The sequence below is a fragment of the Canis aureus genome, chromosome 3 (genome assembly GCF_053574225.1).
Source record: "Canis aureus isolate CA01 chromosome 3, VMU_Caureus_v.1.0, whole genome shotgun sequence".
NCBI classification, from domain to species: domain Eukaryota; kingdom Metazoa; phylum Chordata; class Mammalia; order Carnivora; family Canidae; genus Canis; species Canis aureus.
Window position 1 is genome coordinate 29,933,870 of NC_135613.1, and position 288,358 is coordinate 30,222,227.

The following is a 288,358-nucleotide window of genomic DNA, read 5'->3' on the forward strand; positions in this document are numbered from 1 at the left end:
AGCCGGGGCACTGGGGTCAGGGCAGGGTGGGCGGGGTGGCCCAAACACTAGAGCAGGAGTTGCTCTACCTGGCTGGTGTTCTCTGAGAAACTGATGAGTGGCTTGGGGACACAGTAAGGCTGGTGGTTAAGGTTGAGGTGACACAGATCTCGGCTGAGGAGAAGCACAACCTTGCATGACCCTGTATGAGCTTGCCTGAACCTCACAAACAAAACAAGTCCCTTTGTGTCTCAAAGGGCAGATTTCTCTGCCTGAGCTGATATGAGCAGAACCATGGCCAGGTAAGACTGCCCAGGGAATGGAGGAAACATCTACCTGTTTCTCTGCATCCCTGAGATTGTGGAAGAGGACCGTGACCTCAAAGGATCAAGTGTATATAGTGGGTCCCACACAGAATGAGGGGAGAGGTCACAGAAGAGGCATGTGTGGTGTGCATGTGTGTGTGTGTGTGTGCACATGTGTGCTGGTTGTGTGAGATGTCTGTGCATGTGCAGGGAAGTGCAAGAAAAAAAAACCTGGGCTTTGCTGTGGTAAAAGATGGTCCCCCCGAGTGTCCCTAACACCCACAGTCTTGCTTCTAAATCCTGAAAGCATCTAGGTCGACAGTGGAAGAAGCGAGCTCAGGACCATGCAGAGCCAGCAGGGTGCCCACTGGAACTTCCCTCACCGAGTTGCCCTGGCAAGGACCCCTGAGTTTGCGTTAGGAAACAGAGCCCACAGAGCCAGCCTAGGTTCCAGCAGGATGGTGCAGTCCTTAAATTTGCCAAATTGCTACAAATCAGCCTACAATCACTTCTGTTTGCACTCCAATTATGGAGGAGGTGAATTTTACCGACTAAACAATTCATCAACTGAAATTCCCCTGGAGAAATATTTCTGATGTCGAGACCGTCAGCTTTGGATAGAGACCCAGCACCCGTGAAGCCACAGGTAGAAAGCCCTGGGAGTGGGGGTCGGCTCCTGAAACACCTGACCCTCACTGCGTACCACAGGGTCCAGAGAATCAAAGGATGTAACTTAGGAGAGAGCCTAACCTAGGAGACAGCCGCATGCAGCCCCAAGGAAGGGAGCCCCATGAACGCAGCATCCTGCTCAATCTCCAAAGCCCAGACGGGGCATCCCAGTGTGCTTGCTGTTCTCCTCCTATGACCTTGACCATCTCTGCCACTCTGACCCCATTCACACCTGACTGGCTGGTGCCCAGTGTGGTCCACAAACAACTCCCAGGAAGCATCAATGGGTCACATTTGCCCTATTAGAGTGGATCTCAGGAGTGGTCTAACCCGTGCCAGCCTCCTTACACTGTGGTGACATGTAGGGCAGGGGTCCTTAACAACAGAAATCCATCTTCTCCTGGGTCTAGGTGCCCAGAGTCCAAGACCCAGGTGTGGGCATGGCTGCTTCCTCCATTCCAGAGCCCCCCTCCAGCTCCTAGCAAGTCTGCTGGCATCTCTGGCATTGCTCGGCTTGCAGAAGCCTCATTCCCACCTCATGTCCACATGACATTCTCCCCATCCACATCTCCCTCTGATGAGGACACTAGGGACATTGGACCAGGGCCACCCCACTCCAGCACTATCTCGTCTTAGCTAATGACATCTGCAATGACCATAATTCCAAATGAGGCCTCCTCCTCAGGTCCTGGGTGTTAGGACCCGATATATGATTGGGGGGAGGCACACAGCCCAGTCCACAACCTAACCCACCTCCCACTGGCACGTCCATAATGGAGGAGCTTCAGGATGTGTGCCAGAGGGCCATGCAAATTTGAGAGCCACCCTCTCCCTCAATCTTGCCGACTAGCTCCCAAAGGGATCCTCCCCCTTCCAAAACATTAGTGCACCCTTGTCGTGGTCCTACCTGTCATGCCCCCGGGGATCTCAGCAGACAGTGCCCAGGGTTGTTCTGTGTGCTGGACTGGTCCCTCCCACCTTGGTGAGCCTTGGCCTCCTCCTGTGTAAAGGGGACGTGGGACTCACTCCAGGGAGGCACATGCAGATGAAATGGGGCCAGGTAAGTCTTGGCACCTGCCTCCTGGTCCGCAGCAAGTTCCCTTCCTGGTGTCACCCCCCAGATGCCTGTGCTGTTATCCTCGTGTCCCCACTATGCTGAGGGGCTGGCCTGGGATCCTGACGGCAGAACTGCCTCCATCCAGAGAGGCTCTCAGGGCTTCCCCCACTTACACCATCATCTCTGCCCAACTCTCCATCCTCCTCCCAAACTCCAGTACCCCTTTCATGGGACTCTTCCTCCAGTGGCCTTGTACTGACAGCTGCACTAGGCCTAGATGTGTCTTCCATCACTTCGGAGGGCTCAGGACCCAAATCCAATGTTCCCTGTCTCTGAGCTCTTTCTAGAGACTGGAATTGAGATCCAGTCCCACTGGCTGACGTTGGTAAGCCCCTGGGTACCCTCGGGTGGCAGATGTCGTGGGGGTGGCTCATGTTAATGTGGAAGGAGCTCCTGCCTTGCTCCTCACTCAGTAGACACAGTCCCCATGGGACTCGCCGGAGCACACGAGGCAGGGCAGGTGGCCCCTCAGCAGCCGTGTCCTCGTCACACTAATGAGGAGAGAGTGTGTGCAGTGAGAGCTCCTCTAATGGGTGTCCAGAGCAGCCAGCTCTAAATGAACTGACTCTCCTTTTCTTACTCTCTCTACTGAAAAAAAAAAAAAAAAAAAAAAAAAAGATTCCCTGAAAAAAATTAAAAGTTGAAGGGAATTTGTCAAAAGGCCATTATCTGCAGACATGTCTACCAGGTGCCTCTCTGAGTACTTGTGCATAATTAATTAGCAGCACAGCCTTACAGTCCCAACATAAAAGTTAAAAACCCATTTTACCATGTTCCATATTTTCTGCTCAGCATCACTGTCAAGCGGATTTCTAGGGAGACAGGTATTTGCATACAGTGGCAAGCTGGAGTTCTCACCGAGACAGACTTCCCCAGAGGATTAAGGACGGGCTTCATCCTCACTTTTGGGTTGCTCCCAAACGCCGTGGGCGAGAGATGCCATGTGGGGCCGCGGGCACTTTCCAGCACTAGAGATTGGGCAGCTCTCCATGCCCAGCGATGTGTGCACACAGCAGGCTGAGATGCCCAGCACAAAAAAGAAAAAAAAAAGTGATAGGTGATTTGTGGTTACAGTTTGAGATTAAGCAAGAAAAATAGAAAAAGAATAAGAAGAGAAAGAAAAGGAAGAGAAGGGGAGGAGGAGGAGGAGGAAGGAGCAGAGCATCTCTTTTGACTTTCTTGCCAAGGAGAGATGGGGCTTTCTTCTAAGGATTCAGGCTCCTCTACTCCCGGGAGAGTGGTCCTATGACTCGGGATGACGGGGGAAGCTGGCGTGAGCTGTTTTGCAGGGGGAAGGCCGGCAGAGTTGTGTTACTGGAAGGGAAGGCACTGGGGTCTGTAGTCAGGGGAACAAAGAATGGCCCAAACCTTGGGCATGCAATGCCCGAAGATCAGGAGAGGGCCACCCCATGTGGTGGGTTCCCTGAGGCGTGCAGGAGACAGGACCCCCACAGCAGGCACCTATGGAGAGTCGGTCTCTGAATGTGAGGCCTCAGGGTCCCCTGCAAGGTGCCCTGCGGCCGAGCTCAGGCACGAGAGAATCCTGGGAACAGGGTCCAAGCAGGGCAAGGAGAGCAGAGGCTTCCAGGCTCCGACTGGGGGTCGCCCAGAGCACTCCACTCGAGGCGACACGGGAGAAGAGGTAATAGGAATAAAGTGAGCTGTGGTGGACTCGTCTCTAGTCTTGGTTCTAAAAGAGCTGGCAAGAACTGCATTTTGGAAATGGCATGTTTTTAATCGCACCTCACACCCGGTGGAGCAGCTCATGCGTCTCTACAGGGTGATGCGTTGCACAAGGCTGAACACGGGTGCAGCGGTGGATAAAACTGTGCATACGAGAAAGTGAGGGGAAGGGTCCCCTCCCGGCACACAGTGCTTACACTTTCAGGGACAGAGCCACACGCTTCATGCCTTTCAAGACTTTGGTCAGTCTGGCAAATCAGGGCCTGCACCTCCATTTTCAGTGAGTGAAACTGAAATAAAAGGACTTGTCAGAAATTTCACAGGTGGTTATTGGTGTCATCAATGCTGGCTCTTATCTGCCTTTGAAGAATAATTCAGGATTGCCTCAAAATAGGGGGATCACTGAGATGTCTCATAAAAGAGTGACTAAGCGTTCTGGTGTTGGGGTGCATGGGTTCAAATCCTGCCTCTGCAGGACGCCTGGGTGGCTCAGTGGTTGAGCACCTCCTTTCAGCCCAGGGTGTGATCCAGGAGTCCTGAGATCGAGTCCCACTTCAGGCTCCCTGCATGGAGCCTGCTTCTCCGTCTGCCTGTGTCTCTGCCTCTCTCTGTGTCTCTCATGAATAAATAAATAAAATCGTTTAAAAAAAAATCCTGCCTCTGCTGTGAGCTAGCTGCATGACCCAGAGATGCACTTCACCTGTGCTTCCTCATCGGGGATGTGGGAAGGAGATGGGATCTCCCTCCCAGAGCTGGGCTGTTCAGAATGACACAGCCATGCAGGGTGGAGGGCAGAGCCGGTGTGTAGGTGCAGGCTTGTGGCTGGTGGTGTCGATGTAGTGAGACAACCGTGACACATCCGGTACTCTTGGAGATGATAGGAATCCCTCCTGTACTTAATTTCCCAAAATGCTCACCACCTTCTCCAACCTCATGAGAGATGTGGTTCCTGTGATGGCCAGTGGGTTGAGGCCGCCTGGCTAAGCTATAATCCCCAGTGATTCAACCCAACACGAATCCAAACGCTGCTGTGAAGAAATTCAGCAGACGTGGTCACTAGCTGCAATGAGCTGGCTCTCAGCAGAGGACATCACCCTCGATAGCCTGGGTGGGCCTGGCCCAATCAGTAGCACCCAAAGCCAAGGCCCGCGTTTGTCTCGGTTTCCCATGACAGATCTGGCGGCCGTTCCAAGAGACCTTCCCGAGCCAGACAGGAGAGCCTTTTCTTGGACGGCTCACTTTGACGCTGAAGAACAAGCCTCCACGTTGAGCCGTTTCATCAGAGCCGGGTCCCTGCTTCCTGTGCGTGCCGCGGGAGGCAGGCACTTTGCCTGTGTTTATAAACACGCATTAATCAGGGGCATAGGGCTTCCTAATTGCCATCAATCTCTGAAACCCCACAATGAACACAGTTTTCTTCTACATTATTTTACATCTGAAAAGCCTTGTTAGGGCTTCGTGTTTCTCAGTGATGTATACAGGCAGAAAGGAATAAAAATGCATGGTCTTTATTGTGAATTATAATCTCACGGCGCATTGTGCTGCAGAATGTGTAATAGCGAGAGTGCAGGTGAGCATCTCGGGATACTTAGGCGGTGAATGGGGTATCATCAGGGATGATAATGCCTGCCTGATTAACAATTACAGAATTTACTCTAACACAGCGCCACACGGCTGCTCTTCATCAGCACCTCTGTGCCTGTGCCGGTGGCCGCGATGACATGTCTGCCCTGATGTGGGCTGCGGCTTCCTTACTCTTTCCTGCCAGGCTCCTCATGAGGCTGGTTGAGTGACCCGCGAGTTTATGCCACCATCATAACTCCACCCGTGGGTTCACCGAAGCCCTTTCTGTAGGAGACAAATATGCACCCAGACCCTGCTTTTTAAGGCCTGCAGCAGCGTAGGCTGAGCACATTTTCAAAGTGTTGCAGTGACGCTTTGGGGCAGGACATTATTATTTTTTTTTTTGAAGGAAAAATAAAGATTGGAAAATAGCACAGCTATCAAGGAAAGCTAAGATGGGGACACGTGATTCCAACCTACCTGCTTTTCTCCATGTGGGACTGTAGTTGGAGGAGAGAGTTTGTTCCTCGCTGATTGTCAAGTAACCTTTGAATAGTATCGATGATGGGTAGGAACACCATAGGACTCTCTTATTTGCAGAGATGTTTCCCTTACATTACCTAAGCGATCCTTAAATCCATCCCACAGACTGGAGAGAGGAGGAGGAGGAAGGCAATTTAGTGCAGGCCCCGGCTGTCCAGCACATGGCAGTCAGACTGGGATGGCTCATGTGCTGGCCACTGTACCACTAACAGCACCAAGAGGTGATTCGAAGTCCTCCCTGTCTTGCAGCTGGGAAAACAGAGGCTCAGGGAGTTCAGCCAACCTGTCCAAGACCCCACAGACATTTAATACTCAGCTTCAAAGCAGCTAAGAGAGAGACCTCCACGCTGAGCACATCGTGAGTGTGTGAGGGGACTGTCCTGCAGACGGGAGATCAGGTCATGAGGCCCAGAACCGCAGGGGAGCTTTCGCTGAAGAGCAATCAGCTCGTTTGTCTAGAGGGCCTGGTGACCACAACTCATTTCTTGAGCTGGTGGCTGCTGAGTACACTTGGGGCTGTGATGTCACAGCAGCATTTGGTAAATGTGGAAAGGGATTATTTGTATGGCTTCTTCTGCAATCTGGTCTAATTTAAAGGGTTTTATCAACCCTTCTTTCCTCATACTAAAGTCCTCAAGGGGAATAGATTTTTAAAAATATTTTATTTATTTATTCATGAGAGATGCACAGCAGAGGCAGGGACATAGGCAGAGGAAGAAGCAGGCTCCATGCAGGGAGCCTGATGCAGGGCTTGATCCCAGGACTCCAGGATCATGTACTGAGCCAAAGGTGGATGCTCAACCACTGAGCCACCCAGGAGCCCAAAGGGAATAGGTTTTAAAGTGAATTGAAAAAAATAGAGTTTGGAACAGAGGTTGTCCATGAATGGACCCATGAATGTGGGGGACAGGAGAGCCTGAACAGGGCAGGTGCATCCAGGAAGGCTCAGGTACGGTGCTGTTTAATGAATGAATGGACGGACAAGTCAAGTTTATTCCTAACAAAAGCTTAGAGATGTGCTAAAATCTTACATGTTTAAAATGTTCCGGGCTTGCTGAGCACCACACCCCTCAGACACATCACCTGTTCAGCTTCACATCAACCCAGTGAGGTAAGGGCTATTTCCCCCACTGCCACAGATGAAGGGACTGAAGCTGAGATGTTACCTAACTTTCCTCCAAGGGTCATAGGTTACAAGGATCAGAGCCCTCACTCCACCCCAACCCCTCTTCGACCCTTCCATCCTGACTCCCCATGTCATGTCATAGAGGTCATGCCTCATGGCCACCACTCACCCCCACCCCCTTGCCCAGGTCGGGGCAGACCAAGGAAGCCACTTCAGTCAAAGCAGGGAGTTGTCAGCTTCCAGCTGGGGGAAACATTTTCACATCCTTCGTAATTCCGAACCAGCAGGTGGAAGCCCTTCCCCATTGGTGGAAGCAGTCTCCATGGAAGCCAAGCTCCATAGATGCCCTTGAGCTTGGAGAGTTTGAGCATAAAGCTGTGTTTGCAACCGTGTGACAGGCTGGCGAGTTTGACTTCTGAGCACCCTCTGGATAGTCCTACACGCAGACAAGGGCTTGCTTCTTCCTCAACCACGTCCACAGTGGGAGTGGTGTGCAGTACAAGCGGCCGAAGTCAGGAGAACCACGGTGAACTGGGCTGGTGTGCGGTGATCCAGAGCACAGAGGACCCCACGTCAGCAACCAGTCCAGACAATGCCTCTCCTCAGCCTATGACAGACAGCAGTGGCTAACATTCACTGGGCTCTTACTGCATGCCCTGTGCTACCCTGAGCACTTGGTCTGCAACTCTAAACCTCATATTTACTCTAACTTAGTGGACACCGTCCTTTTTTATAGATGAAGCCCAGAGAGGTTCAGTAACTAGCTCAAGGTCATCGAGCTGGGAGGGGAATCCAGAAAATCCCCTAGATCTTGAGTTCTTGACCATCACACTCTAAAGCATACCTCCCTAGTTCTGGTGAATTAGTGAATGGCAAGATTCTAGTGTCCACCTGACGAAAAGACTCATTATTCCAGTTTATCTCATGTGAGAGACAGTGAGGCTGGAGCTGGCTCATCCACGTTGCCACCAGGACGGGAGAGCTGGCACTCCCTGGTTGCAACCGGCGGATGGAAAGCAGGGCTAAGTGACAAAAGTTCTGAGAGCTTTTGTTTGTGTCTTGGTTATAATTCTGTCTAGAGCTGAATACATCCCAAGATTTTCAGTTGCATGAGCCAATGAATCCCCATTTTTGCTTAAGACAGTTTCTATCAAGTTTTGTCACTTTCAATAGAAAGAACCTTAACTGATTCAATATTCTCTCATTTTTCACAACTTAAATAGCATGTGAAATCTAAAGATGAAGTTGGCCTCTTTCTTCCTCAAGATAAAAGCCGAAAACACAGAAAAGCTGAACAAGACGATCAGCATCTTGGGGCTAGCTCCGTGATGACAGGCAGGTGTGTGGCACTGCCAGCAACCCTAGGACTTGGCTATGCCTTTGCCTCTGACGTCGGCTTTGGGCCACCCCAACTCGTAGCATGTGCAGAAAGGGGACCACCACCCCACATGTTCCATGTTGAAATGTGCTACTCCCCTATGGGCACACAATCAGATTGCAGAGGAAATGTACTTTGATACATTTTAAAACTTCAGACATGGATGTTAGCAGGAGCCTAGAATAAGAAAAGAGATGGTGTGAGTGAGAGGTAGCTGTGCTCTTTACAGACAGCGGGCTCACCACCTTTTCAACTATAAATGAGAGAAAGCGAGATGATGAGGTGAGTGAGCCCTACCCACAGGGGACCAGACATCTAGTGCCACTTGTTATTAAATCATTATTGCTTGTGCATGCTCCTGACAACACGATATGCCTCCAAACTGTTTCATCCACAGATGATTAATGTGTTTTAGAATTTTCCTCCAACTATCAACATGGATGACTTGATTAGCTCATTAAAAATTTTCCTCTTCTTTCAGAGTCCAAGAAAATCACATTTGTTGTAATTCATTGATTTAAATAGAGATGGTTGCCCTCCAATAAGTCCTAATTTCACAGGGAAAAATAATTTGAAAAGTTATTTATCTTAATGTCAATTGAGACTACCTAATTAGACATAACTCCAGTGATTTGTATTTACTGAACGCTGGGCCCTTGAGTCCTGTGATGGTGTTTATGGATTTGAAAGAGTTTTGAGGAACAAGAAGTGGAAAGGAGTAAGGAATTGGGGTTCTGGCCAGCCCATCTGTTCCATTAGTTTGTGTTGGTGTCCCATCTCTCATCCTATGTTCCTGCCAGTGGAGTTGCTACAGGTCACCGTAACCAGTCCTGCATGCCAGGCAGCATTCTATGCACTTCACATCTAACAGCGCATTTTATCCGACAGCACATCTTTCCTCCTTACCGTGGAGGAAGCACCAGGGGACGCCGTCACTTAGCCCAAATCCTACAACCAACCAGTAAGTGACAAGTCAGGATTCAGACCTGCATTTGCTTTCTCACATCCATGTTGTTGTTGGCTCCTCTCCGATGAACACATGAGTTGGAGTTAAGGGTCAAATGCAGATGCAGAACCTGGCACCTGTACCCCTGGGCAAGTCACTTGAGTCTGAGTGTCCACCACTTCATTTGTAAAGCAAGGATTGCAGTGTCTAGTTCATGGGGCTACCAGCAACACTGGGGAGCTCATGTATTTGAAAGGTGTCTGACGTGGGGAAGCTCTCCACGTAAGTGTGAACGTGATGGAAAACTGCTCTTGTGATTAGGATACATTAGCTGGCCAAGGTGAAAGGACTCTGCAGGTGCCAGTAAGGTCCCTCAGCGGCTGGCTTTGAGTTTCTCAAAAGGGAGACTATCCTGGGTGGACCTGGGTTCTATATATAGAGAAAGATAAATGGCTGCATAGATAGAAAGATAGATGCAGACAGAGTTAGTTATATTGTATATCAATTTTCTACTGCTGTGTAACAAATTACCACAGATTTAGTGGCTTAAAAAACCACAAATCTGTTATCTTATAGTTCCTGTGCATTGGGAGTCTGGGTGGAGTTAGCCCAGCTCTCTGCTCACGGTGTCACCAGGCTGACATAAAGGAGCCAGCCGAGGCTAAGTCGCCCCTGGGACTAGAGTTCTTTTCCAAGTTCACTGGCTGGTGAAATTCTGTTTCTTGTAATGGTAGGCCCTCGGATTCTAGAGGTTGTCCACTGCTCCCTGCCATGTGGTCCTCTCCACAGCACGGCAGCTTGCTTCTTTCCAGACCAGCAGGGGAGCACCTGCTACTTCTCATCATATTCAAAGGATCACCTGATTAGGCCAGGCTCATCAAGGATGCTCTCCTATTGGATTTTTTCGAATGAGTGGTAGACAAAATTCAAAGACGGTCCCCACAGTTTCCACACCATGGTGTATACAATTTGGATATCTCCTCCCCATGAATGTGGGCAAAATTTATGAATATGATGAGATGTCATTCCCATGAAGGGTCAGGTTATGTGATATGACAAAAGTGAAGGGATCTTGAAGATGTAATTAAGGTCCAAACCAGATTATATAATAAGGACAATCCAGAAATGGGTGGTTCTCAGGCATGGCTTGATCAAGGACCAGCTCCACTTCCTTTTTCCTTATGATAATCTTGACTCTCTATTTCTCTGTGCAAAGAATGACTTCCTTTATGAAGGGCAAATTATTGTAGGAAATCTGTGTGCATGTCTGACCATCCACAGTGCAAGTGGACATGTCTTTTCTTCCAACCATCAAGCAGCAGAATGCCTCACCACCCAGTTCACCAGTGCCTGGGTGAAGACAACTCTATGCACTGATTCACCTCTCTCTGTGCTTCTGCCCATTTCTGAGCAGGATCACCCAACCTGATACAGACTAATCACAGCCCACTCCTGAGCCTGGAGCTGAGGGTGATACAAGCCCTGCCCACACTACAGCTGCTGCAGAACAGGGAAGATGCAGTGATTGCCTGAGTGGTTGTCCCATTGGGCCACAAAAATGTTGCTGAACAATTGAGAGCAGTTATCAACCTGTTCAGTGCTGGGCCGGGTGCCAGGCTAGATATGGAAGACACAGCCCCTGCCCTCCAGGAGCTCACAGCTTTCTGGGAGACAAGCCACTGCCAGACAATGCTAATAAAGCATGAGCTCATACAGAGGCATGCCACATGATACCCCTCCTTAAACTGGGGCACACTCGGTTGGTATGGGAGAGTGGGTCTGTGGCTGTGCAGAGAGATGGCAGGAGGAAAGATGGTCCAGACCCTCCCCACTCTGCCAGCCATGCATCTGTGTATAGTCATCAGGGTTCAGGCCCACTTCCTGTCAAAAGTCTCTATTAGTTATCTAGGCTGTGTAACAAATGACCACACCTTTGATAGATTGCAACAGCATCCACTGATGATCTTGAGGTTTGCAGAGGTCAGGGTCTAGGCGCAGCACAGCTGGGCTCTCTCTTCAGCAGTTCATAAGACTGGAATCAAGGTATCAGCGAGGTGGGGCCCCTTTCTGGAGCTCTGAGTCCTTTTCAAGCTTGTGTGGTGTTGACACATTCAATTTCTTGCTGTTCTAGGACTAATATCCTTGCTTTCTTGCAGCCCATGGCCAGGAAGTGCTCATGTAGCTCACACCTTGGCAATGTTTTCTGTTAAGGCCAACAGGAGAGTGTCTCTTTGGCTTTGAGTGTCTATGACTTCTCCTTTCTCCTTTCTCTGATCTCTAGACTGTCTTTTCAAAGGGCCTGATTAGGTCAGGCCAACCTATACCAGGAAGGGAGTTATACAGGATATGCAAACCAGAAGCCAGGATTCCTAAAGACCAATTTCAAATTCAGCTTGACACAAAGTCCCAACCCACTGGTGTAGGAAAGTTTCTGGAGTGAATGAAGGCTTAATATTAACTATTTCTTTTTAAAGGAGTACCTTTATGGAGGCCACATTCATGGGTAGTAATGAAGCAACAGAGTCAAAGCTAGAATGATCTGTTTACCAGAATGATTGTGGGGGTGTGGGGTTGGGGAGCACCAAGGAGCATCTAGCCAGCCAAGGGCAGCTCAGCCAGTCCTGCTGCACTGGATGTGTGAGGTCCTTTCTATATGGACTCCCTGCCCCAATACTTGGCACCTCCTATAAGATTCACAATAAGCCCCTGCTCAGGAAGCCCCAGGACCTACCTGCCATCTTTCTAGTTCATGTCTTTGGAGGAGCATGATGTGCCCTGCGGTCTTGCTGCTGATTTAAATGAAAGAGCAAGCTGGTGCTGAGCTGCCTTAGAGGAGCCCAGTGCCCCATAAAAACCCTGCTGAGGTCAGGAGATGTCGTCCTGTGGAATCAGTGTCCGACTCCCTGCCAGCCCGCATAAGCCCGAGTTCAGGAGACAATCAGCTGTTGAGTTTAAAAAGACTAATAAGCCCCACTCAAACCAACCTGGGTAATTTCCATGCTTCTTTCTCTGCTGCAGCTTGCAAAGAGAGGCTCCCAATTTGTGGGAGGTGGAGGGAGCTGGAGAGAGGATCAAAGGGGTCCTTTCTCTCCCTTCATTAAAAGTGACACCTCTCGTTCATTTTGAAGGGAATGGGAGCTGTCTTGAGGTTCCTATGCTGACACTTTGAGATTTTTCTCTGTTAAGAACTTGAAAAATATGCAAATGCCCTGCACAGAACCAGGAATTCTGCTTTTTTTTTTTTTTTTTTTATGGGTTGGTTCTGATGAAGACTGATTTTGCTCAAAAGTAGCTGGTTTTCCTGAGCTCAGAGTCCGTTATCATTCTTCTGCCTCAAATGAGTTTCTGCCATATTTCAAACCTCTGCTGAGGGAGATTGCAGGTGGAAAAGGCTTATTACAACAAATTACCTTGACATCAGCTCTTTTATAACATTAGCTCCTTACTAAGAGCTCACCTCAGCCCCAGGTGAGCCGCTCTGGCTCCAGAGCAGGAGGGAGATACCTGGTTTCAGACACTCAGTGTCTCTGGCTCAGAGGTTTCAGACTTGGTTGAACTAATGCACACTCTGTCCCCTGAGCACAGCAGACTGTGGGCTTTCCAAGGGAACTCCTTTGAATAGTAACATGCACATGGGCACACACACGTACACACACACACACAGGAATAGGTACACACATGTTGTATGTACATATGTGCAAATGCTGCATACATGTGCTCACTCACTCTAAACCACTGGGATCAGCGACTGAAATTAATGGACACACCTGGCTGCCACATGGAAGCTCCCAAGTTCAACTTTTCTTGGATGGAAGCCAGTGAGCATCTAGCAAGCATCTTTCCTCCTTTCTATCTTTCCTGTCATCTTTTTTCCATTCTACTTGTATCATCCAGGAAAGACTAGGTTATGATGCTATAACAAGCAGCCCCCAAACCTAGTACTTCAACGTAACCAAAGCCATTCCTCATTCACTCAAGGTCCTTGCAGGTGTGTAGGGGATCTGTGAGGACTGTCATTCCTCGAGATGGAGGCTGGTGCGGCTTTGTGACAGCACAGCTCCCGTATCACTCTACAGATTAAAGAGGATGTACCAAATGCACATGGGTGTGGGATTGTGTGCCACAGTTAATGCACTCTTTGCTTATCCTGCACAGCACTGACCAAATCACACTCCATGGCCACTCCTAACTTGAATGGTGCAGGGAGACTTGGTTCTACCATGTGTGCAGAAGAAGAACCAGAAATACTTGGTGAGTAGCACAGATAACTACTGCACATCCTGAATGAGTCACTAGGGTGGACATGACAAAGCACCACCGGCCAGGGGCAAAAGCACCAGAGAGCTATTTTCTCCCATTCTGGAGGCTGGAGCTCCAAGATCAAGGTATCAACAGGTTGCCTCCTCCTCCTGATGCTGCAAGGGAGGATCTGGTCCAGGCTTCTCACTGCCTTTGCAGCCTAAGAAAGCCATGCAGGTATCACAGAGAATCAAGTATCTTCAGCAGAGCATGGCTTGGGAAATATGTGCTTGGGAAATCTCTCAACTTTTCAAGCCTTTGCTTTCCCTTTATATAAATGAGGAATAAAAATACTACCCTTTGGGGTTCTCAAGAGCATAAAATAAAGCATGTAGAGGGCCCAGCCTGTTGTGAGCAGGATGGGTGAGAGGCATCCCTGCCCCCCAGGAACGGCTTCATGGGTACACAACCTACACAGCTGCAAAAAGGCCTATGCTTAGAAGGGCCTGTGTTTGGTTTAATCTCTTGCTGTTTTGAAATTCATAATAATTCATTAACAAAAGGCCCTAGTTTTCCTTTTGCCATGAACCCTACACACTAAGAAGCTATTTCTCCACCAGAACATGGGCTTCGAGGTAAATACTGATTTCTTGTTATTTTTCTGTGCAGGGAAGACTCCAAGGAAAGATCAGAATGCAACAATGAAGAAGGGAGGAAATGCTCATGCCCCCAAGGGGTGTTCCATCCTCGTTGGCAGTCCCTGAGGATGGATATACTAACAAGTGGCATGAGGGAGGGATGGTAGTGCACTTGGAGAAGTGGCCTCTCAGTCCTCCTGTCATAGAGGACATTGTACCTTCCTATCAAATGGCTCCTGCTCATCTGTGCAGGGCTTAGCTTTGGGAGCAGAGTGTTCTGATTGCATGTCATCCTCAAGTCGACAAGTTGGCACCATGACCCCCAAAGTTATAGATGAGGAAATTGAGACTCAGCAATTAACCCCAGCCCAGGGTCAAGCAGCTGACAGCTGGGTCGGAGCATAACTCCCTGGGGTGCAGTGTCTCTCTGTTTTCTCAAGGCCAAGATGTCGACTGCTCCAAGACCACAGCTAGCTGGTAAATAATGCATGCATGAAAGAGTCCTACCTTCATACAGTGTTGAACAAAAGTGCTCTCAGATGTTACTTAGGATATTTTCAAGTGAATAAAATAATAGAAAAAATTGGGAGAAGAAATGGAAGAGTCAGGAATCCTGAACAATAATAAGAGGGACTCACAAGAACAAATTATGTCCCACATTCTTTATTGCTTGTTTCTTCCCAGTTGGATTTTAAAAAAAAGATGATTAGACACAGTTGGTGCTATATATTTAGACTCATAAAATGTTTGATAGCATCTTGTGGAATTTTTACTGGTAGAATTATTTAAATTGGCTGGGTTTAGAACACTGTCACAAAGATTGAAGGCTGGATTACTGCCGGTGAATACAGGGTCATAATAAATGGCAAAAAAGAGATCATTTGAAGACTAGTGTTCTGGGGTTTGCAGAAATTCCGTGTTTTAATTAACTTCTCTATCAATAATTAAAATAAGTAAATCTGGCTCTCTGGAAAAGAGAGCTGTAGTTGATGCACTTGGAAACAGATATAGTCCAAACATCAACAACCACCACCACCATCACCACTGTCATCGACCACCACCACCACCACCATCACAACTACCACCACCACCATCAACCACCACCATCAATCACCATCAGCCACCACCATCAACCACCATAACCACCACCACTACCATCATCATCAACCACCACCACCACCACCATCAACCACCACCACCACCATCACTGCCATTGTTGCAACAACTGCACAGCTACCAGCATCACCAACACCAACACATTACCAGTCACTACCACTACCAGTACAACAACTGCAAAGTCAACAACTATAACCATCACTATCACCACCACCACATTTACCACAAACCACAATAAGAAGCCTGGTTTGAACATCAAGATGGAACTGTGTAGAGAACGCTGTGCTTATGGCTCACCTGTCTTTGCCTCTGGCTCCTGGCCGAATGGAGTCCAGCCCATGAGTGTCAAGCAATGAAGAAGGGCTCATCCAATTCGATCTCCTCCACCTCCTGGCTTCCTTCCAAGACTGAAATACAAACCCCTTGAAAGCAAGAACTTTACCAGCCTCTCCACCTCTGTAACACCAGCATCTGACACAGAGCAGGTGCTCCAGACATATGTCTGAGCCAATGAACAATGGAAAAGATGAAGAGGGGCTTTACAAGTGGAAATGCCCAGACAAGTAGCTTTTTCTTGGCATCAAGGTTGCCCTGCTGGTTGATCTGTGGTGATGGAGGGGGTTTTATGGAGGCTGGCGCCCACCTTTCCCCCATGCACGTCAGCATCAATAATAACTGAGCTCCCTAGAATCCAGCATGGTTTATAAAGCGCTCCCTACAGTGCTCAGAGTTCTGATCCTTGCAGCAACTGGAGGAGGTATGTGGATCTGGTGTTCTTACTGCCTTGTTTTGCCCACCAGAAGAACATGCAGAGGCAACTGGCACAGCCAGGTTTCAGGGAGGCAGTGGGGAGATGGGGTCTGACCTCATCTCCTGAGGCCAGGGTACCTTCCTTTTCCGTCTCTCACATCACTTCTGAGAGCTTCTATCCCCGGAACATCAGCCCCAAACCTTTGTAACTGCTCTTGCATACCCTTTAGCTCTGACAGTTTTCCTTACTTAAATAATCTGTGGGGTTCTTGAGGGTTGTGTGGTGGTGTGTGTTTATAGGACCCACAGAAGACACCAAGCACAATTGTGAGCCACTTCAACTTCCCCCATTGCACTTCCCCTCCTGTCTGGGGACATGGCAGTGACCATGGGGTTGTGGCTGAGGGGCATTTGAATTGGGGGGCCCTGGTCATGGGGGGGCATGTTTCCGGTGTAGGGCTTATGAACTCTGGTGTGGGAACAGCTTCTAGAAACCCTCCTGCTGCCCTGTGTGCCCACTCACCAAGACTTGTGAATTAGAATTGCGTCTGTGAGGCCCAAGCCCGTAGTGCAACTACCGTCAGCAACATCTGTGTATGACCTGGCGAGCTTTAAACATGCTGAGATATTGGATCAAGTCTTGATAAACCCCATGTCCCTTGTCTTAAGCAAGGCTGAAATTTTTAGCTGAAAGAACATGCATTGCCACCAAGCCACATGAAGCGTCTCAATGCAATAAATGTCTCAGTGACAAAACGATACAAATTCATCAATGATTCAACCTATACAGTGTGGGGTAATTTGATTACAGTGATTCAGCTCCATGCAACACAGCAACAGCAGTAAGACTCATTGGTTTCTAACTAATTTTTACAATTTGTTCAGGTTTATGGATTATACCCAAAATTCAAAAATGAGGAAAAATAGTATTCTAAATGAAGCTAAAAATGTAGACCAAAAGGAAATGTATCTGTCAGCCTTTTAATATTTCAAAGGCAATATGATTTCTTCTCATTTTAAATATTCATCTCATAATCTAAGTTTGTGTGTGTGTATATACATAAATGAGTGTGTGTGTATATATATTTGTATTTTAAATATGAGGGCCCTAAAATTATGTGTTTCTTATACCACCAAACTTGATTTGCTTCTCCGGTGATGATTCTGAAGGTTCCCTGTCCCCAGAATAAGCGTGATCACTGGTCAGATTCTGTTTCTGCTCTCTGGGAGTTCATTGTCCACTGCCTGTGCCCTCGGCTTCAAACTCTGGGCTCCCCTGTGCATCTGAGGGAAGGGTTGTAGTATGCTTCCTTAAAGGCTGAAGTTTCAGGGAGATAGAGCTTGCTTTAAGGTTCAAACGGTCATGGCTTTCGCAAGCAAAGGTTGCCTTCTATTTGGCAAACCAGTTTTCTCATAACTTTAGTGGCCTACAGTGTTGGGTAACCACAGACAGTCATCCTTCATGCATGAGTCTTAAGCCTGCAGTCCTTACTCATATTAGGGCCTCTGTGCTTGGCTCATCTCCTCAGGGATGGCTTCTTTGAGAGCATTAGAAGCAGTAGAATTGGGTGTGGAGGTCCCACCCTTGACCGCCTACTGGAGTGGCTCTACCATGTGACCAGGAAATATTCTTGGGGAGTCTTGTGGAAGGCAGAGGCCCCACGCTTACACCCAATTACTCGTGGTTCAAAGCCGACCACTTTCTCAAGCCAACAAGGTCGTGGGTTCTGAAGACTCAGGCCCTTGGTGTGTGGGCATGGGCAGAGCACTTTCCCCAAGCAGAACTGTGATCCTCCTCCAGACCCCTCCCCATAGAGCCACTGGCCTCATCTGGGCTCCTCTCTTGTTGGACTTTGCTCAAATCAACGGGAAGCCACCTACTTGTTCTAATTCTCTGATTCTTCCCAACCACTTTTCCAGCAGGTGATTGACTGTCACTGGTGGTCCCAGTATTGTGAGACTGCCTTGCATGGTACCCTAACGGGCCACCACTTCAGCAGGCCTGTGTGAGCGGGGGCCTCCCTGAATCAGCCCACATCTCCTGGGTGTAACTATGGCAGCTCCCATTTCTGTACTTATTAGAGAACAGCCTGCAGTGCTCCAGCTAGGGGACCAGAATGATCATGGTAGAAATGTTCTCTCTCGTGTTCTATTTCAGAAGTAAGCAATTCATGGCCAGCTGGGCATGTCTGCATCCTTAACTCAGGACATCCTCCTATGGGTCATAGGGAGGCACCGACTCTTGCCACCCCTGAGCCAGCCAGGAGAGAGAAGGACCAGGGGAGGGCACGGCTGATCCATTTCAGAGAAAGGTCTCAGAAGCAGGGTGCCTCACTCCCACTCACATCCACATCCACTGGCCTGAACTGAGTCAGATGACTTCACTGTGTGCAAGGATGGGTGGAAAAGACACTTCTAGGAAGCCGCCCACCCGGCCACAGTCCTTTCCAGAGGAAACTGAGAGGTTTAAGAGAAGTAACAGGGCAGCCAGGGTCTCCCACACGTAGCTGGGGGCTAGTTCTCCCTGCTAAGTCCCAGTGAGGGCAAAAGCATTCACTGTAATGCTGTGGAGACCCCACGAGCTCATCCAACGCGGGGAGCTTGTTTGCCACACAACAAGCACTTGTGGTTTACAGTTTCATCCCTACCAGCTCCATTGCCTCGGTTTGGGGCAGACCCTCAGGCTCTTGGCACCTAAAAACCAGAACTATGATGTGGCAAGTGGACTGGTCGCCATCACAGAGGCCCCAAACTTTGTGCAGGTGCCCAGGGCATGGGGGTGTCCAAGAGAAGGAGGGTAAGGGGACTGCTTCTCATTGTCTTGTGTTCTGTGTGCCTGAGGCTGTGCGGGGCATGTGTGACTGCACACGTGTGTCTGTAAGTGAGACACTGAGACACGTGCTTCCCTCTTCAGGTGAGAATATGAAAATGCCTAAGAAACCACCTCTCTCATACATTAAATAAAGTCACAGGTCCCTCCTCTGCTGGAGGCAGGTAAGAAGAGAAAGCTCACCACTGAGGAGTAAGAGCCTCCGGGTGGGAACGCAGAGACCATCTCACACACCCCTAAACCTGACCAGTAGCAACGTCCATCCGACACACCGTGCATAAGCCTACGTCTTCACATGCGCCAGGTACACACAGACGCCCCCCACTGATGCCACTCTTTCAAATCCACTGTCCACTCAGTGACAGGCAGGTCCTCAGCGGCCCCAACCACATGCTCATGGACACATGACCAACAGAAGTCTCTGCCACACTCCCCCACACAAGTGTGTGCACACACTCCTACACACCCAAGTTCCTGCAATGGCAGCTGCACACGGACTTGCCCCTGCCTTGTGTGTGCACACACCCCACTCCCTCACATACCCCACAACGCCCTCTACACATCCTCATGGGCTCACGGGGTCCACACCTGTGCAAGCCCCCAGCAATTACACTTCCACTAACACCATTATTACCAGGAACAAACAGGAGACAATCCCAACCCATCAACATGTCAACATGTCGCTGCATTGACGTCTCTGCCCAGTAGGTGTCAGGAGGATATTACCTGCTCCTGACTGGCAGCAGCCCCTTCAGAGAGTCCCCAAAGGAGAGAGACCGGTGTTCTAACAGGAGATACAGAAGCAGAAAGAGGCATAGAGGCATAGGACTCTTGGCTCCAAGGTCTAGGAGGAGCCTCTGTTACCTGGGCTCCCAGGGCTCATGAATTAGTGCCTGAGCACACCTTCACCTTCGGGCAGCCTGCAGGAGGCCAGATGCCGGTTAAAAGCCTTGGGGGTACCGGCTGCATACAGTGCTCATGATGAGCCGGGTATGCCGATGGGGGCCTCCTTGTGCATTTGCACAAAACATGTTGAGCGTGTCTGTGGGGTTGGGGGGAGTAGTGAGTGCAAACCAAGTGCATAGTGGGAATTTGCAGATCCATCCAGGCATGTCCAAGTCTCCATGGAGTCCGCGTGAGGGGATGCTAGCCTGCAGGGGGCTGAAGCCCTGGGTCTTCCTGGGCATCACCTGGGTACCCTACATGGCACCCTGGCTCCACACCATGCTGGCAACTCGTCTTGGGTCTGAGTGAAGTGAAACGGGTGCTGGGAACCAGAGGTCCCGGTGGTTATTTACGAAAGGGATTGCTACATCATATTGGGGCTGCTACCAGCAGCTTCCCGGTCCTGCTCTCCTTTTCTCAAAATGATACGTTGACTGTGGCTTAAAATATCCCAGACATTCCTCTCTGCCTTAATTACAATCATTAGGTTTGGAAAATGGCTAATGATGGGTGGGTTCTGTTGTTGTTGGAGTTTTTGTGTTCTTTGCCCTGTTTTCATAATAAGCCAGCTGGCCTCCAGCCCACAGAGACCAGGAGCACCGTGGCCGAGGCCGAGGCCCATTTCTGACCCAAGGTCTCTGCATCTCATGCCAGGGTCTCTGCTCCGGTCCAGTAGCCCAGGACGGCTACTGAGAGCCCTGGGAGGTTTCTGATGTGAACCCCCACTTGCAAAGGAGCTGTTCCTCTCAGACCTTGCAGCTCCTGACCCACTGTGAGTGCTCCCTAATCGTGAGCACTTCCTGGTGTCGCTATTCATAAATTACAGAAGAGAAATTCTCCTTTCGTCTGTCTGTCTGTCTGTCTGTCTGTCTGTGTCTCTTCCTCCACGCCCCCCTCTCCAAATGGCGGGGTGCCCTCTGCCTCCAGAGCCACATTCCCAGGGACTCAAGGACCAACGCTAGCCCTCCAGGCAGGTATGGGCCTGGGCCTCGGATGGGTTGCTGGGGGTAGAGAGCCTCTGTGAATCCCCTTAGGGTATGTGCACAGTGCTGGGCCGGCATCACCTTCTGTGGGGCGGGGCTGTGGCTTCTCTCAAATTTGCCCAGTCCTGAAGCCCTGAGGGAAGTGCTGCTTCACTGACTTTCCCAGGAGCCGGAGTTTCTCCGTCAGACGCTGAATCCCTATTATCATGCTAATATGTTAGCAGAGGAACATTTCTCTGGGTCTGGAATCCTTAACCTGACTTAATCCACAGAATTAGAATAAGAAATGGGAAGGCCCCTGGGGGCACCGCCTGACGTTAAACCCTGGACCCTGAAGAGGTGACATCTCATCTCTGAGCTTCTGGTCATGTCCCCCGTGAAACGAATTGACACAAAAGGATCCTGCCTTGTGTGTGCACAAGGCGACGGCAAGTCCCCATTTGCAGGAGAGGCTGCAGCCACGCCTTTGGTCACTTTGATGGCCCCCTCACTCTCACAGAAAATCCTTTGCTTCTTCCCTGGAAGGGCCTGGGGCTCTGACCTGTGCCGCTCTGATTTGGGTGACTGTTGGGTGGATTTGGGTGGGGAGACAGGAGGCTATACTCTCTCCTGCATCTCATGGATGCAGTAAGAACAGCTCCCTTGCAAGTGGGGGTTCACATCAGAAACCTCCCAGGGCTCTCGGTAGCCAGTGGCCAGCCATCCTGGGCTACTGGACCGGAGCAGAGACCATGGCAGGAGATGCAGAAGGGAGCATTGAGAGCAGGGGAGGTTCTTTGGGCATGGCTTCTTGAGGGGCTGGATGTCTCCTCCTGGCTTCTCAACTCTCTCCCTGAAGCATCTACTAAGACCTCCTCAGGTCACCTCGCTTGACTCCGTTTTGGCAATACTGATGTCTATGTGAGTGGCTCCTACGGGTGTTGTAGGGTGCACAGCCTGTGCAGCAGTGCATCGTGGCCTTGTGTGTCTGAAGTTTTCAGTGACTGCCCCATATTCTGCTGATCTTTCAAAACTTTTAAGTCTTGAGGTGTAATATACATAAAAGTGCATATAAAACATCACTGCTCAGATTCAGAAACAGTGGTAAAGCATACATCCAAGTAACCACCACCCAAATCAAGACATGGAATATTGGCCCAGGAAGATGGCAAGTCTTCCGTCCACAGAGCACTCCTTATGTTGACTTCTAGGATGACTACTTCTTGCTTTGGTTGTTGCTGTTGCTACAGTATAGCCGGCTAGATGCACATGCCTGAGCACCATACCTGCTGGGAACGCAGTATAGACTGAATCATGCCATGTGTATTCCGTGTCTGGCTTCTTTCAGTCAACATTCCATTTGTGAGATTCATCCATGCATATCGATGTCCTTTCGTTCCTTTTTATTGCTGCTTAAGCATTTCATTGTAAGAATATACCACCCTTCATGTGTCTGTTCTACGGCTCATGGCTTGTTTGTCTGGCTTGTTTCCAGTTGAGGGCTATTGTAATCAGGGTTGCTATGGACGATCTTGTACACATGACCAGGTGCATTTATGCACCAGGCTGTATGCCTGCGAGTGTGAAATCAGTAGGTCATGGAGAATGTGTATGTTCAATTTCAGTAGATAATGCTCACCGTGTTAGAAAGTAGCTGCAACAATTAATGTGTGTTTCTGTTCTACATCCTCAGTGAAGAATAGATAATGTCAAATTTTTGCCAAACACGTAAGCGCAGAGGGGTATGTTTTGGGATTCCTTTCGCATTTCTCTGATGATTAATGATTTTGTGCACTTTTTCTTGTGTTTATTGGCCATTTATAGATCCTTCTTTGTAAAGTATCTGTTCAAGATGTTTGCTTTTTTAAAAAATATATTTTTTATTTATTTATTTGAAAGAGTGAGTGAGAGAGTAAGTAAAAGCAGAGAGAGGGGCAGAGGGAAAGGGAGAAGCAGACTCCCCACTGAGCAGGGAGTCCTACCCTGGGCTCAATCCTGAGACTCCAGGATCATGACCTGAGCCGAAGGCAGATGTCCAACCGACTGAGCCACCCAGGCAACCTGCCCTATTTTTTTTTTTTATGAGCTATCTACCTTTTAAAATATTTTTTACTTGTAGATTTTTTTAAGTATTGCCTCTCCCTCACCCCTCAGCAAATCAATTTCCAAAGCCACCTACTTCTCATTCAACATGCATTTTCATATTTGACTTCAGATCCTGGTCTTCTGTACGGCCTCTTACAATTTACCATCCACACGAGTGCCAGATGTGAGCATGAAAAGCAAGTCTCCCTGTGTCAGTCCCTGCATAAAACCCTTCATCAGCACACCATACAGGAAACGATCTCTTACCTGCCACTTGAAGATCTGTATGTCCTGGCCTCACCCACCTTCTCAACAGCTTTGGAGTCTTTTTGTCAATATTTTGACACCAGAATGCTAACCCGGCTGCAGGTGCCCCATGGGTTGCTGTGTGCTGGCTGGTTCACTAGTCTCTGACACCCAGCTACTTGTCCCTGGAATATCCTGCACATTTTTGAAAAGCAGTATTACTGAGGTTAATTTACAAACAATTAAAAACACCCATTTTAAGTGCAGACTTTGATGAGTTTTGACAAATGTGTAGACATGTGTAACCACTGAAGAAGAAGAAGAAGAAGAAGAAGAAGAAGAAGAAGAAGAAGAAGAAGAAGAAGAAGAAAGAAGAAGAATTATTTAATACTGTGAAAAGTTGCCTCAGGCTACCTTGCAGTAAACCCCCCACCCCTACCCAGGACCTCGCACCAGACAAACTCTGATCTGCTTTGTGTTTATTGGTGCCTATTCTACAATTCCACATACATGGAATCATCATAGTAAGTGTGTCTTGTTTTCCTTATTTTGCTCACCCACATCATTGTCTATCAGCACTTGCATCCTTTGCAACACTGGAGCTTTCCTTAGTGTGGAGACACCATGATGTCATAGCCCTGTCACATGTTGATAGACAGCTGGGTCTCTTCCACTGGACAGTATTATGAATAAAGCTGCTATGAACATGTGTGACTATCTCTGTGTGGACATGTTTTTATCGCCCTTGGGTAATTGGCTAAGAGTGCAGTGCTAGGATCTCTCTAAAGTATATGCTGATCTTCCTGAGAAGCTGTCCAACTCTTTTCCTCAGCATTTGGGTACCGCCCGCAGTACGTGAGCATTCCCATTGCTCACTTGGTATCTTCAGCATGAATTTAGTCGTCCCAGAGGTATAAAGTTGTACCTCTTTTTACCAATTTTAATTTGAGTCTTCTGATGACAAGGAGGCTGAGGGCTTTTCATGTGTTCATCAGCTGCTCATCTATCTGTTCAAACATCTTGACCATTTTTAAAAATCAAATTATCTCCTTTTATTGGATCCTTCCTAATATATATTGTAGACGTTCTCTCTCAGTCTGTGAGTTAACTTTGTTTAACAGTGCTTTTTTTTTTTGAAAAGCAAAAGTTAAATATTGAATTAAGTCCAACTTATAATTATTTCTTTTCTGCTTTGGTCCCTCTGTGTCCTATGAGAACTTTGCCTACCTCAAGGCCATGAATATTTATTTATTCCTTATTTTATTACTAAAGTTTATACTTTTAGCTATCACTTTTAATTCTGTGGTCCACTTCATATTAATTTTTGAATGTGTTGTAAAGTGAGAATCAAAGCTAATTTTTTTCTGCATATGGGTGTTCAGTTGCTCCAGCACTGTTTATGAAAAGACTACCATTTCTCCACTAAATTATCTTGACACCTTTATTGAAAGTTAATTGACCATATAAGTGTGATCCTATTTCTTGAATCTCTATTCTGTTCCGTTGATTTATATGTCTGTCCATATGGCTGTACCACGCTATCGTGATTACCATGGTTTTATAGTAAGTACTGAAATCAAGAAGTGGTAGGCTCCCACTTTGCTATTTGTATGGATTCACGCATGTGTCCTGTCCCCCAAATTCATATGTTGGAACCCTAATCCCCAATGTGATGATGGTATTCAGGGGTGTGGCCTTTGGGAGATCACTACTTTTAGGTGAGGTCATGAAAATGGAGCCCGGGGGATAGTTAGGGTTACTGCCCTTCACCAGAGTGTCCCCCCCACCATGTGATCTTGAACTCACCAGTCCCCAGAACTGTGAGAAATACATGTTATTTAAGAGACACAATTTATGGCATTTTGTTAGAGTAGCAGCAACAGACTAAGATATTTTTTTTTTCAAAGTCATTTTGCCTCTTCTAGGTTTTTAAAAGTTTCCAGATAAAGTTAGGATCAGTTTGTCAATTTAAAAAAAATTCAATTTCAAAAAAATTGAATTTTGATTAGAATTCCACTGAATCTATAGATGGATCAGGGAAGAATTAACATGTTAACATGGAGTCTTTCGATATTTGGACAAGATATTCCTCTTCAGTCACATAGGTTGTTATTTCTTTCATCAATGTCTGGTAGTTTGTCAGTGGACAGTTCTTGTATATAAGTATACAAACATGCATATGTTCCCAAATATTTATATCATATACATATATATAAACACATACAACACGTGTATATATACATATATAGTATACATATATATACTATGCTAGATATATATATATATAACTATAGTAAATAAATCTATATCCTTAAATATTTTGCTTTTGTAATGCTATTGTTTAGAATTTTATTTTCCCTTTTTTTGTGATAATAGGGCCAAAGTGAATTTTGCATATTGATTTTGTTTCTAGAGAACTTGGCAAATTTGGTTATCTGTTCTAGGAAATCTATTCTAGATTCCTTAGGATATTCTACACACATGATCATATTATCTGCAAATAAAAACAGTTTAACTACTCTTGTCCAATTTGTATGCCTCTTATTTTTCTGCCCGTGTTTTATGATAGTGTTTTACCTCCAGTAAAACAGTGACTAGAAATGGTGAGAATGGATGTGATTCCTACATTCCTGTAAATGTTCAGGCTTTCATGTTAACAATACACTTTGGTTGGTTAGGATTTTCTTGGAAGTCCCTTTATCAGTTGAGAGTGTTTCCTTCTATCTCTACTTTACTAAGAGTTTTTACGATTAAGAGTGGTAAATTTTGTCAAAAGATTTTTACTAATCCACCAAAAGGATCAGATATTCTTTTTTTTTTTTACTGTCAATATAATGAAATATCTGTTGAGTTTTTGAATACTAAGCCAAACTCACTTTCCTGGGATGAGCACCAGGTGATATCATCCTCTTTACATGTGCCTGGATTTGATTTCTTGAAATTAAAGATTTTTTGCACATACGTTAATGAAAGATACTAGTTTGTAGGATTTTTTTAAAGATTTTATTTATTTATTTATGAGAGACACAGAGAGAGAGGCAGACACAGGCAGAGGGAAAAGCAGGCTCCATGCAGGAAGCCCAATGTGGGACTCGATCCCAGGACTCCAGAATCACCCCTTGAGCCGAAGGTAGGCACTAAACCACTGAGCCACCCAGGGATCCCTCTGTAGGATGTTTTGCTTCTCTATTTTTTTAAACTCCACAGAACACTACAGGGTTTTTTTCCTCCAATTGAAACAGTAAAGTATTTTTTTAAGGCAAGATAAAAAGGGCTTATTTTAAATTTACCCACATATTTACCATTTCTGGAGTAGATCTGAGTCTCCCTGTTATCATTTTCTTTCAGCCCAAAAACCTTGAACATTTCTAGTATGAACCTCCTGGCCACACATTCTGCAGCGTCTGTTGTCTCTAAAAGTGTCTAGTTCCCTTTTTAAATATATTATCCCAATGTCTCCTGTCATGTGTTGTTTTCGATGAAACATCTGTGGTTAAGTCTTCACTTTGTTTCCTTGTATGGGACGTAGCTTTCCATACTTTGAGTATTTTTAAGATTTTCTCTGCCACTGGTTTTCGGGAACTGGGTGACAATGTGCCATCATGTGGTTTTCTTTATGTTAATCCTGTTAGGGTTTGTTAGGCTGCTTAGACTTGTGGGCTGTATTTGTATCATATTAGGAAAATTTCAGCCATTATTGCTTCAAATATTTTTCTGACCCTTTTTCATCCCCTTCTGGGACTCTGATCATATACATGTTACACGACTTGGATTTTTGCTCACCAGATCACTAAAGTCTTTGGAGTTCTTTTCAGCCTTATCTCTTCTCTGGTTTCAGTTGGATAATTTCTGCTTCTGTTTCTTCCAGTTCACTGTTTCTTTCTTCTTAAGCATTTAATCTGATGCTCAGCTGATCCAGAGAAATTTTTTTTAATTTCAGGTATTTTATTTTTCAGCTTCAAGAAGTTCCATTTGCTACTTTTTATATCTTTTACTTTTTCATTATTTTCATATTTCCCTGTCATACCTTGAACATATTTGCAATTACTATTTTAAAGACTGGTTGATAATGCCATCATCTCTGTGACTTCTGAATCTGTTTCTGTTATATGTTTCCTTCCTGTAATTGGTTACATTATCCTGCTTCTGCACATATATAGTAATTTTTTATTGGATACTAGACATCTTGACTATTACATTGTTGAATGTCTGCATTTTGTTACCCTTTATAATACACTGAGTTTTGTTCTGGGTGCAGTTAGTTATTTGTGGATTTAAAAAAATGTGATCCTTTTGGGACTTGTTTTTAATTTCTTTTAGAACAGCCTGGAGTAGCTTTTAGTCCAGGTGATTTAGTCTTACTAATGAGATGTAACCCTGGAGTCTCTCTGGAGTGTCATAGATGTTATGCAATTCCACTCTGGCTGATCAGAGTTCACGATTCCAGGAATACTGTGTGGATTTCAGAAAATGTTTGCTTTGCAGTGTCTTGGTAGTTCTTTAGAAGCCTTACAGAATATTACCCTATGCTGCTTAGTATTTAGCAATGCACTCCTGAGAACCTCTAGGCAGATTTCTTGAGCTCTTTGTTTCAACCCCTCTCTCTTCTCTCTAGTTCTGAGCTCCTTCCAATTCCAACTTCTCTGTCCTCACCTCAGTGAGCCTGCTGTCTGCTTGGTTCCTACACTATGGGAAGTACCTCTGGGGAGAAAACAATCACCTCACTTTTCTTCTTTCACAGGTCACAGGCCTATACTGCTGGTCCTCCAATGTTTCATACATTTCATCCAGTTTTCTAGTTTCTTCTTACAGGAGTACAAGCCTGGTACTGTTTACTCTGGATTGATGGAAGCAGAGATGTATCTTCCTTCTGATTCTAGAGTCAGTAAATCCAGCCCAACCTTTCACTAAATGTCTGGCTTCTCATCCCTAATTACCTAGAAGACATCTCCTGCCCTGCCATTATCTCTGAGTCACGTGTTCCAAATGAATTATCTTTCCCTTCCCATCTGCTATTCCTTCTAGTTTCCTTTTGTCTGCTAAACTCAAAATCTTGGTCATCTTTAAACATTAACTTAATTGTCCATCTCTTTAAGATCAATTCTAGTTTCAAGTCATGCCAATTCTTCCTCAAAGGTCTTTTAAATCTACTTTTTTCTCTTTGTTTCTACTGCATCCTTATTGGAACAGGCTCTCATCCATCCAATAATAGCTTTCTAAATAAGACTGTGGGGGAGGCTGGGTGATAATATGTACATCAGAGGCAAAGAATACCTCATAGTGGTCAGCAGTGCTCTTCAAACATGTCCAGTCCCCCCATATCCTGTGTCCTGGGTACTGGGAGGGCCATATTAATCCCCTCCACCATGTTCTCTCATCTTCCCACATACTGTTCCCTCTTCTTAGACTACTCTTCTTTACTCCCCACAAGCTTTACTTTATTTCCAAACATCTACTCATCCTTCAGGTCTCAAATCAGATATTCCTTCTTTCAGAAAGCTTCTCTTCTCTTCCTCTTCCACAGATGAGGTTTGGTGTCCTCTCCTTGGTTTTTTTCCACTGAGGATCAACTATCCTATTTCTCAGTTTCACAATTGTCTACATCCTTCATTAAATCCTGGGTTGATGCTCATGTGTCCCATGTATTCCTGGTGCTGCAACAATCACCATCCTTTCATCAGTGCTTGGCACAGGATTTAGCACGGCAGGATGCTCAGTACATATTTGCTGAATAAATGAATGATCAGATAAACAAGAGTGATATTTACACTGTAGATTCTCCATTCCATCAATGAATTAAAAACAGACTTAGATACTTACAGAAAGACCTAGAAGTAACTTACTTAATCTTCCATTCAGTACATGTGTCCTTTTGCCACTTCCTAGTAAATAATCAGATAAACTATGTTGAACCTACTTACAATGGGAATTTAATCTTTGTCGTAGCAGCCAGTTCCATTTCCAGACCATTTTATTATTCCAAATTGCACCAGAATCTTCTTCTATATATCTTGCATCCTTTGGTCTCAATATTCCTTCTGAATCTGTGTAGGCAAGAGTTGTCTTATACTCCAATAACAGCTATCAAATGTCCAAAGACTTCCTGTAGCCTCCAAATCTTCCTGCTAATGACAATGATTATCACTATATCAGCTGATATTTCTCAAGTATTTACCCGCTTGTTTGAACTTCACAACAATCCTGCAAAGATGGTTCATATTATTAGTACCATTTTAGAGATGAGGAAACTGAAGCTTACAGATGGATGACATAGAGATAAAGAGAGATGCCTGAGGAGCCTCAGCTGTTAAGGGCTCCCCAAATCAGCTCCAGACACATGAATGAAGATTATTGGGGATTCCAGGTCCACTCACCATCTGACTATAATCAGATAAGAGGCCTTGAGGGACAACCATGCAGTTGAGCCCAGTCAATACCCAGAAGTATTAGAGATTATTTAAAAAAAAAAGAACATTTTTGTTTTAAGTCACTAGGTTTGAGGTGGCTTGTTATGTAATAGGGAACCAGACCACTGACATAATCTTGTACTGCTCATTCAGGCCAGAGTCAGGGAAGACTCTGGTTAGGTGTGCATTAGGTAAATTCTCAGCAGATGCCACCTGCTGCTGCTATCACTTCCTTGAGTACTGCTGAGTCAGTACTATACACTGTTCCCTACTCATAGGATGAGTAGGGAAGGGGGAAGAGAGACTAGGAAGGTAGGGAGCAGTCTGTCCAATCTGGTGCCTTTTGAGGAATGACAGCAGCTTCCTACTGGCAAGAAACATCCAGGCTATGGAGACTCCTCCATTTGATTCTTCTGTGTGGAGTTATCTTACCCCAGTGTCAGAAACAAGAAAAAACCCACCTTATCTGAAGAGTAAACAGGGGGATTTATGAGATGCCAGCAGAAGGGCTACAGCAGTAAAAGATATGACCCTGATTTGGCCATTGGCCTGCCATATTTTCAGAAGTTGATGTTGTAAGGTCTTGCTTGGGCAGATTCTCCTTCTGACTCCTTCCATGTTCAGCCCAGTATCTCTGGCTGCAGACAGGGAGCTGCAGAGTTCATGCCTATGCTTCTGGAACACAGCCAGGAAAGAGTGCAGACAGAAGCTCCCCCTCCCAGGCACCCAGCACAGGGCCTCCCAATGCCTGATTTGTACGCTTTTAGTGACGTTTGATAGTCTTACACCCATCACCAGCCAGAGCCCAAACCTTAACAAAAGGGGAAGGAAGAAATCCTTTTCTGATGGTGAGTTTCTCCCTGGTTGGCCCTCTGACTAGCACAGATGACAGAAGAGCAGCTTTGGGAGAAAACCACAGGTCTAACCATAATTAAAGTAGATCCAGAGAATCTGGTTGTACCTGAGAAGTAAGAAGCCACCATCAAGGAGAAGGTAGGAAATACCCCTAAAATAATTAGGCTTTATCTTTTTTCATTGAATAAAATGTAACTTCTCCTGGTTGTCAATTTCCAAAGGACTGCTCTTTTCTAGGCAAAAAGTGAATTCAAGGGTGTTCATTCCCCGGGTGAGCAGATGAAACAAAACCCCAGCTGTTTCCCAGGACTAACACAAAGACAGGAAATGAATGGATTTGAAGGCTCTGTGAAGGTATTTGGAGCCACTGGAGATTTTTGTGCAGAAATTATTTAAGGCCAGCTTTGTGATGGGCAGAAGAGGCAAAAGAGTGGGCATGCCAGTGACGGATGGGTGAAGGGCAGAGCAGCGTGATCAGAATGACTCAGGAGGGATGGAGAGAGGGGTGGTTGCAGAGCCATTTCTGAGGAATGCAGATGGCCTGTGGCATGAATAGGGCTCCCCAGCGATGGAGCCTTGGTGACTCCCTTGTCTTCCTGAGCACTGGGTAGCCCCCACACTCTGCTCCAGCCCCGCCTCTCTGTTCACTTGAACACACCCCAAACCCTTCTTCTCTCACCAGCATGTGTCCCTTCCTTCTCTGTGGTCAGCCCCCTGCCAGGCAGAGACAGAAATCCCAGTGGGTGGTGGGTGAGAGGTGGGCAGTCTGGGACCATGGGGCTCTCTGGGCCTGGTTGGATCCCTAGTGTCTGTTCACTTCCATGCAAACCCAGCCCCACCACCTTTGGGAAGTGTGCCTGAAGCAGCCTTGTGTATGGACATTTCCAGCACGTACAGCCAGCTTCCTGGCAAGCACCCCAGATGGCCATGGAGACAGCTCCGTGTTCTGTTCCTCCCACAGACGCTTTTCCGGGGCCATGGCTCTGCCTTGGATGGCCTTTTCCCTTGGCTGATGGCTGTCATATCTTCCCTCGGACTGCTGGGCTGTGTCTTATTGCCCTCCTACCCCAATGCTTACATCTTTGTCCCCCAATCTCTGCTCTGTCCATGTAAGCCCTTTGCTCAAAGTACCAGTGGGTCCTCATCACCTGAAGAAATGATTCTGCCCCCCTGGGGTACATTGGCATACCTGGAGTACCTTCCAAAACCAGAGCTATTTGATCTGAATGTGAACTCTGTCCAGGTGACCCAGTAAGTGGCAACTGAATGTGTCCCACTAGTCCACAGAATGAAGTGGGGATGTCTAACTCATCCTTAAAGGCCTGGATCCACTTCCATAACCTTGTTGAAATCATATCCTGGACAAACCTCTGCAGCAGACTCGTCTCCCTCAGTTTCCCTGATGCTGCCACCAAGCTGGGATACCTTCCCACCCACCCCCTACACATGGAAGCCATACTTTTCCAAGACCCAGCTCTGTCTTCATTTAGATTCCCTAGAAACCAGCCTGAGGAGGATGCTCTATTGGAGGGGTTGGATTCCATAAGTGCAACAGTTGTGGAGGGGAAGGGAGGTGACGTAGAAGGGAAATGAATGTAAGATGCTGGTGAGCTACCATGCTGCCACAGCTTCCCCAAAACACATAGTGAGTTGCTTGATCAGGCAGGGCTTCTCCAGAGACACACTGGGGGAAGAAAGGAAAATAATTTACCCACAGTCCCTTCTTTCCTTCCCTCCCCTGTAGGGTCTTAGCTCTTGTGTTCCACTAGCAAACCCTGGTCAGGTGATCTAGAGAAGCAAATGGGTGTGGCATCCTCACTCTTTTTGGACCTCCCAGGCCCACTCATCTGTAAAGTTCACATGCCTGAAGCACACACTGCCTTGGACTTCACATTTTGAATCTATCTGACTCAGTTTCCCCTCTGCAGTTGTCAATGAGTCTTCTTCACAGAACCTACAAGTCCTCCAGGAATGTTGATCAAAGAAGACCTTTCCTCCAGAGGACTTTGCCGGATCCTCTCAGCCACCACCAGCAAGTGAAATTCTGGAGTGGCCTTCTTAGGAGGTAGCTTAGCAGGGCAGTGAGTAGAGAGGAGCTAAAGTAGGACCACTGGATCCAGGTCAGCGTGCGTGACCATGGATGAGTTACTCACCTCTCTGTCTCAGTTCCCTTATCTGTAAGGCTGGGAGGTGCCAATGCTTCCTTCCTAGTGTGGTTGTGAGGGGCAAATGAGGCAGTGCAAGTGGTAGTGGTATGCTGAGGGCCAGATCTGTGGTCAGGAAGGGCTCTGTCCCTCTTGTGGTGGCACCATGAAGGAGAGGGAGAAGTTCAGTTCTTGGAGGGCTGTACACTGTCTGGCCTTAAGACATTTCTTTCTTTCCCTCCTCACCTTCAGCAAGTTGCCCCACTGTCGTACATTGTGCCTTCTTGCTTCTATGTGATAATATGACACAGAAGGTGACTGCCAACCATTGCAAGATGCTACTCACTTTGGGAGCCACACCCGTAGGCGGTTGGCAGAGGCTTAGCTGTCAAAAAGAGCCCTTTGTCAGAAAGACTGACACATCATCTTTGGCCTCCTTTTCAGAAGAACAAGTGAAAAATTCTCATTTATAAGTGCAGCATCTGCTACCTGGGTTGGACCATCAGGAAGAGGTGGGTAGGACGTGTCCAACATGGAGGTCTGGGATCAATGGAACTCAACTGGGAAAGCTTGGGTCTGAGTTGAGATGGTCTCTCTCATATTCCCCTAGCCCGTTTACCTTTGCCCCTGGGCTCCTGGCCATTTGCACTACCCCTGCCCTCCAACCACAAGAGACAAGTCTATGCCTATTGACATTCAGAGGAAAAGCCCCAGTGTCACACTTCTCACCCAGTGTGACCATGGAGCTTCTCTCCACACACTCTTCCAGCCTGACAAGCTGGGGCTTCCCTCAGAAGGTGCAAACCCCACACCACCCCCGCCTTCTGTGCTCTCTCCCAGTGCCACATCATTCCAAGTCCGTTTCCTGTGTCATTGATTCCAGAATGAGATGTTCATTTGCTCTTTGAAAATAGCATTCAGAGCCATTCAAACAAGCCTCTTCGGCTCAGATAAATCACAGAGAATGGAATGAGAGCTCAGAGTTGTTTTTCATTTAGCGGAGCCCCGCTCTCCTGGAAAGCACCCAGGGCTTCCCAACTGAAATACAGCCTTCTTCTTAATTTCATTCTGCAAGCCCCCTGCCCACTGTCAGTTTGATTTAAGTGGTAATTCAATCCCAAAGTGAGCAGCCCCCTTTCAATGGTTCTCATTACTTTTCTGCGTAATGTTATCATATATAAGGACCTGGGCTGAGGGACACTCACACCCCCACCATTACTCAGACACAGTGCCTGGTCTGGGAGCTTGGTTGGGGTCTGGTTTGGGGAATCAGGTATCTGTCTCATTCTTGGGAAATTGTGGTGTCATTTCTTCTCTCATGGGAAGGACAAAGCTCCGCTCATGATAAAACTTCATTTTTTTTCTCCATGACCCAAAGTAATATAGTATACTGAGGGCCTCTTACTACCTGGGGAGGGCACATGATAATCCAGGTCACAGACTGAACCACCTCAACAGGTAACAAAGACTTCTATAAGGCAAGGATGAAGCATTCTCAGAATGCTTGGGTGCTCTCCTGACTCAGCTGCCTTTGGTGATGACAAGCCCCACCAAGCCTGCTGGTACTAATGAGACCAGTTGGAGGTGGTTTGTGTTCCTAGGAAAATCTAGCCTATGTCCATAGTTCATTCAGTGTCATTATAAAAAACTCAGGATCTTGTAATTTTTCAAAATTCGTTTGTGTGGAAGTGTTCTCAGTGACCACACTCTGGGTGATTGTCTCTACAGCCATCAGCAGGATGTCTACACAGCTAGCTCTTGTTATCAAGCCAAAGAGAACAAGTGACCCAACCGTAGCATCTCCAGCACCAAGGAGAGCTCCAGGGGGTTTCCCCTAGATAGGTGATGAAGCAGAGGGGCAAGAACCAGAACAGTTAAAGTATAGACTCCCTCTGAGTCACAGATGGATGTGGCTTCCTCTGCACCCTCTCACCCCTGCCTCTGGCTCTGGCACATCCACTCACTTCCCAAACCCTGCAAGCCCAGAGATTTGGCTGCATCATTTCTGCCAAGTTCAAATCCTGATAGTTAGGATGCACAGATAGATGTGAAGAGGGAGTACAGAGCATGGGGTCTGGACAGATCTGAGAGAAGAGGGTCCTTTCCACATCTGGGCTTTCTTGTCAAAGGTGAGCAGGGGGAGAAATGTGAAGAAGAGCCAGCTGGGTCACAGGTAGAGTTTCCAAAAGTGTTTGCCTCCTTCTTGATTGGTGCAGCAGAGCCTAATGGGGCATGCTGTGATGCTGCAGGGTGGAGCATACAGGAGCAGGATAGGGAGCTCAGAACATCAGGTACAAAGTGAAAAGAAATAAAGAATCACAGATGCAAACACGGGGGCGGGGGGGCGGGGAGGCACATCTTTGCATTGGCAGCTGCTCCCAGTGAAGAGTGGTGTATTCAGAGTTACCTTTCTTCCTAAGTTTTATCACAGCATATAACAGTGGCAACTGCTTCACCTTTGTCTGGAAACCTGAAACCAAAATAAAAACACCATTCTGGGGACACTTACTTTGAAAAGGAAGTTGCATCTCCTTCTGAAGTCCAGCTGGGCCTCCAACTAGAAACCTAGCTGCCATGGAGGGAAAAGTTTGTGCCACCGCTGCTCCAGTCTTCCCTGGACCAGCCCCCAGCCTCACGGGGAAGGAGAAGGAGCTTGAACCTCCTTCTGGATGCACCCGCCAACCCCCTCTCCCCACACTCTTTCTTAGAGAAGATACAGAACAAGGTAAGGGGACATAAGTTTGACTAGTGATGGCATCACCCTCTGACTCCCCAGTGTTCTGGGGTGAATTGTGTCACAAGGCCAAGTCTTAGCTAACATTAGCTCACAACGAGACCTTATTTGGAAATATGGTACTGTGGCTATGGCAAGTTAATGAAGTCACATTGGAATGGAGTGAGGCCCTAAACCAAAAGAACTGGTATCCTAATGAAAAGGGGAAATCTGGACACAGACACACTCACACTTGCACACACACACACACACACACACACACACAGAATGCCACAGGAAGTTTGGAGTTCTCCTGCCACAAGCCAAGGAATGACCAGAAGCCAGGAGACAGGCTGGGGTCAGATGCTTCCTCAGAACCTTCTTGCTCACACCTTGATTTTGGACTTCTGGCCTCCAAAACTATGAGACTATAATATCCTGTTGTTCTAGGGCACCCAGTTTGTGGTACTTTGCTCCAGCAGTCACAGAAAACCAATAATCCAGGTTGAAAACCAAAACACAAAACCCCAAACCAAACCAAACAACAAAACAAAAAGGAAATGTGGAAAAGGGAACCTATGCTTTGCTTCTGGGGATGCCGCAATGGCCTCCTGACCAAGTCACTGTTTTAGGGAAGATTTGGTGTGGGTCAGTCCTGGAAGCCAATCGTGGCAGACCAGAGGTCTTGAATGACCAACATCCAGTCTATTTAAAATTACTCTCTGCAGAAAGAAGCAAACTATAATTTCCCTAAAGCAGGGTTTCTCGGTGAGGAAACTGTTCCATTTGGGGCTGGGTCACTTTTGCTGGGTGGGGGGGCGCTGTCCTGTGCATGACAGAGGTGTAGCAAGATCTGTGGCCTCTATACAGTAGATCTCCAGATGCCGGCAGCACACCCCTCCCCGGCTTCAGTGATGACCAAGGCCAGATTTCTCCTTAGGGGGAGGAAAATCCACCCTGATTAAGAGCACACTGTCCTAAAGGAGCCCATCATGCTTTCTTAGACTCCATGTTCTTAATTCTGAAGCTAATGATCAGGAGTGAAGCCGGAACTAGAGAGCCCTTGTAGACTAGGGGGCTGTGGGACCTAGAAGTGTGCAGTCTTTCTCAGTCATTCCTTTGGCTGGTTTTGTAGAACCCACTGCTCCCTTTGATTGTTAGACTCCTGAATTGGCTTCCTCTTGAGTAAAGTGACATGGGGACCTACAGCTCCCCACAAACCTATGTTCCTGCCACCTTGGTCCTTGGGAGTTGGGGCAGGACAGATGTTAATGAGATCCTGTGTAATAAGCCACACCATGGGACACTCAGCCATCTCCCTGCGGCTGGAGAGAAACCTCTCTAGCCATCCTCCCACACCAAGAGGCTTCTGCTGTGTTTGTATATTGGAAACCCCTCACAGTCAACTCTGCCAAATTCATTCACCCATTTTGGGTCCCCATATTTATTTTCTTGGCTTGAGTTCAAAAGCAAGAGCTCTATGCATTAGTAAATGGATTAGAATTAGTAAATGGATACTAGAATCCCAATTTCCTCCTCTCACTGGTGAGTTTATTTTAATGGTATCCAGGCTGTTGATTTGTTTAAATCAATTAAATGACCAAAGTGGTATTGTTTTTTCTGCTTGTTAAAGACAGTTATGTATCCCATTCATCAACATGTCTCAGGGCATTCAGCCCCTCACTGATTCAGGAGAGGATTTCCCTGGGGAGCCCGTGGTCACTTCAGCCATCTGCCAGTTCACAGCCTCAGAAACACATGGAAGCTCCTGGAGTGTGTATGAGAAGCAAAGACAAAGGCATCACTTTAAGATAAAAAGGAAGCTGATGGTCCTGTGTGCTGGAGAAGGCAACACATAAATTGTCTATCGATTCTGCAGTGGGTATGGGGTGGGGGCAGGAGATAGAGTGCTGCCTGCTTTCCTGAGCTCATTAGGGGGAAGGAATGGTCAATCCTAGTTGTAAGGAATGCTTTCAGTTATTGGACCACCTGAATCTTAAAATGTTTTATTTTTAAGAAAAGATGGTTTAGACTTTCTTTCTCCAGTTCTGTAGACCTTTGGCTGATGTGCACATCAGCTCTTTTGTGTTGACTGATCCCTAGTAATCATAGCTCCTGGTTGCATCCCTCTTGTCCTTCTGGGGTTGGTTCTTGGTCTTGGCAATGGCTTCACCCAACAAAGAAGACTGGAAAACTTAGCAGAAGGTTAATCATGCCATAGACACTTTTTTCTGGGTGGGGTGGGGTGGGTGAGGTTGTGGTTGAATGAGGGTGGACTGGGTGAGGTGCTGGGTCCAGCATAGTCCCACCCATCCTAGGCTAGAGGCAGTTTACAAGTTATGTGCCTTCAGGGTGACTTGGTCTATCCCATCCATTAAATGGGACAATTGGTGAGGCATATTACTTTGGTGGTGTGTTCAAATAATTCCAAATATTTGAAAATACATCAGACATGTCCGAAGGTGCTTAGCAGATATCGAATGCACTGAGGCTGAACAGTGTGGCTTTACTGAAAAGAAGGGTGCCTTATTGTCTTTGTTTTCTTAGACTAAGCCTTAGTACCAGCTGGTCTAGGGGCATGAAAACCTCAGCAGCTTGGGTAGGGACTTCACCTTGACGTCTACATCAGGATGAGCAAAGCCCCCGCCTCCATCCTGCAACTCCTGAAGGTGGAGAGCAGCATCTCTTGAACTCAGCACTATCAACATTTTGTGCCAGATAATTCTTTGGGGGGCTGTCTTGTGCATTGTCAGGTGTTTAGCAGCATCCCTGCTTTTTCCCAGCAGACTCTGCAGACATTGCTAGAGGTTCCTTGGAGGCCAACACTGCTGTGGTGAAGGACTGCTGTTCTGGCTGTAGGACGCTTACTCACACAGAAATAGCCTGCTCTGAACCTCTGTAAATTCTGTGTGCTCCATGGGACTCTTGGCTCCAATAAGGAAGGCCCTTTGGAATTTCTTGCCTGCACATAGGCACACAATTATAAGCTTTGGGGGCTATCTTATTCCTAGGAGGTGGTTTCCTCTGCAGGAATCTCTGCAGATGTGAGCTGGACTCAAACTGTTTCATAAAAGTGCGATGGGAATGCCCAAGGCTACTCTTGTGGATATTTGTGGTCTCAAGCACAACACTGGGGAATCATTTCAATCTGTCCAGACTCAGTGACACCCAACCCCAGGACCCACACATGGAGACCCAGAAATGTTTTCTTACTTGTTGAGGTAGGAAAGCTTTGTCTTGAAAATAATGATCCAGGGAGGAAATTTTAGTATCTGTGAACTATGGCATAGAAACACAAATGCCCACATTCTTAGAGTTGGTCTCAGATAATATTGTTAAAAAAAATAAATGAACAAATAATATTTTTTTAAAAAGCCCTTTTGAGGTCATGGCCTCAACTCATGGCAATTCTTTTTTCATTTTTTTTCCATATTATGGTTTTTTTTTAATAGCAACATCAGAGTACTAAATATACACAGGAAAGTTGATATAGGTGTTGCATGTACAATGTTTTCCAAATACATAGCTTTGAGATACAGAAACAACTTAAAAAAAATTTAGAATAAAAGTTCACCTGTATGGAAATCACACCCAACCCCCCACCCCCACTCAAATATATCATGTCATTTCTGTTTATTAACATGATTATGATATGCATTTAAAGAAAAACACAACAGTAAACTACAATAGTTTAACTTTCAAGAAGATGGTATATAAATACGTCTATAAGGACAGTTGTGGTATAGATATATGTATAACACTTAAACAGAGAGGCTTTCGTTTTGCTGTTGAAAAATAACAAGTGCTCCATGTAAAAGTATAAATAAACAGTTAACAGTTTATTGTATCAGAAAATAATTTAGGAAAATCAAAATAAACCCAGCTTTACTATACATGAGGAAGGGGGGGGGATAAAGTTCTACAACATTTAACTTAAAACCTGTGAAAATAGGCCATTTTGGCCATAAGCATTTAATTTCTCATCCTGTGGTTCAGGGTCATGATCTGTGAGTTTTCCAGTTCCATGGGTGAGCTGGGGAGGAAGAGGAGGAGGAGAGAGATGGGCCTGTCTTTAAATTTATGTAACTAGACATGGCAAATTCAAGTGTTATTTAGATGCACTAGGAATGTGGAAAATGGAAATGGATCCTTCTGATTCTCAAGGTATGTGTCACAAAGATGCCCCATGTGAAAAACCCAGCCAATAATCTGGATGCTTCTCTGAGTATTCTCTTTATCTCACCCAAATGCCCAGGTGTGCCAATGGCTTGGTGATGTGAAAGTAAAACATCCAAATGGTTGACTGCCTTTTCCTTCCTAGTGGCACTCTAATGATCAATGATGAGTTTAGTCAATGACAAATTAAACCAGCAAAGAGGCGTTCCAAAGCTAATAGGACTTTTTTTTGTATAAAACATACATAGGTGCCAGATTTGTCAAGTGTGCAACTCCAGAGGGATCTCTGCAACTGGTCCTCACTGGTTCAGCATTGAACAAATAGTTTTCACTGAATGAAACAATAATTGAAGCGTTTCAGATATTTCCCTTCTGTTTGGTTACTGGTAGTTTCTAAATGTTTTGCAGTAAACATTTATTCCTTCTGGGAGAAAATGTAAAAATAATGTAAAAATATGATCCATGTTTCCTCCAATGTCCATTTTAACACTTTCTGGGTTTAACTGATGTTCAAGAAGAGTCCTGATCAATAGCGTGTGTAGAGAGACTGAAAACCTTAATCTATGGCTGATCCATACCTCAATCACAAGGTAAGTAAACTTAAACAACTTAACAAGTTAAGGTTGTTAAAGATTGGGGAAGGATTTGTTGTTGTTGCTCTGCTTTTCATTTGACTCATTTTAACTGAAGGGTAACTGAGTTCTGGGCTCCAGCACTCACCATCTTACTTTGCAGGGAAGGTGAGAGAAGGAAATGATCCAGATGGGGCTGCCAGAAGAAAGGGAAAACAAAACAACACAAAACTCTAGTCTTCAAGAAAACAATCACCTGGTCACATGTTTCCCCTAAATCTCATTTTCATTCCAAATTCACAAGTTCCCACATGTCCCTCTCACCACGACTGGTGAGTGTTTCTGGGAGCAACAAATGCCATGGATGTTGTTCTGTCTTCCCACCGAGAAGTACAAACACGGGGGTCTCTGAAACGTTTGCTGAACCTCAAGCCATTCCATGTCATCTTGGGCTGGGAATTCATCTCTAAGAATTGGTTCTATGGTCAGTTGACTGAAAACCAACTTTGCCAAGGACCTTTCATCCTTCTGAGGAAGAAACCCAAATGCAAGTGAAATGGAAACAAAAAGCCTATTTTTTAAAATGTGTCTGTCTGTCATGACAGTTCAGTTCAGGGAGTGTGTGACCAAATGTGGGATCCACCATGCCCGCTGACTTTTCAAAACCAGCTGCCCATCCCTGTTTTTAATGCCCTTCACTGGGAGAAGAGTTGTGCTTTTATGCAGAACTGGTGTAGTACCTTGGAGCACCTTAGACCCCTCCTCTCTGGGACTTCCATTAAGTTTGTGTTTTCCTGCTATAAACTCATCAAGAAAAATGCTCTAGTTGCTTTGTAGACCTTAAGTAGTAGGTACTCACATAACATATTAAAAATCTATATGCATAAGAGAGAAAATGTTGAGTGGAGTTCCCAGCCCAAAATAGACCTTGGAGGCAGAGGGGAGGGTCCCTTCCAGTGGCAGTGGCTGCTTCACAAAACTTGGTCAAGAACAGTGCTGCGGGCTTACTGTTACACCCTTCCATGGACTTCAGCAGCTTACAATGTCAGCAAAGCCCCTGTCTCTTACTCCTGATGGTCTCCCAGAATTTGGAAATCGAGGTTGGATGTTATAATGGCTTTGAGATTGGCCCTCTTGGCTTGTAATGATTGAAGAGTGAAGAACAGATGGTTGTCATAGAAATGGGACAGTGGCCCAGGAAGTTGGTATAGTGATATCTGCCTTTACAGTTCCTTGTATAATGATTTGAAATCATTATATGAGGGTCCGCAAGGGGTTCCCCTTTCCTAGACTTTTGTGGCTATAAGTCTTCATGGTACAAAGTACCATGGTGCCAAAAAGTAGATGTTAGGACTGCATATAGTGTTCTAGCTTCTCCTATGGCTAATATTCTCTCCGATTCTCTGGAAGCAATAACTTGCCGTATTTAGCCAGACTAGCAAGAATTGACAGGTGCCAGCCCAAAAGCTATAAGCATCAACACTAAAGAATTTTATCGCAGAATTTAAGAAATCTGATAAAGAATAACCAGTGTGATCAGCTGAGTTAATGTCCACATAAGAATGAAGCTTGTAGGGATTTGTTATTTGGTGTTGCAGATATTTAGATGTTGATTTATGTGTGAAAACCCAGGTCTCCAGGGGATTCTATTTTAAGAAAGAGACCACCTGGGAAAAAATTAATTAACTTTCATACAGAATTTCCTAAATCTGATCCTCTGCATCATTCTCGCCACACGTTTTTCACCAGATGTTTTATTCTGAGATTCAAGATATTGGCAAGAGTTAACTCAGCCTCAGGGGATGTCTCAGCAACTCTCTTCGCTTATTATATTAACCTATTTAATTTACACTATTCATGGTACATGTGTGTGTTCTGATTCTACCCTACACAGAAAACATAACATGACTATACATCCACTGACCCCTGCCCCATACTTACTAGCTGTTTAAACTACCCCTACCCCACATAAACCTACGTGTCCCAGATGGGTAAGTTTGGCCAGCTTAAACCATGTCTCTTGATTCATTCAAAATTATTCTCTTGATTCTATGCACACTAACTCTTGGAGCATTTGACAAAGAATCAATCAAGTGGGAAATGCAATGGAAAGATTTATTTTAGCATTCCAGCTCCAACACAGACACATATTATAACCAAGTTGACTATTCTCTTCAGTTGCCTTTACATCTGGGCATGGGCTGTGCAATTACAAGGGTGAAGTGTAGACCTGTCACTGGCATGATGTCTGAAAATCCATGGAGAGAAGCCGCTTGCCTCCACGTCCCTGCTGTCCATGCACTACTGCCTTAAGGAGCCCATGACAAGCATCTGTCCTCCTGCTCCTGGGTTGTTCTGCACTCATGGTGCCAATGCATGCACAGCTTTCTCCTCTGCTGCAGCCTGTGTGTTTAACCCCCTCCAGCCAAAGTGAAATGAAGTGGAGGGGAGTATGTACAAACACATCAGAGCCTGGCTGTCTGTTCTGGTGTGGCAGCTACTCTGATTAAGCACAAGCATTACTAATGGCCCTTTGGCAGGAGGAGAGATTGTGCAGAGTTGATTCCTCAGCCAGGGATAGTCTGCTCACATGGTGACTGATTTGAATTCTAGAAATTGAGTATCCTGTGTTTGCTGGTTGAGATCGTTCTAGAATCATCTGAGGTCAAAAAAGAAGTTTACTTCTGTTTGCTTGATGACTGGGGTGATCTAAACAATGATGATTCTCTGCCCACACCTCTATTTACCCACTTCGAGTGTAATCGAATGGAAACTCTAACCCCCAAATGCAAAACTATACACAACCATGCTCCACACTTTTTGGAAGTAAGGGCAGGCAGCATATTTCAAAATGTCAAACAACTATTTAAGACCTCGCCAAAACCCCACAAATTATGCTGAGTGTAACTAACACAAAAATCTTGGCTCAGAGTAGGGGATGAAGAGCAAGTTTGTCTTCATAGCCGGAAGCACATCGATGTAAAATAAGTCAGGAAGAATAATCAAAAACTCTCAGATGGTGAGAGTTTTGCTCATTTATGTGGGCTGTGCTATTTACATTGGAAAACAAACAAACGATCAAAAAACAGTATGGCATAGCAAATTGACAAACTGCACCAAAATAACCATTCCAAAATTACATGAATCATGGCGTGTTTTGGAGTATCTGCTTACTTAAAAGCAGATGTTGTTTAAGAAGTACGTTGCTAAGTGTGATCAGTATTGAGGGTGAGCTTTGGAAAAGGCAGCTGCCTTCCCTTCTCATACTAGGAGGAATGACTCTCTCTGGGCCCCCCAGTCCCCAATGGGCTGCGTCTCTGTCCTTGGATTCCTGTGTCTTCCTTGAGAATTGGTTGACCTAAGTAAGACTTGGCAATGTACATATGTGCACAGGAAGGGTCCATGGAGAGAGGCAGTGGTCAAGGAAGAGGGAAGTTCATCATTTTGCTTCTCTGCTTCCCCTGTAGGGCCACTCCCTGCCAGAATGGTGAGGAGTTTGGGGGGAAATGAGGTGGATGATTTGTAATGACTGGGACATCTCCTCCTCAGCATTGCACTGCATTTTCATCCAGAAGGTAGGAGCAAGGTTTCCTTATTCACTTCAACCCCAAACCAGCCCTCCTTAAGCAAGTGACTGTTCCCAGGAGACACAAACAGCCCTTCCTTCTCTTCCTGCTATCATTTTGCCCCATTCTCTTCCTGTCACATATCTCATTCTCTGGAAATCATTAATTTTTTATTCTATGTTAATTATCTGCCTCCTCCCAGAGTAGAAAGCAAAACCCATTAGGGTAGGATCGTGTCCATCTTGCTCTTCACCATGTAGCCAACATAACAGAAGTTCAAGTCTTTGCATGAGCAGATGAATGATAAATTCGGGCAAGCCACAAAGAATTGCTTCTCTTCCAACTGCCTCTGTGAATAGTGTCTTCTTAAGGGGCTCATGCGCTGAAACAAGGGTGGCCTCAGTGCCCTTCCCCACTGTGATGTGTGGGGTGACTGGGTGGAGACAGGGCAATGTGGGGAAGGACAGCTCAGGGAGGTGCCGACACTCACTCATGCTGGGACCTCCTTGATGAGACAAGATGACGGTGTCACAATACAGACAAAGAAAGGTATGGATTGATGTAAGTTATGGGAAGACCCAGCCTGACCTGACAGGGCTGCAGGTCCCGACTCTGAACCTCAGCCCTGGCTCCTCGTCTTATCTCCCAAGAGACTGGGGTCAGCCCAGCTTCCTGAGCTGCTGATGAAACTGGACAATCTGGGAAAAGAAGCAAAAAAAGATGGAATAACTCCTCGGACAATAAGAGTCAAATGGAGACTTACAAGGCAAAAGGGTCAATTCTCTGATATGTGCATTTCCTTGATATGACAAATGGGGATGGACATCCTCACACAAAATTTCAAAAGACCAAAGCCTATACAGAAGATTCTGCTAGGTGCTGAAATGTGGCTGAGAAAGAGCAATGTATCCGTAAGAAGGAAGAGTGCTCGAAGATGTCAAAGTCATGGGAGTAACTACTGAATTCTCAGGTGTCAAATTCAGAGTTGGTGGGATTTGCTGGTAAGTCCATGTTCCTAAGTTTCAAATGCTCCATGAAGGATTGAGATAAATATCTAGTCAAATGCAGCATGAGATGTCCACCCAAATTCAGGATGGGGAAGGACCAGACACACTTGGGAAAACTCAAGGCTTCCTAAGTGGTGTGTCCTTCCCACGCAAGAAGAACATGGATTGTGGAGACTAACAGCCCTCTGATGTGCCCCAGGGGTCCCTACACTTCCACACCCCGTGAAATCAGGCTGTAGCCAAGGAGACAAATGCAGTGGGCACATGGCTGGGCTTTGCCCTAGATGTTACTGGAATTCGAGCCCAGTGGGGAATGACCAGGAAGCCTTCCCAGCCGAGCCTGGAGCCCCTTCCCCTTGGCACTCAGAGCTTGTCAACAAAAGTAATTATACTCATTATTTCAATCAGATAAAAATGACAAATGCACAAAGATTAGAAGTAATTAAGCCTAGAAACAGACTTGACTGGACAGCAGAGTGCCCAACACCCAGCCCAGTTGTTCCAAAAACTTAAACAGTAGATGATGGACAGTGCTCTGTGTGCCGGCAGGGGCCTTGACCTTGGATTTCAGTCACCTCAGGGATGAAATAGAGATGAACAAAAATTGGAGGACTTACCAAACTGTAAGGCTCTTCCTCTGAGTGCTTTTCTTGAGGGAAAAAATATCTACAGCAAATTAAAGACCAGGCAGATGGAACTCTGGCGGAGCACTGCAGGCCTGCAGGAGGCTGAGGAGAGCAGTGGGCAGAGCAGAGCATGCCCCCCCCCCTTCCGCTGCAGAGGCACGGCCACACCAACCACATGGACACACACCATGCAGGACGTGTGTGCACAGGTCCTGACTCTGGAAATCCTGTACTATCTCACTTTATAGACGTTCTCCTGGGAGAGCTGAATTCTGTAAGCCTGTTCACTTGCCTCTACTATCCTCTTGTATAGAGATGATGCTTCCACGTTTCCAGGTGACCATTTAAAAACTAAAATCCCTACACACACTCCCTCCATCATCATGAAACAGTAGCCTTCACTGAGTTGGATTTGTTTTGACAGATGTCAACTCAGAACAGACTTCCTGGTGGGGAATGTGCAGGCATCTCTTGGCCGTGCGTGTGTGCAGCGCCCAGCCCCGCCCTGAGCATGTGCCCAGTGGGCTGGGGCTATGTGTGTGTTGGGGTGGGGTGGGGGGCTTTGTTATCGTAAGTCTCCTTCAAAAGCTCGGCATCACATGGCATTTTGGAAAGAGTTCAGGCATCAGGAGTGCAGCCCGAGGTCTGAGGAAGGGGTTGAGCAGCAGTCAGAGGTGTGGACACCAAATTGTGGTGTCATGAGGAATCCAGGTTCCTGTTGTTAGTGAGCAAACAGATACCCTGCCATTACCTCCTTCTCGGCCAGGCTCCCTGGCTCAGGGTGTCAGAGAGTGGAGAGCAGCTTCCATTGCCCTAGTAGGCGCAGACAGCTCTTGCCTCATGCTCACACCAAGCTGTGCCCACCTGAGTCAGGAGGGCCTCCATGCCACCTCCAGCCACCTGAGGGTAATGAGATGGATGATGGATGGGGAAACGTGTGCCTTCTAGTGTCATGCAGGTGAGCCCCAGGAGATGCCAGTGGCAGGTGTGTGTGTTGTTTCCATAAGTGCTGAAGCTTTGGGAAATGACAATACCAAAACCAAAACCAAAACCAAGAATCGGACTTTCCCAGATGGTAAGCCATTCCAAACAAAATAGACCTAGCACTATGGTCTTCTCCTCCCCTGACATCGCTTTGCTCCCCCATATGCTAGGAGGTGCAGAAGTACATTTCAAGGTGTACTAGAGGGGAACTGAGTCTGATGGAAGAAAGAGGTCACCAGCCTGGCCAAGAAGTGGGCACAAGGCTAACTGCCCACCTAACCTTCAACCTTTTGACCTGGTTTGCGGGTCATTTCACGAGATGGGTTTGCACACCCTACTGGTGAAATCATAGTCACATGCGGGCCATCCATAGAAGACAGGCCACATGCACCTAATCTGGGCTCCCTGTGAGGAGAAAACAAGATCCAACGGAGCCTCCCATCCCTTACAGTGCCCCTACACGCCGCACAATGGGGCACCAGGGCACTGTTATATGGCTGGGACTGGGATGGAGTTGCCTGCCCCTGCTGTATTTCCAACAAAGTATGTGCGGTTGGGATTCCCTTCCACAAGGCTCCAGCCTGAAGTCCCTATTTCCACTGGGAAGCCCCATTGTAGGATTCTTGATGGCAAAACACAAATGTTGATCAACCAGCACCAGCAAGAGACACAGCCTCTCTGCTACAGTCACCATAAAGGTTCAAACTCATGCTTGGGTTCTAGAAAGAGCAGCAACCTGTCCACCAATGTGTGTGGAAGAGAAGTGAAACACGCCCCGGCACAGCTCCCATGGGGGTAGCCTGGGTCCCTCACACATGGAATGATTCCTCCTTTTCAAACAAACTGGGGCCCTTGTATATTTTTGGGTTCTGTTCTGACATACGCACACACATTATAAGGATATATTCCTTTAATTTTTGGAACTGGAAAATTTTCTTTAATTCGGTCTATGCTTGTATAACACAAAGATGGTCAGGAATCCACCACCCACCCAATCTGACGCTCAGCCCCATTTGTAAGCAGCTGGCTACATAAATGTGTGCGTGGCTGTTAGGTAGCTTCTTCAAACAATTAAATGAAAAAAGATCGTATTTATGTGTCTCTCTATATATATGTATGTATATAAAACCATGGCATTCTTAATTCTGGCCCAAGTTAATAAATGATACATCTAGTGCCACTCACCAAATACCAGCAAATGCAGGATGTGTCATTGAGGGGTCTGTCTGCGTGGGTCCAGGCTATCCCCCGGGATGGATGGCAATGGGATACCAGGTCACCAGAAGGAATGTGCTCACTCGTGGAACTGCATTTCCAATAGATGCATATATATGCGTGTACGTGTTTGTGTGTGGCTATGTGTGCATGTGTGTGCCTGTGTGTGCGATATGTTGCCAAAGTAGAAAACACCAGTTTATTCTGTTCATACTAAGCATGTTAAATAAATCAGATTTTGTAACCGATAACATTTTTTTAAAAAGGAACATTGAAGATATTCAAAAATTGCTACAGTACAAAAAAAGTGTGTGTGTGTGTCTGTGTGTATTTATATATTTATATATGTATATTAACCAGAAATAGCGACTCTATTGGAAGATTCCCACCCCCCATTTTCTGTAAGATTTCTACGCGTGGTTCGCTTGGCTTCGGCTTGGTCACCAAGTCTTTCGGGTCAGTACATGGCACATAATGGTATTATTGGCACAGGTTCAGAATCAGTACAAATCCCAGGCTTCAGGTGCTTCCTGCTGGCCTTCTCTGTCTCCAGCTTCTTTCTTGCTTTTCTTCTTTCTGTTCTCCAAAGAAAACTCTGGCAGAAGGCAGTCCCCCATAGGCGTGAGCATTTTTATAAAAATATATTTGGCCTATAGCGTCCTGCTCTTTGAGCTCCCCACCGGCAAACTGAAGCGGTAGGTATGGGGACCCTCCCCGTAGAAAGTTTAGTTTTAGGTTTTGTGTGTGTGGTTGTTTTTTTTTTTTTAATTTAATTTTTTTTTTTTTTTTTTTTTTTTTACAGGTTCACCAACGGAATCCTGTGTGGAAAGAAAACAAGAAGAGATTAAATAGTAGGGAGCCAAGGGCAGGATGAGTCTGTGCAGCCCCTCTGAGCCTCTGCAACCAAGCCCCAGGCTGCGCGCTGGCTTACAGACACCAGTGTCCCCAAGCAGGCAGGGTGTCTGCCAGCCTTGGGCACCAGGAATTGGTGCACATGCGAGGAGTCCCAGGGACCTCGTGCTAATCATAGTAATTGATGAAGGGGCTGTTTCTTCTGCCCACATCAGGAGTGAGCCTGCGCTTCCTAAGAGGGGCTGGGACCACCCCTGCATTAACTATGAGGGTGCCAGGCACCCCAAGCCTGTGGGACTGAGCGCATCTAGCACCACGCTGAGTCCCTTTCCAGCTCCTACCCGCCAAGAACGCAGGTGCTGCCCACTCCATTTATGGATGGTGGGAAGCAACAGAGTCCATTTCACTCCACTGCTCAGCTGGAGGCTCAGTGAGGCTGGGACTTGGAGAGATTCATGGACTGCATCAGAAAAACCACATCCTGGGTCTCCCCAAGAGGTGATCTTGCTGACAACAGGAAGAAGGTGAGTCACATGTGCCTGCAGGCCAAGTTAGCTGACTGCGAAGGAGGGGCGGCTCTTACCCAGCCCGGGCATAGCTTCAGAAAGTAGGAACCCCAAAGTCTTCCCGCCCCCGTGACAGATCTCAGAGGCCAGCATCTCCCAGAGAGTCAGGGAGCTACGGCTGTTCTGGGCATGGTGGTGGGTGTTGGAGCACGTCACGGCTCAGCCTGGAGGCGCTGTTGCTGGAAGGAGGGGGCATTGTTTCTCTCTGCTGTCACTTGGAGCCCTCTGCACCCACAGTTACAGGAAATGAGGACCTGCAAACAGCATAAAGGGGGGTGACACTGCACCCTCATCTATGCTGGTGACACAACTAGAATGGAGGCAACAATTCTAAAATGAAACACAGAAGGACACGGCTGCGGCTCTGGCATCTCCGTAGCACCTTCCGGCACAGCGGCCAGCCTGGCCCCATCCTAGTCATAGGCTGAGCTGAGCACGTTGGAAAACAGGGTCCTGCGCCCGCCTCTGCTCCTCAGGGTGGGAACTGTGAAGATGGGTTTCTGCAAGCTCCCCGGGAGACCCTGATCACGTGCCCGGCCTGGGCTCATTACCCACTAGGGGGTAGGGTTCTTCATCCTGAGTCAAGCCCGTGGGATTATCCTCCCCGGGAATGAGGGCTTCAGGGCACCCAGGCTGGGGCAGGGTGGGGGGCACATCTTTAGGCTTCAGGCTGCAGGAACTCAGACCCCTCTGTACCGGGAGCCTGAGCACAGTCTCCTCCGCCTGGGCAGGGGGTATGGGGGTTCATTTCCTTTCCAGGAACCCTCCTGGTCTGGACAGGAAGGCAGGGCCCCTGGGGGCCTCCTCACCTCCAAACGACACATTTGGGCAAGTCCAGGAGGCCTGAATAGAACATCTACTCATCTCCTATGGGGCTGCCCACTCCACCGTGAGCGGTGGGAGGGGGGGCGGGGGGGTGTCATGTTGTGTAAAGAAACAGGACATCTCACCAGATGGGTGCCACCACCCTCGGCAGCTGTTCTCCAGCTGTGCTCTGCACTTGCTCACCTCCACTTTCTAGGATGGGGTGGGGGTGGGGGTTTAAAAAATGAAGCCATTATAACAGAGAGAGATGTCCCTCCTGTGTGTCTATCTTCATTCTAGTTTTTGGAAAGCTAAGAATGTGGAGACAAATCTATGACTCCACTCATATGAGGTCCTAGAGGAGCAAAAAGCATAGAGCCCGAGAGGAGAAGGAGGCACCAGGGGTTGGATTGAGGGGCGGTCAGTGTTTCATGGAGTCAGAGTTTCAGTTTGGGACGATGAGGAGGTTCTGGAGACAGGTGGTGGTGATGGATGCATGATGTCGTGAACGTGCTTGATGCCGCTGTGCTGTTAAAAATGGTTAAAATGGTCAGTTTCACATTATGGACATGTTACCGCTTAAAACTTAAGAAATGTACATCAAAAAAACATGGAGACACTGAAGCCTGTGCCTGGTGAGTGTCTGGTTTGAGCAGCTGTCCCCTGTCCCAGCACGATGACGAGCAGCGCCCCCTCCTCACTGGCAGAAGGTCCTGCGTTAGAGCACAGGTCACACTAGCTGTCCCCGGACGGAGGGAGGTTTCCTGCGAGAACCTTGGCAGGGCTGCTTTCTGATCCTTTATTCTGAGCTTAACCAGACAGATGGAGGTGCCAGACGCTGCTTCACCCCTCCCCTCGGGCCAGCCATCTCGTGGGGGGACATCCGTAGGGACTTCAGTGCTTCTGCCTCTTTGCCCTGCATCCCTTTGCCTCAACGTTCCAGGCAGCTGCCTGGCCTCCGATGGCAAATCTCTGACTCTGTGTCCTTCGGGTTTCTGTGGTTGGTCACCTCCCTGGGGAGGCCTTCCTGGATGTCCCTTCCTTTCCTGTGATCTCTATTTCAAGTTTGTCTATTAGAGCGTGCTCTTGTAGGATGAGCTGCACGGGCTCTCACTTGAGTGTGTATGTGCCATGTGTCGCCCCAGCTGTCACAAGTCCTGCGAGGTCCACCTTGGCTCGCTGGGGCTCCAGCTCTGTGTCTGGCCTGGGGCCTTCAGTACTAGATGCAGCTAAGGGAAGAGGCATCTGTGTGGAAGTAGCCTTGTCCGCAGCCCTTGAGACTAAAGCCTGAAATGACCTTCACGTGCTGCCTACAGGTGGATTATGACTAGGAGAGCCTCATGCAAGGGTTGACAGAGGGGCCCTTGTGCTGCTCGGGGACAGAGCCTCTTCCAAACCTACAGGCATCTGTCTCTACCCAAAAATCTCAGGATGAAGAGGCAGAGAGAGAACGAGAGGGAGGGAAGGACAGGGACATGGCTCCAGCCCTGTGCCCTGAATATCCACTTGAAGAGCAGTACTGGCTTCCCGCAGAGGTTCACGGGTTCCCTGTAAGGGGTTCCAACAAGGGTGGCATCGCCCTGATAGGACAGGAGGAGGGCGTGAGGCTACCCTGGCCACCTTCCATGTCTGCCCTAGGTTCCTGCTGCTTGCACTCAGCTCCTGGGAGGGCTTGCGGCTTTCTGTTCTCAAGGCTTGGTGTGTGAACCTCCCAGCTGGACACTGACCCTGAGAGGGACCAGAGAGGGACGTGCATCCCAGGCCAGTCGGGAAAGATAGCCAAGAGAACCCCTCCACCCCCACCCCCACGTCCTGGCTGGAGGAACGTGGCGAAGGCGTCCACACCTGGTTCCTGGCCAGAAAGAGAAGCTGCGCCTTGCAAAGTGATCTGAGAGATTGGGATCTGGGATAAATTCTGACTTTGGAGAAACTAGTGCCCTCTGCTGCCTGGAAAGAGATTGTGGGCTTGCCTGGCCCCACCAGCAGCCAACCACATGGTGGGTCCCAGGCTCAAAGATAAGTGACTGCTTTTGCAAAACAATGAACAGACTATGGCAAGAGGGCCCTGGAGCCACTGGCTGCTAGTTAAATTTCTCCGCATCCTGAAAGGGCTACTTTGCCACCAAGTTTGCCTTGCTGCTGGTGCTCAGCTTAGATCAGTTTGCAGAGTGGTCTGCATGCTGCTTGGAAAACAGTGTTCCTCTGAATTGCAAAAGCTGGGTATTCTGTTAATGTATTTTTTAGAACAAAGCGGGAAGGCTCAGGTGCGTTTCTCGGGTTTTATTAGTTATGTCTTCAGTGTGTTTTTGAAAATAATAATAAAACATGATTTATTTCTTACTGGCTTCAGATGCGGGAACTTTTATTACTTTTTGGGCTCTGTGGGGAATAAGTGGCCTTGGCAAATGCAAAGATCTGAACACTAATGAGGTTTTCTGAAGTTTACTTGTTATATGAAAAACGACAGGAAATTAGCCCAAGAGCCAATGGCAGGCAGGTGTCCCCGGCCTTTTTCCACGGAGTATGGAAAAGGCCAGTTTCATGGTGTCACATCCAGAACAGCCGGGTGCCACTCTGGAGGTGGTCTGAGGCACGAATTTGCTGGAATCTACTGTAGAGGCTAAATAGGGAAGACAGGGTGAACACCTGCCCAGATTGGGGTGCTGTGTCCCGGAGTGCAGGCACCACCACCCACCTGCCTGCAGGGAAGCGAACGTGGCCACCTTTGGGTCCCACATGTGTGTGGGGGTTAGCATGAGCCGACAAGATGGTGTGCTAACAAACTGCTATATCATCATTAAAAATGCATTTGCAGAGGCTTAAAAGCTATGCAAGAGATAAATATCTCCGCTGGCTCTTAAACCTTAATTAAATGTTTTAGTATTAATTGCTATTTATTTAAGGGACAATAAGTACCCTAGTAAATCTGAGCGATCTTCCTGGCCATTCTCCGCTCGATGCTCATGTCCAGGCATTAATTGCAAGAATCAGGGATACTTAGAATCCGAATGCTTTCCTCCCCGTGAGTGATAAACAGTCTGTCCGGCACATGGTGAAGGAATCTTTAAGAATTTATCAAAGGCTAACAAGACTGCGTGGCCTTCCTGTTCTGCATCTGTGGGAACAGGTGGTGGCTGGAGCACCCAGGTGTGGCGGCTGCTCAGGGTGGGACTCAGAGTAGGTCCTGTTGGCTCTTCTCATCTCCCCAGACGGCTCACCTGGGATCCACAGTGAATGGGGCAAGATGCATCACCTCCTACAAAGGGAGGTGGTCCTGAGAGAGCTGCTGGGGTGAGCTGGCAGGTGGGGTCCAGACACCCCAAGAGGAACGTGGTCCAGGCAGGGCCCACCTGCAAGTAGCAGATGGGGAGAGCCCACCAATAGTCCATGGGGTCCTTTGAGGCTCTCTGTTGCTAGAAGAGAGAACTGGGACACAAAAGCTTTCTGGAGCAGAAGAGTCAATAAAAGCACTTTTTTCTACTTTTTTTTTTTTAAGTCAGGGCTGTGGCTCCCTGTTCCAATGTGGATGAGAAGGCTGGTGGCTCAGGCTTTTGGGCACTCCTGTCTATGTGGTTTCCGCCCTGCAGAATTGAGATGAATGTCCCAGGATGCCAACTTACTGGGAAGGCCCATCTTCAGCTGCCACCGACTTTCTTCCCACTTGGGGTTGGGCTGGGTGTGGGACAGGGGACAGAGCCAGGCCACCTGGGGGTGATCTGGCCACACCACTTGCAACCTGACTGACCTCAGGCAAGTCACTTAACTGTTTCATGCCTCAGCTTCCCCTCTGTAAAGTGGCATTTCTGGCAGAACAGTATGAGTCCCTAGATGTAAAGAGTGCTCCATAAGTACCCTCTGAAAGTCCATGTTAGGGCACCTGTCCCCACCTCCACCAGCAGGGGCTCCCTGGAGCATAGGGCATGCCCACTTCCAGGCCATGAGCCTACAGCTCTTGAAAGAAGGGAGCAGAAGCCTCGATGTGCAGGGCCAGATCAATGTCTTATGCTTTTATGCATTTTTAAAATCCTAACAGGGATGCTGGCGACCACCAAGCCATCCTGCAGAGTTTCACCAGGCAGGCGGGAACTCCACTGCTAATAAGAAGCTCCCTGTTGCTAGCCTGGTTGGAACTCCAACAGGAGCTCTGTCCCTGGCCTTAATGAGGTGAGTCACATTGAGGAAGTCAGAGGCACGAGCTTCTGATGGATGGGCCATGCAGGTGCATCTGGCCCTTGAATGATTGGGAACAGAGGGCATCCTACCTAACACGCCTGCACAGCCCCAACAAAGGCCTTCGGAGCGGGTAGGGAGGAGTGCTTTCCATTCTAATCTAATCATAGTTCTCTGCCCGATGGCTGAACACCAAGCTAAGCAGGTCATTTTGGCTTCAGGACAGGAAGTGAGGGCTGGAGATTTGATTTGGAGCAAACATTCGATTCATTAGGGCTGGATTAGGACTGACTCGTTGAGTTCTATTTCTGAAAGCCATAGGCTCCTCCAGCTGCCCTCTCCCCCCGGACTCTGAGCTGAGAGCTGGCCCCTGAAGGGGCACACCTGCGCCCCCCGGGGAACCACCTGCTGCCCACTCGGACAGTGATTCCTGCATTGGGAGGCAGGCAGAAGGAAGAAGCAGTATTTTCAGATACTGATAATGTCCTAGAAACCGAGTTCCCTACTCAGGGAAGGGATCTGATGTCACAGAGTATCTGAGGATGAGAAAAAATGAGGATCCTTAGAAAACCCAACGTCAAAAAAGAAAAACAAACCAGAAAGCCCAAAGCCTGGTTGCCTCTACTGACTGCGCGTCGAGCATGTGCAGTCATGGGGGCGAAATGCTCTTTCTCCCCCCAGCAGCCTGCGTGTTTGGAAGATTTGGTGCAGAAGAAAGCAATTTAACGTTAGCATTAAAGTTAATATCACTGAAAGCAAACCAAATGTTCCTATCCAGCAGAGCGTGGAAAATTCATCCTGTTTTGGTGCCGGTCCCTGGCTTCAAATTAGTAGATGTCTCAACTCTTTGCTTTCTTCCTTTATCATTTCCCTTCTTATCTCTTATTTTTATACCCAAAATTGTATTTTAATTCTCCCCCACGCCCTCCCCGCCGATGTAGAGACATCCGACGCAGGTGTGATGCCTGCCGGCGCAGCCACTGACCTGGTCTTGCCTGCTGAGAGACCCGGTTTCTCTGCCAGCGGCCAGCCACACAGGCTGGGGCCTTCCTTGGGGCCGGTCCTCTGTGTCTGTCCCTCCCTCCCACCGGGGCATTTCTAACAAGTGCAGCAGAGAGACCACAAGCCCAGCTCTCCGGCTCACACTCTGGACAGCAGCACTATTGGAATTCCATCTGCCATGTGGAGAAGGGCTCCCAGGTGTCCCAGAGTGAAGGCAGGGATGGGGAAGGTGAGGCAAAGGGGGAAAAAAAAATCAATCAATGTCCAGAAAAAGAGGTACGTACCATAAAACAGACACATGGCGTCTGCCCTGCCCCCAGGAGGTAAACAAGACTTCGGCCAGTCAGCAGGAGATCTCAAACCATTTCTCAGACACAAAGGCCACAGGAATAAGATGTCGATCAGAAGAAGAGGGTCTGCAGCAAGCAGAAAAATGGGCTTGCGTGTGTTGGTACGGGACACCCGACAAGCAGGCGGGCTCAGACCTGCTGCCGAAAACGGTCTTCTTGAGCCAAGAAGAACCCAGGAAGGCCAAGCTCCGTGTGGACCCACTGGCCTCCAGCAGGAGGCAAACCCCCCCGCCGCCCTCTGTGGCTAGCTCACTCTCACGTCCACCCTAGAAGGCCTTGGAGGACACAGAAGGCTCCTGAGGGAGCCATGCACAGAAGGAAGCTGGCACTCCAGATTTTAGTTTTTTAATTTATGAACATGCACAAAGTTTGGGGTCTCCACTTCCGAGGATAGAAATTCCACCCACTTTCCTGCACATTACAGAGTGGGCAGGCCTGACTTCTGAAGCGGCTACCCTGTAACTGGTCACCTTTGAGACCTAAGCTTCCCTCTCCAAAGGCCAGTGAAAGTCAACAGTGCATCACGTCAGGCCAAAAAATAAGAACCTATTTCATCCGATGCTTTGGAACCAAGGCTACAAGCACCAGCTGTGCCCACCTTGCAGTGGACAGGGCAAGGCCAGAGGGTGACAAATGGAAACAACAATGCCCCTTGGTAACCCACCCCCACCCCAAAACTGAAGCCCTGGCTGGCCAGCATTCATATCCAAACCGACACATGCGCACTCAGTGAAATGGTCTGAAAATCCTTTTGCCAGTTCTCTGCTAACTAGGCCTTCTGGAAGGCTGGGATGGAACCAAGGTGCTCCCCAAATGTTGCTAAGTAAAAGCCACGTGGGCTGGAGGGACAGTCCCAAGAATCCTGCTCTCCAGTCTCCTCGGCTGGGAAAGGACCATCTCGGGGAGTACTACAGAGTCCAGTGTGGAGACACAAGCGGGGGACCCTAAGGAAGGCCCCGTCTCACGGCCAGGACAGGGGCCTGTGAATGACGGGCAGCACAGCCAAACGTCACCCTGAGTCTCCTCGACCTTGGTTCTGGGAGGCACGCTCTGGGTCCCTTTGGGCATTCATCCCTAGCTGTTGCTAGGTCCACCTGGTTTCCTACTGGTTTCTTCCTAAGATTTTTAAGTGGTTGTTGTTTAAATTTACAAAATGATGCATATGTGCATGCTCACTTAAAAAAAAATAGCTTATTGATATTTTAATCTAATTCTGGATAAACCCTCGGAAGCTGACTCCAGGGTTTCTTAAATGTTCCCAGGGATGGTTTTCGGGTCATGTCTTCTTTGAAGGATTACACATGATTAATAAAAAAAAGCATTTAATAACCAGGAGTCTGGTTGGTATTTGATATTTTTGCTAGATGCGCCGCTGACATTTTATTTCTGGGCGTTCAGAGAGACGGACGGGTAGTGTGTCGATATCAGAAGGCCCAGTGCTCCAGGCTGGCATGACGCCTGCCCAGCCTCCACCCCAGGGTGTCCAGGGGGTGGGGGGCTGCCTGTCTCCTCCCCAAGTGTGGAGTCTAGAAGTCAACGCTGGCTGCTCCGTTCTGTCTCTGGGTGCCGCAACACCTTCTATGTTTGCCCGCCCCTCTCGTTTCACTACAGGAGCTGTGTCCCTTTGCTCGCCCCTCCCTGCTCTGCAGAAACACGTGAAGGATGCCCCCCACTGGTCAACAGGCCCCCTGCGACACTGCTGTGGCCCCAGGGTCTGGCCCAGGCCTGAGCTTACCGGTTCCCGTTAAACGTGGATTTGTACTCCCCGGTCGGGTGCAGCGTCTCGTCGGTGTACACGGGCACAGACGCCCGGACACACTCGTGGGAGCACTGGAGGTTCTCGTTATAGGCCGTGAATATGTCCAGGCTGCTGGGCACCCGGGCAGGGGTGAAGTCCGTCAGGTTCTGGCAGCTTTCCTCCTGCTGGTTGATCTTCCGCTGGTGGCTATTCCTACGCGTGTTCCCGCTTTGGGCACAGCTGGTGACAGAGAAGTCGGGGTGGGGGTGCAGTGGGCAGATGCCGGAACCCGGCACTTAGACCATGGGACCTTCGTCTCCAAGCATTAATTATTCGTCATTTAATATTAAATGGTAATTCCCAGCCTCTTCAGAAAGATCAACCACAATCAAACAATCAGTTCGCTCCCTCTCTCTTTCTCTTTTTTTGTTAATAAAATTTGAATTTTAAATGTGGCCATTATTGTGGGGCAGATTATGAGGGAAGTGTCTCAGCTGTGTTCTCCTAGGGACGAGGCCTTGTCTGGCCAAATGATGTCAGCCAGGCAGTGGTGCTGACTCAGTTTCCCCATGAGCTGATGGGTACTGGTGGGACTGGTCTGGTGGTTCATTCTGGAATGGAGTGTGTAACTATCTTTGGGGAGAATTATTAAGTGGGGAGCCCTGCCTCCTCAGCCCCGCCCCTGCCCACGTCCCAAGTTGGAAATGAAAGTGGATCGTCCACCCTTCACTGGGTGATGTCCACCTGCTGTCAGTCTATGGAGAGAACTGTCCTGAACACCCTGTGGATACTTTCCTGATCCTCTGGACCACAGAGGCCTCCCAACACCACCAAGGATGGACACGGAACCCCACCCTCATCAGCCACGGGAGCTGAGGGAGGAGACAATGGGGGACCTCTCCCACTCACTTCCAGCAAGTCACAAGAATGAGTCCCATCCTCATGGAGGAGGGCAGCTAGAAGGAAATCTGGGGTGCCCCCAGTCTGGGGACCTAGCTCCCCTTCTTCCCTGCCCCACTGTGCTCAGAGTCAATGCAGAAGGAGGGCTGTGAGTGGCAAGGGTCCATGAGCCCATCTTCCTGTAAGTCATGGACGTGCCCTGTCTCAACCTTCCAGTAAGAGGAGCCCTGCTTCCTGGCCCAGAAGCCCCACCCCGTAAACAAAGGTGGAAAGATCAATGCAAAAGCCAGGGGAGCCCCCCCAAGATCATGAACCCCCTCATCCACTGCCTGGGTTGGCCTCCCCAGAAGAGCTCTCTGAGGCTTCGCTGCAAACCCAAATGTGGGAAACCAAGAGGGAGCTGGCCCGCCTGTCACACTGCAAGTGTCTCCTCTGAGGCCCATCAGGATGATCGATGGAATTTGTCCTGCCGCACATCCCCCTGGTCCTAGGCTCCAGAGTCCCTCCTCCGGCCCGCTGGCCGGCCTCTGCCCAAGATGCCCTGCAGTGGCAAGCGGAGTGCTGTCCTCATCACCTGTCCCGGAAAATTCCCCAGGCCCCGGCTTTGCTGGCTTATGGGAGGCCTCACTGGTTTGCTCTGAGGTCTGTTTTGAGGTTGTGCCAATCTCTACCCTCCCACCTTCGCTAACTCTGGGGACTGGCTTTCTCTCAATCCCCATTATCTGGACCCTCGGGGCAGCTGCCGCCCATCAGCCCCGTATGGTTTCCTCTCAACACCTGCCGGTGACAGGGGGATCATTTGGGTGTATTATTCTACGAGGGACTTGGAGCTTTGATGCCAAATGGAGACACATTTGCTGGAGGAGTGGCTGCAGGCAGATGGGGCCTCAGAGGTGTGTGTGCAGCAGGGTCACCCAGCAGGGCCCTGGTGTTCCCAGGGGTGTAGCAGGTGTGTAAACCTAGCAAGGCCAGCCTCAAAGTAGGCCAATTTCCAGGAGGAAATAGGCAAAGACAGGCTCCCTGGAGCAAAGCAATAACCTAGTTCAGTAGACTCGGAGCGGCTGCAAGAGGAAGGAAGGGTTCCAACTGAGCACTGCCGCCTGGACAGCCGGGGGCAGCGAGAGGTGGGTGCGGACCCGCCGGGGCTGCTGGGACTGGCTGGGCGGCATGGAAAGGCATGAGTGAATGCAGCCACTGGCTTCAGGAAGAGGAGCACCTGCTGCCCAATGAGGAGGAGGGGGCTAGGCTCGCTCACATCCTGCATACAAACCCACATTCAGAGGATGCTCCCCAAGGGGTCTCAAGAGCCAGAGCTGCACCCCATTCTCTGGCCCAAATGAGAAAAACAATGCCCTGGGATGCAATGGGGCCCAGGTTTGAAAAGTAGGAGACTCTCTGTGCACATTTCCCCAGGAGCCCCCCACAGCCCCCATTTTCAGCCCAGAGGGGCCGAGGAGCCTTACCAGTTTTTTAAGACAAGAGTTGTAATCAGAGCAGCTATGACCATGATGAGGGAGACAGTGATGGTGATAATCTGATGAACAGCCAGACCTGGAAAAAAGGAAGGAGGGGGGCAGCCATGAGACCAGGGCAGGAGACAAAGGAGCCCAGGAAGGGCAAGGGTCTTTCCTCCTTAGAGCAGGTCCTGGCAGGTGCCCTGGGTACCAGGACTGCTCTCACCTGGAGTCCAGGAAGAGAGTCCCAGCCTCAGCATTTCTTGGCTCCCCAGCTGTGACCTAGCCCACAGGCAGCTGTGTCCTTTCTTGCAACTGCCAAGCCCCTCACCTGGCCCAGGTAAGCTCTGGCTGAGGCATGCCCCAGGACCTCCTACTTCCTTTGTTTCCTCCCACCTGGGTAAGTTCTCGATTCTGAGCACCAGGCCTTTGTGGGGACACAGGAGGGACCAGGGCAGCCCAGGATTTATTGGGAAGGTAAGGGAGAGGGGTCATGGGTTGACTGACCCCCTGGCAGACTCAGGAATAACTGGATCACTGGGCAATGTCTTCCTCTTTCCAGAGTCCCCTCCAAGATGCTCATAGCCTGATGATGTTCCCAAAATAAAAGATCCAGGCCTAGAGGCTCATACTTTCCAAAGGCCCAGAAAAGGATCTGCAGTGGGGCCTCGCTGCCCTGTGTCTGCAATGTGTGTATGTGTGGGGTAGGATGCAGGGGTGCCCTGAGGGGTGAGGAGTGGAAACAGCAAGTCAGAAACAGAAAAAGGGCAGCCTGAGCCCCACCTGAGAGCTGTCTGCTAACCACAGACAGGGGTGGCAGAGGACCCGGATTCCCTCCCACCCTCTCCCTCTGCCCCCACCGCCCTGCACCATCTTCCACTAACCACAGATGCAAGTGGTGGGAGGTAAAGCTCCTACCTCCGGTCTCCCACCCGAGACAACACACCTGTCACATCCTTCCTGGAACACGGACACGGGGGCATGCCCAGCGGACTCACTGGTCCAAAAAAGCCACCTGCAAAGGCCCTGTTCTCTGATCAGAAGGAACCCTACCTGAGGAGCTGGACCATAAAGGTCCTGGGGGTTCTGCAGCAAGCCCTGCAAGTGGCAGCACCCTGTCCCACGGAAACATTAATTTCTCCATGTTCAAGCACTTGGGATGTGTAAGCACTTGCCTCTGTCCACCTCTGGAGTCTACCTGCAGAGTCCCGCCCATCACCCCCGAGGAACCCAGCAGGTCCTGGGGTGAGAACAAGGAGCACGCAGGTCCCGGTGTGGAGGATTTCAGAATATAAGGTTTTTCTGGCGGTCTCCCAAGGACACAGGCTTGCAAACAGATGTTACCTCTCTACTGAATATGATCCTCGTGGGGGAAATTGCTAATAAATGATTCAAAGTTGGCATGACCAGAAAACAAGCTTTCTCTTCCTGTTTGCCTATCTTCTGGACTATTTCTGCTTGTCATGAGGGATTCCCATCCTGAGCCCACAGCATAGGCACCACGAGGGATACTGGAGAAGACACATGAATGTAATGGAACTCCCTTCATTTATTCTTTTATCCACTAATTCAAGAACCAGTTATTGAGCACCTAACTGCATGCCAAGCAGCATCAGTTTTGACCAACTAAGCCACAGTGTCCCCTTCTAGGGAGCAGCTGCACTAGTGCCCATTTTCTAAAGTGGCAGCCTTCACTGCTGGTTCTAGCCAATGGCTGAACATACACGTGTGCCCAAGTTGTGACACCTGCAATGAACCTCTGGGCCAGTTTGCCTTCTCATATAAGACTGCAAATCAGCTTTCCAATGGGATTGATAGCTAGGTGTGCCCCAGGGATCACCCTCAGTCTCATTAACAATGCAGTACCCACCAGCCTCAGTGACCCCAACTATTCAGCAGCTTCCCCAACACCCAACTAAGACCTTATTGGCAGAGGAAGGGTTGGAAATGACGGTGATGGTGATGATGGTGGCGTTGATGGTGCTGGTGATGGTGGTGGTGATAATGGTGATTATGGTGATCTCAGACATGCTCAGTAACTATAACAATTGTCAGATGTGCATTGTCCAAATTATTCCTGGTAACAGCTCTCAGAGGGAGACACTATCATCATCCATTATGGAAGCAAAAATTATGTGGCCCCCTTGGTGTAAATTCCTTGGATCACACAGGATCTGCTGGCTCAAAGCCCATACTAAGAGTAGTAGTGTATAATACAACTCTGAGCTCAGCCTTCACTTCTGGTTTTGCTCTGACCTTCTTTAATCTCAGTTTGGGCCTCTTTCTTCCAAGGCAGAGGCTGGCACCTCTCCCATCTACATTCCTGGGGGAGAGTAAGCTTCTACATCATGGAGGCAGGTTCGAGCCTCACCACCTCCTCCATGGATAGACCCCATGGGAAAGGCTCCAGGCCCATGCCAAAAGCTTCTCAGCCATTTGTTGGCAGGTTGTACCCCAGTCTCTGAGTCTTCATTTCTTGGGCTAAGCCTTCCATCTTCTAGGTCAGGAGAATTCAACTTATGGAGACTGGCAATGTGGAAGTACACACTGAGTGGGTGAACCAAAGGCACTGAGAGGCCCCAGCACCTGCAGGACCACAGGAGGCCCAGGGCACTGCCAGATTTTGACCTCTTATCTTGTTACTATGGGAATTCTTTTGGGTTGAGTATCTGCAGTGGCTAATGTCCTTGGAAGTTAGGAGTTCCATGACCAGCTGAATCCTAGATGTTTGCTTGCCTCCCATTCCCCCTGTGGTGAGGTTGGGAAAGCACTGCCTCTCCTCATCTGCTAGATGTAAGAAACTGAGGCCTGAGGGCAGAACAGTGGGCTCAAGGGACTCTCTCCCTCCCTGATGACTCTCAGAATGGAAGACCAGCTCTTTGCCTGAGGTCCTCATAAGTTCCTGAGACTCTGTAAGAAAGGGGCATCATCATCATCTTCAAACCCACCCGTAACCCCGCACACAATCTAATACAGTCCCTCACAACTGTAGCTGGGTGACTTATTACATGTATAACTGAAAAGTAGAAAATAAAAACTGGGGCAACAGGGAGTAATGATATAACCCTAAAGCTTGCCTTCTTTTGGAGGCCCTTCTGCCTTCGGTACAGAACTCCTCCATAGAACTTACCAAATTAAATTTTGGAGGAAATGATGAGTGGGTTAATAACTAGCCAGGATGATCTGCTATGCTTTCTAGAAGGACTTCTTTATGCCAGGTACCTTGCCAAGCCTTCACATGTGATCAATCTAATCCACCAGCATCCTGCACTTTTGCACCTGCCTCACCCATGAGGAACCTGATGCTGAGGAGTAAAGTGACTTTCCCATCATCATTTGGCAGACCCAGGATGAAAGACAGTTCTCTGCTCTGGAGCCTTAGAGAAAATCAAATATCTAATACCAAACAGACCCATCTGTAGCTACATTCTGGTCATGGAGCTAGCTAGAGGCAAACATCTGACTACTTCTTACATACTTTACTTGCAAGGCAAACTGCCTTATGCTTCAATGCCTTCCCATGCGTTTTGATGGGCTCTTGGGCTCATGCATAAAAGATCAGTAGCTATGTAAGAAGATCCCATAGACCCAATTCTTATGATGGTTTAACAAGGATCAGGCCTTGTGACATGTGGCAAGAATGACACTGGTAAGAAGCAGGTAGGAAGACAGAAAAACCATAAGGAAGCCTTCTCATTTCCTCTTTCTGGGAGACCGGCTACTAAGGAGAGAACAGGACAGCAGTGAGCAGTGGTGTCCTGTTTCAATCATCTGCCCTGTTACTGAGTCCTCCCCAAATGCGAGGAGCCCTTTCTTCATCTGTATAAATCCCTTAAGTCTTTCCATGGATGCTGGGTAGGCAAACCTTGCCATTAAGGGCCAGAGAGTAAATATTTTAAGGCTTTGTGGCAGTATGGTCTCTGTCGCGACTTCCTAATCCGGCCATTACGGGGCAAGAGCAGCCATGGACAACATGCAAACAAGAAGGTGTGACTATGTTCCAATAAAACTATTTACAAAACTAGACAGCAGCCAGATTTGGCTCACAGGCTATAGTTTTCTGGCCTCTAATTTAGGTGAACAGCTGAGGGTGGTTTGTCTTATAAGTTAAGTAGAATACATATGTATTTTGAACGATTGGTTAAGGCTGGAACTCAATCTTCAAACCTTTGGTTCCCAAGATTAGAACATTCACACCCCATCATCAAAGGTTTACTGAATTCTGAGAATTTCACTGGCCACTGCCAAGGTGATTTCAAAGATAGCCACGGGTCCATCTTAGCAAGCTGGACCATAACAATCAGCAACAGGCAGCTTTGCCCTGCTGGGTTTGTGATGTGAGGTTGGCCTGACCACAGATCACTTTGTGTGACAGTTTCCTTGAGAACTCAATTAGACAGGATTCTTGATTTTTGGAAACCAAACCCCAGGGAGAATTTCATCAATTTAGTCCAAGGACCCTTAGAAATATTTCAGCTACATGTCTTACAATTTTCTCCATTGGCTGAAAAGGAGCTGCATTTTGCCAAAAGACAAGAATGTTCAGATCTCAGAATTGGTGTGTCAAGAGGGACTTCAGCCTACTGGCTTTCCCTGCCCCACGAAAATAGCAGGGTTCTTGGGAGGTTATCTCCCCAGCTTCCCTCCTTCCTCACTAATTTCTCCCGATAGTCCCACCTTAAATAGTGTTTCCTCAGGTCAGGTCCCCTATGGCCATTACTCAGCTCAGGCAGGAACATCTGTCCCACAAACCCTACTGACTCCCGGCAAGGCAATCCTTGAACAGTATCTACACCAGCTGTCAGGCAAGCTGTAATCGGGAGAACCACGAGGTCACCTTAAAGAGAATGTACACTCTAACCCCCAAGAGAGGGAAGAAAGCACAAACTTTCTCCTCTCCATTTACAAGGTCAATACTGAATCCATCTTCAAGTTCTTTGCAATTCAGACTCGGTCCCAGAGTGCAAAGCATACTGCGTGGGGGTCCTTGCTTCCCCTTCCTGACAGGTGTTATTGTTCCTGCTAATTTAGGGGCTCTTTCTGCTCCTGGTAATTGCCACTGTATACTAATGTGCTAGGAATCAGCTGCCATCTAGATAATGAAAAATTATACCTGGAATAATGGATGGGGACAGATGGATTAGCAAACTCTGCATCAATCAATAGGGCTTTTATGGTTATATTTGTGGTGGTTTGTAATAAGATCAGGCCCTGGAGATTGATGTGGAGTTGGTAATCCATCTCTGAGTCTGGAAGACTTTCTCATTAAATGAGGCTGAATCAAACATGGGCCACTGTCCATGGCAAAAACAAACCCTTCCAGGGCCTTCTTTCCTAGCACTTGAGGAGTGGTACAGCTGGACGAAGGCAGAACGATGGCCCTGGAAATTGCTGAGCCAAACAAATGGATGACATATCTTTGTCAACAGTAGGTCATTTTACAATCAGGGATCTCATGTGCCAGCACTGTGGGAATGAAGAACAGATAACCAATGGATCCAAGGACATCTGTCTTCAGGGGCTTGATAGGTGAGAGGTGACAGGGGGTTCCCAAAGTACCAATCCCACTGTAGAAACACCATTGCTTTTCCACAAAGGCTGAAGACATGGACTCCACAGCACATCTCTGACAGTCTCTGGGAACACGATGAAGCTCGCAGCATCCACTGCAAGACGGGTGAGAGGGTGGCCCTGCTTTTCTGAGTAGGAGGCACTCCAAGGGCTCATTCTGAGGCACTTGGCCGCCTCCTGGGGTGGGAGAAGGCTGCTCAGGGAAAATGTGTCATCCAAAACCAGGGTGTTCTCAGAGATCAGGGCTTCTCACTTTTGTGGTAGGGACACAAGGAGCATGCCATCTTCTGAGTGACCCTGCAGAGCATTGCAAGTGGCAGGTGATGGGGAAGGCTGAAGCCAGGACTCCATGGAGATAAAGTTGCCTCTTGTTAGAAATCTGTCCAGCTTAGGGCAGGACCACCCCATACAGAAAGAGAGCCACATTCTGGAAACAGCGGTGCTAACAACTCATGATAACACGGTGAAGGTGAGTCCTCGAGCAATCAGCCCAAAGGACCCAAGTCAGACTGTCCTCAGCCAGGGACATCTGGCCATGTCTGGAGACATTATTATTATTTTTTTTTTTTTGGTGGCTACACAGGGGTGAGGGGTCCTACCAGCATCTAGTGGATAGAGGCCAAAGATACTGGCATATGTCCTACAACGCATGGGACAACCCCATAGAAGGAATGATCTGGCTCAAAATGTCAACAATGCTGAAGTTCTTCACTCATGAAAGAGATGCATGAATGACACCAGGAAACAGGTGTCCCCATCGTAACCTGGTCACACCATCCAAACTGAGTTGCCAGAACACCATCACTGTGGTAGCATGTGGTTAGTGGCTCAGACATGTCCCCATCACACCCCACGTGGCCACAGAGGCTGAGATGGGATCCTCTGCCCATCATGCCTCCTGTGCTCCCTCCAGCTACTTCCTTCTTAGTAGCAAATGAGGCTGGGGGAGGCATACAGGACTGATCCCCCACTGCGGCTATGAGTTGGCCAGGTAAGGAAGTCCTACGCATCTTATAGTAGTGGGTGTCCAACTGGTTTGGGCGAATTACCCACAGCCTCATGAAGTGGGTGCAGAGAGCTCCCCATCTCCACACGGAGGCTAGGGGACTTTCTCAACACTGCATAGTGTAATTTGGGAGGTCCCCAGGACCACTTTCAGGTTCAAGAATTCACTCAAGGATTCACAGAATTGAGCTGTTACACTCAGTTTTGGTTTACTACTGTGAAAACACACATATTAAAATCCACGCTGGGAAGAGGAGTAGGGGGCAGAGTACAGAAGAGACCAGGCGTGAGCCTGCAGCCCTCCTCTCCCGGTGGAGGAACGTGGGCAGCCCTGCTCCTACCAGTGATGATGTGTGACACCATGCACAGGATGTGGCCAGCCAGGGAAGTTGCCCTGAGCCCAGGCATCCAGGGTCTCTGCTATGGCTTGGTCACGTCAGCATGGCTGGTCTTCACCCCAGCCAGACGAGAGGTAGAACAGACACCCTGCAGCCCAAGGCCTCTACTGTCAGTCCCACTAGTAGTGCAGACTATCTGGTAAACCAAGATACTCCTATCAAGCAGGAGATTTGGAGGACTTACAGTGACCTCCTGGGAGCCGGGGTCAAGGTCATTTCTCTGAGCAAGGTTAACCCTTCCCTGCACATATAGCTAAGGCCCAGGAAACCCAGAACTCAAACCCCAGAAGTCTTCCTTTGGAGCCCGTGCCTTTAGCGGCTCCCCTGCACCACCCTCTAGAGAACAGAGGTCCTTTCTCCAAAGGGGGATGGCCTGTGGCCATGCCGCTGTGAGTGCGAGAGAATGTGGGGCTTGTTGTGTGCACCTCTCTGACTATGGCTCCCAAAGGGACTTGAAGTGAGATTCAGGCCCCTGATATGAGGCCCCACTAATGCTATCCCGTCCCAGGTTGGCCACATCGAGGGGCCAATTCCTCAGATGATGAGAACCATCTCTGCATTTGGAGACTCCTCTGAATTTTAGAGCCTAGTGAGGAGGCAGGGAGCTAGGGACCAAAAAGATCACACAGTGGCCAGGCCAAACACAGTGAGATCCCCAGAGAGTTTGGGAAACTCCATTCGCTGCCAGGAGTGTGGTTCTCACTTTGGGGTTGATCTGTGTCTCCCCCAAAACTCACATGTGGAAGTCCTGACCCCTGCTGCCTCAGAATAGGACCTTATCTGGAAATAGGGTTGTTGCAGACTCAGTTAAGATGAGGTTATGCTGGGGTCGGTGGCCCTAATCCAGTATGACCAGTGTCCTTATAAAAAGGGGAGATTTGGAGACACTCACTCCCACAGGGACAAGATCAGGTTCCCCTCTATCAGAGCCCATGAAGCACCAGAAGCCGGGAGAGGCTTGAACATCCTTTCCCGTAACCCTATCTTGCTCTCATTTCTGGCCTACAGATGCAATAAGGCAGTAAATCTCTGTTGTTGACACCACCAACTCTCTGGTAAGCTGTGATGATGGTGCGAGGAACTGAACACATCTGAGCGGAAATGCTTCGTAGGGACCCAGGAACCTAGGGGGGGTCAGTTAGAGCCACAGAAGCCCACGGCCCTTACAATACTTTGCAAAACCAGGCCCTACCTCACAGCTGGATTCAACCAGTCTTGAGACAGCCGGCGTCAGCCCCTGGGAGTCCAGACCCTGGACAAGTGACCTGGTCTCCCTGTAGTGGGATGGATAGCATCACCCTCCCGACCCCAAATTCAGGTCCACCTGTCCAACCTCAGAATATGATCTGATTTGGGAAAAAGCTCTTCATCAATTTAATTAATTACCTAAGGATCTTGAGATGAAATCATCCTGGATTTAAGGTGGACAGTCAATGAATGGCTGGTGCCCTTAAAAACCTCAAGGGGGACACAGAGAGACATGGAAGAAACCCATGTGACTGCGATGGGGGCGTGGAGGCTGCCATAGAGGCTGGAGGCATGAGGCCGCCAGCCCAGGGCCGCCAGCAGCCACCAGAAGCTGGAGAAGGCAGACAGGACCCTCCCCTAGAACCTTCGGAGAAGGCATGGCCCTGCTGGCACCTTACTTTCTGCTTCAGTCCTCCAGAACCTTGAGAGGATAAACTTCTGTCATTACAAGACCTCAGCTATGGGACTTGGCCCTGGTGGCCCCAGGAGATCTGTATACTTGCTTTGCCTCACTCGACTCCTCTGCAAATAAGATCCCAGGAGAATTTATTCAGAGGATGAGGAAACATCGTTAGCCACATGGCCGGGCACAGTAGGCCTCAGTGGGGGCAGGTGTCCTCCCCCTGTGGCCATAAGGAGGGCCTCTAGAAGCTCTGCTTCTGCCCCTGCCAACCCCCACACATGCACAGATCTGGGGCAGGGTGGCAAATGGGGCTGAGGTTTGCATCTCTCCCACTCCCTGGGGTCGCTGACACCACACTGAGTAGAAAAGCCTTGAGGCTGAGGTCAGAAAAGTGGCTGAGGGCCAAATCCAGCCCACCATGTGATTTGTTAACTAAGATTTTAGTGGCATAGGGCCACATGAGATTAAATGTCTGAGGCTGTTCTTGTGCTACCAGGGCAAGATTCACTCGTGTGGCCCAAAAGCCTAAAATATCTGCTATCTGTCCCCTTAGGAAAGAGGTGGGGACCCCTGCCCTAGAGGACCCCCGGGAATTCCACAGTAGATGCTGCTGTGTGTGCCTGGCGGGGATGGGGTGGGGGCAGCTGGGGAGAGGGTGGTCTGGCCCTCCGTGACCCTGCCCACCACTTATCTTGGGGCCTCTCCCACCGCAGGACTGCACACACACGGTCACCCCTCGTGGAAGAGGGCATAGGCTAGATAAGTACTTCTGAGCTGAATTTAACAGCTAGGAGGAAGGTTACACACGGAGGCCAGACCCTGTCCATCTGCCCTCGGACTCACATTCCCGGGTCAGCAGTGACTGGAATGCTGAAGTGGGGCCCAGGGAACAGGCCTTCTGCCTTGGGCCCTGGCAACTGCAGAGGCTGGGTCAGACCTGCTCGTTCACAGGCAGCATCGCTTCTGAGTAGAAAGGCCAGTCCTGCGTGAACATAACCCCTCAGAGAGGATGAGATTCTCAACTTCAGGAGCTTTGAAAGCACGAGCACCAGGGCTTCTTTGGCCCACCCCTGCCTCTACCTCTGCCCTGCATCATTTGCTGCTCCCTCCCTCCCACTCACAGGCATGGACACACGGGCACACACGAATATACATGCTTGCATACATGTACACACGGGCACACTTGGGCACACATGCATACATACATGCACACACAGCCACACATAGGCACCACATGCATGCATACATAGGCACACATACACACAGGAACACATGTGCACACATTTACACACTCATGCATGCACCCACAGGCACACATGTGCATGCACACACTCCCCACATGCACACAAGGCACAATGCACCACATGCATGCACACATGGGCACACATGTACACACGTACACACACAGGCACAAATGCACTCAGGTGCACCCATGCACACACTGAATTCACTGCTCATCTCATTCAAGAACAGATGCTGCCGATATTCAGCTTTGAGCTCAGTAGCCAATATGGAAATGACCCACTTCTTTCACTTAACTCCCAAGCACGTTGGATATTTCAACAAAGGATGGCAGGCGAAGAAGGAGTGTGCAGGGGAAGCCAGCATTGCTCCACGCTAAGGAGATGTTGGGGGCTGGGGAGGGACACCCCCGTGGTGCCCATCAGCCAGCCCACCTGACCCACAGAGAGGCTTCTGCTATGAACACACCATGGTCCGTGGGCACGGGCCCAGTGGCTGGGGCTCTGGGTCCCAGGAGTCAGGTGTGGAGTCAGTAGCTGGATTACTCAGCAGCAGCGCCAGCACCCGCCATCAGTAAAGTCCATATTTAGCCCATACAGTAGTGAATGGATCAAACCTCTAAGCAAACAGTGCTGCCCTCCCCCACAAAGCCTGTCCACCCTCCCTCTCAGAGCATCCTCACCGTGCCACCTGGATATTCACGTCCCGTAGATGATGCTCCGGGACTGCCCTGTGCTCCAGATCACGAGCTGGAGCACCGTGGGTGCACCTCTCACCCTGGCTATTGGTATCTACGGGGAGTGTGGGCAGAGGCTCAGGCTGCCTTCCTGGCGCAGGGCAGGTCAGCTGGGCTGGGCACGCCCACCAGGTGCATGGCCTGAAGCAGATGCTTGACAAATGCATTCTAGATAAAGGGATGGACCAAAGCCTCATCCATATTGGAAAGCCCAGGTGTGCCCCATGACCAGATTCCCACCCAGGGGCAATCCTGGGGGTCTTTGTCCTGCTAATCTTTTTATTTGGGGGTCTTTTTAAAAATACAGTCCCTGCACTTCAGACTCCCAGCCAAGCCTGAGGAACAGGCCCACACTCCAGGGTATCCGTTTCCTATGGCTTATGTGCTTGTCTCCTACTTATTTTCAGCGACATTTCAGCACATTGACTGTGACCCAGTACAGAGCCGCTGTCTAGCAGCTGCATCTCACAGGGGCAGATCTAGGCATGGCCTCTCCCCTCTACAGGCAAAAACACCCTGAGGATGGAGTGAGCGGCTCTCAGATGCTGGCTGCATTCAGGAGGTGCACTCGTGGGCTCCAGTGGGAAAAGCCCTCATCCGTCCGTGCGTCATAGTAAGGACAGAATCACGGGACAGCCACAGACGTCCTGAGGAGCTCAGCCAGGCCTGCAGCGGGCACACATGCGTCCTGCCCCCACATAGCTCTGAGGCTCTGAGCTGCCTGCCTCCCAACCCGGCTCAGAGGCTGCAGAGGATACACAGGAAGCCCCCAGCCGGCGCCCAGGGCAGAGCAGGTGTGATCATTGCTCCTGTCCCAGTTGCTCAGGCAGAGGAAAGCATGGTGTCTGCACTCGGCCCTGAGAACCCCATTTCTGGCGGAAACTGCCCCCATCCACAGGGTCGCTCATGAGGTGCCTTCTGTGCTCTGGCCATCCCAAGGGGGCCACACTGTCCTGGAGCAGCGACACACCAATTTGCCCTACACAAAGAGTGAGGTGGGTGGGGACAAGTCTCTGCATTGCACCTGCAGGACACTTCTCTCCCTCATCCCCATGCAGGATGACAGTCCTGCAATGACAGTCCCCCAATGTCACACGATGGAACAGTGACACACCTCATCTCTGTAAGGTCTCTGTTGGATAGAAAAGTGCTATGTGCCTGTTCAACACCTGAGGACCTACTATGTGCAGACACCAGGTTGGATATAAGACTGCAGCAGCACCCAGTCTGCACAGGCTGTGCTCCCGCAGGCTGAGGGCAGGCGCCAACCAAGCATGCTCAGGAGCGTGTGTGCACTGCGTCTATAATGAAGGCTTCACCACAAGAGGTACCATGATGGCCCATATGGAGCCAATCATATGGAAGTCAGGGCCCCGAGAGGCTGAGACGGGCACCACAGGTCAGGCATGTTACCATGGTTGAGGGCGGGGAGGGGGGGTCCCATGTCTTCAGCCCTCCCTCCAGCCACACTCTGCTGCTACATCACTTTGTAGGGCCCCCCACCTGAGAACAGGGCAACCTACCCTTGCTCTTGCCCCCAGGCCATGCCAGCAGTGGGGCAGAGGTTGGCCCTGGGCATGTTGAGGCCTTGGCTCTTTTGCACTTTTGTCACCAGGAGAACAAACCCAGGCCAAACACACAGAGCAGGGCAGATGGCCTCAATGACAGGAACTGCAGCCAACCCAGGTAAGCCAGCAGGCGGACAGCCACCCCGAGGTGCTTCCACAGGTGCTCACCCCTGAGGTCAGGTGCTATTTGTTACATGCTGTCATTTCTGGGATCCCAGCTAACTGAAGAGGGGAGGGGACGGTCTTCTAGGCCAAGAGGAAGAACTGCAGGGAGAAAGGTCAGAGGAGGCCCCACCGACACAACACAGGGATCACTGCTCCCTGTGGGGCAGAGCAGGGCAGCTTCAGGTCCAGAGAGCTCAGAGTGCCAGATGGCACCAGACGCAGAATTGCCAAGTCCCTGAGTAGCTACCCACTCATGAGGGCTCCCTTTGGGAGCCAAGTTCTGACACATAGGAGGAAGGAGAAGGATATGGGACACATTGGATTTGCTTTGAAAAGAGGAGAGTTTAAGGGGATGGCTGTGGGCAGCCGGAAGGTACCTGCCCACAGAGGCTGTGCTGGACGCAGGCCTGGCCTTCCCCAAAGATCCTTCTCAGAGTTCTGAAGCAAGAGTTTTGTGCTGTCCTTGGAACCAGGCACTCCCTGCCAGAGGCTCCTGATGCCCGACTTTGAGAACTGTCCTGTAAAGAAGCCTGTTTCATGAAGTTGGTTTGATCCAGCGTTCCTCCGGACAACCTCACACGTGTACTCTCCCCCGACAGAGTATGCATGTCTGAACCCCTGGCACAGCTCATTCTCAGTGGAACTCGGCAGCACACAGGCTCAGGAGAGGAAGGAGCCCCTATCCTGTGGTCCTATTTCTGCTGCTCCTTCATGTCCAGCCAGCCACCTGTTGCACCCCTGGCCCTCAATAAACATTTGTGGGGTGAAGAAATAAAACTCAGCTTAGGAAACATGATCCAGCACAGACGTTCCTTGTTGCTTGGTCCTGGCTTGGACGAGCCCCTACTCGGACGAGCCCCTGCTCATAATCAGAGGTCACAGGAGTGCCACCCAGAGCATCCCGGGCACTGGTCCTGGGCTCCGAGCCGGGTGGCCTTGCTGTGTAGAGCCACAACTGAGCTGTTTTCTGCACCATCAAGTCCCTCGCCTCAGCTGGCACCTGGTTAGGGCCCCATGGTGGCCACTGTTCTGTCCGCGTGCGGAGAGACCCTTGCTCACTGGCGGAGCTATGGAACCCCATCAACGGCTTCCTTTCAGTGACCCGGTGAGCTCTGAGTCAAACCTTTAGGGTCAGACCAAGTCCGAGGGGCAGGGTGGGAGAGTCCAGCATAGTCTCTGCAGAGCATTGTGCAGCTCGCGAACAGCCTGGTGGCTCAGCTGGCTGTCAGCCCTGCCTTAAGAATTCACTGACAGTGTCAACGGAGCCAGCAGGAGGGAGATGCCTATCCCTGTGTGCCATTAAAATCCCCATGAAGCGCTAAAGTTTGGGGAAATTGCAATGCAATTTTGATGGGGTAGGGAGGATGGGAGAGGAGGGGAAATGCAAGAGTGCCCACCAGCTTCCCACAGTGGTGCTCTGAGCACTTTTTAAAAGCTTCCTGGTGGGGAATATATTTAATCCCAAAAGCAGCCACTATTTTTCTGCTGATAACTGCCATTTTATTAAAAACAATAAACAGACAAATAGATGCATTTGACAGGCCCCAATACCCACCCCCTCTACCTAGAGGCCCTGTGTACCCATCCCAGTGCCCTTGGGCAGTGGTCTGATCTCTCTTCTCCCATTGGGAAGGGGCGCTTGATGAGAATAACTGCTGTCCTCACCCACCCCAGCTCCAGGGCCACCTGTAGGGCCAGCTGAGGAGTGCAGTGGTGCCTCTGGGCACTGGTCCCCACAATGCCAGGAGAGCAGGGAGGAGGGTCTAAGGAGTGGGAGGTACAGGGGAGGAGTGGCGTGTGGTGGATGACAGAGGCTGACAGGGAAACATCTGCCCTTTGCTTTGCTGTGTGGTCCTCATGACATCTGAACCCATGTTTGCAAGACAGCCTTTCAAAGCCCAAGACTGAGGCCCCATCAAAGAGAACATGCAGAAACCAACAGAAAAATGTCCAAGCTCAGTCTGGGGGACCTGAAGCCAGGAACTCCTTGAGTTTGGAGAACAGAAGAGGTGTTGTGCTCCTGCCCCCAAGATCACAGCCATTTGGAGTCAAGGAGACATGTATGGGCTGCAGACAGAGATGGGGGCTGAAGCTTTCTGAGGAGGATGGGCCTTCCAGAAAGGTGGAATCCCAGATTCCAGTCCTTGTGATCCCAAACTACGTGGCTGGGGCAGGAATTGGCAGATGTTTCCTGTGAGGGGCCAGGGGCTAGCAGTTTGGGCTTGGAGGCCCATAAGGTCTACACTGCAACTGGTCACTTCTGCCACTGCAGCCCTGAACCTGCCATAGGGCCAGGCACAGAAATGGGTCAGCCATGCCCTGACTTTAGAATTCCAAGTAATTTTCATGTGCTATGAAACAGCATCCTTCTGCTTTGTGCCTACCTCTCATCAGATTTTGTCTATAGCTTTTTGTCCACAATGTCCAGCACTGAACCCAAGTTTACCAGGCACAGCGGGGGATAGCACCGAAGAACAAAATCCAGCAGCAAAGGCACAACAGACAAAAGAAATGGTCTCACAGCATGACCAGGCTTTGGTGTTATCAGGTGCTAAATTGAAAATTACAGGTGATTAATATAGTAAGGAGAATAGATGGCAAGATGGACAACTTCCAGAGAGACCTGCGACATCCATAAATAGTAACATTTACATATAAATCATGTCCGCTGATAATTTACATAGGTATACATAAATAATGCATGTGGGTATTTCTGAAGCAAACAGAATCTATTCCTGCTAATTCCTGTGGGACTGGCCGTGGGTGGTTGTAGCTCCCCTTCCGGGTCCTGGCTTCCCCCCCCATGCAACGAGTAGCTGAGTCTCCAGCTGTGGTCCTCCAACTATCCTCCTGAGCCGGGACACTATGCTTTCAGGAGCTGGAGTCCTCTCTCCCTCCTCAACTGTGCTGCCTCCCTTCAAGCTGTTCTGCATATGAGGGATACAAGATTTCACTGAAAACAACTGTGAAAATCTTTTTGGATTGATCCGTGTGGGGGGCCTTTACAGCAGCAACGACGTACTATTCTGTCAAAGAAGGAGGTTTGCGACAGGCTCCAGCTAGGCTCCTGGGAGGGATGGGATGGGCAGGAGAGTCCCCGGAGGGGGATCTGTCTGGTGGCCAGCACAGGGGCCACGTGGCCAAGGATCCACAGGAGCATGATGAGGCCTCTCTCCTCCTGGGGCCCCAGCCTTTGTCTCAGGCCTTGAATTCACCATTTTGGCCCTGGTTTTATAGATGTCTTTAGAGAGGCAATTCCTTATAGGGATAAATCATTCAGGTGACAGTGTAATTGGGTGGGGGTGTGTGGGAAGGCGTGGGAAGTCAAGAGCATTTCTTATTGGCTGGAGGGATTCAGAGAAGCAAGAGAATCCTGGGTCCTGATGCAAGTGGTGTCACTGAGAAGCCAGGGACGGAAGGAGGCCAGCCCTCCCCGAGGACCCCACGCAGAAGCTATATTAGGCTCTGCTTAGGTATCTGATTTACACTCTACAACATAATAATCGTTTGCTTGGCACCTACTGTGTGCCAGGCGGACCACTCAGCCTTCCCAGCTCCGTGGGATGGCAAATACGGGGCTCACGGAGATGGCACTGCACTCCCCACCGGGCAATCCCATCTGCTCTTGGAGCCAGGGTTACCATGTCTATCCTGACAGTGGCCACAGCACCTTTTCCTGCTGGAACCCTGCATTGGCTACTTTCTCCTATCTGTTGGGAGCTTCTTCTGGGGTAACCGCACCCCCAAGCAGAAAGCAAATCTGTTACTTCCTTGTCCCCCATCCCAGTGGATGTCACCAGTGTTCTCTCTCCTCCTGTTTCCCCCTCCTCCCTCCCCTCTCCCCCCTCCTCCTGCCCATTCAAACCCTCCTTTCATGACGTCGCTGGGCTTTACCTTCCTCAGGTATCTGTGACACCGTTTCCTCCACACAGTGAGCCCTGGACTCTGCACAGCGGCCTTCCTGGTTAACTCGCCCTGTCTCACCGGGGGCACTGCCATCCCATCCAGGGAGATGGCAGGTGCATGGCATGGGATGGGGGTCTGGTGGCATTAGGATGGGCAGGGGGGCGAGCAGGAGGCCCAGTCCAGGAGCCAGGCCCCCCACCAAGCCCCTCAGCCTCTGGGGGTGCAGTCACCTGTGCACTCAGCCTCTGTCCAGGCCTGGCCGTGTGTCAGTGCCCAGTGACCTGCTCTTATCACTCCAGAAATTGAAACACACTTCGCAGGGAGCAGGGATGCTTTTCCCTTTGGCTTTTGTCTCCACTGCATTCTGTCCTCTTGGACAAAACACTATCATCTGGTCTGCTCACCAGGTCTGTCTTTGGATGACATGCTGGATCCTGGATGAAATCGGGGAAGAGACACTTGGGCAGAATGTGCACAGTCATGAGGACCGTGGCACACCTGGCTGTGGGCCGGGCCGTTTCCTTCCGCTCCTGCAGACAGCGCTGCCCCAGGCTCATCACAGAGCCCACGTTCTGGAGCTGTAGGACTCATTCACAGTCACCCCATGTGCCTTAGGCTGGGCTGGACGAAGACACCAAAATCCTTTCCAGGCCACAAAGTGCTCTGTCCCATCCAGTAACCATGACGTCATCTCAGGATGATGGTGAAGAAATGATTGTGACAGGGAAGAAACGGGTGGTCTGCAGAAGAAGCACCTGCCCAGGCAGGGTCCTCAGGGGCCACTGGCATGGGAGGCCCCTGGGGGCAATGCAGGGCTGGCCTCAGGGCCACCCAGCCGGGCTGCAGAAGTGGCCTGGGCAAGGAGACCAACTGACCTGACCACTCAGAGTCTTGGGTTCTACAATGGGAACCAGCAAAAGCTGACTGACTGCTGCCTCACTGGCCCCCTCCAAGCTCAGCTCAGGGTGCGGGGCGGGGGGACTCATCCCTGCCTCTTGGTTGCTCCATCTGATATGTCACCCTCTCCCTGGGATCACGGACGGTGCTATTGGAGATGAGCATGCACATCATTCCTCCCTCTCTGTCTCTTGCAAGTTTGGATCGCTTCCTCTGTAGCCTAATCAGACCATCGCCCTCTTCCTGAGGGGACAGCAGGGGTCCCCCTGCAAGGATGGAGGGTGAGGGGGTTTACAGGAGATTTCTGAGGTTTGTTGTGCGTTCCCCCCCCCCCCCCGCCCACTGTGGCACAGACCCCACTTCAGCTCATCCTTAGGGGACACACTAGGCCTGGCCTGGTAGGGAGGGCAGCTGGCAAAGGTCATTTCACTCCAGGCTTGCTCAAAAATCATTCCTAAAAGAGTTATGAGGGTGATGAGGTCCCCTGTCGGGTTCCTTTGGTCACGCCTGTGTCCTTTAGGACAGTTGTCAAGGGCAGGGAGGCAGTCCAGCCTTGGCAGGGTGAGGTGTGTCCACGTATCCTGTCTCCCTCTGCTGCAGGCATGTGCTTGCACACGGGCAAACCCCGATACACACACACACACACACACACGTCCTTCCTCACACGAGGCCCCGGTGTGCCTTCAGCACCCAGGTCACTGTGCACCTCTGTGTGTACGTTACTGGTGGAGAAGCAGACACGCCAAATCCCTTTGTTTTCCCTGGGCTGCCTCCCATCAGCTCCCATCTCCTGCACAGCACTCCTTCCTGTGTCCGGGGAAGGCCGGTCACTCGTCCTGGAGAGCCTGCTCTCAGAAGGGCAGATGCAAATGCAGAGCAGCACTGAGGTGCTCAAGAGGCCCCACACCCTGGCATTACAGCAGGGTCCCTGCCTCCACCCGCTCTTTGCAGAGGCCCAGTGGGTGGGGAGTCAGATGTTATCTCGGTTTTGCAGATAAAAGGACCAAGGTTCTGGGACAAGGTGACTTCTCCAAGGCGATTCCTCAGCATGAAGCACAGCGTGGCTTGCAGGCAGCACTGGACACCATGCCCCATGCAAGGCAGAGGCATAGGTCCTCGGGGTCTGAGGATGTCCTGTCCATTGTTCAAGCTTTCCTGGGGTCTTCATAACCATGCAGAGTTAATGGGATCAAAATGCCAGGAGGCTCTTAGGCTGAAGTGTTCTGGGGGGACTAGGGATGTGTGAGAGGATCGCCTGCTGTTACTTGCTGAGCGGGCCCCCCTAAGAGATAGGCTCTGGGGGTGTCCCCATTTCCAGAACTTCAGGATGTGACCTGGAGTGACACAGGGTCACCACAGCTGTGACTAGTAGGTTGAGGTCATACTGGAGCAGGGTGGCCTCTACTCCAATGTGACAGGTGTCCTTGGAAGAAGAGGAAGAGACGCATGGAGATGCACAAAGAGCATAGAGGGCCACGTGGAGACAGAGGCAAAGGTCGGGGTGACTCCCAGGTACCCTGGGAATGGGAGAGGTGAGCAGGATCGTCCCCCCAGGGACTGTAGGGAGCACAGCCCTGGCCACACCTGCATCTCAGACTTCGGCCTGCAGACTGTGACAAGTATATGTCTGCTGCTTTAAGAGTCCTGCTTCTGGGGCTCAGTCACATCAGTCCTGAGAGCCGGACACTAGTGGTAAAGGCTGGATTCTGTGGGGGGTCAGGTGGCCAAGTCTTCTTGGGGGGGGGGGGTCTTCTGTGGCAGGGGCATAAAGCCCTGTCCTCTCCATGGGGCCAGTGTTCTTTGTAGACAATTTGCACCCTCTATGCCAGCAGTGCAGGGGCTACAGGGACCCAGCACCATCCTAATGCCATGTGCAGTGACCCATGGTGCACTGTTGTCTCATCTGAGACACTAAAGGTCACTGGCTGCCTCCTCAACTAAAACTCCAATGTGCAAGATGCAATTTCTCAGGGCAGGGAGCATTTCCAGAGGCCAAGCTGCAAACAAGCAAGTGAACAGGCAAAGTAAAGCCTGGCGTTCCTTCCACACAACCACCGCCCCAGCGGGCGCCCACCAGAGAACAGAAATTCAAAACAACCGAACGCAATGGAAATAGTCTGTAGTAAGTAAAACTGTTTTCTCCTAAGCCATACAATGGTGGGAAATGGGATTCAGAGCCGACCTGTAGTCTTCCCACAGATGACGATGGCCTCGTACCATTGGCTGGGCAGCTGGGTGCAGTGGCAGGCCCGGTGACACACAGCATTGCTTATCTCACCTTAATGAGCTTACAAAAGTATGTGTAGCAGGCTGAGGAGCAGCCCCGAGACACACCCAAGTCCTAACTCCCTGCACCTCTGAATGTGAGCTTATTTGGAAACAGTTTTTTTTAGAGATAATGAGCTAAGGACCTCCATTGCCCTGGACTTCGGATGGGTCCTAAATCCAATGAGAGGTGGAGACAAGGGGCGGGGGGGGGGGGGGCGGGGGGAGACTGGGACACAGGGAGACAAGGGGGCAAGTCCACAGGAAGACGGAGCAGAGGCTGGAGCCGTGCCCCCTGGAGCGCCCAGGTACTGGAAGAGGCAGGAAGCATCCTCCCCAGGCGCCGTCAGGGGGAGCATGCTCCTGCCCACACCTGGTCTGAGACTCCTGGCCTCCAGACTGTGAGACAATACGTTTCTGTTGTTTTAAGCACCAGCACCACCACCCCACCTCTCTTTGTGGAGACCTGTTCCCAGTGGCCCAGGGAAACTCCTACAGTAGACTCTGCCGTCTTCACCTTATGGGGAGGACGGTGAGGCTTGTCCAGGTCACCTGTAGTCCCAAACGGGGCAGAGCCCGTGTTCAGACTCAGCTCAGCCTGATTCCAAAACCCTCCCTCTCCATGTATACTCAAGTCCCAGCCAAACACCGAGGCAGGACATGCACCCCAGCAACAGGGGACTTGGAAGGAGGAAGTGCTCCAAGAGAACGTGTTTCCCAGCTCCCAGGGGCCTCCGCTGGCCCGATTCTACCTCAGATCCCCAAATGATCTGCCTACCCTGGACTCCAAGCCAAACACAGAGGGCATGCCTCACAGCTTTCAGAGACAGCCTTTCATCCCCACCCTCCATCAGGGGAGGGAGTTCTGGAAACTCTAAGACATGCATCATTCATGCCCGAGCTAAATCAATCTGAGAAGCTGACTGGCAGGGGAGGGCGGTGCGTGCGTCAGGCCGAAGGAGATGGGAACCCCAGAGGAGTGCTCTCTCAGGCTCTCTGCTCAGTGTTGGGCTGAGCTTTATTATTTTCTAATCAAAGCACCCAGGTCTGTACCTGCCATCAAGGTTGGGAAGTGGGGGCGGCGTTCCTCCCAAAGATATGGAGAGAAGCCAAAGGCTCATAATGGGGGAAAGAAAACAGCAGAGCCGGGGACACCTGTTCCTCTTCAGAAGAAGGGAGCCCGAAATCACACCTGAGTCGGCTTCTGCACCGGAGCCCACGCCTGTCGCTTCCCCACGCTGGCTGAGCGGGAGGCCCCGGGACAATTAATTTAGGAAATTGTCATCCCGGGCTCTCCAACAAACTCTAGCTTTTGAGGGTGTCTCTGATGACCATTTGTTATTGTTATTCATTGTTATTTAGCATGATTGCATGTGATTATTTTGTTTATTTCAATTCTAGCAGTGGAGGGGAAACACAGCTGGAAGTCCCACTGGGATTGCCTTGTTTCTTTCCTTCCTAGGGCGCTTCGTCTAAGGGGCTCTATCCTTGGCGTGGTGGTGTTGTTGGTCTGGGATGGAGGAGGTGCAGGTAGAGAGTCTGGACCCCTGCAGCCCTTGAGAGCTGCAGAGTGCAGGATTGAGGCCCTGTGGAGGTCTGCCTCTCTCCCAAAGCCCCTGTCACCCACGTGTCTTCTGCTTTCTGGTCACTCTCCATGGTGCTACCAGTACGCCGGGGACAAACCACTGTGTTTGGCTGGAAGCTGGAATGTGTGTGCATGGTGTGTGTGCCTGTGTGTGTGTGCCATGCTGTATGCGAACGGCTGAGCATGGAGGCACGTTTGTGTAAGTGAATGCATGTGTGCGGGTGTGTGCATGTGGGACTGTGCGCCTATGCATACACGTGCCTATGTGTGCCATGTGCAGATGGCTGAGCATGCCAGGGTCCATGCATGTGTGTGTGCACACACGTGCCTGCATGTGCATTCAGATCCACCCTGTGTCTGGCCGAGCTCGGCTAGGCCTGTCTTCCTGCATGGGGCCTCTCCTGTGGCACTCGGCACCGTGCTCTCTGACAGAGTGCAATTGTAGCTCTGTTGATTGATTCATTGACCTTGGACAAATCACTTAATTCTCAGCCTACTCATCTGCCAGATGGAAAAAAAAATGTAAGAGTCCTTTAAAAATCATGAAGCATTATACAAATGTAAGGATTACGTGTAAGGCTGAAAACAAAAGAAATGGCCACATCCAGCCCCTGGGAGCCGGGTCTCCTTCTGGGCTCAACACACATACAAGTGGCCGCACCCTGTGCTATGAGGCTCTGGCCTGGCTTCGCTGCCCTGGACAAATGATTCAGGCACTCACAGGGCCAATTTGGACTCAGAGATCCCTCAAAGTCATGGTGGCACTGACTGGAAGCCCATGTGCCTCTGTGCGTCCTCCCTCCTACTTCTGGCCTATAACTCCTCCCAACAGCCCCCTAGCCTGTCCACACAGACCCCATTCCCTCCCAAATGAAAGCACCCATTCACTTTGCCTCCCTATCCCAAACTGCAGTCCCAGCCTCATGCTGTGACAGTTCAGGGCACACCATGGCCCCATCTTCTCCTGTAATTATATCATCAAGACTGAATCAGCACACAAGCCTTATTGAAGTCAGGAGGCCAATTATTCCCCAATCAATTTTGAGTAGGTAAGTCAGGAATTGTTCTTGGCGAGACCTCCTATAGATGGGGTTGAGCCAACCTGACCTTCACTTTGCAAATCCGCCCCAGCTGCACAGAGCATTTAAGGGCTCAGGTCAAAATGTAAAAGACAAATCCACTGGGGGGTGGGGAGAGGAAGAAATGAGAAAACCATTCAGGCCTATGTGGCTGTGATCTCCTGGCAAAGCCTCAGCATTTATTTGATGGCCTATGGCTGAATAAGTGAATTGATAGATGGATAGATAGGTAGGTGGGTGGATGGATACATGGATGGATGAATGGATGGATGGAAGGATAGATGGATGGATGGATGGATGGATGGATGGATGGATGATGGATGGATGGACCGATGGACAGATAGATGCATAGATGGAAAGACAGATGGATAGATATAGATGGATGAGTGAGTGGGTAGATGGATAGAAGGATAGATGGATAGATGAATGGATGATGGATAGGTGGATGGATGAATGGATGGATGGATGAGTGGATGGATGGATGGACAGATGGATGAAAGTATGGATGGAGACACAGACAATTGGGTGAATGGGGGTTCAGGGAGAGCAGGCACAGATAGTTTGTTTTTTGTGCTTCTGCACCTGTGCTGAGCCTTTCTGCCCTGAACTCCCTACAACCTGAAGCATACCCTCTAGCTCCTTAACTACCTGCCTTCCCAGTTCTAACTCTGCCCCCGACCCCACCACACAGGGCCCCATCTCAGCAGAGTCAGGTATTCAGATCTTTACTTTTATAACTCTGTCCCATGTCATGTGTGCAAGGCAAGCCTTAGGGTGGAGTAGAAAAGGGTGATGGGTTTTTAGATTTTGAGATTTATTTTACTTTGTATTTTGAAATAATTTCAGACTTAGAAAAAAGTGGAGAGGATGAACCAAGACCCCTGCCCTGGATTTTCCAGTGGTCCCAGAACTACCTGACCCCAGACCAGTGTAGTGACAGCTTGTCTCCAATTCCTGTAATCTGGAGCCCCTTGCCAGCCTCTCCTAGACTTTTGTGACCTCGACATTTTTAAAGACTACAGAAATACCAGTCATTTGGAACATCTGTCCATGCTTCCTCATGGGTTAAGGGTCCAGGGAGGGAAGCCATGAAGCCATGCTGTGTTCCTGGAGATTCCTACCAGCTGGAGCATATAGGAGTCCTGGTCCTCTTACAGAGATTGCTGGAAACCAAGGTCTATGTGTTAGGTGTGCTCATTGCTACTGGGGTGTCGCAGTTTCTCAGGCCCCTCGGTTAGAGAGCCAGGACACGTCTTTATGAGCACTCACCTGGAAAACCATGAGTGCACCAATGCTGTTCAGTGGGTTGAACAGTGTTCGCCCCAAAATCTCATCTACTTGGAACCTCAGAATGTGACCTTGTTTGGAAGTAGGCTCTTGGAAGATGAGACTGAGTTATAAGACGAGGCCGTATTGGGTTAGGGTGGGCCCGGACTCCACCGACTGGCATCCTTGTGAGAAGAGGAGAGGACACACAGACTCACACGGGGGTACTTCCGTGTGAACAGAGGTTGGAGAGATGTGGCCACAAGCTAAGGGACGCCTGGAGCCCCCTGAAACTGGAAGAGGCAGAAAAGGATCACCTCCTAGTGCCTCCAGAGGGAACATGACCCCACTAACACCCCAATCTTGGATTCCTGGCCTCAGAACTGGGACAGAATACATTTTCTTTGTTTCAAACCCTCAGCCTGGAGGACCTTGTTACCTAAGCCCCAAGAAACCAATACAACCTCCAAATGCAGCCCAACACCATGAGATGGTTCCAGCTGCTCCCTGCTTCTCTCAGAGAAACTGCCCTCACTGTGTGTTTACTGATCCCCTGGGTACAGCCACCCTCTCAGCTCCACCAGCCACTGCTCTGCTCTGATGTACCCCTGGAACAGCTTTCCACTTGCAGGTGACTCTCCTCTGCTGCTGCTGGAAAGTCTCTCTGCTTCGGATACTTCCACCTGAGGACAAGGACTGGTGCCAGAAGCAGGACACCCCAGTCCTTACACTGTGCAGAGCTCTGCCAAATATTCTCTCTTTTTTTTTTAATTTGAGAAATTTGTGATAAAATACTCATCATCTGAAATCTATCCTTAACCATTTTGAGGTGTATAGTTCATTTTTTTATTTTTTATTTTTAAAGATTTTATTTATTTATTCATGTGAGACACAGAGTGGCAGAGACACAGGCAGAGGGAAAAGCAGGCTCCATGCAGGGAGCCCAAAGTGGGACTCGATCCTGGGTTTCCAGGATTATGCCCTGAGCCAAAGGCAGATGCTCAACTACTGAGCCACCCAGGCGTCCCGAAGTGTACAGTTTATTAGTGTTCAGTGTATTCACACCGACAGGCAGCTAATCTGCAGAACCCTTCTTGCACGTCCCAGACTCTGCCCTCATTAACCACAAGCTACCCTCTCCCCAGGTCCTGGTGCCCACCCAGCCCTCTCCTCTCTGCCTCCATGAACTGACTCCTCTAGGGACATCAGAGGAGAGGAATCATATGGTATCTGTCCTTTGATGTCTGGATTATTTCACTCAGCATCATGTCCTCATGGTTCGTGCATACCATAGGGTATCTCAGAATCTGCTTCCTTTTTATTTTTTTTAAAGGCTGAGTAATACTCCATCATATGGATCTATCACATTTTGTTTACCCATTCATCTGTCAATTGGCACTTGGGCTCCTTCCAACTTCTGGGGATTGTGAAAAATGCTGCTGTGAAGACGGGTATATAGATATCTATTCAAGTCCCTGTGTTCAGTTCTTTTGGGCACAAGACCTGTCAGATCCTTTTCCTCTCCCAAGACAAGAGGGTCTGCGAGCTGCATGAAGATGCTCTCGGGAAGGGGATGGGCCTGGAAGCCCTCCCAGGGGTCAGGGTGTGGGTGCCTGCCGTGGGCTGTGTGGCGGGGGATCCCTATCTCCAGGAGCCACTTGGAAGCTAGAAACACAGGAAGAGATCCTAGACTCTGGGTGGGAAGCAGAAGGAAATGTGCATTTGACCAAATACCCAAGTCAAAGTCAGAGTCAAGGGCTACATCATCCACTCCCGGCTAGAGGAACAGAAACCAAAGTACAAAAGAAAACGGAAAAACAAAACAAAAAACAACAAAAACTACCTACACACAACAACTCAGAATCTGTTGCCTCCTCTCGTTCCTCAGATGGCTTCTTTAAAAAAAAAAAAATGCTCTAAGGGTCAAGTCTGTGCAGTGAGAGAACATGAAAAATACCAAGAACCCATGCAAAATACCAGCCAAGATGACTAAGTAAGAGAAGACGGAATGCAAATTGATCTCTGCCTCCTGGGAACTGATTTAAGAATCTGTTCAAAATCAAATTAACTTTTTGACTTATTTCCCCCAGAAAGCTCGGAAAGGCAGCAATGAGACCCCAGGTTCACATTCTTGCGGGGGAGACACAGAAGCGTGGGGGACCCAGTCACAGATGCATTCCCGGCACGGGGCTCCTCGCTGTCACCTGCAGTGGGTGCTGCACAGAGGGGACCCAGTCGCAGATGCATTCCCGGCACGGGGCTCCTGGCTGTCACCGGCTGTGGGTGCTGTGTGGACCAGTTCCAAAGCTGGCAGACCCTGAGGCCCAGCATGGTCTACTGGCTCGGCCAGCACCTCGCTAGCACCTGTGTCATCCAGATCTGGGCAGTAACAGGAGTCTCATGCTGGTGAAGAGGGAAATGTAGTCCTTCGTGAGTGACAGAGGGGGACAGAAAGCTGTGCCTCCCCACGTCTCAGCTCTGTACCTGGATGTGTCTAAACGCCAAGGTATGCCCCATTTCTCGAGCCCAAGGCTCGGCAGGACCTCGGTGTCATCCCCGTCCTCCCCAAGCTTCCGTCACCGCTGACCCGCTGAGTCACAGGGTTGCACGTGGGTCCTGTCGTCCTTCCCCTTCCCCCCCCAACCTGGATCCCAGCAGGCTTCCCTGGGCCCACGCTGCTTTGAAAAATAGCAGCCAGCGAAATCCCTGAGAACAGAGATCAGATCTTGTCTCTCCCCAGCTCAGACTTCCAGTGGCTTCTCCTGGTCTTTAGATGCCTCAGAAGCACTGCCCATGCCCTGAACACCCTTTGATGACTTCACCATCCCACTCACACCTTACTCTTCCCCCCTGCTCCATGCACACTCTGCCCCCTGCATAGCCTGCCCCCTGCACACCATGCCCCCTGCATACTCCATCCCCTGCATGCTCCACTGCCTGAACACCACACCCCATGCACTCTGCCCTCTGCACATCATGCCCCATGCACACTCTCCCCGCTAAACACCTAACCCCATGCACACTCTGCCCCCTGCACACCACGTCCCATGCACACTCTGCTCCCTGCACACCATACCCCATGCACACACTGCCCCCTGCACACCGTGCCCCCGGCACACTCCACCCCTGTACACCACACTCCATGCAGATCCTGCTCCGTGCATACTCTGCCCCCTGCACACACTGCCCCCTTGAACACTGCCTCCTGCACATCACACCATGTACACGTTCTACCTCTGTGCACACTATGCCCCATGTACACGACACCACATGCACCCTCTGTCCCTGTGCATGCTCTGCCCCACTACATAGGCCTCCTGACTACTCCTCAGGCCCTGCATGCACATGTTGCCCCAGGGACCAGGTTCTATGCTGCCTGATGGGCTCTCCCCTTGGACTGCTGACCAGCAACTCCTAACTGCCCTTTCCCTTTTCAGGCACACAAATTTCCCGGGCAGAGCAACACCTCTTCTGTAAGCTCTCCGGCTATCTTCCACATGTTTTCAGCTCACTCACTGTAGTTTGCAATTAGGCATTTGTTTGAGTGAATTTCCACATCACCACCTGCCTGGACTACCAACTCACAAGAAGAGTCCGGCTAGCTCACCACAGTCTCTCCAGGCCCTGCCACCATGGCCTGCATGTAGGAGGTCAGTAATGATCTGACACATGAATGAGTGAATGACCTCTGCGACCTCTTTTGGCCTTGACCTTCCCCTACTCTGGGGCAGTCACCCGAGCTCTGGTCATCCCACCTAGGACGCTGTATGTTGTAAGGATCGGGTGAGGAGAGAAATGCAGCTTCAAGGCTGAGCAGACTGTCCCCGGCACCAGCGAAAAGCCCTCATCTCCCCGGGCAGGTGCACACGTCCAGCCAGCTCTGTGACACTGGGCTCCAGGTTTCCCCCAAAACCCAAATGGCGTTGGATCCTTGAGTTCCCTGCCCCCTTTTTGGTCCCTGGGCATAATTAGGCAGCTGGTGTTTCCCTAGTTAGGGCCAAGCCCATGGCAATGGGCCCCGGGAGGCTGGGCCCCGGCACCACAACCCTGACTCTCCACCAGGGCACACCCAAACTGATGGCCCTAGCCCTGTGCATCTCAATCGAATCAGGGTAAAGAGAACACAGCATGTCCACCCCTCCCACCCCACCCCCTCCAGGTGATCAGTACTGCTCCGTTTCTGTACGAGACATGAGGAGCGGGCTGGTGGAGCGGTGGGCTGGTCCAGGGTGCTCCCCGCAGAGCCCCCCACAGCCCACCCTGGGGCTCGGCCTCCAAGGACCCTGCTCCTGCCCAGGCCTGGGCTCTGACGAGAGCCCCCAAGTCTCACTGGTGCTCTGTCCACTACCCCAGAAGTAACTACAGTAGAAGAGGGACAAGCTCCTCTCAAGAAACAACTTAGAATAACCCTAACTGTGCTTTTGCTTCGAACCATGCACAAGTAATCTCCATTTATCCAATGCATGCATGTCACCTCGGGTCTGGTGGACTTATCCTGTTCTCAGGGAAGCTGCATTGCTTGACCAGGCAAGGAGACAAACCATCACAGGATGAACCTCCAGGCCTCATTCCACAATCGAGATCTGACCCTGGGACCCCGTGTGTAGGGAGGGACCCAGGGGAGCCCACCTAAGCTGTGCTTCCCAAGTGTTGATACGTCCCCTGCCCCATGCTCCCCCCATGCACAAGGCTGGCCGGGAAGCTGAGACATGCTCAGGAGCACTAAGGGAAGGAAGAGATTACTTCTGGCTACAAGGGATTGAGAATGATTTGCATGAGGAGGATGTTTGCGGTCAGGGGCTCTGGAGCAGGGTGGGGAGGGCATTCAAGGCTACAGGGAAGGGATTCAAGGCTGTGGGGAGGGGGTTCAAGGTGCAGAGCCACGGACAAGGAGGGTCCCGCAAAGCCACGTGTGAGGGTTATCACAGCCCTGGAAGCCAAGGACAGCCCTGGACCTTGGGTACTCCATGTGGAAGGAGGAGACAAAGTTAGCCCCCGCCCCCTGCCAATAGGGGCTCCTCATCGAGGCTGCCTTCTTACTCCTTCTGCCAACACCCACAAAGTCAGCTCTTATGCTGCATCTAACATTGCTCATGGGGCTCACGCCCCCAAATCAAATGCGGTCTGAGATCACACGGTGGCAAGGTCACCAAAGCACCGGTGCTGCTGTCCAGCTGGGTCTCCAGGCTGCTGGGAAGAGACGGTGTTTCCCAAAGTGGACCTTAGGGATGCTGTGATGTCGGGATGCTGGTGGCTTTCTTGCCACCCTCACACACCTTCTGCCCGCCCCCTTCCCTTTGCATCAGATGCTTTAAGCAGCGTCACCGGGATCCCCCAGGGCAGGCGCCGGCTGCAGCGGGGGTGAGGGAGACCAGACAGGTCTGGAGGGCAGTGGAAGGCCCAGGCCTCCCCAGGGGATGGCACGGTCCCTCAGGGTGCAGGGCCAGAGAGCTCCCAGGTTCCACCTCTGCCTCTGCCCCACCACAGATGGTGTTCAGACACCCTCATCTCTTTTGCTCTCCACTTCCTGATCTATAAGGCAACTTAAAAAAATACAGATATACTATATACCCTAAGAAGCTGTGGCCAGGATTGAACGAGGTAAGGCCCAAGGCAGTGCAGTACAAGAACACCCCGGAAGCTGGATTCAAATCACAATCCTACTCTGTACAGGCTGTGTGACCTTGGGCAAGTCACTTAACTTCTCTGTGCTTCTGTTTCAGCCAATGCTGAACAGGACATCAATTCTGTCTCCCAGGAGTGCTGCAGATGTACAAGATTTGGCTGAAGTCGAGCACTTAGAGCATGGCTTGTGGTGAGTACCTCCCCCCCGCCGAGGTAACCCTTAGTAGGAAGGCGGGAGTCACCAAGTCACCAACTGGAGTGCCCTGCATTTTGCAGCACTCAGGGGATGTGCTCCTTCCTTCTAAGAGTGCAGTATCTGAGCTGGCATCTTTTCCCCCCACCCAGAACAAGTCCTGGGGTTCGGGGGGATCTGTGGGCTGTATCTGGATTCGAATTGTCATGACTGAAGGGGCTTTTGCAGATCACACCCGTCTTCCCCAGGCTGAGCAGAGTCCAGGCTTGGGACGTGATCGCTTGTGAACGCAGCTAATTGGAGCGCGGCGAGGCCCTGCTCACACCGCTCAGACCTCGCGTGAACCGTTCTGTGCAGCCCGCTCTCTCCCCCACCATCACTTTGATCCACATTTCGTAAGGGCATCTTGCCCTAGAATTATGAGCACAGAAATCAGAGCAAGAATCTTCCGCGTTCTATTTCTGGCTCTGACACAGACGCCGGCGTGTGGGCAGATCATAATGCCAGAATTTTCTCTGGTCTCTGGGAAATAGCACAAGTCACAGTGGCCTTCTCCTGCCCCTGCCACCGGAGGGGGACGGGGCTCGTCCTGGACCGGCCACGGGTGGGTCAGGACACCCTGGACCTTGCCCCGCAAGGCACGCCTGCTGGGAATTCCCATGTTTGGGAGCAGGGTCGGTTCTCCTTGCTCCATTCTTCTAGAACAGCATCAACGGGGCTCTCGGAACAGGGAGGGCAGCTGTTTGGCTGCATTTGGTTCCCCCTGGATACATCTTGATGAGGACAGGGGCGGGCGCCATCCCGCTGGCTGCGGAGGCCTCAGCCCTCAGCACAGAGCTGGGCACTGGGTGTATTTTCATTGGTGGAATGAATGGAGGATGGAACAGATGAGCAAGCACATGGGATTCTCTTGGCAGCTTCTCCTTACTGTGTAACCTGCTTCCAGACCCAGGATTTGGAGACGATGACTCTCAGGGCAGGTGGGGCCTTAGGCAAGTGCAGACCCACATTTTCTTCCTGTGATCTGAGCTCCAGGTTGTGCAGGCAGGCTGGGGGGAAGCATACTGTTCCTATAAAAAGTAAATCAACTGAAACTCTGAGCCAAGCCTGGGGTTGTGGGGCGGGGCGGGGGGAGGGGGTTGTGGTGGCTGCTGCCTCCGAGCCTCGACTACAACAGAGAGAAAAGACTGGGGAGGGGGCAGCCCACACTCAGGGGCCAGGGAATCCCAAGAAGATTCCCAAGTTGAAAGTAAGTGTCTCAACATTTCAATCGTCCTCCATGCTAAACGGTTCTGCGGTAGCCCTGTGGGCAGAGAGACCAGAGTCCTCTTTCAGCTCCTCTGTGGGAATCTGGAGCAGAAGGGCCACAGGTGTGCACCTGGGTCCAATCCTAGCTCCATAATCCGTGTGCTAAAGGTCACCCCATGTTACAGACAGGACAGAGGCCGGGGCCCTATGACCCGTCCTGGAGCTGTCAGGGAGGCCGAATGCAGGGTGGGCACGGGCATGCTTCTCTCCAGCACCTGCGCCACTCCTTCCCCCCCACCTCCCCACACGCTGCACCTTGCCCAGGTTGGCCATGCGGTGCCCCAGCACCAGAAGGTCCTCAGAACAGGTGGCATTAGGGTTCTGTGGGCCTGCGCAGATTTCTCAGTATGCTCAGACCCCAGGGGTCCCACTAGCAGCCCTGACCCTCCTCAGGTCCTCTGGGGAAGCCCGCTCTCCCCAACCTGGTGCACCAGGGGCTCTGTGAGCAGGGAGGCTGGCAGAAAGCTTATCCCTGGACCCTCGGAGGCCTATGGAAACATGCTCCTCGCTGGCCCCAAGGGCAGAGGCACATGTCCACCCACTCCCTCCTGATGGAGCCTCTCTCTCCAAAGGTACATCCTGCTGCCATCCCAGAGGCTTTGAAACCCCGGCCTTTCAGGAGGGGTGCTGGAGGACAGGCAGAGTGGGGAGCACCACTGCTGGTGATGGGCCTCCGGCCTCCCAGGACAGAGGGGGAGGAGGGCATCCTCCCAGGAGCCCAGTGTGACTTGGGCTTTTCCATAGAAACTAGAGGCAAGGAGGCCACTGCGTGGGCATCTCTGCCCTTGTCCTAGCGGGCTAGCCCTTGCAGAGCACCGTGCAAACAGCACCCAAGTCCAATCAGGCTCCCTATGTCACTACAGGCCCTTACAGCACCTGCTTCTTTCTCCTCCTCAAGCTGTCCCCTCAAGCCTAACCTGATGGCTGCCCAAATGGGTGCCTTTTAGGCTGCTGCCACCCCAGCCCCACAGCCCCTGCCTGCTCCCCTCATACTTTGGTTTGCTCTTCTTTGCTCTGACCCCTGTAATTTTTATTGAAGTATAATCGACAAACAAAATTGTATATATTTAGCATGAACAATGGGATGTTTTGATATCTTATACTTTTCTCAACTCTTTGGAGGCATTAAAAATGCAAAGAGAAGGGCGGAGGCATGGCTCAGAGATGGCAGCAATGGAAGGAGTCTAAGCACGTCAGCTCTTCAGTTACTTAAAAAATAAAAACAACCAGTAAAACGTCCTCACAATAAAAGGTTTTGCAATCTCAACCTCCTTTTAATTTTGGGAGTTGAATCTGAGTGAGACTAAGAGAAGATACCCAAGGGAGAAGCAATATGCATTCTGCTTAGGGGGAAGGTGGGGTGCAGGCAAGGTTTGATCCAGCCAGGCAGGGACGAGAGCTGCTCAAGTGCTGAATGCAGGAGGGTCAGGATGACTGCCAAGTGTTGCTCCAGGTGTCTGTTCTTCCTTGAGCACCTGTGCGCACCCAACTCCCGGCTGTACCCGACAGGTATGCATGAAACACTCGTCTCAATGGCGGATGGGGCTGCCACAGGCCAGGAGCTGCAGGCTCAGTGCCAAAGGACAGACAAGGAGCTGGTGTTTTCCCACTGGGAGAGACATGTGCCCCCTAGACTCTGGCCTGGAAGGCTGGCCTTGGGTTCCATGGTGCCACTTCCCGCTGCCAAGCGCAGAGGGCCCACAACATTCCCAACACCTGGGTGAGAGGGAAACACTGCATGCCTTCTAGGAATCAATCTGCACCAATGACAAATCCAGCAGGGGAAGGAGAGGCTCATGTTTCTGCTTTTCTTTAAAATTTGTAAAAATGAGACAAGATCAAGAGGGAGGTAAAGCGCTTTCCCACCGCCCGCCACCTCCTCCTCCTCGGCACCGGGCTGGGTGTGCAGCAGATTAATCTGGCTTCTGGAATAGCCGCGCTGAGCTGCTCTGTCTACGATTCTCTCCTAACGTCTGGTGAGTTATTTTTCCCCCTGAAGCCAAAGTTAACAATAACATCAAACTTTACAAGGAACCTCTGCCACCAGCACAACAGCGAGCCTGCTTCCCCTCTTCCCCGTCTCCTCCTCTGATAAGACGTGAAATAATCCATGCGCGGTCAGGGAGACTCCAGAAACTTCTCTTCTTGTGGGTGAAGAGCCCCTCCCTGCTCAGACTCAGGCTTTGTCCCAGGGCCACACAGGTGCTGTCTGCTGACACAATTCCTTTGCTCAGAGACAAGAGGGAAGAGTGGGATTTGGCTGGCAATGGGGTGCAGCTGGGGTTAAGCTTTGTCCCCCCACAAAGATGCTAAAGCCCTACCCGCAAAACCTGTGAACGTCACCATATTTGGAAACAGGGCCTTTGCAGATATAACTAAGGTCTCTAGATGTCATCATCCTGAATTACCTAGGTGGACCCTAAGTCCAGTGACATGTGCTATGAGTTGGACCATGATCCCCTCAAAAGATATGTTGAAGTCCTAGCTGCCCAGACCTCAGAATGTGACCTTACTTCGAAATTCGGTCTTTCTAGGGGTCATCCAGTTGAAATGAGGTCATCAGGGTGGGCCCTGATCTAATATGACCAGTGTCCATATACAGAGGGAAAATGTGGGGACGCCTAGGTGGCTCAGTGGTTGAGCATCTATCTTCAGCTCAGGTTGTGATCCTGGGGTCCTGGGATCGAGTCCTGCATTGCGCTCCCTGCAGGGAGCCTGCTTCTTCCTCTGCCTATGTCTCTGCCTCTCTCTGTGTCTCTCATGAATAAATAAAATCTTAAAAAAAAAGAGAGGGGGAAATGTGGACACCTATGCACACACAGAGAAGACCATGTTGGGACCACAGAGGGGATGGCCACTTGCAGCCCAGGAGCCCGGAGGCTGCGGGAAGCTGGAAGAGATGCCTGGAGAATGCTGCCCCATGGCCCCAGAAGGACTTTACCTTGGGCCTCCAGCCCCCAGAGTGGGGACAATAAATGTGTTGTTCAAGTCATCCGGGCTGCAGCAGCTCCAGAGACACTCACGGGTCCCTAAATAGAAAGACCCCCAGCCCCTTGCCTGTGGAGCTCCTATTTGGCTCCAGCTGACGTGCTGGGGCAGCAGAGTGAGCTCCAGCAAACAGGTGTGCAGACGGGGCAAGCACGTCCTTTTGAGGGGGAGCTCAGAGCCCCAGGGAGGCTCCAGCTGACGTGCTGGGGCAGCAGAGTGAGCTCCAGCAAACAGGTGTGCAGACGGGGCAAGCACGTCCTTTTGAGGGGGAGCTCAGAGCCCCAGGGAGGGGCCTGGGCATGCAGTTCAGGGCAGGGGGCTCTCTCGCCTCTAGGGCCAGGCGCGTCCTGCAGCACGACTGGTGGAGCGTCTGGGTTGGTGTAGGGACACCCATGGGGACACACGTCCAGTGGAGGGCAGTTCCCGCTCTGACCAGCTCTCCTGCCACCAGCCAAGGGAGGACCTGTCAATACCCAGGCGGGGCGCCAGGCTGCTTATTCATTCACTGTAAGTGCTATTTACGGGCAGGAAGTTGAGATGGCCGAGTTTATTAATTAATGATCCATCTCTGGTGTTGATGTATAATTCATTTCCATGATCTTTCCCAGGACACAGCACAACATGGACCCGTGCTAGCCCAGGCTAGAAGGGAGAGGGGGGGAGGGGTCTTATGGGGAGACCAACAGGGGGTCTGTGGCCAGGGCTGGAGGGCAGCGGACGGCCTGAAAGCCCACACATCCGGTGACAGGCCCAGCGAGGTCGGCTCCAATGGGAATGATGACAGTGCCCTGCCCCCAGAACCATAGATCAGAGGAGGAGGAGGTCCCAGGCTCTGGGTGGGGAGCAGAGCACAGCCATCTGTGCCCAAGATGGAGTTTCTCTCCAAACTGGCCAAAGCAAGGGCCACAGCAGCCAGCAGGGGACGGCTAGGGCCTGCAGCCCACTTGGACCCAGCATCCATGACCACCACCGACTCATCCGATTACTCCCTCATTCCAACCTGCTTGCTGGCATCCCAGGGTTCCAGGCTGAGGTGGTCATCCACACCAAGTAACAAATGACCACAGGCTCCGAGGCTTAAACCTCCCAAACATGTCAGTTTCGGGGGGTCAGGAGTCCCACTCTGGCCTGGCCGGGTCCTCTGCCTGGGTCTGAGGGCCAATAGGGCCCAGAGACCTCCACCACCTGAAGCTCCTGGTGTCTCCATGGCTGGGCCATGTTCTCACTTGGATGCCTGACATGGGAAGGGCCTGCTTGCAAGCTCATTCCAGGCTTCATTTCTTCATGGCCATGGGACTGAGGGCGATGGCTTCTTGCTGGTTGCTGGTGGGTCTGGCCCGTTACATGACCAGGTGAGGACGCCGACCTCACCTCCCAGATGAGGGACTTCAGGAGAGGCCCCAGGACACTGCCAAAGCCAGCGGGGTCGGCCCTCCCACAGCGTCTGTGTGCACTGAGGAAGCACCGGTTCCTGCCCCTGACCATGACCTCTTGGCCTCCACACCATCCAGCCCCATCCCCAGCCTCCCTAGTGCCAGGATGCCTCCACCCCTGCCCCAGGCCCCGAGCCTATGTCCTCCCAGACACCCCCTCCCACCAGTCAGACCCAGCTCACATGCTCCCACGTCCACCTGAGACTATGTCTGGGTGCCTGCTGATTGTCTGTCCCCCCTGGGGACGGCGGCCATCCCTGACCCCTCTGTGCCATCCCCCAGGGGCACAGGCTCCTCCAGCCAACAGGAGTGATAAGGGCAGACTTCTGCAGCCAGGAAAGTGGGATTTCCCAGACAGACCACGTCCTCCTCACCTCCTGCTCCCTGCACAAGCCCAGCCCATCCTGCCTTCCACTCTGCTGTGTGCACAGGTGCTGGCCGTCCAGCAGCCATCGGGGCCGTTCTTGTCTGCACACCACCAGCAGCCAGTGTCATCCTGTCCTGCACCCTCCACACTGGCAGGCACACCTGCCTCCTGCTCGCTCGTGACAGAACAGCAGCAAACGTGTCCTTCCCCTCTGGGCCCCGCACACCAGGCCTTCCCACCCCGTCTGGCCCAGCCCCTCTACCACTCCCCCGGGCCTGCACGCCCGCAGTCCTGTCCTCCCCCATGTGCTCCATCGGGCCTTCCCATCAAGCCTCCAAGAGGCTCCTCTGTGGGGGACAGAGGTGACAGTCACCTCTGTGCTCTGGCCCCGTAGGAGCCTTGATGCAGGACCACTTCGTCCATCTTCTTCCTCTTTTCCTGCACTCCTCTATCCTGGGCACCCCTCCTATACTTTGAGGACTCCCTGGGGCCCTGTCCTCTGTCCCTGTCCCCCTCGCATACCACCCACACTCCCTCCAGGTGATCTCAGAAACCACCCATATGTCTCCCCAACGGCTCTGGGGTCTCCACCGCAGGCCAGACCTTCCCCTGCTGCTCACACGCAGGCTAGAGGAGCCCACAGACGTCCCCTTTGACAGCCAATGGGCAGGGGCAGGGAGGCAGGGCCCAAGGGGCTGCTGGCTGCCCTTTCCCATCTGTGCCCACCCCACCCCAGCTCAGGACAGGCCCCACTATGTCAAAGGCACCAGCTGCTCAGACCAAGCACCTGGAGGCCTTTTGGATTGTTCTGACCTGGACTCACCCTACTTTGTCTTCCCAGAGTTGCAGGGCTTCAGGGGGTCCACCAGTCAGGCCACGCTCTGTTCACCCCACTATCCTCACACTAAAACCAGGAGCCCCCACAACAGCCTCCAAGCCCTGAAGACCCTGCTCCAGTCCAACCTCCGACACCCCCTGCCCCCACCACATGGCCTGCCACACCACAGCCCTGGCACTGCTTGTCCCGCTCTTACAACCTCAGTGCCCGGCTGCCACCTTCCTTCTCCCTCCTACCCTGTCTTCTCATCAGCCGGTCTCAACTCCAGAATCCCGCTCCCTGCCCCATGCTCCAGGCATCCTCTCCACATACCTGGGCTGGTCTTACGCATGTTCTGCATGTGTGTCTGTCTGTCTGCTGCCCCTGGAAGAAATGGGGACTGTGTGTTGTCTTGCAGTATGACCGCACTGCCTGCCACATAGTAGGTGTTCAGGAAACATTCAGGCGAGTGGGTGAGTGAAGGATGGTTCTTCAGGGCATGAGCCCAACCAGACCTTAGGCATCTTCATCTGTGACCTGTCTGTGGGCCTCCCTTTATACAGAGCATTTTATACAAATGGAGGTAGTGTTTTCTCCAAGCCCTGGTGGCTTTCAAGGCCTCGTGAAGTGTGGGTAGGAGTGAGGATCGGGCCAATGCTCCCCCCCACCCCCGCCGACCCACCTTCTTCTCCAGTGGGGTGAGCAGCAGATGATGGGTCTGCAATTATCCCAGCTTCTGGAGAAAATCCCTGGGCACTGCCAACCCCCAGGCGGAGCAGATGGCAGCTCCCCCTGGAGTGGAGTGGAGCCTCATGGAACAGATACGTTCTCATTCTAACCCCACACCTCGTGAATGTGACCTTATTTAGAAGAGCAGACTCTGCAGACGTGATGATATGGAAGATTGCAAGATGAGACCATCCCGGATTCCCAGCTTGGGCCCTGATCCAATGGCCGGTGTCTTTACAAGGAGAGGAGAGACACAGGCATGCAGGGAAAATGCTGTGTGAAGACAGAGGCAGAGGCTGGGCGGTGTGGCCATGAGCCAGGGAACACCTGCAGCACCACAAGCTGCAGGAGGCAGGAAAGATCCTACCCCGGGGCCTCCAGAAGGCCTATGCCCTGAGACTAGGAGACATCAAATGCCTAGAGTTTCAAACTCTGCGCTGGCGGAGATGTGTCACTGCGGCCCCAGGACACCCGGGTGCAGAGGGAAGCTGGTCCGTTCTGTGCAGCACGCAGGTAGGGGCAAGGCCACCCGTCTCTGGGGTGGGAGGCTGCCTCTGGAACGTCTAGGATGGGAATGAGGGTTCTTGGGAGGCAGGGGCATCTAGGAATTGTGGCGGATGTTTCTGGTTGTCACAATGAGTGACACTCGTGGCGTGGGGCCAGCACACTACCTGCCCTGTGGTGTACGGGACAGACGTGCTCACCCACGGCCAGCCCTCCGTTCCATGCGACTCCGAACATCCTTCTGCTCACTCCTGCTATAAATGCGCTGAGCCCAGAGCGGCTCCTTCTGTTCCACGTACAGACCCAGAGTATTTTTTGCATGGTTTTAATAAGCACCAAAGTTTCCAAGAACACAACCACCACGTACGTGGAAAGAAGGCTGTGTTATTTTCGTACTGAACGTTGCCGGGAGGTGTTCACCATTTTCAGAAAGTCACCTGCCCCCCAGGCTCAGACGACACACCTGTCTCAGGTTGAGTTGTGCTCAGGCTCCTGCTGACGTCACACGGGGGCGAGGGGGTGAGCCTGTAGTGAGGACGTGCACAGACCTGCATTTATCGTACATTACTTCACATTGCACCTCCTCTCAGGTCCACTCATACGAGTCAGGAGGACATCATACGGTCAGTTATTATTTCTCCGAAAAGGTGCACTTGAAGTGAGTAAAAGGGGATTTGCCAATATGCTTTGTAAACCCAGGTCCTGGGTCTGGAAGGGCAGGTTGCTGGCTGGAGAGAGCTAGCCTTTCTTCCTGCCCCACTGCCTAGACGATGGTGATTCTCTCCTGGCACAGGTGGGAACAGGGATGGGGACCCAGACACGGTTCCCAGAGGCTCTGCCTCTGGCCTGAGCCACCAGCCTCTCTGTTCAGCACGTGAAACCACACAGTGGAGGCGTCCAGCTCATCCCTCCACCTGGCATGGGCTCTGCTGATGGAGGGGCCTCCCTGGAGCTTCTAGAAATTTCCTTCATCACCATGCCTCACATATGGGCCAAGGACTTCCCAGTGAATACGGCCATCAGCTCCCTGTGGGATTCAGGTCCCACTCAGGATGTCCGATGCTTCAGGCAGCAGGGGTGTGTGGTGAAGAGGGACCCTCAGCATCATAGAAAGGGCCCCAACCCACCTCCCTCCAACTCACACGAGAGGCTGAACTTCCCTGAACATCAGCCCCACAGCCTTCTGAGGGCAGTTTTGGGAACACTAAGAGTGAGGCACAGCTTTGGTAACAAGCCACTTAAAGGGACGTGTGCAAAGGACAGTGTGCAGAGACACCAACTGGCCCCTGACGAAGGACATGCTGATGGGTCCTCCAGCACGCAGCCCTCTCCTAGGCAGGGACGCTGGACATAGTGCTCCCACAAGCCACATGTGGGAGCTGCCAACACTGTGGGGTATGGGGTTCTGCTGACAGTTTGTTTCCCAGATGGGTCTCTTTCCCTTTCATCTGGGACTGAGAAAGGTCATGAGGCAGCTAGGACAGCACTGGCCAGTCCCCTGCACGTCCTGACCCCAGCCCCGTTGGGGGATGCTGAAGGAGACAAGAGGCACGCTTCCCCAGCATAAGTGTCCTTCCGTCTGTGATGTTGTCACAGAGTGAGGGGACCTGCAAGTGCCCAGGGCCCCAACACTTGCTATGTGTGTCCAGCTTTCCATGTGGGTAAACTCAGCCACGTCTCAGAAGTACCCCTCGAGGTGGAAATCATTTCCCAGTCCGCTGCCCAAGAAGCCACTTGTCCCTGAGGTCATGGGGCATAGCAAGGGCCATGGACGGCAGGCAGCCCAGGCCCAGGTCATGCCTGGGTCAAGGCAGGGGCTCCCCCTATCAGCACCAGCTTCACTGCCCTCACGTCCCACCCTTGGTCCACTCAGCAGACACTTCCACCTCTGCTCCTGAGAGATACTGGGCATTCCTGCTGCTGATGGAAAGTTCTGGAAGAGATACTTAATCCTCTGGCATTGTTGATCTTCATCTCTTTGCAACAGACTCCCAGGCAGAGATTCACTGGACCACAGTGAAAACCAAGACGGGAGGCCTTGTATGCCCGTCGGACCATACGGCATGTCCAACAGGCGTGTGCCTGTGATCTTGGCTGAGCTTCCAGGACCAGGCAGTGACCTCTGGGGCACACTGATACTTCACCTGGAACCCACCTGCTGCAGAGGTGAGGGCTATGCTCTTCTAGCAAGTACATGCACGTGGGGCCCTTTCAAGCTGGACACCAGCTCCGCCAGGCTGCTCCTGGATGGGGGTGGGTGACTTCTGCTCAGGGACAGGTGACTTCTCACCTCAACTGACAGCTGGGAAATCCCGGCCACAGCTGCCCGCCCCCACCAACCCCAGAGCTTGCTGTGCATGGGAACTACTGGGCTGAGTGCCTGGAGTGACCCCGGACCGGAAGAGGGGAGGGCCAACGCTCACCAGCCTTCTCCTTTCACTGATGATGAAAGGGGCAGGGCAGGCCACTGTCCTGGCTATGGGCAAAAGCAACACAGAGCCACGAGCGTGCTGATGGACCTTCAGAGCTGGAGGAGAGGCCTCAGGGATTCTTCCTCCAGTGTCTTTCTAGATGTGAGGAGACTGAGTCCCAGGCCTCCTGCTCTGTTGCCTCTACCATGCAGGCCTCCAGGCTCTAGTCTCCGAGTGCTCCGTGTGCTCTGCCCACCCCGATGCTCTGCTCATGCATACCCTCCCTCTCCAGGAAGCGCGGCAGGGCCCTTCCCACCTGAACTGGCCCCCTCCTTCTTTACTGGGTTTTCAGGATTGCTATATGATTGCCCAAGCTGGGGCTTTCTGACATTTCCGCTCCCGTCCTTAACTGTCACTACTCTCTTAGGCAGGCTTGTGTCCTTTCCTGTCTGACTTTCCCAAATAGATTTTAAACTCCTTGAAAAGACAGCAAGGGCCCAGGTTTTCATACCCTTTCACGCCTCCCCCACCCTGAAGTGCGGTATTTCATATCAACCAAGCGCGGAGCTGACAGTTCCCTGCAAGACAGATCAGAAGCTGGAAATTCCAAAACCAGTCCTCTTCACATCGTCAAATAATTCTAAAAATAATGTTCTGTCTAATATTTAATCTCTACGCTTAGAATCATTCCCCTGTGAATGCATGAAAACCATAAATTCAATCCACCGTATATCAAACGGGTCTGTTACCCATCCAGTGTTTAGTGAAGCACTAGATGTCAGGAAGGCACATTCTGCAGGGGTGGGGGGCAATCCCCCAATACCTGCATTGCCAACAACCCTGCCTACAGCCCTTTGAGGAGACTGGTGCCCGGATTGAGGGGGTGTGAGCTCAGGCCCCTTCCCACAGTCCTGAGGGCTGGGCAAAGGGAAACAGAGAAAGGCTGCCAGGACAGGCACCACAATCCCGCAAGAACTCAAGAACCTTCCTGATGCCTAACTTGCTCTTGGGAGGAGAAGGAGGTTCTGGCGGAAACCAAACAAGCATAAGAAGTGCTAGATGCAATAAGCTGGTGAGACAGTCATCTCCAGAAGACGTTGAGGCTGGCTCTAATGAGTTGGAGCTCATTTATCCATTTGGTGTGAACACAGCTTTGCTCAGCAAAAACAGAGGAGCGCTCTGGGAGGTTGGACGGGTGCAGAGAGCTGTCGGCTGACACGCACAATCCCACCCGTGCCACGACAGGTCACCACGCAAAACCAGGCACATCCACTCCACAGTCCCAGTTAAGACCCTTTAAAGCCCAGGCTCACCGGCTACTGAGTGCAGGATGTTTAGCGAGCTCTGAACACTCATTTGTTCATGGTTGCTCTTAGCCCAATTAAGCCGCTCAAAACTTTTGAAGTTCATGAGTCATTTGCTTCAAATATCTTTAAATTAAGGAAGGATTCACTTTCCTGGTAGCAAACACCCAGCAAGTTAATTAAAAGGGGCTCAGCATTTAAACCACCATCACAGCTTTAAACAGAAGGAAAAGAGCCCGTCTCTCCCTGTCGCAGCTGCTCCTAACTCCCTTCCACTTTTACCCCAGCATTTAGAAAATATTTCCCAACGTGAGACTTGCTCCGAGAGGTTGCTCTGCTGTTTAGGTCAGCTGACTATCGGTGTGAGAGAGGATGTCACCGGCCTGTCCTCTTGCTTACAGTGGGACACACATAAAGGACACTGAAGGCCCCCTGGTGACAAGGACAAAGCAACTTGGAAATCATCCCTGGAAACGCATGAGTGAATCCCAATGTAAAAATTACCAGGCAGGACTAGGATGGCATCCGAGCCATCTTTTCCTTGAGCTGCTGGGTGTCAATGAATACATGATTAATCCAAATGGGAACAAACCTTGAATGACACTGGAGACCTTTCAGGGCTTCTTAGCCCCTCTTGGGTGGCATGCCTTCTAGAGCTATGAATGTGGACGATTGAGGAAAGCAACAGATGTATGTGAGCAGGCTGGGGAATCTCAAGGTCCAGGTGCCAGCAGGAAGGTCTAAGAACATCAGGTCGCAGAAATCTTTACTGAGCACTAGCTGTATGCCTAGCACCCACAGCCTAGGAGATCCGCAGTGGGCAAATGCAATAACCAAAATCAGCTGGCTTGAATTCCCCACAGCTCCCTTTACGAGTTTTAAGATTAAAGCCCAGGAAATGACTTTGTGGTTTTCTCCCAGGAGACTTTGTGATTCCAGACTCAGAACATGACCAGCAAGAGAGCTGTCACAGGAAGATGGTGCTTCGCAGTGGGGAGTCCTCGTCTCTCGACCTCAAGTGAACTTCTGCCCCATCTGACACTCACCCTCTGCCAGCACCATGCAAGGCTGGAGCTCAATGCCTCAGTGAACCTCAGCCAGGTGATTTTCCATCCCAAGCAGTTCGTACCTAGTGCCATCTATACCTCCACAAAGAGCACCAAGGTCAGGGACGAGGATGCGGGACTCCATCAAGTCATCTCATCAAATGACCTCATCAGTGGAGCAGTAAATGTAGCAGCAAGTTAGTGGTAGCAAATCATCACAAGGATAAGAATCATTATTATCATCACTATCACCATTATCACCATCACCATCATCACCACCACCACCACCACCACCATCATCATCATCATCATGAGCCTCAGCACCATCACCACCATCACCACCACCATCATCACCAGAAGCCTCATCACCATCTTCATCATCACATCACTATCATCATTACCAATATCACCACCATCACCATCATCACCACCATCATCACCACCACCATCATTACCATCACCAACATCATCACATCATCATCATCAACATCATCACCATCTTAACAAGGCAGGAAGCCACAAATGGTGGAGAGGATGCGGAGAATAGGGAATCCTCTTACACTGTTGGTGGGAATGTGAACTGGTGCAGCCACTCTAAAAATAGACCTGCCCTACAACCCAGCAATTGCACTGCTGGAGATTTACCCCAAAGATACAGATGCAGTGAAACGCCGGGACACCTGCACCCCGATGTTTCTAGCAGCAATGTCTACAATAGTCAAACTGTGGAAGAAGCCTCGGTATCCATCGAAAGATGAATGGATAAAGAAGATGTGGTTTATGTATACAATGGAATATTACTCAGCCATTAGAAATGACAAATACAAAAAAAAACAAAAACAAAAACAAAAACAAAAACAAAAAAAAACGACAAATACCCACCATTTGCTTAGACGTGGATGGAACTGGAGGGTATTATGCTGAGTGAAGTAAGTCAATCGGAGAAGGACAAACATTATATGTTCTCATTCATTTGGGGAATATAAATAATAGTGAAAGGGAATAGAAGGGAAGGGAGAAGAAATGTGTGGGAAATAGCAGAAAGGGAGACAGAACATAAAGACTCCTAACTCTGGGAAACGAACTAGGGGTGGTGGAAGGGGAGGAGGGCGGGGGGTGGGGGTGAATGGGTGACGGGCACTGAGGGGGGCACTTGATGGGATGAGCACTGGGTGTTATTCTGTATGTTGGTAAATTGAACACCAATAAAAATAAATTTATTATAAAAAAAACCATCATCACCATCATCATCACAATCATCACCAATCTCATCACCATCATCATCACCAACATCATCACCACTGCCATCATCACTACCATGTTAACACCAGCAAACATGTAATGAACAGCTGTTATGTGCCAGGCACTGACTACCAGGCATATACTATCTCACTTTATCTTTGCAACATTGTAAGATTGTTAATACTGTAACTCCCACTGAGGTACAGAACAGATAACCAGGTTGTCAAGTCCACACAGCTAATACAAGATAAAGCCAGGAATTTGAAGGCAGACCCTCTTAGCCACTACACTAAAACTAGAAGAGACTTCCCAATCACTCACTTACAGGGAGGTCACTGGGAGAGGGACCATTTGATGATTCCAGTAGCTATTCCACGCAGTATTAGCTCCTGAGGGATTTCAGAGTGCCCCAAATCTCTAGCCATCTACTTTTCTATCCCACTGATATCTGTGTTCTGGACAGATGGGCAAACATAACTTTTCCTTTCCAAATACCTCTCTACAGAAGCAAAAATAAAAACTCACAACTCCCCAAATCTGATTCCAGAGACATCTCTTTGGACAACAGAGCTGACTTAACAAATTCTTCCTATCACTTTCCAAAACCTTAACTCTATCCTTTGGAGTATCCTCAGCAGTGAGTGGGCAGAGCTGGGTGTGTCTCAGATGAGAAGACTTCCATGTCCCTGGTGGCTTGTTGGCCCCTGACACCTGCAAACTTCTCCTTGGAGTCATTCTTGCTGGGTACAGAAGCACCTGGGCATGTGCTTGGTGTTGTTCTGCTGAATCCTCATGACCATCATTTGGAAGAGATATTTCTAAGCTTTATTTTTATTTTATTTATTTATTTTTTTTGGTGAAGAAGATGAAGTCAAGAGAGAAGAGAACTTCCCCAGCGTCACACAGCTACCTGCAGGAGAGCCCAATGCACAGGCGGTCTGTGGCCTGCAAGTACATAGGGCATGCACAGCCTCCTAGACCACAGCTCTGGGATCTCCAAGGCTACTCTTACGGCCTTAACTCTGTTTGAGAAGAGTGAGCAGCAGTCATGCTCCATGAAGAGTTGGGAGCCCCAGTCTATGTGTGGTGACTGCCAGGACAAGCAGGGACTTGGCTTCGTGGGGCTTCCGCCAGGGCTCTCAGTGCCCGGGCTTGGGCCACTTATGTGGGATCCGCTGGGCTGTGATGCACCGAATTAGAGGCGTCAGCTCAGCACTTCCTGTCTTGCTTTGCCTTGGCCTGGATGCTGAAGGCTGCTGGCGTCCTTTCTCAGCATCCAGCATCACTTCCCAGAATTAACATTTCTCTGCACTAAAAGCAAACACACATATTTCCCCCCACCCTTTAAATTTGTTTTGCTAAACAAATTAATCTAGCACCAGATTATATTATGAAGAACCATAAATCTTTTCCAAGATAAGCATCTGTCGAGTTGGATTAGCAACATCCAATGTACTGTGAATTAATTTGCTAAGCCTTCTAATGCTGTCCCGAGCATTTAACTTTAGTAATAACAAATGTAATTTGGAATAAATGGGAACTTGTTTTCTCATCCGTGCCTATATAGTAAGTGACGTATGTAGAGGAGATGACAGGAAATGAACACAGCACTGTATTCTATTATAATGATGGCTTGCGAGCTTATTGAGGTAAAAACAAATGCTTTTGTAAACAGCTTTCAGGCATCTGGCACAGACAGGATGAGCTGCAGGCTGTGCGTCCATAGGTTCGGGACAAAGGCCACCCGGAAGATGGCCTGCAACCCCCTGCAGACCTCCTCCCTCCGTGCTCCAAGCTCACAGCCTCCAGCCCTGGGCCTGGCCCCTGGCTTTGAGATGGAGTTGGGTTTGCTTTCATAGATACGTTGCTCTCTAGGGAAGAATTGCTCATAATAAAAACTGCAGTTCTCTTGTCCAGGTAAAGGAAGGAAGTAGGTCATCGAACAAAAGCCACCCACTCTGTGAAAACCTATCCAACTCCTGACTATGGCCAGACGCAGAGTCCAGTGCTGATGAGGCCTGTAGGAAAACCGGAGCACCAATGCTGCCGACAGGCCCTGGGGAGCAATTGTCTTCTTTCTCCCAGGTCCCAAAGAGGGTCTTCCCGGGACCAAGGAGCCCTGAACCCTTAGGATGTGGAGAAGCAAACAGACAGGGGACGGAGGAGGCCACACGGCACCACCACCCCTTCGTGCTGATATCCTGCAATTTGCATCCCATTTTAAGAGCTAGCAAGTGGGCAGCCCGGGTGGCTCAGCGGTTTAGCGCCGCCTTCAGTCCAGGGCATGATCCTGGAGACCAGGGATCAAGTCCCACGTCGGGCTCCCGGCATGGAACCTGCTTCTCCCTCTGCCTGTGTCTCTGCCTCTCTCTCTGCATCTCCCATGAATAAATAAATAAAATCTTAAAAAAAAAAAAAAAAAAGAGCTAGCAAGTATTGCCGCTTGTCTGGGATGTGCGAGCACAGGCTCGACCTGTGAACATCCTGGTCCTGGTGGGGAGTGAGGTGGGGGCCTGTTCACAGTGGCACAGGGAGCCAGAGGCAGGCTGGAACACAGGGGTCCTGGGCTCTGCATCTCCCTTAGCCAGCCGTGGGGCTGGGGACGTGGCTGTGGCTACCCCTGGCGGGACAAGCTATGGCCTGGCAGATATTCAAGGGCTACTCCTTCTGAAGCAACTGGAAGAGGAGGTAGAGGAGAAGAAAGAAAAACAAGAACTACATTGCAGTGGCTACTTCGAGGCCAGGAAATGCTAACTGTCCTATGCACCTAGAATAACAGGGGGAGGAACCAGAGCCATTTGTCCTGACCCCTGTCCTCCAAACACCTGTGACACCATCTCCAGAGAATACACTCCCCAACCTGAGTCGGTGTGGAGAACCTCAGCGAAACCACAGGAAGTTCTTCCTTATACCTGACTTCAATCTCTTCTGCTGCTTAAAGGGATCCCTAATCTGGCAGTCACTCCTCCACAGGGCCACACCCTTGCACGTTTCCGGAGACTCCACATGGGCCCTAATTACACCAGCAGCTGTGGCCATATCTTACTCCCAGGCCATATCTTACTCCCAGAAGTCAAGGCGCTGCCATTCGGGAAGATGCGGCCCTGTGCGTGGTGGGGTTCAGATGCCCGTGACACTGGCAAGGCAGCCACCACGTCCCCTTCTAGGCCACCACTAAAGAGAGACCCTGTCCCATCTCCCTTCTACTAGCCACACGCCGGCTGGAGCATGACTGGAGCACAACCCACCTTTGCCAGGACACACAAGTCCCTGGATGCACATCCCCCCTCCGTCCCCAAGGCTGCCACCCAACTGTCCACACTTTTAGTTTCTGCCACCGAGAAAAAAAAACGCGTCCCGGGGCACGGCTCGGCATCCTTCGTGAGCCACACCCCCACGTCCTCCCACCCCAACCGAACCCCAACCAGAAAAGAGGCGGTTGTACCTGAGGTCTCCCCCAGGATCCGCGGGGGCTTGACGTCTTCACCATCGTCTCTGCTGGGACTGGTGGAAGGCTCCGTTGTGCTAACCCCAACCGGGATCCTATTCCTGGGGCCCAGGGGCTCCGTGACCCCCTTAGTCTGCAGCGTCGTGGAGGTGGCCACGGTGGCTGTGGTGGTGGTGGTGGCGGTGGCCACAGTTGTCTTCCGTGTCTGTGAGACGGAGGCCGTGGTGGGGCCGTAAAGCCCCGGAAACGTGTTGGACTCCGGGGCCTCCTCCTCCCCCGTGGGCCCCCAGGCGATGAACTCCGTCTCCGTGGTGGGCCTGCTGCCCCGGAAGTCAAAGGTGTTGAAGGCGGCCCCCTGCAGGTGCCTCTTTCCCCGCCGCAGGAGGGCCTGCTGGTCCGTGGCTGCCCCGCCGGCCGCCGCGGGGGTCGGGGACGAGGAGGAGGAGCCGAGGGAAGGGCTGGATTTGGCGGCGGCCGGGGGCTTGGCGAGCCCCCCTCGGGGCACCAGGGCGGCCACCTGGTCCCTGGGTCTGTGCGCCCGCTTAGCGCGCGGGCTGGGCATCTGCCCGTGGCTGCGCTCCACGCGCGCCGGGCGCGGGCTCCACACGGGCACGGGGATGCGCGCCGCCTGTCCGCTCTTCAGACTCCACAGCCGGGGCGGCCGCTGCGGTGGCCGGGGCAGGAGCCGGAAGTCGGGGCCCGGGCCCAGGGACTCGCACGACGGCAGATCCATGGCGAGCTGAAACATGGCTATAAGTATCCAAGCATGGCTTCCTAGGGAGCAGCCCGGCCAGCGGATGGACATGGAGCTGCGTGGAAAAGAGAGAGCAGCGTCAGGGGGTGGCGCGGGGGCGCAGCTGCCTGTCCCTCCACCCCCGCCGGGGCACCGGAGCGCTCTTCTGCCGTCGAGCGCTGATCCCAACTTCAAAAGGGAAACCGAAACCCTCCATTAGCCGACCGCTCGGCCCCGTTCGAGTGCCACTTCGTCAGCATCTCAGGAGCACCGTCCCCATGCACCTGCTCCCAGGAGCCGGCTCCCCCGCCTGCACGGCCCATCTCGCCCCGGGAGTGTGCAACGCACGCGGCTGACGTGACCCGGGAGGGAAACTGAGTCTCAAAACCCCCAACTCGGCCGACAGGACGATCTCAAACACCTTCTGTGACCCGCTCAGCTTCTGGCCTGAGTAAAACGGAGAAGTGGTGAGGATGTGTGGTGAGAGGATGGCGGAGCTGGGAGCTCGGTCCATCCCCTGGGTCCAGGGCTGGGCTCTTTCCTCTGTGTCACAGAAGTGACCGGCCCGAGGCGGCTGTCTCTGAGCACACAGCCTCCCCTCCCCGAGGCCCGGAGGGGCGGGGGTTCCACTCTCTGTGGGGCTGAGCCCGCTGGACTCCACAGGGGGCACGAAGGCCAGGCATCTGCCGAGCCCCTGCCCCACGGTGTGGTCCATAAACCCCACTACCCCGTCCTCAGGCAAATGTGCAGGCTGCGGTCTTGGATGCTGTACGCTAGGAAAGCTTCTTATTTTTGGCCTCCTCTGGATTTTGTTCAGGAAAATGAGATCTGCTGTGGATAAGCTGGAAGTTTATCGATGCGCCAACTCTGCCCAAGTGCTGTTCTGTTGACATTTCGGCTTTCCCTATTTATCTTCAGCGCAGGTGCCCTCTGAAACCGCATCCCCCACCTCCTCAGCTCCAGGCAGGGCGGGAGGAAGGGCAAACCCCACAAGACCCGGGAGAGTGGCGGGGGCTGCAGGGAGGATGAGGCCAGGTGGGTGCACGGAGCGTCACGTGAGCATCCAGAGCATAGCAGCCAGCCACGTGGAGGGCTGGGGGCCCCGGGCCCACGCTCCCTCTCCCACCAGCTTAGGTAAGTGAGGACCAGGCACAGGCGCCATTCAAAGTCGGTACTTGTCACCGGCGTCACGTCTGAAAATTGACACGGATCCAGGACGTTAGTGACTACAGTGGGCGGGGGCGGGTGAGGGCGTTCAGTGTGCTGAGCCGCCAGCCTGAAAAGCTGCTCAAGACCAGCCCTGTAGAAAAAAAGGCTTGGCAGTTTTTCTTTATGAGGTTTCGCGTGACTTTAAAAGGGAATAAATCAGTGAGTGAGCAGTGTGTGGTGTGAGTCATGTGTGCATGTGTGCACGGGAGTGTGTCTCAGGACGGCGTGTCAGCCTGTGTGACTGCTGCCGTGTGATAGTGCATCAGTGCCTGTGAAAGACCAAAGTACAAGTGTGTAAATGTGTGAGTGTGTAAGAGCAGAAGTCTGTGGGGGCTGTGTGCCTGTATGTCATATGTACATGTGTGTGTCTGTGCAGGTGTGGCCGAGTGTGGAGTCTGCATGTCTAGTAAGTGTGTGTGTGTCAATGAGTGTGCAAGAGTGTGAGTCCATGGGGGGGTGTCTGTGTGCCTGTCTGTAATATATGCATGTGTGTATCTGTGCGGGTGCAACCAAGTATGGAGTCTACATGTTGGTGCACACACGTGAGTGTGTCAGTGTGCAAAAGTGTGAGCCTGGGGGGGTGGTCTGTGTTCCTGCCTGTCATATATGCACAAGCGTGTGCATGTGCAGGTGTGAGTGAGCATGGGGTCTACATGTATGTCGGTGTTCCTGTGAGTGTGTCAATGGGTGTGCAAGACTGAGTTTATGGAGGATGGTCTGTGTGCCTGTCATATATGCACGTGTGTGTGCAGGTGTGGCTGAGCATGAGGTCTGCCTGTTGGTGCTTGTGTGTGAGAGTGTGTCAGTGAGTGTGCAAGAGTGTGAGTCTATGTGCCTCCCTGTCATATATGCACATGTGTGTACATGCAGGTGTGGCTGAGTGTGGGGTCTGCATGTCGGTGCGTGTGTGAGTGTGTCTGCGTGTGAGCTCCCTCCTCATTCTGCACTGAGCCCCACGTGCCTGGGCCGCCTCTTCTCTGGTGGGTACTTAGGCACGTGCCATTCCCTGCCTGTCATCTGGATGTTGAAAGGAAGAAACTTGTATTAATGAACGCTAATTACCGAAAAGGACTAATCCCCAAATAAAAAGGGCCCAGTTTTTTAATCAGAATGAAAGTGCTTTGCTGCAGAAATTAGGAATCGCTCATTATGCTAATGCCTCTGCACTGAGTTTCTGCCGGTGTGCAATTTCTCTGCACAGCCAACCAAGCCCCGTGCAGGGACCCAGGCCACTGTCACCACACACAGAAATTTAGGTCAGTGTGAAACATCCCCATGCACATGGTAAGCACAGCTCCAGGGCGACCACAGGTGGCTCAGTGAGGATGGATGATTTAGACCCTCTGGTTCTCTCGCCACTCTGCACATTTGGATGGGAGTCCAGCTCCCAGGGAACTAACACTCCTTCAAACAAGAGAGATGCCTCAGTCCAGAAGGCCCCACCAAGGCCCACCAGGCCCTATCAGGCCCCGCCAGTTATCACTAGGCCCCACCAGCTACCACCAGGCCCCACCAGGTCCCACCAGGTCCTACCAAGCACCACCAAGTCCCACCAGGCACCACCAGATCCCACCAGGCCCTACCAGCTATCATCAGGGACCACCAACTACCACTAGAACCCACTAGAACCACCAGGCATCACCAGGTCCCACCAGGTCCCACCAGACCTCACTAGGCTCCACCATACCTCACCATGCCCCACCAGGTCCCACCAGGTCCCACCAGGTCCCCCAGGTCCCACCAGACACCACCAGGCCCCATAAGGCTCCACCAGGTATTACTTGGCCCCACCAGGCCCCTCACACCCCACCAGGCCCTGCTTGGCCCCACCAGACAGGCTGAATGAAGAGCAGCCACAGGCGAACCTGTGTGCCGTCGGTACTTGGAGAAATATCGCCCCAGGAAATGAAACCCGCCGCACCTCAGCCTGTGCCTGCTTGCCTGCCCCAGCATAACTTCACACACAGGATATTTCTGTCATTTTTCACCAATCATGAGCTGTAATTGGTTACCATAGAAACCCCCTCATTTCCACACCGCCTGGCTGTTATGCAGAAAAACCAACCGATGGCAAGAGCAGGGAGAGCTTGCTTTGTTTCTCTTCGAGTCCGGCTTCTTCCTTCTTAAAGTGCTGGACTTGTCAGAGAGAGACTATTAGGAGGGCAGATGGACGAGTGGGGACAGAGCCTCGTCCTCACTGTCAGCGTCGGGGACAGAGAGAGCCCCTCCCTAGGGAGGCCAGGTCTCTCTAGGGGAGCCGAAGGTCCCAAGCCCTCTGCTCTGTCACCAGAAGTGGCAGCCCATGTCAGTCTGGACCTTCATGCTCCAGAGATACACACAGGGCATCCTGGCATCAGGGGATACAGTCCCATGTGCAAGGACCCCATGGGGGGCAATGCGGGCCCTCTCTCTCCATCCTTCCAGCTGGCCCAGACCCGGCACCGCTCTGCCCTCTGACCCAGTCCAGCACACCCCAGGAAGGAACTGGGGTGCTGTCTGCCACTCCCATGGTGGTGGAGGACCCCTCCCAGGTGTAGTAGTGAGGCCCTGAGGCTGCCAGCACCACCACTAGCCGTCAGACCTGCCATGGGACACACCAGGGAGGCCAGGCCACAGGGTAGACAGAGCGGATGCCAGTTCCCCCAAAGCTCAGGGGCATCCACACGCCCCTTAAAGACATGCCCCCTCATCACACCCATGGGGACGGTCACAGCACAAAGACAGGTCCAAGTGTTGCCAAGGATGTGAGGAGATAGGGATGTAAAATGGTGTAGCTGCTACGCAAAACAGCTCAGCAGTTGCTCCAAGACATAGTTACCAGTTGCGCCAGCATTTCCACTCTTGGGAATAAACAAAAGTCCACACAAAAAGGTGTGCATGAATGTTCACGGCAGCAGTAGTCACAAGAGTGGAAAGTAGAAACAACCCAAGTGTCCCTCAAGTGGATGGACAAAGAAAACGTGATCTGTCCCTACAGGGGAACATTCTTTAGCCTCATTAAGGAAGCAAGCACCAACACATGCTTCAACATGGCTGGAGCTTGAACACATTACATGGTGTAAAAGAAGCCGATTATGTCAGGTTCCACATCCTTTGAGTGTCCACGCTTATGAAATGCCCAGAATTGGTGAATCCGTAGACAACTGCACAGTATGGAGGGGGGTGAACTTAGGGTATGAAGATTGTAGCTCAAGAAGGGGATGCATGCAAGGGTGGACCGGCCTGGGGTGGGTTGCAGGGTGTCTAGCTCCTGGCACAGGTGCGGGCACAGGCAGGTGGGAGGAGGGAAAGGGTACCCAGGCTGCAGCCAGCATCTGAGCTGCCAGCAAAGTGCAGAGAGGGTGCCCTAGAGACCTTTCAGGCTTGTGTGCAGTGCTCACGGGGGCTTGGGCTCGTCCGAGTGTCTGGCCCTTTGGCCCTCAGCCCGCGTGGGGCAGCATCCTGGCCCAGCTGTGAAGAGTGAGCACCCCCACCCTCACCCAGCCACGTCCACATAGGGGCTGCGGCACCATCCCCCTTATTTTCTGGTTCATGGCTTTCTTGCTTCTCCCCCTTTTAAATTTTTATTGAAATCTTTTTTCCCCCTAAGAACACTTCCCTATGATTCAGTGGATTGAGACTGAATTCGCTACCTTCTATTTTCTTCACAGAAGAAAACTGCGGTCAATTAGGGGAGAGAAAGACTTCTTTTCCACTTATGGTCACACGGTTCCCCAGGGGGCTCACAGGGAAATGCTTCCTGCAAGCGGCTGGCTCCCACATGCGAGGGGCCCGGGCCAGTGAGACTCGGCAGGGCCAGGAGCTCCTGCGAGCCCTGGAATCTGGCCATGGGGATGACGGCACGGCCCCCTAGTCCCAGTGCCGCACCACCAAGGAACACCCCTGCCCCCACAGCGTCCGCTCTTGAGCTCATCATCAGCTGGCCTGGGACACAAGCCACAGTGTGCATAACTGTTGGATGGAGAAGCTGGTTCCCGATGGTTTGGGATGGTGACTTCCTTAGATGTGTCCCATCCCATCTCCTCAGGCTAGGAATCAGGTGAGTTTTGAAGAGTTACGAAGAGCGGGTGTCCCCCAATGCCGTGTGCTGTGCTTAGTGACCTGCTTCCCAAAATTAGCACGAGAAAAGGGGAGGGAAGTCACTTTTCAGTGGAGACACCTGGCAAGCAGGACCTTGGCCAGTGTCAAGGTCACATCCGTGGTGGTGAGTCATGTTGACAGCAGGCGCTCCTGACGTGACGTGACAGGGAGGACATGGCACCTCCTCCCGAAACCCGTCACCCAGTCTCACCACGAGAAAACCGCCAGACAAGTGCGGATGGAGGCACATTCGGCAACATCCCTGACCAGTCCTCCTCGAAACTGCCAAGGTCATCAAGAACTAGGTGAGTCTGAGAAACTGTCAGCACCAAGACTGAGCCTCAGGAGACGTGACGCCTACGCGTCATGTGGTGCCCTGAGCGCAATCCTGGAAGACGAAAAGAAGTCAGAGAAAAACCGGGGAAATCCAGACGAAGTGAGGGATTTCACGAATGGTCACGAGCGGTGTTTTTCCCTAGTTAGGACAGACACACCGTGGTGATGTGAGATGTTAACCCGACAGCGGCCTGGGGGCGGAGAACGCAGGATTTCTATCTGCTTTTCTTTTCAAAAATGTTTTTAATTTCTGTATATGTAAAACTATTCTGAAATTAAGAGTTTATGTGAGCAAACACACCCACAGAAGTGGGGGGGGGCGGATCAGGAGGCGTCAGGACAAGGGGGTCATGCTGAGGGGTGAAGGTGGACTCACCACGGGCTCCCCGGGGACCCTGGGTCCCGGGTGAAGGGACGTCCACCTGCAGGGATGGCCTGGGTGGGGGGCACCCACAAGGAACACAGCCTCATCACCGTGTCTCCTCCTGGTGGGACGTGTGCTTTCCATCAGGTAGAGAAACGTGGCTTTAGGTGAAAGGGAAAACCCTGGTGTCTGGTGTGGAAGAGACCCAGTGACCCCTCGGTCCCCCGCCCCCCGTTGCTCCAACTTCTCTGGCACAAAGACCCACACAGAAGGGGCCAGCAGGCTGCCTCCTCTCTCTCCATCACACGCTCCGGAGGCTTTCACCCGCGTCCCCGGCTGCCAACGGGACGTGTGGCATCTCCTGCTAGATTTCAGGAGCAGAAACCGCTCCCCACTCGGGGCAGGACACCCCAGCCTTGGCCCAGGAAGGGAGCAGACACACATTCACACTGTCTTCTAGAAGGCAGTCGCTGGTCCCATTTTCCTAATGAGAGAGAAAGGGAGCCGTGACTCACCTGAATGATTCCCCAGCCTGTCGTCATTAGTGTCCTGTTAGAGCCACCCCTCGCTCGCTTTACCCTGTGACTTACTATGATTACAAGCATCCCTCTCTTTCAGGAGAGGTGCTCTGGTTGCCTATGAGGCTTTCATCTTCGGTGGCCCCATGGATGTCAGGCACACACGTGATACTTGATCCACAGGGAAGGAGCCGTGTAGGAGCCATTCATTCGCGTGGGATAGAAACCTCCAGAATGACAAGAAGTTTTTGGCTACTTGCCTGCTGCAGGGCAAGGGAGCCTGGGGCGGGATTCTGGGGTCTCTTAGCACCCTCCCCTGCTGGAGTAGGTCCCAGCCCTGGGTCAGGTTCCTGGGGTGGCCCAGGGATGTGTGTCCTGCCCGCGCAGGGGCAGCCAAGGGCTAGCACCCTGCAGAGAAGGTACTCGCAGGCAAGTGGCCTCCTCCGGGGATCATTACAGGGCAAGGGTGAGAGGACTCTGAGCATGTCCAAAATGTGTGTCCACTAGCTGCTCTACTGGTCTTTCCGCTGTACCCAAATCACAGGAAGTCTTGGCTGGAAGCAACAAAGACAGTCTCTGCTTCAGCCCACCCCAAAGTTGGGCATCTCAGCCCCCTCGTGCTTGGGAACCGAGCGGGTCTGCCCACCTCAGGAAAGTGTTTCGGGTCACACTCGTGTGAGAAGCAGTGGACAGGCCAATGCAACGCCAGTTTCTTGACAAAGCCAGTTCTCTTGAAGTGTCTGTGGATGGGCGTTCTACGGGCACCATGCTACGGAACCCCTGTCCCATCCCAGACACTCCAAACACTCAGTACTCACATGATGACAGCACGAGACCCACCAATGAAGGGGCCTGCTCGGGGTCACAGAGAGCTGGCGTCAGACCCAGACCCCAAGTCTAGGACTCAGGGACGTAAGGTCCCAACAAGCCCAGACCTGTGGGACTAGAGACATGCTAAGAAAAGTAGAGGGAACAAAACCTTCGTGACCTGTGGCCTTTGGGAGCTCCACCTTCTTGGACCCTATTTGCATGGTGGCTCCGCCCAGAGGGGAGATCTGGGGTGGGCCCTGGGCCCTGGCAGGTGCTACTCCACAACCCCTGCCAACCTCTGGCAGCAGCCAGGGCCTTGCAGTCCCAAGGAATTGCCTCACATGCTCCTGAAAATGATAACCCCTGGCACCTCTGCAGTGCCCTGTGGTTCATGAAATGCATTTTATGTGTCAGTGACGTTCCCCTGGGAGTGACTTTACCCCGGGGGGACATTCAGCAATGTCTGGAGATGTTTTTGGTTGCCAGCATCCAAGGGTGCTACTGGCATTTAGTGAGAGCCCTGGGATGCTAAGAACACCTTATAGGGGATAGGACGGCCCCCTGTGTCCATAGGGCCAAGGTCAAAAAGCCCTATTGCCATGTTCCATTTGCCACCCCCCCCCAGGGCCTGATGACAGGAGTATGAGCATCTTTATCCCAAGAGTAAAGAGGCTCAGAGATGACCCACCCACTCAGGCTCCAGAAGGAGCAGGAGATGGTGGAGACACAGGGGCTCAGAGCCTGCTGCCCGGCTTCCATCCTGGCACTGCAATATGCTGGCTGCGTGAGCTTGGGCAATTCACACGACCTCCCTGTGCCTCAGTTTCCCCAAACCTAAGGTGTCCCAGGATCCCATGGTGAATCCTTTAGGCTTAGCTCCCCATGAGCACTCACAGGCATCGGCCACAACCCCTCCACTTCCCCTGAGGCCATCAGGGATGCCAAGGGGCCCTCTGCCCTCCCCAGGAGCTCTGGAGCAGAGCGTCTGCAGGACTCGGAGGTACGGGGGATGTTCTCGACAGCCTTCGCAGGTGCCTGAAGGAGACTGAAGGATAGCAACGCGCTGGCGTTCTGGTTGCCTGGGCAACGTGCCCGCAAGCATTCCGGAGGAGTGAAGTGGTGACAAGCAGTGGGTGGGTAGCACCGTGGGTGGGAATGTTCTCTCCCCAGGAGTGGGGAGCAGGGCTTCTGCGAGTCTGATACACAGCCCTGCTGCTGCGGCCAGGTCCCCAGTGCCCTCCACTCTGCTGGGACAACAGGCAGGCCATCCAGGACTAGTATGTCCCCTCGGCTCAGCTCCTCTCCCTCCTACATCATGCCTGTGTCCTCTCTGGGCAGCACTTTGGATGTGGCCAGCACCTGCCCCAGCAGCTGGGCAGTCTCTCCAGGTACCCTGCGCCATACCTCCCATGCTTCCTCTGCAGGTGGGGACAAAGATCTAGACAGGCCCCCAGCCCAAGCTGGCCCATCCCAGGAGACACGTCATATCCCTCTGGGCAAAAGAACAGACTTGGCAAAGCCACAGAGTAAGAGGAGCTGGACCAGAATCCCGCTGCCTGGTAACATGAATCCCCACACTGAAGTCAGTGCAGAATGAGGAAGCTCAGAAGGACCCTGGAAAGCCAAAGGCAGTTCTGCAAAGCCCAGCACATGTTCTCAGCCTGGGCCTCATGTGAGAATCACTTGGTTGGGGAGAGGGTTGTTACAAAAGGCTGAGACCCAGGCCCCACTGTGGCCCCACTAACCAGCCTCTTTGGGGGAGAAGTCCAGCTTCTGTCCTGTCTTCAGAAGCTCCCCTGGGCATCCAGGACTAAGAGCCCAGGGCACAGTCCATCCCCACCTGGACCCAGTTCAGTACAACTTTAACGAGACAGAGGATAGGGTGGTAGGGAAGCAGGGATGCTGGGGCATGCCTGGTACTGGGTGACCCCTCAGAACAGGACTCTGGGCAGAGCACAGGCACACAGCGGTCCCTTCCCCCGTGTCACATCTCCTTCAGGAACTGGCTCATGGGCAAGTTCTCATGCAATCCTGCAAAAAGACCCAGTGCACAAACGCACACTTACAGAAATCTAGACTAAAGAGAGAGGAGCTCAGGGAGAGAGGATGGCACCGCGCACTGAACCATAGCCCACGCGGGCTGAGCAGCGGCTCCACACCGGGCACGGGGCTCAGAGCCCTGCACGGCTGGCTCCGGGAACCCTGGGGGAAGGGCTGTTACTCTCATCTTTCACAAGAAAGAGAAGCACAAAAATAGCAGCTGTGTGTTCTCTGGAAAGAAGTCTCTCGACACAACGGAAAGCATGGAGGAGGCAGGCACAGAGCCGCGGGAGGGGTGCTGGCAGCACGCGCTCCTCCAAGGCTCCAGGTGTTGAACCGTCATCCCTCTTACACTGCAAAGTACGCATCCCAGTTGCTCACGCGCGGCTCCTGGGGATACACACTCACTGCCCGTGATCTCAGCCCTGACACGGGGACTCACAGGGACGAATGCCCGGCTTCCAAAGCACCCCCCGAAGGCCTTCTACCTTTTGGTTCTGTTGCCATCATGACATTGGCGTGTACAAGAATCACTGCATTCAACGTGTGTCGAAGCCACCCAAGGATGGTGGAAGACAGGGACAGAGTCGCTGCTTCTCAGAACAATAAAAGCAGACCCATCATGGGCTCCACGGGTTTCCCAGATTGGCGGAGCGGGGAGGACGGTGGCGGTGGCGGTGGCGGTGTGGAGGGCTTGGTGGGGACAGGAGAGCGAGCCGCCTGAGGGAAGCCCTGTGGCCAGGGCCACGGGGGCCGAAAGCCCAACTTCACAGCCAACTTACCAACCACAGGGGCAGGGACCTGTCCAGATACCGTCTCCCAAGGTGGTCACGTGCTCATCTTGTTCAGGGGGATAGGATGATGACCAGAGCTCAGCAAAGCTCTTAGCAGAGGGCCTGGGACTGGCTGAGGCTGGGACCTGGGGCTGGGGGCGGGCAGATGACCTTGGAGGTCCTCTGCATCTGTGATGTGCAGATTTCATACCTTCCACCGTCCAAGCAGACTCAGTGCACCTGCGGGAGCCCCGAGGTCCACAGCCCACCACACATACTTCACCATCCTCGGCCCTTTGCACCCAGGCATAAATGAGACTGAGGGAAACGGGCCCTGGCAGGCGATCAAGGGACTCATTCAGTGGCTGGTGCAGGGTGCAGGGCCTGTGGTGGGGAGGGGGCAGTCAGGGCTCCTCTGTGGCCCACCTGACGTCCCACCTTTGATCCACGATTAGGGAAAAAATGCAGTGGTAACTTGGAGATGAGCTGGACTTGCCAGAAGTGCATGAATCATCCATGCAAATCCCCCAATGTAGGTCACGGCTCCATCTCATCTCCAGCCACAGAAAGTCTCCATGTCCCCGTCAGGAGAGGCTGCAACAAGGAGAGAAGCCCTGCTCGCCCCACCCCGATGCCCTGCCTGTGCCCAACCTGCAGATGGGAGGCACCTAACACAAGTGGGTCTAACACAAGCCCCCACAAAGGGGCTGTAGGCGAGGCCATGGGAATGCTGCCCCAGGGAAGTGCCCACCCCGAGCATCGGCCACAGCCCCAGGACAGCCCACCTGGGCAGCTCCCACTTACCCACCCACGGCCCTAGAGATGCAGCCCCTCTCCCTGTCATCAATGAGATGTAAGTGGGCTTGCCTAGGGCCACCCCTGGTGCACGGCACCCTGGGCACCCTCTGCGGCTGCCTGCCCCATCTTGCCCCAGGCCTGGGTGCAGAGTGAGGCGAGGACAAGCTTCCAGACGGTTTCACAGTCACAGGGAGCTGGAAGGAGCTCTGCCTGACTCAGACATCTCTGCTGCAGCCACCATCAAAGGGTCCCCAGGCTCTGAACACAAACGGTGACAGGCACTCACGAGCTCTAGAGAGCAACACTGAGCAAGTGCGGGGCAGTGTCTCAGAAGAGCCTGCGTGTGAACCAAAGACCGCATCCGGGGGGCTTCTGCTTCCCAGTCTTGCTGTGTCCTGTGGGGGACACAGGACTAATCCGATCCCTGAGCAGCACTCCTACATCCTTGTGGTGGCATATACCCCAACACACACACACAGACGCACAGACACACCAGACACACAGACATGCACACATTCACACACATGCTTGTACATGGATAAGCCAGGAATGCACACATACGTCCAGAGAGAGAGACACACACACATGCACTTGTACATGCAAACACATGCATACGTTCACACACAAAGTTGTTCGTGGATAAGCCAGGCACACGCACACACACCCTGACACACATGTGCACACACACTTGTGCGCACACAAACACGTGCACACATTCACACACAAGCTTGTACACAGATAAGCCAGGGACACACACATTCACCCAGAGATACACATAACACATGCACGTACACACACAGACATGTGCACACATTCATACACATGCTTGCACAAGAATAAGCCAGGCATGCACACATACGCTCAGAGACACACATAACACATACACTTATACATGCAGACACATGCACATACACACGTTCTTGTTCACAGATAAGCCAGGCATGCACACACACACCCAGAGACACACACACATTTGCACACACACAGACATGTGCTAACATTCACACACATGCTTGCACAAGGTTAAGCCAGGCACACACACCTACACCCAGAGACAGACACACCACACACATACACTTGCACATGCAGACACATGCACACTCACACACAAGGCACACACAGAAACATACACACACATGCACACACATTCCCATCCACCCCTTTCTGGTTCCCTCTCCTGCAGCGGAGCTGAGAAACCCCACTGTCCTGGCCACCTCCACCAGGCAAACGCCGTGTTGCCTGAGTCTCCCGCTGGAGTGTCCGGAGCTTGGCTGCAAACACGGCTTGGCACAAAGCTAATGTGACAGCCACCGCTGGCGTGGGGACAAAACACTGTCATTTGGGGAAATTCTTCCCAAAAGAACCCAGTGGAGCCAAGCCAGCTGGGTCAGAGCTTCCAGTTCTTCCTGACGAGGTCATCCCATCCTGACACTGTCCCAAGGAACAGGTGTCACAGGAGTTCTTGCTGGAATGTCTTACTGGGGGCATGAGAGCTTTCCCAGGAAGGCCCAGGGCTTCTGGGCAGCTGTGACTTGAAAGGGGAAGAATGTCTCTGTTTTCTGGGAAGGCCAAGTCCCCAGTGCGGGGCTCTGATGGACCAAGGGCCAACCAGGCCTCTGTCCCTATCCCCATCCCAAAGCACGTGGCTTCAAGCTCTGGCTGGTGCTGTGCGAAGTCCCTGACCACCTGCCAGTTACTTCCAAGAGGGGCTCAGTTGCAGACACATGGCATCATCCTCTCATGAGAGGGTTTCAAATGATTCTCCGGAAAGTTCTCCACCTCGTGCCCCAGCATGGATGGCCACAGGCTACTGACAAGTTCCTTGGAACCACAGTTCTCTCTTGTGGCATCAATAACAAGCAGGCCTGAGTCTGTATCTTCTCACATGCATGCATCTGAGCTCCGCACTCCAAAGAGAGTTTCCGTCACAGGCGGGGCAGGAATGGTCATTCCCGCTGTACAGACGGGGACACTGACAGGGATAAGTGGAGGGATATGGGGATACGAGGGGCAGAGCTAGGACCTAAGTCTGCTTGGTCTCCCTGTCACCCACACCACCCTCCACCATCTTGGGGGCTGCTCCCCGGCACAGAAATCAATGATCCTCAGTTGTCATTGAACATCATTCACCAGGAACACAAGACCCAACGCTGGTCCCTGGGTGCCAAGGTGAGAGCTCCGTGCCCCTCCCTGAGGACAACCCACACTGATTTTTATGGGAGTGGGGAGGACGAAGTGAAACTGCCACCTGTGGACCTGCTATGCACGAGCTGGGCCCTCAGGGAACACTGCCCTGGTGTGAAGAATACACCCCAACGCTGGAGCCCAGAGATGTCCTGTCGTCTGTCACAGTGGGACTCTGGGTAAGATCTTCTGGAAAGGGCCTGCTTCCACACTCCCCGGGGAGTCTGGAGCCCTCGGCTTGCCACCACACCCCGCTCTATGCACACTGTCAGGGTGACCTATGACCGCTGAGTTTCAAACTCAGTGGGCCTGACCCCTGGCAGTGCCGACAACACCTGCCCACTGCCTCTCACCACGGGCTGTCTTCTCTCGGGGTCTCTCAGGTCCCCGAGGCCCTGTTGTGGGCTGAGGTCTGTCCCTCCAAAATTTATATGTTGAAGTCCTAACCCCGGGACGTCAGAACGGGTCAGTACTTAGAGATCGGGTCTTTAAAAAGGTGATTAAGGGATCCCTGGGTGGCGCAGCGGTTTGGCGCCAGCCTTTGGCCCAGGGCGCGATCCTGGAGACCCGGGATCGAATCCCACGTCGGGCTCCCGGTGCATAGAGCTTGCTTCTCCCTCTGCCTATGTCTCTGCCTCTCTCTCTTTCTCTCTGTGTGACTATCATAAATAAATAAAAATTAAAAAAATAAAAATAAAAATAAAAAGGTGATTAAGTTAAAATGAAGTCATTAGGGTGGGTTGTAATCCAACGGGACTGCCGTTCCTATAAAAAGAGGTGATCCAGACACAGACATGCCTGGAGGGGCCACTCCATGAAGACATGAAGAGAAAACAGCCGTCTACACACCACAGAGAGAGGCTCAGAGGGAACCAGCCCTGCCAACACCTCGACCTCAGACTTCCAGCTTCCAGGACCGGGACAAACTAACTTCTGTTGGGTGGTGGGAGCCGGCCCATGCGGGCACCTTCCCTCCCCTGCTGCTTCTGCCTCAGTTCCCCCTGGGGGTGGTCGGGGCTGCCGTCCGCTCGCCATCCCCGCCCGGGCATGCGGGGGTCACTCGCAAACACGGTCCCACCTCCTAGGTCTGCAGTCGTCTGGCTGCCCCAGGCTAACTGCCCTCCGGGCCAGCCCTGCAGAACCCTACATGGCCTCTGAGAACCTCTGCTCACCGCACAACGGAGCCCCCGTCAGCGCGCTCAGATGGCAGCACAGCCCGAAATCTAAAAGCCAGCAGATCCCACCTTTCCCTCCTCGTCCTGAAAGCACACGTTCAGCAAGTCCCATCCATCCCTCCCTCCCATGCAGGGATTCTCAGCCTCTGCACTCGCACCTCTGGGTGGGATCTGTCTGCCTTGGGGGCTGTCCTGCGCACTGCCTCCACCCACAAGATGCTAACAGCTCCCTTCTCCCCCCAAGTGTGTCTAGACATTGGCACACCTCCCCCAGGAAGCCCCCTGCCCCTCCCTGGACACCCTCCAGCCCCCAACACCCCCCTCACCACCTCCAGGAAACCCCCTACTCTTCTCTGACTGCCCTCCACCTCCTATGGGGTTTCCTCTGATGCCCAGAGTCCATCCCAACTAGTATCTGCCTGTGACACCCCATTAGGTGGGTCTCTACATCCTGCAGCATCAAGGTTCCCTCAGAAGCTTTCTCCCCATAAAATAAGAGAGGAACCTGGCCTCAGGCCTGTGGTGGGGAGACAGGACACAGAAAACTAAATTGCAGCCTGAGGTGGGAGCTTATTAAGTTTGATTATTATTTAATATTAATTACACTTTAATACAACCGTTAACTGTGCTTCATAATTTTAATTTTCATCCAATTATTCTACAACCATTGATTAAGCAACGACAACGACGGTCTCTGGGGATCTAGGAGCAAGGGAGTGATGTCCTCACCCTCTCTAACCCCATGTGCAGCTCAGGCTCACAAATGTGCCCTCAGCAATCATTTATGGAGGGAGAGAATGAGTGAATGCATGCATGAATGAATGAATGCAAGTCAGGAGCATGCAGTTCACTTGGGGAAAACAGGCGCTTTGGGTAACAAACGACCCAGAGGCGGATCAGTCAACGTTCTGGGGTAGATTCAGCTCTGTGTGGGCAATCCTGGAGGGCAGCTCAGAGGCAGTGATGGGTCTCAAGTGCCCAGTATAAGTTTATGAGGGAGGACACGTGAGAGCTGAAGGAACCCAGGCTTGATTTGCGGGGGGCCACTTCGGGAGGCCAACAGTGGTCAGGAGAGCCTCAGAAGAGGGCAGGCAGCAGGAAGTACCAACACCCATCTCCTCTGGGGACACTGGGTGGCTCCTCAGAAGCCACAGAGGTCACTGCTGGCATAGGAACAGGGACCACTCCCATGGTCACGAGCTGCATCGGTCCCCACAGCAAGCAATGATGGAATGACACCCTGCCTCCTGTGCCTCAGCCTCCCCATCTGAACACAGAGAGAGGCGAACTTCGGAGAACACGCAGGAAAACGGGAGCCAGGGCTCCAGACCCAGGCTCTCAGGCCCCAGAGCCCAGGCTCGCCACTGCTCCACATTCTGTGTCATCAACATGAAGGGATGTGTCTGGAAAATGATCCCAAGGGAGCTGAGCAACCGTGAAGCCTCGCAGTCCCCGTGACTAGACCCGGTGGGTGGGGGAGGGGGGTTCAGCTGCTCCTCTCCTGACCAGGAACCCCCTTCCACGTGCCATCACCCACCCCATGAATCACACCGACACCATTTCTCTCTGGTGGATCCTGCCCATCGCCCCAAATATGGGTTTGGGGCCAGAGGGAGGGAAAAGCTGAGAGAGGCATGTGGAGGAGGGCAGAGGGCCACGGTACGGGCAGCAGAGAGACACGCCAAGGCCCCCCCGACAGCCCTCTTCCCAGACACAAAGGTGCAGGCGGGACCTAAGGGCAAGGAGGAGCCTCCATCTCCTCACCTGTAGATGGGGCATCTGGGGGCCCCAGGGGCCCCTCCTGTGGTTGTCCCCCCAGACAGTCTTCACACCCAGTCTCAAAGCACTTGCCCATGGCTCTCTCCCTGCTGTGAGCACCTGGTCATCTCCTCCTCGTGCCTGGATTCCTCCTCCCACACCCGATCCCGGTGCCCAGAGTGAGCTAGCTGACTGCTCTGACCCCCCAGCCAGTGCTCACGTCTGTGGGGGTGTCTGCAGAGGACCAGCTAACCCCAGCATCTCCTGGGCTCCCATTGGAGCTGGAGCCTGAAACCCCACAGCCCACCTTTCTCTCTGGACACCTCCTTGGCTAGCCCAGCACGCAGGTCTAGGAATTTCCCCGAGATCTGTGTGTCTGGCACTCCCAGAGCAGGTGGGCAGCAGAGGGTCAAGGGGGCACATCCTCCATCCACCCCCAGCACTGGCCCCCCGACCGACCAGCAGCACAGAGCACCCCATCCACAGCCTTGCAGGAGCCAAGGCCTGCTGCCCAGCCCTGGACCAAAGGGGGTGGTCTGCAAGGCCCCCGCCTGGATTGAGAAGGCTGGGGGAGGGACCGGGGCTTTGAGAACACTGGACACGCTGCAGCCCGGGTGTGCCCCCTTAATAGGAACGGGGTCATGCAGAATGGAGATGGCCCTTCTACCAGAAACGGCTGGGAGTGTCCCACAAGTGCCATTTCTCCGTGTAGACCAGGAGGCGGGGGCAGCTGTGGAGGCTCTCCATGGGCCCATCCATGAATGGACTAGAATACTACGCAGACTGGATTAAAGGAAACTAAGCCAAGGGAGGACCCAGACGCCTGTCGGGGCCCGATAAATGGGAAGGAGCCCTGTCCCTCTCCACTGGGACAGCATCTGTCCCCAGCAGGCCCCAAGGTGAGTGAGGACAGAATCTGTGATGTCCTCTCCCTCTTGGGCCTCCCCAGGGCTCCTGGGGCAGCTCCTGGATTTGGATCCACAAAGGACAAGAGGACCACTGACTGCCACTCCACCTGCTTCTGTCTCTAAAACAGGAGCTAATGCAAAGATCTGGAACCCCCCGGGCACCTCCGCAGACCCCACCCAGCATCCCAGACCGCAGCTACTGATGGTAGCAGAGTGAGCAGCCCTGGCTAGGGGACAAGGCAGGGCCCAGCGGGCTGATGTCATGCCCTCCTGTGGGATCCAGCTGGGGGCAGCGCCCCAGAGGAAGTTTTCTGGAACGGGCAGTGGTGAGGCCCCACCCTTGACCTGATCTTGTCCAGGGAAGGGACTGAATCTTACTGGTCTCTGTCACAGAGCAGGAAATACATCCATCGATTTGCCAGGGGTACACGGGGTGCACGGGGTACTACATGTGCCCAGAGCCGGTGAGGTTCTGTGCTACAACTGGGGCAGCCATGAAATCAGGGAGGACACGGAGCCAGACAGGGTGGGAACGCCTCCTGTCCTTGGAAGGGAAGAAAGAACCACCCTCTTCCCTGACCTGTCCCCGCCAGGGGCTTCTGTCCTCTGGGCTCGTGTGCTTCCCACCAGCCCACTTCCCCACCGCTCCGCGTGTCCACAGCCAGCCTCACGTGTGCCGAGCACTCAACAGTGTGGACATTCCCTCTGCTCTGGATGTCAGAGCCCAGTCGTGTTTTGCGGGCTGGGGAGCCGATGTCAGAGGCCCAGCATCTCACCTGGGAGCTCCCCCCACAAAGGAGCTGAAACCAAGCCTCGGGTCCCCGGGACCCCAGTCCCCAACTCCTCCCGGCTCCCAAGGCCACCACTTCCAGGGGGGATCCATGGGAGGCTGTGCCCACGCCAGGGCCCAGCCCAGAGTCGCAGAACTGGAGGCTCAGCCGGGGAGCCCCTCTGCTGTGTGCAAGATTCCACCAGGACCCCTCCCCCTTCTGCATGGAGAGCAGTCCTGGCTCTGCCACCCCCCAGGTCCCGGTGGCTCTGCAGACCCCCACACTCGCCGTTCCACTCGGAGACGCGTATGGTGGTGTATCCAGCTGCTTGTCTGGTTGTTGCCCAGGCAGCCCTCTGGCAAGGGACAACTATTTGGCCACCCTAGTCAGTTGAATTCTTCCCGGGGTCTGTTCTGATTTCTCAGTAACCCTGTCCTGTTTGGGAGCAAAGGATGTGGGTGTGTCACTCTCTCTTCTCACTCGCAGGACTTGTTTGGGATGGCCTGGCTCCTCTAGGCGATCTTAGGAACACTCCACAGGAAATAGTGTCCCAACCACCACCAGCGTGCCTGCTGGGCCCGGAGCTCTCGCCACCCCGCGCTCAGGGTAACATAGGAGGGGGACCCACTGTCCCCACCCTATGGCCAGGACAGCCTCTCAGACTCTGGGGGGGCCAGCACCCCACACGGTGTGTGCCCTGCTCCCTGTCCTTGGTCCCTGGGGGCGCGGGGCCTGGGTCTCCGCGTGGGTGTGACTCCAGTGCGAGGGTAACTCACAGCCTGGGAGCCGAGCAGTGAGCATCATCCAGGCCCTTGTTTTCAGAATTCTATTTTTAACTTAATCACTTGTTTGTTTTTAAGCAAGAAGCTACACCTTGAGTGTTTTCACTAAATAAGTCTGTGTTTGCCGGTCGATCAGTGTATTTAAATTCCTCCCGGGATGCATTTCAGGCCAGGACTCCCCCTGTCCCCCATCTCCCTGTGTCCCTCTCTGTTCCCATGTCCCCATTCCCCCCGTGTCCCCCTCTGTCCCCGTCACCCTCTGTCCCCCACTGCCCCATCCCCATGTCCCCCTTGTCCCCCTCTGTCTCTGTCCCCCATGTCCCACTGTGTCCCCATGTCCCTCCCTGTCCTCTGTGTCCCCCTCTGTCCTGCTGTTCCCCATGTTCCCCTCTGTCCCTCTGTCCTCCTCTGTCTCTCTCTCCCTCCTCTCTCTTCTCCCCTTTCCCTGTCTCTCCCCTCTTTGGGGTCAGTCTGCCAATCCCCTAATATATATATTAGTAGCCATCAGGCCTGCCCGTGCCGGATACCTTCGGGCCCTGGGGTAAAATACACCCACGGGCCTGGTTGGTGACTATAAGTTGGTACCATGCTGACCAAGGCCCGGGGCAGCCCGAGACATCCTTACAGCCCCACCAGGTGATGGAGGAACATCTCCTTGGGGACAGAGTGACCAGGTACATGGGGGAGCCAGGCTTCAGCCAGGCCAGCCTCCTCCTAGCCTGCACACATGTGTGGTCAAGTTGAGTTCATGTCCACACTCACCATGGCTCAGCCAATACCCTGGGCCACACACCACCCTCTCCAAACCCACAGCCACCTTCATGGGGCTCACAAGGTCACACTCTGGCTCCAACAGAGCCTAGCCCCGAATTCCTCTCCCTGTCCTGGCTACCTGCTCCTGCATCCCCTGGCCTTGACATAAATGTCCTTTCTTCTGAATGCCCTCCTGTCACCCCAGAAAAGGCTGGGCCCCTGAGAAATGTTCTCCTAGGTGCACCCCCTCATCAACAGCTACTTAGAGCTGCAATCCTTCCCTCAGCTGGTGGCCCCAACATTCTGAGTCTCTATTCTGTTGGCCTCCCCAGGACCTCACCCAACACCCACACACAGAGATGCCCCACAAGTGCTGATAGATGGATGGATGGACACATGGATGGGTGAATGGATGGACAAACGATGGACAGAGAGATGGATGCGTGGATGTATGGATGGTTGGATAGATAAGTGGGTCGGTGGGTGGATGGATGGATGGATGGATGGATGGATGGATGGATGGATGGATAGCTGGCTGACTAGAAGGAGAAATGGATAGACGAAAAGACTGATGGACATATGGATTAAATGGACGGACAGATAAAGGAACGGTGCCAGTGTGTCTCCCCTCTCATGGGATGTCGCACTACATTTGCCATCTGCACCAACTACTCAGGTCCTGGGTGCTCTTCCTTCTTTCAATGACAGCAATGTTCACATATAATTCAGTTCAGCACTTAACAGTGTGGCTGAGTGGTCTATTCCACATGTGAATGTTCTCTTTTCTTAAAGAAGCCATAATTACAAAGGACAGAAATTGTCCCTATTCTTTGTATGTTCTTTGCCTGGCTTAGCAACATTTAACCCTTGCCCCCTCCACAATCAATGAAGAAAAGATGTTGGGGCAGCCCGGGTGGCTCAGCGGTTTAGCACCTGCCTTCAGCCCAGGGCCTGATACTGGAGACCCCGAATCAAGTCCCGCATCAGGCTCCCTGCATGGAGCCTGCTTCTCCCTCTGCCTATGTCTCTGCCTCTCACTCTCTGTGTCTCTCATGAGAAAATAAAATAAATAAAATAAAATAAAATAAAATAAAATAAAATAAAATAAAATAAAATAAAATGATGTTATTTAGGTCTTTTATTTCCAATCAAAGAGAAAACTAGGACCAGAGGGAGAAGATCTAGTATGCAAACTCCAGGGGTTCCAGCTCCCACCCAGAGGCAGTCCACCAGGCTGCTGCTGCCCAGGATCTGCCCTCATGCTGGGCCCAGTGGATTAGGGCTGAATCAGTGTGTTGAAGCCGACAGAAGGTGTGCCAGTATCTCTATATTTTTCTGTGCTGGGCTTAAGGGAAACCTACTCTGAATTTCAGCTGAGACAACAGATAGTTACGAGATATTGCAAAAATGATCCATGGTTTCCCTCAAAAATATCCCCCAGGATTCTGCTATATGGTGAGTGTCCGTGGTGGACTTCATGAGGTTTTCAAGCCCTCAATTCTATATTCTTACTCTGATGATGCTTTAAAAAAGCAAACACTTCCTACATTGTTGAATAGACTGTAAAGAGAAAGAATACAGACAGACACCCAGCAGTCTCCTAGGAGGAAGATGCCAAGCCAAGGGTCAGAGAAGGAACAGGGCTCTTGGCTCCTGTCACCACCCACTGCCCCAGTCCTGACACTTACAGCAGGGCTCCTGTGGGGGGACATGGCTCACGGCTGGCAGACAGCTGTCCTGGTCAGCTTAGGGGTAAGGAGTGGACAGCAAGGACACTAGTCCAGCTCAGGCCCGCTGACCTTCTGCTCTGATCCCTCTGCAGAGCAGAGACCACCCTTTGCTTGGAGGCTGTAATCCTAAAAGGAGGCTGATACATGCCAATGAGTTACACTGAGGGATTGGAGGGATTGGTGACTTCCAGAGGGACAAAGGGGACAAACAGACCCAGGGGCTCATCTTACCCCAGACCTAAAGGCTGGGGCCAGCATGGTGTCCTGACCATAGCCAGGAAGGGCAGGCAAGAACCTTCTGGAATAATGGCCTGCCCACATTAGCATCTCAGCCAATCTCCTTATTAATTTGCTGGCATTGAGATTGGTAGAATAGTAGGAAGGGAAAAAAATTCCTCAGAATCGGTGAGGGATGGCGGAGGACTGGGGTTTATCATTTCACTGACGGAAGCCCGGTAACTGTGTGGGCATGCTCTCGGATGGGGCTGTTCTAGAGGCACAGATAGATTAAGGGACTTACCTGCACTCTTGGGGAAGAAAAAAAACTTGGAGCCAGCCCCTCTTGAGGTTCTGGCTGCAGAAAGGGAGACAGGGAGGTCAAGGGTAGGAATCTGGACCCTGACGCCCAAAGGGCTCATCTGCTTGCTCCCTGCTATACCACATGGTAGACGCATCTGGGCCTATGGCACACAGACCACCACGCTTCTATGTCCTCATCTGTCAATCACAAGTGATAGGGGAGGTTTTCAGGAAGAGGAGGGTGAGGGACACAAGTCCCTGCACACAGCAGGCACTCCAAGGGATGACACTGCTATAGTGGGTGAAATGGCAGCCCCCAGAAAGAGACATCCACATCCTAACCCCCAGCCTGATAATGTGCCCTTATTCAGAAAAAGCATCTTCGCAGATATGATTATGTTCAAGGTCTTGAGTTGAGACTTTCCTGGAACTACCCATGAGTGCCTTAAATCCAGTGAGAGGTATCCTTACAGGAGAAGGCACAGGGAGGACATGTGAAGGTGGAAGCAGAGAAGGGAGTGATGTGACCACAAGCCAAGATGCACTGGAGCCACCCAGAGCCACCAGGAGCTGGAAGACAAGGCAAGATCGTCCCCCTGAGTCTTTAGAAGGAAGCATCGCCCTGCATACACCTTGATTTTGGACTTCTGGCCTTCAGGGCTGGGACAGACTCTGTTCCTTTTGTTCTGAGCTCCCCATCCATGGCACTTCATTGCCATAACCCCAGGAAATGCACACCACAGTGATCACTGGATTCAGGGCCGCAGAGTGGAGACAGCCCTACTGGCTATGAGGACAGTGAGGGTCGATCACTCTACCAGTTCAGCAACTAGTTCAGCATTAGCTGCCTCGTGCCTGCATCTGCTTTGTGGGAGAAGACCCCAGGGAAGAAGGAGAAGGCCCTGCCATCCAGGGCACCGTTTGGGTTTACCCAGGGAAAACAGAAGGCAATCCCTAAAGGAATGAGTCCTGCCAAATTTGGTGTGCTGCCTGGGTCCCTCTGTCTGTCAGACACTTCCTGCCATCCCCAACCTGGCAGAGGCTGCAGTAACCAAGCAAACAGACCTTGAGCCTGTGGCCTCAGGTTGACCAGATGGCTTATCACTGGCCGCCAACAACACCTGCCCCCTCGGTTGGATGTGCGGCACGGGAGGCAGAGGGGAGGCACCCACAGTGCACGCTAAGGTGGCACCAATGAGCCTGTGTGTCCCCTGCCTGGCAGCGGGTGGCGGCCCTGAGTGGGGTCTAGATCTAGATCTCTGGTCCCAGGAAGGAGCTCCTGCCAGCAGCAGTTTGAAGACAGAGACGCTGCGTTTGGTGATCTGTCAACGTTATTAGTTAGGATGGTGGCTGCCGCCAGGCTCCCACAAATTGTGATATACAAATTGTTAGCAGCTTGCAGACCATTTGCAAATAAACCATCGCAGCGAGGCATTAAAAGATCCCCTAAATAAGCATCCTCACGGAAGGTAGTGACACAGGAGCTTGTTTATATCCTTTCTGCTTGACACCTGTTCCATCAAAGGGAGGCCCCGCTCGTCCCGTGGAGAGGCTGTGCAGGCAGCATTTAAAATGCAAAGATCTGCTGATTTTTCATACGGAATTATACAAATGGAACTGCTCTTCCATTTTATGATTGAATTAGGTAATGTATTGATGGTGCAGAAAGAACCAAGGTTATGTCCTTGTTTTTCATGATTTATGGGCTTGGAGCATTTCACAGCTCCTGGTTCCGGACACAATCTCACTAACATGCGTCGGCTGCCCAGGGAACACTGTCGCATAGACACGGGATGGCCGTGGGATGGACAGGGTGCTGGGCCATCAGCACGTCCTCCAGAAAAGTCCTGCTAGGAGGGGAGGCCCCAGCTGCAGGAGGTTGGTTTTGTCTCGTTTTGTCTTTCCTCCTCCTGCTATGATGACTTATGATGACAAAGGCAGAGGACAACTGCCAGGAACCGGGTCAGACTCCATTCTCCAAGGCCTTCGACGGCCGGCTGCCTGGAGGTCGGGGAGAAGAGCTCACTGGACCCTCTGTCCTGCTCCATCTCAGCCCTGCTCACCATTTGGTCACTGCCCCCAGACAAGCTGCAGGCCCCCTGCCTCAGCCTTCCCACCTGGGAAATGGGAGAGACACGTGTCAGCCTCTGACACTTAACATGCAGCTCTGTTTAGAAGCAAATGGTGAGCCAGACGTGCTTGCAGAAAGCTTCTTGTCCCAGTATTGCACCCAGGAAAGGCAATGGGCTTGGATGCCTAAGAGGCAGGAGGGAAAGAGCTCCCTGGAATGAGGATGTGCTGACAACTTGCCTGAGTAGCTCCATCCCCTCCTTTCTCCTCCCCCTCCAGGCTGCTCACCCCCTCCATCCCTTCCCAGTTCCTCCCCTCCTCTCCCAAGCTGCTTGCCCCCCTCCATCCCCACCGGTCCTCCCAACAGGCAGGCAGGCCTGGAGCTGCCCTGGACCTTGCTCCCTGAACTCTCCCTCTGCAGCTCATTAAGCTGGTGGCCAGGAAGGCAGGCCCTCATAAAGATGGCCATGTAGTCCCTTGCCCAAGGCTCGAGGGGAGCCTCGTGGCCTATTCCTTCCTGTCTTCCCTGTGAACTCTTAAACCTGCAAGATGTGCTGAGCCAAGAGCAAATGAACGGAGGACGGTTTCTGTGGAGGAAAATTATCATCTCCTTCACAGCTGCCCCTGCACAGCTGGGGGTGAGTTCCTGGCCCTGCACAGGCGTAGGGTGGCAACAACCTCGGAGCCTCAAGCTCTGCAGACCACAGGAAATTAAATCACTGGACTGAGCCCGCCATGCCCACCCTGGCAGCCCCAAGGCCCGGCCCCTCTTGGCCCTTTGTGGAGCTCCTGGGGACCTTCTGCCCAATTGACCTCCCTCTACTCAGTTCCTCTTTTCCTGCCCCTGACCCCTTCTTCCCACCCCCCCAAACCCCTGCCTCCTGCCCCCGACACCCTGCCTCCTGCCTCCAACCCTCTGCTTCCTGCCCAACCCCCTGCCTCCCGCCCCTGACCCTGTGTATCAAGTTCTCCTGACCCTTCTCATGCCTTATCCACCTAGTTCCATCCCTGGGGCTTTCTGAGGGCAGTGACAGCCCTTTTTTCTGCCCGTGACCCCTGCAACCCTTCTGGAGCTGGGACACAGGCCGTGACCCCAGATGGTTGTGGAATCAGGGAGAAAGCAGGTGCAGCTTCATGCTAGCCAGGTGCCCCAGGGAGGTCTTCCAAGTACTTCATGCCAGAGTGCCCAGGGGGAGCCAGGGTGGCAGGCGCTCAGCATGGGAAGCAATATCCCCTAAAACACACGGAAAGCACATGTCCTATGTCTCCCTGCTGTCCCAAGTTTGTGAAGTCACACTTGCTTTTCGCACACATCAAGGTCACAGAAGATCCACCAAAGCAGGAGGGACAGGCTCAGAGGCCCTCAGAGGGGGTCCCCAGGCCAGCGGCATCAGCACTGCTACCTGGGCCCTGGTAAGAATTGCAGTTCTTGGGCCTCACTCTGGTCCTGCTGCATCAGACGCTTGGGCCCAGGAATCTGCATTCCACAAGCCTTCCAGGGCGCTGACTCCGAGTGCTGCAGGCCAAGTGGGCATCTCAGCTGACCTTCACAGAGTGTGTGCTACAGGCAGGCTATCCATGGCCTTGGTCGATCCAATCCTCCCACAGCCCTGAAGGACAAGATGCTAATGAACCCCATTCTACAGATAACAGGAAAGAGGCCCAAGAGGGTGAAGGATGCCCGGACTTTGGCAGATAATGCAGTTGGGGCCACAGCGAGGAGCAGAGGGAGAGCTGGGGCCCTGGACCCACACAGGGGCTTATTGCCATCCTCATCACAAGTCTAAAACCCCACAAAGGGCTCAGCATGGCTCTGGATGCCATGGGGGTGGGCGTGCAGGAATCACTCCAGTGGGGCAGTCCTGGGTTTCAGACTGCACAAATCCAGGCAGACTCTATAGGGTGCTGTGGAGCCAGGTTCAAGAGTGAGCCTGGAGGGAGGTGAGGGGCCTGGAACCAGGCTGGCCTGGGCGGGTTGATAGGCCTCAGGCTGGAGAGGGGAGAAAAGGGGGTCTAGGTGGAGGCTCAGGTGGAAGGAGGCAGCCACAGGGGGCGAGGCATCCCCGAGTGTCCCTGAGCAAGGAGACTGTAGCCAGGACGCCCACAGTGGTGACAATGGCTCACCAGCTGTGGAGAGCCCCATGCCCAGTACAGCCCACCGTGTACCGCAGCATCTAAGGCAAATGCTGCTGGCACGCTCAGCATCGCCAAGTTGGCAGATGGGGATGTGTTGCCCATTCCTGGCATTGCAGTGCCAGTCGACTATGGCATTGTCCAGGCACTCGGCGCCAGACTCCCTGGCTGCATCCTGGCCCCTCCCGGCCGTGTGACCTCATGAACTTCCTGACCCTCCTTTGTCTCAGTTTTGTCATCTGCGAAATGGGGACCATCACAGGGTGCTGAGGAAGGCCCACAGCCCATGTCCAGCACGCAGAGTAGCGCCTGGAACCCGCTGGCCTTTGCAGATGGGGAGACCGAGGCAGAGGATGTGAAGAAGCCCACGGAACTGACTCGCGCTCCCCAGGCTGTCCGCAAGACCCCAAGCATGCCACCTTCCCGCACTCGGCTGCCTCTTCCCTGTGGAAGATGGACAGGAGGTGCAAATTTGCGACACACCATATTTCTAAAAGGCCTTGCTTATCTGGAGCAAAGGGCATTGTCAGGAGGAGGAGAGGGGGACTCTTCTACCCCAGGAGCCACCCAGCCTGGGCCTGTCCTCTCTGCTCGAGCTGGGCTTGTCTGGCCAGGTGAGCAAAAACACCCCGAACAGACAGAAGCTTGGCCAGCTCCAGCCAGACTCCCAGCCTCTGGACGCAGGCCGCTCGCAAGCGCCCGCCTGCCCACCCGCCTGCGGCTCCTCCCAGAGGCCGGCCCTGGGCAGGGTGTGGCGGGCGTCCTGGCCCCGCTCTGGCAGGCGCTTGGCCTCCTCTCCTTGGCCTGTGGCTAGCAGACGGGGACGCTGACAGGGTGGTCCAGTTGACACCCCTCTCTGCTGCAGTCTGTGGCGGTTTTGCACACTGTCCGTGCTGCCGAAAACACGGGCTTCCGAAGGGCTTCACCAAACACTGCGGGCATTTAGCGGGCTGTGGGTTAACAGTGGGGCATTTCATCAAACTCTCTGAAATAACACTTGATGTTTGTCCAGTCTAGACAAAGGGATTTTGTATGAGTTTGGCTGTTTAATCTGAAACCTGCACCTGTCTCTTTGATTTATTTAACTCTTCCCTCAGGATTTTAAGCCAATAATGGGTGCTGGAAAACACTCCATTTCAAACAGAACTTGCTCAGAAGTTTATCTTTGCAATATTTCTAAATCCTCCCGCATTCTAATGTCAAAGATCTATTATTTAGCTCCCGTATCGTATAGGTTATAAGACACTAAACTGTAATCCTGCAGAGAAATGTTCTATTTCTACTCCCCTTCCGCCAAAAGTCCATATAAAAACACCTCTAGGAAGACGCCAGTGCTGGAATCAAAGCTCCTACGTGGAAATGCTATGTGGAGCTTCACCATTCTTCCTGGGATGGAAACAAATTTTGTATGTCTAATATATAAAAACTTGAGTGTGCCTGAAAGGACAACTGTGATTCTTGTCTCCAGACAGTCATCTCTGCCCGGCAGTAGCAGCAGACCCACGGTGACTCTGCAAGGGAGCAAAATGGACAGCAGCGACCTGAATGGTGGCTAGAGACAGGGCCAGCAGGATGGTGCTCCTTGCAATCCCATGCTGGTCTATTCGTTTGCAAGCATCCACCAATGCAGGTGTCCGGGGATGGAGGAAGGCCAGGCCCAGCAGACCCACAATGGGAGGATGGAGCACCCAAATTCATGTCCACCTGGAACCTCAGAAAGTGACCTTATCTGGAAATAGGGTATTTTAAGATGGAGTCAGTTAAGAACAGGTCCTGTTGGATCACAGTTGACCATGAATCTAAGACCTGGTGTGAGGACTAATTTCATGTCTGCTGGATTGGGGCGCCAGACACTCAAAGGTCATTCTGGGTGTGTCTATGGGCTGTGTCTGGATGAGACTAATATTGGAATCAGTAGACTGAGTCAAGCAGAGTGTCCTCTCTGATTAGAGTGGGCCTTGCCTAACCCGTTGGAGAGCTGAACAGAACAACAACAACCAAAACACAAAAAACCCAGAAGGTTCTCCCTGACTGCACTGAGCTGGGACAACAGTCATCTCCTGCCTCCAATTTGAACTGGAGCACCAGCTCTTCTTCGGGTCACGAGCCCTCTGGCTTTCAGGATGGAGCTAACGCAGGGGGCCCTCCCGGCTCTCTGGCTTGCAGACTGCAAATCTGGGGACTTCTCAGCCTCCGTGATCACCTGATTTAATTCCTCATAGTAAATCTATGTCTACTTACACATATACACACGTCCTCCTGGCCCTGCTTCTCTGGACAGCCCTCATACCCCTGTGTCTTTCCAAGAAGGAGAGATGAACACAGATGGAAGCAGGCCTTGGGAAGACCGAGCCAGACACTACAGAGATGCAGCCACAAGCCAAGATGCCCGGAGGACTGCCGGTGGTCGCCAGAGACTAGACAAGGGGAGTATGGATTCCTCCCTGGAGCCTTTAGAAGGAGTGCAGCCCCATGGACACCTTGATCTTTGGCCTCTGGCCTCCAGGACCAGGAGGGAACAAAGTCTCCCTGTTTGAAGCCCCCCAGTCTGTGCTGTTTTGCTACGGCGGCCTCAGGACACTGATCAGCCATGGCCACTTAGGATCCGAGGCCCCTTACCAAAGACTCCCATTCATTCATTCATTCATGGTGTACTTGAGGGTCCCTGTTCTGGGATCTTGAGACACGGGGTACAAGTCGTTGTAGAGGTACAAGCTGACATTCTAGAAAGAGGAGACGGATAAGACATAAACCAGGCAGAAGGTACAGCCGATCAGAGGGTGATAAGAGCTCTCAAGAGGAGCTGTGTCAGGAAACAGGACATGGCACACGGAGCAGGGAGAGTGTATGAAACAGGGCTACATCTACCACTCCGGGGAGCTCAGGTGCCCAGCCCAGCACTGCCTCCAGGGCCTGGGTCTTCGTCAGCAGCTCACCCTTGGTCTCGAGGGCTAACACAGATCAGGGCATGTACACCTGATCCCGTGTTCCCAATACTCGCTGGGTGGCCTTGGCTGAGTTCTCAAGCCCGCCTATGAGCTGGTTTTCTCAGCCGTCGAACAGGGATAATGCCAGGGTCACTGGACTGTCTGAGGATGCAATGAGATGTTTCAGGGCAGGTGCACCTGGGTGCACTGGGTCCTGTGGAGTCTACAACTGTTAGCAGTTATTTGGAGAACCCCAGACAGTGCCACTTGCCACATGCTGGGCAGACACCGGGTAGCAGGGAGCCATCCCCAGGGTGCCCGCCTCCTGGTGTTCACACATTCTATAATCCACTCTTGGGTGTGGGAGGGACCTGACCCACTTCCAACCAACAGGAAACAGCAAAGGCAGTGACGTCCCTTCCAGGATAACCTTACATAAGATCACAGCATCCCATCGTGCTGGGGGTGGGGGGCTCTCTGGCTCACTGATTTTGGGGGAGGAAGCTGCCCTGTTGTGAGCCACCACTGGGGGAAGGCCACAGGGCTGGCAGCTCACAGCCAACAAGAAAGGGAACCCTCGGCTGACAGCCTTGAAGGAACTGTGTGCTGCAGCCACCCCACGCTCGGCAGGGACCCCCGCCCCAGTCCAGCCACATATGAGACCCCAGACCCACCTGACATCCTGCAGCAGAAGGCCACTACATTAGGCCCAGGCCTCCGCCCCACCCTGCCCCCGGACCCACAGGAGGTGTGAGTTTGTGATGACTGGTTATACAGCAGTCACTCACTAATACAAACATCTTCAGAAACAGGCCGGCTCCACAAGGCATGAACCAGGGCCAGATTTACTGATGCCTGTGACACGCACTTTCTGTGCCAGACACCTTTCTATGTGAGTCATGGATACACGGAACCCGCAAGAATCCCCACGCAACAGGGGAGATTCATCGGGAAGTAGTTTTATGCAACCTCTAGTGCTGGACAAAGGGACGCCTGTCACATTGGCTGGCAGGACATCCCTACTGTGTGGGGGGGGGGATGTCTCCCTGCCTCCAGGAAGGGCGGCTGCACCCGCCACCTGCCGGCCAGCCAGGCTGGTCCTTGCTCCCCAGGCCACCAAGAGGGACAGGACACACTTCCCATGTGAACAACAGGACACGCCTCCCATGTGAACAGCACATGCTCACTCCGTGTGATGCCTATATGTGTTTCTATATTATATTTACTTTATATGTAAATGTACTTGTACATTTACATTTCTCTGAAAATAATGACTTGGCATTCCAAAGTGAGCTGATAGTTAGCTGTAGGAGCACCGTGGCCAGAAGAGAGGAGTGCTCCATCTCGTCATTGATGGGATATATTGAACTATGGGCTCTTAATGACCTGAACACACACTCACACGTACACTTTTTTTTTTTTTTTGAACTTCAAGGCATTTCCATTTGGAGCATTTTTAGGAAACGACTCTTCCACCTGCTGTGAATGTCAGTTGGCTGACTTTCAAAGAGTTTCTCCTGCAAGCCACGGCTTCACACACCCCCTGCACGGCACACCGTGGTTTCCGATGTTAGTTGTTGATTTTGTTTTTTAAACCCTCCCTTCCCTCCTTCATCCCCTCTGTCTTACACTTGGCGTAGCAGAGCAGGCCAAGAGAGGGTGAGATCCCCAGTGGGAAGAGGAAGGAGAGGCCGCTGGCCAGTTCCCGGCGAGGCCCTCCTCTATCTGAACAGCTCATTTACTACAAATAAAAGCAATTAATCTTAGCAGCACGCTCGGCAGGGCGGCTGCAGAGCCAGGGCAGCCTCTCTATTAGCGGAAGCAGGGTGTGTGCGGTCAGAGCTGGAAGGTGCATCATTAAAGCCCACCCTGACAGTCTCCTAGGGTGCCCCCTCTGCAGCACCCGTGCCACCTGTCATTCAACCTGGGTTACATGCCTCCTCCAGTGGGGAACTCACTGTCACCACAGGTGACTTGTCTCACCACTGGACCTCCATAATTGAGGTCCACAAGCACTGCCGGACACCCTTCCTGACCTATAAGCTCTGTTCTCCTGGCCTTGGAATCCTCCTGACTCTCCCAGACCACCCCTCCTCCTGAATGACAAACTCCTCCAACACGTCCACACATTCAGTGCTTCCATCACCCACCCATCCGTCCACGGGCCACTGTCTAGACTCACACTGGGGACGTGCCAGGTCTGAGCCAGGCAGCAGGACCCATAGGGAGCCGCCACACTCCTGGAGCACCTGCCCCAGTCTCAGGGAGGCCCTTTGAGATAAGATGTCCGGGGAGGAACATCAGAACAGACACTTGCAGGAGTGAGAACAGATGAGCCAAGGGAAACACGACGCAGCGGGGTACACCAGAGATTCATTCTATCTTCCAGAATGTTCTCTCCCTAGCACTCTGTGGCACTGGCCTGGCCAGGTGATCACTGCGAGGGCACAGAAGGAGAGCAGTGGATGTGGGTCGGGATCTCCACCATCACGTTTCGACCTGCCCCTTGGGCTTCCGCAAGCTCCTCACTCCCTGGGTGGGGTCAAGCTCAGCACCTGGCTGGCGTGCTCTGCAGAAGGACCCGGCATCTTCAGTCCACAGAAGCCAGGAGGAGACAAGAACACACGTGTGAACCTGCTTCTTTGTGGGCCCAAGAGCTCTTCGTCACCGCACTCCCTCCACCCAGGCTGGGGGATGGCCAGCCTTCTACCCACGTCCAACTGATAGCCTTGCATCCACAATTTTTTTTTTTTTTAACTCCTGGAACCAATACCATTGCATCTGGGTTTCCTACTCACAGCAAATCCAATACCGTAATAATCTAGAGGCTGAATTCCTCGTGTTACCATTGTTTATCACTGGCCCCTGGGTGCGGACACTGGTAGAGAAGTCACGTTTGCAGGCCACGTCACCCCAAAACGTGGATGTCCGATGAGCAGGGGACCCAGCAACCCTCTGCCTCTCCCCTGGTCTGCTCCCAACCCCAGCTCAGCGTCTAGGTGCTCTGTGGGCCCGAGTTCCCAAGGAACCACCTTCCTTCTCTCTCATATGTGTTACCACGGAGTCCCTCGGTCAGCACTAGCTCACGTGTCTCCATGAAGGCGGCATAGAAGTGGACATGGGGAGCCCAGGAGGACGGCAGTGAGGGAATGGATCTCACCCAGTCAGGCCACAACCTCATGTCACGGTGACACGACCAGGCACTTTCCAGAAGCCAGTGTGGCCTCTTCTGGGATCCTTGGCCAAAGCTTGGATTCATTGTAAATAAACTCAGTTTTTACTGCCTTCACACAAATCATCTTTTTTTGGAACTGCTTTAAAAAAAAGGGGGGGAAGGGGGAAAAAACGAGCAAGTGCACAGGAGATGAGGAAATTGAAGGAGCGTGAGTAATACACAGGCACCAAGCTGACACGAGGAGGTGGTGAACACACGGTGCCCACTGATCCTGCAGCAGCCGACGGACTGGAAGAGCGTCCTCTCCCAAAACCGGCCACAGAAGGGGAAGTGCAGCAGGCAACCCACAGGACGGGCTGTCCTCACATGGACACGGCGCTGGGAGCCACGGGGGGACCCTCTCACGCTGCAGGTGTCCAGGTCCCAGTGGGAGAGCAGCCCCGATGCTGCTTCGGCAGCAACTTCGCCAAGTGCCTCAGGGATGTCTCACTGATTAATGGAGAAACTTCTCTGTCTACTCTCTCCCATTTTGCTGCCCCGAAGACCTCTGGGGCAGGGTTCTGCTGGCTTTAGCGACTCCATCATCCATAGTGGGATTACGCAAGATCCTGGACCTGGCTAGTTCCTCCCTGAACTCCACTTCCCGTGTCTCTTCCCTTCACTGATTTTAATCTGTATCCGCTCCCTGGAACAAACCCTCGCTGTGAGTATAGGGCGAGTCCCTCTAGCAAATCACTGAGCCTAGGGGTGGCACTGGAGACCCCCAAGGGCTGCAGCTGGTGTCAGGACTGGAGGGTCCCGGGACTCCCCAAAGCCTGGAGTGGGTGTCAGAGTGAGGGAATCTCCGGGGACAGCACCCTTGGACTTCGCTGAGGCATGCTCCTGCTGCTCACCCCTGGGGGGTTTGGAAGGAAGACGGTGGCCCAGCAGAGGGAGGTGCAGGCTGTGTGTGCGTCCAGTCCCCTCCACCCAGTCCTGATGCTCTGACACCTGGGCCTCACGGTGAAGGGAGAGCCTTCTCCCGCCTGCAGGAAGATGCCCGAGCCAGGACCCAGGACAACGTCTCCATAGCCACATGGCACCGTGATTCATGCCCTGCGCACAATCTGTGTTTGAAAATGCTGAATGTCGAGAAGGAACAGCAGAAGTACGCAACGAGACAGAAATAGGAGGGCACAGATAAAACGAGGCTTTTGTTTGCATAGAACTTTCTGCCAGAGACCCCAAAATACGGAGGCGGGGAGGTAGAGAAGGGTGGAGGCTGCTCACTCTGCCCTGTCCCTGTGCCATCAGAACAGGAGCCCCGAGAGCCTCCCATGGCACCAGAGCCCCAGGAGTGGGGGCCTGAGACCAGCCGCCAAGAGCCTCTGCCCACTGCTCCAGCAGGCCAGGCCAGGGGCCCCCCAGGTCAGAAAGTGCCCCCTCGCGTCTGACTTGAGTCCTTCCCTCCACTCCCCACACTAACAACTTCCTGCTGACCTCTGACCACACAGCAGGCATTCGCCAACTATTTCTAGAAAGGCTCAGAGGACAAGCGCTTAAGGCTCTGCAGGCTTGGCTGGGGGCTCTGTCACAACCGTCCCATCCTGTCTTTTGTAGCACAAGAGCGGTCATGGACAATATGCAAATGGGCATGCACGGCCATGTGCTGATAAAACTTTATTGACAGGTATTAGGCAGCCGTGGGATATGCTCCTGGAACCATAGTTTGCTGACCCCTGCCCTTGAAAAGGGTTACTAACGCCCACAGCTCCCCCTGCATCCTGTCTCCAGAGCCCTCTCCCTGCCCACTGCTCCATCCGTGCTCTAACCCAGCCCCTCGGCCAGTTTGCAATCCCTGGGAACAGGGCAGCCGGATTTAGCAAATAAAAGTACAGGATGCCCAGTTACATTTGCATTTCAGAGAAACAACAGCTTTTTTTTTTTTCCTTAAGTATAATAATATCCCATGCAAAAGTTAGGACACACAACAAAGAAGTATTTGTTGTTTGTCTGAAATTAAATAATAACTGGATATACATTAAAATAACTGTGCTTCCCATATTTTATCTGGTAGCCCCCTATTTGGGGGGAAATGCAGTTCAATGCATTCCACAGAGATGTCAAATTTTCTGCTCCTCCCTCAGGAGCAGAGCCTCCCCTGCATCAGTGATTCTGGTAAAGCCTCGATTGGAGCAGGAAAGAGGACTCATGAATCCAAACCGCCAGTGGTGAGTTCACTCTGTCTCTGACGAAGCACAAGGCTGAACCAGAACTCTCACCCTAATTGGTCCACCCGGACACTGCAGGCCACCAGCGAGCCCATCTCCTAGGACAGCTGCCAGCTACATCTGTGTGCACAGCCCACAGAGCAAAGGGGTCTCGGGGACCCCCGCCACACCCCACATCTGGGAGGGAAGGAGTCGGAGAGAAGGCTGGATAGCCAGGGGCATCTCATCAACTAATTTACGTGTACCTGTTGTCTGTTGTGCAGTGACAAATGACCACAAAATTTATGGCTTAGAGCAGCACCCACTCATCAGCTCACAGTCTGTGGGTCAGGGGTCCTCTGCTCGGGGTCACACGACTCCCATCATCAGGGCACTACTGGGCTGCGTCCTCTCCTGGGGACCCTAGGAAAGCTGACTCCTGACCCTCTTCCCGGGTCCCTTCAGGACCAAGGTCCTATCTCCTGCCCTTTGAGACACATCACATCCAATCTCCATGCCCCTATCCCTGCATCTCTCCATCCTTTGTCTCTGGGTTTAAGGGAACATGTGGTCACACTGAACCTTCTGCATAATCTGGGATCATCTCCCTAGTTTCAGGTTAGCTGATTAATGATCTTAATTACTGGTGTGTCAGGTGACATATTGAGGGTGTGGCATCACACCACAGTCCTGGCCCAGGAAGGGGGTAGGACCACGTAGTGTTCACAGTGCCCCTCACATCACCTATGGGTTCACAGTGCCCCTCACATCATCCATGGGCAGATGTGACCTCAGCCATGGAAATGGCTCTGGACAGAGCTGGTGTTTGCAGTGAAAAGCCCCCACTCTGGTTTCCAGTTCCCAGCAATGGGTGCTCTGGGGCCTCCCAAGGAGTTTGTGCCGGACATTCTGTTCCCAGACTCCGAGGATGGGAGGTTTACCATCATTTGGCAGGACAGCTGGGTCCCCAGCAGAAACCCACTATATCCCGACAGCACAGGGGCAAAGCTGGTGGAGACAGCCCTCCATCCAGACAAAAGTCCTGGTTGAGTGTGGCCCTTTGAGGCTCCCAGTGGCTTGGCTGTTTCGTCCCTGTTTGCTTCATCCAGAGATCCTTTATGTGATGGGGGCAATGCTGGCAGGCATAAGGTCTGGCTGTGCAAGGCCCGTGTGACCCCCAACTGCTCCCTTTACCTGATGTAACAGTGCACACACCCCACAATGACACCCCATCAAAATCCAACCCTGGAAGACGCCTGGCTGCCTGGCTTCAACATGCACAAAATCACATGATTCACAAGCAGCCCAGAGACCCCTAGACCCACTGTGCCCAACCCCACAAGAACCCTAGGACAGAGGGCGAAGGCGCTGTGAGGACCCCACCAAAGAGGGGAGAACAGGGCTCACGAGAGCATCTCTGCTCTTCCCGGGCACCTGAGCGCAGGTGGGAGGTCTGTGCGACAATGAAGCAGACTCTAACCAGCTTCCCTGTTGAAATGCTGTGTTCCCATTAATTACATTTTCTGGTTACCCAGGGATTCAATTTTGTTCAGTCTCTGGATTTACAAAAGCAGGAAAAATAATGGGCCAATATCTTTTAGATTAGAAGCAGTTAATGAGGCTTCCATGTCATGATGCCATCGTCCTTTGAGGGATGGGGATATGATGGGGCACGGACCAGCGGAGATGCTTGGAGAGGACAGCCGGACCCGTGGCAGGTCCATCCCCCCACTTGCAGACTGCACTCAGGAGGGCGGGCTGTCCCGAGCCTGTGACCCCGCACCTGTTAGATGGGAGACCCGGCTCCATGCTCCTGGCAGGCTCTCGGATAAAGGGGGAGGATGTGTGTACTCTATGCCATACGACCTCGGCCCTGGTCACAGGTGGTTTGCTCTTTCACAAAGACTGTCATCATCATGTCAATATTATGATCACTATCATACTCTGGGCCTCAGTTTCTAAGTGAGCAAAATCGCCCAAGTCTACTCACTGCTGTGAAGACAAACGGAAACAATGCATGGGAAGTGTGATGCACACTTTAAAATGCCAGCAAGTGTTACTACTACCACCGTCTCTACAGAGAAGTAATGATGGGTAAAGTTCAGGACGTTCTCAAATGGTTTCCATGCCAGGACATCCCTTACAAGGGGCTTTCCAGAAACTTAAATCCCCAACACGGATGAAGTTTGTGGCCATTTTCTTTTGCCTTCCTCCAAAGAGGGAGAGGGCGGAAGAACATTCTGGAAAGCTGTGTTCTGGTTCATTGGGTTTGCTCTCGGTTTCACATGTTTTCCTGAACAGCTGACCCCGCGGGTTCTTGCGACAGGAAACCTCGGAGGCATGAGGCTGGCGGTGACTCCGCTCCGGGACCCGGTGCCAGGGCGGAGGGGCAGCAGCTCCCTGGGAGCTAGCGGCCGCGCAGCAGCGCACTTCTGTGCCAGCAAGATGCTGCTCTCAATGAGAAGTGACAGGCTCAACAAGCCGGGCCGTCACCGGAGAAGCTCCAAGTTCACGGCACGTGGCTGGGTCACAGAGGTCCCACGCTCCTGCGGGGTCTGGGCTGGGATCTGGCTAAAAGGATAAACGTCGGCTCAGGTATTTTCAATAGACCATACAGCTTAGCTTTGAGGTCCAGGAAGAGGGGAAAGCAAAAGTCACCGAGAATAAGATTCATCCCAGGGGCAATTGCTTTAATCCATTCCCAAAATGGCTCATAATCCCTCTTTAGTGTAGAGCTTATAAAAAGTGCCGCTTCTCACCCGAGCCTCCTCCCTGGGGATGTGTTAGGAGTAAAGACAGAACAGCTGCTCCTCGCCGGGCGCTCCAGCGCGGCCCACAGGCAAAGCAGAGGCCCGGCTGCTCGGCGATGGGGCGGGGGGTGGGCCGGCTGTCACCGCGCAGCCACCGGCAGCCACCAGCGCTCGCCAGGCCCCGGGCAGGGTGACCCCCCCGCTCCCCATCCCTCCAGCGAGGAAGCCAGGCTGGGAGGGAGTCCAGGAACCACCCAGGGCCGCACACGAGGTGCAGCTGCGGACAACACACCCCAGAGAACCAGAGACAGACCCCGTGCGCCCACGTTCCCAGCAGCGCTACTCACTCCAGCTGAAAGGCAGAAGCACCCAAATGTCCTCGGTGGACGAGCCGGAAACAAAGCACGGTCCGCGCAAGCAAGGGAATATACTCAGCCATTCGGAGGACGGGAACATGCACCGCGGTGTGGGTGAGCCACCGACGGAAGCCGGGCCCCAGAGGCACGCGCACGGCACGCTTCCGCTGTAGGAACTATCCAGAATAGGTAAACCCAGAGACAAAGAGTAGACCGTGGGGTGCGGACGACAGGGATACCAGGCTTCCTGAGGAAGACGAAAATACTTTGGAACCAGCTAGTGCTGATGGCTACCCCACAACACTGTATACGTACTAAGTGCCACTGATGGTACACTTTAAAATGATTAATTTCTTTATGTGAATTCCACCTCAATGAAAAAAAAATATAAACTAAAAATATTGGCTGAGTCTGGGTCCCTCCTGTTGGCTGAGTCTGGGTCCCTCCTATTAGCTGAGTCTGGGTCCCTCCTTTTGGCTTAATCTGGGCCCCTCCTGTTGGCTGAGTCTGAGTCCCTCCTCCTGTTGGCCGAGTCTGAGTCCTTCCTCCTGTTGGCTGAGTCTGGGTCCCTCCTATTGGCTGAGTGTGGGCCCCTCCTTTTGACAGAGTCTGAGTCCCTCCTGTTGGCTGAGTCTAGGTCCCTCCTGTTGGCTGAGTCTGGGTCCCTCCTATTGGCTGAGTGTGGGCCCCTCCTTTTGACAGAGTCTGAGTCCCTCCTGTTGGCTGAGTCTGGGTCCCTCCTTGTTAGCTGAATCTGGGTTCCTCCTTTTGGCTGAATCTCGGCCCCTCATTATGGCTGAGTCTGAGTCCTTCTTCCTGTTGGCTGAGTCTGGGTCCCTCCTATTGGCTGAGTGTGGGCCCCTCCTTTTGACAGAGTCTGAGTCCCTCCTGTTGGCTGAGTCTGGGTCCCTCCTTGTTAGCTGAATCTGGGTTCCTCCTTTTGGCTGAATCTCGGCCCCTCATTATGGCTGAGTCTGAGTCCTTCCTCCTGTTGGCTGAGTCTGGGTCCCTCCTATTGGCTGAGTGTTGGCCCCTCTTGTTGACAGAGTCTGAGTCCCTCCTGTTGGCTGAGTCTGAGTCCCTGTGAAATCCAAATATGCCCCATGGCCACTGGTACATACTCTACCCACCGTGACTCTGGAATTCCTACACAAGACAGGGTCTCAGACTGATAGGAGGGGCTAGGGGAGATGATAGGGGGGAGGGAGGTGTGAAGCCAACCCACCCCGTTGCCTCTCAGGGCTGCCCTGGACTGCTGACTGCCACTGAAAAATAAGTGAGGGACAATAAAGTGCAAGCAGAGCCCAGCAAGAAGGCCCAGCAGTGAAGGCTGCGCCTCAGGTACATCAGCCCTGGACCCAGCCCACCTCCCAGGTGGGGATACCAGACGTCAGGACACACATCACATGCTAAACACAGAAAGAATGTGCCTATGCTCCCCAGGTGTCCCTGCCCAGGACTGCAACGGGACAGCAGGACACCCAGGGGTCTGGTCAGGCTCCTCTGGGAGCCCTTGGGTGCCACTCTGCTGACCTTGCACAGCCTTAGACATACTGCTGAACCATGCAATGCCTCAGTTTACCCACCTGTGAAATAAGGCTAAATGACATTTTCTGATCATGGAGGGCTATTGAGAGATTTTGTTAATTAAGGTTCTGAACTACTGGGCACCTGATGGATGAACAGGGCACAGATTTATCAATTGATGATTTCCAAGTCCACTGACACCTCACACCCACTCTGCCCCACTCTACAACACACAGACATGGACACACCTGTGCACACACATATACACACAAGTATATACCTCCACACATATTGCACACAGACACACACACACTGACACACATACACCTCCATGTATACAACACACACACACCCCTCCACACACATCCCTATAGGTACCCAGACACAGAAACTGACACATACACACTTCCACCTTCACAGAGACACACACATACACATACTCTACAACACACAGACCCATAGTCACTGACACATACACCCTCCATGCACACCTGCATGTACACACACATGCACACACACAGCTCTCTTCCTAGGCTACTTTAGTTTCACTGCCACACATGTTTGGACCCACAGGTGACAAAAAGATCTGCCACCCTGACCACATTATTTGAGGAGGAAACAAATTCCCCCCAAAGCTCCCCTTTTCTACTGAAAGCTTCCACGTTGACTTGATGGTGCTGCTTGACACCTTGAATCTTGGGGTCCTTTCTCAAAATGCCAGCATGCATTTCAAGGGTGGGCAAGATGGGCTGAGCACAGCCTGAGTATGGGATAGGTTTTTCCCGGGGGGGGGGGGACAGAGAGAGAGGGAGAGGTGGGGTGGTTGGAGCGAGTTGTGCACTGTCCCCATATGGTCTCGAGCCAGCACTTTTCTGAAGAGTAATTTTGAGTGAAAACAGCCGGAGGATGGCCAGGCAGCCACATCTCTGATTGAGGGACCTGGCCAGACTGTCTTCTTATCCTGAGCTCCTCACCACCTGGGGTCTCTCGAGGCCTCTGCGGGGGCTGGCACTGACTGGCCAGGGCAGCAGACTCTGCTTTTGGGGCAGGGGTTCCCACAGATCTACTCACTCCCCTGCTCTCAGTGACTCTCCTCCTCACCTCTCTCCCCAGGATCTGTCTTTCCCTTTACACCTGAGCACACTGGGGCAATGGAGCAGCACCCCTGCCCCCGGCACCTCCTGAGGCTCCCTTGGACAGAAGCCCGAGTCCTGGCTAGCCCTGCTGGCTTGTCCAGGCTCCTCCACACGCACTCCTTCCTCAGCTGTGCAAAACCTACAGCCTGATCCAAATGCACCTGCTCCACCCACGCCTTGCACCTGGATTCCCCCCTAAGCCAGGAGGTGGGAAGTCTTCAGCAAGTCACTAGCTGCTGGGTGCCTCCATGCCCCAAGGAGCACAGACACCAGAAGCACTCGATGAAGAGCAGCCACCCTGCACTTCTGCCCAGATGCATCTTCCTTCTCATACTTTCTGATGGGAGTTGAGTGTTGCTTCTTCCATGAAGCCTTCCCAATTGCTCCAGGTGGAGCTATATGTTTCTTCCTCTTGGCTCCTGAAATTTCATTTGCACCTCTGCCCTCACTCCCCTTAAAAGTTCCTACAGGGTCAGGATCGGGCTCTCCTGTATCCCCAGCCAGCACAGCACCTGCACACAGTGGGCACACCATCTCTGTCTGCTAAATAGAGGCATCAGAAGGGACTCTTCCTCTGCCCCACCCGGCCCAGAGCCAGCCTAGGCTGCAATCCTGGGGATCACCTGGGTAGCTGGTGCTACAAAACCATAGCTCTGACCTCCCCTGTCACCCTGGACATGAGAACCTAAGGAAGAGAGGCCATCAGAGTGAGCTTGGGGCTCCGGGTTTCTGATCGAGCTTCTGTGAAGAGAATCAAATTATCCTGAAAAATGCTGAGGGAAGAAGGAACCTGGATATGTGGGAGCTAAAAGAGACCTCTGGGGTAGTGGCGGGCAGTAAATTAGCCCAGTGTGGAGCTTTCGCTTAGAGCCTGCACATGCCCCCTGCAAACTGCAAGGTGTAATGCCACAGCATCGGGGGGGACCCAGGCGCCTAATGGGGCCATTCCATCAACGTTTTCTGGGATTTTGAAATGCGGTGTCATAAAAATAAACATGCTTACTCTTGTCTTGCATAATTGGCTCCCTAAAGAATCCTTGCATTCTGAAAGCCACCATGTCCCTCGGCAGGAAGTACAGCTTTTTTCAGCATCTGGGTACAGTCCTGCATTTTCTCTTTACAAAAAAAGAGGGGATGGGGGGAGCGAGAGAAAGCAGACTCCTAGGTGGGCTCTTTCCCTCCTCATTATTATGTTCTCCTTGCCAAGTGCTGGAACACAGTTTTCAGCGGGTCTAGAGGCTGGGGCTTTTGTCACAAGGCTGGCCTTGTGGTTTCAGGAGGCTCATTGCAACAGGCAAGATATAAGGCCCCTGCCTGCCAACTGATTCTGTTTTAGAAAAGTCAGTTTTAGAAAATAGTAGTTGCACGTCAAGCCTATGGGCTGTCCCTGGGCAATTTCTCCACCTTTGCCTAATATGGCTTTTTGCAACAGTTTGGGAGATTGAATCCACAAAAGAAGGTTTATTTCTGATCACAGGTCCAGGAGGCCAGTGATGGGACTCTCACGAAAGGTGAGCTGCATTATTTAGATGCCAGAGCGGTAGTGGAGGTCACCAGATGTCTTCTAGGGAAAGAAAAGCAGTCATGGACTTGACCTGCTCCCTCCCCCAAATCGCCAGTTATTTCCTAGGGCCATCCTTGACTGTATGAGGACAGTGTTCCCAACCCACTCCCAGCAGGAGAGTGTTGTCTGGAGGTTCTGCAGCCAACCGGGCGGCATTCATTCCTTGTGGCTCCCCAGCTGGTCCTCAGGCAGGCCTGACTTCAGGGCTCTGGCCCCCCAACCACATGGACAGACTTCTGTTGTCACATGGGCACTCCTAAACCATCATCTTTCCTACCAGGCTCAGAACACCTGAAGGTCAGGATGTGTCATTTTCATCTCTGTATCTTGGGCCTCAATATGCGTGCTCCACGCTGAGCCAGGCAGGAAGGACCCCACCCCTCCACACTTGGGCTCAAATCCCCAATTTTGCCACCTGCCTGGGCCTGGTGGACATCATGCTCCTTCAATACAACCAACACCCATGCATTGTCTTCTAGACCAGTAAGAGCAGCTCTTACTGCTAGCTGCCTGGGTGTGAGTCCTGGCTCTGTCATTTCCTTGTTGTGTGACTTGGACAAATCACTCAATCTCTCTGAGCCTCCCTGGGGATCAGGACATCATTAAACGTCTACATTACAGCAGGGTCGTAGGGATGAGTTAAGATGCGTCAAGTGTTGGAGCAGTGCCTGGTACGCCATAATCACAAGCGCTCACTAATATAAATTTGCCTCCATCAAGGTGTTCAGCCCATGACCACTCACAAGCCCTGTTGTCCGTCCTTCTGGGGAAGGAGGGAGGGAAGGAGGAAATTTCTCTGACACCCCCATCCCTTGCCCAGCAAGATATGATGAATGGTCTAGAACACTTCCCTCTGGGCCTCAGGAGAACTCAGATCCCTTCTCAACATGGGGCTCAAGGAAGTGACCACCACTCACACTGGTCCCACAGTGGAGGTCTGTCTGGGATGCCCCTGCTTTCGACACCAGCTGCTAAGTTGGCATCTGGGAGCGAAGGCCCTCCAAGGCCAGCACGGCCATTATTCTTGTCCAGGCACATGGGACCCATGCAGGAGGGATGCCAGGAGCCCAGGCTCGGGGACAACTGGCAAATGCACTGTCTCACCACGTAATGGTAAATACTCGTTTCATCTTTTCCTTTCATCAAATCAGGTTCTTCAAAGCTCCCAGATCCCCCTGGAACTGACCCCACCCTGGAACATGCACGTGGCACCTACAATTCAACTTAACCTGTCCTCCAGGGAAGCTTCCTGTAAGCGCTGTCCTGTGCCTATATAGGGACTCGGCACCATCTCTTCCATCTGAAAGGATGCTCTAAAGCCCTCTGCTAAAAGGTACCCCATTGGATGAACTAAACGGGCAGCACTGTCCCTCTGGAAGGAAGCCCATGATGAGATATGCAGCTGCCTCCCTTGGATCCGTGAGCCAGGCCACCCTCACGCAGCAGAAGCCTCAGGGGCTGGGGAACTTGCTGCAGGGCCACCTGCCAGCCCCCTCTGCTCTGGTCCCAGGCCACACTCCGCCCTCCTCCTGCCCGGGTGACCACACCCAGGTGAGCAGGAGCCCTTCTAATGACTCAGATGTTCCTCTTCATGGTATCTTTGCACCAAGGCAGAACAGAAAGCTTTGTACTGCTCTTTATCTCGCCACGACACAGCACCATAGTGAGACATGGTTGACACTCAATAAATGTTTATCAAATGAAAAATGAACAAATAAACAATGGCTTGTGTGTAGTCAGCTCTTCTTTTAGGGCAAAGGGAAGAAGCAAATCCAAAACCAGAGGTGGAATCCTGGACCCCTGCCCCGTGCATTTCTACCAACTTGGTGATATAAGGGGCTCCTTGAAGCTTTCCGTCTATGGCCACGGAGGACATGGGTGCCAAGAGAAATGAAAGCGGTGTTCACAGCTGCATTATGTGCATGAACCACAAAGCAGAAGGAAGCCAAGTGCCCATTAACCAGCAAATGGACAAACCAACTATGGTACATCCAAAAATGCAGTGCCCCTCAGAAATAATGCAGAGGACAGAGAAGTGCACTACAACGTAGAGAGACCCCAAGGACGAAGGCGCAGTGAAGAAAGCTACCCAAACCAATGGAGTGTTGCCTGGTTCTGCCTTCAGGGAGTGCCCAGAACTGGCAAATCTACAGAGATACACGTCAGGCCAGCGGTTGCGTGTGACTGAGGGTAGAAATGGGGGTTATCTGGAAATAGCAGGGATCTTTGCAGGACAGCGAAAATGTCTGCACACATGGCACATTTGCTAAAATCACTGGGTCGTACATTTAACATGGGTGAATGTCGCAGAATATAAATTATAATCCAGAAGTAAGCATGCATGTGCACACACACACGGCAGACAATCCCGCTACCCAGACCTGTGTCACACTAACCCAACTTTGTCGATGGGCTCATTCATTAACTTCCGCGGTATGATTTCACATGAGCTCTCAGGAGGGGTCTCCGTGGATTTGGTGACACATTTATTTTTAATTATTAAGTAGACTGAATAACAGTATCTGTGTCACAGACGTGTTTTCACCCCTTCATGACATTTCATCAGTTCTTGGCCACAAAATGATCTCTCAGTTAGACTATAAAACTTGCACCCAAAACTCTGGTTGCCATTAGGACCTGTTATTCCAGCATCTGCTGGACACAAGGACAGCGGATCCTCAGAGTGCTGGCCTGACATCGCAGCAAGCAGGTCCTTCTAGGTTTGTTGTTTTTTGTTTGTTTGTTTTGTTTGTCCCAAGAGGGCAATGTGAAACTTAACCAAAGGAGTAAGAAGGAGATTTTGTATAAAACACTGGAGCCACAAAGAGCCATGGGAGGAGCACAAGTGGACCTGGGAGTCCCTGAAACCTGGGTCGAAATCTCAGCTCTCCCACTGGCTAGCTCTGTGACCTTGGGCAAGTCACTAAACCTCTCTGAGCTTCCATCTCCAACTTTGTAAGATAAAAGCAACAATGCCCACGCCACAGAGCCATCACGGGGATCCTGAAGACTGAGAGGATGTAGCCTGGCTAGGTCATCAGCACAAAGCCTGGGTTATGAGAAGGTAGGGAACTACGGTGGCCCAGCACCTCCCAGTTGGACCTGAAAGGACAGAAAGACAGCGGGTCTAGTCCATGGGTGTCTCAGAAGCTCACAGTCAAATCCAACGTAGAGCCTCCCACTGCATTAACCGACATCATTCAACAAATGTTTACAGAGTGCGTGTGCTCATGTGCACGCATGCATACATGTACACACACACGCATATGTGCGCACACACAATACACTGCAATTGTTTTACCATAAAGACCAAAATAAAATGAAAACAGCAAAGCCACAAACTAATGCTCTGCCTTCAAGAACTGGAGGCTCATGTCTTACTCGTCTAGAAACAAGAAAGCAACTGTTCCTGCATTTGACTTAAAATCTTCGGAGCATGGTCTTGAAGCCACCCTACGCACCGGGGTAGGAAAGTGGGACTGTCCCCAAAAAGGTTGCTCTATTTTCAGAGCTGACCTGATTTATACAAGAATCTGGACAGCTCTTCTTATCCAATAAATATGCACCAGGTCATTTATTGCTGTCACTGATGATGGATCTGGTAACATGAGCAACACCGTTCATAGGCTGCTGTATTTTCTTAAAAATGTGGCAGGACCACAACATAGCAAATTCCATAATGTTTTTACCCCTTTCCCCATTTCCACAGTGCCCGACTGTCATTAAATCCAAAAACACGGTGCCTGAAAGGTATACACACAAACCCAACACTCTGATGCTTATCTTGGCAGATAAGTAGAGGCTCTTTGGTTTTTAATTAAATTTTTATTTTGAGTTAATTGTAGATTCACGAGCACTGTAATATATAACAGAGAGAACCTGCCCTGTTTACGGGGTTCCCCCAGCAGTCACATCCTACAAAATTAGGGTACAATAATATAAGCAGGATATTGGCATCGATGCAATCAAGACAGAAAGCATCCCCATCACCACCAAGATCCCTCGCGTGGCCCATATCATCTCCTCTCGTACTCCCCGCTCCCTCTCTCACTCCTAGCAATGACTACCCTGTTCATTTCTGTAATTTCACTGTTTGAAGCATGCTATGGAGACATCATGTAGCACACAACCTTCCAGATCGGCTTTTTCATTTAGTATCACTCTCCAGATATTCATACAGGTTGTTGGGTGTATCAATGGTCCTTTCATTGCTATGCCTGGGCACGATTCCACGGTGTGAAGGGCATCTGGGTAGTTTCCAATTTGAGACTATGACAAATAAAGCTGCCATAAAACAGGTGTGCAGATTTTGGGTGAACATGTCTGCATTTCTCTGGCATAAATGCCCCGGAGTGAAAAGCTCAACTGCATGGTCACATTTTACCTTCCCACCAGCAACAACATGCAAGAGACCCAGGTTCTCCACATCCTTGTCAGCACTTGGTGTTGTCAGTATTGTTCATTTTAGCCGCTCTCATAGATGAGCAGTGATGTCTGTGCTTTTAATCTGCATTTCTCTAATTAGTAACGATGTCGAACATCTCTCCATGTACTTTCTGACTACCTGACTACCCTCTTCGCTGAAATGTCCCTTCATGGTTTCACCTGTTTCTAATTGGATTGTGTTTTGAGAGGTATTTGTCTTATGGATACTAGATCTGTTTCAGGTATATGGTTTGCAAATATGCTCTCCCACTCTGTAGTGTCTTTTTCACCCTTTTGGATGAGACTTTCAGAGAGAGAATTATAAAATCTTATAATTTTATAAAATACATAATTATATAAAATACATAATTTTATAAAATCTTAATTTATCATTTTTTCCCTTTTATGGATCGTGCTTTCGGTGGCAAGTCAAAGAGCTCTCAGCTGAGTCCCACATCTTGAATAACTTCATTTTTTTTCTTTTTCTAAAGCCTTCCTAGTTTTACATTTTACATGTAATTATGTGACCAATTTCGAGTTAATTTTGTATTAGGTACAAGACTTAACACTGAGATTCTTGTTTGTTTGCTTGCTCTTGGCTATGAATGTCCCATTGTTCCAGCACAATTTGTTGAAAAGGCTACCCTTTCTCCACTGAATTAACACCTTTAACCAAAATCAGCTGGGCATATTTGTAGGAGTCCGCCTGTAGATTCTCTGCTCTGTGTCGTTGATAATCTATCCCTCCATCAATGTGACACAGTCTTGATATGACAACTACATAATAAGTCTGGTCATCAGACTGATGCCTCTCATTTTATTATCTTATCAAAACTGTTTTAGGGAGTCCCTGGGGGAGGGCTCCGGGGTTGGGTCTCTGCCTTTGGCTCAGGTCGTGATCCCAGAGTCCTGGGATGGAGTGTCACATCAGGCTCCCTGCGGGGAGCCTGCTTCTCCCTCTGCCTATGTCTCTGCCCCCACCATGAATAAATAAATAAAATATTTATGAAACAAAAGACTATTTTAGTATTTCTAGGTCCTTTATTTTAGAATAATCTTACCTGTGCAAATATTTTGCTGGGATATTGATAAAAATTATGTTAACCTCCTATATCAGTTTGAGAAGTGACTTCCTTCCTTAAGTATTCCCGTCCATGAATATGGTATGACTTTCCATCACTTAGACCTCCTTTCATCTCCTCCATCCGCACCCTGTTGCTCTGAGCATGTGAGTCATCAGCATAACACGACTTGTTAGGTTTACATTGAAATATTTCATTTTGGGGGTGACTGTTAATGGCACTGCATTTTTTATTTCAGTGTCCACATGTTCATTACTAACAGAGAAAGATACAGTTCTTATTTATACATTTATTGTATCCTCCAACCTACCTGAACTCATTCATTAGTTCGGGAGTTTTTTATTTTTTTTAATGGATTATATGAGATTTTCTATGTCGACAATCATCTGCAAATAAGGACAGTTCTATTTCTTCCCTTTTGTATGTCTTTTATTGCTTTTTCTTCCTCTGTCACACTGGCTAGGACTTCCAGCACTATGCTGAATCAGAGTGAGGAGAGGAAACACCCCCAGCTTGTTCCTCATCTCAAGGGGAAAAGCTTCCAGTTTCTCAGCACTAAGCGTGAACTTAGTTGTAGGCTTTTGTATATGTTCTTTATCAAGCTGAAGAAGTGCCCCTCTATTTCCTGACTTTCTGACATGCCTTCTCGTGGATAGGTTTGAATTTATCAAATGCAGAGGATCCTATGATATTCTTTAGCCTTTCATTTGATAGATTACCGTGATTGATCCTCAAATACAGAACCATTCCGACATCCACGGAGCAAACCTCACTTGGCCACGATATAAGCTTTTTTTTTATATATTTTTATATATTGTTGAATTTTGTGTGCTAATATTTTGCTAAGGATTTTTTTTTTTTTTTGTCAGCAGCCAAGTTCTGATGCGGCGTGTTCCATCATTTCTTATTTAGATTCTCAATTGTGTGAACACAGCAAGTTTCCTTCTGCAGGAGTTTTGTTTTAAAAACTGTTCTTTTCACCTGGAGTTGGAGCTCCTGATCTAAGTGCTTTGGTACCCACCGGTCCTCAAAATGCCCAACACACACATAGGCACACACACAGGCACACACGCACACATGCATGCGCACATACACACACATACACACCCCCATATCTGCAAGAATATTTGTAAGTGTCTTCATTGGAACCAGATGTTGGCAATTCACCATCTCTCCTCCTCCCACGAGCCCGGAGTGGCACAGACTCTCAGCATCGTGTCGGTGCTAAGTGCTGAGTGCAGGGCAGAGGATGAAGGCCCGGTCCTCAGTACAGGTCTGGTGCATGTGCATTGCCAGAGAAGCCACTGGGACGTCTGTCACCCCAGGGTATGTTGCTTGGTTCCAGCAGGGTGCTGGCTCCAGGGCACACTGGGACAGAACCCTAGAACCATCCCTCTAGGAGGTCAGCTCTCCCATCTGGAAGGTGGCCTGGCTTCTGTCTTGTTCTTCATTTGCTGATCTTACCCCTCCACTGACTGTCCCCCGGCCTCCAAGACTCTGTTATAAATGAGCAGGCTTTGTCACTCCGTGCAACAACCCAGGGTGGGAGCTCCTGAAGAGCACCATGCTCACTGGCCGGCTCTCTCTCGCTTGAGATCTCCGACCCTTTCAGCTGCTGCCCCAACCCTGGCTCGACGTCCTCCCCCCAGCACTGGCACAGCCAGGCCCAGATCTGGCACTCCGCAGATGTCCACTGTCAAATGGGGAGGAATGCCAGCCAGCCTGGCCCTTCTCGGGGCTCATACCTACGAGAACCAGTGCCCAAGCTAGACATGGGTGGGGCAGCGGGGGTTGGCAGGCTCTAAAACATTTACTTTTCTCATGTCTGTGCTTCCCCCAGGAAACTGTCCAATATGACAATCGGCAGCCCCATGAGGCTACCAAGCACCCTAAAGGTGGCTCATGTTACATTTCTATTGGATAGTGCTGGTCTCCCCGATGCTAACAGTATCTTTGTCCTCACACATATTCTAGAGCAGAAACCCACTCACTTCTGGATCTGCACGGCACCTGCTCACGGTCAGCCACCCACCCCAGGCATACAAGGATTGAGCAGTGAGTGAAAAGTGTGGATAAAATGAATGAAATCAGAGATCAGAGCATCTTCTCTATGTTACAAAGACATCTAAAGTGGATGTGTGTGATTAACTAGAGTCGCCATGCTGTGCCTGACACCCCCAGGACTTATTTATTTTATAACTGCAAGTCTGTTCCTTTTGATCCCCTTCACCTCTTTTGCCCATGCCCTCACCCTCATCCCAGCACCCACCAGTCTGCTGCCTGCTTTGCATATCTGAAAGTTGCTAAGAGAGCAGATCTTTTAAGATTTTATTTATTTATTTATTCATGAGAGACACATGCATAGAGGCAGAGACATAGGTAGAGGGAGAAGCAGGCTCTCTGTGGGGGGCCCGATATGGGACTTGATTCCAGGACCCCGGGATCAGGACCTGAGCCCAATCCAAGGCAGACACTCAACCACTGAGCCACCCAGGAATCCCTACGAGAGCAGACCTTAAAAATTCCTATCACAAGAAAAAAAAAAAAAAATTCTGTAACTGTGTGATGGGATGGATGCTAACTAGACTCACCACGGCCATCATCTCACAATATACAAATACTGAATCCCTATGCTAGACACTTGAATCTAATATAATGTCATAGGTCAATTCTACCTCAACGTTCATAAAAAGGCAGACATGTTTTATCGGAGTCCAGTGCAAATTCTGTAGCTCACATTCAGGACAGGAGCCAAAGTGCCAGAGGCTTGTACACATCACTGCCTGTCCTCAGGACCTACCAACCTACCTACCTGCCCACCTGTGGACTCACATACTGACCAGAACCTTCTTTTTCAGCCAAGCTCTGTCTCGATTTAACATTCCCTAGTCCCCAGTAGGGGTATGAACTGTCCCAGTCCCGAGAAAGCCAAAGGGAAGGGAAGACTCAGTGCAGTTGTAAGGCTAATAGCTTGCATTTGGCCCCAAGCCCACCCTCACCCCGTATCTCCTTCTCTGGTGATGCCTTTTCCCCTCAATCCCATTGGCATACCTGTGCTACCACCCTTCATGTTCTCCTCCCATCTATACCCATTCTTCCTCCCAGACACTTAAAAATCAGATATTTTCACTCCTACTGAATTGTTAATAACTGAAAGAGCTCAATAGGACTGTTTTTGCTAGACATGTCTGCATTCCAATGCAACGGAATCTTACAGCAAAGTAAAGAATCTCTAATGGTGGAACCCTGAGCCTCAGTAAGTCAGGTGGAAGAAGTAGTCTATCTATTTGGGGCAGGACAGGGCCTAAACACACAGTGGACCTGGCTGCGAATTCTTTTCCTAAGCTTCAGTGTGGAGTTAAGGACGAGTAACCACAGGGCGAGACTAGATGAAGCCAGGGCACTCAGCCAGGCAGACACATTTACTCATGCACACACATCTCCTGAGCACTTACTGTGTGCCACACACTCCTCTCACGAGCTCCTGAAGAATAAGACTCAGTCCTTGCCCTCATGAGCCCATACTGCAGAGACCAGGACTCCTCTTTGGTGTAACACGGGTTTCCGGTGGACACACCCACCCCATCAGTCTCCACTGAGACTACAAGGTCCAGATGCTGCCCTTTCCAGGGGCCCCTGAGGCTGTCACAGGCCCAAGCATGGATTCCCTGGGGAGGGCAGGCGACCAGGCTTCAGCAGCCACATGGCCCAGGCAAGTGCCCACACGGGACTGGAAATGGTGGGAGGGCAGAGCCGCAGCAGGCCCTGCCACGCCAGCCCTCCTTGGCTGGCCACCCAAGAGAAAGTGCAACAAATGGCAGACGTCCCAGTGAGTGGACAGAGTAAGCACAGTGAATGGCAGGCTATAAGGCTAAGGCACAGATGGGACCAGCATGGCTGCCACCAACCTTTTCTTGGAGGGGTGGGGGGCGGGGATGAAGAAATAAAGTGGCACCCTTCTGCAGAGCACATGCAGGGGATGGAAATGCAAATACGAGCCCCAGCTCCTCCCCGCCAACACCAGGTCCCCTTAGTCTAGCCGCAGGACCCTGGCCTCTGCCAACATGCGACTCTCAACGTGCTGCCCCTGCCCTGGGCTCTCTTTCAGCCACGTCGGAGATACTGATAATGCTGAAGACCCCCACAGAGGAATGCTGGGTTTCTGAATTGTCACTGTCCCTGCGGCCTTTGCCAAAGAGAAGAGGAGGCCCAGCACAGCTCCCCAGGTCACTTCTCTGCACCTGCCAGGTGCCCCAATTAACTCAGCCCGTGCAGAGGTTGCTGGGAGATACCTAGGCAGCTGCCCCCACCCCAGCAGCAGAAGGGAATGAATCCCACACCATCTTCTGGAAGGGGCTTCGGGGACTCGGCATTGAAGAAATATCCTACACTTTCTCGTTGATTGCCGGAGTACAGGGTGCCCCAGTGAGGGGGCTGGAGCAGCCGGATCTCCTCCAGACAGCCAGATCTGCTCCAGCGCCGATGTGCTCAGAGAGCTCAGACAGCGGGGGTACCCCACACCAGGGCCCCCGAAGCTCTGACACGGGCACGCGGCAGCCTCTGACTTTCTATTACCTGAGAGTTCATCTGAGTTATGTAACTGCCACTCCCCACTCGGCAGCCTTATGACTCACCGACTCCTGTGAATTCCTGGAAGGGGGTCTCAGAGAAAGGATGCCGGTGGGCCCCATGGCCTGTCTGTTCCAGCTCCAGTGAGCCCGGCTCCTACTCCCCCTCGAGTCTGACTGGCATCGGGCAAGAGGAACCCTCTCGAGCCAGACTTCAAACATGAAAATCTAGATCAAGGATATATTTGGCTTTCCAAGCTAATCTTTACATCCAATTTGGTCTCTACTGACTTGTAGCCCTTTGAAGAAAACTTGGCAACCACGCATATGGAAAGCAGATGACTCTTACGTAACCCCAGACAGGAGCCCCTGGGCTCTGGAAGGCTGGGCAGTCACGGGTGGGTCGGGGTTTGCTGTTTACCCACTTCATCGTGACCTAGGGGGCAGCTTTTATCCACACGGCTGGGCAGCAGAGTTTTCCCACTAGAGGCCCAGGGAAATAAAGGCGTCAGCGAGCACACCCAGCCCCTTCGTGCCAGATATCTTGATAGTGCCCGGGGCCAGTGGGCTGGGGGGTGCGGAGGCCAGGCGGGGCTGCCACCACTCCCACTGACACCTGAACGACCCCAGCTAAGAGGATGCAGGATACGGTGGGGATGTGGGCTCTTCCCCCTCTGGAAGTGCAGAGACAGACATCTCAGGGAGGCATGGAGCTGTCTCTGCTCGGAGCTGGCTTGCCCAGCTCCCTACTTATCACCCTCGTGGACGCACAGAAGGAAAGGAAGCAGGTGATTACAATAAATCAGCAGAAGGGACAGACTAGGAGGAGCCTGCCGGCCCCTCCTCCTCCATGTGGATGCTGGATCCCCAGGGTGGGCGTGGCATGAGGGGAGGGGGACGCACCCCAGTGGTGAAAAGGTTTGAGCTGCGTCTCAGAATGGCCATTTATTTCAGCATCACTCTCCCTGATGAGCATCCCAGCCGCTGACACTCGGTGGATTCCGGCTGCAATCAATTTGGTAGCAGCAGCTGGAAATGGGCACGAGCCAGGATTCACCAGGAGGGCCATGTCTGTGGACAGAGCGTCTGACTCCTTCCGTCCTCTTAAAGCCTCTGCACAGCCCCAGCTCCTGGACTTTAGAGGCGGGGAGGGAGAGAGGCCACCCGCTGGGTCCATATGGTAAGGCCCAAGCATGGTACCGCGTGCACGGCCAGAGCTCGGGGGACTCGCAAAGCACCCTACAAGAGAAGAGAGCCACAGCACTCTGTTACACACCCACCCCCACGCAGACACGCACAACCAGGGCCCTGGGGCGGGAGAACCTGCAGAGCCGCCCCAAGGAGCACGGCCCGGGAAGAAGCCGTGACGGTGGCTGGCCGAGGCCCGCCCGAGGACACCTAGCAAATGCCTCGCAAGCTCCCAGCCCCTGACAAAGCTGCTGCGCTGTGGGCTGCAGCCCCAGAGGCCACTCACCACTACGACGAGGCAGCCAAACTCGTTGCTGCGTGCTGAGTAAGCACCCCTCCACGCTGGGCTCGGTGCTCGTTTATGTCTGAGCTCCAGAGCAGCTGGTCAAGCTCCTGGCTGCCTTCAAGAGATACCTTTATCCGTGCTCAGTGCTTTGATAAAACTACCGCCAAAAAGGCACGAAAACAGCTCACTAAGACTCAATCTGTTTCTGCCTCGTGAGAAGAAAAGGCTCCATGCACAGCTCCGGTCAAACGCAGAAGCAGAAAAACCAAGCCCAGACTTCATCTCAGGAGCCTGGGCACAGAGCTTCGGACTCAAGCGATGCCCAGGCTGCCCCCTCTCACCTGGGCTCCGGGTCAGGAACTGCCTGACACAACCAGGTTGGAAGCCTGGCAGCAAGATGCCCAGTGCTCACCTGGAGGGCCAGGTGAGCTTGTAAGCAAAGGTGACAGGTTTTCATCGAGGAAGAAGTGCATTTCCAGGTCTCGAGTAAGCAGTCCTGGCTTTGTTACTGTTATTACTACCCTTGCCTGGTGTGATGGGGAAACGACACTGACCCTCCTGGCAAGGCACCTCTGTTGGCCAGGGGATGGCTCTCCCAGACATGACAGAGCTCTCTCCTGTCAGTCTCCTAGATGGGTGACAGCTCGTCCTTAGAGGCACACTTACAGAAAATCTCTTGTGCTAACACAGAAGGAAAAAAAAAACCACAAAAGGTCAAACTTCAAAATCACCAACAGAACTATTTCCTACAGCAAAATCCCAAGGAGATCTCACTTGGGGATGCTTTAGAGGAACTGTTTTAGTGAATTTTGAGCCAGCACAGAGGTTTCCTTCCATGGTATTTACTCTTCTCTCCCCCTTATCAAAATGTACTAATCTTTCAATCTAGCAACTTAGTAATAATGGGAAAAAAAAAAAAAAAAAAGCACACATAACTTCCCAGCAGTCAGTCAGCAGCCAAGCGGCCAGAAAGTGGCTCAGGAAGCATCTGGGAGCCAGAGGGGCCCCCAGAGCCAAGGCTGGGGCCCGGGTGGGGGGGTCGTTCCTGAGGCCCTGCGGGGCTGGCTGAGACTTGAGAGGCGGATGGCAGGGCACCTGCAGGGGTCACCAGGCACGGCTGCCCCGCTCCATTTTGTCCGTGTCCCTGAACAGGGAGCCTAAACGTTATCTAGTCCAAGCACACGGTATCGATTCAGGCCAGCCAGTACCCAACAGGATCCGCTTCGCCATTAACCCTTTAAAGCCCACACTGGCAAACAAGACCAGCCACCAGGAGAAGGAATGCCGCTTTCCAGAAAAAGGCGGATAATAACATCTGACAATTTTCGCTAGATGTTTTAAAAGCAGTCTTTCCCCCGGGGTGGGGGTGGTCTCGTAAACCAAGGGTAGCTAGAGAAGGCTCGAGGCGCTCCGACCTCTCCCGATTTCTCAAAATCAGGACGCGCACTCGATCCTCCCTCGGGCTCGCTCCCCCCAGCTCCGATGGGGCGACGGTGGGGGCGGCTCGGGCGGCCTTTCCTCCCCAGCGCGGGAGCGCAGTGCATCCCAGTGGACAAACTCGAGAACCGCACCGCTTTCTCCGCCTCCGCCTCTGTCGTCCCCTGCTTTGGGTTGCAACCCGGGACCCAAAACGCGCACCAGCTCCGAGAAGCCCCCCGGCAGGCCGGCGGGCGACGGTGCGGAGGCAGCCGCCCGGCCAAGGAGACGCCAGTGCCCTCCCGGGCCCCAGGCCGCCCGCCCGCCGCCCGGCCCCAAAGCCGACTTCCACAGCAAGCGGGCAAAGTTTGCGGAGAAGGGTCTTCACGCGTACCCCTGCCGCGAGTCCCGGGCGCGACCTCCGGGGTCCAGGGGCCCTGGAGCCCCGACCCCGACGAGCCCCGGGGCGTCCCCGCGGGCGTCTGCGCGTGTGGGTGGGTGGGGGGTGCCCGCCCGCGCTCCCCCGAGCCCCAGCGTCGCTCGCCCCAGCTGCCCGCCAGCTGTGCGCGCCCGTCGGGCCCGGAGGTCACGGGCAAACAGCTGGATCGGCAGCTGGGCGCCCAGGCGGCCCCTGCTCAGCCCCGGGGGCCCGGGGAAGGGGAAGAGAGGGCGGAGTGGCTGTTGGGTTTTGGTTTCCTCCAACTCCTCCTGCCAGGCTCTCTCTCCGGGAGCCGGGAGCGGGGAGCGGGGAGCCGGGAGCCGGGAGCCAGAAGCCGGGGGAACTCTAGCTTTCTCCGGCAGCCCTGGCCCCCGCCCCGGGTCCACGGCTCGGCGGGCCCCGGGGAGGAGGCGCGCCGGGGCGGCAGGCCAGGACACTGCGCTGCTGGCGCCTGGAGCCGCGGGCTCGCCCCGGCCAGCCCGGCTGCGCGGGGAGCTGGGGCGCGCGCCCCTGGCCGGACCCGGACGCACGCAGCCGGGAGAGCCGGCCGCTCCCTGCGGGGTCGCGGAGCTCTGAGCTCGGAGCTGGCACCGCGGCCGGGCTCCCGGGACCCCCTCCGGCAGCCGGCGGGGAGCGGGGAGGGGGGTCCCCTTGTTTGCAACGCCGACAAGAGCGCTGCTCCAGCCCAGCCCGGCACCCACGCACCCACGCACCCACACGCACCCCGGCGCTGGCCGGGTGGCTCACCTGAGTCCTAAAAGCTGTTGAATCCACATGGTCACGTTTCGGGGAGCGGAGCCTCAGACCTTGCTCGCCCCGGCCATCTGCGCGGCGCCCGCGCCCGCGCCCGCTCGCTTCCGTCCCGCGGCGCCGGTCTCCGGCTCTCCGGCTCTCCGTCCGCCGCCGCCCGCCGCCCGCCGCCCGCCGCCCGCCGCCCGCCGGCCGCGGGGCGCAGAGCGAGTCAGAGCGCGGCCGCGCGGGGCTCCATGCCGGCCGGCGCGCCGCCGCCGTTGGGGCGCATGGCTCAGGCGGGGCGGCCCGCGGGGGCGCACATCCTCCAGCCGGGGCGCGGGGCTCGCCGCCCCTCCGGGGGCGAGCGGGCGAAGGCGGCAGCGAGGCGGGGGCGCCCACGGCCGGCCCGGGCGGGGCGCGCTCCGGCGCTGCGGCCGCGCGGGGAGAGGCGGCGGAGCCGCGGCGTCGGCCTCCGGGGCGGCGGGGAGGGAGGCCGGGCGGCGCCGCCGCGCACCGTGCGTGTCTCCCGCCTGCGGTCCGAGCCCCGCGCCGAGGGGGCGGCGCGGCCCGGGGGAGCGGGCGGCGGCGACGCGGCGGGACGCGGGGGGCCCCCGCGCGCAGCCAGGTCAGGGGGCTCTCGCGGGGCTGCGCCGCCGGCCGGCGCCGCTCGGGTGGGCCGGGGGCTCCGTCTGAGCGCTCCTTGCAGACGGCCGCGGCGCCGGGGCCGGCAGGAGGCGGGCGCGGGGGGCGCGCGGGGCGAGGGCGCCGTGCGGCGCGGGGCGTGGGGACGCGCGGCGGCGGCGCGGCGCCGAGGAGGCGCGCGGGGATCCCGGGGCCCCGCCGCCCGCGCCCACCGCGCCCGCCGCAGAGCCGCCCGCCCGCTCGGCCGCCTCCCTCCGCGCGTCTGCCTCTCGGCGCGCTCGCCCCCGCCTCCCCAGCGGGTCCCAACTCCGCCCGCCCGGCCCGGCTCACGTCACCCGCCTTCCCCGCCCCTCGAACTGGAGCCCGAGCCCCCTGCCCGGCGCCCGCTGCCGCTCGCCGCCGCGCCCCGCCCCGCCCCGCCCCGCCCCGCCCCGCCGCGCCCCGCTCGGCCCCGCGACACCTCGCGCGGGGGCCCGGCCGCCCCTTCCCCATCCCCGGCCTCGTCCCAGTCCCCACCTTGGGAGCGGCTCGAGACAGGCCGCGGGCTCGGATTGGACCGCCGGGCGCCGCCGGATGGTGTTGCCACGGTAACCGGATGGCCTGCGAAGCAGTTCGGGGTTCCGACCCAGTTACGGGTGCGCCCGGCGGACCCGGACGGCTACTGTGGGGAGGGGGCGTTCCCGAGGGGGCGCTGCTAGGGGGCGTCTGGAGCCAGAGGCTTCGCGGAAAGTTTCCTCCGGGCGCAGCTGAAGCGCCAGGGTCCGCGGCCCGCGTTCCTCTCTTCCCGCCTCCCGGCCCCCGCCTTGGGCCCCGGCGGAAGAGCCCCTGCGCTCCAGCTCAGAGCTTAGCACCTTCTCCCGCATCCCAGCCCCGACCCGAACGTCCACGCTCCGGCAGCCCCCGCCCCCCCGCCCCCCGGGCCGGATCCCGCAGCCCCCCGGGGCGGGGCGAGGGGGAGCAGCAGGCAGCAGCCGCTGCTGGCCAGGCCCTCGCTCCGGGAGGAGCCGCTGAGTTCAGGGTCCTCGGCCTCCCAGGTTCTCTGCCGCAGCGGGGATCGTGGCCCCCCTACCCCATCCCAGAGCTTGTCCCTGCCTTCCCCGGGTGAGGCCCTATTTGCAGGACAGCGGCCCCAGGACGAACGGCCTCCCTGCGGGCCTCTCACTGAGAGGAGTGACCTACGGTGAACTGCTCCTCCGAAGGCCGGTCCTGCTCTGCCACCTGGGAAACGTCCCACAAAGCCCAGCTGTCCCCTTGGGGCCCTCGAGGCAGGTGCAGAATCGCAGGCCTCAGAGGCCGCCTAGCACAGCTCTTCTGCGGCAAGCCTGCAACCGGGGTCCGGGAGTGGAAGGAAGGTCATTAACTGACTCCAGACCTGAGCCACCCAGCGGCCTCCCTTAGCCCAGCTCTGGAATCACCTGCTCTTGTGAGGTCAGCAGAGACCCCCCTCGGCTGGTCAAGCCTCCCTGAGAAGGGGCAGTTGGTGGCGGGGCAGGTCCAGGCCCTGCATGGCCAGGACTTGGACTCCCAGGCAGGGCCTTCATCCCTGGGCATCAGGTCCTGGAGAGCCATAGGACTCTGCTTCGCCCAGACAGAAGATGCGGGTGACCTGCGTCCCCACCACGATCCCCAACGACAAAGGCAGGAGGCAAGGAAGCATGGTGGCAAGAGCCAAGTTTTGCCAGGAGCAGACCAGCCAGTGCTGCTTACCATTGAGGGGTCCTGGGTGCCTGGTTGAGCTTCTCTGATCCTGTTTCCTTCTCTGTAAAATGGATTTCATGTTCGGTTCCACACAGACTTTTGTGGGGAGTAAATGAGGTGGCCTCGCACACAGCGTCACTCTTAGGGTTCAAAGAAGCACCAGGCTGCATCAGCGCTTTGCCTGCCTGGCCGTTCCTGGGTGGTCTTCCCCCGGAGCCCTCTGCCTGAGGAGTTTGGGGGAACAGATCCCATTAAAGGCTGGGCTCAGGATAGCCAGGGGAGAAGGGGGTGCCCACAGTGCTGCCACCTAGCGGGATGAAGTGGGGGGTGCTGCGGGAGGGAGGCCCTTGCAGGAGCCGGCACAGCCAGGAGTGAGGCCCCCAGGGGTGAGGGCAAGTCCTGGCCCTTCTGTTCCAGAGACCCCGTCAGTGGCTGTGTGCAAACCCACACACCTCGTCTCAGAATGTTTACAAATGCATGCCCTGAAATGCACCAGGAAGAATCATTAGGGAGTCAATTATATTGCAATGCGTTATCAAATTTTTAAAACAAATTTTTGAAACAGCAATGTGTGTTCTTTAATATTAGACCGACCCAGTAATGAATGAGCGGATCAAAACATACCACGATGCAGGAGATACGTGGCAATGGTAGTTTGGGACATCCGAGATGTCCATGACATGAGTGGAGAGTGAATGCCCGCAGGTTCCCGGTTTGAGAGCAGGTCACAGGAGCCTGCTGCCTTCACTTGTAATGGAAGAAAATGCTGGATTTCCTTTGGAATTTGTGAGAATAAACATATCAGTTTTTTCCCACCCATATATAAAGGCCCATTGGGTTCTACCCACATACCTTGGGGCTCCCTGGACCTCGGGCATGAACCCCTGGATAGATAGGAATGTGTGTCCTGAAAACAACAGAGCGAGGGGGCATAAGTAGCTGGGGATGCCAGGTTCTAAAGTACACAGTAGTTGTTCACCTTGTTCACCAGGTGAGTGCAGGTCTCTTAAATCTCTGGGCCAGCAGGCTGCCCTTCCCACACCTGGACAGTAGCATATCAGTAAGAACTGGGCATACAAGTTCCCCTCTTCCTCCGGGCACCGATATCTACAGCATAAGTCCCTCCAAAGAAAGCACCCACCTGGTATCCTGTTGGTTTTTATATTTTTCTCTTGATGAAAAACATTATCGTTTTTTACATGCTGTAAAACAATAAAACCAGGACCTGTATTTCACCATTACTGTAACTGACTTCCTGTACTTTAAGGACATCTCATATTTCTGACCTTTTCATTTTCCTCCTCTCTTGGGAACTGGGAGGGTGAGTGCATGGCATCCCACACCCCACACACAGACTGTCACTCCGGCACACACAGGCCTCCCAGCTTCAGCAGGTGCAGAAGGGTGGTTTCTAGAGGCACCCGCTGTGGAAAGCTCTCCCAGCGCCCTCCCACCTCTGCTTGCTACCCCCAACTCAGGGGCTAGCTGCGCCCTGAAACCCTAGAATCAGCGGGCTTCACATGGGTCCCTCTGAGCCCCCTCGCCTCTGCCCTGCCCTATTTTCCCAACAAAGGAGTCCACCGACCCCCTGCAGGTGGTCCTCTTTGAAACTCTCTTAGGCCATTTACCTAATGGCCTTCCCAGAGTCGACTATTTTTAAAACCCATCCAAAGCCAAATTGAGCTGCCATTGTTCATTTTTCTCCCAAGGAGGTAAATGTGTCTTAAGCATGACATTTGATTAAGTAGCTAAGTTTGTGATTTTAAATGGAAAGAAAAATGCTGATTAAAATTATAAGTTTCTTTAAAGCATTCACACTACTGTCTTCTCTGCCCCCTGCCTTAGTGGCTCCCCCACACAAGAAAACTTGCCTCTGGTGGGGTGGGGGCAGGGATGAACTCCAATCACTCTGCCTTGGGCTGGGGTTAAGTGCCCAGATTTTGGAATTCCTCCCTGGTCTTCTGAGCTGCTTCCTAGGTGAGGCTGGCACGGAGTTGCCCACTCCAGCTGAGCACAAGAGTAAGGCTGCCTTGTCAAGGGCCAGAAAAGAGACTCCCCCAGACAAAAAGACTCCCAGGATGGTTAGCCCAGCCCAGGGCCAGCAACAGAAAATGCCAGGTCCCTACTGTCCATTCAAACACACTTGTGTATCAGAAAGAGGCAAAGTTGCTCCCGCCACTTGTTCTGAGCAAGTGATGGACTCTGAAGGCAGGTGGAAAAAAAGGACTGCCTAAAAATTTGAGCTGGCCTGGGACGGAGGGAAAAAAAGCCCATTTTAAGGCTTTTAGGGATTCACTGTGATGACAGTTTTGCTTCTTCTTTTTGGATGGGCAAGGATGATGAGAAAGAGGATGAATTTGCATTGCAAAGTAAAGTGACAATTTGAACACCTTCCCTTGGCAGTGTGGACAGTCTGGAGGTTTGAAGCCTGGAGCTGGAGAGATGAGAAAGTCCAGAGGTGGGCGGAGGCATGCAGGGAAGCCAGGCAGGGGCTGGGGTGTCCCCAGGAGAGAGGCCACAGGGCCCACCTGAGTCCTTACATTTTCTCATCACTGTGGCTGAAACCAAAGTCTGAGGGTTTTGTCCTGTGTCGTGGTTCTGCTCCAAGGCAGTTGTGCTTGTGTTAAAGGCATGTCGGTGAGTGATGATGGACTCTGCAGTGGGGCCGGGGAGAGAACAGTGGCCAGCGAAGCCAGAGGATGTGAGGAAAAACCCCCTTCCTCTCCCATACTTCGGAAAACTCTGGGCCTTGGGAGGTAGAGGGAGGGGGTACTGGGCTTCACAAAATACTCAGGATGGAGCTCATGTGGATATTAAAAGAAAAGAGAGGAGAGGAGATCAGGGACATGGGAGATCAGACCCTTGGTTGCTATGGGGGATGAGTCTCTTGCTGGCATCCAAAGGTCTGACACCTGCTAGTAGGAGGATGAGAGGTTGAGTTCATCCCATTGAATGAGCTCTGAGCATGTACAGAAAGGACCAGTGAGGGAGGCTCCCCGGACAGAAGCATGCCTGGCTGGAGAAGCTCCTCAAATGGGGATGACCTCACAGGGAAGGAAGTCTGATCTCGGAGCAGTTGCTGCTACTGACTGGTCTCAAGCAGGAAAGCCAAGCTGGGTGCCAGTGCATCCCCACTATTGATGTCCCTTCCACATCGATTCATAAGCCACATCAGTCAGCTCAGACTAGATTATGCTGTATCAACAGACAACCCCCAGAGCTGTGGCTGAACTCAACAAAGGTCAATGTCTTGTTCTTGCTCACAACCACCAACGGTTGCCATCAGCTTTGCTGCACGTTGTCGTCATTCTGGGACCCAACCTGAAGGAGCTACTCTTATCTGAACATCCCCAGTCACATAACACAGGGCATGGAGTCATGCTGGAAGCTCACAGTGGCCCTTAAAGCTTCTGCAGGGAAAGAACACGTGTCACTTCTGTGCACATTTCACTGGCCAAAGTAAGTAACATGGCCAAGCTGATATTAGAGGATGAGAAGCATAAATCTCACACAGGGAGGGGCAGACGACACTCTGGATACTCATACAGTCTACTAAACTCACCGGTAGATGTCAATGGTTCAAGAAGATAGTTTGTATTTCAACTTCACTGAGCCCCTAAACTCTGCAATGCCAGAATCTGTTCAAAGGAAGGAGCATGTTTTCTGGGAGGCATGCTGAGTTTGTATATCTTTTCTACCTCCAGATTCCAGAGTGATAGACTCTAAAGTCCTCCCAGCCTCGACTTTGAAGGCTGGGAGGACTCTGGACCTGAACCAAGAGTAATGCTGGAAAAAGATACACTTGCTGACTGTAATTGGGTGTTGGGGGTGATTTGCTTATCCCTAGCTATAGCCACGGTCAGACAACGCATCTTTAGGGGCTCTGCTTCTATCTCGAGGGCAGAGCTCTGAGTAGTCAAGAAAAATCATCATCATCATGAGCATCATCATCACCATCATTGCCATCATCATCACCATCCTCATCACCATCATCACATCATCCCCCTCATCACAATCACCATCACCATCATCATAGTCACCTTCATCATCATCACCATCACCATCATCATCATTATAGTCACCTTCATCATCACCATATGAGCACCATTATCACCATCATTATCACCACCATCATCACCATCATCACCATCTCCGTCATCATCATCAAAGTCACCTTCATCATTATCATAGTTACCATCGTTATCTCCATCATCACCACCACCATCAACATCATCACCACCACCATCATCATCATCCCCATCATCATCATTACCTTCATCATCATCATAGTCACCATCATCATACCCATCATCACCACCGTCATCACCATCACCACCATCACCACCGTCATCACTATCATCACCGTCATCATCACTATAATTATCAGCTTTAAGAGTTTTATTGGTGCTCAGGATCTACCGAGAGATACTTTCTTAGCACACCCAAAAGCTCTGACCCTTCAATGGCCCCCCGTTTTTGACCTGTGATCATCATAGCCCATCTTCCCCAAGCAGCAGCTCATGTGACGTCAAGGCTGCTCACAGCCAATCCAGAGAGTAATCAAGCAGAAAAGCCACTTCCTGTAACGATGCCTTGTCCAAGCTGTTATTCTCAGGCTTGAAGAGGCTTCCGGAACATGCCAAGGAGGGAGGAAGACGTGTCACTTATTGAGTGCCCTGATGCAGAGCAAATACCCAGCTGGCTTGTTACAGTGTGGCCTGAAATTCACCCCAGTCTATAAGCATCAGCCACCATGATGAATTTTACATTTCTAATCTCATTTAACCACCACAACAACGCAGAGAGGTTAATAATATCATCCTAGCTGAACCTAACATTTAAAATATTAAGCACTGTGCAGCTTGAACACTGGAACGGAGGCCGGCTGTGACCACAGAGCCAAGGAGGCATTATGGGTGAGGGGATGAAGCTATATGGGGGTGGTGCTGAGAAAGTTCAGGGGCTGTTTCCAACTGGCATGTAGACATTTCAATATTGTAATAGTGTAGTATTTGGGCATGCTGCCTGGATATCAAGCCTGGTCACATAGGTATGCACATAGAAGTAGTTCAGAGAGGATTGTCCAAGATCACCCAGCAGGGAAGGGATGGCTCTGTGATCCAGCCCCAGCCAATCAAAGCCAGGGTTCTATCCAGTGTACCACATGGGGGACACTTCAGGCAAAATCACTTCTCCCCCATGTTCACCCCCACTTCTGAATATGTCAAAAAACAGAACCCCTGGTAGGTTGCAATATTCAAAGACTACCAGTCGCTACCCTGGGTCATTACATTCTTAAATACAGTATAGCTGGTCCCTGAATCTCACCTTCGAAACTGTGCTTATATGAAATGATTGATTTTGTTTAGCCTTGCAGGGAGCGTGCCTACAGTGACATGCTGCTGGCCACCCAATATCCATTCTCCCCTTCATCCTTACCAACAAAACTTATGGGTGTGTGTGTGTGTGTGTGTGTGTGTGTGTGTGTGTGACAAATGTGCCAGGCCAAAAGTGCATCTAGCTCAGCCTTTCTTTGTACCTGGGGTGGCCCGTGACACAGTCCTGGCCAGTTACACACAGACAGGCATTGCTTGATGGGACTTCCCACAAAATTCTCTGGGAGAGTGCTGACCCATTAGCACACAACTTTTACTTTCCTTCTTCTCCTCGTTCCTGCCTGGAATGCAGATGGGATGCAGGAGATGCGGCAGCCATGTTGTCAACCTGAAGTGACAGGTATGTGGGTTGAAGCTACAACCCAAGAATGCCAGGGTGAATGGATGGAAACAGTCTGGGCCTCTGAGGTGTCGTAGACATCCGTACAAACTGGTCTACAGACTTTCTAGCAGGCAAGAATGACAAATCAGTTGCAGCTCAAGCTACAGTTCATTCTAGATTTCTATAACTTTTGGGCAAGGCTGGGAATACCTGAACACAGACTGAGCTTCTTGTCAATTGTCTGGGGAGGAATTTTACTACCCCCACTAAATATCCTAGTCAAAAAGGAGGGACAGAAATCTGGAAGCTAAACAGAGACACACCACGTGGGTTTCACGTCACCCACTGCACATCCTGAGCCCGGCCTACCTCACCAATGCCTAACAGGCATCTCTGGCTGAGTTCTGACCTGGGGTGGGGATGGAATGGAGCTATGGATTCCTTCTCGGCTTTTTGTTCCCAGGTTTCTGAAGATTTTGCTGAGGGAGCAGGCAAATGCTGAGTCTCCTGGGAGATGGTGATTCCTGGCTCTGGGCTTGATGTCTGGTGCTCCTGAACTCTCCTTTGTTGCAGGAGCCAACAGAAGGCCCTGGAGAAGGCAGCACAGATCTGCCGTGTCTGGAGCAGGTGTTTAAAAGCTGAATCAGGCCCACGACTTCCCAAATGAGGAGTTTCATTTCTCCCGGCTATATAAAGCGAGGGTAGCAATCCAGGATCTCTTTTCGTGGAGCAACTGTACTAGAATACCTCCCCCCACCACCCCCGGCAGCCCCTCCCACTCACCCACCGCAGAGATCTGCAAAATCAGCGCGGACACTTGTATCCAACTAGAGGAAGCCTATGGTAGCCAGAACAACACTGTGTGTGTGTGTGTGTGTGTGTGTGTGTGTGTGTGTGTGTGTGTGTTTGTTTAAGGAACAAGGAATTCAGGTCTTGCCTCCACCACTCATCAGCTGCATGATGTCAGACCAGTTACATCACTTCCCATACTGGTTCTCACATCTTGAAAGTGGGACATAAAGGGGTAACCTGCCTCGGAAGATTAAATTTGATGAGCTACGGAACGCTCCTCCGTGTTAGGCACACATGGTTGCCGTTATTAGGAAGAGGCCCATGGTCAGCATCAACGACTTATTAACCTTTTCTTCCTGCAATGAGCATTTCTTGTGCAGGGTCCCATGTGCCAGTTGCACCTTCTTAAATGCACCTAATCTCTGTGCTCATAGGATTTACAGCTCAGGGTGGAATTCAGACGATAAACGGATACAGGAGATACAAATGCATTATTGGCCATTGACACCCTTCCGAAGGCCACCAGCTGGCTACTGCCTGGTCCTCAGCCCACCCCCCTTCTTAGCTCTGTCTGCTTTCAGGGGCTACAGCGTGTAGCTATATTCCTAGACTTTCTTCCTGCAGGAACCTATGATCCTGTGAATTGCTGTGGAGGGATTGTGTCCAGGTCTCACAAGAGAGTCAGCAGAATAATACTGTTGGAAAGCAGGTGCTACGTCCATGCGTGTCCAGGAGCGTGATACCGTACCCGACAGGAATGGAGTGCCCACCTACTGCCGATGAGAATCTGCTAAGTGCTGCGGGGGGGTGTCAATCCACCTGTGCCCTGAGAGCTCGGTAGGGAGAGGATGACGCATGCACATTTGGGTCAGCTTCCGTTCAGGCAGAGTGCCCAGCATCTTAGGGTCATTCTTAAATTCATCCACTCACTTAGCCAGAATGTGTTCTGTGACTGCTGAATCAGGCAAGTGAGGCGTCTGCTCAGGAGGCTCACTATTTCATTCCAGCGAGTTCCAGAAAACATAGACTGGACAAACATCCCTTTAGAACCTGGACTTGGGATTAGGGGCTGGTGCGATTGCACATTCGCCATGCCCAGATTCCCGGGTCAAATCTCCAGCCCTGAACATCCAGGAGGGATACTTGTTAAACTCTCTGATTGGGGCATCTGCTATTAAAGGTTGTTTGGAAATGGGGAGATGGGCATCTATCCTCATCTGCACAGTATTAAAGAGCGTGAGCACCAATCTAGGGGAGGTGGGTGTTGTAGAGGGAGGCTCTCAGCAAGTAGGGTGACCCTATGTCCCAGTCTCCCTGGGGCTGCTGTCCTGTAGTAACTGTCTACCATGCCCCATCTCCCCCTCAAAGTGTCCCAGTTTGGACTGTGTATTTTGTGCTGACCTGATCAACCAAACACTCCCACATCAAAAGCTACCGGGCATTGGGAAAGCCCACCTGGGGACTATAAAGCAGCAGGGTCTTAAGAATGAGAAGCAAAGGTCTACATGGAAACTTGCACACGCCTATATATGGCAGCATGATTCGCAATAGCCAAAAGGTGGACGCAATCCCAATGTCCATCAACAGGCAAGTGCATAAACAAGCGTGGTCCATCCACACAGTGGAGAAGTACTTGGTCATAAAAAGAAATGAAGCTCTGACACACACACTACAGCATAGATGAACACATTATGCTAGAGAAAGAAGCCACATACTGTTTATTGATGTAAACTCTCCAGAACAATTTCTTTTGGGAATGATGAAAATCTTCTAAAATTGACCATGGTGATGGTTGCATATATCTGTGGATATTCCAAAAAAACCACTGAATTGTACATGTTAAATGGCTGAAATGTTTGGTGTGGGAATTCTATCTCGATAAAGCTGTTATATGTTAACTCTACTGGAATTAAAATTAAAAACTTAATAAAAAATCATGCATGGGTGAAAGAGCCATCCAAAGTAAGATAATCCAATAGATTTTAATTTAATATAGGGCAAAAGGCATGGATATGGAATTTCTCATTGCAACTAAACTTTAGGAAACGACCACTTGTCAACTGTTAGCGGACAATCAAACGAGAAGCCCAAGATCGTCTGAAAAGGCAATGTCCTGACTACATATATGTCTGAGGCCAGATTTTCTTCATATACTTTAACCAAAGCAACTATGAAGCTGAATAAGGACACAGATACGAGAATCCAGATGTCTTATGCAATTTATTTTTAATTTGGAAACATTATTCTTAGTAAAAAAAAAATGTTCTTTACATCAACAACATTTTTTTAAGGAGGAAGGAGATGGAGACTCAGTGGCAAGCTACTGGCCTTGGCTAAAGATTGGCATAGTATGATCACTGAACTTGCACAGCTATTCACATATTCGTTTATTCCTTCAGAAAATCAATGAATGCCCACTCTCTGCCAGAGTGATGAGGAAGATGTTTATAACTGTATTAATTCTAGCTAATATTATAAACTAGTTACCATGTGTCAAGTGCTCTCTGGATTTGAGCTATTTATCCCCCACAGCAGCCCTGCAGTATGAGAATATTATCAGCCCAGGAGAGAGCCCAGGATATGTTCTAGGTATGAGGCATGGCCCTCTGCCACTTTGGCTCATGCCCAGATCCTCCCTGGGAGGCTTGGAGAGGTGGGTATGTGTGTCGGTGGCTGTCACGTCCTTAGCAGTGTATGGATTAGGCATGCAGGGGATGTTCATGATCATCAATACAGGGGAACATTGGCCCCCTCCCCAGCCTTCCAGATGGGACTCCCAGTGCAAATAATTTAGTTCTGGGGGCAAAGTTAGAAAATCCACTTGGCTGCCCACCTTGTTCATGTCCTGACTCATTTGCTTTGCACCTGCCTATTACCTGGTTGGCCTATTGGGTAGGGCAACCAAGTGGTTAGAGCCAGCTGCCAGACCCGGATCTTGGCAGACAAGCCACCTAGCAGCAGTAAGGCTTCAGGCCAGTGACATCACCCCACATCCTCACCTGGAAAATTGGGATAATGGGTGCATCTGCCTCACAATTTTTGGGAGCTGCTAGGGACTAAATGCTTGTGCTCCCCAAATTCGAATGTTGGAGCCCTATTCCCTAAAGTGTGATGGTATTTAGAGGTGGGGCCTTTGAAAGATGATTAGCATTGGATGAGGTGATGAGGGTGTCCCACAAGGATAAAAGAGACCCCAGAGCTCATGCTCTCTGCAGAGCAAGGACCCAGCAAGAAGCCAGGAAGAGGGTTCTTGCCAGGAACAGAGCCCTGGACTCTCAGCTCCGAAGCTGTGGGAGTGACAGGTCTGTTGTCTAAGCCCCCAGGGTGGTATCTGCTGCAGGAGTCGGAGCCCCCAGGACAGGCCCTCAGGGAGCCCACGCAGCCGTCCTCGGGTGCTCTCTGCTCCTCCAGTTGTCTCTTGCAGATTCAGAACCCGGCCAGCATGGGGCACTGAATTCTGAAATGCACAGAGTGAAGGGTCATCCTGCCTGTTCCATTCAAACCTTTCCCCCATGACGGGCGTGCCTAAGTGAGGTTCCTGGATGGAGACCATATCCCACTCCAGGAGGCTCTGTTCCTATGCTTTTGGCTGAGATGTTCCTTGTTTTTCTGCAGCTCCACAGGGATGGCTCACTGATGTGAGCCTCTTGTGATGTCTGTCACCGCGCAGCCTGCCTAGCAGGCAGCTGCCTGTGTTCCTGGGGTGGGGAGGAGAGGCAGACATCAGGGACAGGAGGGTAATGCGGCCAATGACGATTCCCCTGGTGAGGGGTCCACTTCTCCCCTCATCCCACCCCAGGTGGGGGGGGGGCTCCAACGACTCAAATGACTGTATCCAGGGGCCAGCAGTGTAGGATAGACATGTGACCCTGAGCTGCTATGGAAATTGTCTTGGATTCTAACACACTGAAGTCCCCAGTGGTCCCAGGGGCTCATGTGTGCCATTAATGCATTTTTGCCAGATCTTCAAAAAGTCCAAGGCAGGGAAGAGAAAGCTCAAGGTGAGAGCATTAATTTTCCAAAGCCCTACTTCTTACATGAGCCACTTTCCTGGGCCTGATAGGATTCCGACTTCTAGGAAGGGCATGGCACAGGGTTTGAGCATGAAGTCAGAGAGCACTAATTAGCCCTCCCTAACTTCAAAAATAAAATCACCATGCAGTATGATGATCGTGATTATTGTTCCCATTACTACCACCACTCCAATCACTGGTGCTCCAGCCCTTTCATCCCAGAATTTCAAAGCAGAATGCTTTATAAGGAGATGGCTATTCATTTGCACAATGAGAAGCATCTTTTGAAAATGGAGCTTTCAGACTCTTGATGGAAAAAAAAAAAAAACCCTTCTGATTTCTACCCAGCATGATTAATAGGATGACAGAGTCCCTGAGAATGGATGTGTCTGGTAAGTGGGGCCCAGGCACTGATGTCAGAGGCAAAAGGTCCCCACTCACTGTAGGACGGGGGACCTTGGGTGTCTAAGCTTCTGAAATTCTCTGCAGCCAACTCTGTGTTCCTCACACCCACCCCTTCCCTGGAGCCATGGCATCCGTCGAAGGTCAAGGCACACCAGATCCGTGTTGCAAAGGAGAGACACAGCGATGGTGTGGCTCTGGCCAGACTGCTTGGGTTCCAGCTTGGGCTTTGCTCACGAAATTTCAGTTGTGCTTCCTTGGGCAAGTCGCTTAACCTGTCTGTGCTTCTGTAAAATGAAGTTAATTAACACTAGTTTCTACCCCTTGGGAGTTCTACATACTGTATAGGTCCAGCCTATAGGTTTGACATAAAGCAGGTACTCGCTATGTTATGGTGACATGGATGATGCTACTTCCTGACTAAAATTCAACAGTGGCTTCCTGCTGCTCTTATACAAGACACACGTGGCTCTTTAGGGCCAGGGCCTCTTTCCCCTCCTGCACTGCTCGCCCCACCTCCCACCTGGCCCATCCCTGCCACTGCCCGCACTGTCCCACTTGTCCTTAGGCCTCTCTACTGGGCCGTGGTCCCTGTAGGAGAGTTCCTGCACCTTGTGCTGGTGTTCCTTGGCCAACTCGCCCTGGTCCTGGAGGATTCACTTCATAAGTGTCCCCTCCTCTGGAACATTTCTCCAACCTCCCTGTGAGATGAGATGTCCCACCTCTGTGTGCCCATGGGTCCTCTTCTTAGACATAACCCTTTCTCTTCCATCTTCCTGCATCCCCATCATCATCATCACCATCACCATCATCTGCTGTTCCTCCCGCTGGTCCACTCTTTCCTCCAGGGTAGAACTTGAACTGTGATCTTAGTAGCTGGTCCATGCAGATGCCCTTCCCAGCTCTGCCAGGAATAGACAAGCCTCACCATGGAGTTTGGTGTTCACAAACACCTCTTGGGAAGCTCTTCCTCTTTCATAGGGTTTCTCAGGGGTCATGGAGAGATGGCATGGAAGCGCCCCTTGGGGCCTGGCTCCTTGAGGGTGCTGAGTGGTGGTGGTGCACTGGATGCCTGGATGGATGAGCAGGGATGTAAGCAGTTGACTAGATGTTCAGGGGGAAGTGCAGGTCATCCATGCAAAGGCTGGGGGAAGGCTACTTCCATCTCCTCTGTCTTGCAGGAAAGGCCCCCTGGGGCACCTGGCAGACCCACTCTCCTGTGTCATCATAAAACCTTCTGACACATTAATGGAAGTCATTTCTAGGGAGGTCCCCAATGAGCAGACATCTCCTTTCATTGTTGTTAAAGATCATAAATGGCAAATGCGTCCTGGAAGCATATAGCACACAGGGATTTTGCTAAACGCCAGGCTTTTGACTGCTCTTTGGGAGTAACTGGCTGAGAACAAGATGCTGGTTTAGCCAGGAAGGGAAGGCAGATAGGGGTTGCTTGCAGACAGGATCTCCACGCGGCTCTGCCTCTCTGACACCGGTATTGTACAAGCAGGCAAATTCTCATAAATTGCCTTTATGTGCCCAAGGAAGATTATGCTATTTTGGGCTCTGGAGACTTTTAAAAACAAATGAAAAGCAAAGCACAATAGCTCAGGATGTGTGACTCACTCTAGAGGAAAGCAAGCCCACCTTCTAGGAGAAGAGAGACTAAAAGTATAGAGAAACGGGGTCCCTGTGGGAGGACAGGCCATGGGGGCTTGGCCCCGGAGACGTAGTGGAGACATCTGCGCATTGTGAACTAACACCATCATCCCCACTGGTGTCCACATTTCCCTCCCAACTCCGGGTCATGCGGGTGACTAATGAGCAATGATGTAGGACCTTCTGGAAACTGAGGGATGGTTGATGGGATGGTGGGAGGTGGTGGCACCCCTAAACTCTCCAGTGCAGATGGAATGCTAGGAGACCTGAGTTCTGCTTGGTCTCTTCTTGCTACAAGGGTGTGAGAGGAAGGCAGGCACCCCAAAGCCAGAGCCTTTCCTAGAGTTCCAGGTAATCTGTGTCTCAGATTCCCAGCTAAAATAGCATCCCATGGGTGGTGGGACTGCCAGAGAGGGGATGTAGCTCTGTGTTCCATGTCATGGGGACAAGGTGGGAGAACCAACCTCCATGACAGATCACAGCCTAGCTTCTCCCTGGGACCACCTGTCCACACTTCTCAGAAGAAGTGCTGGGCATGTCCAGCCCCCAGGGTGTGACCTGCCAGCCCCTGGGTCAGTACCCTGGGTGGGTGCTCTTCATCTACCCAGCTGCATGGAGTAAAGTCTCAGCCTTCCCTGGGGTCCATCTCTACATTCCCTCTGAACCTTCTCGAGAAGCTTAATGTCAGGCACTCAGCAAGCACCCCTGGAACCATTTATACATGGATCTGGATGGCCCCCAACTATGTGTCCACACTTAGTAGGACCTGGGAGTGCACCAGTGCCCCCAGGAGACATCTAGTTGGGTGTGGGGGTGGGAAGCAGACAGTCAGTGATGGAAGATAATGCAAAGGTACCTTATAGACATAGATGGTCAGGTGAGAGATGGTCCCCACAATGTCCCCATGTCCTGACCCCCAGAACTCAGGAATATATGACCTTACACGGCCAAGGGACTTTGCAGAGTTGTTTAGTATGGCCCTGGATCATCAGTCGGGCCCCATGTCATCAAAGAGGCCCTCCTGAGAGAGAGGCTGGGGGGTCAGAGCCAAAGATAGATTGGAAGATGTTGCCCTGATGGCTGTGAGGAGCATGGATGGGTCCACCAACCAAAGAGGCCAGCAACCTCTGGAAACTGGAAAGACAAGACAAATTTCTCTCCTGGAGCTTCCAGAGGGCATGCAGTCCTGCTGACACCTTCAATTCAGGACTTCTGGCCTCTAGAACTGCAAGATAATAAGTCTGTGCTGCTAAGTCCCTAGTCTGTGGGCTTTGACTAGAGCAGCAACTGGAAACTAATAACCACCCCCCCAAAAAAAAAGTCCATGAGTGAGGGACTGGGATCAGAAGGATGAGCTCATGGCTGCTTCAGACAGGAGACCGGATGGGTGAGGAGGGGTCAGCCCAGCACTGCTGAGGCTGGAGGCAGAGTCTCCTGCCAGTGGAGGCAGCAAGCACCAGGGTGGGCGGACAGATGAGCATATGGCAGTGCAACCAGAGGTCATGGCTGGAGTGCTGGTCTCCACGCCCTGCCCCGGTTCAGCCTCCTGTCCAGCCCCAGACAGTCTCACGACTCCTGCCCACAACCTGGTCACCAGACTACAGACTATTTCTCTGAGTGTCCTGAAATGTTGTCTCCTGGTTTCAGGGTCTTTTAGAGAGGGTGTGGGCTGGCCGTGGCAGGGCTTCCCATGGAGTCCGGAGCTGTAAAGAATGCCTGAGAGTGGTCTGGCCCTTGCTCTTGGCTTCTGAGAGGTGACATGTGTCGTCCTGATAGGAGGGCCTTTGTTTAAAGTGGGGCTGACCACATCAGAAACATCAACATGGGACTGGCTGGGGGTGGGGGGTGGGGGTTGGTTCCTACAGTATCACCCAACCTGGTGACAGAGAAGTCCATGGCCATCAATCGCCAATCCATTAATCATCGCTCGGTTGTGCCCACCTCATGGAGCCCTGATAAAGCCCCAGGCTCAGGTGAGCCTGCCTGGTTGGTGACATCCAATGCATGCTGTCACACGTTGGTGCTGAGAGGGCGGATGTGTCCTGCCCCCATGGGGAGAGGGCAATGCAAGCTCCACGTGGGGAGCCCACCCAGGCTATGCCCACATGCCTATGCCCCAGGCAGGTTCTACTTACACCCTGGCAGTGTAGACCATAGCTGTGAGTGCACCATGATAGTGGGTTCCGGGCCTTTCTAACAAGTTATCCAACCAACGGTGGTTTGGGGATCCCCCCAACTACGGGGGCCCATGTCAGAAGTGGGGTCAGTCTCTCCCTCTGACCTTAGCAGTCTCACTCGCTTTAGGTACCCCGCCCCTGTGTAGGAAGTCACACTGCTCCTGAAAGGATGCCCAACATTAAACCCAGGCCCCAAGCACCAGCCTCCTCGCACAGGGCAGAGGGTCACAGGAACCCTCAGCCTTCCCCATCCCCAAAAGAGTTCCAACAGCTGCTTCCACATTCGGGTCCTCCTCTGCTCATCATTATGGCTCATGATGGAGTCTTCTCTCAAAGAACTGTGAATTAGAAATAGCTCCAGTGGCTGACCACCTCAAAAATGCAAATCAGTATAATTTCAATCAATACATGCAGCACTGAGCATTAAAAATGCAAATTTCCTGCTGTGCAGAGAGCAAGGAAGAACAGTGCCTTGTTTAGAAAGAAAACTCAGTGGCAGGAGGACCTTTCTGGATCCCACCAGAAACTCAGCCCTTGATTGGGATGGAGGAAGAAGGTGTGGCGCAGCCGGGGCCACGGTGGCCATGTCCTGCTGCACCAGCTCAGCTGTGCTGTCAGGAAATTGGGCTCAGCTGGCAGGCCAGAGCGCACCCCAGTGCCCCCTCACTGAGAGGGAAGAGGGCCTGCCTTCATGCTCCCTAGCCAGCCTGCTTACTCCCTGTGGCCCTCCATTCGCCGCCCCTTCCTCAAGCCAGAAGTGAGCGTGTGGTGCTTGGAGGGCCTCCAGCTCCCCGGGGAAGCAGGAGCGAGAGGTGCCGTGGGGGCCACTCCTGGGAGGCCACACCCCAAGGGAGCCCGGGTAGAGAGCGCTGGGGACCCTGACTCGAGCCCAGCCCGCACCCCTGGTAGGTCTGGGGGAAGGTTCACCTCTGTCCTCTCTGGGTCAACACACCAAAACCATGAAGCTAATTTCACGGAGCCACATCTTCCTCATCTTCCTCTGGGAAGCCCTCCTCCCCCCTTCCCTGCACCACACGCCTTGTTTTGCAGCACATTCCACATGTTAACTTCTGATGGTTCCGCCTGTGTCTAGGTCCTCGAGGGCAGCCATCACCTGTGCTTTGCTCTTACACGCGCCTTGCAGTGTCCTGACATTAATGAATGGAGCCCATCCAGTCTGTCCAGGCACTTGGAAGGACAGATTCCAGGTTCCACGGTGAGTGGTCTGGTGCACCCCTGCATGCAAACAGCACCCCTCTTGGGTAGCTAACTGGCTGCTTCTTGAGCTCTTGCAGGGGCAGGAAGCTCAGCATCTGCATTCCTACCTGTACCGTGTAACAAATCACCACAAATTCAGCAGGTTAAATGGCACCCACTTATTATCCCCTACTTGCTGCGGGTCTGGAGTCCAGGCTCGTCCTCTGGGCAGGTCTCCCAATGCTGTAATCAAGGTATCAGTGGAGTCTGGGGGGTCTCACTTGAGGGTAGGGTCCTCTTCTGAGCTCCCACAGTTGTTGGAAGAATTTGGTTCCTTGCTGCTGTAGAGCTCATAGTTCCTTCCACAAAGCCAGTGGGAGAGATGGTTCCTGACTCAGGAAGGCCCCTTTGTAAGAACCTTTACTTGATTAGGCCAGGCCATTCAGGATAACCTCCCCTTTTTTTTTTTTTTAAGATCTTATTTATTTATTCATGAGACACACACACACACACACACACACACACAGAGACAGAGACACAGGCAGAGGGAGAAGCAGGCTCCATGCAGGGAGCCCAACGTGGGACTCGATCCCAGGACTCCAGGACCATGCCCTGGGCCAAAGGCAGTCATTGAACCGCTGAGCCATCCAGGGATCCCCGATAACCTCTCTTTTAATGAGCTTGAGCTCAGATGATCAGGGACCTCCACGACACCCATAGAGCCCTGTATGTAGTCTATGGGTGAGAAGCTAGTCACAGATTCTGGCTGTACTCAGGGTATGACCCCATCGTGGGGCCATCTCAGAATCCTGCCCGCACAGCATGTCCCAGGGCAGTCCATTCCTTGGGCTATTTCCTTCCCATGTTTGGACCCCTCATCACTGTCTGCAACCTTGGAGGTTTTGGCCTGACCCCTGTTCTGCCCCTGTACTGCCCAACCCAGGATGCCCCCAGACACTCTGCACTCTGCTCAGGTCCGCCCCAGGCCTCACCCTACCCTACCCCCCTGGGCACCTCCCCAGCCCACCTCAGGCCTCCCCACCCCAGGGCATCCCCAGGGCCTTGCTTCCCTCACTTCCTGTCCACTCGGAAAACTGAAGCAAAGGCCTCCCCACACTGAGCTTCGTCCTCCGTTTCCAGCCTGAGGAGCTCTGCAGACACTGTCCCCTCCAGGCTTGGACTCGAGACTCTGCTCTGCTTCCAGGGCCATTCTCAGCGCCTGCACCTATCTGCTCCTGTCCAGCCCACCTCCCACTCCCCAGGACAGTGCTCTGGCTGGCCCGCACTGACAGGGGCAGCACTGTCCCACACCTGGGCCTGCCCCGTCCCCTTGTGTGGCTATCTGCTTGTTTCCTGTATGTCTGGGACCCTGGGAGGGCAACCAAGACTCAATGTTAGCTTGAGAGGTCTTGCCTATGGTCTGCAGCCCCGTCCCCTGGAACCATCCTTTCCTGTCAAGTGGACGTTCTTTTGGGGAAGAAGAACCCGAGAAATTGAGATGAGATGAGGCCTTCCTCGGTCTAGGATTGTGAGATAACACACAAGACGCTCTGTTGAATTTAAATTTCAGATAAACGACACGTATTTTTTTTTTATAAATATATCCCCAATATTCCACAGGCTATACCTACATCAGAATGTACTTGTGGTTTATCTGCAATTCAAATTTAGCCGGGCATCCTGTATCTCACAGCTGGTGACAAACAAGGGAGCAGGAACCGGAGCCCAGATCCATCTCCAGAGGCCAGGCTCTCCCCCTTGCTTTGCAATCTTCTTGAGGACACAGACATGTTGACATCTGTCACCCTGCTTTCCTCTGCCTGCCAGTGGGGTCCTCAGTCATAGCCGTGGTCGCCTAGAGGCAAGAGCCAAATGCCTGAGGATGAGTCGGATAAGACAGCAGGCTTTGGCTGCTGGGGGTGGCAGGATGATATTCCTGCCGGTGTTGTCCTGGTGACCCTACAGACTAGTGTCTCCCCCCGCCCCCAGATGTATACATCAAAACCCTGATCCCCAGTATGCTGGTGTTAAGAGGTAGAGGCTTTGGGAGGTCCTGAGGGTGGGGGCCGTTGTGAATGGGATTAGTGCCCTTATAGGATGAGACAGGAGAGAGGGTCTCTCTCCACCGTGTGTGGGCACAGCCAGATGGTAGCCGTCTGCAAGCCTGGAAGCGAGCCCTCACCAGGCACCAAATGTGCGATACCTCCATCTAGGGGCTTCCCGACCTCCAGAACTGTGAGCAATAAATGCCAGTGGCCTAAGCTCGCGGGCTGTGGTGTTCTGCTACAGCGGCCAGCAGACTGGGACCACCGCCCCCATGCACACAGCTATCTGCAGAGGCCGGCTGCCTCCCCTCCAGAAGCCCACGGCCTTGTTCTCTGCCGGAGCTGTTCATCAATGCAGAGCAGGCCTGTTCCATTAAACCCTCAAACAGAAAGTTATGGGGCCCCGTCATTTCCGTGATCTGTCTCTGCTGGGAGTGGAGCACCTTTTACTCCCTGGCACACCACCACCCATCTTGAGACGTCGTACTTAAATGATTAAGCCGACAAACAGTTTTATTTCCTCCAGCAGCTGACAATTCCACAAAATGGAGAGATTTTAATTTGAAGTGGCACAATAAAAATCCTTCCCCGTTACTTCAGAACTCAGCGAGAGGCTCTGACGAGAGCCCCAGGGGCCGGTTGCTCGGGAGGTAGGGAGGCCGCCGCCCCCGCATGCAACGACAGGCCTGCCCGCCCCATGGAGCCCACTTCAGGAGGGGCGTCGAGGGCCATGCACAGGTGGCCCCGGCCAGTGTCCCCACACCCAGCGACTTCTCATCCTGGAACATCTCTAAATGCACGCTGTGTGGCAATGCAGAGCTTTTTTTGGAGTGTCTTCGATGTCCCTGTAGGTGGTGGGACGGTCGGCTGACTGTCCATGTGCGGCTGGTCCCAGCTTCCGAGCTGCCCGTCCCCAGCACAGCCGTGAGGACATCGACTCCTCCGTGCCTGGTGGAGGTGGAGCTGCTCATCCCCTGCGGCCACAGAGGAAGCCCCAGGGGCTGCTGCTCCTAGCTGCATTCTGGAAGGAGGAGCAGCCCCCGCCAGCCCACAGGGATCACAGGCTGCATGGGTGGGTGCTGCACGCAGGGGGCGACCAAGGCCACCACGCCCCCGCCGCCAGGTGTCCAGCCTTTCCTTGCCATCCATCCCCTGGGCTGGCCAAGAGAACTATCTTGGGCTGCTGTCCCTTCTCCCACCCTGCCCCTCCTGGGCCAGGTGCGCTGGCAAACAGGCCGCCTGGAGAGAGGAAGGTAAAGAGGAGTCCTGCTTTGCAGTCTTCGCCGAGGCCCGTGATGACACACTCCTGCCCACTCCCATTCCAGCTTCCAACCTGCTCACCACGAAAGTGGCTGACAGTCGGCTGTGCGGACCTACGCGGGCTGCATCTGATCACTACCATCCCCGGATGGCAGGTCCCCTGAGTGAGCCCGATCACTGAACTCGTTCTGCCTCTGCCCCAGGAGGGGGGGTCCACGTCTTCTCCACCATCCTGCCCCCGCAGAGCCAGGATGAGGACATCCAGTGAACGGGTCCCCCACCCACCCCTGGTGATGCAGACCACCCACCCTGCCTTCTCCCAGACCCCGCCCTCACCGGGCATGCCCTCCTTGGGCTCCAAGCTCCAACAGCACACAGCCTGCTGTCTGTACCCCCACACCTTCCAGAGGCGGTCCTCTAATGTCCTGGCTCCCATGCCGCCCTGCTCCCTGTAGCATCAGCACGGGTGGCCTTCATCAGGAAGCCCCACTAACCACTCACCTCTTGGCCAAATTTAAAGACCCCCTCAACGCAGCACAGGTGCCAGCACCTTCCCTGCACTAGGTTCTGTAATTACCTGTCCTGTTTCCCCTACATGAGTGGTCTTGGCAGCAGTGCCGTGTCTCTAAACACCATCTCGGTGTCCGGGAGCACAATTGCTTGGTAAACCTCTGCCGAATGAAAGGGTGGGGTCTCCCCAGGCCACACACATGACATTAGGGGTAGTAGGAGACTTTGGCAGGAAATCCCCTGAAGCTACTTGATCACCTCTCTGGGATTAGCTCTGGTCCTCTGTTCTCTCCCTGGACTCACTTGGGCAGGCCCCAGAACACCGTGCATTTGGCTCTGCCACATACATAATAGGTGCTCAATCAAAGCACAATCAGTGAGAAGGTGAAGGGCAGTCTCCCATAAGACAGTTCAGTTTTTTCGGTCATTTACAGACCGGATGGTCATGGAGAGAAGGGATTACAGGCTTGCTCTGCATCTGCTCTTCTCGTCACAGAAACACATGGAATGAAAGCATCTCCATTAATTGCCATGGATCTGTCTGGAAAGTCTTCCTGTTTATAATTTGGGCAAATTGTCCTGTATCCTCTCTCAACGCACGTCTGCGTGCAATGTGCCTTGGGGAGGTATTGATTTATTTTCTGTTGTGAGCCTAGCCCCCTGTGAGTGTCTGCTTCCTGCAGGTGCACGGATGTGGCCTTCCTAGGGCAGCAGAAGTATCTCAAGTGCATTCCTTCCCCAGATGGGACTCCCATGCTCCTGCCCATGAGCAGGAAGCCTGGAGGGAGATGCACTTACTTCAGGTCCCCTGGCTGTGCCTCAGGAATGAGGAAGCAGGGTCTTAGGGGGAAGCCAGACAAATAAACAGAGGTGCTGGTCATGGGGATTAGGGGACACCGGAGGCTCCACACAGAGGGCAGGGGTTGTCCCCAAGCAAGCCAGGGAAGGGACAGCAAGTTGAGTCAAAAGGTCACCTGGACATGGATTCTGGAGTCAGGCACACGTGGGTTTAAAGCTCTAACCTGAGAGAAGCAGCCATGTGACCCAGGCAGAAACAGAGAAAGCATCTGAGCTTCAATTTGTTCACCTGCAAAACCTAGGGGGAAGAGGGGTGACCTGCCCAAAGCGGGTGGTGTTTGCACAGCATCCCTCCCAGGGAACCACACCCCTGAACATGCTGTGGGTCCTGATGAGAATGTCCCTTGAGCTGCACCCCAGAAGCTCTTCTTCCCACAATGAGGAAGAAGAGACATAAGCAGAGCAGGGCCAGTGGGAGCCCACCTGGCTATGATCACAGGCCAGAGGAGAGGGCTCCAGAAATTGCTGTGTATTCACAGAGACCTCCTTCCTTTCCTTTCCTTCTGCACACGTGGCCAGCCAGATTTCCTGGCCTCCCTTTCTGTAGACAAGGCCGTGTGTCTGCCAGCCAACGGATGCTGGACAGAGAGGTGGCCTGGCTGCCATCAAACCTTCCCAAAGAAGCCCTTCCATGGGCTCCCCCATTCTGGTGGCTGGGATGGAGAAGGCCCCCTGGGTGGCCTCAGGAGCAATGTGTTGAAAAGGGAAGAGCCCAGAAAGAGTCTGGGCCCAAGGGACAATGCTATGAAAAGCTTCAGAAAAACTACTCCCAGATGAGGCCAAGACACCAGGCCCTGACATCTGGGGCTAAACAGAGGAAACAGCTGGATAGAGAATAAGCCTGGCCTGCCTGTGCAAAGAGCGCCTGTGAGGATCAAGATCCTATAGTGAAAAAAAAAAAAAAAAAAAAAGATCCTATAGTGAGAATCTTGACCTGTGAGTGGTCAGGAGAAGCCCCAGGCACGAGGTTTGGGTTCAGGGACCAGCCCATGGGGGGCTAGCTGCACCCCAGGCAACCCAGACGCAGGGTGAAGACTCACTCTGTCACTTCAGGGAGTTTGGGTTGCTTTTCTTCCAGAGTCATGCTGGGAGCGCTCTGAGGCTGGCTGTAAAGCACACAGCGCCGCAGGTCACTGGTTCTGACAGATCCAGGCTCGTAGCCTCTGGTAAAGGCTGGTGTCCTCGTTACAAGGGTGAAGGAGCTCTCTGGGCTCTCTTTTATAGGGGCACCAATCCCACTCACAAGGGACCCCTCTTAGGACCTAATTACCTCCCAAAGGCCCGCCTCCAAATACCAAAACACTGGAGCTTAGAATTTTAACATAGATTTGGGGGTCACACAAACATGTGGTCACAGCAGTGACCTTAGTCCTGGTCTATACCTGTTGCCACTGCACCTTGTCAGTTTGGCTTTTGTGCCAGATTTTTCACTTTCTAACCAAACATCACAGTGAACATTCACATTAAAGTAAGTGTAGTCTGGTAAAGCCACCTTTCCGTCCCTGGCTTCTGTGATGGTCTTGTAGCTGGTGCATTTTAAAATAACATGTGGTCCAAGCTGAGAGACCACCAGTGATGATAGCCTGTTCTCGACCCTTTCCAGACCCCATGTCTGTCTCTCCTGCCTCCCAGCAGGGGCAACACTTGGTGGACAGCCAGGTGTGCTATGGTCCGTGCCAACACCCCAAACTCCTCAAAGTCCCCAGTTGGCAGTCAATCACTGGGATCGGTAGGACTTTACAAACCAAACATGAAGGCTGAGGCAAGCCAAGCCGTCCTGCCGTAGAACATACAGACAGGAAGCAGCAGGCATGCTCTTGCCACAAACAATCCTTTCTTTATTGCAAGGATAAAGACGCAACCAAGTATTCATTTTATTGTTTGCTAATGCTTTTAAAATTTTGCAATAAACCCCTTTGGCAGCAATGAGCTAAAATAATGAAAGTACACGTTTATTGAAAACCAAGTACTGAACTCCTCATGGTCATTAAAATTATGCTGAAGCTGGAGTTTGCACAAAATGCTCATTCACGTTGTCCACGGACCCTAGCGAGGACGCCGATCACACAGCAGCTTCTGCAGCCAACGTTAGTGGTCGCTTGAGGAGGACCTTGCCCCGAGTTGGGATCCCACCATATGTGGCTGCAGTTCTCCTGCACATCATGCCTTGAAGCATCATTTTTCTTTTAGATTACAGGCTGTGCTTCCAAACTCAGTCTGCTCATTTCAGCTTCTAATTTTTCTTGTGCACGCGTGAAAGGTGAGCAGTTAGCGGTTCATATGCCAGTGCCACTAGCAGAAGAAAGACTTTGTAAACTCGTCAAGGAAGCTCATATTAAAGGATGACATCAGATACTTGAGACAGGAAATCAGTAAATTCCGAGAACCGCTCAAAGTTTTAAATCCCACTTATGAACCGAAAATGCAGCTTTCAGAATTTCATCCTGTTGGAGGCAACACACCTGAGACTATTGTGAGCGCTGTTGCAAATTCACTTAAGAAGTTCCTCGCTGAAGATAAAATTATTTGTTTTATTGCGGTGATAGTATGCATACGTGTGTGATAAAAGTTTCAGGATAAAAGCCATGTTCTGATGGTAAGAAACGTGTGGAACAGGAAGGAAGGAGGAACGCATAATTCAAAATTGTGTCCACTGAGTTGAGACAATCTAACAACCAAATCCCAGAAATTGTCCTTGACAAATTATAAATATTTATATGCATTCAAAGTAACTAAATAGCAACATGTTAGAACAAGAAGATACTGAATTAAAATGAATTTAAAAAAAAATACTCTTCCATGTGGCAATTTGTGCTCTTCTTTCTGTTTACCATAAAGAAGATTGTGGAAATGTGTGAGCCTTTGGAGAGCTTCTTTGTAAATCAATCTGAGTGTCCTGTGATGGCATGAAAACTTTTATAAATAAATCCTCTGAATTGTTGGTTGCATCAAACCAGTTAACAACAATGACAATCACAACAGCAACTCCCGCTTTGGAGCCTTTGAGAAAATTATAATTATTGAAAACAAAGCTTGCAAACAGGAAGACGTTTTATTTATCAACATACAAGAGGAAGGGGTGTGTGGAGAGAAATGAATCAAGACAAATCCTGACAATATGTAGGATTTGGTTTGGAAATGATAGGATTGTGCTTTGGAATAGCTCAACTAGTAGACAGCATCTTTTAATGAAGCTCTAATTTTAATTAAGCAAATTAGTATCCTGTACTAAAATGGAACAAAATTAAAATATCTGCAAGTTTGCTGCATCTAAATATAAAGGAACGTTCAAGACAATCATACATGAGAACAACAGCAAAACAATTTATTTGACGAGTTTTTATCTTGTAAGAATATTTGTCAAAGAAAGCTTCTCTGGGTGGTAGCAAGAAGCCAGACTCTGTAGATGCATTTGGGTGAAATATTTACACATCTCAATGCAGAGAAAAAAATAGCTGTGAACATCTCCTCCATGGAGCTGAATTTGCTCTGAGCTTACCAGGTACCCCTGCACCTGCAGAGAGAAAATTATCTCAATTAAAAATGTTATGGTCTAACAGAGAGGAGTCATCTTAAGGTGTCAACAATTTCAAATGTACTAACAAAAAAATTACAGCTTTGAGGAAGGGCGTAAGCAGTTTTACGGAAAAATTTTAAATGTTAACATTCTAATGAAAAATGTTATTCTTTAGAAAAATCCCAGTGGGTCCACAAATATAATAAAACCCACATAGTTAAAAAAATACCTCAAAAACATATACCTGTAATTATTTTTAGTGCCCCCTTCACCCTGAAACATGCCCCAGTTTGGGTGGCAGACTGAATAATCCGCCTGCTTGTCTGCCACAAAGATTTTCAGACTTTGGAATCTCCCGGCAGCTTATTCCATTCTGACGCAGGGAACCTGAGACCTACGTCATTGCTGTGTCTTCAATCAGGGTGTTTTTTATATTTATAATATAAAAATTTTTATATTTATAATACCGTGGGATGTTAAGATCTTAGGTGCACAATTCAACAAGCTCTGACCTGTGTGTACACCCGTATGACCAACACCCAGCCAGGATATGGAATGTTTCCATCACTCTGGAAAATTTTTTATGCCCCTTTGCCATTAATCCCCGACCTTCTAGGTGACCACTCTTCCTGTTATCTGAACGCAGAAGGATCTGGGTTGGGCCCTGGCTCAGTCACAGGCTGGCTGTGTACGGTAACTTGGGTAGATGCTCAAACTTTCCAAATGTGGACCCTCCATCCATGGAATGAAGACTAAGGGTTGTTGAGAGATGCCACGAGTTAAGGTGTTGGCACGGTGTTGGGCATACAATTGGCGCTGAGTAAACCAGAGCACGGTCAGTGGTGATTGAGGATGGAGCAGAACAGCTTCGCACCAGTGCAGGATGCTACCACTATGGAGGGTCCGAGAGAATGAGATTCCACAAGCAGTTCCGTCATGGTGTCCTGCTCTGCCCTACCTGTCTGCCAGATGCCCTACCTGTCTGCCCTCCACCACCACCACCCCACCCCGACCTGTCTTCTTGACACAAAGACTTGTGGCCATCTCTACCGCCTGGAGCTCTATCCTCTCCCTAAAAGCTCTTCTCTGGTGACACTCCAAGAAGGAGCCAGGTCCCCACCCCCCATGCATAAGTCCCCCTCCTGCAGCCCCTTGCCATGGCCCACGGACACACGGTACTAGTTGCCCCATAAAGATAAGCCAATGTCCTTGTTGCATGTTGCCCTTGGTGTTCCAGCCACCGGACACAAACAGAAAGACACAAAACAAGTGAGCCTCCGCACAATGGACCCACTGATCTGTGTCACCGTGCTCTCCACCGCCGTGATTGGTTCATCAGAACACCGTGCTTACGGGGGCCCATGAAGGGCTGTTTTACAAACTGAATGCTAAGCAATCCTACATGGGAAACAGGGAACCCTACTGTGCCCACTTTACGGATGACAAAACAAGCTCAGTAAAGGTTGGCCACCCACACCACCAGCTGAAACGTGCTGGATCGAGACCGTGAGGCTGGCTCTGTCCTGCCCAGCCTGATGGAGATGTGGGTGTGCACATCCTGTCTGCGTCTCATCCTTCACTGGGCTCCAAAACCACCTGGGAGTATTCCCTGGCCTGGTTCCCAGGAACCCAAATTCAGCAGGTCTGCCTGTGACAGTCCGTCTGCCTGCTTGGAGTCCCGAGGAGATTCTAAGGCAAGGGACGCAGGTGCCGCCAGCCTTGGGTCTCCCAGTCTGGAGCGCATGGGAGCCCTGTCCCATCTCAGTGGCTTGACCTCACTTGCGCTCAGTCCCTGCACAAACCTGTGACCACAAACGGGAGAGGGAATGGGGGGGCTCACATTTCCTGGCTTACTGAGCCCCTGTCCCCTGGACCCAGACCCTTGGGGCTCTGGCCCCCGCCCCCATCCCCCTGGGGAGAGATGATGCAGAACAGCAAACGTCTCACCGAAACTCAGTCTCACATCTGTGTCCCACAATGCAAATGCCAAGGGAATTATTTTTACCTTGCAAGGGCTTGTTGAACGTGTCTGATAATGTATTTATAACGGCCCGAGGAACTCAGCTAGTAACAACCGCCCTGAGTGACAAGGAAAATTGTTAGAAATTGTTCCCTGTAAAAATAACGAGCCCTGCTGAAATGAGCCAATCAAAACAGCCTTCTGATGGCTTCCTGCACAGACAGGTGTGGTGGGATGGGGAGCCCATCCTCCGCTGGATTGTGGGCCCCACCTGGCCGGCTCTTCGCCCCTATTTCTGATACAGGATCTGAGTGTGCAGGGGGTTGGGGGCTGCTCTGTTTCTTGATGCCCACGAGCAGCTATGTCCCCTGGGCACAGCACTGGGAGAGCCTGGGCATCAGGGTGGCCCAGAGGGAGATGCAGAGAGTTAGTACCATGGCCTGGGGGATGATGCAGGTTGGTTTGCACTAATCCCTGGAGTCTCCAGAACCAGGGTCAGCCCACTGGGAGGATGCCCCCTTGGGGTGCTCAGGCTCCCTCTACCGAGTGTGGAACAAGCCACTGCCACCCAGCCGGATTCTCGGGCCGCATCCATCTCTGCCTCCCCAGGGCTCTCCCTGCACCTCCTTCTCCTGGCTGCTGGCTTCTTCCCAGATCCCTGCCCAGTGGAGAGGAGGACCGCCTTCTGCACCCCAACAGAGCCAGCCTGTATGTGAACAGAACATACTGCAGGGTCTGTGGGCACCTGTCTGCTCATGTTTCCTCTTCTAGAACAAGATCTTCTGGGGCCCATGAGCTTTGCCTTCATCTCCCAGGTTTCCAAGATTGAGGGAGGTTGAGACTAGATGCCCAAAACCTGAGCACTGGATGAACAGATGAATGAATGAATGAATGAATGAATGCGGTGGAGGTTGTGTTTGCAAAACTGCACGCTGCATGTGCGTGGTCCTTGCTGTTAGGGACAGGTGTCACATATTCCCCAGTATCATTATGTATTTCATCCATCTCTCCTCCTCACTGCTGATTTCGTGACCAGGTCTGCAGATGTTGCAATCTGACCTTCTTTATCTCTCCCTGGTCCCCATTCCCACCCTCTGCCTGGGTTCAGGGCTCATCAGCTATCCCCGACTCACTTTTGCAGTCTCCCTGCCTTCCCCAGCCCCTCCACAGCTCCCCTCCTCAGGGCCCAGAATGAACATGCCTCTGCTCTCTCTGGCTCGGCTGTGGCTCCCCAGCACCCCGACGTGGAGGCAGCACAGGGAGCAGAGCCGTCCACACTCTCCGCCCGCTCAGCTCCTCGCTGCCAGCTTCTGCCCAATGCTCTATGCAATGAATTCCTGCCACATTGCTGCACAACCTGGGGCTTCTTACCTGGGGGTCTTTGCTCACCCTGTCCCCTTGGCCCCAGCAGCCCACCATCCTCATCAGCTCTCCAGTGCTTACTTACTCTGGATTCTCCAAGCTCTGGGGCCCAGTTCCCATGATTCCTCGACCCCTCCACTCTCCCACACCCTGCACCCTCCTGCCCACCCCCAGCTCCCTGCAGCTGGGGCAAACTCTGCTGTGGTCTTGGTGCTTTGAAAGCAAGAGCGGGTGTCACCATCCTTGTGCCTCTGGCGTGGTCCTCTCTTCCTGGGGTGGCCACCCACCTGCACACCCTGGTTATCGGAATGCACATTCAGCAGGCTGGCTCTGAGCTCTCGTGGAAGTGGGAGCGCCGCTTGGAAAAGTCACAACCAGAAGGGTAAGGTTTTCTTCCAACCCATTTGAACAAATGGAGCGACCCTGGGCTCCGGCACACTGTGTACAGCCCACCCCCGCCACGGCTCTGTGGGCTGCTGTTGGTCCTCTGTTACAGGGGGAACAGGACATGTGCAGTGTGGAGCGGCCATACAAGCAGGTGTCCAGGTTCCAGGCCCCCCTGGCTCCGCAGCACCCCAAAACATCCATGAGAGCCCCATGCATACAGCAGTCCAGGAAAGAGACTGAGGCCGACGTGGCTGGAGGCCAAGCCCTCGGGGAGGCCAGGGAGGCTGTGCTCGCCTGTCAGTAAGGTTCTAGGTCTGGGGTCCAGGTAACTGGGAGTGTCCACCAAGGCCCAAACGAGCAGCCGAGCAGTAGGCGAGGAGGCACGAGTTCAGTGTGAAGGTCGGCAAGTCAAGGCCCGGAGTGAGGAGGGGCGGCCAGAGCCAGGAAGGGACAGCACCAAGCACCAAGCACCGGCGGCAGAGGGGTGGCTGACTCAGCACCCGGGGCAGGTGCCCTGCACTCACCTGCCCTCGGAGCCGCGGCTGACTTCAGAGTCGACTCCCTCACTGCAGCGGACCCCAAACCCGGTGGAATAAAAGCGTTTTCTCTGCCGCTGCCAAATGATGAGTGTGAAAGCGACAGTGTCTATGTCAGCTCTTGGTTCAAACCAAGTCAGGGATGAGGCAAATTGGATCATTATTCATTTTATCGGTTACTTATTTTTAGAGCAATCTAACAATTACATGTAAAGTGCAGAGCATAAACCTGATTTACAGCGAAACTGTTCATTTACTGCCCCCACTTGGGCACCTGACAACTCGTGCTTCTACTTAGCGGGCCCGCCCCTCCTCCCCTCCTCCCTGCCTGGGGGTCTGCATTCACCCAGTTCATTGACAGGAGAACCTTCCAGGTGATGAGGCTGACACAGAGCAGGGTTGAATGCCCCTGGCAGGTCCAACGGTCCACATGCTATCATCCGGAGACCTGTGTGGACACGTCAGAGCCACTATAGCTGAGGCCCTGGGGTGGGGAGGGAGGGGGGCAGGATGCAGCAGGGGGCCAGCTGGAAAGGGCCCCCCCATAAGTGTGGCTCCAGCATCACCCCTCCCCCAGAGCTCCTGTTACCTGGACCTGTGGCACCAGCCCCATGACGTGGCACCTGGGGGATGGGCACCCCAAACAGGAATGGATTGATCTCTGCACAGGAGCCCCTCCCGTTCTTGGATGTCCTTCCAGTGTGAGCAATCGGGCTCTGGATGTGAGTGTGATCCCCCCTAGACTGTCCCTCTGCAAAGCACAGCCTGCCGTGGCCTGGGAGCACCCAGACACCATGCAGTGGAGGATTTTGCCCAGAGAGGATTTTGACCTTGGTAGTCCAAGAGGAGCTGTCATTGTGTGCTGATCCCCAGATAGATGAGCTACTGGGCAGAGGGAAGCAGAGGCAGGAGCTGGTGGCTGGAGTCGGGGGTGAGGCAGGCAGCCCCCCGGTTTGCCGGGTGACAAGAACATCCAGCCCAGGCCACAGGCTCCACAGCCAGCCCAGAGACCTTCTTTCTGGGTTCTCACCCACTCCGTCCTGGCTGAAGGGAGCAGGAGGCGCTGGGGAGTTCTGGGCAGGCAACTATCTACCTTCCCACCCGCACAGTTTTCTCTTCTAATTGCACTAAGGTGAAATGATAATTCATTGCTGTGGATTTGTATTTATTTGAAAACAAAGAAAAGCACCTGAGATTGTGAAGGGAACAAAGCCAATTGGTAATAGAGAGCCGCCTCAGGCTCTGGGAAAGACAAAGCCAGGCCCCTGAGTACTCCTGGGGTGGGGTGAAAGGGGCCTGGGTCTATAGGGCCCTTTTGTTGTCTCTGCTGCCAGAGCTCCTCTTAATTGCCATTTAAATTATTCAGGCAGTAGGTCAGGCCCTTCTGCAGTGGATGGAGGAGGGGGCTTCTTTTCAACCTGGCAGCTGGAGGGATGCCCCGTTGCCTGGTGTCCTTAATATTTGTAAGGGCTGTCACCTTCCCTTTCTCCCCTGGGCACCTGATTTTTGCTGCCCACCATGCACTCCTGTCTGAGGGAGAGGACACCCTTATTTCCTTTTGGAAGTCCCATCTCGTGCTCTCTCGGGGGTCCTGTGGGGCCTTGACCAGCTCCAGCCAGGTGACAATTCTCACCTCTCTGGTCACAGGGATCTGTTCAAGGAAGGGCACAAGAGTAAAGCTAGCCTGGTTCTGGTGACGTCAGAGCATCTTCTGGGAAAGGCAGGGCAGAGCCCAGACTCCAGTGTCTCCCATGGGATGAGCTACAGAGAGGTGGACCCTAGTGGCCACTGGCTGGGCAATCATTCTGCAATGATGAGGGGAGACTCAGAAAGTCAAGCTTGTGTCCCCCCAAATTCATGCCCACCTGGGACCTTTGAATGTGAGGATTTTACATATCTGATTGGTTAAGTGAGGTCACACTGGACCTTCTTCCTAAGAAGAGGAGACACACAGATGCAGGAAAGATGGCCACATGGCAAATAGGCAGGGATTGGAAAGATGAATCTGCAAGCCAAGGAAAACCAAGATTGCTAGAAGCCCCTAGAAGCCAGGAGAGAAGCAAGGGGGATCTTCCCCAAGAGCTTCCAGAGACAGTATGGCCCTGAGGACACCTTCATCTCAGACCTCTAGCTGCCAGCACTGTGACGCTGGCACTTGACACTGACAAATCCCTGCCACTGAAGTTCCCCAGGTGGAGGTGCTCTGTTTGAGCAGCCCCAAGGAGCTTGTTGCAAAGTATTGCTGAGCTGTCTGGTGTGGAGGCTTGCCAACCTGTGGACCATGGCATCAGGGGGCCTCATAAATGACCTGCTTCAGCTTGGACTGTGTGACATAGGGTTTTGGTGACTTGTGACCAGAGGATTTCTAACTGAAACAGTCTCTGTAATGAATGCAGGGGCATAGTTGTCTGGGCAGGAGCTGGGGTATATGTGTTTTCCCCGGGAGACATGTGCTCGGGTCATGCAACGAGCATGTAACCAGGCACCACCACCCCCAAGTACCCTTGTAACCTCAAAGATGATCCAATAAGGCCCTGCCTTTAAAGGCCTCCATGCTGCAGAATAAAGCGAAAGTACAGAAGAGCCACCTAAGAATTCACAGATGGCTCGATCCTTTCTGTCTGGTTTCATTATCAAAGGCTGTATTTAGACGGCAACATTTAAAATAAGACTTTCCAATGTCTCATCTTAAATGATTGGGGGAAAATGTGTTATTTCTGAGCAACATTTTAATATGCTGTATAAACATTCCTTCAACTTCTATTACTAAAGTTCATAAAAATTGAGTGCTTATTGATGGAGAAGAAAATACAGCTCTTGAGTGTGGAAAGCATGGGACCACTCCTCACAGACAGCTCACCTTCACTGCTTAATCCTGTTTCACGCTGAGGAGGAGGATAGGCCACCACGTTTCAGTGCTTGTATCATGGGGTTTGGATGACACATTTTCAAATTCAGTAACAACTGGTTGTTGATAACAACCTGATGAGGAACACATCTCCCATTTATTTCAGCTCAGGAAATAGTTAAATAACTTTGTATAATCACACAATTAGGTATTTTTGGAATGAACTTCTGTCTGTTTCTAAAGTTCCTGTTTTGTTTTGTTTTTTACTGGATCACACTTCATCTCTAGGGGTTTTAGAGGAAGAAAGGCCCAGTGTGGTTACAGCCTAAGCTGTGGTTGTACAGAATTCTGGTCTGGGGCAGAGTGGAGGACTTGCCTGGTTAATCCCCAATTCACCATCTGTGTATCCTTCCCTCTTCCCTGTGTGTTCTAGAACATGACCCAAAAATCTTAATATGAGGAAGTGCTTCTCAGAGGACTTATTTGCATTTTGCTTTTCCAGCAAGAAGGAAGAAGTGAGCATTCACCTCCTCCCCACTGAGGGTCTGCACCTTCTTACTCCACAGTACGATAAACTAACTTGTATTCCTACTGTCTCTCATGTAGGCTTCTCCCCTAAGGACGTGAGCACAGCAGCTAGACCTGGAGTAGGTACTAAAAGGGGCCCCATGTCCCAAGAGAGTGGACTTCTGAGTGGCACACGGACATGTGTGCCAGGAAGGGAGCAGCCAGGCAGCCAGGAGGCCAGCCCCATGAGGATCTCAGGCAATGGAAAACCCCCTCCCTCTTTCCCCAGCTGTCCCACTTAAGAGGGATCTAGAGGTGATTGTCATGGGTGGGGGGGTCGATGTATCCCACTACAGATGAAGGAAGACGAGGACCACTGACCCACTGCTGCATTTCCCTACCCAGGAAACATCCTGTGGTTTCCATTCAGATGCTTCTTGACACACCGTCCCCCCAGGTCCTCTTCTTCCCCAGCTCATCCCATTGGGGAAAGATCACCCCATCCAGCAGCTGTGCCTGCAAGGGCAGCTGCCACCTCCCTTTCTTCTGAGCACAGGGCTGCCCTCCTGCCCTAAAAGACAGAAGTGATGTTTGCTAAACAAATACCACGGTCTTATCTTTTCATATGGAGGATATTCCTGCAACAGGCAGAAAAGCTACCTCAAATGTCATGCTGCTACAGTGGCTGCCTTGACCAGGCTATAGGATATGCATGGGACGTTCCTTTTATCCTCACAGGAAGGTGTTCATGTTTATTTAAGAAACTCATAAAGGAGAGTGTAGGGGGCCAAACAGTGGCCCCCAAAGATATGACTGCATCCCAATCTCCAGAATGTGTGACTGTGACCTTCTCTGGCAGAAGGATCCTGAGAGGAAGAGGTTATCCCAAACCATTCAGGTGGACCCTAAATGTGATCATGTGCATCTTTGTGGGAGAAGGGCAGAAAGAGTTTTAAGACAGTACATAGTATGGAGGAGGCAATGGGAAGAGCTATGAGTTGTAGGACACTCAGAGCCCTGCAAGCTGAAAAAGGCAGGCTCCCCTAGAGCTTCCAGAGAGCTTGGCCCTGCCAATACCTTTGTTTTGGACTTTGAGCTCCCAGACTAGAAGAGAATACATTTTTGCTGTTTAAGCCTCCATCAGTGGTACTTGGTTATGATGGCCAGAGCAAATGAATACACAGGTGTAAGAGCAAAATACTCCTTCAGAGGGGGTTTCCATAAGAGGACAGTGATAAAGCCCCTCTCCCACAAGGAGCCTGAAATGCCCTGAGCCTGGGGGCCAGTGCTCTGGGGAAGGAGCAGAAACCAGCCCACAGGGACCACACTGGCCACACCTCAGGGTTTAGGTTTTATTCCAAGCATTCAGGACAGTATTGAAGTGTTTTAATGAGGAGAATGATGGATCTGACTTACATTAAAAACAAACAAGTTAACAAAAACTGCCATGGAGGCTGTTTATGGAGAACAGACCTGCACTGGGCTTAAGACACTTGGTCTATTTTCAAGTGGAGAAGTCAAGCAAGCAAAGCAGTTGGATGTGTGTTGTCTGGAGCCCCAGGGATGAGATAGACTCTTGTGGATCACTGGCTGCTAGGGGTTATTCATAGCCAGGGGCCAGATGATACACATAGGGTGGGTGCAGTTTGAGACATGGGGCTCTCCAACCCTTAAAGATTGAGCCAAGGAACAGGAGGCAGGATTGGGAAGATTCTGAGAATCCAAGGAAAGAGGGTTGGGAAGAGTGAGTGGTGAGGTATGAAGTGCCCAGGGGAGGGTGAAAGTGGGGGGACAGGGGTGTTCAGGGAAGGAGGGGTCCAGGAAATGCACCAAAAGCTCTAATGTAATGAAGATGGATGCGTTCCTTGCATGAGACAGCATGGAAGTCCTTGGCAACCTTGAGAAGGTTAGGTTTTAGTCGTGAGGATGGAATTGACCATGTGCCAGACAGGTTGCTGCTGATGAGAAGCTGAAGCAGTTCCTGGAATCCACTTAACCCGACACAAAGCATCAGTCATAGCCGCCACCCTTCCTGAGAGTAAGTTATTAGGGAGTCATGCTTGAGATTTTCTGAGCCTCGAGGTCGGTGGAAGTGCTGGCAGGTGCACAGAGAACTCTCCCTCCACTGGCATAGGTCCTCAGAGTTACCAGGCAGCTGTTGGGTGCTGGCTCAGTAAATCCACAGGGGAATATGGGAGCCACCCGATTGACAGTCTGTTTTTCCCTTTACGGTGGCCTGGTCAACACTGGCATCCAGGGAAAAGGCTCTTTTAAAACACTGATAACCAAGGTCACTGTGTCCCAGTCATGGGGGCTCACCATGTTATGAAGGTACTCTAAATGGCACATCCGATAAACGACTGTGATCTAAATTACACAAAGCACTATAAAAATTCAACAAGAAGGTAACAAATCACTGGACTAAAAAAAATGGGCAAAAGGTCTGGGCAGGTACCTCGTCAAAAAACCTAGAGAGATGGGAAACAAGCATATTAAAAGATATTTCACATTGTATGCCACCAGTGAAATGAAAATTTAAAAAATGAGATGTTGCTACACACCTACCTATCAGAAGAACCAAAATCCAGGACACCAACACCACCAGATACTGGTAGTAGGGAGGGATGTGGAGCAGCAGGGACACTCACTCCTCACTCATCTCCTTTGTGGGAATGTAAAACAGCACAGTCATTTTGGAAGACAGGTTGTTGGTTTGTGGTTTTTTGTTGTTGTTGTTTTGTGTTGTTTTTACAAAACTAAACGTATTTTTACCATATACTCCATTAGCTACTCTCCTCGGTATTTACCCAATGAGTAGAAAACATACACAAAAACTGCGTATGAGTGTTGATAGCAGTTTTATTCATAATTGTCAAAACTTGAAAGCAACCAAGATGTCCTTCCCATAGGTGAATGGGGAAATAAATAGTGCTCCATCCAGACAATGGAATTTTATCCCACACTCTTTTAAAAGAGAAATGAGCTACTAAGCCATGAAAAGACATGGAGGAACATTAAATGCATATCATTTAGTAAAAGAAGCCAATCTGAAGGCCACATACTATATGATTCTAACTACATAATGTTCTGAAAAAAGGCAAAACCACGGAACAGTAAAAGGATCAGTGGTTGCAGGAGGTGATGGGGGAGAGAAGGGATGAATAGGTGGGGAGCACAGAGATTTTTAAGGCAGAGAAACTACTCTTAGGTGATGGTGGACACACGTTATTACCTATTTGTCCAAACCTATAGAATATACAACACCAAGAATGAACCATAATGTAAACTATAGACTCTAGGTGATCATGACATGTCGATGTAGGTTCACGGATCACAATGGAGGCACCACTCTGGTGGGGATGCTGATAATGGGGGAGACTGTGCATATGAGGGGGCAGGGGTGTATAGGAACTCTGTGCCTTCCCCTCAATTCTTCCCTGGACCTAAAACTTCTCTTCTCTAAAAAAGAAAGTTTACATGTAAAAAAATATATATACCCTAAATGTGTCAGGATGAATAGCCTTTCCCGCACCCCCAATAACTGCATTAGAGGCTCAAGACCAGGTATGCAAACTGCAGTCTGGAAGCTGGAACCCCCAAATTCCTAAGTTTCTTTCTAAGTCACTCCTGAGAGTCATGAAACTAAGGTTAGAAGGTAGACCAGCTGGCTCAATAGATTCCTCACCCCTTGCTCTAGTGTGACTCCTAATATTACATATACATGTGCTATTTAATGGAATTATACACCTATTAATTCACAGATTCCTGATTTTGTCCATGTGTAGAAACGAAATTCAAAACCAAAGCTGCCTCGCGGTCTCTTATGTGACTCCTCTAAACCTGAAAATCTTCCCAAACTCATCCCAAGGGGATGTCCTCAAAATACAGCTGGAATTGAACGATTAATTCTGACATTTTCCTGTCTACAGCCGATGATGGAATTCTCAAGAATTTTGAAAACAAACCCCTCCAGAGGATGGTGCAACGTGGCTCCCAATGGGGACTGGCCGGTATCCCCTCACTACAGCCAGACTCCATTCACCTGACAGTGGCTCCGGGGTCTCATGGGCACATCTGACACCAAGCAGGACTGGATTCGTTCCCAAAACAATAACCCTCTTTGTACCTCTAAGACTTGATGTGCACACCTCAGACCTCTACTCTGAATAGTGATTCTTAAAATTCTGCTAATAGGACATGAACCTCCCAGTGTCCCTGAATTTGCTAGAGCAGAGAACAGAGAAGTCTGGAATCAAGGTCTTGCCTGGGTATTGCATGATGCTTCCCATCTTCGCCTCTGCAGAGATCCAGCCCCTAATAGAGCACGGCAGACGGAAAAAAATAAGACAAAAGTGGGAATTGAGATCCCTTGCTAAAACCGCCCTTGGGGGACATGTCTGGTCTGATGTACGAGGTGCTGTTGACTCTTGGTTGAAGGGCGACAGAGCTTCTCCTCCCAGCGTGTTCGCAGCTGCACCCCAGCTGTGCTCCGTGAGGGCAGGGCTCCCCACTTCACCTCATGTCACTACTGCCGGGGTAGAAACTCACAAGCAAGAGGCCCTTGGTAATCATCATTCAGTGACTCAATTATCTAAAATAAAATTTGCAAAGGGCATCGATCTGGCCTGCTCCATACTCTGCCATTTGTCAGAACACAAGCCATTGAAAGGGACAGGCTATGTCCAACGTTATGACAGGGAAAGCTCTTTTCACTGGGGATTCGGCGTCCGTCTCCCGGCAAAGGCCACCGGAAGGACACCTCCGACCCACCTTCCCACTCCCACGTCCACATTCAGAGGGCCTCTTGCGTTACGCAAGTCTCTCTCCTGCTGTCTGCGTCTGCCTGTTTTTATCTGTGAAGTTTCTGCCATGAGCCATCTAGAAAATCTTAATTCTCAGGCTTTAAAAGGAATTGTGTTTTGCCAGCTGATACGCTGGTTTTTATGACACCGTTGGGTGCAGTCCCTTTTCTTTCAAACAGAAGATTGCTGAAAAACAATTGGAAACCTGCCCGGATGACAAGTGTGAAAACAAACAAAGCAGAGGCGAGGCGGACAGAAGGATAAAGTGTCCGCGGGGACCGGGTGGGCCTGGGGCGGCTCCAAGAGGAAGCTGATACACCTGGTCCAGCCTTTCGGGCGATGCACCCTGGCTCCTGGGGAAGGCAGTCCACTCTCCGGGGAGCTCTTTCACTGAGCCCTGGGCCCCTGGGGCACAGCCTAGTCGGGGGGAGAGGCTGCAGGCTGCAGGGGGGCTTGGGGAGCTGCCTCCTGGCTGGAAAGGCCACTTCTTTATGGCCCCTGAGTCCCACGGAATTCTGCTCTTTGGGGGAATTAGGGTGGATATACGTGTCTGTTGGAGGGGTTACACTTGCGGCTATTGGGAAGCCTTTGTTTTCAGAGCATCAGACAATTCTGGGGTTTCTGGAACACTCTGGAAGACAACAATGTGTTCTCCTGTAGCCCTCATTCAGGTGGAGGTATGTTACCATGTCTGCCAGGGAGAAGCAGCCCCATGGGGACAGTACCCAATGGCAGGGGACCCAGGGAGGAGCCACAGCCGGCACACCCACCCTGAGCAGCACAGCTTTTACTGACACCCTCGAAATGTCAGGTTGAGTGGGGTCAGGGAGGAAGAGTGAGCCCATTCTACAAGTATGCCTGTCCCCCCTTTTCTGGCAGGAGTGACAAACAAGAACTCACTGACACCTGATTCTATTTGGCTATCTCAGAGTTGACGGTGACATCCACCCCATGGCATGTTCCTATCAGCAGCCACCTCACCTGACTAGGATGAATGGGGACACACAACAATCACCCCATCAGCAGCAGAGGATCTGGTGGCTCAGAAGCAGGGTGACAGGCAATGTCAAACGTCAGGACAAAAAGGAAAAGGCAGGACAGGGTAAGCTGACTTATGGGTTGGCTTCATATGGGAAGGAACTGCAGGCTCTGAGTGCTACATGGGACTGGTTTTCATGAGCTGGCTGGGACAGGGGGGAGAGGGCACAGGAGGGTCTCGGGGACCCCCTCACATAGTTCCAGACTGACCCAGGAGCCTCACAGCTGTCTGGTTAGTACATGGAGGTGATGATTTGGGCAGCAGTGTAAGTGGCCCTTCTTCCTCACTCTGGTCCATCTGCAAAGGTGGCCCCCACCTCCTGTTAGGGTCTGGGGTTGCTGTGACAGTCCATGAGCATCACGATCCTAGGCTCCAAGGGGCCATGGACTCCCCTACCCAGGATGGCACGAGCCCAGGCCGCAAGCACTCCAATGTCAGGCTGGGAACCTCAGAGGTCTGCCTGGGGAAAGAGGAAGGGCAGACACAACAGGTGTGTGTCCAGGAGGACGGTGGAATGGGAGATGTATTTGCAGGATCTCTGTCAAATGCTTCACAAGCACCTCCCCATCTTGATGCTCCAAGTGTGAAAAAGTCAGATTATAGTGCACAGCCAGCTTCTGCATCCTCCACACAGGCGTGGTGCTGCCTGCGTGGTCATCTTCCCGGACTCGGTGAGTCCGGGAAGATGACTCGGCACACACTGAGGTCCCCGAACTGCAGGCCCCCCTCTTCCCAGTGCCGCCACCCTGTTCAAGGCCTTTCTAGACTACCATCACCGCACCCTCATAATAGGCTATGGGGTCTCTGGCTGCAAACCTGCTCTGTCCCTTCATGATTCCCATTTCACAGACGGGGAAACCGAGGCCCAGAGAGACTAAGCCATTAGTCCAGGACACATAGCTGGCTCTAGATGACGTCCAGAGCAGGCTCCCTCTGTGTCTGACCCCTGAGCCTCCACTGTCACCCGGTCCTGCCAATTTTCAGCCAAACTCAGCTTGCTCAACCAGAGCAGCTGGAACTCCTACCCATCCAGCAATTCCCAGCCACGTCTCAGGTCCCAGGGCTGCCCAGGACAGCCCCCTGCCTCCAGCTACATGATCTCTGCCATCTCCGTGCTTGGCACAGCAGAGCCCTGGCAGACGTGGGTAAAAAACCCCACAGGTGACAGCAGTTTACTGGAATTTTGTTAGGATTTGGAAGTTAGGGACCATGAAGTGTGTGGGGAAAAGTGAATCACTTCGCTAAGAAGTGACCCGAGCCATGTGCCGAGCACCCACACGTTGGTAGCTGATCGTGTATTGCCTGTGGTACGTTTGCTGGGTCACACGTGATTCCCCAGGTCATGGGTAGGTAAGTACCTGGTAGGCACAGCGTAAATCCCAGCCTTTCCAATGTTAGGCACGTCTCCTCTACCTAATCGAGGTGTGCCTAGTATTTGGTGGCTGTTAGACTGCTAAACAATTTACTAGGTGCCACTGAGAAAATCTGATGACACCATCAAAACTTCACTTCTTTGGAAAAATGAGTCTGGAATGAGAGCAGCTATGGGAGTCCCGGCGCTAAACTCACAAGGCGAGGGCACCTCCCACACAGTACCCGGACGTCGGCTGCGTGCGGACCCGTGTCTCCCTCCTGTGGGTCTGTGAGCTCTTCGCAGGGACATCTGTCGTCGTCCATGTCCCGTTGCCTGGATTGGAGCTGGATCAGCGAAGACTTTCTGCAAACCTTCCTTAAGTAACACGTCTCCTGGGGCACCTAAAATATGCTTTTTATTTATAAACAGTGTGATTATATCCAGCCGTCCAAGAACTCTATTAGCTAAAGTGAGGCTCTCATGTGTGCATCACCACTGATTCTCACGGGGTCTAGACTGCCGTGGCGCACAGCCAGTTTCTCACGTGGGAGGCGCGATACCCACCTGAAGTCGAAGGAGAAGAGGTAAAGGACCCACCGGGCTGCATTTGTGCACCTGGGGAGCGGCGAGCTCACACACGTACGTGCACCTGTTCACACTTACTCACGGGAGAGAGCACCCCTGGGGGTTTCCTCCAGGAGCAGCCAGTGAGAAGGCCGTATGTGAAGCATGGGAGATGCCAGGAGATGCTGGAATATTGTGGCTCGGCCTTCTGGAGCCTGTGAGGGCTCCTCTGTCTCCCAGTGGCCCTGGAACCCGCTCTGAGCCCACCTGGCTTATGTAGGCACGTCTGCTGAGCTCTGATGCCCCCAAGAGAAGGGGGGAACCCTCGGGGTGCCCACTGACTCCCCGAACTGGGACCTGGCCCCACACTCCAGGAGGGGAATGCCAGGACCAACCACAGGGCTTCCCAGGGGGGCTGCTTGATTGGTGCCAGCTGAGGGGCAGGTTCTACAGGTCAGGAAACCAAGCCCGGCAATGTGGGAGACACTGCGATAAAGGGGACTCCATTTTACCTCCTTCCTCTGGACTTGGGAGGCTGCCCAGGACACATGCCCCACGACCAGCTCAGTCTGGTTCAGCCTATAGTGGGCAGCTCAGATGTCCAATGGTGGGGGACAGACTGGCAACTCTCATTTATTGCATGTGTTGAGGTGGGAGAAAACCTCAGACCCAGTTCCCCGGTGGTGGGGGCCGTAGAACTGGATGAAGCATCGATCCTACCCAAGGGGGTCCCCAAGACCAGCAATGGCAGCTGTAGGCTGAGGCGGATTATAGCACAGCCTCCAGGACTCCTGGGATTTGGTGTTCCAGCAGGTGACACAGAAGGAGGGACCGGTGGCAGCCACCTCCACACTCCTAAGGAGTCCACTTGCAGGGGAGGTCTGTGGCCAGCCCCTCCAGGTGAGGCCCCTCCCCCTCCAGGTGAGGCCCCACCTTGCTCATCCGGTGTGGCCAGCATCACAGATGCCTGAAGAATGTCTGCCCAGCAACAAATGCTGTCACCGGTGCTCACGTTGTGCTGTCAACTGAAATTCTGAAATTTCAGCACCTGGAATTTCTTTTTTTTTTTTTAATTTTTTTAAATTTTTATTTATTTATGATAGTCACAGAGAGAGAGAGAGAGAGAGGCAGAGACATAGGCAGAGGGAGAAGCAGGCTCCATGCACCGGGAGCCTGATGTGGGATTCGATCCCGGGTCTCCAGGATCGCGCCCTGGGCCAAAGGCAGGCGCCAAACCGCTGCGCCACACAGGGATCCCAGCACCTGGAATTTCTTAAATATTTGGCAACTCCTTCTGCAGATGCAAGCATTCATGAGTGTAAGCTCCATTTTGCAGAAGGAAAACCTGAGGTCCAGAGAAACCATCAGTGAGAAGAGGGTATGTGGCCCACGGATGCCAGGGATTTCCACCGTGAGATTCCAGGATATTGTTGAAGCCTGGCCCCTGCCAGTGCTGCGGGCTTCTCTGGAGCGCATGAAGCATCCGGTCTACAAATATTCGTGGGAAGGGCCCACAGTGTGCCAGACCTTCCTCTGGGGGCTGAGGAGTGAGCAGTGAGCAAGCACACAGATGCCGCACCCCTCCTGGGGCTCACGCTCTGGCAAGGCCGTCTCTTCTCCTACTGGAGGATTATGCTTGCATTTGGGATGAAGAGGGACATGTTTCTTAAAGTTTTTAATTCCGGAGACCTTTGCCCATTATTCTCCAAATTCCAAAATATGCAGGTGGCCACATTTGCACCAACTGGTGAGTTTTTCTATTTTATTTTGTTTTGCTTTGTCTTAGTCTTAAAGGAACATCTTGTGCCTTTTAAGACTGTGTCGCCAGGTGTCTTCAGGCCCTGCTGACTGGGTCAGAACCAGCAGAGAGCCGTGGGGCGCAGGCCACACTGTTGCCGGGTCTGTCCAGGCCCCACTCGGTAAGAGGAGCTGTGGCCGCCCAGGGCTGGGACACATCTGTGTATCCGTGCCCAGACGTGGTTCCTGGGATTGGCGGATGGGCTGAGACCTTGTCTCCCCCAGAGATGCCAGAGCTGTGTCCACCCCCAGGTGGGAGGTAGTGGGGGGTCTCTACCTCCCTGCCCAGCCTGGGGCTGCCGGTGGAAGTGACCAGCAGCAAGTGAGCAGACAGCGGTAGGAGGGTGAGGCACACTGTGGCCGGATGGCCCGCGTTGCCACTAGAGGGCTCAGGCTCGCGTGTAGGCCGCCCCAGCTCCCACGGGAGGCCTGGTGACCTGGCCAGCACAGCCTCACTGCCCTTGGAGCTGAGTGAGGGCCCTGGCTGCCCGCAGTGCCCTCAACCTGTCTCCAGAGGCACTCGGAGCCCCTAGGAGGCCCCAGCTCTGTGTTCAGTGGATGCACCCCAAGTGCGTCATCTTGGGCTTCTTTTAAGACATCTTTGTCCTTTGTCTTTCCCTTTCCTCAAATACTCGGGGCTGCTTGTCACCTGCAGGGCTGCTTCCAGAGCCCTCTGCTGGCTCTTGTCTCACTGGGCTGGGGGAGCAGTGATAGGGAAGGTGCCTGCTGCCCCTGCGGCCCCAGATCAGGCCCCCCACCTCCATGTCACATCAGCCCCAGGGGCCCCAGAAGCTGTCTCCTGAGACGCCCACAAGCTCATGCAGTGGAGGCATCAGAGGATAATCTATCATCTTTGAAATAACAGCAGCTTCTCCTGGGATGGGAGATCAAGAGTGAATCCCATAGCAGGGTGGCTGGCGTCCCCCAATGAATCCACATCCTAATCCCCGGAACCTGTGGATATGTCATTTTATATGGAAAATGGGTCTCTGCTGTTGTGATTAAGTTAAGGATCTTGACATGAGGAGATTATCCTGTCCTGCCAGGTGGGGCCTGGATACGCTGCAAAGCATCCCTATAAACAGGAGGCAGCAGGCAACCTGACACAGAGGAGGCCACGGGACACCTGAAGATGCTGCCCTGCTGGCCACAAGCCAAGAAATTAGGGGAATGCGGGTCTAGAATGTGGCTGAGGCAGGAAAAGATTCTCCTCAGGAGCCTCTGGAGCAAGGACAGTTCTGCGAACACCTGGAGTTCAGACCTCTGACCTCCCAGTGTGCAGCTTTAAGCTTTAAGCTTTAAGCATGTTTATGGTAATTTGTCAGAGTGGCCATAGGACCCTGATAGGGGCCAACTCCCTCTTGTTCTTTCTAGCTCAGCTCAGACCTCACCTCCTCCAGGGAGCCCTCCCTGTCCATCTGCTCACCTGGCTCTGCTCCCCAGGCAGTCTACTTTCCCAGGGCCCTGTTCCCCCCAGCCTGCTGTGTCCCTGTCCACTTCTCTGCTCCGCCGTGAGCTCCGTAACTGAACTTGCATGAGGGCACAATGAACCATCCTGTGCCTGCAAAACCTCCAAAGATGTTAAAACCCGACTACTGCACCAGTGACAGAGTGTAGCAAGAAGCATACTGGACGCCCAGCAGGGTGGCGGGAGGGGTTTTCTCCTTCCCGGCATCCCTGTGGGGCATTTGGTGCCACCCAGTTCTCTCTGCTCCTCCTGCCCTGGAGGCCTGGGTTTTGGCATCTGAGAAGGAGTTGGATCTCCTCTCCGTGTCCTCAGGGGGGCCCTCGCCTGTACTCCTGGGGGTAATAAGGGTGGCAGGACTAGCTGTTCTCAGACCTAAGTGTCCACCGCTGGGCTTCCAGGGTAGAGAGAAAGCCCTTATGGCTACAGGGCCATTGATGGCCTCAAAAGTGCAGTCACCTCTGGAGTCAGAGGAAATGGCTCAGACTTGTTAACTCGTGGCTCTTCCAGGACGGCTGAGTCTGGAAAGAATGGCCAGGCCGTGCAAAGTTCCCCACGGAGGAGGGTCTCCGGTCCACTTCCAGACACAGAGGAGCCAGGAGGCCCATGTGAAGAGTGGATGTTCTGGGTCCAGGCTGGCTGGCCCCACCCTACCTGTGTGCATAGATCCTGCAGCCTTGAGGCCGAGGGTGGCAGGAAACTGGGGGGACTGGCAGGCGTGCGGTGGCCAGAGAAACCACAAATCTGTTCATCTCACCAACAGATATTCACTGACAGCCATGTGCAGGCAGTCTTCTGGGCAGGAGAGAAGTAGCAAGGACAAGGACAGAAAACAGGCCTCCTGGAGCTCACACCCCAGTGGATGAAGCCAGACAAGAAACAAAGAACCCTAGTGAGCAAAGAGCATGTTAGCCAGAAATAAGTATGAGGTGGAGAACAAATCGGGGGAGATGCACAGGGGTGTGGATGGTGGGGTGAGCTTGGGAGAATTTCCAAGTTTAGGGTGATGGGGAGCCATCCTCTGAACAAAGAGCAGAGGGAGCCACTGAGGATAAGAACCACAGAGCTGTCTGGGGGCAAAGGGGACAGCCGGGGAGAGGGCTCTGCGGGGGAAGAGAGCCCAGTCCAGGAACGCCCAGGAGCAAAGTGAAGAGGAAATGCCTCCTCTGCACAGTCTGGCCTGGGGCTCTGCAGCTGCCCTGACAGGAGGCTTGAAATCATGAGCTTTCCTGAAATTCAGGTGACCGACTGGTTCAGCTTCCCTGGCCCTCCAGGCTGAGAGCGGGTCCGGGTAGACTTTACAGAGCAGCGTTGGTCCAATCCTGGGGACCCCTCAGTCTGTGTACGAGCCAGCAGCTTCCCGGTGCTGCTAGTAGACGGGGTGAGTAGCACAAACACAATCCCCAACCTAAAAGAGAGCTTTCCCAGGGTGTGAGCCAATTTCAGGGCATTTACGGAGGATTTCCCCCATCTCTCATGCTCCTTTTTTTAAGAGGATTTACTCAAAGCCTGCTTGATGCATATGGATAGCAGAACACAGATCTTGTCCAACCAAGACAAAGTGAGTGTTTCAAATGATGCATCTCCAGGACCCTGTACCCAGAGGAATGAGAGCAGCCAGGCCTGGCTCCGGGGGAGAGAGACCCCTTCCTTTGGGGATGACCTGGTGTTCCTCTAAGACATCTACCTGCTGCAACGCAGAGACGCTGCTTGGGAATCAGGCACCTGCTTCGTGCTTGCTTGGTCTTAGATGCACCCGCAGGTGGGGGGGTTTGGATTTCCCTGCAGGGATGATGCTCAGAAGAGCTTCAGAGTTACAGGGACGTGCTTCTGTTCCTGACATGAAAGCACTTCTGGGTGCCACGGCCCCATCTGACCCTAGGACCAAGGGTCAGAGATTTGAGGAGAGCTGGTCTTCTGGGCTAAGCTGAGGTGGGCAGGTAGACGGAGGGGATTCTGGTGGTCTGGACCCTAAGACCCTGGCATTTGGCAGCTTCAGCAAGGTGAGTCACAACTCACTCTGAAGCCACACCATTTCCACTCAGCTTGTTCAGGTGGCCCAAGGCCACACATCTGGCTGCCTTCACAGGCTTTTGGAGGACAAGGCAAGGAAAGGAAGGGAAAAGAGGATGGCCACTGAGATGTTGTTAACCTCTTCTGGGCTGTAGGATCAGGATCAGCCCTCAGGATGGCTTTATTCTGGTGGTGTGTGACCAGAGCACTTGCGGGGGGCTGGTACCCCAGACCATGCCAGTCACACTCAGGACAAGGTAGACATTTGTCACCTGAGAGTGGGCACCTCAAGCTGGCCTGCCTGCAAGAGGAGAGTCGCTAGGGCAGCCCGGATGGGCTTCGCGGTTTAGTGCTGCCTTTGGCCCAGGGTGTGATCCTGGAGACCTGGGATGGAGTCCCACATCGGGCTCCTTGCACGGAGCCTGCTTCCCCCTCTGCCTGCGTCTCTGCCTCTGTGTGTGTGTGTGTGTCTCTCATGAATAAATTAAATAAATAAATAAATAAATAAATAAATAAATAAATAAAATCTTAAAAAATAAGAGGAGAGTCACTAATAGTCAAGATCACCCTAGAAAACCTAAAACATACATAAAGCCCCCCGTGTGCGGCTTTGCGTCTACACAGAGTGGGTGGTACGCACATAGGGAGCGTGCTACAGGAAGGATGTGAATCTGTGAACAAGAGAGTTTCTCCCGACACAATGAGATGTGAGATGCTAAAGCTCGCGCCTTTCCATTTAAACTGCATCTCTGCCCCCCACAGGCATGCGCCTTAGCCTCTCACCTCTTTCTGAGCACACACAGGTGAATTCCTCCAAGATACAGAAATGTAGGTCTGAGGGGCCCTGCCACGTAGACAATGAATTAGTGAAGGGGTGAATGAATGAACCAAGGCCCGTGCCCCCTTCCGAGCTCCTATCTACTGCCGTGGCCACTGGCTCTGGGCTTCTCACGGTCTAGCACTGTACCCGGGACGGGTGTTCCCTTCCTCAGCGGCACCCACCCAGCCCCGGGTATGGAGCCGGCCAACCAAAAAGTGCACACCCAGCTCGGTGTCAGGGTCCAGGGTCTTTATACAAGGTTCCCCATCTGCTTCCAGGTTCCGCTCCTGCTTCCAACCTCCGTCCCTGCTGCTCCCGTTCACCCTTCTCCCCCAGCCTTTACCAGCATGTCTCCCCATCCCCCACCTGCCCCCACACCTTGTACCCTCTGACACCCAGTCCTAAGTCCATCCTCTGAGAGCCTTCCTGGCACCGCCTTGCAACCGTGGTACCCTTGATCCATTCTCCTACAGTGTATTTTTCATTTCCTTTTTACTTCACTAATGACGATACAATGTGTATCTGTTTTCTTGGCAAAACCATGTTCTCCTTAAAAAGAGGGATGTAATGTATCCTCACGTGGCTGGTACCTACATCATGCCTGACTCGAGGGTGGTGCTCAGGGCCCCTGTTGATGTAATGGAATAGTTAGGCTTCTCGGGTAAGAACCAGCCAAAGGCCTGGTGGACTGGAAGGCGGTCCTTCTCCTGAGCCCAGAGAGGGGAGGAGCAAGGATGTGGGCAGTGGTACATACGGCAGCTGATTCCCTCTTCCAGAACCACTGCTGTCGATGACTTTGATCCCAAGGGACAAAATCTCCTCTAGTCCATCATCTATATATTTAATTTTTAAAGATCTGATTTTTGGGGGGTGGCTGGGCATTGTAGTAGGTTGGGTGTCTGACTCATGATTTCAGCTCAGGTCGTGATCTCAGTGTTCTGGGATCAAGCTCAGCAGGGAATCTGCTTAGGATTCTCTTTCTCTCTCTCCTTCTGTCCCTCCTCCTTCCCAGGCACTCGCTCTTTCTCTCTCTCTAAAATAAATATAACCTTGTAAAAAAAAATCTGATCTTAATGTTTTTGTGATAATGGGAAAACCCATCACAGTCACACACACACACACACACACACATCAGGTGTAAAAGAATCCTAATAGTCCGGCGGTGTTTTTAAGCAGCTCACACAACCGCTCCTTGCTTTAGCCTGGCGTCTCAACCAGGACCAGTCTTACCTGTCCTTGTTGCTGTCAGGGATTTGGCCAGACCTTCCTCTGGAAATTTCCTGGAGGGTTTCCAGACAGCAAAGAAAAGGAGAGGTAAAACAGGCACGGACAGCATGCAGAGGCAGTCCCAGGATGTGCCACCAGGGGCAGGAGACCAGGCGCGTCACCCAGAAACAGACCTGCGGCTCTGCGTAGCCATCTGTGCATGAGCCTTCGGGTTCCTAGTTCCTACTGCCTACTTCCACCTACTTGCCCTTCAGACCCTAACGCAGAGCGGGCACAGCCTGTGTGCCCTCCCGTCCCGTGACCAATGCCAAGCACCCACGTGGAAAGACAACGTCGTTTCTTCCGAGGGCTCCTATACACACCTGAGAGAACTCCTTTCTTGTCTCCAAAACGAATAGATGCATCTCCAACTTATATTTATTCAAAACTAGGAAACTACATTCTAAATCTCTTTCTATCATCTGATATTCTTCTCTTCGCTTTTGGAAGATGTGTTCTGGGAGGGGGGAGGTTGGGAGGGTCCAGTGGAAACATTTGTTTCAGCCCAGATTGTGGAATTGGTGAAAGTAAAATATTTATATTCTTCATACCCGGCTTGTTTTTCCTGTTTGCCTTCAAAATAAGAGGTCAGAGCCCCCATGAGTGAACAGATTGTTGACTTCGATGCCTGGAAACACCCAAAATATCTCCCATTAAGGCCCCCTGTTCCACTCCCTTTGTTCTGCCTGGGCGGAAGAAGCTGTCTGTGTTCCAGAAACAGAATTTCAAATTAGATTATTTGAATGAAATCAGCAGCTGTTGATTCAGAAGAAGTGAAGGGCCGGTGTCATCAAATCCTTGATCAAGAGGAGATCTCAAGAGAACATCTGCCCCTGTCTCCTACACAAACCGGCGGGTGCCGGGGCTAAGCCCAGCAGGACAGATGGGCTACATTCTCTCACTGAAGGTCCCTGGGGACAGATGCCACAAGCTCCCAGGCACCTATGGCTGGCTGTTTATAGAAAGGTTTGTTTGAGTTGAGTTCCTGGGCGTAAAGCTTTCAGGGAATACTGTTTGCATGGAAAGAGAGGTCTTTCCTGCCTAATTCCTGGAAACGGCTCAGGATCCACAGAGAAGCATTCATACAAGGGGCCCTGCAAGTGAGCCAAGGGGCCTTCAGGTGGTTCTCAGAAGTGTTCATAGTCAGGGTTTCAGGGGCAGCCCTGTGATGGTTAACTCTGTGTGTCAACTTGCCTGGGCCAGTGCCCAGATATGTGACCAAACATTATTCTGGATGTTTTCAGGGGGGTGTTTGGGGATGACATTAACATTCAGATCAGTGGACTTGAGTAAAACATATTGCCTTCTGTAATGTAGGTGGGCCTCATCCAATCAGTCGAAGGGCTGACTAGAACAAAAGGCTGACCTCCTTGAGCAAGAAGGAATTCTGCAGGACACTGCCCTCAGACTTCATCTGCAGCATGGGCTCCCCCTTGTCCTTTGGACCTGAATTGCGCCTCTTTCCTGTTTCTCCAGCCTACCAGCCTCCTCCATCAGATTTTGGACTTGCCAGCCTATGCCATCACATCACATAGGCCAATCCTTTAAAATACATCTTTATCTCTACATGAACACATCCTATCATTTCTGTTTCTCTGGAGAACTCTGACTAATACAAGTCCCAAGACATGGGGGAGGGATGGGGAGGATGGGTGAAAAAACCCAAAGCCAGAGTATTTTATATGTCCCAGAAAGTAATCCTTTGGTTTAAAAGATGATTTATATTTTTATATTTTTTATATTTCAGCCTGAGCATTTTCCTCCTCTTCTGATATTTGAGAATGCATCGTGACTGTGGGATGATCCACTCAGTTCTGCGTCCGGAAGGTCCTGCCGCCGTCCTTGCTCTGCCACCCACGAATGGACCCCACTGCCCGTCTCTTGCTGTGACCGCCACAGTGTGTCCTGGGTCTTGCTGTAACTGCCACAGAGTGTCCTGGGGTCTTCCCAGTGACTTCCACATTTCCTCCTCCTCTGACAGCCAGGAGACTTTTGTCACCCCTAAAATTTAAATCTAATCATGCCCAAGCTTAACCAGCCAGATCACGAAGTCTGGCTGGAGGATGGGGAGCTGGTGACTTGGATTACGTTCAGGCTTATACTCCAAAGCTTCCAAGAAGCCATGTGAAGAATGTTCTATTACTTCCCTTGTGCTGTATTTGAGATCCGGAGCTCCAGACCCAGCCGTGCTATGTATTTCCCCACCTTGCTCACTATACTTTCAATACTCAAGTCCAATTTTTCCAAGTGCTTACAGAACTTCTTCTTATCTTAGGGGCATAGACACATTTTGCCCCCTAGGTGGGTCATTACTCTCTGTCTCCATCCTTCTTCCACAGAGAGCTGAGGTCCAGACAAGTTCCTATTTCTCTTATCTAGTCTTACATCACCATGTACTTTTTCTTCATTGTTCTTATGAAATTTCCAATTTTGGGGGGTTTTTGTGGTATTTATTTGTTATCTTTAACAAATATTATTTGTTTAACAATTATTATTTGTTACTCTTTACCCCACTAAAGAGTAATCTAGTGGACAATTTCTGGCTCAATTATTACTATATTCCCAGGCCAGCAGGGTAACTACCGTGTAGTTCGTGCTCAATAAATAATTGCTTGAGCTGAAAATCATGAACCTCTAGCTCTCTAAGGGCCTCATCACCAGTGTGATCAAATAAAGCAGGATTTTCTCACTAAATTTTAATTTTTACTTTTTTTCATTATAATTTTAATTTTAAAACTGGGGCATATCCAACTCTTGATTTTGGCTCAGGTCATGATCTCAGGTCAAGCCCTGTTTTGGGCTCCACGCTCAGCAAGGATTCTTTTTTTTTTTTTTTTTTTTTTTTTCTCAGCAGGGAATCTGTTTGAAGATTCTCTCCCTCTGCCCCTTCCCACATTCATGAACTCTCTGTCTCTCTCAAAATAAATAAAATAAATCTTACCCAAAAAACTTAAGTTTTTGAAACCAATTTTTACTAGCAAGTAAAGGGAACACTCAATTTTGCTAGGAAGTGGTAGCTATTTGTCATTTTTTTGGACTGCCTTGCAACTGAGCCCCATTCCTATGTGGAGAATTCTCCACTTTTATGGGGTTTGATGGGAAGCTGAGTTACTTCCCATTAGGAAAGCTGAAAATGCCAGCTATTCATACCACCAAGGCTTCCCCAATCAGATGTCCTCACCTGACCTAGGACTGGGGGTTCACGGTGCCCAGGAAGGACGAGGTGAGGACTCCCTGTGCGGTGGCCCTTGTAGCAAACTTAAGTTCCAGGAGTGGTGACAGCGGCAATGCTACTGGTGATATTCAGTACTAGGGACCCTGACAGTGTATGGTGAAGCAAATGGTGTTCAGCTGTGGTGTCCTTACTGGAGTGAAGAACCAGAGTGGAAATGTATGGGACCAGAATAAAGACACAGGAGAAAAAAACTGATGAATCATGGGGCCCTGGACCACTGAACCTCAGTGGACTCCTGGTGAGTGGAAGCACCCCTCCTCCCCTCTCTGCAAGGTTCGTATCTTGCTTGAAGATGCCACTATGACTGCCTGAGGACTGGTGTGAGAAGCCATGTCTACTTGCACTCACGCTCCCTTTCCCCAATCCTTGCACTGCAGGATATCCTTGGTGGGACCAATTACAAACTAAAATACCAAGAGAATTGCAAGATTTTATTCATTTACATCAGAAAAAAATATGTTGCACCCCTACTCTGGATTAATAATGAGAAGGCCCACAAAGAGACATAAAGTACAGAACCAATTACATGTCAGGTTGAAGGCATACAAATATTCAACATGTTGTTTGATTTTAAATATACTGTCTGGTGATTTTAAAATGTGGTAAATATCTAAAGAATAGTAAGCAATTGATAACCACAAAGATTGTATCTGGGGATGAGGGGAAGTGGGGTATACTAGATACCGAAGTGTCTGTCCAAGCAGAGGAGAACATAATATTGAACAGGCTGATTTTTTTTTGTCCTAATATGTGTGCATGTATCAGAGATTTTGATTGTAATGTGCTAGGTCAAACCTCTGGAAATTGTTCTGATTATTTGCTGAGTTGGTTGAATAAAGCCTGGACCCAACATTTCACCAGAGGCTCACACTAATGAAGTTGGGGTGCCAACCTTCTTTTGATTACTGCAGAGGAAGAAATCCAAGATGAGAAAGATTAAAATACTGGAGTGGATTTATCACCCCCTCTCTGACTCCTTAATTATGTTCTACAGGAGGGCTCCGAGCACTGCCTTCACCAGAGCACCGAGAAATACTCTGCGGATGGAAGAGCTGAATCTAAAAGAACTGCAGTGGGGGTGTCTGTAGGCTGGAGGTGTAGACTGGCAGAGACGCTGAAGCTGATCTAGGCTTTCTGATTTGAGTAGGAATTCTAGGGTCCTGGGGGGCAGGAGGCACAATACCATCTCACCATTTGGGCAACGTGGATGTGGTTACAATCGTAGGCACAAGAGGAGTAATTGGAACTGCAGAAATGGTCAGCCGTACATACGCCATTGGAGGAAGCTCCCTGAGACCGCGCCCAGGCCCTCATTTTATTTGTATGTACTGATAAACACAACCAGAGCTGAGCTGAAGTGATGTGGTCTCAGCCCCTGACCCAGTCCCCTGACCTCACTCCACAGGCTCAGGTACTCTTGAAGGAAGACCCAGCTACACACACTCGAGGATGCATCTGGGAATAATCTCACAGATAAGAACAATGAATGTTTCTCCTGGTTCTCTCCTAAAAAAGGCCAACAGCCTTGTAATAGGTCAGCTATGGATTGAAGAAGGGAAGCACTCAGCCCTTCAGGGACTATTGCAAATGGACCAAGGTCACACCCGTCATGGGTAGAGTAGTAGGAGGATCAGGCGACATGTGGAGAGTTACTCCTATCCCATTCTGGATGCCCAGAGGACCCTTGAATCAATCCAGTTTCCAAATGTCTAATTGGAAGAAGCACATCAGGGACAAAATTCCCACACTGTCTTATCGATCTGTGATGTGAAAGCCATCGCTGTAAGAGGGACCAAGTGGAAGCAAAGTAACTGCTCATGAGATTTCGTGATCCTCAAGCCACCAGGTGGAACATTTAAAAATATACTGTGAGGTTGGCTCAAGTGGTAGATCTTGACGGTGAAGGAGAAATAAGTGGTAGATAAACAGTGGCGAGAGGGAGGGTGTGGAATTCGGGGGAGCCCTTGAGTGCCTCCTCAGACCGCCAAGCCTAGAGGCAATCGTCAGTGAAACCTGAATCGTCAATGATAGAGCTATATCGCTGTTGGGCCGCTTCTCTGAGGGCTCAGAACCCTCAGAACAAAGGACTAGACTGTGCCACCAAGAGAAGAGCGAGGGTGGCTTAATGCTGGTGGAAAGCAGTGGGAATGGGTAGTGGGAGAGGGAGGGGTCACCGATAGAAGCTACTGCCTCTTCATGAATCACAGGCGTGAGGACCGGGCACACACTCACATCTTCTCACTTCCTGACTCATGAGTATATGCTTCATGATAGGTTTTTTGGGGTTTTGATTTTTTTTTTTTTTTTTTTACTAATTTTCCTCTTCTCTTTCCATGTATGTCCGTATTATCTACAGGGTCTGTTGGGGGTGATTCTTTTTGTGGTTTAGACCACAGGCTACAGAAGATCCATATTAGAGCATGATTGAACTTGGAAGAGGATGCAATGATCAACAGGACTTGGAATCGTCCTTTATTTTCTTTTTAAAGGGGGTGAGTTTTCTGCTGTATCAGAGAAAGATGCATTAGTTTGGAGCATTGTCTTAGAGTCTTAGAGGCACAGGGGTGGGATGAAGGGTTCGTGCTGATGTCGAGCAGCCGCGCGGTCTCTGTAGTGGATGTAGCCTTTTTTCCCTGCTGCTGAGCTTCTGAACTTTCTTTCTGAGAGTAAGAATTTCCCATTATGGGTCCCGGTGGGAGGCTGCAATGAGAGAGCAGCCCTTCTGAGTTGCCGCCTGGGCATTTTATGGCGTAACAATCCCACTCACACCCACAGTCTCAGTATTAAAGACCCGAGCTTGGGATTCCTGACACAAGTTCCCACCTTGCTTTTCCCAGGGCATCTTTAGAAATGACCACTAGGTGCTTGCAACCCCACTCGCTCTCTCATTCTTGCTCACTCATGACCGGGACGGAGGACTGTTCTTTCCTCCTGCTCATTGAGCCTCTGTTTGGGGACTTGTAAGAAACAACCCTGTGACTTTACTTCCTGTGTGTGGGTGTATTAAAACTCTGTCTTCAATCAAGCTGGCCTCAGGGTTTCAATTCCTCAACGTGGGAGCTCTGCTGCCAGGGGGTGTCACCTGCCAGCCCCAAGTGGGTGGCATATGCTTCTTATTCAGCAGGTCATAATGGGCATGTTCCTAATTTAACACACAGCTCCAGGCTTTCTAGCACACAGGCAGAGACGCCTTTCATATAGAGGCAGACGTTGACAATTTAACCTTCCTTATGGCACCAATACATGACCTAGAGTTTACCAACGATAAGCATTTATGCAGACATTGAGTGAGGAGCTGGGGCATAGGAAAGAGGGTAGAGGCAGGGGTCATCTGAGGAAGGAGAAGGTTGCCAGAACTTTCCCAAAACACCAGCAGTACAGTGTTCATGGCTCCAGGGTCCGGCATCTCACTCTCGTGGATACTGCAAACTTCAACAGCTCCAGGCCAATGCCAGGTCCTCCCCAGCAGCTCCATAGTACCAACATGTGTGTTGTCCTTGACTCCAAAGTGCTGGCCTGCTTCTTCATGCCTCTATTTTTCCATGAGCTGCCCAGTCTCCTTTGAGCAAACCCCTTTGTGCTGAAACCATCGCAATATTAGTTTCTGTTGCTTGTAACTAAGAACCATGGCCACTACCAGGGGTGAGCAACAGGTGACATCCCATCCCACAAATGGAAACTTACATTCCTTCACAACACAAATGCAAGCCAAGGACATCTGTGTCCTTAATGATGAAATGAGCCAGGAGGGCCTGGAGGCCTGAGATCAGTTAGTCACTATTTTTGTTTGTTTATTTGTTGGTTTCATCAAAAGTTAATGTCCCTTTCTAGGAGTTAGGCACAGACTAAGCAGTCTGAATTGTTTTTATCTTTTCCCCAAAACTTTCTTTGCAATAAATATCTGAGAATGTATTCAGCAAGAAGGTGATATTGAAAATAGGGATGAGAGCCCTATGGTTCTGTGTGTATGTTTGGGAAGTTGTCAGGGCTGCCTCTTTCCATGATGTGTAGGTGGATCTGGTCTGCTATCCCAGTGCCCTTTATACCGATGATGAGGCTGGCCATCCCTCAGAATCACTCCATGAGTTGTCTAGGAGCATGACATTCTACCTGGGGCGACCTCTCAGAGGATGGGAGGGCAGTGCTCCTCTCTAGGAGATGCTGAGAAGCTGTCAGTAGAAAGCCTGAAGAGATTAGCAGCAACCATTCATGGGAATTAGCTGATACATTCATCACATAGCATGCCCAGATGGAGCACAGAGAAAATTGGGAAGCTGTGTAGGGGTTTGTTTGCTTGATTCACTGGTGATTAAGGAAAAAAAGGTACAAACTGAGTTTTGAGTCCTTAAGCCAGAATCTTCCAAACCGGTTTTCCCAGAACACTTCATCAGAGGAATATTAGCAATTATTACAAAAGTAAAGGCTCGGTGATCAAACATGTTCAAGTATCTCCTCTGTAGCTACAATTCCATGCTCAGGTTCCCTCTGCCTCCCTAACTCTAGGCTGTTTATAGGGAGACTTTGGTTGTCCTCTCACCTCTGGATGGTTCATTGGTGTGTCAACTTGACTAGGGCACAGTACTCAGCTATTTAGTTAAATACTATTATAGATGTTTCTATAAAGTCCTTTTTTTTTGGAGTGATTAATGTTTAAATCATTAGACATTGAGCAAAGCAGATGACTCTCCATAGTGGGTGGGCCTCATCGAATCAGTTGAGGACCTTCAGTAAAAGACTGAAGTTCCATCAAGGGATGGTGAGTTCTGCTTCCAGACTGCTTTTGGATTTGAACTGCAGCATCAACTCTTTCCTGGGTCTCCAGCTTGCTGGTCTGCCCTGTATATTTTGAACATGCCAGCCTCTGCAATCATGTGAGCCAATCCTCAAAATAAATCTCTCTCTCTCTCTCTCTCCCCCTACACATACGCGCACACACACACACACACACACACACACACATACATCCTACTGGTTTTGTGCTCTGGGAGCACTGATTAATATAATCTCTACCACTCTTTCCTCAGGCCCCTGTCTTGGACATCCAATCCTACCATCTGACAGAGCCTGCTCTTCCTGAGCTCACTAATGACCTCCATATTGTCAAAACAACAGTGGCTTTTATCTCTTTATCTTATTTGAACTGTCAGCAGCATTTGGCTCATTTGGTGCTTCCTCTCTCTTGAAATTTGTATCTTCCTTACCTTCATGATCCCATACTCTTCTAGGTTTTCTCCTATCTCATGGGAAGTTCTTATACAGTCTTCTGTTAGTTCTTCCCTCTGTGACTGGCCCCAAAATTTTGGAGTGTCCCAGAAATTAACTACATACTCTTCCAATTTGACACCACCTTTTGTTAAGATTGATTATTTCTCTTGTTTCATTGATGGTTTTCTTCTTGTGGCTTCTGACACCACACATTCTCCTGGTTTTCACCCTACATGAATGGTTGCACCTTCTCATATTGGGTTTTTCCTCTTCTCCACAGCTCCTTGTAGTGACAGTACTGAAGAGCTGACCCTGGTTCTCTTCTTATGTCTATTCACTCCCTAGGTGATCAATGTCATGGTTTGTGCAACTCTGTATTTACATCTGCAGGCAGGACCTCCTCCAGAAGTCCAAATCCATATAACTGACTCTCTGCTCAATCACCATACATTTGCACATTCAGACAGAATCCTTCCCCTAACTCTAGATTTATGTACCCAAAGCCTTGATCTGCATCGCTACTTGAACATCTAATATCTCACATTCAACATGTCAAGACTTAACTTCTAACCCCTCTACTTCCCCCAAACTATTTTCATTCTGCCCTTCTGGTTTCTGAGGCCATGGTTGGAGGGCCCTCGCCTCAGAGTTCATCCCTAAAGAAGACTCTCTTTCTCTCATACCCCACATACAATCTCTCTGGCTCTCCCTTTAAAATATGCCCACATGCTCCACACCTGGCTAGACAAGCTTGTTTTGGATGATCTTCATATAACACAATTTCTGTACAAATAATTTTGTACGGAAAATTTCTTTTGTGTAGAAAATTCAGGGAAAAAAATGTATTTAAAAGAAACATGAGTTTGAAGGCATCCGAGTGCAATCAAGGTAGTGGGGACGTGTGGGAACACCATCCCAGGGAGCAGTCCATCTCAGGGAGGAGAGCCAAGAATCTGGCATGGCTTTTCTGCTTGAAGCACCTGCTGACTTGATTGAAGGGGGCTGAAGGCTAAGAAGCCAAGCAGAGCTTTTTCACAGGGGTGGGCGGGTGAGGGACTCTCACCGCTGTCAAGCAGGATATGTCCCAGTGAGCATGTGGGCATCAAGCTAGGATGCAGGAAGTGCTGTGGCCTGAGAATGAGAGCAGACCCGAAATAGACTCATCACCCACGCCCCCAAAAGAAGAAGGGGAAAAGAGAGAACAGGAAAGCAACAGTAACAACAAAACCATAAAACAAACTTCAAACCCACACTCCAGAGAATAGGACTTAAGGCAGTGCTGCTTTTTCTATGATGGCATTTGATGATTTATTAGCACAAGTCCTGACGCTGAAAAACACAGATCTTGAGAGATTCACAGGGAGATAGATTCACAGGGAGATAAAATGGAAATCCAGGACCTTCCAACCATGAGAGGCCCTACTAAACCCAATTGGATCTCAATGTCTTATTGCTTTAAAAAATGCGAGAATTAAATGAAAACCAAGAGAAAAACAGACAATAGAAACAAACCCACAGTGATACACAGATGCTGAGATTTCAGACACATACCTTCAAGTACCTGTGATTAATATGTTCAGGAAACTGAAAAAAAAACCACACACAAGACATAGGATTTTGGCAGTAAACTGGAAGCTATACGATATAAATCAAAAGGCAATCCTGGAACTTAGAAATAAACACTCACAAATTAAGTACTTAGACACAAATGCAATGGAAAATGGGCAAAAGGTTTAAATAGGCACTTTGCAGACGAGGATATCCAAATCGGTCCATTAAACATGAAAAGATGCTCAACCTCATTAATCACCAAGGGAATGAAAATTAAAGTCACAAGAGATTACTACCACAGGCTAGCCAGAAAAGCTAAGGTTAAAAAGCCTGATGATTGTGAATGAGAAGAAACCCTCTTGCCTTTTTGGTTGGAAAACAGTACAACTGCTTCGGAGATGTGTTTGGTAGTATGTACTGACATTGAGTACATGCACAGCCTATGGCACAGCCGCTTCGCTCCTAGATATGTACACAACAGAACTGCATGAGCAAAATGTTGTCACGGCATTACTCATCGTAGCCAAAATAGGAATCAACCAAAATGACCATCAGCTGCAGAATGCATAAATTCGTTGTGGTATATTTGAACATTTAAATGAAACTAAACATTCCCATTGAACACGAGAAGCAACAAAATGCATGAATTCTTTTTGGAATCAACAACTGGATGAACTTTGCATGATGTTGAACAGAAGCAGCCCCACGGAGGAGAAGGCATAGTGTCTGATTCCATTGTGTAAATGCAAAAGCAGGGAGACCTAGTCTACGGCTTTATAGCTCAGGTATTGGCGGCCCCCAGGAAGTGGATGGTGGGGTGGGTGATGGAACGGTGTGCCGGGAAGACTTTCCGGACCTGAGAGGTAAACGTGAACATTTCAGTTCATGATAATTCATCGAGCTGTGTGAGCTTACACAGGGTTTGCACAATATGAGCACACATTTAAGCATAAAATGTTGATTCAAAGGAAAAATAACATTGATCTGGAAGTCTTCCCCTTCATCAGTCTCCTTGCTCCTCTGTCCCAAGTCCTTGTCACCCCCCACCTGGGTTTCTGCAATGGCCTCCTGACAGCTTCTCCGCTCTCACCTTGCCTCCTGCAGTGTTCTTCACAAGAGCGCAGCCAGAGTGGTCCTTTCAAAACCTAAATCCCATGCTTCACGGCTGGGTCCTTCCTGCCTTTCTGACCCCATTTCAGACTGCTCTGTCCTCTACCCGTTCCACTCCCGCTGTTCAGAGTTTCTTTCTGTTCCTTGAATATATCATACTCAGTCTCTTTGCGGGACATTTGCACAAGCTGCTCCCTCTATGTGAAATGTCCTTTGCCCCACTGTCCCTTGGTCATATTGCTGTCACTGAGCCCTCAACCGAAATCCCCTCGGAGTCCTGCCTTGATGCTGTGATCTAAAGTAGCCCCTACCCCCGTCACTCTGTCATTTCCCTTCTCTGCACTGCTTCTTTCACTCATGTACACCTTCCTCCTTCCTCTTCTTGCCCTACTCTCCTTCTTTCTTCACACCTGCTCACTACTAACGAGACCTGAGACCTATAGAACAGCATACTTTGTCTTACTCCTGAGTGATCCCAAACACCTCAAAAGATGTTTTGCATATATATAAGAACATAATAATTAGGTGTGAAATGAATTAGGTTTGGAAAACACTGCCCACTATTCCTCTGTCTTGGAGAGCCCTAATTTACATGAGCATATTAATGTTTCCGAGAAGTCCTACAGTGAAAAAGAAACCTCTGTAACTTTCACTTACTATTTCTAGCCTTTGTTGGACATAAGACACTAGTTCTGCCTTATGCCTATTAATGCCCACTTTCAGAAATACTACCTCAGAGGGTATGCAGCTTTCATCATTGAGAACTTCCTCGTGGCAAACACCGGGCTGGCCTTCACATGCTCATTATCTCCACGACAATCCCAGAGGCTGGGCAGCTTCAAATATGAAGACGCCGAGGGGTGCCAGATTGAAGTGGCCCCATGTGATATGGGCAGACGTGATGAAGCTGGACGGCTCCCCATGGCTACCTCGCTGCAAGTCTTGCCCTTGATCCCTTAGTTGGGTGAACCCAATGGAAAATCCCAGCCCAGTGCAGAGCCTGACTTCACATCAGGTTCTGCCTGCCTGGGAGTAGAGGGAGTTGACGGATGGCTGAGATTAGGGCTTTCTGGAGAAGGTGAGATCTCTGCTTCACTTATACATCTGCATCCTTGTGATGCTCCCCAAGTCATGGCCTTGGGACAGATTTCCCTTTACATTTTTAAAGCCACAAAATTGCATTTTATGAAGCTCTTGGCCAAACCAAGAGGAAAAGATGTCAAGACTTAACAAATCCCCAGTTTACCCAAGGGGATAATTTATTAGGTCAGCAAATTAGCTACAGAAGTCTCTCATGCCACTAATTAGGGGACATTCCAGAGCCATTTCTCTCACTTAGGCTTCAATCCTTGCACTGCACCAGCTGTTGGTCAGCATCTGCTCCCTTCCCAGAGTTTGTCCAGAAGTGAGAGACAGGCCCAGAACAATGCTGCCATTCACAGGTACCATTTCCCAGGGGAAATGCCCCTGGTGGCACAAATGGGATTTCTCACAAGACACATGATTTCTCTGACGGTGACAACTGTCTCTTTCTTCCCCTTTTCTAACCTGCTCATCTATAAAATAACAGTGATGAATCAGCTCTCCTCAAATTTTACTATCTTATGGGTCCCCTTGAGTCTGAGATGATGGACAGGAAGCAAAAATGTCAAGTCCTTCTAGAACCATGGTGAACACCAGTAGAGACCCTACCACAGAGGCTCCCTTGCTCTGATGAACTGAGAAGGCCCCCTCAAGGTCTGGGTCACCAGCATTGGTGACATTTGCTGTGAGGGCTGGCTTCTACTCACTGGTTGTCAGTTGCGCCTGCCCATCCCTCCCAATTTATAAAAACCATAATTATCTCCAAATATTGCCAAATGTCTTCTGGGGGACCGAATTGCTCCCAGCTGGGAACTGCTGATCTAGATTAGTGAAGATTCTGAAATATGTGATATTTTAAAATAAATGGAGATGAAAAAATAAAGAAAGAAATGGAGATGAATTAGTCAAATACTGAACTACCAAAATTAAGTGTTTCCCTTCGATGCTTATGTTGATAAAAAAATATTCATTTCTTCAATCGGCAAGTAACTTAGAGTATGAAGCATCGTGCCAGTCCCGGGTCCTCATCAGGTCTCTGCTTTACAGTCTGGTAGAAAACCAGCTAAGATAAATTGGTAATTGGAAAATCAATTATAGATAAAATAAACGGAGTGTCCCTCAGGCCCTGGGAAGAGGCTGCTAGCTCCAGGGAGCTGAAGCCCTCTCTGCAAACTGCCTTCATTTGCCATAGCTTCTATCCATGTAAATTATCATACATTTCAGATCAGATGTGGGTACATACAAATAAGTCTCTCTGTTAGCTCCAGTTTCCTGGCAAAACAAGCTGAGAATGGCCTCTGAGCAACTGAGGACTCATCTGACACCTAGCGTGGCCTCGTAAGAATCCCTCTGGGAGATTCAGGCCGGGAAGCAAGAGCAGCAACCGAGTGCTCTGAGGTTTAAAATGACATGGTCAAAGGGCCCGGCATTTCCTATTGGGATCAACATCTCTACCTTCCTTGTGCTTTACTAACAAAGGGATATGTCCTACTTTTGAAAACATACTTCAAAAGAATTCTACAGCTTGCATATTAGGGTAGGGCATGAAAGGGAGGTGGGGATAGTTGTATTTTTCCAATAAAACCTGTTTTTAGAAGGAAAAGAAAAAGTAATTTAGTGGTGTGCACTTAACAGAAAAAAAGAAAGACAATTCCTCCCAACAAATCTGTAAAGTTGTCTCAGATACCATCTTCCAGTGGAAACGGGGTCATCACCCGTTAGACAGGAGGTGTGACGCTCAGCCTTCGGTGCACATGTTTTTAGCTTGGACACACCAGCCCTCCGTGGAGTGAGTCCCTGAGCTTCCCCACCACCGGTCACTCCCCACATCTGCCCACCTTCATTCGTGATCATCATGGTGCCCACCTCCCAGTCCTGATCAGAACTTTCTCCAGCATCAGGTCAGAACAAAAAACATCAAACGTCAGCACAGACAAAAATCAACATTGGTCAAAACATGGAAAATGTCAGCATATCAGAAAGCTTGATGTGCGTGCAGCACACACAACATCCTCTTCAAACTTTGCCACTGATGAAACGCCCTTGTGGGACCCTCCACCCAACAGAATTGGCATCCAAATGCAAAAGATTAGCGAAAACTCTGAAGAGAGCATTCTGGACTTCTCACACACCTGCCTGTCCAGGTGGGTCCGTTCTGTGAGCTCGTCCTACGGAGGCTCTGTGGACTCCTGTCCTCTCCCACTGGTGTGGAGGTCATGCTCCCCAAAAGTATGCTGGGCAGCAAAACTGAAGTTTCCAAGATCGAGGCCCCATAGACCTAGGAATGAGGGCAAATTCTGGCATTCCTATTGCTCTTTCCACCCTCAGGGTATCGGCAGGGGTGGGCGAGGTGCATCAGAGTCTCCAGAGGTGGTGAGAGCGGTGGGGTGAGGAGACCGGGCCCTACACCCAGGCTGCCTTCCTCCGTCACCCGCACGAGGATCGCTGCAGAATTGAGGGCAGTTATCACGGCTCCGCATGAACCACGCTCGTGGCCAGGGAGGCAGAAGCAGGAGCGGGAGCCGCCGCGAGGGTCTTCGTCCCCGGACCCAGCAAGCACTGTTGCTTTCTCCCCTGAGACACAATTGTCTTTGTTCTGTTCGCTTGTTCACTTTGAGTCCCTCTCCAGCATTAGTAGGACACAAAGAGTAGAAAATAATTGTTTTTATGCGCCAAAGTCATCTTTAAAGCGGAGCATAATAGGAATACCTAACACCTGCATTGCCTGTTAAGTACCAAGCACCGTTCTAAGTGCTTCTTAGAAACTATAAATTCTAACAGACGACCGCTCAGTGGATGCCCTTAACTGCCAGTTTCCTGGCACAGACAGCCCCGGGACAGCCTGTCAAGTGGACATAGCCGAGGGGATGCCTCAGTTCACCTCAGTTCCTACTGGTGAGGGAAAACCCCATCTTGGCAGGAATGGCTGGGAGGTGAGAGGTGAAGATTTTTAAGTTCGGGGTCTGATTTGAGTCATGGAAGGCGAGCTTTTCAATGCATAGACCTGACTGGGCCATTTGGACCTGGGGGACACAGCCAGGCCAGGGGCTGGCCCAAACTTTGATGATTAAACAGTCATTTGGTGAATAAGTGGATTTGCTCAGGTGAACGACGATTGCCCTGAGAATGAGGCTCTTTGCCCACGTGAGCAAACCATTGTTCAGCGAAGTCGAATTTCAGGATGTTGATGAAACTGATGATTCTGTGATTTACTCATTGACAGAAATGTCTTCCTGGGCAAGAATTTCATGGGACAAATAATACGTGGTGCTGATAATTAAGCCATGGATCTGTCAGTGTCTCGGTTCTCGACCATCTTTTGCGGTAGGTGCTATTATTGCCCTTCATTTTACCACTGAACAAAGTAAAACACAGAGACGTTAAGTAACTTGCCCAAAGCCACACAGCCAGTAGGCAGCTGAGCCAGGATTTGAACCCTGGGCGGCCTGGCTCCCCAGCCCATGTCCTTCATTTCTACATTATCTGCTATTCATAAAAACAAGCCCAAAAAGTATGCTGGAGAAACAGAAGCCAGAGAAATCTGCTCTCCATGAAGCTCACAGTTTAATTAGAAATAACAAGAGTTGTCACTCAGCAAGTCAGGTGACAGGGGATCTCTTCTTTCCGCTCTGGTGAGATGCCCCTGCCCCAGGGTGGCAGGAGAGCAAGGAGGATGATTGCCTCCATGCACTTTTGTTGAAGGGAGCTACACCGAGTCCCACAGAGATGACACCTGCGGAGTGAAACACTGGGAGCCTCCACATTCGTAAACGGTGCTGCCACTCCAGCATGGAGACTGGTGAAGTAGAAACCAGGGCCCGAAAACACACCCTGTCTAGCCCACACCGAGCTCCAGCACATGCTCAGACGCATTAGAGCCATGTCTTCTCTCACAATTCAGAGGTTCACGCACATGAAACCGGCACCCTCCAGGTAAGTCTGCAGGGCCAGGCTGAAAGGGTGGGTGGTGGGGAGCTGGTCTGCTCAGAGAAGAAAGTTCTGACTGGCAGAGAGAGAGAGAGAGACCGGGTGTGTGAAGGGAGTGGGAGTTTGGACCTGTCCAAAGAGGCAATGAGGAGCCACAGAGGGTTCTGGAACAAAGAGACGCTTGGCAAGGAAGGCCGAGACCCACAATATCAGGAAAGCAGTGAAGCAAACTGCTGACGGGCACGACGTACATGACCTGCAGAATTGCTTGCTCGAGAGGCAGCAGATCCTTGGTAAGGGATTCAGGGAACGAAGGTTTAACTCAGACCCATTGGGCGGTAGTTAAACATTATTTCTGCTATGCTCTCACCTCCATATGGAAGCCAGTTCATATATGATCTCCCCGGGAGAAGGAATCCGCTGAGCGAGGGGCTTTGTCCTCAGACGCAGCCTCGAGCTGGCGCATACAAGGAATGCTACCTCCCCCATATATAAAATCGATTCTATTCTATATTCAAAGGCCCCTAAACATGAGAGGAGCAATCTGTCTTCGTTTATGGCTGTGGGAGGTGGAAAGAAAAGCTGCCATATTAAATAACCCCACGGTGAGGAGGCGAAGGTCATTATCACAAGGTGTATAACCCTCCGGAACCCAGCCAGCTGGCTGGGACTGACAGAGCTACACTAGGGCAGGCAGGTGGCCGTGAAGGGTGGAGGGGTCCTTCCACAGCCTACACCCCTCCCGGCCCCCCACTGGGGCTGTGCCAAGTGGCAGCGAGGGGCAGGATGCTGCAGCTGAATTATGTACCCCCTCAAATTCATATCTTGAAATTCTAACCGCCAGTAGCTCAAAACATGACTGTGTTTGGAGATAAGGTCTTTACTGAGCTAATCAGGTTTAAATGAGGCCCCTGGGCTGGGCCCTGATCCCATGTGACTGATGTCTTCATGGTAAGAGATCAGGACACAGACCCACACCAGGGATGAGCATATGAGGACACAGGGAGAACAGGGGACCCAGGTGCCAGGGAGAGAGGCCTCCGGAGGAACCTGCCCTGTGCACACCCTGATCTTGGCCTTCTGGTCTCCGGAGCTGTGAGACAGTACCTTTCTGCAGTTTGAAACCCCTGGGTCTTCGGCCGGTGGCGCTCTGTTCTGGTGACTCCAGGGAAAATGATACGATGTACACGTAAGTCTGCATCCCATGCCTGAGGCCAGCAAAAGGTCATTCGGCTGGTGACAAATTAGCTACTCACAACACGGACAGTCAAAATTAATAAAACCTCTCATTTCCAAAGACTAGTTGTTTAAAAAGGGGTAAAATACTTTATGAGACCTTGTATAAGTCAGTTTTTCATAGGAACCATCATAGACTTTTAAAAGCTTTTCTGTTCTCTGCCTTTGGCTCTGCGTCAGCCGAGCCCACTTGTCTCATATGTTCTTCTGCAGAATCCTTGGGACCCTCCCTGCTGAGTCCACGCTCACCCAGGAGAATGGGGCCTGCCTAGACCTGTTTATTCATTGGGAGGGTGAAGCCGACCAGACACAGGGAAGATGAAAACTCCAGATGAGGAACAATCCTATAACTTCTGCTCCATACTCCTCCTACTAGATCTACTGCTCCATCATATTTGATGAGCAAGGTGTGTGCAGACCATCGTGTGTGCATTTTGTTTAGGTGAACTGGCCCTCCAAGTCTCTGCTCTCACCTGAAAAGTGAACCAGTGAGTCAGAGCGCTCAGGCCAGTTATCTGCTCATCAGAAACCAATTACAGTGCTCCAGCATCCCTTTGCTTCCTGCAACCTAATTAATCCACCCCTGCCCCCTGTTCCTGGCTGGTGCCTTCCCCTTCCACAGCTGCAAGGGCAGGATAGGGCGGCTGTTGTGGAGAAGGGGCAGCTGAGGAAGTTCGGAGCAACTCTCCTTGCCCTGGTAGAGACGAAGGGTTAATTGGCTGAGAGCTGCTTATGATGGGGGTGCCAATTCACCCCGGAGGTGCATGCTTCAGAACAAAAACTTTGACCGATAAGACAGAGCAACTGCCCATAACCCCAATTACCCAAGAATAATAAGACTCAGCAGATACCTTCAAGGTATGGGTAATATTTGTACCTGCTCAGCAGTTTCCTGGCAAAAGTCAGCTATTTATATCCATCACCGCCATCCTGGACTTGATGGGAACCAAATGGAGTCCTTCCCTTCAGCATGGGTCTCGTGCAACATTTTGTTTTATGAATATGGGTGTTAAATGTGGAGAGAAGAACAGTCCATTCAGTGTTCACTGAAGGTGATTAGGAGCAGAGAGATACCCACCTTGGCATGACTTTGTCAACACCCTCCACCTGCTCTCGGGCACCTGAGAGCCCAAGTGGCAGTGGCATCACTGGGTAATCACAAACAGCATCCCAGCTAGGATGTGATTTACACACAATTCACATTCTCTTTGGGGTCCCCATCATGGTTCCCCACAAAGGTTCTGCTTCTTCACCTGTCTCCTCCTCCCTGTCCAGGCGCTCATGAGAATGGGTGTCTACCACTCATCAGTCATTTTACAGATTCTCATGTCTTGGAGCCCTTGGTTTTTGGCACTCTAGGGCTGACCTAAATATCCAACCCAGGCAGATTTCAGGATAGGTAACCTGTCACCTCTCCTGGTAATGTATTTGCATGTTCACATAGGCATCTTGGAACCTGCCAGCCATCCCAGCTGAGGTGCCCAAGGCTTTAGTGAAGAGCATTTAGAAGTCTCTAGATGCAACCACAGTCTGCATATATCCACAGAAGATATCAAATAAAAATCATCACATTGAGCCCAGTCAATCTACAGAACTACAAAGGGTATTACTAAATTGTTTTATGGTGGTTTACTACACCACAAAGAATATAAGAACACTTGGTTGTCCCACTCGTACTCATAAAGTGAAGCCCCAAAAGAATTAAGTAATTTATCTGAAGCCATGAGATCATTAATGGGTTAGGTTGAGATTGAAATGGGAATTTGCCTGTCTTCAAAGACTACTTTCCTTCCTAAACCTTAATCCCGACAAAAATGATAGCCACGTTAGAGTCAGAACTTACTGCTCAATCTGAATTGGGAAAAAGGCTCTAAGTCACCCCTAACCCCTCCCGCCACCACCATGGTGTAACTCCAACTGGTCCCACCAGGCTCTTCTGCTTTTCCAATTGCACCTGCACACCCAGGAAATGTCCCACCCCCTACTCTGAGAAACAGTGTTCTCAGCATCCCATCAGAATCCAGAGCTGCCCACAGAACAGTCCCTGAGTGCCTGTACATCAGCCAGGATGCCAGTGATGAGGAATATACATCAAGCTGCTGCTGCATGAAGCTTCTGCCTGCTGCTCGTACTAGCGTCTACTCTCAGAAATGCCATTACACCCTAATGAGCCGCTCAGAAGCATCAACTTTGCAGCCTGCCCAGCTGCTGCAAGGGCCGTTATGGCTTCACTGCAAAGATAAAAAACACACAGAAAATTCCTGAAAGTGATCTTAAACTATGGTTTACTAGGAGGCAATCTGGTTTTCTGCTACCAACTGATTAAACTGTGAAGGTCACTTTCATAAGAACAGAACAACAAGGGTGGGTGACCCTAGGGCCCAGCCCCTTCCTCATTCTGATCTGGGATTGATGAGCAATGCTGGCCACAGTCAGGAGTCTAGGTATCTGTTGGGGGACAAAGTTTTTGCCTAAACTGCCCATCCCTGGGGTCATATAACAAATGCCCTGATCCCCCAAACAGCTCAGTTCATTACCTCCTCTACTTCAGGTGTCATAGACCCAAGGGCATCTGAACTATCAACAGGTAAGAAACAGTAACACCTAAGAAAGACAGGACTCCACCCTGCAAAAGGTGCCAATAGGATCAGAATGGAAATGGATTTATCAATTTGTTTTGTTTTGGCCAAAGAAAATACATCAAGCTGAGTGAATCAAATATAGATTCACTTAGATGTGGGTATGCCTCCTATCTGACCCTAACGATGACAATGGTATGATGATGGTGCTGCTGCTGCTGCTGCTGATGGTGGTGATGGTGGTGGTGATGATGGTGAAGATGATGGTGGTTGTGGTGGTGGTAATGATGATGATGGTAGTGATGGTGATGTTGATGGTGATGGTGGTGATGATGATGGTGATGGTGGTGATGATCATGGCAATAATAATCAAGAGAATCAATGTTTGTTGAAGGCACTTACCTGCACCAGATACTTACTTAACAAGAATTACTCCATTTAGCCCTTCTCAAAATAAGAGGGGCCAAAGCTTAACCAGGGTAAGTGACCTCCCTATAGCCATGCAGCCAAGAGGGATTGCTCTGGGATTCAGTCTCTCCCCAAGCATTAGCACTTAATCTGTGGAGGTCCCTGAATCTTTCTCTCTGTTCCTCCCTGCCTTACTCAGATTCATCTTCCAAGGTGTGCAAGAGTTATAGTGCAAGGGACATAGATAAGAATCCAGCTTGCTAAAGACTGGTCTCTTTAAAGCACCAGATTCACATTTCTGTTTTTCTCAAGGTTATAGGAACATCCTCAAATTTTTGTAGGTTGTTATGTATCATGGAACAACCACACAATACCAGCAAAAAGTTCTTCTTTCATCCAGCTACAGCTGATGATCTGGGAAACAGGTACACTCCTCAACTTAATTTTGCCCACTTCTAGTAACCACCTACTATGTGCTGAGACCACTGTGCTGCCTGTGGGTGTGAGGACACAGGGCAACCCAATGTCATCCAACAAGTACAATGTTAAAAAATTTTTCCCCACAAATATAGCATGATGCATTATTAACGTATTGTTAAATACAGTTGCATGATTGTAGAAAAATGAGTTCTATCCACATGTAAGATTATGTTATTATTATGTGCATATTTTAGAAGATTAAATAGTCAAATAACCAAATACAGCAACAATAACTTGCTATGCTTTTTCACATAATTTTGCTTATGATATGTTGATTAAACTCAAGTTCATTATTCCAGACAATATTGACCTACTTTGCTCCACTTAATATCAGCCAAACAGCACTTTCATATATTCTCATAACCATCAAAACTGTCCTGTCCTTGATAAATGTATCTCTCACATGAAGCTTCAACTTTCAGGGCAACTGCGGGTGTAGTACAGAATAGGAATGCCAATTTTCCTGACTGGAAAGCTCTTTCTCTAAGGAAGGGAGTCACAAGGTCAAATCTCCATCCTGGCCATGCCTGTGACCATATTATATCTTGCTCAGCTTTTTTTTTCTTCTTATTTTAGGAAGTTAGGAACGGTCAGGTTATAAAGTGTTTTCCTCTAGGGAGATTGGTCAGAAAAATCTGTGGAGGTAGGAGGGTTTTCAGTTGTCTATCTCAACCATTCCCTACAATGCTGCATTGTTTCCAAGATCAGACAAATGGCAGCAGAACTGCTCAGGTGGTCCTCACAAAACTGGACAGAAAGCCCAACGCCCCAGCTAAATGGCATCCTGGAACATGGACATGGCTTGCTTCCAGCCTTACACACAAGCAGATTCACTTCCCAAAACACTCTCCTCTGACCTTCTCTCCCTCCCCAGTCTCCTTTTCCCTAAGCTGACTTGGACCCGCCCTTCAGCTCTCTGCTGGATGCTTCTACCTGTTAATATCTTCCCATGGCTGGGGTAGCTGTTCCCTATTTGTGGTTTCATCAATCCTCACAACACTCATCCCATTAAATTACCATTGCCTGTTCCTCTGTCTCAGTGAGACTCTGAGTTCTGAGTTTCGTGACCTTACCTGGTTTGTTGTGGTATCCTCACATCCGACAGAGTCTGGCCAGCGAAATATACCCCATAATACTGTTGTACAAAGTGGATTCATATACAAAACCCTGGAACTTACAACCTAAAAGAGCCTTTGGGATCTCAATTCCCTATGCCTTCAATCAGCAAACATCTAAACCCCTGAGAACAGTCTACCTTGTTCTAAAAGTTATTTAAAAAAAATTGGTGAAATCAGGGAGTATGTCATCAACCATAAATGGAAAATAGTTCTCTGATAGGCTCAGAATTTATTTTGGTGTTCATTAAGAGGGTCAAATATTTTAATCTTACCATCCTGTCCCATCTAAATGAATAACAGCCGCCAATCCATTATCAAGTTATGTATTTATGCATTAATTAATTAGTTAATTAACTAAACGTGTACTAAGGATTAGCTGTGTGCTAAGAAAGCCATTCAAGATATTGGAAAACAAACATTATTAGGAACACAGTTTAAGCAACTCCCAGGCCAATAAGAGAAGATGAGGGTAAGTTTGATGCAGAATTAGTGTGCTGGGTTAAAAGGCTGACCAGAAAGAGGACACAGTCTGTGAGTGCAGAGACTCAGCCTCACCCTGACCTTCCCTGCAGGTGATGTGCACCTGCCAGTCACAGGATGCTTGTCTACACAGGCTGGGAATTCCGAGGCTCTAAGACCCTACCACTTCCATCAAGTTCCCAGGCACTCACCCTAAGTTGTGGTGGGTAGAGACCCTGGGATGGGAGCTCTAGTCCTGTGGGCTCCATTTATGCCCCAGTAAACTGAGGTGATTAGACCACACAGATATCCAAGGGTCCTAAAAGCTTCAATCTTCTGTTGACATTGAGATGCTTCAAATGGCAACTGGCTTGCCCACAGACAAGAACCTTATTCTGTTTTTCTCCTGAGCTACATAAAATTCCATCACTGACACAAGCATGTTATTCCTCACAGCCATCCTAGAAGCAGGGGAGGGGCTAGTCATTTAAGAGGGGGAGTATATATCTGTGTCTTCACCAAGATCAAACCACAATCCAGGCTGTCCATAGCTCTGTGGGACATGGAGCCATTTGTCCCAAAAGGTCCCCAGAAGCTCACAAGTGGTGGCTTGGTTCTTTCAGGCTAGAGTGAACAGAACAAATATGAGTCCTGAATTTCTATTTACCAGATCAAAAGTGGAGAAAGCAAAAAGTAAATTTTCCAAGTGTGTGTTTCCATCCTATGTTAGAATTTTCCTGGTTTGGGTTGCTACTTCATAAGAGTTCACATACATTTTTTAAGAGAAAAAAGAAGAGGTCAATATTTTTTAAGATTCTCATAAGTTCTCATGAGGTACACAAGCCAAATGAAATGCCAGATTCATCTCTTCAGGCTTTTCCTTGAAACCCAGGCTTCAAAGTCTGTGGGTAGCTATACTAGTCCTTTGGAATACTGAATAAAAATGAAAGCCTGGAAAGGCCACATGTTGTATTCAGTTAAATGAGGGCCTACACCAATGGGCCTTGAACTTCTCGATCTCTGGGACTTGTTATGGTCTTTAAAAATATTGAGAATCCCAAAGAGCTTTTATTGGTATCTATTCAGATTTATCATACTAGAATTTAAAACTCAGAAAAAATAAAACGTTTATTATTTCATTAAAATAATAAACCTACTACATATTAACATAAGCATTTTTATAAAAAGAAATATTTTATAAAACAAAAAAATTAGTGAGAAGAGTGGCATTATTTCCCAATTTTTGCAGATCCCTTTAATCTCTGTCTTAATAGAAAACTGTTGAACTTTCACATCTGCTTCTGCATTCAACCAGTGGTAATACTATGTGTCAAGTAACCTCTGGGAAACTCCACTGTATGCCCACTAGAGAATGTGGACGAAGAGGTCAGAGGACATCCAAGTATTCTGATGAAAATAGTTTTGACACTAAAGATACCCAGAAGGGTCTGCAAATTCCCAGAAGCTCTTGGACCACTTCTTGAGGATTGTGGCTTTCCACAGTGTTCAGGTACAAACACTTCAGAAAGGCTTCAGGCTTTAAAATCCTGAGTTCAAAATCCCTGTGCTATCACTCACAAGCTGGCAATCTCAGGAAATTCATCTAACTTTCTGGCCACATCAAGTCTTCATCTCTCCAGTGGGACTGATAATGCCCACCTTAGGTTGTTGCAAAGATGAGACATAATGCGGGTTATGTGTTAACACACCCTTGGCTCATAACTGGCTTTTCTAAAGCTCTTCTTTGCCAGGGTATGTCCTTCCAAATACAGGGGTCTATCTGACTGGTAAATTTGGGGAGAAAAAAATGAGAATGCTCCTGAAAGTGCCTGTCTCCTCCTCTGTTCCTCTGGGGTCTACCATGGGAAGTCCTGGGAAGGGACTCACCCTGGAAAGGGTGAGGAGGTCTACCCAGTGCAGCCAGCTCACAAGGCTAGCAGAGCTGGAGCTGCATCATCCAATTTGACCTCCACCTGTAGGACATTTCAGATGCTAGCCTCCACTGGCTCCTTTTTATGTATTTAATTTCCCAATTCGGTCAGAACCTGATGGTGGGGAGAATGATGAATGGTGTCATAATGGGGCACCTGAAGATCACACCAGCTATCATCACCACCACCATCATTATCATCATCATCATTCAGACTGTGAGAGCCATTTCATTGTGGCCATTGAGAAAGAAGCAAGAACACACAATGTCTACATAACAGGTTGTAAGTGTGCTTCAAATTGCACAAAAATAAAATACAACACAATGCTTTTATAATCTAGGCATCATCTTTGGATTCAGGATTAAGGGATTAACTATAAATTGAAATTTGGGATTTCAGTAACCCATTATAGGAAGGAGAAACTGTCAGTTAATTATTTTACCAGACAGCATTGACAACCATACCTAGAAGGAAATGAATTCCCTTGCATGTGTGAGAAATTTGAGGACAATTGCCTAAGTCTCAATAATTCCTATATTCATTTTGTGTGGTCACTGCATTCATTTCAAGGCTCATGGGAGGTTATCCAATAGCGTAGCTGAAAGGAAAGTAATCACTATCGCATGGCTCAGTACCTCACCCTGGAGCACGGCCAACCTCACAAATACCCAGGAAGTTTGGTTCTGGACTAGAATCCCAGGATTGCCAAGTGGACGCTGACTGCCAATGTTTTATGGACCTCATTTCTAGAGCCATGGCCCTTTGTCTCCCCCTGTCTCTAGGAACACTTTACATTGGTTTATACTGTTGGATAAAGTTCCAGACTGATTTCTAATTCAGTTGTGGAGGTATTTGAACTTCTTTATCTAGGCAATTGGCTCCCAAGGCCGTAGTTCTGTGGAACCTTTTTCCTCCCTGGCCTCAGGGCTGGTTAGTCATTGCTACATTAACTCATTTGGGCCAGTAGGGTGCCAGCTGGGTCCCTGAGGCAGGGGACAGCTAAAAGCACCCTCATTAGTAACTATCACCAGAACCTTTGCTGGGGCTTAAATAATTAGATCCACTTAATGAAATGGGGCCAATTAACTTCCAGTTTATGACCAAGAAATAATTTCACCATGTGGTCAGACTCTGCTTTAGAAGGAGATTCACATTGCCTGGATCCCAGGAAGAGGGAAACGTTACCCTCACTAATGTATGTGAGTTCTTGCTGGGTGCCCTTCTTACTGCCTCTTCAGTAGCACTAAGCATAAACCAGTCTGGGGATGCCTGACAACCCCAGCCTCTCAAAAGCAACCATCCTTCACATATTGTTCCAGAAAACATTTCTAGAGTATATTTCCCCAAGTTTACTTTGTAAGAGATGAGCTATTAGCTATGCTTGTTTGTTCTCTAGCCCACCATGGATGACAAAGGGAGCCTATGGTTATATCCTGTGTAGATAATCTGGCCCACAGTTCCTGAATATCTAAAAGGAAGGATGATAACCCCAATGTGGCCCATTTATTGCCTTCAGGGCTTTAACCCTTCTGCCTGCATCCATTCCTCTCTTGAGTGCTAGCCCAAACCCAGAGCCACCTGCCTGAGGGCTCACTCCCCAAAGTCTTCCCCTTCCTAGTTGCTCCCCAGCCAGAGGTAAATGAATTCTCCCTGGGTGTTTTGACAGGTTGTCAGAAGACCCCAATAATATCAAATCCGACTGTGTTCCAGGGTACTTTTTCCTTAATGGTGGAATCTTATGGCATTAAGATGGGCTGGAGAGGTTTCAGCCCCGAGTCCCTAGCTTTATACCCTTCCAATGTCAGTTTTTAGGATGGGTTGTGGCTGTAAGTGGGTACTCCCCAGAAATGTCTAGCTACCTCCTCATCTTTCTTCAGAATAATGAGGCACTGGGCCAGGTCCCTTACTCTATGCTGTCTTTAAATTCTGCTCTTCTTAGCTTAGTGTTGCTTTTTGTTCACATAACAGACATGGGCCAGGGATCCTTGTAGGTGATGGAAGTACAGACATGCAAAAGGCAGGGTCCTTCTCAAGAAAAGAGTAGGTAGGTCAACACAAGTACTCAAATAACCCTGATATAAGGCACTCCTCTGGATATGTGCTGCGAGACAGGAGGAGATAATAAGCTCAGAAGAAGAAAGATTACTGGGAAGGAGAGATTCCAGGAAGGCTCCACGGAGGAGGTGCCATTTGTGAATGGTGTTAGATGACTTAAAATAGGATAGCAATGTGGTAGAAAGTGGGGGCATAGGAGAGTGAAGACAATAGTTTGCAGTAATCTGGGGGTGGAGATTGGAAGAAGGAAGGAATCAACTCTAAGAGAGAGATCCAGGGAATAGAAGTGGCATCCTTTGTGACTGCTAGGACATGCAGGGTGAGTAAGAGGGAGTAGACGTGGGTGAGTGACCACCAGATTTCGGGTCAGGATGCTGGGTAAATGGTGGCAGTGCATTCATTAAGTTGCCAAGTTGAGTTTGGACATGATTAGTTTGTGAAGGGAGGGAGCATCCAAATGGAGGTGTTTATTAAAAAGTTTTGGAAACATGTCTGGAGTTTGGCCAAGTACTTGGTCCAGACACAGAGTTGGGGGTCATAGGCAGATAATTGATAATAAAATGAAATGACAAACTTTAGAGGTCAAAGAAACTAATCATCTATGTAGGAGTAAAAAAAAAAGTAGAGGATCCAGATACATAAACAGTTGAAGTGTGGGCAGAAGAAGAGAGGCATTTTACAGCGATTGACAAGGGGCAGCCAGAGAGATAGCAGACATCAGTGTGCTGATTGCTCAACATATCTTTTACTCACCAGACTTTTCCTCTTAGAGGTCAAGGAGTACACCTGGTTTTGTTCAGGTCTCCATGCTCAGTGCCTATTCCTGGGGGCCATGGCCTGTGCTGTGAACAGGGATAAGGAACAGCAATTAATTTATGCCATATTGAGTACAGTGGGCCTCCCAGAGAACTAAAACATCACCAGAGTTCTTCTCCATCTGTGGTGACACCTACTAATCCAATTGCCTATATTTTCTTCTCCTTATTCTCAGATGACATTTCCTATTCACAATGCAAATTCCCACCAAAAAAGTTCACTTTTTTTAACCTCTCATCCATCACTTACACATTTATGTGCATAACAGCCTAAGGGGGAAAACTATCAGAGAGAGACCTAGGAGGGCAGTATGTTTCTTATGGAAAGAAGAAAGAGGCACTAGGGAAGAGGGGGGAAAATCTTAATAAGACCAAAACCAGAGCACAGAGCCACAAATCTCAGCTTAGAAATCTGGCCTGAGGTTTTTGGTAGAAAAATCCATTTGGAGAATTTGCAGATGTTAGATACACAGAGTTTTGGTTTCTGATGTCTTACCATCAAGTCTGGACTCAGAGGTTACCTTGCTAAATGGCAGGGAAAAGTCTGTCCAACATAATTTAGGATCACGTTTGGACTTTTCTGAGTTCTAAACAATAATTGAATCCCCAGATACTTAGCAGAATCTGACCACACATGGTGAAATTATTTCTTGGTCATAAACTGAAAACTTAATTGGCTTCATTTCTTTAAATAGATTCAATTATTCAAGCAACAATGAATCTTGCAGAGGTACTTACAAGTCCAGGGTGACTACAAGAGATGAAGGTTTAAAGTACGCTACCCAAAAGCCTTTGCAAACTGCCACCAAGGAGCTTGCAGATTGGGAAGGGATTTATTTGTGCTTATAAAATATAAAAACTGCCCTCTGTGGTACAATTAGATTTGATGCAACCAGCTTATTAAAAATTAATGCAGCCAAGAAATGATGCCCATATGTATGATGGAGTTCAGCATTGTTGAAAACAGTGGGGAGTTTCTGAGTGGGGATCTTAGGTAGACAGCCCACCACCTCCTCAAACTCTCAAAGAAAGCAGCTGAATCACATACCTGAGGCCGTCTTTGCCTCCACGTGCTGCTCAGTGTTATTCTTCCCCTTCAACATGGCTCGCAATTGGACTCTAAATGAAAAGGTTAATTCGTGAACCTCAGAGAGGAAATGCAGAGTCATGGCTGGATTCAACTCCAAGCATAAGGTTTCCTTCTACATAATAGACATCTATGGGTTTAACTTAAAAACTTCTTCCTACCATGTCCTTTGTCCCCTCCAGCTCTGGATCTGACTCCGAATGTTAATCAGTCCCAGAATAATGTGTTTGTAATTAGCTAAGAATCTGATTCAACCTCCAACCTCTGCCTGTTGCCTTATTAAAAGTTGTTCCACATCGCCCTGACCCTGTAGCACAGGCATGTTATGTCCTTGCGCGCCTCCTCTAGTGTGCGTGAATTACCTCCTGAATGAACATGCTTAGAAGCAGAGATGAATCATTAACCTTAACCTGGAACTTGACTAATGCAAAGATATCTGAAAATGCAGGGTTAGATGGGTTAATTAGGACGCAACACCTACCTTTTCTTCAAGCAATTGGAGATAAGAGATGAGATCAATGAGTGGATGGTCACAGGCATGCTTCGCAGTGTGGAGGCAGGTGGGTGGGGAGGTGAGTGACCATCTGCGGGTTGGACTTTTCTCTAATGAAACCAAAAGAAGGAAGACACACACACTACCATTAGGTTCCTGCAGAGGTTTACTATGAAGCTACGGGAGAAGTTGGTGGAATCAACTTTTGGGGAAGGGTGCTTCCTGGAGAGGAATGTTCCGTCCGCTGCGGAGCTGTCCACAGCCTTAGTGCTGAAAGCATTTAGGTGGAAGGACCCCATGTACATTTTGAAATACCAATATGCACTACACATGTTCTTTCTCCAGAGTTCAGACTGAGCCCTATTTGAAATTGAATGCCTTTCTTAGAAAAAGACTAAGGGTTCACTTTAACTTTTTACCATTAATACTTTAACAAAAATCATTGTTTGACTACCATCTCTACTCTCCAGTATATGGCATATCTAAGATAGGATCACATGGAAAAAAATATCTTAAGATATCTTATAGGATGATTATGCATTACCCAATATTTTAAAAGAACTAACAGGGTAGGAAAACCATTGATATTTAATTTTCCCATCAGCTGGCCCCTGTCTTGCCTGAATGTGACACATTCACAATGTGACACTCCATTGCCAGAATAGTACAGAGAGCTTTGTCTTCCTTGAGCTTCATCCCCCAAGATGGAGCTCCCCTCCCGAACAATTTTGGGATGACATTGTCACTTTGCCATTTATGTGATATACCTATCCACGTGTTGGCGTTTTAAAAAGTTATTTGAAGTGAAAGGTGCAAAAGCTAGTATAAATATGGAATTAATTAAACTATCTATCCTTTGGTCTTTTCAAAATTAACTTACAAAATGTTTGCCAGTAAAATTATTAACATGTAACTCTGAAGATAATGAGTCAGTTTAGGGTTATTTAATTACTGGTAGAATTACAGTATTTATACTAAAATATTTTCTGCTGCTCTATTCTCATGTGTGATATGACTCTGAAAGGTTTTTAGTTCTAACTTCTTCTGAGACTTCATTTTGATAATGATCTTCACCTGAAAGGATGAAACCTATTGAACACATGGAGTCATTGGTACTTGATTGGATGGGCATAGATTCTTTGGAATCTATGTCTGTGTTGCTAGAGAAGTCGCTGTTGAGGGTTAATCACCATCCTTGTGAGCTGTGGGGTTCAGATGGAGAGCAAGTTCTGAATACTTGCAGTGAAAGTCTATCTCCCTTCCTGTGGAGGGTCCCTTGGGTGGGGCTCAATTAACACAAATTCCTAGTTTTTATTGGATCCAGTAAGAGCCCCATCAGGAGCAGAACCTCCACAGAAGAGAGCCCAACTGCCCTTTGGGTTCTTGCTGGAGAGTGCAACAGTCCTGTTGAGTGGCTTTTGCTGTATTTTCACTCAATTATTCAGTATTTGTGTGGGCTGAGATAACTGCCATTCTTGTGGGTTACTGCTGAGCAGTGAATTCTCCTCCAACTTTCTCCTAAACAAGTTACACTTTCCTACAGGTAATCCAGCCAGGTTTTAGAGCAGTTTGCCTGGAGCAAAGGCCTTCATGTTATGATCTATCAAAGAGACTGTATGCATCAAACATGGCAGCCCCCTCTTTGATAATACTTCTTCTCCAGCCAGATTGTCAATAACTGACCTTTAATGACAGAGAGAGTCAGAAGATTGCCATGAGCAACAAGGACGACAGTGGGGAGAGACAGAGGCTCTGAGGGGACACTTCAGCAAGGAGCCGGGTCTGTTCTCTTCTTGGATGGAGCAGTTTCTATGGAGCAGAGCTGATCTTGTCTAAAGAGAGCTAAGTGCTACAGATTTTAATAGGTGCTGATTTCAAGATGATCACCCTTGAGCCCCTGTGGTATGCCCAGCTGGGACTAGGCATGTTGGGGGCGGGGAGGTGTATGTGTATATGCATATGTATGTGTATGTATAGAGAACAGATCCTAAATCTTGGAGCTTACTACCTGAGGAAACAAAATATGCATGCATAATCAACTGCAGAATAATATGAGAATATAATAAGGACAAAACTCAGTGATCCACACTCAGGGCCTTGGGATCCAAAGAAAGTCAACATCATCCCATGCCCCTCTTTTGCAGTAACATGAAAAGGGGTCTGGTGGCCCTGAGGGAAGGAATCTGTCCTAGAGACAATGAAGGGTGGGGGTAAGCCTGGAGGAAACCTTAAATATTGGGAGAAAACTTCAATTGGGAGTTTAGAGTGTAAGATCCAGTTCCAATAAATCCTATGGGAAGCAGAGATGCTCTTACTATGGAAGGGTCATTCTCAGTCTGCCAGGCTATGTGGCTTGTGCAGGTTTATTCTTTAGTGGGACAAAATTCCCTTCAGGTCCCTTTGGATGCTGTCATTGGTTATAAAGGAATGCTGAAAACATATGCTCTCCCTTCCCCCAGTTATGACCTACCAAGTGCTTCTCAGATTTCTGTAGTCCTGCCCCTTCTTTGGGAGTTCAGATGGAATTGGGCAGTGACTCTTTGCCAACACAGGCTTCTTAGGCTTCTTATCTGTCTGTAGAGAAGCTTATGCAGCCTTAGAGAGAATCTAATAAGGTTTGGAGTTCAGCTGATTCCCTGACTCTCATGAAGGGGAGGTGACTTTGTGGCCTCTCAGTACATGTGAAACATGTATATAGATGATGCCAGTGCCCTCAGAACACCTGGGTGTGCTCAACAAGATTGAGGTGAAGTTTTGTTCACTTGTTTTGTTCTGTTTTTTACTCTCATGTCCTGGCTACCATCAACCTTGGGTGTCCCAGACATTTGGTTCTCCTGTGTCTTCTCCACCATGGCCAAACCAGTAGCCAGTCTGTTCAACCTGCCTGGGTGTCTGCCTGATGGAACAATCCCCCTGTGGTACCAGCTGTTTCCATTTTTACTAGGCTTTCAGGGATGCTCTAAGCTCTCCAAGACAAGGAGGGGAGACAGTGCTATCAAATAGGAAGATTGTATTTTTTAAAGAAGAAGTAAATCTCTCTGTGCCTGGGAGCTGGACTGCAGGGTTCCCAAATCCAACACAAACTGCTGACATTTGAAATACCGCTAATTCTTTCTAGGAAGGTCTATAGCTCTTCATGCTCAGAAACAAGGAAGCCAATTTCATGCTTCAGGGAATTGGTGGATAGTCTGTGGGGTCAGGAAAGGACTCCTCCACATGGGTGGGCACAGCCACTCTCAGGTGATGAGCATGAGAAACCACAGACTTAGACTCTCTGGAGACACAGAGTGGCTAGAAATGCTCTGCAATCCTGGGGACCATGGGGAAAGGCCATGATTAACACAAAATCCAGAAAGGATGGGGGAGGGGGAAATTGATGGTTTTAATACACTACCCTCCCTCTCATTTTTAATAACAGAGTTGCCTTTGCAATATTAGCTCCGTTAATTCTCACCCCCATTCCATCCGCTTTTGTTTTCACACACTTGTGCTGTAATTTTCAATTTAATTAGTTGCAGTTCTGTTAGATGGCAACAGGTCCTGGTTTATCTTCTCAGCTAATACTGCTAATTGTTTATCCAGCCTTCAGTAATATCTCATTAACTTTATAGGCTATCGTTTCCACATCATCTACAGAATTAATTTTCTGCAAATCTAGAGATATTGGTGCTGGTGAACATTTTCTCTCAGAAACACAACAAAACCAAACAGGAGGAAACAACAACGAAAAGCATCTGGCAAAGTTGGGGAAGCCAGTGTCGATTTCTGCTGTGATGTCCCTCAAGGAAATAATGTCTAAAGACAATCTTGCCTTTGATTTTCTAAAAAAGAACCCACCTAGGTAATTCATCATTTTTATAACAGCCATTATCCATAAGGCATTTATAGATATGCAGATGAGGGATGAGATGTGCATGCAGAATATTTGGAGGCAACACACGCGGGCCCTCCAATTACTTGCCTTAATATAATGAAGTTGTTATCCAGATGATTTTTATGTATCCATCTTGATCTCTCAGAACATTTAATAACCACCCCACCTCCTCATTTAGAAGATGGAAAATTTAGAAGAAAATAGTGCGTGGTCTAGCTTTAACCCACCGTGAACCTATCTAAGAGCTTGACAGAAGTCCTGCCTTCGTTCCCCACCCCTCCCCTGTCACCTTTGAGCCAAGTGCAAAACATTTTTCTTTCACGTGCCTCCCCTCCCCTGCTCCAGAGCTGGCCTCTTTGCAGCCTGTCTGGTCCCTGGTGTTCAAGCCAATAAGATGCTTTATACCCTCCCCAGCACCTTTGGGCCACATAGGTCGACTGTCCTCTTTCTCTGAGTTGCAGACAAGAAATGACTTCCATTCCTTGTCACAAGCTCAAGAGAGCTTTGCTAATGGAATAGGCCTAGAGACTGAGGCTTCATGGTCACTGCAGCTACTGCTTCATCCCCCTGACCTCCAGGCAAACATGTTGTTTCTCCTCCTGGTCTCAGATTCTACATGCATCCATTTTCCAAGTGGCCAGAGGGTCAGTCTCTTCTGTTTGGAGGAATTTGTGCACCTTCTTCACAGCCTACTTCACAACCAGGAACACGCTTTTCAATGACTGTGTTGTGGTTCCTGCAAAACTGGGCGGTGCCACTTATCCACAGACTAAATTCAGCAAAGATGTAATCACCAGCTAGCAGAACGATGGGGAAATTTGATGAATTGGGCTGAAGCCAGCAGGAGGATCTGGCTCTGGCTATTTAACTGTGGCCATGGCTGCAAGGCAAGAAGTGTCTGAAAATCAACACATGGTGTCCTGCTTTGATTAAGTGGGAAAATCCACACAGCAAGGACTGGGGAGAGAAGACCACAGATCCTTTGGATGGAAGAGAGGATGCCAGGAGAGACAATCATCTTGGACTTCTGCTCCAGCCACCCATGCTCACTCTTTTCCCATTCTGGAACCTTGTCTTCACACCCCACCCACCATCAGCACCCTATGCATAGTCATGTGTTCTGAATTTTGCTGAGTTACAAATGCCTTTGGGAATATGAAGGAAGATATGAATGAGAAGCTCATTATGCCCAAATACATCCAAATTGCTTAGGTTTGGGGAAGATTTATAAAATTATAAAGAATCATAGCATCCCTGTTCTATATGTAAGAAATTTAAAATGACAAGGAAATCAGTAGAAGTTTTCTTTCTATATGTTCTAGAGACAAAAATAAGGCAAGACACTCATGGTACAGCATGTGGTGACCCCTGGTGCTGAGAAAATAGCTTAACAAATAAGCATTTGGTTCTTCATTTTTACTGTCTTTGGAAACAGCAAATGCAATTCAATTTTACAAATATTTTCAAGCATTGACTGTGGTCCAATAAAAGCTACATACCGAATGCTTTTAGATAAAAGTGGCAGGAACCCAACTCAAAATAGTTTAAGCTAAAATGAGGGTTATTGGCTAATGTAGCTGAAGTCCAAGAGTAGAGATGGCCTCAAGGGCCCCTGCCTGTGGTTGGGTGTCCAAATTTTCTTATATTCTTATTTACCTTCTCTCTTTCTCTACTTCCCTCTTTCTCTCTGTCTCTCCCTCTGTCTCTATTTCTCCCTCAGTCTGGTGGCCCTCTTGCTCTTGCTTCTGCTGTGGTAAGGTTTTCTCTCTGGGCAGAGGAGAGAACTGAGAAGGTAGTAGAGGAAGCATGGCCAGATAGCTCTAGGTTTGCATCCTGCCAGTCCATGGCCCGAAATAAAGAGGTTCTGTGTCATCTTCTATTCCTGTGGTTTTATATTACATATTTATGGCCATTTGTGTTTTCCTTTTATTAAATTTCCCATGAATACCTTCAGTCCATTTTCTCACTCTGCTGATGCATCCGAGTGGCTTAAACATCTAAAGTACTAGTTCTCTGTTGCCCATGTTACAAATACCTTTCTGCATGCAGCATGTATGTGCACATACCACACACTTTGCTCTTTCAAAGTGAACAATTCAGTGGGTTTTAGCACATTCACAAAGATTACAACTGTTCCCTCTCTAATTCCAGAACATTCTCAGCACCCCAAATGAAACCCTATGCAGATTAGCACACTTACCATCCCCCAGCCCCTGGCAACCTCGAACCTACTTTCCATCTGTATGGACTTGCCTGTTATGAATATCTCATGTAGATGGAATCTTATCACACAGGTGTTTCCATCTGACTTCTTCCGCTCAGCCTCACGCTTTCAAGATCCATGTACGTTGCACCACAGATCAGTGCCCCGTTCCTGTTCATGACAGTACTATTCCACTGTATGGATACAGCACACTTTGTTTAAACATTTATCAGTTAATGGACTTTGGGGCTATTTCCACTTTTGGCTATTAGGAATAATGCTGCTGTGACCAATCACAGACATGTTTTTGTGTGAACATGCTTTCAATTCTCTTAAGTAGACATCGGAGTATGGCAGTATTGGGTGTACTAGCTCCCTACTGCCATTGGGAATCTTCTAACTGCTGAAGTGACATGTCCCTACCCAGTACAGAGATACGCACACATGCCCTAAGGTACAGCGATTCTGTGCAGCCCAGGGAAACTTTCCCATGTATTCCAAAGAAAATATGTAAATGAGCACAAAACAGTGTTGCTTGCAACAGAAAAAAAAAATCAGAGAAAGAGTTAAAATGTCCAATCACAGAAAAACAGATATATTTCTTGCCAGACGATACTATCTATATATCCGTGAGTATAAATGAACTACAGCTACAATATGCATGAGAGGGGGATCTCACAAATATGTTGGGAAAACTCTTTTGAAAATTTTCAAACTTAAAAATACAAGTTGCAGAAGAATGTGTCTGATGTGATGTTGCTCATCTAAAGGTCAAAAGCATGCATAGCAATACATTTGGGGGAGTGTAAGGAAAAGAGATGCACATTATGTCAAAACCCAAATTTAGAATCGTAGTTCCATCTTGGGGAGAGGGAAGTGACAAGGAAGGGGTAACTACTGGTGTTCAATTCCAGTGGTAACATTTATTTCCTGGCCTGGCTGATGGGTATATGAGCATATATTTATTATTCTTTACACTTTATTGTTATATTTTGAATGTCATCTAAGAATTTCTTTTAGAAAGGAGGAAATATAATTTAGAAAATTTACCATTCAGGATATCAAATTACAAGATACTTAGACACAGATATAAAATAAAATAGGTGCAAGCACTAATCAATAAATTTAATGGGATTCCTAAAGACCAAAGGCTATTTCATGAAAGTTAAAACTGACTGTGGGAATGAAATGGAAGACCAAGTGTTCAAGAATTGCCAAAATTTGTTTTATAAATTTTTTTTATTGGAGTTCAATTTGCCAACATATAGAATAACACCCAGTGCTCATCCAATCAAGCACCCCCCTCAGTGCCCGTCACCCAGTCACCCCCACCCACCTCCCCTTCCACCACCCCTAGTTTGTTTCCCAGAGTTAGGAGTCTCTCATGTTCTGTCTCTCCCCCTGATATTTCCCACTCATTTTTTCTCCTTTTCCCTTTATTCCCTTTCACTACTTCCTATATTCCCCAAATGAATGAGACCATATAATGTTTGTCCTTCTCCGATTGACCTATTTCACTCAGCATAGTACCCTCCAGTTCCATCCATGTCGAAGCAAATGGTGGGTATTGGTTGTTTCTAATGGCTGAGGAATATTCCATTGTATACGTAGACCACATCTTTATCCATTCATCTTTCGATGGACACCGAGGCTCCAAAAGCTGAACAAAAATGGGTGATTGTCCCTGTCATATTGCCCATATGAGAATATTGGTAATATTTTACAGTAAGAAAAACTATGTCACTGGTATGAGAATTAGAAATTACAACAATGGAACTGGTAAGAGGTAAGGCTAGACAAACACCTACACCCATGTATATTTTGGTTTTGACAGAGGTGACATTAAATTAGTGATAGGAAAATTGAATTTGTACCTCATGACATGGACAAAATAAATTGCAGATGAATTTATGTTTTTTATATACACAATGGTCTATTACTCAGCTATAAGAAAGAATGAAATTTTGCCATTTGCAATGATATGGATGGAGCTAGAGAGTATTATGTTAAGTGAAATAAGTCAGAGAAAGACAAATACTATTAAGTATCTCAGAGAATAAAAACAGCAACACAATAAAGCTCTTGTCTGTGGACAAGCCAGTTGCCATTTGAAGCATCTCAACACCAATAGAAGACTGGAGCTTGCAGGATACTTGGATATCAGCTTGGTCCAAACCCCTCAGTTTACTGGGGAATATATGGAGTCCCACAATATTAGGATGCCTGCCCCAGGGTCTCCACTCACTGCTGCTTAGGCTGGGTGCCTGGGAACCTGATGTAAGTGGTGGGATCTTGGAGCCTTGAGGTTCCCAGCCTGTGTAGACATGATTGTGTAGACAAGTATCCCGGCCTGTGTAGACAAGTATCCCATGATTGTGTATGTTACCTGGAGGGAGGGTCAGAATTGGTCTGGCTTCTGCTTTACTAAAAGAGCGAAGGTGACAAGTTCAAACCAGGGATAGAAACAAACATTCCAGCCAGAGAGTAGTGCCCTGGAACTTGCTCTTGAACAGTGGAGGTGGCTGGGGTGTGGGGTGGGGCACAGCCTGCAGGTGTTTTCAAGGCACAGACAATACAATGTCCTTCAGGACAGATGTCCTCACATGCTCTTATGGTCCAAGGACATAAAGGCATGTCATTTCTATCAACTTTACTTTTAATTGGTAACAAATGAGCACAAATGTATTAAACCATAAAACAACACATATTTATTACCTTTTATTTCTTTTTCTTACTTAATTGCCCTGGCCTGTGGCTTATCCTTGCATTTCTACTATAGCATCTCCTAATGGCTGAAAGCTTTTTTTTTTTTAGTGTAGTTGAATTTAGTAGTGACTTTCACTGTTTTTGTCTTTTTAATCTTATTTACATCCATATTCTGATATTTTGAAGATATTCTCATTTTTTTTTCTAAATGTAAATTATTTTGCTTTTCTCATTTAGTTTTTTAAGCGACTAGAATTGAGTATTGGATGTGGCCTGAGATAATGAGATGGGGAGCTAATTTCATTTTATTTCCCACGTGGATAGTCAGTTGTCCCAACACTGTTTATTGAATAGTCTATTTCACCACTGGCCTCTAAGAACATCTTTCTCATATTTTAATTTCCCATTCATGCATGGATCTGCTTCTGGGGACCGTATTCTATTCAGCTGGTCTTTTACTATCACATTTCTTATGTGCCATAACTTTATGATATGTTACCATATCTGGTTTGACAGTCTCCCCCAACACACTTCACACTTTATTTAGTTTACTCAGAATTGTCTTGGCCATTTTTATCTGTTTGCTCTTACATTTAAGTTACAGAATTAGCTCGTCAAATTTCTGCTTATAAAGGAATTATAGAATGAGATTCTAAAGGAATGAGAATTTTTACTGAAATGGTGTGACATCAGAGATTAATTTGAAGATAACTTTATTTTTACAAAACATGATACATTAAATTAGGTTTTCTATAGTGTTTTAAAATAACCATTTTGTAATTTTTTTTCTGTAAAATTCTTGTATGTCTTCTATTAGATTAGATGTATTCCTGTTTTGTTTGTTTCAGTTTCCATTTACAAAAGCAACAAATGTATATATTACATTTCATTTTCATTGCTGATATCTGGTATAGAACTTTTTTTTTCTATAGGATTCTGGAATTTATTTATTTGTCCAAGAACTATGTTTTGATGTTTCACTGTATGTTCACTGTATGTTAGGTACCATTTCAGGGGGCTGGGACTTCATACATATCCAAATAGATTCAATCCCAGCCCTTCTGGAGCTGACATCTTTCTGACAAGAGGGGGATGACAAACAAGTACCTCTAGGATATGTCAGATGATGGGAAATGCTATGGTGAAAATAAAGCCAGGCAAGGGAAATCAGGAGTGCCTCTCAAGGAGTTTCACTACGCAGGGCGCTCTTATGATACGGCCATCGACTGAAGCCTTAAGGAAGAGGGGAGAGGGTCCTCTAGGTAAATGGCAAAGAGAACTGTGGGCAAAAGGGGCAGCACGTGCAGAGCAGAGCCCTGTACATGTCAGGTGTGCTTAAGACCACCTGAGAGGCAGCTTGTGTGTGTGAGGAGTGAGCCAGGAGCAGTGTAGAAGGAGTTGGGTCCACATAGAAGTCGGAGCCAGACAAGGTAAGGCCTTCCCAGATCTTTGCAGAGCTGGCACCTTCTTGTGTTTGCTCTGAGTTCAAGAATCCCTCCCTCAGAGAGGCCTTCCGGGATTGTAGCCACCTGTGCCCCTGTATTCTATGATCTTGGCCCCTCATTTCACTAGTGGAAGCTGTCTTGTTTATCTGTGTGTGCACTGATTCTGCACTCCCATGAAGCCTACACTCCATGGCAATTGGTTCTTGCTCAGCTTCCATACCACTGCTTGGTTAGACTCTGCAACTTTGTATGTTTACTAACTACATTTAATATTTTTTAAGATTTTATGTATTTATTCATAAGAGACACACAGAGAAAGGCAGGGACAGTGGCAGAGGGAGAAGCAGATTCCCTGCGGGGAGCCTGATGTGGGACTCGATCCCAGAATCCCAGTATCATGACCTGAGCCAAAGGCAGACGCTCAACCACTGAGCCACCCAGGTGCCCCTATTAACTACATTCATAAATGAACCCACCCACAGCCAAGCACAAAGCTCTCCCTTCCCATCCCCACTAACCCACCACATCCTATGCTCACACATCCAGCATGGCCTATTTTGGCTCATTGCTGCTACATAGTCAGGAGTGGGTGAAGCAAAGGGACCTGCAAAAGGATCCACATGATAGTTTTGTTTCACAACACAAACAAGAGTTCCCAGAAGTTTGCTTTAGAAGCTGACAATTCGGGAAGGGTAGAGCAAGCCCCCAATGACTCAAACGTGGCAGATAAAATCCTTTTATTATGAAAGGTTTCCAAAATATACAAAATCAGAACTCCATGTTCCCATCATCAACTACAAATGTCCCTGCTTCTCCTCAATTATTTTGAGGCAAATTTCAGGTATCGTATCGCTTCTTCTATAATTTTTTTACTTACATGTCTAAAAGCTAAGGACTCATTTTAAAATAAAAACAACATGGTATCATCATACTTCAAATCAGGCAATAATTTCATATCATCAAATATCCAGTCATAGTGCATATTACCCAGTTGTCTATTCTTTTTCTCCTTTTGTATAGTTTGTTTGGATCAAAATCTTTTTTTAAGATATTTATTTATTTATTTATTTATTTATTTATTTATTTATGAGAGAGAGAGAGAGAGAGAGAGAGAGAAGCAGGCTCTGTGCAGGGAGCCTGACATGGGACTCGATCCTGGGTCTCCAGGATCACACCCCGACCAAAGGCAGCGCTAAACCGCTGGGCTACCGGGGCTGCCCGGATCAAAATCTAAATGAGATCCATACATTCCAGCTGGCTGGTGTGATCCCCAATCTCCTTCAGCATAAAGTCCCCTCATTCTCTATTTCCCTTATCATCTAAGTCCTTCCACCTGAATTTTGTGGATTGCATCCCCACGGTGTTGTACAACAGGTTACTCCGTTCCCTGTATATCCTGGAAAATAGTAATTAATCTAGGACTTTGATCAGATTTGGTTTTGTTGTTTTAGCTGGAACACTTCATCAGTGGCATGTGATTCCACCAAGACCATGTCTGCTCATCTTTTCCTTTGTAGTGTCCAAGGCCATTAATGATTACTGCCTAAATTCATTTTTCACAGGAGATAAAAAATGGTGAGTGCTCTTCCATTTCTCTGACTCTTTTCTCATGATTACACTGAGGTGATTGTTTCAGGGGAAGAAGAGCACATGGGTACAATGCTCTGCTTATCGTGTCATATTAAGGGTACATGGATGATACCATCATGATCTGCATTGGTGATATTAACCTCCATCACTTGGCTAAGATGATGTCTACAAGACTTCAGTGGGAAGTTACCAGTTTATCCTTCCCATCTTCCATTTCTTGGAAGTGAGTCACTAAGTTCAGGCCACCCTCCAGGAGGGAAAAATGAAGCTCCACCTCCCATGAAGGGCAGTGGGAAGGTATTTATATTTATTAATTGGAATTCTTTTGTAAGGAAGACTTGTCCCTCCCTCTCTCCCTTTATTGATTTATTCAACTATTTTTTATATTGGTATTGACTCATACATATTTATTTTATTCTTTGGGTTATAATCTAATGTAATCATTATTTTGCTGCTCAAATTGTTCTAGCTTTGGCCATGTAAGTCCCTTAATACAAGAAAAATATACTTTTTTTTTTACCTGCTACCTTCCTGTTTTCACTTGTCTCTGCATTCAAGAGATTGCTTTGAAATAAATATTTCTGATTCCTTTTTACAGAAGCAAAATAGCCCATCGTATGGCTAGATCATAGTCCATTCAGTAATTCTCCAAGGGCGGACACTGGATTGTGACCATATTCTGCTCTTTCATAAAGTTCTCTAATGAATAGGCACATGATTTCACATTTTCCCTGTTGCATTTGCAAATAGATCTTAGAGGTCAACTCCTTGGGCAAAGGATACATGTATATAAGATTTTGCTAGACTTTGCCAAATTCCCCCTCACAGGGGAATTTCTATTTTGAACAGTGTATTGCCACTGTTTTATTGCCAATGCTGGGAGAGAACACACACCTGTGCAAGGTTGGGAACATCTGCGTGAGCTGACAGGCTGTCAAGTAGAACGTAAGATACGTCCAGAAACAAAATCTCACACAAAACGTAACAGATAAATAGGGAACTCCTTGGGGGTCCAATTCACAGTGGGGAAACCCCAACACTCCCCACCCCTGGCAGCCCCCGAATAACCTTAGGGCAGCATGAAACAGGGCTCACCACTACCAGATTGGGTAATTCAATTATTGACACAGTTGGCATTAATATGCAATGGTCTTTTTTACATAGGAAGGAAAAGCACACGTCTGGCCGGGAAGCTGTGCCAGATGGGGTAAATAATCATCTGCTGGTTTTGTTTGTTGTTGTTGTTTTTTCAGGAGAAACAGAGGCTCAGAGAGACCAGTGATATGCTCTCTGTGCACAACTGGTGTCTGGATGCACCGAGACTTGATCTCAAGGTTTTCTAACTTTCAGGAGCATCATTCTTAAGCTGGTAGACAAAGCTAGTAACAGAGCAATCTACCTTCGTGTCTTAGTTATCTAGGCTGTGATGACAAAAATGCCTCAGACTGGGGGGCTTATAAACAATAGACATTTTTTGCTCACAGTTCTGGAAGCTGGAAGCCCCAATCTAGGCTTCTAGTACATTTGGCATCTGGTCAGAGCCAGCTTCTTGGTTCATAGATGGCTGCCTTCTTGCTGTGTCCTCACATGGTGGAAGAGATGAGGGAACACTCTGGGGTCTCTTTTATGATATCCCATCACAAATCCCATCATGTGGCTCCATCTGCAGGACCTAATCTCCTCCCAAAGGCCCCCACCTCCTAACACCATCACCTTGAAGACTAGGACTTCAACATATGAATTTGGTTGCAGGGGCATGGGGTAGGGAGGCAGGGAGGACATGACTGTTCATCCCACAAACCCTTGCTTGGGATGTTGCCTTTTGGACACCACATCTGCTTACATGTCCTTTAATGCTGCTGTGTTCCTGGTCTTTAAAAGCATCCTCTTCGTAGGCTTCCTGGCCTCTGGCTGACATGCACACTGCTGCTCTCACACACAACCTCCAGCCTGTTTTCTTGTGCCTCTGTTTCTATGTGGCCAGTTGACCCAGAGCGAAGAGGCGCTGGTTGTCTTATGCTTCTCCCCAGGACAAGGAGATAAAGATAGCTTGAACCTCCTCTGCATTTCAAGTGCCACTCATCACCACTAATGAGCTAATGCTCACAGTTGAGTCTTTTCTGGCTAAAGAAGGAATAAACACAGCCTGCAATAACCCTCACGGCTTCACTCCCAGCCCCACAAATGGCTGCTGGGACTCCAGGATGCAATGGAGTTGGAAGTTGGGGGCTGGACCTCGCACTCAGAGTGCACAGCTCACAACCATCTCTGAGCTCCACCGTTCTTTCTCTCCCTCTTTCTACTTCCCCAGTCTGCTTTCTGCCACTGTTGCCCTCTAGCATCTCTGAGGTTCAGGCAGAGGCCAGGAAGCCTACAATGAGGATGCTTTTAAAGACTGCCTTCTTCAAGGGCAAGGCTTGCCTGGGACCTACAATGAGGGCATAAACACCCAGACCCTTGGTGTCCTCAAAAGCCATGCAGCCCACCAGGCACATACTGCAGATGAGTTTCCTTTGAGAACCTCTTTTTTATTTTATTTTAAACAAGAAACTCTGAAATGGTACAGTACAGTCAATTTGATTTGACATCAGTGCGGTAATATAATAGCACCCAATGAGGAGAACAATGTTACCACCATCATGGGTTTCTGAGCACTTGCTGTGCTCACTATCTTTGGTGAAATCTTGGGGGCGCTGGGAAGGAAGCTTCATCATCTCTGTCTACAGAAGAGGAGCTGAGGCTGAGGCCAGTGAAGCAGCTTGCTGAACGGCACTCAGCCAGTGAGAAGTGCTGCTGTCACACCAGTCTGGTGGGACATCCTGATGGTGCACCTGGGTCCTTCCTTGGCTGGTGCTGAAGCATGCCAAAGGGCTGACTCTTTACTACCTTCACAAAACTCAAGGAAGAAGCCTTGGTCACAGCTCTCAAGAGAGATAGAGACATGTCCTTTGTGTGTGATTCTCAGGAGGTTCTCCCACGTAAACAGCAGCTTTTCCTCAGGTCTCGAGCATAACAGCCTGCTCTACAGATTTTGGACTTGTCAGCCTCCACAGTGGTATGAACCAACTCCTTAAAGTAGATCTTTCTCAATCGACAGCTAGCTAGCTAGATAGATAGACACATTCTATTGGCTCTATTTCTCAGAGAACCCTGATTAATATTTTCCCTAAGGCTTGTAGGGGTCTGTGCTATAAAAATACAAACAGCAAAAACAACAGAAAAAAAAAAACAAAAAACAAAAAAACAAGCCCCAAGAACACATGAGCTGTCTGGAGACAAAATTCTCTCTCCTTTAGAGGGACATCAGTCTTTCTCTTAAGGCCTTCAACAGATTGGATGAAGCCCACCCACCATAAGAAAGATAATCCGCTTGACTCAACATCTATGAATTTAATGTTAATGCCATTCAAAAAAATACCCTCAAAAAACATCTAGAATAGTGCTTAACTAAATATCTGTGTACTATAGACTAGCCTAGTTGACAACATAGGAGCTTTCTCCACCTCAACCTATCCAGACACACAATTCCCAGGGCCATGATGAGGAAGGCCCATGCAGCACCCTTGAGCATGCTTGTACAGGATAACAGGGCCACCCCATGCCCAGTATAACCAATAATCAGTCTCAAATTGGTCCATCTCAGATCAATCACATATTATCTGCCTAGAATTGCCCTGCCAGACTACAGGGGTCTGGTCAGATCTTTTGCAAACTTTGAGCTGAGCTCTGTAGCCAGTTTCTGCTTCTAAATGTTTATTTTTTGCCAGATTTCACCATGAGCAGAGACTCCGGGAATGGTGATAATCTGTCCCAAGGGAATTGACCAAATATCAAGGAGTCATCCAGATGGTGAGAGGTTCACAGGGTTGATCCAGATGTTTCAACGTTGTCCTGTTTTTAGTGAACACATCCATGAGACACAGAGGGCTCCTTCCAGTCAGTATAGCATTCCCCTCAGCTTCTCCAGTCAAGATGAAATATCGACACCACAAGAAGGGCATCTCACCAACTTCTTACTGAATGTTGGATTTAGCAACACCTCTGCTCCCCAAACTGGCTTTTGCTGGCCAACCAATTTGTGAGCTCTGGGGCTATTTTTTAAAATAGCTTCCAGATATGCAGTGTGCTAATAAAAGCCTTGAAAAGTCTGGCGGACTGGGATCATTTATATTTAGGGTTACCCCATGGCCCTCATCCGAAGAGCACTTTACAGATGCCCATTTTCAACTATTGCTTACAAATTTCATAGTGATTGCTCGGGAGCTGCCTTTAGTGTTGTACTCGGGATTTAAATCCTCAACCTTTTCTCCCCACCTCTTACAGCTCTCGCAGTGTGCACATGACTCTCCAAAGCAGCCATGGGGTCGGGGTGGGGTGGGGGGGATCAGTAGCAGGAGCAATTGCCTGCTGATTTCCAAACCACCAGGAGCTCAAACATGAGCAATGGTTTCAACGCGGCTGCACATCTTGAAAGATTTCCCATGCCTCTTTAAGAACTGTATTTTCTCACTACAGAAGAATTATTTGCGTCTTCCTTAAAAACCCAACAGGAGCGAAACCTAACAAGACGGAACCGTGGCTTAGAAGTTTGGCAGTCATTTTTCTGATCTTCCTCTGAGCTCTTGAACATGCCCTTGAGGAGCTCGGGAGCCTGGAGCATCGTGCGTGCAGGGCCACAGAGCCGTGCCAGGTGCGGGATCCTGGCAGATGTAGGGGTGGGTGGAAAAGACTGACCTGGGGCCTCCGTTCTCCACTATGGAAATCACACAACAAGGGTTTTAGAGGATCCTAAAAGCACCAGGGCCTCAGGGTAACTTTGGTGACCTTGCCTACCAAATGCCTGTGTCTTTGAACCAATCAAGAACACCCTCCAGAAGTGACAGAGCCTGGGAGGGTGATACCAGTTTCCATTTCCTCCTCTCAACTTCAGATAAGGTTCACAAACAAGCTTGCAGGGGCTTTTCTCTCTCCGACTTTTATCGACTTTTATCGCCGGCGGGTTTGAGCTAGAGGGCACTTCTTCCCACAGCTTCCTATTTTTCTGAGATTCTTTTTATCCTGTGCTCTATCTTTTTCCAGTGTTTCCAGCCAAAAGTCTCTGGGGCACTTCTTTATCCAGGAATCCTCTCTGAGATTCAGGGGTCAGGAATATTCCTTTGGGGACTTCCTGAGGGCAGGACGTGGTGTCCACCACCACGGAGGATCAGGTCCCCAGACCCTCTTGAGGACCCCCCCGCCCCCCGCTTTGAGAGAACAGACTCTCATTCTATCTGTCATGCCTTCAGGTGGTGTCCCTTGTCCCTGAGACCCCTGAACCTGGCCTGGCCCAGAACACTGGCTATACTGTTGCCTGGAGGCTGGCCCTGAGGCCTGATGAGCCAAAGGGACCTCGGCTGGCAAAACTATTTCACAGCCCCCCTTACAAGCTTGCTGCCTCTCGATTGAGTCTGGATTCCTCACCTCCCCACACTCTCCACCCCTAAAGTGCTTAAGAAACATTTCTTCCATTTTAAGACAACTTTAGAACAAGAAAGAAAAAGAAGGCAGTAGCCTTTCAGCTGCTATTCCTCTGTGCCTTCCAGTCATTTCGGTTCAAAGCATGAGGTAGAGCTGGCCTCAGCCTTCGGTGGCGTGGGTGCACCATGTGTATCAACTGAGAAAACTGGGTTTTCAGGTACCTCGGGAGGTTCTGAGTGTGTGACACCAACAGAAGCAGGTGAAGGGAGAGCCCCTTCCCCTGGGTGCTCAGGGGCCAAACTTTAAAGAACTGCTCGGCGGAGGCAGGGGCACCCGCACCTTCACCTCGAACCGTCCCCCTTCCCAGGGGACTCCAGGGGTACGCGCCCCAAGGGGAGCAGCACTGTCAGCCGCTTCTCTGTGCTGACATATCAATCAGGGGAGAGCTGGCTCCGGGTTCGGGAAATAATAAGCATCAATGTTTGCAAAGGGCCAGCTAACAGCGGTAAGCAGCCAGCTCGCTTATTAAACAAGAGAAACGAGCCTCCACTCTCTCGGAGACGGCAGGCGGAAAGGGCACAGGAGTTTTAATTAACTTTTTAACTTTCCAGTCTTTGCTGTCAGCCTGTTCGGAGCAGAAGGCAGGGAGCCCTGTGTCCCAGGTCTAAGACGCTTGCCTTCCACACTCATTCCGTGGTCAAACGCAGGCAGGGTCCCTCAGGTGCTACCGGGCAGGCCGGCCTGGCAACCACGGCTCTCCAGGGGGGCAGAAGACACCTGCTTTATTTCTGACCAGCCTGGGCTCTGTTTTTCCAGTTCACAGTCCCAGTGACCTGGCCATGCCCCTGGATATGCATTCTCAGGGAGAGGAGGGCAGCCCCCCAAAGACCCCAGGGAGATCTCACTCTTCCACTGACATGCAGGCACTACTTAATAGATCCTCGCTTGGACATTGCTTCTTTGGCAAGAGAGCCTGGAAGGACTCCCCATTAGCTCACAGACATCTTTCCATGACTGCCCCCCCTCCATCCTGTGGCCACGCCACGGTTCATTCAGCGTTTCTGGGTGTGAGTACCTAGGTTGTTTCCAATACTTTGCAGGGGCAGGAGGTGTCATCATAAGGAACGTGGTGCATATTTCTTTTAGGGGGTTGGGTACATCTTCAGGGTAAGTTTCTAGCAGACGATTCCCAGTTCAAAGGGCATCTATCTGCAAGGGTGGCTTTATTAGGTATTGCAGAAGGCTCATGTCACTTTAGGCATTGCTTTATTTTCCTCCTGGAGCTGGTCCCTGGTGGCAGGTCCAGGGGTAGAATCTGTGCAACACTAAACAAGTGAATCATGTGAAAAAAAATCGAAGCAAGAACCAGAGATTAATGACTGCCTTCCTGAAATGTAGGGATTTGGCGATCTTCCAAGCTCTCTGGGGATGCACTGCTAACAACAATATGATGGACTGTGACCTTTACTTTGCAATAACTTTGCAATAACTATTTTTTAATTCATTGTTTCTCAAAACTGTCACTGGTAAGTAAGCTGTGGTGTTCAGTAACCCCACTTCACCCCTACTTCACAGGAGGAAGCGCACTGACCGGGGAGCCCCGAAGTTTCCCCCAAAGGCATGAGGCAGATTTATTGTTGAAACAGAAAATGTGTTTCCCCGCCTCCCGTTGCTATTTTTTTTTTAATAATGATGCCATCTCACTGCAGGCAATTAAAAATAAGAACAATGCTAAACTATCAAGTAAGGGCAACAAAGTCCAAAGAGGTTTTTACTCTTCTTTGCCTCTTTGATGCTTAAAAACATACATAATTGAAGCTCATTATTCATGGGCTGCATATTTGCAAATTCCCCTCTCTAAAATTTATTTGTAATCCCCAGAGCCATAAGCGGTGCATTTGTGGTCATTCCCAGACAGGTGCAAAGCATTGGACAAGACTAGGCTCTGCCTTCTTGTCTCAGCTCTCAGACTGTAAATAAGGACCCTTTTGGGGTCTGCATAGTGCCACATTTTTTTTTTGGATTTATGTACTTTTTATTGGTGATCTTGCTACTTAAAGTGGTCCCCAAGCACAGAGCTGAGGGGTTGTCTGGTGTTAAAAGCACAAGAAGGCTGTGCCTTATAGAGAGAACTGTCTTATTAGGGGAGCTTTGTGCAGGCATGAGTTACAGGGTTGCTGTCTGGGAGTTCAATGTTCATGAATCAACAATATATATTAATGTGTCTTTAAACACAGACACACACAAAACAGGGCCATGTATTGATTGCTTGATAAAAACATCATGACCATAGACCCACAGGATCGTGACCCTATATGTCTCCTAGGAGCAATGGCTTAGTTATTCAGTAACTCAGCATTCATGGTGATTTTATAGACCATTACTACAGGGAATCATGAGAATTGACTACAAAGTGAATATTTTCCTCCTCTTTGGTTTTCTTGCCAATTCTCAAGTGTATATATATATATATATCTCCAGCACATGGTCTGTCACCAGATTCTTGCCAGAGGAACTGGCCCAAGTTCTCCATTCACCTGCACTGTAGTGATTACCCGAGCTCCAGGGTGGTGGCTTTGTTCAGGTCCCAGTACCAAAGATGGTTGGGCGTTTCAGGTAGAGGATGTGTGTCTTAGGGCCACACTGTAGAGCTGTCTCTGGAGAGCTCTCTGTGGTGGTACACAATTCACGGAGAAGACAACAGCTTCTTGTGCCATGAGATGGTGAGCAAGGGGTACCTTATCTGTGCTCTAAGCTTTGGCTCAGCAAACGAAACCAAGCAAAACAACCAAGCCATGCTTCCTTTTCCAAGGAACACAGAACCCTGGGTGAGACAGGCAGCGGAGCCAGTAACCACAGAGCATGGCACGTGTGTTAGGGCTATCTGAGACACAGAGGCATACCTTTTCGGTAAAGGGCCACATGGTAACTATTTTCATTGGCCAGAATCTCTTGACCCCATTCCTTAACTCTGTTGTAATATGCAAGCAGCATAGACCATTTGTAAGTGAATGGGAGTAGTTGTGTTCCAATAAAACTTTATTTACAAAGACACCTGGCCTGTGGGTCATGGTTTGGTGACTCACTGGTCTAAGAACCTGATTGGAATTAATTTGAGAGTTCCTGGAGCAACCAGTTTTGGAGAGAGTTCCTGCAGGAAGTGGGGTCTAACCCAATTCGTAGGGGATAAACAAGTTATGTGGAAGGATAAATAGTGTTTTCATTTCACCAATTCTGTTTCCATCTTAAGGAAAGACGAGGGCAAAGGGACTCATGGAGCAGCTTCTCAGAATACAGTGGGGAATGCAAGTGAAGACAAAAGCCTGAATATCACATTTTAAAACTTGGCATAGTTTTCTGAATCATTTCTCACCTGTGCCAGGTGAAGTTCTTACAGATGCTTAAGTCAATCACCACCGTTGACTAACATGGACCCATTCTTCGGGTGAGAACTTTGAAAAACCTGTGAGTTCTAGACCTGTGGTTCTTGGAGTGGGATCTGGGGTCAGCAGCCTCAGTGTCACCTGGGAGTTTGGTAGGAATACAAACTCCTGGGCCTGCCCCACCCTGACCTACTGACTCCGATACTCTGGGGGTGGGGCCGGGCATTCTGCTTTAACAAGCCTCCCGGTGATTCCGATGAGAGGCAAGGTTTGGGACCCTCATCCCAAATGGATGAGCCCTTCTCCCCTGCCAACTGCTTTCAGCACGCCCGTATGCTTCCCTGAAACCAATGAACAGCTGCCACGGGGAAGCCTCCGTAACCAAAATGTTGTGAATTTCTCCTAGTTGGGCTGAAATTCACCTTTTCATTATCTGCAAACAAAGGGCTTAATAAGGAAATGAAGTAGATGAACGAAATTACAAGGAGCTATTCAGAGGAAAAAATTGTTTTTGGATACCTTATTACATGAATTGTCTACATGCAAATCATTTCTTCTAATCACAAATGAGTCTTCGTTATGAAAGTGGGTACAGCGCAACATGCCTCGAATACTCAAGTCACCTCAGTACTTAGGCCTGGATATGGTCGCACAAAATACCCCGTGACCTGGACCCTCCCTGTCAGTCCATTCACCTTCACGCTAGCAAGTAATCTAGAACAAGCACCCAAGGAAAGAAATCTCCACTGTTCTGTTTTGAATACGATTTTATTTATTGTTTGAGGGAGAGAGAGAGAGCATCGGGGGCGGGGGAGAAGCAGACTCCCCACTGAACAGGGAGCCTGACATGAGGCTCGATCCTGGGACCCTGGGATCATGACCTGAGCTGAAGGCAGGCACTTCACCGCCTGAGCCACTAACGGGCCCCAGAAATCTCCGTTTTTGTTGATAACTTGCTGATTGAGTCCTCACGCCGTTGCCCCGGCCAGCTTTAGACGTGTAAGTTGCAAATGAAAAAACACTTGCAATCAAGTGGGCTCTGGCTGATGTCCTCATCAGACAAAGTGACAGAAAGTCTCAGGAGATGGGAACATGCAAATTGGCGAACGTTTCCCTAACCTCGTATTGACTTTGGCTTCTAAAATCAATTTTCTTTATTAGCTGATGTATCTCTGCAAAAGACTTTCTGCGTGGAATCTGGATAAATTATTTAAGCAGTAAATTGTTTCCACTCTAACTGGTAATAGCAGAAAGATTTAATAGGATATAACACAAGTCAAGGGCTTAGGGCAAGGTCAACCCGGAAGGGAAATGGGCTCTTATGAACCCACAAAGGTCAGAACGAGATAGGACATCCACACCTCACAACTTCAGGGGCTTGCCATCCTGTAATCTAAGTGTGGTCGGGCAGTCTGTGCCCTGAACAGCCTCATGTGGTAGCCCTGCCACCAGGCATTTAAGATCCATCAGGTGTTATGCCAAATTAATGGCCAGAATGTGTGTGACACGGCATGCCTCATACCCCCACGTCCCTTGTAGGAGTGCCAGAGCTCTCCAGAGAAATAGAGCCAATAGGATGTTGTGCAGATATGGATGTAGGTGATCTATCTATGTCAGACAGTAGGAGCTCTTTTAAGAAATTGGCTCATATAACCATTGGGTGGGGTGGGGAGGGGGTGGCAAGTCTGGTAAGATGGTGACCCAGGGAAGAGTTGATGTTGCATCTTGAGTCCAAGGCCAATCTCAGGCTGAATCCTTTCCTGTTTGGGCAACCTCACTATTTTCCTCTTATAGCCTTCAATGGATTAGATGAGACCCACTCACATTATGGAGATAATCTACTTTACTCAATGGATTTAAATATTAATGTCATCTAACTATCTGCATAGCAACGTCCAGACCGGTGTTTGACCAAGCAATTGGGCACCATGCCCCAGCCAAGTTGACACATACAATTAAGCATTACAGAGGGACATTTGCTGATTTTGTCTGCTGGCAACCTTTCCCCGTTTTGCCAGTAACCCAACCCACATATTACTTGGGGAGCCTACTCTCCTCTTGGCAACCCTTGGGCCCAAGTGTTTGGATGCACAGACTTCCAGGTGTGACAAATGAGCCAACCCTAACCAAACATCTTATGCTTTGGCATCTCCACTCATGACCTACAAGCCATGGGGATTAGTTTTGGGGTAGAAACGTGACCCTAGTTGGCCAATCAGAGCATTTTGCTCCCTCACCCCATACTCAGCCACTGTGGTGGGTCTAGGGAGAGGATGGAACCTACCTAGCTCTCATGACACCACATGTTCCAGTGACCTTATACCATTTGGGCCTGAGACGGGACATGTGAGCTCCAGGAGAGCAGGTCTTAGGTTGGTTCACTTCTCCATCCCCAGGACCTAGAACTCTGCCCAGCCCAGAGCAGAAGCTCATGATTATCTGCTGAAATAATGAATGGATACACCAAGATGTGTCTGTCGTGCTTAAGCCAGTTGGGCATCTGTCCCTTATAGGCCAAAAAAATCTGCCTAGCACATGCCTAGATGAATCACACCACAGCCTTGCACAGTGGATTTTGATGTCACCAGGACTCGGACATCGTTAAACCCAGAACCAGCTCTAGTTTTCTCTCCAGGTCACAGATGAGCTCACCTGAGATCAGCTGATAGACAGGCACAAGCCTGGAGCTCTCTTCTGTCCACGGGTGACACTGATACACTTTGAGAAGCTTGTCCTTCTCAAAACCTGCCAATTCTTCAATGCAAATCAGTTGCTAACAAAAGACAGGCCTAGCTGAACAGCAATGCTCCAAACCAAGATGCCCTTTGTTTGGGCTTCTGGGAGCACATCAGTTCAAAGCCACACCGTGTTCAGCTTTGATCAAAAGATTCATGAATGAGTTTAGAGTTCTTGTGACAAATGGGTTTCAGAATTCTTCTGTGTTGTGTTTGCAGGGAATCAGCAGACAAGCTGCAGAATTCACCAGCAAGGGTTGGCAGGAGGTGGCTTGAGGGCTGAGTCACCAAACGTTGAGAGTGATGGGTAAGCAAGGGTTCATGCACATGGGATGGGGGTGGGGAGGATTGGTCAGGTGTGAGGGCAGCACCCGGTAAGGAGGGGACCCTTGGCTGGGGAAACAGACTGTCCTCCTCTGCTCAGTTCTGATGTTACCAGGATACAGGACTTTGAGTGTTGATGGGACAGTCTCCGGCCACCCTGGGCTCACTGCTGATGGGTCCAGTGGCCCAGGGCAGCACTTGCACTCCCCTCTCCCCACGTGGGACAAGCCCAGCCCGAAGCTTCACTGCTCTAGCAGGAAGAAAGCACCCATTAAAATCAGCTGATGAAAGTCGCATCAATAGGAACTAATGACCTTCTTAAAAACAACTTGTCAGTGGTCATCTGACTGAGAGCATTCACAGGAAAGCACAGAGGTGAAATGGTGGCAGCAGGTAGGGAGGAGGGTGAAATGTGCCAGAATTAAATTTAATACTTGTTGGTGATTTTATTTTTCATTGTGACTTAAAGTCCATCTCTGATTTGGGGCTGTTCACCCCCCTTAGGGCCCCGGCGTCCACACCCTTGAGGCCAAGTCTGGCTCAGCCGCTGTTTCATCCCCTTGAACGTACCAGCTCACAGGCTCCCCTGAGTGTTGAGAGCAACAGCTACTCGGAGCCCGGGGCCTTGTGTGGCCCCTCCAGGCCCTGGGAAGCATCACCAGGGTGCCAGCCTAAGTCACCATAGGTCAGTCCGACACCTGGCAGCCCCCAATTCCTGGGCAGACTGGCCCGTATGACAGGATGCATTGGGCTGATGGTCTGTACATGTGCCCATCACTCAGGTCGGGAAAGTCTCACGACCAGCCACCTGAACAGCACTTGCGTTTCGACCGAGTCTTGATCTGGAGCAACTGCGGCACCAACACCATGCCATCCTGATAGGTCACAGCTGCCCCTTCTCAAGGGTCGTGTGCAGAGAGGCCTAGCTGGGTCCCCCAGCCAGAGAAAAAGGGGTGTGGTGGGAAATGAGGCCAACTGGGCACACGCTCCCATACCTTCATGAGGCTCTGAGTTTTGTACCCCTGATTCGAAATGTCCTTCTAAATTAATTTCATGTTTGCTCTTCCTCCTAAACTTTCTTTTCTCCGAAAAGGAGACTTTGAAAAAATGTTCTCTGGGTCTACTAGTTCCTTATCTCCTGATAACTTGACTTTCCTTCAACCCAAACTGGAGTGTTCTAATCATAAAAACAATGATTAGAAGAAGAGCAGTCAGCTAGCCCTCCCCGTAGAGGACTCGAATGATCAGGAGCCATGGTCCCTGCTCCCCCAGTGCTCGGAGTCCCACACACAGTGGCACTGCCCCACCTCCGAGTGCTTCTCTGAGACTCTGTGTCATCCACGGTGTATGCAGGGCTAATGGCACCTTTGACCTGCGTGTGGAGCGGATCCGAAGGACCTTCTGTGAGACGACAATGTGCAGGGAACTGTGCAAGCTGATTCCTCAGAAAAGGGGAGGCAGAGGTGGGTAGGACAGGCGGGACAGGCCGGTTGAGGTCATTTCCCAGGCTCAGAGACACCCCAGCTGAGAAGGAGTGTCAGAATTGATCAAACAAGACTCGGGACCCCATTCGAGACTTGGCAAGCTGGCAGGCGTAGGTCCATGGACACTGTGCTCCTGGCAGCTGACATCGCTGGAATTTGTCACACGCTGCCTCTTCTGTTCCTGCCACGCTTCCCAGGAGGGCTCGTTGATGGCTTCCAGATCTAGGGGTCCAGGTCCAGGGGTCTCGAGAGCCAGGGCTGGCCCATGAGAGCATCTGATCAGAGCAAGACATCTCTTGAATGCATCCCTCCTGAGGATGATGTATCCTGGTGGCCTGCCTTCTCGGATGTCAGGGAGCCCTTGCAAGGCACCTTGCTCCCCAGAGGGGTCATGGGTCACCTGAGCGTTTGCAGAGCTGCAGAGACTTGTCAGTGGCTGGCAGGGTCAGGCCTCGTGTTTCCCAGGGGACGCAGGTGGAGCAGTCACCCTGTCCAGCCCTGGCTCCTGCAGACAGCCTCAGCAGCAGGGGTCAGCATCTGGGTTAAGCACAGCAAAGTGGACGATGATTTAAGAGAACCCCAAGTGGGCGGCCTGCATGAATTAACGCGATGCTTCGAGCATGCTTGATCAACCTTTCCGTTCTGTGCTTAGGAATTGATGCGAATGCTTCAACCTGTCCACAAGGCTGCCTGCCACCCGCCCTTGATAGGGGTCGGGGATCTGATTCATTAATGCGTCCTGGGCGGACGTGAGCTTGGCATTGACAGAATCACTGTTCTTCCGAGGATGAATGATTAATGCCTTATTGGTTAAAGGGTTTAGAATATTTACCCTCGTCTTTTTTGCTTCTGAGGCCCCCCCACCCCCCACCCGCCCGCTGCTGTTAGGCTGTCCTGAGCAGTACTTGCCTTCCTCATCTATAGCCCAGCTTCTCTAGAGCAGGTGAGCGGCAGCACCCAGAGGAGCTCATGTCTGCAAAGAGGTGCACGTGCCTTGTAAGCGCCTCACATTCTGTGATTTGCCTTCACTTTTGTAACCAGCTTTTTGCAAATAAAAAGCAATCGTTGTGATGGATACCCACTGGCCCCTGCTTCAGATGGTCTTATGCTTTGCTGGAGAAATGGTATGGTTTGTTGAGAGCTGTTCCATGGGACTTCCTCTTATCACTAACCCCAGCTCCCTGCCAGCACCCTCCACAGCCTGTCCCTGGCTTCCTGCTCTTCTGCTTTTACCTGGGTCAGGGGCAGGAGAGGTCTGGCTGCCTCCAAACTTGCCCAGTAAACTCTGCCCTCAGGTTGCCCCAGGGAACATGCCCTGCAGCCAAAACATGCTCGGAGGAGGCAGTTCAGGAGCCCTGGGGCCTCATAGAGCAGCCAACCGCACCTAACTCCCGGCCATCAGACCATGGAACCAGGGAAGGGATCCACAGCCTTCTTTGGGAAAAACACTTAACATTTCAAAGCAGCAAGGCTTTTAACCGTGAATGGAGGAAAAAAGGCAGCTCACCAGAGGTAGCAATTAATATGCCCAATTTTTCCATCCAAAGCTATTTCAAATCCGTCTCTAGCTGTTTCTTATTAAGCTCTTTAACGTTAAAAATGTTCCATATTTAAAGTTGGGCGTGTGCAAACGCGGGCAGGGGTGGGAGGGACACTGATGATCGCCCACCAGAAACAGTCGTGCTTTTTTGGGAGGGGCAGCTGGCTTCAGCCATCGGGGGCCTGGCGCTGCGCCCAGCCTGAGATGGTAACAGGAGGTGTTACACCTGAGCTCTGCCCAAGGTCACATCGCCAGCCCGCCCTCTGCACTCACTCTCCTCTTGTGATTCTTGCAGAGCAGGGGTCTGCAGCCAAATCCAGCCTGCCACCTGTTTCTGCACAGCCTGTGTGCTAAGAGTGGCTTTTACATTCTCAACTGGTGGAGAAGAAAAGAATCAAAAGAAGGATAATATTTCACGACGTGAAAATGATAGGAGTCAGATTTCAACATCTATAAGTAAAGTTTTATTGGCACACCTCCCCCCCCCCCCTTCATGTACATACTGTCTCAGGCCACCATGCCCATGATTGCAGAATCGAGCAGCTGGAACAGAGACCACACAGCCCACAAAGCCCACATATTTACTATCTGGCCCTTTGCTTAAAAAGTATGTGTATCCGGCTGTACATGAATCCTGATAACGGGAGGAGGGCCAGGGTATTTAGCATTCTTCAGCAGAAGTTGGGTCGCAGTATAGACTGAGGAATGGTGTAGACTTTCATATTTGCGTCCTCCCAAAATTCACATGTTGAAACTTACTCCCCAGTGTGATGGTGTTAGGAGGTGGGGCCTCCAGAAGGTGACTGGGTCTCCAGGGGGAAGCCCCGTGACGGGATTCCCAGGGGACCGCAGAGAGCTGCCCTGCCCCTTCCCCCACGTGAGCATGAGCACACAAGGAGAGGGCGCAGCTGTCTGTGACCAGCAGCAGGGCCAGGACTCGCTGGCACCCTGACCTCAGACTTGCAGTCTGCAGGACTTTGAGCCATGTGTGGCTGTTGGTCATAAGCCCCCTGGTCTGGCACACGGTTACAGCCACCAGAACCAATAAAGACAGGGGTTAAGTGAGAAGAGGGAAGATGTCTGGAGACGTCCATTGAGATCAGGATGAGGGGCATGAAGGCTGGTGGTGGTCCCTAGGCCTCCAGGAGGAAATAAATGACAGTTCTGAGAATATGGGAATAAGGGACACCTGCCAGCCAGAAAGGGCAGCTAATTCAAGGCCAGTGACTGTCCACTGCAAACATGGTGTGCAGCTCTGCCCTGGCTGCTGCAGGCATTGGAAGGACAGATGGATCTGGGCGAATCCTGGAGATGATTGGGGACAGTCTGCAGGCCTGAGCTGCCACTTGGGTTGTGGCAAGGCCCCCAGTGACCTTAGGAACCCCCTTAACCCTCTGTCCAGAGAGGAGAAGGTTTAATCTGGACCAACATGAAGGTCCTGTCTTCAGACCCAAAGGCAACAACCACTCAGATGGACACTTGTGTCCTGCAGTTTCCAACACCCAAAGGAGAGGTAAGAAGCTCCAGGAAGTGGGGAGGGTTTCCTGCTTTATTGGCTCTCCCAGGACAGCCCCTTCCCCTCAGGTGCGGCCAGCTCTTGATGTCAGGTGACAGCACCCGCCCGTGGAGAATCGCTTCCAACAACCTCACGGCTGCCAAGCCTGCTTTCCTTCCCCACGTGGGCTATTACTTTCCCTCCAGAAAGCCATTTTGCTAGGACAGAGCTCATTTATTGACTGGGTAATAGAAACTCTGCCTGCTTCACTCCGCAGCTTTATATGCAAATTGCATTTAGTCAGTCCTGCTCCCCTCTCATTGTCAGGCATGAACAGAAGTCAGTTCAATTAACACCACGGAACAAAGCAGGAGATGCGTGGGGCCACCCTTGGGTTCCCGGGCCCTTGCCCCTAGACCCCAGGGAGGAAGCACTGGTGGTGGTGAGGGAGCAGCTGTTAGCGCCTCCCCCAGGCTGAGCGGATGAGGGGGAAGCTGTGGGAAAGATGCTCCTTTTCCAAGGCAAGGTGGGGGTGAGATGCTGGGGGAGCAGTTTGGTGTCCGCTTGGCTGTGCTAGCAGCGCCCAGAGAGTCCGCCACACAGTATTCAGGGTGTGTCTATGAAGGTGTCTCTGGAAAAGATGAGCATTTGAATTTGGAGGACCAGTAAAGAGAGGGGCCCTCACCAGTGCAGGGGGGCTGCATCCTGTCCAGTGGGGCCTGAGGGAACAAAATGGAACTATGCTATCACCTCCTGAGCTGGGGTGTGTGTCCTTTCCTGTTTGGGGGCATCAACGCTCCCAGTTCTTGAGCCTTCAGACGCACACTGGACCACACCACTGGCTCCCCTGGCTCGCCAGCTGGCAGATGGCAGACCAGGGAGCTGCTAGACTGCATTATCGTATGAGCCTCTTCCCGTAATAAATGCCTTCTTATATCTGTTGACACAGGTCCTGTTGGTTCCACTTCTCTGGAGAACCCTGACGATACCAGGTCTCCTGCCCTAGCTGGTCACATAGCATCTGGGTCAGATGCAAGTCCGTGGCTGGGCTTCTGTGCCCTCCAGTGCTTTCGCAGAGACAGCATGGAGTTGGACCATCCGGGGCTCTAGGCCTTCACCCCAGAGTCAGGAATAGGGCTCACCCCCTGCCACCAGCTCCCTGCAGGTTCCCTGAGCCAGATGTCTCCAAGTCCTCGGGGAAAACACACACACTCTCTGCCCTGTCCCCACAAGACATGGGGAAGGTCCCCCAGGATGATCTCCTCTGCGAGCAGGTCAGCGACACATTTTCCCACACTTGGGTCACTTCACACCCAGGAGAGGGTCGGGACGACCCCGTCTATACTCCTCACTCTCTTCCTAAAGCCACACGGGCATGTTTGAGACTTCAAGGCTGTCCTCTGAAATCAGTGTCAAAGTGTGGATATTGCTATAGACTGAAGGTCTAATTCACATGTTGAAATCCTCAGCACCGGGGGAGGAGCAAGATGGCGGAAGAGTAGGGTCCCCAAATCACCTGTCTCCACCAAACTACCTAGAAAACCTTCAAATTATCCTGAAAATCTATGAATTCGGCCTGAGATTTAAAGAGAGACCAGCTGGAATGCTACAGTGAGAAGAGTTCGCGCATCTATCAAGGTAGGAAGACGGGGAAAAAGAAATAAAGGAACAAAGGCCTCCAAGGGGGAGGGGCCCCGCGAGGAGCCGGGCTGAGGCCGGGGCGAGTGTCCCCAGGACAGGAGAGCCCCGTCCCGGAGGAGCAGGAGCTGCACCGACCTTCACGGGCGGAAAGGGGCTCGTGGGGAGGTGGAGCAGGACCCGGGAGGGCGGGGATGCCCGCGGGATCCCCGGGACAGTAACAGCAACTGCGCGCCCAGGAGAGTGCGCCGAGCTCCCTAAGGGCTGCAGCGCGCACGGCGGGACCCGGCGGGACCCGGAGCAGCTGGAGGGGCTCGGGCGGCGGCTCCGCGGAGGGGGCTGCGCGGCCCCGGGAGCAGCTCGGAGGGGCTCGGGCAGAAGAAGAGGCTCCGTGCGGAGGGGGCTGCGCGGTTCCAGGAGCAGCTCGGAGGGGCTCGGGCGGCGGCTCCGCGGAGGGGGTTGCGCGGCCCGGGAGCGCGAATCCACCAGCGCAGGCTCCGGAGCACAGGGCGCCGGGACACAGTCCAGGATCCCGCCTCCCCCGGGACAGGCAGAGGCCGGGAGGGCCCAGGACAGCGAGGACGCTCCTGCCCCAGCTGAGCACATCAGCGGCCCCGCCCCGGAGCCTCCAGGCCCTGCAGACGGAGTTCCTGCCGGAGCTGAATCCAGGTTTCCAGAGCTGCCCCGCCACTGGGGCTGTTCCTCCTGCGGCCTCACGGGGTAAACAACCCCCACCGAGCCCTGCACCAGGCAGGGGCACAGCAGCTCCCCCAACTGCTAACACCTGAAAATCAGCACAACAGGCCCCTCCCCCAGAAGATCAGCTAGACTGACAACTTCCAGGAGAAGCCAAGGGACTTAAAGTACACAGAATCAGAAGATACTCCCCTGTGGTTCCTTTTTTTTTTTTTTTTTTTTTGGTTTTTTTTTTTTGTTTGTTTTGTTTTGTTTTGCTTTTTGATTTGTTTCCTTCCCCCACCCCCTTTTTTTCTCCTTTCTTTTTCTTTCTCTTTTTCTTCTTTTTTTCTTTTTTTTCGTTTTTTTTTCTTTTTCTTCCCTTTTTTTTTCTCTTTCTCTTTTCTTTCCTTCTTTCTCTCCTCTCTTTTTCTCTTTTTCCCAATACAACTTGCTTTTGGCCACTCTGCACTGAGCAAAATGACTAGAAGGAAAACCTCACCTCAAAAGAAAGAATCAGAAACAGTCCTCTCTCCCACAGAGTTACAAAATCTGGATTACAATTCAATGTCAGAAAGCAATTAACTCTGGGAAACGAACTAGGGGTGGTAGAAGGGGAGGAGGGCGGGGGGTGGGAGTGAATGGGTGACGGGCACTGGGTGTTATTCTGTATGTTAGTAAATTGAACACCAATAAAAAAATAAAAAAAAAAAAAAAAAAAAAAAAAAAAAAAAAAAAAAAAAAAAAAAAAGAAAGCCAATTCAGAAGCACTATTATACAGCTACTGGTGGCTCTAGAAAAAAGTATAAAGGACTCAAGAGACTTCATGACTGCAGAATTTAGAGCTAATCAGGCAGAAATTAAAAATCAATTGAATGAGATGCAATCCAAACTAGAAGTCCTAACGACGAGGGTTAACGAGGTGGAAGAACGAGTGAGTGACCTAGAAGACAAGTTGACAGCAAAGAGGGAAACTGAGGAAAAAAGAGACAAACAATTAAAAGACCATGAAGATAGATTAAGGGAAATAAACGACAGCCTGAGGAAGAAAAACCTACGTTTAATTGGGGTTCCCGAGGGCGCCGAAAGGGACAGAGGGCCAGAATATGTATTTGAACAAATTCTAGCTGAAAACTTTCCTAATCTGGGAAGGGAAACAGGCATTCAGATCCAGGAAATAGAGAGATCCCCCCCTAAAATCAATAAAAACCGTTCAACACCTCGACATTTAATTGTGAAGCTTGCAAATTCCAAAGATAAGGAGAAGATCCTTAAAGCAGCAAGAGACAAGAAATCCCTGACTTTTATGGGGAGGAGTATTAGGGTAACAGCAGACCTCTCCACAGAGACCTGGCAGGCCAGAAAGGGCTGGCAGGATATATTCAGGGTCCTAAATGAAAAGAACATGCAACCAAGAATACTTTATCCAGCAAGGCTCTCATTCAAAATGGAAGGAGAGATAAAGAGCTTCCAAGACAGGCAGCAACTAAAAGAATATGTGACCTCCAAACCAGCTCTGCAAGAAATTTTAAGGGGGCCTCTTAAAATTCCCCTTTAAGAAGAAGTTCAGTGGAACAGTCCACAAAAACAAAGACTGAATAGATATCATGATGACACTAAACTCATATCTCTCAATAGTAACTCTGAATGTGAACGGGCTTAATGACCCCATCAAAAGGCGCAGGGTTTCAGACTGGATAAAAAAGCAGGACCCATCTATTTGCTGTCTACAAGAGACTCATTTTAGACAGAAGGACACCTACAGCCTGAAAATAAAAGGTTGGAGAACCATTTACCATTCGAATGGTCCTCAAAAGAAAGCAGGGGTAGCCATCCTTATATCAGATAAACTAAAATTTACCCCAAAGACTGTAGTGAGAGATGAAGAGGGACACTATATCATACTTAAAGGATCTATTCAACAAGAGGACTTAACAATCCTCAATATATATGCTCCAAATGTGGGAGCTGCCAAATATATAAATCAATTATTAACCAAAGTGAAGAAATACTTAGATAATAATACACTTATACTTGGTGACTTCAATCTAGCTCTTTCTATACTCGATAGGTCTTCTAAGCAAAACATCTCCAAAGAAACGAGAGCTTTAAATGATACACTGGACCAGATGGATTTCACAGATATCTACAGAACTTTACATCCAAACTCAACTGAATACACATTCTTCTCAAGCGCACATGGAACTTTCTCCAGAATAGACCACATATTGGGTCACAAATCGGGTCTGAACCGATACCAAAAGATTGGGATTGTCCCCTGCATATTCTCGGACCATAATGCCTTGAAATTAGAACTAAATCACAACAAGAAGTTTGGAAGGACCTCAAACACGTGGAGGTTAAGGACCATCCTGCTAAAAGATAAAAGGGTCAACCAGGAAATTAAGGAAGAATTAAAAAGATTCATGGAAACTAATGAGAATGAAGATACAACCGTTCAAAATCTTTGGGATGCAGCAAAAGCAGTCCTAAGGGGGAAATACATCGCAATACAAGCATCCATTCAAAAACTGGAAAGAACTCAAATACAAAAGCTAACCTTACACATAAAGGAGCTAGAGAAAAAACAGCAAATAGATCCTACACCCAAGAGAAGAAGGGAGCTAATAAAGATTCGAGCAGAACTCAACGAAATCGAGACCAGAAGAACTGTGGAACAGATCAACAGAACCAGGAGTTGGTTCTTTGAAAGAATTAATAAGATAGATAAACCATTAGCCAGCCTTATTAAAAAGAAGAGAGAGAAGACTCAAATTAATAAAATCATGAATGAGAAAGGAGAGATCACTACCAACACCAAGGAAATACAAACGATTTTAAAAACCTATTATGAACAGCTATACGCCAATAAATTAGGCAATCTAGAAGAAATGGACGCATTCCTGGAAAGCCACAAACTACCAAAACTGGAACAGGAAGAAATAGAAAACCTGAACAGGCCAATAACCAGGGAGGAAATTGAAGCAGTCATCAAAAACCTCCCAAGACACAAGAGTCCAGGGCCAGATGGCTTCCCAGGAGAATTTTATCAAACGTTTAAAGAAGAAATCATACCTATTCTCCTAAAGCTGTTTGGAAAGATAGAAAGAGATGGAGTACTTCCAAATTCGTTCTATGAAGCCAGCATCACCTTAATTCCAAAGCCAGACAAAGACCCCGCCAAAAAGGAGAATTACAGACCAATATCCCTGATGAACATGGATGCAAAAATTCTCAACAAGATACTGGCCAATAGGATCCAACAGTACATTAAGAAAATTATTCACCATGACCAAGTAGGATTTATCCCTGGGACACAAGGCTGGTTCAACACCCGTAAAACAATCAATGTGATTCATCATATCAGCAAGAGAAAAACCAAGAACCATATGATCCTCTCATTGGATGCAGAGAAAGCATTTGACAAAATACAGCATCCATTCCTGATCAAAACTCTTCAGAGTGTAGGGATAGAGGGAACATTCCTCGACATCTTAAAAGCCATCTATGAAAAGCCCACAGCAAATATCATTCTCAATGGGGAAGCACTGGGAGCCTTTCCCCTAAGATCAGGAACAAGACAGGGATGTCCACTCTCACCACTGCTGTTCAACATAGTACTGGAAGTCCTAGCCTCAGCAATCAGACAACAAAAAGACATTAAAGGCATTCAAATTGGCAAAGAAGAAGTCAAACTCTCCCTCTTCGCCGATGACATGATACTCTACATAGAAAACCCAAAAGTCTCCACCCCAAGATTGCTAGAACTCATACAGCAATTCGGTAGCGTGGCAGGATACAAAATCAATGCCCAGAAGTCAGTGGCATTTCTATACACTAACAATGAGACTGAAGAAAGAGAAATTAAGGAGTCAATCCCATTTACAATTGCACCCAAAAGCATAAGATACCTAGGAATAAACCTCACCAAAGATGTAAAGGATCTATACCCTCAAAACTATAGAACACTTCTGAAAGAAATTGAGGAAGACACAAAGAGATGGAAAAATATTCCATGCTCATGGATTGGCAGAATTAATATTGTGAAAATGTCAATGTTACCCAGGGCAATATACACGTTTAATGCAATCCCTATCAAAATACCATGGACTTTCTTCAGAGAGTTAGAACAAATTATTTTAAGATTTGTGTGGAATCAGAAAAGACCCCGAATAGCCAGGGGAATTTTAAAAAAGAAAACCATATCTGGGGGCATCACAATGCCAGATTTCAGGTTGTACTACAAAGCTGTGGTCATCAAGACAGTGTGGTACTGGCACAAAAACAGACACATAGATCAGTGGAACAGAATAGAGAATCCAGAAGTGGACCCTGAACTTTATGGGCAACTAATATTCGATAAAGGAGGAAAGACTATCCATTGGAAGAAAGACAGTCTCTTCAATAAATGGTGCTGGGAAAATTGGACATCCACATGCAGAAGAATGAAACTAGACCACTCTCTTTCACCATACACAAAGATAAACTCAAAATGGATGAAAGATCTAAATGTGAGACAAGATTCCATCAAAACCCTAGAGAAGAACACAGGCAACACCCTTTTTGAACTCGGCCATAGTAACTTCTTGCAAGATACATCCACGAAGGCAAAAGAAACAAAAGCAAAAATGAACTATTGGGACTTCATCAAGATAAGAAGCTTTTGCACAGCAAAGGATACAGTCAACAAAACTCAAAGACAACCTACAGAATGGGAGAAGATATTTGCAAATGACATATCAGATAAAGGGCTAGTTTCCAAGATCTATAAAGAACTTATTAAACTCAACACCAAAGAAACAAACAATCCAATCATGAAATGGGCAAAAGACATGAACAGAAATCTCACAGAAGAAGACATAGACATGGCCAACATGCACATGAGAAAATGCTCTGCATCACTTGCCATCAGGGAAATACAAATCAAAACCACAATGAGATACCACCTCACACCAGTGAGAATGGGAAAAATTAACAAGGCAGGAAACAACAAATGTTGGAGAGGATGTGGAGAAAAGGGAACCCTCTTACACTGTTGGTGGGAATGTGAACTGGTGCAGCCACTGTGGAAAACTGTGTGGAGGTTCCTCAAACAGTTAAAAATATACCTGCCCTACGACCCAGCAATTGCACTGTTGGGGATTTACCCCAAAGATACAAATGCAATGAAACGCTGGGACACCTGCACCCCGATGTTTCTAGCAGCAATGGCCACGATAGCCAAACTGTGGAAGGAGCCTCGGTGTCCAACGAAAGATGAATGGATAAAGAAGATGTGGTTTATGTATACAATGGAATATTACTCAGCTATTAGAAATGACAAATACCCACCATTTGCTTCAACGTGGATGGAACTGGAGGGTATTATGCTGAGTGAAGTAAGTCAGTCGGAGAAGGACAAACATTATATGTTCTCATGCATTTGGGGAATATAAATAATAGTGAAAGGGAAAATAAGGGAAGGGAGAGAAATGTGTGGGAAATATCAGAAAGGGAGACAGAACATAAAGACTGCTAACTCTGGGAAACGAACTAGGGGTGGTGGAAGGGGAGGAGGGCGGGGGGTGGGAGTGAATGGGTGACGGGCACTGGGTGTTATTCTGTATGTTGGTAAATTGAACACCAATAAAAAAAAAATATTGGAAAAAAAAAAAAAAAAAAAAAAAAAAAAAAAAAAAAAAAAAAAAAGAAATCCTCAGCACCACTGACGGTGTTAGGAGATCGGGCCCTTGGGAGGTAACCAGTCGTGTGGCTGGAGCCCCATGATGGGATCAGTGCCCTTGCACAGGACCCCGGAGAGTTTCCTCTCACTTTTGCTCTCTGGACTGGAAAAGCAGATGTGTTAGGTTTGGGGACCCTGCCTGGGCTCTCCCACCAGCCTGGAGTCCTAGAGTAAATGTTCGGGGAGAGGAAGAAGGCACCTCGGCTCCTCTGAGCTGAGGAAGGATGGGTAAAGGTTTCAACCCTGACCATGCATTGCAGGGTATGGGACCTATTTTGAGGTCTCTGCTGCCCCACTCACAGCCCTGCTCTCCTGACACCGTCTCCCCACTCCCACTGCTCTAGGAGGCAGCAACACAGTGCCTCGTACCCCCTACTCCCCAGGCCTGGGAAGGTCACCTAAACCCATGTCCCATGTTCAGGCAACTGTCACAAAATTCCACAGACCAGGGGCCTCGTAAACAACAGTCATTTACTTATTGCTCACAGTTCTGAAGGCTGGTAGTCCAGATCAGGGTGTCGGCTGATCTGGTGTCTGGTGAGGTCCTGCTTCCTGGTTCATTGACAGCATCTTCCTGCTGGGGCCTCACATGGTGGAAGGGGTGGGGACACTCTCTAGGGTCTCCGAGGAGGGTAACCCATCCATGAGGGTGGACACCTCCCTGAGGGCCTACATCCTAGTGCCATCCCTGTGGGCAGTGGAATTTCACCATGGGTTCTGGGGACACAAATACTCAGGCCGCAGCACCCCACAGGTCACCCAGCTGACTGACCAGTGACCAGCCGATTCTCTCTCAAGAGTCCCAGCTGAGAGATACAGACGTGGGGGCCAGCCACATGGACCTCAGGCGAGCAAACCGCCCGATGGTTCCGGTTGCCCAGCTCCAGTCCAGACTGCACAGATGACCTCCAGACCCTGACCCCGATCTCCCAGTATGAACCAGCTCCAGTGACTATTCTCCTTTTGCAACCAGTGCAAGTCTGAAGTCACAGTGTCCTGTCCGGAGCTGACTCACCAGGCTCAGGGCACAGGCAGGGAGGCAGGGGGGCAGCTGCCCAGGCTTTCTTCTCAGTAATGAAACACGTCCTGGGCCCCAGGGAGCACAGCCAGCCTGGTTGGAAAGCAGAGTCATGCCAACCCAGTTCCTGGCCCAGCCCGCTTCCTGTGCGCTATGTGACCCTGGGGCAGTCCTGCACCTCTCTGAGCCTTGGAACCATCCTCCACCATGCCTTCTCCAGAGTGAGAAGTAAATGAGGTAACACGTGTAGGATACTGAGCACAGTGTCTGACACACAGGGAAGATTGCCACCCAGTTTCACACACTGGTGCCAGCAAGGGAGTCAGGGGAGGGGGAGATTATTCATATGCTGGCTGGGGTATGCACGGGAACAGGAGGCTCTGGGGTGGCCAGGGAAAGCCGAGAATGCAGTGGAGGGAGGGCAGCCAGGCAGAGGAGGCGTGTGAGGCCCCAGGTCCCCACGCAGCCCTGGGTCTCCTCCTGTGCCTTGGGTCACAAGCTTGTCTCACCGCAGAGCTGCCGCAACACACCTCCCATTTGGCCTGAGCTGGTGTGAGGTGGGTTCCTGCCTCTTGCTGCCCTGACTCGCAGGGACTGTTCACTGCACAGCATCTGTCAACCCCCCAACCTCTAGACCCAGACGGTGGTCCCAGTGGTAGTTTAAGAATTAGATGAGGGATGCCTGGGTGGCTCAGGGGTTGAGCATCTGCCTTTAGCTCAGGGCATAATCCCAGGGTCATGGGATCGAGTCCCACGTCGGGCTCCCCACAGAGAGCCCGCTTCTCCCTCTGCCTGTGTCTCTGCCTCTCTCTCTCTCTCTCTCTCTCTATGTCTATCGTGAATAAATAAATAAAATCTTTAAAAAAAGAAAAAGACTTGGATGAACCAGCCATAGTCCCCTGGGCTTATAAAATGGTGGTGACAATTTATATTCTAACTTCCTGCTCTGCCGGGATACTCCGACCAGGTCATGCGTGTGACCTATTCCAAGTTTCCTAAAAGAAAGGGTATTATCTCTGTGAGTCCAGTCTCTGTGTCTCCATTGATAATTCTCCTCAAATCAACCCACCACCCCCTGCTGGTTGTGTTGGCATCAGCATTACGAGCTGGAAGTTTGCTGAACATTGGTTTTCTTCCTCTCTTCTTGTCTGTGGGAAAATGTCCTGACACCACTGTTCACGGTACCTGTGACTTTCATTTCAGCCATGTCCTCAAAAAGAGCATGATGCCCTGGTGTCACCTTCCAAGCTGCTCCCCACCTGGAATGTAAATATCTCTCTGACGCCTCCTGCCAGGGGTGATAATGGTCCTGCCTCCCTGGCACCCTCCCCCCAGAGATGCTGTCATCAGCCCCCGAGAGGTGTCAAAGAAATAGAGCAAGAGCCAAAATAGCCTCTTCTGGTGTTCCAGCAGCAAGGCCTGGGTCCCCTCCCGCCCCAGCGGAGTGACTGGGCTGGCAGTGGACTCTAGCAGGAAGGGTACCATTCAGTTCCCACCTGGGGAAAAGACTCCCAGAAGTATCCAAAGGCATCCTCCCTAGAGCAGCATCCGACTGTGGTGGACGGGCCATCGCTGTGTCCCAGACCGTTTGACCCTTGGAGGCCTCCCCTTCTTACAGGCTGATTTTCTTTGCTCGCCAACAGGGAGATAAGCCAACACAGCCCAGCCCCCTGAGAACCCAGGCAGGAGGACACGCCGCGGGCAGTGCAAGGGGGAGCTCCCCTGTTTTTTCACCACTCACTGGGGACTTCTGCACCAGAGTTGTGGGTTTTCCACACCAAGCAAATCTGCAATGCCGGCTGGGCATCCTACAGTTCAGTTCGGCTCTGACACTCCCTGGAGAGGCTGTTGGACCCCACAGGCTAAGGGCTCAAGTGCACCAGACTATCCTCACGTCACATACCAACTGCATGCCCAGGTAGTCAGTCACCTGTGCTCCTGGCACTCTCCCAGTTAGAGACTGGGGTTCCCACGACCACCCCTCCTAGGGTTTGATAATTTCCTAGAACATCTCACAGAACTCAGGGAAACATCTATTTTTACTGGTTTATTACAAAAGATCTTCAAGGATGCAGATGAACAGCCAGATGAAGAGAATATAGGGTGAGGTCTGGGAGGGTCCTGAGCTCACACGGGAGCTTCTGTCCCTTGGAGGGTGGACGGTGTCAGCCTCCTGGCATGTGGATGTGTTTGACAACCGGGAATCTTCCTGAACGCTCTACTTTGGGGATTTTGACGGAGGTTTTATCAGGTGGGCAGGATCCATGAGTAAGTCTCTGGAGCCCCTGCCCCCTCTCTGGAGGATGGAGGCCAGGCTGAGAGATCCAAGCTTCTAATAATCCAGGCCTGGCTTTCTAGTGACCAGCCCCATCCAGGAGCCCACCCAGAGCCACCTCATTAGAATAAAAGAGGCTCCTGTCACCCAGGAAATTCAAGGGGCTTTAGGTGCTCTGTGCCAGGTACAAATATTAGGAAGGAGACGTGCCAAGCTCTGTCATCACTTAGAGAATTTCCAGAAACCACTGGTAGAGACCCATGATTTCTCAATTAGAGACCACAGATACAGATTCTTCCGTGTAAGTGGAATCATGCAATATTTGTCCCTCTGTGTCTGGCATTTCTTTTACCCTCAGGTTTATCCATGCTGTAGCATGTGGCAGGATTTCCTTCTCCTTTTTCAGGCTTAATAATATTCCATTGTGTGGATGGACCACTTTTCTGTTTTAGTCATTCATCAGTCGGGGGACATTTAGATTGTTTCCACAAACTGGCTATTGGGATAGGAGGCAACTAAAATAGCCCAACTCACCAAAGCAAAGGATGGAATGTGGTTTTTCAGAAGCTGGCGGAGGGGACGTGGGGTTGCAGCTAACAGGTGTCCCCTTCTGTTGTGCAGAATGAATGAATCCCAGAGTCTGCCCCGGGGCACTGCGCCCTGGTTAACAACACACAACGTGCACTCCCATGGACAATGCTCCCACCACAACAAAAATAAAAGTATCTCCAGCTCCTCCAGGCCCCAGCAGGAAAGCCAGGGGCACCGGCTCCCTTCCCTGCATGGAGGTCACCGCCTTAAGCATTGAGCCCGTGTGTTAACATCTAACCGACAAGGAAAGATCAAGCCCTAACGAGCACCCCCTCTTTGGTACCGGGTCTGAATCACCGTGCCTGGTTTCCCTCACTCACTGGCTAAGACATTTGCTTCCAGCAAGAACAAATCTGTTTGAAAAGAAACCCCTTACCCTTGGGTGTCCCTGTCCACTTAGTCAGTATCTGAGACCCTGAAGCCTAGACTCTCTTTGCCAGGTCTCTTAGGAAAATGTTCTTTTACTGACAGAAATAAATGGCCACCCGTCAGGGAGGGTAATGTCTCGGCTGTAGTCAGGTGACACACTTCCCATCTCTCTCTCTCTCTCTCTCTCTCTCTCTCACACACACACACACACACACACACACACACACACATGCACGCACACACGGTTGGTCTAGAGAAGGTTCAGGCTGGGAGGCAGGGAGAGAGTGTGAATATTCACCACCTGAAAATCTCTGGAAATGAAATTGTCAGCTGTTCACCTGTGCCCCCCATCCCGGCCCCTCCCCCACCCCCTGCAGATGTGCCTTTGTCATGGTTGATGCTGTTCTGCAGATGACACTCTAGATGTGACAAGGTGTTCAAGGAGGGCCACCTTCAAGGCGTTCCTTATTTCCCCAGGGGGACACGGTGGCTGATACCAAGTTTAGGGGGAGAAGGTTAGCTGATATTCCTTTCATGAGGTTCTGAGGGTCCCCAAGCAGCAGTTGTTAGGGAATAAGAGGCTTTTTTCTATCTCTTGCTATTTGTCACTGAGTTTCTTTATCACACTTCAAATCTTGAAAGTCAGGAAGGTGGAGAGACACTGGAGCGGTGCTTCTCCTTCCTTACTGCTCTATTTGCTACTCATCTCATGGAGATGCAGGGAAGTGACCAGAGACCTGAGCCAAGGAATTTGGGAGGCGTTATCTTCAGAGGCCAGACAGCTTTTCAGACGGACGAGCACCCGTAGTCACCCGTGCTTGGGAGGGTTAAGCCTTGGTGTAGTGCTCTGCTGGCACCGATTTGAAAATCTTCATAAATTTTAAACAAGGAGCCCTGCTTTTTCATTTTGCACTGAGCCCTGCAAGGAAAAAGCTGGTCCTGGTTAGAGGGGCTGGACAAGTCCTATCGAACCTGGAAGGAAAACCCTCCACTGCTTCAGAAGGAAACGGAGGGCCTGCTCCCAGGACGGTGGGGTATGGAAATGAACTTGAGCAGAGTCTGCCTGTAGCTCTGCAAGACCCACAGAGCGAAGGGATGCTAGGACTGTCCTGGTGGCCTGGTCCTCCCAGCTCTCACTCCCAAGGAGACTGAGAAATAAACAGTAGCAGGTTCTGTTCCCGCAGGTTGATAGACCCTAAAATAAGCGGTAAAGTCATTAACACATATGCAAATGTCACCTACTCAGAATGTGATGACTCGGTGTCTGCATCGAATACCCTGGGCTGCTCCTAAACTGCACTGGTTTTAATTTGCTATTTTTATTTTTCACATAATGTAAAGATATTAATCATATATAGTTCCAATGTAAATTTTCTCAGTGGCTCCCCAATATCCTTCATAGCTTATTTTTAAATCAGGATCTGATCAAATATCATGCCTTGCATTTAGCTGGCATGTCTCTTTTTTTCTGATTTAGTCTAGAACAGTTCCCCTGCCTTATTACCTGTTTATTTATTTCCATTGTATTAATGGATACATAATTTAAAACTTACTTTTGGTATTGAATGCATTCACACTGTTGTGCAATCACCAGCACCATCCACCTCCAGAACCTTCTCATCTTCCCAAACTGGAGCTCCACTTTCTATCTCTGTGAATGTAATTCCTCTAAATACCACACAGACGTGGAATCATCCAGATATTTGTCTTTCTACGTCTGGCTTGTTTCACTTAACACAATGTCTTCAAGTTTCATCCCTGCTGTAGCACGTGTGAGATGTGTTTCCTTTAAAGGCTGAATAACATTTCATCGTGGGACACCTGGGTGGCTCAGTGGTTGAGCGTCTGCCTTTGGCTCAGAGCGTGATCCTCTCATGAATAAATAAATAAAATCTTAAAAAAAATTTTTCATCATACAGGCCTCCCCCCCCCCCCCATTTTGTGAATCCATTCATCTGAATACTTGGGTTGCTCCCATCTTTCATTGTAGTGAATAAAGCTGCTGTGAACCTGGATATACAACTATCTGTTCAAGTCCCTCCTTTTCATTTTTTGGTTTATATTCAGATGTGGAATTGCTGGGTCCTATAGTAATTCCATGTTTAATTTTTTGAGGAGCCTCCATTAGAGTCCCCACCTGGCTACGCCACTTTGCATCCCCACCTACGGTGCACAAGGGTTCCATCTCTTCACACCTGCCACATTACTTGCTACTGTCTATTTTTCAATAGCTATCTTAATGAGTGTGAACCTGTATCTCATCGTGGTACTTATTATTTTTAAGATGGACATTTTTGAAGTATCCAAGGCAGTTGATTTGTGGAATATCCCACAACTGAGATTTTTCTAGATTGTTTCCTCACAGTTAAAGTCAGGTTAAGCACTTTTTTTGTCCAGATACTAAATACTTCTCAGTACACATAATATTGGTTTGCCTCATTCTTAGTTAAAATGGTGCCACTGGATCTCTGCATCATAAAGACACCTCTTTGTGGGTGATTACCATAATCTATACAAGATGCTACTTGAGAGAGTAGACATCTTATTCAACAGCAACTTCTGCCCCGTTTTACCATCAATGGTTGCAAAAGGGTTATGTTTTGATCCTATTATTCCTCTAACACAGATTAGATGTCTTTTTCTGTAAAAGCTTGTTTTTCTGTCACTTCTCTCCCATACCCTTTTTGAGAATCACTATGGATGCATAAATTTTTTTCATTGCAATGTCTTATAATCCATCATTATCATTATTCTTTCTGATGCTCAAACTGTCATACATTTGGCCAGTAAGAACCCCTTCCAGCTGACCTGCATGTCCTTTTGACATACCTGCGTTTCCTTGCTGTCTGGCAGAGCAAGATAATCAGGGATCCCTGTTCTCCACCTGCCACAGACTTGGAATCAGCCATGTCTCCAAGGATCCCTGGCTCCTTTGAATGGGCAACAGTAATTAGAACCAAAATCTGGGCACATGGCTGTTTTAGGTTTCCAGGATCTTTCAGGATCATGTATTTCTGAGGGAATCAATGGACAGCATTTAGATTGCTCAGAGTTCTTATAACCAAGTTTTATAACAAGGCTGTCACAAAATAATTAGAATATTCTTGAGATAATTTTTTGTTAAACATAAGAAATTGTGTTAAAGGCAAAAGAAAAATGAACAACATTTTATTAGTGAACCGATTCAGCTCTACTTTAAAATGATCATACACTAGGGCCCCTGTATGGCTGTCAGTTGAACACCTGACTCTTGGTTTCAGCTCAGGTCATGATCCCACAGGTCATGGGACCAAGCCTCACTTCAGACTCTGCACTCAGTGGGGAGTCTGTTTGAAGATTCTCTCCTTCTGCCCCTCCCCAGTCACTCATTTTTCTCACATTGGGATCCCTGCGGGGAGCCTGCTTTTCCTTCTGCCTATGTCTCTGCCTCTGTGTGTGTGTGTCTCTCATGAATAAATAAAATCTTTTTAAAAATAAAAAATAAATAAAAGGATCATACACCATGATCAAGTGGGATTTATTCCAGGGATGCCAAGATGGCTCAACACCTGCAAATCAGTCAATGTGATACTTCACATTAACAAAATGAAGGGTAAATATCATGATCATCTCAATAGATGCTGAAAACCATGACAAAATTCAACATCAATTTATGATAAAAACTTTCAACACAGTCAGTGTAGAGGGAGTATATCTCAACATAATAAAAACCACATATGACAAACCCACAGCTAACATCACTCTCATGGTGTGAAGCTGAAAGCTTTCCCCCTAAGATAAGGAGTAAGACAGGGTGGCTACATCCACCACTTTTATTCAACACAGTATCAGAAGTCCTAGCCAGAGCAATTAGGCAAGAAAAACAAATGAAAGCCATCCAAATCAGAAAGGAAGAAGTAAAACTGTCATGATCTTAGATGACAAATTATATATAGAAAACCCTAAAGATTCCACATTCACACACACACACACACACACACACACACACACACACACCTGTTAGAACTAATAAAAAAAATTCAGCAAATTTTCATGGCACAGAATCAATACACAAAAATCTGTTGTATTTCTTATTTTAAGATTTTATTTATTTATTTATTCCTGAGAGAGAGAAATAGGCAGAGGGAGAAGCAGGCTCCCTGTGGGGAGCTTGATGTGGGACTCAATCCCAAGACCCCAGGATCATCACCTCAACCAAAGGCAGATGCTCAACCACTGAGCCACCCAGGTGCCCCAATCCATTGCATTTCTATACACTAGTAACAAACCATCAAAAAAGAGAAATTAATGAATAACTCCATTAGAGTGGCATAAAAAAGAGTATAATTCCTAGGGATATTTTAACCAGCAAAGTAAAAGGACTGTATACTGAAAACTGTAAGATATTGATGAAAGAATTGAAGAAAACAAAAATAAATGGAAAAATATACCATTTGCATGGATGAGATGAATTAAAATTGTTAATTCATACTACCCAAAGTATTCTACAGATACAATGCAATACCATTCAAAATCTCAATCACATTTTTTTCACAGAACAAACAATCCTAAAATTTGTATGGAACAGCAGATGGCTCTGAATAGCCAAAGTAATCTTGAGAAAAAACAAAGCTGGAGATACCACACTCCCTAAATTCAAACTATATTACAAATCTATAGTGATGCAAACAGTATGATATTGGCATAAAAACAGACACACAGATCAATGAAACAGAATAAAAAGCCCAGGAATAAACCCATGCATATATGGTAAATTAATTTATGAGAAAGGCACCAACACTACACAATGGGTAAAGGACAGTCTCTTCAATGAGTGGTGTTGGGAACACTGGGCAGCCCCATGCTAAAGGGTGAAACTGGACTATTTTATTTTACATTACATACAAAAATTAACCCAAGACTTGAATGTAAGACCCCAAATCATAAAGTTCCTAGAAGAAAACATAGGTGGTGAACTTGACAACTGGTCTTGGTGATGATATTTTAAATCTGACTCCAAAAGCAAAGGCAACAAAAGAAAAATAAACAAGTCACCAAATGACACAATCTCAGGTGGCAATGAATGTTTGGGAGGAGTGTAAAGATTAAATGTATATAATACATATAATCAGAGGTACAAAGAGGGAAGAGCTTCCCCAAAATTACACCAGTATTACCTACTGAACAGTAGAACTTGAATATGAATCTAGGTTTGAATTCTGGATGCAGAGTCTGTGACACTTTCAATTCTGTAAATACCAAGTTGCTGTGTTGGGATGGAGCATCCTTAAGTACACCGACTCACATTGCCCACACAGATGCACATTAATTCACTTACAAAATCCCCCCATTGTCACTAGACTCCATGTCCAATTCCCTGTTAGAAGGCTCAAGATCCTTCATAGCTTTGGAAATTTAAATATAAACTTCCTCCTTTGGAGCAGTCATAAATGTGAGAAATAATCCATGTCTTGGCACTAGGGTCTGGAAATCTTACTTTATATGTTTTCCATCTTGAGTAGCAACCCCAGATTTGGAAAGTTCTCCAAGTTTTTCTCCTTATCTCAGTGGGTGACATCTTTGATTTTCCCTGATCTAGGTACACCCTTTTATAGAAGTCCAATAAAGTGATCAAACCAGTACTTTGCAGTCCTAGCAGACAACATTGAGATTTCCAGTAGTGTTAATATTAAGTTCAAGGCTCTTAGCTTGGGAGCTCAGCACCTCAAGGATGGAGGTGGTGGGATTCACACACCAAGTTTTCTGAGCAGGATCTGACTTCAGAATTTCTTGCAGTACATCACAGAAACTCATCTTCCTGTCTCTGCATGCTGCCTGACCTGGACTAGACACTCAGTGTATATTTGTCCAATGTGAATTGACAAATGTTTTCTACATTAGCTGCCAGAGACACAGGGATAAATAAAACCAGCAGAGCCAGGCTCACGTGAAACTTGCGCTTTCATAAAAGAGACTGACAACACATAAAAGACAAGAGGTTAGAAACCAGGTATCAGTGAGCAGCTCAGAGCAGGATAAGGTAGTGAAGGTGACAGGTACAATACAAGGTGGTGTGTCCACAAGTGGTTCAGAGAAGAGAGCTGATGACGTGCTACTTGAGCAGAGAACATGCAGACTTCAGAGTGAATGCATGCAAACCTCCAGGGACAGAGGGGCTATTCTGGGAGACGGTGAAGACCTTGTTTTAAATCAATTCTGATTGCTGAACATGTTCACCGTGTTCACCTGTTTTGTGGATGGTTTTAACCTGTTTCTAATTCCTGGAGGTCACAGCTTTTTCTGAGGTCTGCATGTTGTAGTGGTTCTGGTTAAGTTATTGAGAAAACCATAATTGATTTGGGGAAAGGTCAAAGGGCATCAACAACAAATGACAACGGGGATAGGTGGGCTTTCATAGGAAGATGGAATTTGAGGATAAGGCCGAAGAGTATAAATATTTCCAGAGCACTCTCTCAGGGTCTCTGCCACAATTATAGTAACTATGGACTTGACTACTCCTTTATAGCAAATCTTGCAGATATCCACCAAACCTTAAGAGATTATCTTGGAAAAAGTAGCTCCCACTCAACCTCAGACCGTTAGCAAATAGACGTGATGGTACTAAAAATAAATGGCCCAAAAGGAGTTTTGATCAATGAATGGGCCCCAGAGTCCTAGCAGGCTGTGAGGGGGAGCTTGGAGTGCTGCCCTGACACTTGGCATTGATGTAGGAAGATAAGCAGAGCCCTTGCAAAGTCTATTTAGTTACACTGCTGGAGACAGGACATCAGGCCATCCTGCAAAATCGACCAATTCGATGTAGTTGGGATCTTTGCTCCAAATGCTCTTTCCAAAAGGTATTATCAACATACAACAATGCTGTCCTTTAGAAGTATTCCTCACAAGGGTATTGTATAATGAACAATTGGATTCACCTTTGTTCTCAGGTTCTGGGAAGGAGGCTAAATCCTTGGAACTTCTCTAGTTATTAGAGCCTTTATTGTTCATGAGCCTCTGAGGTCACACCTGAGTTTAGGCTAAGAGATGAGATGGCTCAGGGTGGGCCCTGGTCACAGGAAGACCAACCCAGCAATTGGAAGGGTGGGGCTTTGAGTTCGGTGGTGTCAGCCTGGGCTCTGGAGAGAGAGGGAGATGACAGACTGGGTTTAGCCATGTGGTGAATGGTTCAATCAAGTGTGCCTGTGTAATGGAACCCCAGGAGAAACTCTGGGCGTCAGGGCTGGGTGTAGCTTCGTGCTTGCTCACACACTGAAGTTCCAGGAGAGTGACACCCCCTGATCCCACGGGGAGAGGACATGGGAGCTTCATGTTTGGATCTTCTCAGACGTCACCCTGTATGGCTCTTCATTTGGCTGTTGCTGAGTTCTTTCCTTTATAATGAAACTATAATCATGTGTATAGCATTTTTTGGTTCTGTGAGTCATTGTAATAAATTATCCAAACTGAGGGGGTCCTGGAGATCCCCAAATGTATAACCAATTGGTCAGAAATGTGGGCTGGCAGTGTGGGGGATACCGAGATGCAGCTGGTCTAAAGTAGAGCTGGCCTGCAGTGGAGGCATTCTCATAGAAGAATGAGCCCTTAGTGCCAGACCGAACCAGCTGGGTGGAAATGGAATCAACATCCAAATGTGTCCACACTGGGTGCTGGTTGTGACTCAGTGTGCCAGGTTAGTCACAAGGGC

The 288,358-nt window shown here is 50.4% G+C and overlaps 1 protein-coding gene across 3 annotated transcripts; it reads right to left on the reverse strand.

Moving 5' to 3' along the window:
- Positions 1 to 39,051: 39,051 nt before the first annotated feature.
- AJAP1 (adherens junctions associated protein 1) lies at positions 39,052 to 163,426 on the reverse strand. 3 transcript variants are annotated; one of them, XM_077891472.1, is made up of 6 exons: positions 163,332 to 163,426; positions 105,968 to 106,779; positions 59,231 to 59,318; positions 56,865 to 57,107; positions 55,064 to 55,195; positions 39,052 to 48,203 (listed from the first exon to the last, which is right to left on the reverse strand). In XM_077891472.1, exons 2-5 carry the CDS (start codon positions 106,773 to 106,775, stop codon positions 55,123 to 55,125), a joined length of 1,212 nt encoding a protein of 403 aa, XP_077747598.1. In that variant the 5' UTR covers positions 106,776 to 106,779; positions 163,332 to 163,426; the 3' UTR covers positions 39,052 to 48,203; positions 55,064 to 55,122. The 3 variants fall into 3 exon arrangements, with proteins under 3 accessions (XP_077747598.1, XP_077747596.1, XP_077747597.1); XM_077891470.1 differs by lacking the exon at positions 163,332 to 163,426 and adding an exon at positions 162,189 to 162,347; XM_077891471.1 differs by lacking the exon at positions 163,332 to 163,426 and adding an exon at positions 162,189 to 162,347 and having other exon boundaries at positions 48,122 to 50,135.
- Positions 163,427 to 288,358: the final 124,932 nt, after the last annotated feature.

Bases quoted from the DNA above. Each gene is read 5' to 3' on its own strand.
- AJAP1 (XM_077891470.1), bottom strand. From the start codon at position 162,217: ATGTGGATTCAACAGCTTTTAGGACTCAG. The intron at 106,780-162,188 runs GTGAGCCACCCG...TTTTCCACGCAG, and splicing joins CAACAGCTTTTAGGACTCAG to CTCCATGTCCATCCGCTGGC. The intron at 55,196-56,864 runs GTAAGCTCAGGC...TGCTTGCTGCAG, and splicing joins TCCACGTTTAACGGGAACCG to ACCCTCTTCTTCTGATCGAC.